Source organism: Parambassis ranga, chromosome 3, assembly GCF_900634625.1.
Source record: "Parambassis ranga chromosome 3, fParRan2.1, whole genome shotgun sequence".
Classification (NCBI taxonomy): domain Eukaryota; kingdom Metazoa; phylum Chordata; class Actinopteri; family Ambassidae; genus Parambassis; species Parambassis ranga.
This window is the reverse complement of record NC_041024.1, coordinates 13,715,958-13,950,606: the sequence shown is the minus strand read 5'-3', so window position 1 is coordinate 13,950,606 and position 234,649 is coordinate 13,715,958. Positions and strand designations below refer to the sequence as shown.

The 234,649-nt window shown below is 38.5% G+C and overlaps 1 protein-coding gene across 1 annotated transcript; it reads right to left on the bottom strand.

The window, feature by feature from the left end:
• Window positions 1–14,203: 14,203 nt before the first annotated feature.
• On the bottom strand, window positions 14,204–233,815 carry LOC114433624 (CUB and sushi domain-containing protein 1-like). Its single transcript, XM_028402269.1, has 74 exons — window positions 233,755–233,815; window positions 230,657–230,873; window positions 202,189–202,301; window positions 158,131–158,325; window positions 157,205–157,412; window positions 147,614–147,726; window positions 146,812–146,889; window positions 139,878–139,959; window positions 135,774–135,898; window positions 132,198–132,319; window positions 120,408–120,511; window positions 119,155–119,267; window positions 115,534–115,716; window positions 115,225–115,410; window positions 110,846–110,986; window positions 108,372–108,493; window positions 108,084–108,156; window positions 106,539–106,677; window positions 104,619–104,806; window positions 104,305–104,493; window positions 99,204–99,320; window positions 98,825–99,040; window positions 96,476–96,664; window positions 94,790–94,959; window positions 89,679–89,835; window positions 87,409–87,600; window positions 83,858–83,984; window positions 83,408–83,619; window positions 81,585–81,776; window positions 79,849–79,987; window positions 77,401–77,588; window positions 75,796–75,990; window positions 68,917–69,033; window positions 68,719–68,832; window positions 66,905–67,000; window positions 66,609–66,812; window positions 65,909–66,033; window positions 65,713–65,809; window positions 64,627–64,731; window positions 60,759–60,877; window positions 60,354–60,423; window positions 59,389–59,505; window positions 58,834–59,043; window positions 56,813–57,001; window positions 56,278–56,455; window positions 51,670–51,815; window positions 50,371–50,451; window positions 47,615–47,728; window positions 46,285–46,401; window positions 45,993–46,064; window positions 44,942–45,088; window positions 42,519–42,707; window positions 42,234–42,419; window positions 41,790–41,987; window positions 40,175–40,348; window positions 38,688–38,861; window positions 38,379–38,552; window positions 36,564–36,752; window positions 35,042–35,218; window positions 33,428–33,613; window positions 30,957–31,133; window positions 30,274–30,459; window positions 25,226–25,399; window positions 25,065–25,131; window positions 24,530–24,636; window positions 23,645–23,718; window positions 22,896–23,007; window positions 22,140–22,319; window positions 21,604–21,666; window positions 20,814–20,975; window positions 19,583–19,695; window positions 18,030–18,147; window positions 17,731–17,833; window positions 14,204–14,363 (listed from the first exon to the last, which is right to left on the bottom strand). Exons 1-74 carry the CDS (start codon window positions 233,813–233,815, stop codon window positions 14,204–14,206), a joined length of 10,707 nt encoding a protein of 3,568 aa, XP_028258070.1.
• Between the last annotated feature and the right edge of the window lie 834 nt (window positions 233,816–234,649).

Genomic DNA, 234,649 nt, shown 5'->3' with positions numbered 1-234,649 from the left:
GTCTGTGCTCATTATGTCCTAGTTCTCAGTCAAGGCTGCATGTTATGTAACGTTGTGGAGGTAGCTACAGTAAGTACAGAGATGATGTGTTTTCAATGTGTGTGTGTGTGTGTGAATGCCAGGTGATTATGACAGCTGCTCTAGTTACCAGGCCATCAAGAGCTAAACAGGCTTTATCCACTTCTTGGTCTTTTCATGCAGCCTCACACTATTCTTTTCTCACCTTTTAAATGTCTTGCTCCCGCTGTCTTCCTGCCTTCTTTCTTCCGACTGTCAGCATATTTTCCTTGCCATATTAATGTACTGAGTTGATAGCATTTGTTGAGCCTAATATGGGATATCGGTGCCTGCTAAAGCAACCTTGCAATCAGTCTCTGCTCAATTACACTGCCGTGTGATGGGGCATGTTATAGTGGTCATGGTTATAAACAGTTTTATACATTTGATTTAAAGTTTGTAAAACACCACTGGCAGACTGTCAGCTGCCTTTTTCCTTATTTTTCCATACTCCTCAGTGTGTTTTACTGTTTTTTTTTCTACTAAATGCTTTGTCTTTTTTTTTTCTTAATTTGCTTGTGTTTTCACTTATTTCCATATATTGCCTAAAGCTACAGTGCATTAAGCTATCAGGGTCATAACTGTTTAATGTGTCTTACTAAAGTGAATAAAGCCTTCACTATTATCAACCAGCATCATTTGTGCCAGATGCAGTTCTTGCAATCTTATAAATTTGAAGACGTAAATGTGAATTACAACAGAACTTTGCAGTCTTTGATTTACTCAGAGGTCAAATGGTCCTTTTTTGTTCCATAGTGCATTTGTGCCACTTTTATTTATATGATATGACTGTCATTTGATTGATACAGTGCATGTGGCAGCTTTGCCCCTTAGTCCTCTATTAAAATAAAAGCCCCAATCCTTAATAACTCCATATTTATTTCATACTGAGGATTAATGAAGAATTAATAAATAATTACATTCATTTGTCAATCTATGATTACATTTTTCTTATAAATTTAAATTTGTTTTTAGTCTATTACATTACATTAATAGTCTCCATGATTTTTTATTAATTGTAGCTTATCAGTTTTATTAAAATCACACCAACTGTGTGGACAGGTAGGCATGTTAGAACAGATGTAGTGTATGACTAGGAGCTTTTATTATGTGTAGTCCTGAGTGTGTGCACTCTCTGGGTCTGACAGCAGTATGTGCCTGAACACAGCAGATTTATATTCTGTTCAATGTCTTTCCCTACAAGCCATTGATTGGTCAGAGTATCTAACTGTACTCATACATGGGACACTAAATTTCCTCTGATCAGGAGTTTGCCCCCATCTACGCCAAGCTTAGAAAATCATTTTTACTGTCCACTATTTTCAGCTTGACTCCAGGACACCTCTTGCGAAGTTGAATTCAACTCAGTGAACTATATCAGATTATAATCCATCCCTCGGTGGCTACCCGCTGGTGTCAGGCTCAAGAGTCACAACCATAAGTGAGAAAAACTTATTGACTGCTGTCAAACGGTGCAGAAAGGAGTAAAATAAGAATCATTTGACAATATGCCCTAAATCTTGTCACCTGAAGACAGATACAAGGACAGATTAAAGTAGCTATGGTTTCAGTAAATCCATTTATTCATTCTCTACACCCAGCTGCATATCACCACCATGCAGGGCTTGTAGTTAATGACACAATGAACACAGATATAAATTTAAAGTTTAAATACATGTGTCTGTAAAAGAAAAGAGCAAAAGGTAGTGTAGATTGTGCTAGAGCAAAGTAAGGTTAGCGCAGCACCTAATTTGAAATAACTTTAGTTGCTTTGTTATGCAACTGCTAAAATACTGCTCTAGTATGCTCCAGACACAATCTACAAATCACAAAGTTTGCAATGAAAATCTGAACTAACACGTACCCACAGCATGCACTGCTGAGATTCGATCAAAACAAGGAAAGGTATTGTGCACATACTTAATTTTTTGAAAAAGATGAGTATTGTTTTTAATTACATATTCTAGAAATGTTCAGAATCAGAAATACTTTATTGATCCCAGGGGGAAATTGCTTGCATTCCAGGTGCTCCATGTATACTCAAAAAAACAGGTTAGAAAAATAAAATAAGGTAAATCCAGGCAAGTGAAAATTGATAGTCATATATAATACAACTTATACTGTGTGCAGTAAAATCTTACAGTGTCTACAATAAATGCCTCCAATATAGATATAATTAACAAGACAGTGTGTTAGATCAGATTGTCTGATCTCAGAGGGAGGAGTTGTACAGTTTGATGGCCAAAGGAAGGAATGACCTCTGAATGTTCTATTATCATAAAGATCAGGTAGCATTTGTATAGCAAATGATTCACTCAATGTTTAGCAGGGTTGACCAGTAAAATAGCTGAGGCTAGTCGAGGTGATTCTATGCAAACTGTGCCGAATCAATACACCAGACTGCATAATGATATGGCCATGTAATCTGAATATAATGCTGTGCATCAATCTGCTATTTACTTACCATGATCTCACTAAACAGTAAGTCAGACACTGACTTTAACTGACTGGATTCAATCTGGTCCGATCAGTATCACACTGATGGCTCATAGAATAGAATAGAATAGAATAGAATAGAATAGAATAGAATAGAAATACTTTATTCATCCCAAGCTAAGATGTAGACACCTGGCACCATGATCTCACTGATATTAGTAATAAGAGAAGCACAGTGCTAAAGGTTTCATGCTTCTGTTGTACTAATGGAGTCTGGTATTTGTTAAAAGAAGCCAAAATCAAAAATGGGACGAAGAGAGGAGGCAATAGATGAGATAATTCTTTTTGAAAGGCCAGCCTTTGGTCAAAATGTAATTCCATGGATAGATGCTGTTTGGTAGTGTAAAGCACCAGAGAACAAAGCTGCTCGGGCAACAACGGGGTAGGACATAAACTTATAAATCTGTTTGTCTCTGTCTCTTCAGATTCTATTATGGTGGACTTCCACACTATCACAGAATCCATAATCTGACACCTGTGTGTGTGTGTGTAGGTCATAATGACCTCTACAGATTCCTGAGTATAACACCTGACATCTTGTGTGCGAACACACACACACCTCTGAAAGGTGGTGAAATTGATTTTACACAGAACACAGAAAGCTCCAATCTAAAGTTACTTATTAGAGCTGCCAACTGCTAATGCTCTGCTCACCTGGCTGAGCCGTTTGTGCATGTATCTGTGTCCCAGGTAACCTGAATATCACCTTTCTTCCTTTGTCCTTGTCCTCTTTACTATTTCTCCTACTCTTTTACCTCTTTCTTTCTTTTTTAATTTTACACTGTGTGTAAATTATGCTGTTCCATATTGCTATATGGATTGCTTATGGTAATTGCTCTTACAATGGTAAATGGTAAAAAGTATGGCAGCATGCAGTGGACTATGAGAATTAGTGTAATTAACAAAATATCAAAAAAAAATAAATAAATAGAGAAGTAAGCATGCTGTAACAGGTTGAACAAAAAAAAGTTCATACCTGTTCACGTCAACATTATGTTTACATGTAGCTGAAAGTACTGCAGGACCTCAGATTTGCATGCATAGCTCTGCATTGTGTTTCACTTTGCCGTTGTATTGTTTTTCCATCTCTTTCACACTAAGAACATGCATATCTTCTGAACTATTGCTTGCATGGTATAACTGATATTTAGGTGTTTTTTCCCTTGGACAAAGCAGTGTGTGCTTCTCTTACTCACTGACGTGTGGAATATCCACTGCCTTCATTCAGGCAACCAGAGAGAGAAAACGAGACCAGGGAGAAGCAAAGACAGAGCAGCAATACAGAGGAGAGCAGGAGAGTGGAACATGAGAAGAGACTCAGGAAGCACTCACCCGACAGGAATTCTGAATTTCCATTTGCAGATACACTAACACACATATACAAAAAGAGAGAGTGAGAGCAAAGGAAGGAAAATGATTAACTCACACTGCCAACTGTGGATGATGCCAAAATGATAATCATGCCCGAATCCCTGCAATGATGCCAGAATCCATTGCCATTTCCCATTTTAGGCAATTGGCCAATACAATAAGTACATAATAGCATTTCGGTGTTTCCCCAAGATATTTTTTGGCAGTGTAGAGAGCCCCCTGAAACAGCATTTAGATGTGATACTAAAACTCTCTATTGAAACCTATAATAATGAAATTCTGTGACAGCAAATCACGTGGTGGTAAAGTTAAATCAACAACTGTCTGCCAAAGATTAAACCCAGAGCAGTGAGGACTCTAATCTGTGATGTTATCGAGGGACAGATGCTGGAGCTCCTACCCTGATAATGACTTGAAGGCTGGCTCACTCTTGTTTACAGTTTTTCACATCAAGCCTCCCAAGACTATACGATAGCCTGATAATAGTCTAAACTGATGAGTGGAAGACGCAAGAGCTTAATGGATGATGGTTTCTTAATTTAACCCCTTGTGAAGAGCAGGACATCCACCTTTTGGAGTGCTTTTGAGACATCTTTGGAGACACTTTAGTAATACTGATCACAATTTGTCTAAACTACTACTATTATTTTGTGCAGCCCTCAAAGTTTTGTGACTGTCATCTTTATTTAACTTATTTAACATTTTTCTACTACAGTCTAGACATATGTGTTGTGGAAGCAGTGATGATGGTCATTGTGCTAATTGCTAAAAATCTGGTTCTTCATTCATCTTATTTAAGATTCCTAAAAAAAATTGTTTTGCACTTGAGAGCCCTTAAAGGGTGGTTTAACCAAGTGGAGAAACAGTACATGCAAAATTGCAATCTTTAAAAACACCTTATGAACTAAGTTTAAGTTGTGGATGTATGTCTCTAATTGAAAACATACAGCCATATACAGAAAAAATTAGACAGAAGAGATAAAGCATCTTAAAGTTCCTGTGCACAGAAACTTTCAAATGCAACATTATATGCAATTAGAGTGAGAGAATTTTCTAATCATAAATCTAATTTCTGGCATTTCAAATCAATACCTTGGAATCCTAGAAGAAGCTTATCTATTATAGCTAATACTCTCCCTAGCCGTAAGAGAAACAGAAGCACGCTGACTGCTGTCAGCTTTCTTAAAGGATGCATTCCAAAAAACCTTTTTCCCGCTACAATGATGAAGAAATACAGTCATGCTAGTTTTGTAACACTGAGATGAAAAAATCATGTCAGCTAATGTGCCACATTTCAAACTGATAGAAGCATCTTGTTAATTAATCAGAAGATTTCTTCCTAATTAGTGGATGTTGCATCTCATATTTTCAATCTTGTATCTTGACAGCATTTCTTTTTAGCCTATAGCAGACTATCATCAGAGATGTCATTTGAATTCCCACATTATGTCTTAGCTTGAGGTGCTTGTATCAGAAAGTAATTGTCTCAGTGTCAATGATTTGTTTTTTGGCTGGCCCTGTTTCTTGGTAATAATTAGCTCCCCTGTGTTAGGTTGATTAAGTATGACCTCCTTGCAAGTAGCATTCTAAACAACAACTAACTGTAAAATAGCTGTAATCTCTGCATATTTTAGCTGAGACAATTCAAAGGGCCTTTCTGCTCATTGTGTCTAACAGTCCCTGACATGCTGCCAAATTATCCACATTAAGCTAACATCATGAGTTCAAGACCTATAATCTTAAAGATAAGATCATTACTGTTACTTGGTTAAGGTTAGATAACGTTTCTATTGGTTAAGGTTAGAATTAATCCACAGGGTTAGGTGTAGATTGTTAATACTGCGTTGGTTGCTATCACGATTGAGTATAAAACACCGCTGTTTAAAGTTTGATGTGAAAACTGTTATTTGACCCTAACCCTAGCTGTAACACTAACCCTAAGGCACAGCTAGGGTTAGCATCTCGGCCGTCGTGAGACATACAGCCTCAAGTGAGACATTTCCGTAATGGTCTCAGTGAGCCGAATGCATTCAACTTTGAACCACAACTCTGTGACCTTCCTAACTGTGAAACCCTAACCCTAAACCCTAGGTTTGACCCTAACCCTAGCTGTAACCCTAAACCTAACCCTAACCCTAATGCACAGCTAGGGAGCATCTCGGCCATCGTAAGACATAGAGCCTCAAGTGAGACATTTCCGTAATGGTCTCAGTGAGCCGAATGCATTAAACTTTGAACCACAACTCTGTGACCTTCCTAACTGTGAAACCCTAACCCTAAACCCTAGGTTTGACCCTAACCCTAACTGTAACCCTAAACCTAACCCTAACCCTAATGCACAGCTAGGGTTAGCATCTCGGCCATCGTAAGACATAGAGCCTCAAGTGAGACATTTCCGTAATGGTCTCAGTGAGCCGAATGCATTAAACTTTGAACCACAACTCTGTGACCTTCCTAACTGTGAAACTCTAACCCTAACCCTAATGGAAAGCTAGGGTTAGCATCTCGGCTGTTGTGAGACATACAGCCTCAAGTGAGACATTTCCGTAATGGCCTCAGTGAGCAGAATGCATTAAACTTTGAACCACAACTCTGTGACCTTCGTAACTGTGAAACCCTAACCCTAGGTTTGACCCCAACCCCTAGCTGTAACCCTAAACCTAACGCACAGCTAGGGTTAGCATTTCGGCCATCGTGAGACATGCAGCCTCAAGTGAGACATTTCCGTAATGGTCTCAGTGAGCCGAATGCATTAAACTTTGAACCACAACTCTGTGACCTTCCTAACTGTGAAACCCTAACCCTAACCATAGGTTTGACCCTAACCCTATTTTTTAACCTAATCCTAATCCTAAACTATGGTTAGTATCTTGGCCGTTGCTTCTTCTATTTATTTTGATATTTTTGTATTTTGATTTGGTTTGATTTAATATTTCTCATACTTTACACTCCATTATCAACATGAAATGACTTATTGTAACCATAAAACACAGGCTGAACGCTTAGTTAATACTCACCATAGTCACGGACAGATGCTTTTCAAAAGTCAATAATAATTTATTTCATCAAACATATCTATAACTATAATAATCAAATAATCTGTAATGAATCAGAGACAAGGTACTGGCTGGCTAAACGTTTTCCCAGAACGTGACTTTATCACTGCAGGAACAGTGGCAACTATATATATCCTACAAGCTTGCACTTAACAAGTCGTGCAGAGGCAATGACAACAACTGAGTTCTACCGATCTCTCACTCAACAGAACAACAACTCTCAATCTCCACCTGGAGCACAGAGGGGGAGGGGGGAGGGAGAGCAGGCCAAAAACACACACAGAAGGCCTGGCTCTGCTGGGCATTTAACACTAGTCTTCCTGAGAAGCACCTACACACCTGTTGTGCTACCACCATTTTTGCCCCACAGTCACTGTCACCTCTTTACATTAACACCTTTCCTGGTACCCCAGAAGTCCATCTGTTCATCCATCAGAATTGTAGACTCCAACATGCAGTACACAGTGTGGGCAGGTTAGCAGTGGTTTATGCAGATAAACCTGGAGAACCCCCCCCCCCCCACAAAAAAAGTAAGTAAGTAAACTCATCAAATCACCATTCTGAAACCCAGTTCACAAAAAACATTAGAGCACAGCAGGGATTATTGTATCAAAAACTTTATTCTCAAATAATGTCTTCAAAATATCTGATAGATAAACTGTGATTCTCTTTTACAGCAGGTTGTGAGTCTGCATTCACATACTGTTATTTAAAACCTTTATAACACTCCATAATGTTTCTCATTCATCATCTCAGCAGGATAGAAAATTGCCGTTTTCCATCCTTTAGTTCAAAGCTTCTGGTATCTGGTAAAGACATGAGTCTCCAAAACAGCTGTCGGTTTGCTTAATGCTGCTAAATTTACCATGTTTTCATTTCCAGGCTTAACCCATGATGAATAAACAAGGAGAAGCAATCTCCTTGTTTAGACAAACATGTGGTCAGAGTTTGGGTCATCCCTCTCCAAGATATAGACATTAGGATCAGCCACACCGGGCTGCTGTTACACAAGAACACAGTATTTTAAAGGAAGTGTCATTTTGAACCCATCATTGTTTACTAAACATCTGCATTTTTTTATTCAATATAAAAAATGTTTGTGTAACTACAATCAATTAAAATAGCGTGTTGCGACATTTTAATTTGAAATATGACTGACTCTAAAATAACTCTTCTGGCACAGCCACCTGTGTATCATTTTCATATGTTCACTCATGAATGCTTAAAAATGCTAATGTTCAAAAGAAACTTTTTTTTAATTGACCAAGAGGTAAGTAAGTATCTGAAAATTAACTCTGAGTCACACCAGGTTTATTTGTTCCTGTGTAAAAGCAGCCAAATGGACAAAAGAGATCATGTGACATTTTGATATTCAGTTTGTATTCAGTTATATTTTTACATGGTGTGTAACAGTAAAAACATTGAACTTCAATGAACAGGATTGTTTTTGTACCTACATCATTAATCATAAAAAGTACAGCATGTTTAATAATTTGTTTTGTTTTTTTACAAATTCTCCATAAAAAATAGATTTCTGTACAAAAATGTTTTTTTTTCTTTTGCACCTACTTCAAGTTCAGCAGCACACGACGATGGTGGAAGATGACAGTGATGAAAATCAAAGTATTATGACGCTCAAAACAATAACTTCAGTGGGGATGACAACTTCCTGGTGAAGATTTGCCATTTCACAACATATATGTATGCAATTTGGGATGACAGGAATGAAATTGTATACACATCCATAAACAATGGTCATTTACTGCATGTCAATATGTGTTGCTGAGAATGCAGAACATAACACTAATATGTGTCTTCCCAATCTACAAGCAGCCACGTGCTTGAATGAGATCCTTCATGTTCATTTTATTTTTAAAAGCTGTAACACTCAACATATGGCATGAGGAGATTGTCCTACCCAAACCTTTGAGGAGAAAGTCCTGTGAATGGAAACTGAACTGCAGGATTATATGTTGAATTTAAATATACATTTATGGCTGCCACCTCACCTGCGAACAGTGTGCAATGACACAGCTCAGGCCTGTCGTTGGATTCCTTTACTTCTCACTATCCATTGTGGGTATGCATGTGTTTAATGATTCAGGGTCTAATTTTGACACATCTTATAACTGCCCATGAGCTATTCTGCATTTAAGTATTAGTGTCTGAGCCAAGTGACAATGTGAAAAGGCAATGTGACAGTTCCAATTTTACCTGGTATTTTTTTAAGCTCACAGCAACCTGAGCCCCTTTGTTTCAGTCAGGACTGCTGACAATACCACTTCAGAGAAAGTTAAGGAGGGGTGGAAATGGTGGAAACTTCTTTCCAAACTGTAAAACATCTCATCAGAAGAAGCAGAAACAACCTTGGCATTTTAAAATTTAGTGTGTGGCCAGCTGTCACTCCTTCAAACAGTAAGGACTGCTGACAATGCCATATGAAGGACAAATTGGAAAAGTTGTAGAAAAGAACATCTGCAGTGAAGACACATTATCCAAATTTTCAGGGATTTGTCTCATTCAGCACACATCTCATTTTAAAAAGTTTGATTGAGAGTGTGCACCAGTACTGCTATAAATCCCTTCATAAAGCCAATGTAATCCACCGTAATGTACATGTATAGTCTTCCCAGTGCTTTTCCAGCTGAAAGTAGCCATTCTGAGTGAAATTTTGGTTCACAGGTTTCTTTGCCAAAGAATTTCATTCAGTCAATGTAAGATAGATGTCCTCACTCTACTGGTTTCTGTGTAAATGTTAGTCATAATGGATACATGTGTTTAGGACCAGGAACAGACCTGCTTCTTTTTTCCTTTTGTAACGATGAGTGAACATGGGCTTAACTAATGATCATTTACTTTCACTTAATGTTAACGGAAATGATCAAGAAAATGACAGCAAATTTTGACTGATTTATCAAGCTAATTGTGGCTGCCATAGTTTGTAGTAAATCATTGCAGAGTGCTAAAATAACCCCAAAACACCACGATGGCTTCTATCTGGCAGAAGTATTGGGTCCACTGGTAATAAATAAACTGTAAATGTATGTCTGTGAAGAGTCATGTCATGTCCAAAGTTTTTTTTCCACCAACATTTTTACCAGTTTGAATTTTGGTTTGCTGTACCTCCCTTTACACTACAGACACTCACAGCACTCCACATGCTGTAATAGACCTAAAATAGCAAGTGTATGTATGACCTGAGACAGGATGTGGATATCAAGGATGTAAAATGCACATTCTCACAAAGAGGACTACCTCATCTTCACTTGAATGTACATTTCACAGAAGTACACTGCCAGACTACAGCATGACTACAATGGAAACCATAATATAGAGAGGCAAATTTGGCTTTAGGCTCACACAATGGGGCTATGGGAACTATGTATGAAAATACAGGAGTCTGAAAATACAAGAAACTGCCGTCAAAAAGGCAGATGACATCTGTGACAACACAGCTGGTTACTGAGGGAAACACTAAAGACTTAGTTGGGGGGGATGTGTGCTGGCACTAAAATGGGGCTCATCCGGCATCCATGTGAGCTTTGTAGCACATGTAGAATTGTGCTGCAAGCTAAATATCTGCACTGCAAGTCAGACAGTGTTTCTATAGTTCTGCTCTGAATGTGACACACCAGAGTAAACAGAGACAACATGGAGCATGAATTTCCTCACTGGGAGATCAGATCTCTGCCATTAATTGTTCAAAACTAGACCTTTTATTATGCCTGTAGAAACCTTGAATGCTCTAATTTTCAGGCTCTATTATGCACTCTTGACTCCATAGGAAATATCAACTGAATTAATTAAATCAATTAAAATAGAGGCACAGGGTGCACTTCAGTAATACAAAGAGAGGAGGCTCATGATCCTGTGAGCAGATGCTCTGCTGTTTGCAGATGTCTTGTTTATTTTTGTGAAGAGATTTTGAATGTGTGTCTTCTGTCTTGTTGAGTGTTTTTACTACAACACACTCTGCATATCTTCATTTTCTGAGCATCACACGGTAGCTATTCTGGCAGTCTGACCATGACCCTGACACAGAGGCTCTAAATGACAATGGTTATCATAAAGCCAGCAATATCCTGCAGTCTGTACATAATTACCATTATTTCAGGATATTTCATTTGGAATACTCAGGTCTGGAGCAGAGTCATTTTCCATTTAATAAGCAGAAAAAGAAAATAGAAGCTACCATTTGCTCGTTAATTCACTCTCAAGTATCTAAAGACAGGTGAATGTGACAACCTCCTCATGCCAAAGGTCTTTTTTTCTGTATTTGACTTGAGTGCTACAAAAACGTATTCTTGTACTATAAAATCATTATTTTATCTGTTGTGAGTCTTGAGCATGTGTGGAACTATCGAATTGTGATTCATTGTTTGTAAATGTATGGTGGTGGTTTGTATTACTGGAAAAAAAGAAATGGAATTTTCTTGTGGAAAATAAAAAGCATGCATCAAAGTTAAAGCAAATGATGTAGGAAATGCAAGAATGTACTGTGAAACAGGAAACAGACACTGAAAGACACAAACTGAAAGCAGTTACATCTGTGATCTAAACCAAGTGCAGCATCTTTCAAAAAATAAAAATATTTTGAGAGGACACTGCAAGAAATAACAAGCTTGGCAAGTGATTGGAAAGTCCTACAGACTAATAATGGGTGTTGGGACGACACTCACTAAGCTTGTGTATTTGTAGCAGTGAGGTTCCAGCATTGATAAGCAGGATGTAACTTACTCTCTGCACACGAGGTATTTTTCAAACAATGGAGGGGCTCAGGGGGATGACAGCTGTCGACAACAATAATTGTGCATGTTGTCTTCACACTCTATCCTTCAGTCCACTTAAATGACCAAATTCTCAAACAGATCACACACAGGCTGTGTGCTCTTTAAAAAGGTGTGTTCAAATAAGACCGTGTGCATCAGATATGTAATGTGTTGAAGGGATGCACAGTAATGTGAAAAGAAAGGATCAATTACAACACATCTTTTTAAAGCCAGTCAGAGTCAAAGTCAGAGAAGCAGTCACATGCTGATTCTGAAAGCTCATATTTTTGAGACTGAGCCACTATTTAATTTGATTTAAGAGTAGAGAGCAATATAAATAAAACCATGTGCATCATACTGCATATTATGAGTAGAAGTTTTTTTTTCTAGATAGTAGTAACAGTTTTCAAAGTGAGCTTTCAGAAACAGCCCCATTTTTTTTTTAAAAAAAGGCATGAAATCAGGATTTGACACTATTTCCTTTCCTGCTCAGAGATCCACAGGTAAACTGTTCCCAACTTTCAGGGTTGGCTAGCATGTTGTCATGGCAACAAAAGAAACAACAGTATAGCATGTGGTCACACCTTCTGCTAACAGGGAGTGAGAAATATAAATGTGTATATACAAACACTCTGTAACCCTGTATTTAGTCATTTTTATCATCTTTTTAAAGATAGACGTTTTTGAATAAAATTTCTCTTTTTTGAATGACTCATTTTTCAAACCCATTTCAGACCCAAAAAGTATTATTTTTTTTCATAACCCAGTCAGAAAAACACACTAGTGCAAAATTTGTGCAGTTTATATAAAGTTTCTATTTTGGGGTCCCCAGCAGCAGTGGTTTGGGAAGTCCCATGGTGCCACTGGGTTTTTGAACATATGAGTCTGTTCATCAATATCTTCACTGAAGAAAAATGCCAGAAGAGACAACTAGAGACAGCTATTTGTCTCAGTTTCCACAGCAACATGTCCTTGTCTCTTTTTTCCAGCAAAACCGACAGAGGTGTCTATCTGTCCTTTTATGTGTATCCATGTGTCTTGTGTCTGTCAGCCAACCAGTCTTTTAATCATCTCTTTGTGAATTTGCGGTTCGAGATATACTGTAGAAAAAAAAAACAGTAATCATTTGACTGATAGTCCCGGCCAGAGTAAGAAGAAGACAAATCATTTCCTGGATTTGGCCACAGCTGATTGCAGCAGTCGTTGATCCTGACAGCTTATTGCCTCCAGGCCTTCACTTGTTCAGCCACCAACCACAGAATCCTGGCTAGTCCATGAAGAAGAATCAGTTGTCTGACTCTTTGATTGTGTTAGACAGGCCTCTGGAAACCAGTCCATTGTGTACACCAACCTGGCATCATGTCTGATTTTCTGGTTTAGCACAATCTACCCAGTGCTACTATGCAATACTGGACTGATTGACCTCTTTGATAACCTAATATTCAAAAGTTCACAGGTTGTTGTTTCAGTCTAATTAGTTGTGATGTACTGTGGGTAGATGTCATCATTAAAGACAATATAATGGCAGAAAGTAAGGACAAATACAGGAAGTCATTCAGAAATTAATTGCTGACAAATAAACGTAGCTAACTCTGTGATTGTCCTGCTAATAGACATAACTTATTCAGCTCAAGTACTGTGGGCTAAAGCATTTCTGTAGCTGTTCTTGGAACCTGCCTGTTTTGGCACTCCTCCACCTGCGTCTTTTGAAGTTTGGAGTAATTTTCTCTTAAAGGAATGGGTCTGGTTTTACTTGTCGCTGTATTTGTTAGTACAATCAGAGAGTCTAGTCTTGTCAAGTCCAGCGTGATGGAAGTATAGGGGGAGGTTTTTGGTCTAGCACCAATGACGGCCTTTGTTCACAAAATCACAACCATCCAGTGTCTGTAGCGGGCTGATGGGTGGAATAGTTTATGTGCTTCACCTGAGGGTACAACCTCACATCCATCAAACCCATGCCTTGCCTGCAGCCAAGTATGTCCACACCACTGTGCAAATATGGCATCAGGATATGGGGCTAGATCATGATAGGCCACTATTACACTGTAGCTCTCAAGGGCCGTGTTACATTGGCCATACTAAGCCCTTTTACATAAGGAGGGTTTCTTAATTTCTTTTCCTTCAATAACAGACAAGCATGCTCTTTTTTTCTTGATGTCTGAAGAGTTTTAGCCTATGAGCTAAAATCTCTAACTTAATGTTATTTAATAACATCCATGTCTGCTTCCTTCTTTCTCTTTCAGACTAGGTGTGGATGGTGCCATTATTCAAGTAGGAGATGGAGCAGAGCTTTACTGTGCAGATTATGCCGACAGAGGACCTGCATACTACACATCGACTGCTCATGGTGATGAGTCTGAATCCTAAGTTTGTTCTTTCCTAGTTGTTTGGTCAAACCGCACTGCACACACTGAGGTTGGACTGAACCACCGTGTTGCCTGCATTTTTGCTGGACTATACCACAGTGCAGACTGTATTAAGTGTGGTATCAAATCGAACTGCCTTTGCCTCAGTGGGCTTCATGTTAGTGTCATACATTGGATTTTCAAATGATGCCTGGCCATTAGAGCTCTCATGACCGACATAGCCGTTGTACTGGACTTTTGGACGTGTCCTGAAAAAGAGAAAGAGAAGAAGAAGAAATTGATGACAACTTTATTTCACAAAAGACCTTGTTCAAATTTATTTTTTAAAGTCTGGGAAGCAAAAAACACACAAATGGCTGTTAAAATCAGGTCCAAACTATGTATGACGTCACATCCAGAGTGCTGAGCAGTGCTGCTACTGAACAATCATCAGCATAGTTACATTGTTATTGTCAGCTGAAAATTTGCCTGCAGTCTGAACAAAATGACCTCACAAAATGGTAATAAATGTTCCAAAAAACGCAAGCACAGGTGCTAACCAAGGACACACAGTGCAAAAAAAATGACAAGATGTACTTTTATTACATCTATCTTAAAGCTGTGCCACAGTAAAATGTCCCTTGTCTGCAGCTCAGTACATAGTCTCACAGCTCTCACTTACTATCCAACATATAAGACAGCCACACATTCACACCAAAGAGCTCAAACCAGCAGGGCATATGGCTCAGTCACAGCCTTTGTGGAATCAAACCTTAAGGCCAAGAAATACAGAATAACATCTGTGAGGTGACTGCGTCTGCCGGATTTTGGCTGTATCTGTCAGTTTTATTGGATCCTTTGTGTTCCCAACTGTTTAAAAAAGTTTAAAGAAAAATATTTCAGTGTTGGGTAATGAGACAAGTCAAGGTAAAGATTTTGACCTTTTCAGTAGACTAAAAAATAAAAAAAAACTGCATTGTAATAATTTAAATTGCATAAAATGTCCTTTTCAAACTATCATGTTTTAAAAAGCAAAGGGAGGATGTTCAAGGATTACTCAGCCGGGAACTGTCATAGTATCACAAATGAACTGAATATTAACCAAATGTCTCTCCATTGTTCTATGACAAGATTTAAAATGAAAATGTATTGAAAAACTCAGACATGTTATCCGTGCATTCCTTGTTAAGGTAAGCTATGGGTAAAATTCTACAAACTGCAGTGCAAATTATAGCAAGAGAGAAGATGTAGCATAACTGCTTCAGTGGTTCAGCTTCAACATTAGTCTGCTGCATGTAACCTGCTGTCAGCCAGCTCAAAATATGTATATTTATTATTACTCTCTATGTCTGGATGAGGACTTTTAAAAAATTACTGCAGGGGTTCAAACTGATGTACAGTGAAATATGACTACCCCCTTCTAATTTGTTTGCTTGTCGCAGATTACATTTTTGGATAATCAGGTCCTATAATCCAGTTAGATGTAATCACTTACTCCCAAACCCTGTGGAACTATTAGCAGGGAGGAGTGCTGCAGCTGAAACGCTGTTTGACTCTGACCTCATTAAGAGTGTATGAACGTGTGTGTGTGTGTGTGTGTGTGTGTGTGTGTGTGTGTGTGTGTGTGTGTGTGTGCGTGCATGCGTGCGTGCATGCACTGGTAGAAATCCAACCCTGGGGAGCCACTAAGCCTACCCTACACGATCAACCCATTACTTTACAAAACTGCACACAGCAACACACACCGCAGACCTCCCTGCAATAGTAGTAGCTTACATCCTTGCGCTAGTCGTAGCTGTAGGTGCAATAGTTTAATTTTATTGGTAGAATGAAAAATGGCACACATAATTGCTTTGACAGTATTATAGATGCTACACAGACATATGGGCCAAAGCAGGAAGAGACTGCAGCGCTCACACTCACACCTTCCTTTTAGCCTCTCATTTAATCCACTACTATACATTAATATGTGGATAAATAACTTTTATTTCTGTTAGCTTGCCATTATGTTGAGGTTAATGTTATGCTGTGGTAACCATTTGCCGTTTATTGCTTAGGAGGACTGAAGTTAGAACTAATATAAGAGAGAAGCAAAAGCTTTTAAAAACATTACATACATCACAGCAGCCAGTTTATAGTAAGTTAAATATTGTTTTTTTTCTTGATGATATCATGCTGACAAAAGGATGACAATGAGCTCAAAGACAAAATAAAATGCCCTTTTATAACTTTGAATGGTTGCTGTTTTGACACAGTAGGGCTGCACTGCTTTTAAACAATTATTCCTTTTCCTGCGTGTAAATGTCACCCCAATTATTTTTAGTTGACACAAGGTCCCCTGTTCCATTTACATCTGCACTAATAATCATTCTATTTTTTTAAATTCACCAAAATAAAATGTTTAATTCAGTTTTGAAAATTAGAATGACATTTTTGGTTAATTGTGCAGCCTTACTAAACAGCAAGAAAAGTCTCAAAATTAAAAAAAAAACAAATGATGAGAAGTTTGACGGAGGATGTGGCGGCGGGCGGAGGTCTGGTTGCTGTTTGAACCAGATGGATGACGGGTGCCAGTCTTACCTGCCGCCAGGCCCCCAGGTGTCTTTTGGTCTCTCATTGTCATCTGTGTCAGCAGACAATGCCCTGCATACAACCATCAGCTTTAATATACATCAACTAGCATTGCATACTGCTAACTGGCAATCAGGCTGCGTAACACATCACTAAATAGTGTGCTGGTAGTACAGCATGCTAATTATACTGTTGATATCTCTGTATTTTGCACCACCCTGTACACAGCAGTTATAATCTTAGCTTTCTCAGGATTACCATGGTAACTGGTATGTCTAATAGAATCTGTATCCACAGTAACATCAACCACACCTTATAGTCCACTGAGTACAGTAGTAGTAGTCCACTGTAGCACTATGAATGGCAAGCCAACAGGTTATTATAATGACATATAATTTATCAATTATTTCCAAACTTTAAGTGAGTGAGTGAAGTTCAGTCTCACAATTTTTGAATAGACAAAAGTAATGACATTTAACACATGCTATAATCATGAATAATCTGGCATCTTAAGAAACTGCGTGAACTCTGTAGGAACAATAATTATCTAGGATCAATCAGATTCAGCCTAAATGAATTGTTCAGAGTTTTAAGGCTATAATACTGTTCTCTCTCCTCACCTAAGAATCAAGAACTAAACACTGATTATACAGTATTTTTAAGTAATGCATCCATGTAAAAAATGACAGAATAATTGGTTGCCAATTATTGGCTATATATAAAGATCAAAAACATCCACAACCCCTTCCAATACACTGAAGCTATCTGGACATACCTCAAGGCAAGTATTTTTAATTCATTGTACATCTAGAGGATCAAATGATCAAGATGCTGTTCATGTGTGAGTTTAATTACAAAGCTGGAACTTGGAAATTGGAACTTACATCTTGTCACTTGCTTCCCTGTAAGTAATTATTTGCTTTCATATTACTTTCAGCTCAGGCATCAACTTTGTTTTTGTTTTCTTTTTTTTAAATATCTTTCAACGATAGCAGGCAGAAGAAAAACGGCTGTTTTGTATTCTACTCTGCTAGCTGTCTGTTTGAGAATGAGGATATAGCTTACCTGTGCTTGTAGAGGTAGAAGGCAAATCCAGAGAGGATGAGAGCAAAGAAGGGAACTAAGATGGCTGCTGCCACAGAGCTGCTGTTTGTGTAAGGGTTTGATGGGTCCATTGCCATGGTTACAGGGCCTAGGGACACAGACAAATGCACACCCTTAAATTCATATGCTCCTTGTGCATGTCTAATAAAAGCTTGCTGCAGCATTATTCCTTCATTTTGCATGTCTGCTGAGACAGTTGTTACAGATGACCAGACCATTTCAATAAAAAGAGTTTTCCACAGTGTTGAGGTTTTGTAATAAGTTGGTGTGGGCTTTCTGAACAGACCTACCTTGTCTTGTCAGATGGAACTTGCCAAAATCTTTACTATGAATGTGCCCCTGGTACACAAATGTCTTCTGGTCTGATTCAGCAGTAACCTGAAATTAACAAAAGATTATATCTGTCACTGAAAATAGAGAAAGGGAATGTGTTCAGTTGTTGTTGAATTTAGAGGAGCCTCTTTACCGACTATAACACAAGCTTTTTCAGCTTTAAAGGGCTGTCTGATGAGAGTACTAGAAGATGTATGAGGCAGTTTAGGTTCTAATTTGAAAATATGTACAATGTAATGCAGACATTTAACATCAGGTTAATGTCATCCATCAAAGTAAGTCTTTTATACAATACTACACTTTTTATGCAGTAAATGTCCCTGGTGTGTCAATGATGTGATTGATCGATCACTAACTCCTCTCCTCTTCTCTACTCTCTCCAAAAAAAGTGTTTTACCCACAAATTGACAAACAACTTAATCTCCTTACTGTCAGATCATTCATTAGTAGGAGAAGATCTATAGCCCTAAGGACAACAAGATGCTATATTTTTATTTGTATTCTATTTTGTGAGGGCATTAACTTCCTGGAGTTGCAGCTGCATGCCTGGGCGAATCATGTCAACAGCAAAGCTGAGTTAAAGATTAGCTGTTCTGTGAAGCTTTCAGACACCATCCTTTTGTATCATCACTGATAAATGATCAGCGCAATGAGCAGCGCACAATGGTAGATTTTACATCTGGCATTATGTTCATGATTTGCCATGCGTACACTCACTCATTGATTTTTATATCTAAATCTCAGCAGGGAAGCAAAGGAGAGTAATTTACAAATTAAATAAATTAAGTTTAAGTTTTAATTAAGTTAGTAAATGTAAATGGGATATATGTTGCCAATTTGCTGTTGTTAGATATACTGTAAAATTACTTACACTTTGCACAGTGACATCAGGTCAGATAAGCCCTGTCACTATATAGCATGAAAACTGTGCCCTGATCTAAACATCACTGAATCTGGCAGGAATTATGTGAGGAGACGAAACTGTGAGGAGAAGAAACTGAACCAGCCTGAAACCACAGAAGACTTGTAAAAAAAAACAAGCTCAAAAATCCTTGGGACAATCTACCTGGCAGGCACCTTGAAAAACTGTGTACAGGTATACCTAGGAGAACTGATGCGATTTTTGAGGCAAAGGGTGCTCTCATCAAATATTGATATGATGATTGAAGTGGTGTCTGTGGAAGTATTCTTACTTTTAGTGACTAAAACTTTTCACAGAGTTGGAGTTTCTGGAGTATCTGCCCTATTGTGTCCACAGGACAGAAAAGATCACGCTTCCTTTATTATGACCAACATTGGTTTTTCATACTGTGAGTGAGAATTTCTTTCCCATAAAACCCAATTCAGATGTGTGGGTGTGAGGTGAGGTTATAACAATGTGAGGCCAGGCAATGAGTGAATATCACTTTCCATTCCTTTATATCCTGCTTGTAGGTTTAAAATGCTTGACACAACAAAATCAAGGGGATGTTTTTCTTACATATCCATCCATAGCCCAGTTGTCGTTTTTAAACTTGCTGTAGTAATGTTCTGTTGGCCCCTTCACCTGGTACACCTTCAACAGCAGCTGGTTTTCCTCGGACTTGTAGGTTCCTACATAGACAAAAACAAAGAACCGATGTTGAATATACAAATACTCAGAATATTGCCTGAACCTGATATGATACCAGTAACAGGAAATTAACTTCTAATTTGTGCTGGCATTTGTCATGGTGAAGAAAAAGACATTCATGCAGAGGTGCCATGGGAAGATGATGAATGGAAAGACAGACAAGCTGGCAGGCAAACAGACAGGCTGTGTGACAAACAGAGAGAAGGAGAAACCTTGACATTTTGAATTATCATTCCCTATTTCTTGTAGCAAGCATATGACACATTACTGGGGAAACAGTGACATTCACCCTTCAGCTACATGTCTTTACTTGGTTAACTGTAGTGCCAAGACAAAAACCGCTGACATTCAATATGACAATTCTTTAATGAGAGGAACATATCACACTTAATTTAATAAAATTATTTTATATGTTGCTAGTTGAAGTTGAATGTGCAGGTTTCACATGGAACTTTCTTCCAAAATATAAGCATACAATAATGGAACATAAAAAGTATATACTGTATACATCGCATTCTCTGAGACCCAACCAGGAAAGTTGTTAGGTGATCATTTGGGCCTTTTGCATTGGTGGCATGGCGTGCAGATATTCAACTTCTGGTACATAATCACCAGGTTCTCTCCTTAGTATTCTTTACAGCTCTATTTCTGCAGAATTTCAGTGTTCATGAAATGATGTGCAATATAGGGGAAAGACCCAGATTCAAAGAGTAATGCTAATAAGTGTGAATGAAAGCTGGATCTATATTAACAGGTTGTCTATTTACACCTCCAGCAGTGTGTGTTTTTTACACTGCATGTGAAGTTCTCCTTCTGGGTTGTGATCACTCATTCTACCTCAATGACAACAAAAGTGGTGCTTTACAGTAACACACAGGTACAGTTCTATATGAAACAGTGAAACAAACATACTTTCTCTGATTTTCCTGTCTGGGAACTCTTTAGCATTTGATGACTTTGATGAGTGTGTGGAGGCAATGGCTAATGTTTCAGGAATTCTCTGTAGCTAATGACATGAATTGTTGGCCTAATTTCTTTGCATCTCATTTTCTTAGTCAGAAAAGTTACTGTGGTAGATACTGAGTGTGTGTTTTTTTACCTGACAGTCTGATTGACACTCCACTGGGCTCCAATAATGTGACATTAACTCTGCTGCTGGTGACATTGAACCCAGTCACTGTAAATGTGGTGGCCTGTTTCTTTCCGAGATACTCATAGAAGCCGCTCCACTCAGAGTTGGGAGAGAAGACATCCACTGGAACTGAGGACACAGAAACAAAAAAGAGATTTAAACTATGTTCAGCTGCTGCGATTGGAGGGTTGATTTCAGTAAATGTTTGTAGCCTCTACTAGTTGTACATTATCATCATGAACAAGGTTGATGGCAGCAAAAAGCACAGGGTAAGGATTACCTTCATATGTTTACCAAGAAAAAGACCAAACGTGTCTGCCACTGGTTCTTTCATAATTGAGCAGGTCAGTCTCTGCCTGTCTGAATTACACACTTAGATATATGACTTATTTAAAGCTCAGCTGCTACTGTGTATTTGTCTTTTTCTCTGGTGCTTGTCTCCCTTTGCTGCCTCCATCTAACTGCATATATTGATTACAAAATCCTTTTACAAATTTACAAGGTATTACATGGAATTTCACCTGAGCGTCTGCACAGGATAGTTCACTGTCATGCTGTGAATGTGATACAAAGACTGGTCATCTGGACAATAATTGTAAATCAGTGATGTAATATCCATAACTAACCAAGAAACTGTGACAATCTTGTTTTTGAGGAAAGCAAAAAAAACAAGCTGTGAAGGAAGTGCTATAGCCATGTTTAATGTACATGTGTGGAGCATATATCCAGTGTATGAGTTGTTGTGTATAGAGCATACCACGTATCTTGTTCTTCTGAACATCTGACTCTCCTCTGCCTTTGGGATTGACTTTCACTCCAACTGAAACATAAGAGAATACCGTTTAGTTTGTCTGCTTCATATCAGACATTACCATGGATACTGGTTGACAGCCCATGTAAAAACAAGTAGTTATACACACTTTGCAGGGTAATTGACATTTACATTAAAACTTGCGGCTTCTTGGAATCCATAGACAAAAGGACAAAAATAAAACCAGGACAGCAGCTGGCAGCCTATTTCCTGTCTGTGTATAAGCCTGTATATTTGTTGTCATACATCACTGCATTCATAGCTATCAGATCGTCATCTTTAAGACTAGATAAGGCCATGAGTATGTGATAAAAAAAAAATCTCACCCAAGCATTCATATGCCTCAGGCTGATGTACAAGAGCACAGGAATAATATCAGGGTGATAATCTCTCTTTATCTGAAACCATACTGTCAAATTATGACATCCCTTTGGATTTTAGGGACAAGATTTTATACAAGCTGTGACTGGATCTCCGAATACCTTTGCAAAGTGGTGGTTTTCCTGACCATCTCCCATCACTTTTACATGTTCTATGCTCTGATCCTCCAGCCAGATAGAAACCGTCTTGACAGGTGTATATCAGTGTATATCCCAAGGTTGGCAGGTCCATGGATCGCACATCTACATTAGTGGGGGTCTCTGGCTGTCTGCATGAGTGGGCTGAGGGATGGAGAGGAGAAACGTGTGGTTAACACTGGTATTCATGCCTTAGAAAAAAACATTTCTCTTCATAAAAGCAAAGTCAAAATATATGCAACCACAAACTGCAAGGAGAAATGTCACAGGAGATTTTAGTTCGTGTGTCCAAATGTTTCCAGGTGGTCTCTTGCTTCATGGATGCACTTAGTATGATTTTGCAGTAAAAGGTCAAAAACTGAGGTCTTGATGGATTTCTTTATTCAGTTCACTTGGACTTAGAAATCAACTACTTGGTGGTCTAAGTCCACTATGACCACATCAAATGCCTTTTTGGTCATACGGATAAATGCATCAATGGGAAATAAAACTGCATTTAAATACCTATATAATATAATTAAAGGAAAAACTAATGACTTTTTTTAATCAAAAACTCTTCACTATTCCTTCATTTTCACTGCATCAAGTGTTCACTGCATATTCTATATGAGTCTGTGTGGATGTAAGCAGTAATTTGATAGTGGAGACACACAATAGTGCAGCATTAATTGCAGCTCATATATCATGACACATAAAATCTGCAGATAGAAATATTCTTACCAATGCACTCAGGTTGATTTCCACTCCACGTTAGGTTTTCCAGGCACGTTCTTGTTGTGGAACCAAGGATGTGGTAGTTTTTGCGGCACTTGAAGGAAATCTTACTGCCAACCTACACACAGCGTCAAAGTACAATACCAGATGAAAATAAAAATCAAAACAACTAACCTCCAATAGATATATATGTTTTAATATCATTTGTCTGTTTTCATGAACGTAATCATTTGCAATGGTCTTTGAATTATCTGAATTCCTATCTATGTGTTAAACATTTAAACTAACAATGTTACTCCTTTATCATGTGCGGAGCCTGTTTTTTTCTCTCCTGGTGGTAGTAATCCCTCCTCTCTTTGTAGATATGTCAGGGGAAATATGATATGTGGATGATATCCAATTATGTCTTCACAAATTGAAGGATTTGCATGTTTGCTCAAATTCCATTAAGGATTGGGCAGCCAGCAAGTTCTATCAACACATTTTTATCACTGCTCCAGACAGCCTGACACCACAGATGAAAGGAAATATTGTCAAAGTCAAACTTTATAAGTATGAGTCACCTTTTATCACATACTCTTTTCTCACTTGCAGGTCAAGTGTTTTGACTGATTTATGCATATAGGCATTCTTCTTCTTGGTATAGCACTGGATAACATCAAAAATGCTACTCAGTCTGATGCGGTTAGGAATTTAAAAAGTTTCCCAGAATATGAACACATAAGGTGGAACTGCTGAGATGATGCATTTCTTACCTGAAAGCCCTGGGCCATGATCGGGATACCATAGGCTGGAGTTCCTGGATCACGGCAGCTGTTGAAGGCTGGGTCTGCACACACACACACAGACATTTAGTGTTCATCAAGTATCCCAGTTTTCTGTGACAGATTGCTGTTTTTAATGACAAGTGCGTAAGAAAATTGAATAAATCTAGTAAAAAAATTAATTAATATAATAAGGGCAGATAATTGTTTTTTATATATGTGTAAAGATGTATTGAATTTTATAGGACTCAAGCTACTTATTACTTTGGTCTGTGGTACTTACAGTTCAGTATTGCAATATAAAAAACATCATAAAAGTTACATCAAATAGAGGTATACTGGTCATTCTGTGGTGTTGTGTGGTCTTTACCACAGGGCAGCTTTACACCTCGGCTATAACACTGTATTTCAGCATTTGACAAGTAATTCCAGAACAAGCTCGATGTTTTCAGAACAGCCACCACAAAAACCTCAATTTCACTTCAAAATATGGAAGGCTGCTTGACGAGATAAAATCTTCATAGAAACCCAAAAGCTGACATCAAAACCACACAACTACACACTCCATCCATAGATTAGATACTATCTTCAGCTCTAGCAGTGCAGGAATACTAATGGCAAAATGTGTATATGAGTACAGGCTCCACAATCTTGTTTACCAATAATCTGATTTCACACAATTTTATTCATGACTTGTTGATGAAATGTTTTCTTTTTCAGTAAACAAGATGTTCCTTCAAAACTTATTGGTGCAAACATTCTGCTCATGCTAAAATGTATTTAGATTTGTGTGTGAGGCAAAGTAATATTTGGAGGAGTGATGATAATGACATACCTGAATGTCCAACAAAAGTGAGCACAAAATAATCCTGTTACCTATACAAGCTGGTTGTTGCCCACTCCAAATCCCGTCAGCTTGACAGACTCTGGAGGCGGAGCCTACCAGCATGTAGGGGGCATGGCAGTAGAACCTGACCTCTGACCTGTGGGACAACAGATATTTAATTGCAAATATGCAAACACACTTTTGAGTAGTTTGTGAATACATGAAGATACACACATTTTTGATTATGAACACGTAGTGATTTTTAACCATGTTTTTATGCATTAGATTGAGTTTTTCACTGTAAAGGTAACACAATGCTCTTTGTAACACAATTAGTGAGAAGTGATCAATAAATCAGTGTTATGCACAGGGTTTGTGTAGTGCAAAAGTAAAATGTGGCAGGTTATCACATAGTCATGATACACAGCAAAGGAAACACTTAAAATGTTACATTAGCAGAAGCGCTAATAATGCAATTTAAAAAATAATTAACAAAAATAATACCACTTTAAGGTTGCACAGATTACTGTGACACGCTTTCCAAACTAAAATGCACGTAGACACAGAGCTTATCTAACCACTGACCGGTATGAAAACATATTGCCCTCTCTGAATCCTCCTCCAGGAGAACCAGGATCGCCACAGAGCACAGCTAAAAAGACACAACAATGACTGTTAGTTTCTGAAAGATAAATAGTGCATCAGTTGCGGTTTTCTGTACGGTATAAGCAGGTACTATGACTTACGCAGACACTGTGGTATGTCCCCTGTCCAAGTCCCATTCCCCTCACAGGCTAACACAGCAGGAGTGGACAACTGATAACCATGGAAGCAGCTGTAGCTAACACTCGAACCCCATGAATAGTCAGTCCCTTCCACTTTCCCATGATGTACTTGAGGGGGAGGTCTGCACTGGATCACTGAAACACACACAAACATAAAAGATCATCAGTTCAAGGAACATGTTACACTGCTACCTCTAAACCTGTGAGCTGTGTGATGAGTGTACATGTCTACAACTGAATGAAGGTGCTCTGTAACAACCAAAAGTAGTCATACAAATAACACACACACCATTCACTTGCAGTATGCTGGTGATGGTTAAGGCTGGGCTTATGATCATTTGATCTTATGTAAATACAAGTAAATCAACTGAAAAACCTTGGGCTGCCTAAGGTCAATGATGGGCTACAGGTGGAGGTGTTATGTAAAAGTAAAAACAAAGAATAGCTGAAGCCGCAGGTGGCTGTGATCACCATCACCATATTATAGCAAAAGATGACGGAGGTCACCAAATTTAAGTCAAATAACCAAAAGACAAAATCATGGTCACCATATGAACTGAGAGATTCTGGGTGATCACCTGTCAGGGAGCCAACAGCTAAGTTAAATATGATCCATAACTTCTACATCAAAAATGTCCTTTTCAAAATGCCACAGCCCACTGGAGGTTTAGTTAAAAATACTTTGTGGAAAGAGTCACCTTTGAAGTGTGGCCTTTTCTGCATTAATAATGTGACACAAGTCTTTATAGAACTTGTCGATGAAAAATCCACAATGCTGATGGATCAAGAATTTGAACCCTTGTGTTTAATAACTGGTTGATGCTCAGGTAGCTGCTCATCATGTCTGGACAAGTTGTAGCTCTTAGTCAGACAATGTCTTTTAGGTTCAAGTTATTAAAATATATTAGGCCTGAGGTGTAACTCCTTCTCCTCCTCACTTAAAACTACTGACATGTCTGACAGTAGTTTTAAGCCACAACTCCTTGCCCCTTGCTAACTACTAAACACCATTAAACTTTTGATGGCAGCATCATGGTGCCATTATTTGTTTGGCCAAATGATAAACAGAATGCATAGATATTTGTTGTTAGCTAAACCAAAACAACGTTGTTTATATTACTTAAATATGTATGTGATGCCACTGATTCACACTAACCCACTTTTTTGATGTACATAAATACATTCCAATGGATGTGATAGATTAGCCTAGATTTAACTGTATCTGTGTGTATTTTATGCACATGGATGTCTGCACATATAACTTCATTACACCCTGATAAACATCTCTGTGTGTGCATGTGCGGAACTCCCTAAGATAATGATAACCATCTGCATAGTTTCAAACATCTAATAAAGTCAGTGTAATTTTCATCTAACCAGGAGACAGATGGTTTCATGCTCCATTCACTCTGCTATGATGATATACAGTGTACACATGCACAGACAGAGAGAGACAGAGAGAGAGAGTGCAGCAGACAGACACAGACACATGCACATACAGACAACAGATCTGTATACTGAAAACAGAGTATACCACTGTAACAAATCCTGCAGATAAAACACAAAAGGACATCTTCCTTCACTGTGCTTGACAATTACTTTTTTCTGTATTCTCTCTTTTGATTCGTGGTCACTCATTTGGATGCAGAATCAAAGTGCAATTAGCAAAAAAAATGTTTTTTAACAGCAGTAGAAAAATCTTTTGTTTGTTATATTGTGGTTTCTAGGCAACTGCAGCTGCTTGCAGCGACCTAATCAGTTGACTAATTCTGGCTTTGTATGTCAACGGTGTCCTGAAGAAGCCTTGCATCTCCCAGAAGTCATCCTTACAGACTTGAAAAATAGTGTTTCATCCTCCACAATGCACTCTGCTCATGTTAGTTCCATTAAGAAAATCCACACACCTGCACACGAGCCAGCGCCAGTTTCTTTAAGCCTCTACTTCATCATTTTATTGCTGTGTGACTCAAGGAACAATAGCTGGTGGCTAGCCAGCAGCTAATGGGGATTCAGATCCTCTTTCCTCTAAAACAACTTTGTTGTTAGGGAACAAACTCCGGCTGTCTAAAAGTAGAAGAACACCTCTCTTATTGACTCCAGCGGTTAATATTACAAAGCAATATTTCTTTTGGTCTCTAATGCCCAGAGAACACTTGTGTCTGTAATAGAAGGTTTCTGATCTCCTTTATTTCTTCTTTGTGTCTTCCCTTTGTTCTGAATGGACTGGGATGGCTTCTCAGCCCAGAGGAAGAGGAGCACCTCTCATCCATCCTTCCTTACACACCTCTGCCTTTCACTTACGCCTGTGCAATATCTCACTCTTCACTCTTTCTCCATTCTCCACTCTTTCTTCCTCCCTCTCACGTCTCCTATTCATTCTTACACTCTTGTCCCCTGCCTCCTTTCTGTCTGATTTTTCCCAGTATCTCCCTCTAGCCCTTCTTCGCTTTCTCCTTGCATCCCTCTTCCTCAGGCTTTCTGTCCCACCTTGAGTCTTCTTTTATCCTCTTCCCCTGCTCTCTTGGTCTCCCTCTCACACCATTACTGCCTCAGCCTACCTCCCTTTGTCTTTTAGGCATATCTCTCTTGGCGCAATTCAGCCAGCCAACACATTTTATGGGCTTAATCCCTTTTCTCACTGTGTGTTTACAGGTTTGGGGGCAGGTATTGATTTGCCTCTCTTTGTTTCTCCCATCACTCGCTTCCTCTCTCACTTGCCTCTCTTTTGCTTTTTCCTTGTAGCACCACTGATGGCTCATCACATTCTCCCCTTTTCCCCTTTTCATTAACTTGCTTTACTCTTTTCTTTTTCCACCTCACATTTAGTTTCTTAATCTCTGCATTAGTCATTGCCTCTCTCTTTGTTCTATTCAAAATAATGGTTTCCTCCACCTACACCTCTTCATCCCTTTGATTCTTCCTCCTCATCTCTCCTCCTTTGACATAAGTCCTTTCTTCTTTCCCTCCTCTATCATTCCTCATTATTACCTTGTTTACTTTCCTTTCTAAGTCCCACTTGATGCATTTGTCAAGCCTCAGCTGACAGACTACAGCTTCGTTAATCAACATTTTTCTGTGAGCATGTGTGTGAAAAAGCTCTTCACAACACAGGAACATATGAATAAAGGAAGACAAAACAGTGGCATTGGAAAAAAACTAAAAGAGGGAGAGTGAGGAGTAAATAAGGGCAGAGAGGAAAAGACACGATAAGCACAAAACAGAAGAGGAACTCTTTTCTCCACTCTTCCTTAACACCTGCAATTTCCACTTTTCCATTTCCTGGTCCTGTCTCATTCTCCATCACCTAAAGTATCTTTTGCTCCTCTGTTTTTCCTCTTTGTATCTCTCTTCAGTTCCTTTTCAGTAGCCTCTCTGCCTGCTTTCCCAGTTTTTTCATCTCAGTTCAAAGCCTCTGCAACTGCAGGAGCCAGCAGGAGATTTTCTGTTTGTGGGAAGAGACGGCAGGGAGGATCTCAGGAAGCATTCCCTTTTACTGTTGTTCAGTATCACAGTCTAAACTCTAAATATGGGCTGTTGTAAAAGTCAGACTCATTTTATTTTAATGCATTCTTTTTTATTTCCTGCTCTGTGTTGTGTGTACAAAAACAGAAAGGGTTTCAGAGAATAAATCCTGATTTAACACTGCTATTATAAGGAGCAATGCTAATCTTCCTGTGGCTAAATCTTCCCTTTCAAATGTACTGTTAAAACCACACTTTGTTATTTAAGCACGTCAGCTCACACTGAACCACTATTTTTCTTACTTAAAAGGTCACTTGTTTTTGGGGGCTTTTCTGATGCAATTTCACAACTCTGTACCAATTGCTTACCTCACCCTTCTTTATTGTAAACCAACTTTCTGTTACATTAATACTTCCTAAGTTTTCCTCTCCAAGGTGAAATGGTGTGTTAATACAGTGCAGAATATATCAAAACTCTTGTTTATATATTCTGATTCTTTCTTTTAAAAGCAAAAGTACCTCACTTAGTCTAAAATAATCTTACACGATGAATCTATACATAAAAGAGCAGTTTCCACTCCTCTTAATATCACCTCTCACAATTTTAATTAACAATCATAAAACAGGCTCACCCTTAAATACACTTTTAAAAAAGTGATTTGTATCTATTTTGTCTACATAATTTAATAATCATTTATTCATCATCATTTATTTATTCATTTATTCATTGTTCAATAAATGTTCAAATAGAGTATAGTTATTATCTTATGTTATGATTTGAATTCTTAAATCTTCCGTTAAAAAACACATGATTCTAGACTGCAAGACTGGGACATGACGAATGGGGGGGAGGTTGTAATTACTTCCAAAGCTCTCGTTTCTGCCAAGTTCTGTTTAGAAAAGCTTCAGTTTTACACTGTGACAAAATCATGAAAACACTTGCAAGAATTCTGATTTTTGAACAAAATATTGAACTGTCATACCAGTCTCATATAAGCTGCTATAACTTAAACTATTCCTGGACTGTTTACATTATGCCAACTGCACTGTCTTGCACCATTACATCTTTTGCACTCTCATACCAGTCTCAATAAGCTGTTATAAGTTAAACCATTCCTGTTTACATTATGCCAACTGCGCTGTCTTGCACTATACATCTTTTGCACTCTTACTGCATTGTGCCTTCATTTTGTGCCTTGTATTTTGTGTGTGCCTCATTGTAGGTACATTTTTTACACTTTATATTTATCTTTAGTTTTTAGTTATATGTTATATGTTGCGGAGTGAAGAGTAACGCAATTTCGATTCTCTGTATGTCCAGCACATATAGCAGATTTGACAATAAAGCTGACTGACTGACTTTGAAAATATACTAAGAGTATAATATTGTCTGATAATAGCTGAGTTCTGAAAACAATCCAATCTATTTACAGACACTTTATTTCTCACATACTGAGCTGTGCATTCATGTCTGCAGTCAGTTTTTAGCAAACTTTCTAAAAGATAACATGCAAAATGTCAAGAGGCATTTTTTTTAAAGTGTTGTACCTTTACAGCTGGGTTTGGTTTGGTTCCAAGTTCCATCTTTAGTGCAGCGTAGGAGGCTGCGTGCCAGTCCAGGGGGTTCCATCAAGTGTCCAGGGTTACAACGGTAGGTCACTGTGTGGTTGAAGTTGAACTCACTTCCCAGATAAATCCCATTAGCTATTGGCCCTGGGTCTCCACAACTGATCACTATAAGAGGTAATAGAAGATTTAAAGTCATAAATGCAGCTCCTCCAGCATGCTTGCTTTGTAAAGCAGGGTTGCTGTTAAATCTATTTTTTTACTCTAATTATGGTTTAACTATGGTTCTACTATACCATACAAGTATAACTGTGCTTTCTAATACAGTCTAAAAAGCAGTGTCTTTACTTTTCTCTGCCTCCTACTCAACTTTCTGAGACTGCCTTAAAGCACATCTTTGTTTCATATCTTCCTCCCACATTCGCCCCCCTACCCCCAAACATCTGTCAGCCTCTGTTAAACTATAGGATGAAGTCAGAGACACCAATTTAACCTTGTTCAGTCCTGAACCTGCACAGCTCTTCTGTTCTGTGTTCTGTGTATTTACAACCACTGATGATGTTTTTCACATCTGTAATGAAGCTTGCTCAATCTTTGCAAATTAACCATAACAATGGTGACGAAATGTGATGTTAGAACTACAATACAGTAATAAACCATCTTACCAGTACAGTCTGGGGGTTGTCCTGTCCATGTCCCATTTGTTGTGCAGTGTCTGGTGGTCAGGCCAGATGTTTTGAAGCCTTCCCAGCATGAATAAGCCACTGAACTGCCAAAGGTGATGCCATCACTGAAGACGATTCTGCCGTGTGCTGGGGTGCCAGGGTTACCACAGGATACAGCTGAGCAGTGAGGAAATACCAATCAATGTTGATTAACCATGACGATAATATCAGTGTGAGCAATCCTGTCTTCCCGTCACTAAGGGCTGATCAGCTGTGGGCTGCAATAATGAGATTATCACTGGAGTCAGCTGGAAATAACATAAAATATGTCCTTGAGGTAGCGAAGCTGATTAATGACTAAAGGTTGTTGGACCGACTCCCAGCACCGAGTGGCAGATGTACAGTACTCCCGTTGTACGATAGAGGCTGGAAAGACATCTGGCAACACGTACTATAACTGCCAAAGTGCCACTGAGCAAAGCACAGAGCCAGATACCGCCTGGTTCTTCCAATTCTGTAAGACAGGCTGTGTTTGGGAGGCAAAAAAAAACCAAATAAATAGATAAATACAAATAAGAGAAGCATTGGTGATGCAACAAGATTGTGAAGCTGATTATCAGTCAGGACTTGTGGACAATGTCCTTCCTGAGTTATCCTGGGGAGAGCAAAGTCTCAGCAATGAGAGCACAGAGAATACATATTTATAATGCCGGATTGGCTGCATGCTTGACATTGCAGCATCTATTAATACGGGTTGCTGTTTTTTTTAAAAGGCACTACTTGCCTGGCAGATTACGATACAGAACCATCAGAGGAATTCACATGACCCAAACAGGAAAGGACTGTGTTCTAAACTACTCATCCATTGATCTTCAGTTTGCTGGCACAGCACATTAACAAAACTGACAAGAACCACAGCACATTTCACTAATAAGATCACAGCGTCTGACAGTCTTTAACAGTCAAACACCTATTGACGGGTTTCATTAGCTGGAACCCTTAAAAGCTCTGTCCAAGTGTGTGTATGTGTGAGAGAGAAAGAGAGGGCAAGGGAGAGTGAGTGTGTGTGTGTATTCTGCATTTACTTGTTTCCTTTGTGAGTGTTAGTCTATGTGTTTAAAGCAACAGATTCTTTGTGTGTACATGTGTCTGGAAGTGCGTATGGATTTGTGCTTGTGTCTCAGTGATGGATGTCTCACCCTGTCTGAATCAGCTTTTAACCACTATTAGCTTAATGAAAAACAGCTGTAGACAGATATAAATAATTAGCATTACACAAACATAGACATTGACACACACACATTGAAGGTGTGTGTGTGTGTTGTTGATGTTTGTTTTTTTTCAGTAGGGACACAAACCAAGACTCAAAATAGAAGTCAGATTTAGAACTGGAATGTACCGCAGTATTGGCCAGCTGTGTTATAATATTCACACTCAAATCCCTTTTTTCATAGCATGGATGCACTATATTAGCTCAGTGCTGTAGGTGCTTATTTTTCTACAAACTGCTCACAAACATTTACATAACATAAAATATGTTGTTTTTAAATGTGCTGTTATTAATATGTACATTTTCTAATGTAAACACAATATCTTGAAAGATACCATAAGTTACAATTGTTATATTGCAATTGAATAAATGTTTGGCTGTCAATTTATCAAAAGGATTATCAGAAATAAAATAAAGCTTTATTTAATCTTATATAGTATAAATAATTAACTGTAATGTGGCACCCGTCTCAGTCTACACAGATAAAAGAGATGCTCAGTCTTCCCTTACTAAATATACATAATGTACAATGGACAGCAAACAATCTATATAATGTGCTTTAAACTGTGCTTGATAATGGATTAGATTGCTTACTACAAGCAGAGTGCCAAGTGGCCTGATGCTACTGTATTCTCTACAGAAGAGGCTAAGCTGTTCAACCTTGGGCTGAACAGATTTATTCTCACATAAAATGCTGAATAATTAAGTCCACATGCCACAAATGCACTGTGGCTTTATACAAAATTGGCATTGGCTCATTTTATAGCAATGTTTATTTTTTACTGCAGTGTTTTATAGAATCTAGGTTGGGACCCAAAGGTAAAACCTCAAATAAGACAGGGATGACTTGCCATCAAAATATATGATGTTTGAAAACAGATAGTTCAGCAGATGCTGTGTTGTCACATCCAGGTCCCTCGTACAAAGCAAGCATCAGTCTTTTATTATAAACAGGGTCGATAAAGGGTCCTTATAAATAGAATACAGTGCAGAACAGCCCATAAATATCTATTTTGACTTAAGGAGAAATCACTTCAGCTTTCAATACTAGACCAAAGGCGACAAAAAATAAACATGGTCCTGTCTATATGCTTTTTGAAGTGTAAGCTGCAGTCTAAGTTTCTTTCTGATAGTATTTTAGGAGTCATCTTTTCAGATAAAAGCCTGGGTCATTCAAATGGTCAGCCAGCTTGCTTCTCACCTTGACATACAGGCTGTGTGCCACTCCAAGTGCCATTGTGAAGGCAGGTCCTCTCAGCTGAGCCAATCAGATTATATCCTGGCTCACAGCTAAATCGTAGAAGGCTCTTGGTTTTAAATTCCTCTCCTCCAAGACGAGCACCATGAGGAGGGATCCCTGGGTCCCCACAGATTCCAGCACTTACACCTACAGAGGGGAAGCAGACATAAAGTTAATGTACCAAATGCAACAACAGCTGGCAGGTGCACAGCACTGAAACAATTGAGGACCCCCATGTAGTCCTAAATTGTTGAGACACATTTACACAGCAAATCCTGAAGTAAATGCAGCTACTCGTTTCTCATTGGTATCCAGGCTAAAGGTCAACAACATCATCTAAAAATAAGTATTTGCATTCCAGAAATTGCAAAGGCACAGTTTTCCAGTTCTCAATTGTACAGTCGCACACAGGCATACACACGCAAAGTTTGTAGAACTGTACTTTGCATTTAGGCTATACCAAATTGTTCTAGCACTAAAAGCAGTAAGCGTGTCACAATTTTAGCAGCTTAAATTCTATCGGTAGGGATTTGTGAGTTTAACTGGGTACAGCTCCAAATGTAACGTCTTGCATCTCAATGAGGTCTTCAGCTGCAGGATGGATTCTGCCCCTGCTGAGCGTTCTGTTTTGAGGCCAGCAGAGTAAGCTTATTGCATTTGAGCTGTTGAGACAGTTGATGCTGAGTTTGGAAATGATCAGTTGTAGTGTTGTGGGACCTGTGTAAGCCGACTGTAGAGCAGTACTTACAACCTGAGTAGTAAACCGGGTCTCCTCCACCCCCTTACTTCTCCTTATTTCTCACACACTGCCAGGTAACATAATACATGAATACTTATAGAATACAAGTAATAATAATATTATAGTAATAAGTAATAATACTAATATTATAGTATTACTCGCTTTTTTTAGAGAAATTGTAACTGTAATTGTTATTTAATGTAATGCTGGTGCTAAGCTAGAGGCAAGAAAACTACAGGAATATTCTACAGGAAAATCTTGAAAAATGTTAACATGTTTTCTTTCTCTTGATGCCGGCAGTATGCAGCAGAAACACTGCTGCATACATACGTACATAGTAGCAGAGTAGCCCAGTCTTCCACAGGTATTACCTCAACACAGTGTTTCACACCCACTGATCTCAAGTGAAAAGCAAATCCTGCTCTAAGCATTTCTAACACACACACACACACACACACACACACACCTTCCCTGTCAATCATATATACCTTTCTAGCCTTGCCTGTGTGGCATGTTCACACCTGTTATACTGGATACAATTCATGACATATGAACCATTTTTATGCTTAGCTAAAAAACATTATGTTGTAGATTTTATTTGCACTGTATCCAAACCTTTACAGGTAATCTGTACAATCTGCAGATATAGCTATAAAACTGAATTTTAAAAGAATGTATTGTAATTTACCTTGTACAGATTTCATTGTCATTGAGTTAATTTTCAATAGTATAATTGTATTTATGTATTAAACAGACCATCAATATGCATCTTGCACAGCTAGTGTATGACTGTATTTAGATATAACTATGTAAATTAATTATTGTCACTTCTTAACCTGTGCAGTAGGGTGGTGCTCCACTCCATGTGCCGTCCTCCTGACAGTTTCGACTGGCATTACCCACCAGCACCCCACCAGGCAGACACGAGTACTGCAGTACTGATCCATAGGTCCAGCTGTGGGTTCCAGATACTGCAGCATTAGGGGGAACTCCCGGGTCACCGCAGGAAATAGCTAATAAGAGATTGGAACAGAAAAAAAGGGTTTCAATGTGTGTGTATACAACAACCATGTATATGTGTGTATATGTGTGTATTTGGATCCAACTACAGGTGGCAGATGGTGTATACCATCTGGAATCTATAGATATCTATAGATAATGTCTTATAGATTCCAGATTGGTGCAGCCGGAGGGTCACAAGAGAAAAGGTGAGGATTAAGTTTTTGTTGTTTTTATTTGAGTAAGAAATAAACAGTTTGGCATCAGACAGGAAGAATGATGTGTGTGCTATACAACAAATAATTGCTAATATTGTTGTTATGAGGATTTACCAATTAGATGTGTGCCATATATAATTGTAGTCTAAGACTGTATGGCAGGAAACATAAATGTGGCTAAAGCTTACATTTGCTAAGTTTAATTGATCTGCCCAAACAACTGATTCAACTGAACTAGGAGAAAACTGGGGCTATGAAAAAATCCCCTACTCTTTTCTCGTCAGTGTCGGAGAAATCTATGTTTTACGGAGCACAGGTTTCTGGAGGACACAGATATATAACTGCTCTCGATTTTCTATTTCTGCCAAATGACTTGTCCTCCCATATCTCCCCTTACCCCCAAATTGCATTACTCCATCCTCTCCTTGCCCCTCAGTCATCACCCCTCTCCCCCCAATTTTCCGATAACACCTTGTTTCTTGAATATAATGTTCAATGCGCAGACGCAAGTGTCTCACCAGTGTCTGCCCCTTTCTTCCCCCATGTCTGATTCCTCATCTTCACCTCTCTGTTACTCTGCCTTCTTTCTGTGTTTCTGTTTGCCTCTTTGTGTTTTTCTCTTCATCTATGAATCAGCCTCCTTCTCTCTATCGCTCTATTGTTTAATCTCTATGTTTCTATCATCCATGGTAGCTCTCTAGCAAGAACACCTATTGCCTTAAGAGACACGTGCTCACTTTTTTTCTGCTGTACACCCACACACACACACACAAACATGCTCAAACCTTTAAGGTTTTTTCTTTCACACTCTTGTCCTTTTTATGATTAATTCCCTGCCAATTTATTTCTCTCGGACCCTCTTCCATTCTCAGTTTCTCATTCGCTCCTCATGTTCCTCTAGTGGCTCTTCCAGCCAATTTACTCCTCAAATGGTTTTTCCTGACAAATACAAAGAAAACGTAATAGAAATCCACCTACTGTCTTTTTTTTGTAGACACATTTTTTTTTCAGAAATCCAAGAAGGTACACGTTCACAACAGGATGAACATTTTCATCATAGGTCTATGAATGGTTTTCTTTCCATGCTGTCTTATGTGTCCTCTAAACCTGCATTGTCGCCGTCTCTTTGGTCCATCCATACCTAAGCAGCGAGGTGTTGGTCGGTCCCACAGTCCATCATGCTGGCATGTGAAGACTGCAGAGCCCAGAAGGTAGAAGCCACGTTTGCAGTGAATTGCCACAGTTACTCCATAGCTGAAGACTTCTGGGTAATGCAGGCCAGATTGGCGCACACCATTCTCCACATGGCCAGGGTCTGAACAGTTCACCACTGCACAGGAGAAGACAAGAACCCATTAGAACCCATTAAACACCAAACTCTTTTGGTCCTTTAGGACAGTAAGATCTAAACTAAAATTACATGTTGATACTTAACCATAGTTTGTTGTGTGTAGAGAGAGCTGCTGTTACTCTCAGTGAAAAATGGTCTATGTTATAAAAAGTCAACTGGAAGAAACATTCCAGTTATATTCAAAGAGGAAGTAAGACAATGGGAGAGCAATGCTGCATGAAGATAAGGAAACTGTGACAGCAGTATACATGGTAAGGTAATGCCATTAGGAGAAGCACTGCTGCTGGCAGTGATGCCATAATATTATTATTACAGAGGCAATGAAATTAATCTGTTCACTTTTTTTCTCTCTTTTCATTAAAACAGTAGGAGGAGGCTACACCAAACCTACAACTGCTCTACAAACACATCAGTGTCAAGTAGAGACAGATGCAGCCCATGTTTGTGATGAAAGCAGGACAAAATGTATTGTATACAATGCACCACACACATGTACCTTGACTGTGAGTGTGTAATCAAAACAACAGCTTTGAACATTATAGAGGTGAACCTTTTCCAGAACACCCAAGACAAAAGGAAGGGACTGTGGTTTCTACTAAACCCTGAATCAAAGTGTTGCAAATTCAGATTGTCCTTGTAGCTCTGTTCTGGTCTTTTCTAAGCTGCTTTTTTGTCACACCCTGCTCTATTTTCTGGAGTTCTCTTCTCTCTCCTCTGGTCCCCTCCACTTTATCTCTCTTGTCTCTGGGTGGATGCCAATCCAAAAGGAGAGGAGTTTGATTTTCCACATGTCACAGGGGAGACTGACATTCACTCAAATTCAGGTCCATGGGGGACATAGCCGTGTGTGTCTGTGTGTGTGTGTGAGAGTGATGACACCCTATGGGAACAAAGAAAGTTCCATAATTGACAGCTACTGCTGTGTGTGTGTGGGGTGGGAGAGGGGGAGAGAGAGAGACAGAGAGAAAGAAAGAGAGGGAAAATGATGGAATAGAGAAACCAAGCAGGCAACAAGCAAGCGAGGAAGGATGAGTCCCTTTAATGGGAAACCCATGTGAGTAACCATGTTGCATCGATCTGCTCTCATGACTGTGCAAAATGCCTGTGTGTATTTTTCAGTATATCATAACAATTACACTACCAGAGGTCTGGAAAGGTTTGTAGAGCAACGACTACACTTGGTTAGCAGAGGGTAAGAATGTGTCTCTGGACATGCACCCAGCTGTGTGTGTGCATGTATGACCGTGTTTTTTTTTTATTTGACACACACACACACACACACCATAGTGATGATGGCTGCATCCAGCTCACTGGTAAGGCTGTGTGTTTATGAGTATTATTCAGTACAATTGCTGGCAGCAAAAATTATTTAGTTCACATATAACGTCACTGGAAGCAAATACACCCTGAAATGACTGGTTAAAAGAAAAATCTATTTTTATACAACAATTTTCATCAGTGTGGCCTTGATTATAATTTGCCAACAGCGGTAATCTATGGAGATGGCAACATCAGTATGTTGTGTCAATCAAATTACTTGAAAGTGAAAGCAACTGTGAAGAAGCAGGAGAAAAAGGTATCTGTCTTAATAACAGTGGTTATGACCTTTGCAGGCAGGTAGGGGGCTGCTCCACTGTCCATTGAGTCGGCACTGAGCTCGTGCATTTCCGCTGAGGATGTAACCCCTGTTGCAGGTGAAGTTGACTACATCATTGAGGTTGAACTCGCTGCCATTAGTCCGCCCATTAGCTGGGTTACCTGGGTGACCACAAGTGATAGCTGAGGAAGCAGAAAGAATTTGGAGAAGTGTGATGAGAAGACTAGTTATTAGAAGGACAATTTAAAGAATAAATGTTTGTCAGTGTGTCCGTAATTTACTCGATGTAGGAATATCTTTAGTAATAAAGTACTTACGGACACAGACAGGAGGTGTTCCAGACCACCGATGGTCTTGCTGGCAGATTCTAACTGATGTGCCGATTAGACGATACCCTAACATGCACTGGTACACCACCGTGTCGCGGTAACTTGATCCATCTCCGCTTATGTGGCCATTGACGATGGGATCGGGAGAATCACAGTGGCCAGCTAGGAGAGGCGAAATGGCAGAAATGATGAAGATGAGAATGATTATTATTATTATTATTTTAACTGCTCCAGCAGTTACAGCTGCTTCAAAACACAAACTCTTCAATGTCTGGCAAAGTCATCAGTACATCTGCAAATCAATACTCAAATACTTCAGCCCTGACCATGCAGTAATTATCAAAGCACAAAGGGTCTTGCAAAGTACAATTTTGTGAAACTTCAGGGCATATATAGGAGGACACCTCCAGACTTGAGATATGGAGAATCACTGAATTGAATTCAATACTTTTGCAGCTGCTGCAGTCAATGCCTTCCTCCATCTGTGCCTCATTAAGTCAATGACTGAGGTACTGAGGGTTTTGATTTTGATGGCATTTCAATCTTTCTTAAAATGATTTTTATACACATTTTTGTATTTTCATTAATTCTGCAAAATCCATCATCTAGATTATTGCTTATTTTGCTTAACTTCTACTTAAAATCATTATTCCAGATCTCTTACTAAACCAGGTATAAATAAGGTTTTTTATCATGAATACTAAAAACTGTTTACAGCAGCAAATGTGTGTCAGATTTCGTCTAAGGCAAATTATGACTGATGACATCAATATCAACACCATGGTATGCTAAATGCTAGGTGGTTCTGTATGATACAAATATAACTTAACTACAATCACACTATTTTAAGGCTGGTCACTTTAGGTCAAGCTACTTTTAGATTATTTTTATCCCACCCTTGAAAACATTCCTATGTGCAAATTCCCAATCCTAATCCTAATCCTAATTTATTGCATACACAGTTTGTATTAACAAATGTAATATATATATCTGCCATTGCACCACATAAGAAACTACGTTTAATGTATTTTGCAATGAGGTTAATCTCTAAGGAATCATGATGAATGGTGATTTATACATATATACATTCACCTGAAATGTACCTCTTGCATGAGGCTTCCTAATCATACATGTAACACCAAGGCTATATTACTATTGCAGAAACCCACACTGGATTCCATTGAAAATGGAGTCCTTATAAGACAAGGCTTATGCACAGCTTAACCCTTTCTAGGTGTGCAGATTGATACCACTGCCTTATGGAAAACATTTTCACAGTGTCTGCCTTAGGAAATGATAAAATGCAGAAATGCAAAAAGAAGAAAATAATACAAATATAAAAGACAGTTAATACTTGACGCCTTTGATTTGACAGTTACTGCATTTCATTCCTAAAAAATGTGCCCGTCCTTCTTAATGTCAGCAGGTGCAGACCACAGCACAATGTATATGCTATCACATTTAATGGACCTTACCTAGACATCTGGTCTCTGCACCACTCCACAGCCCATTAGCACCACACTCCCTTACGTGTGACCCAACCAGCGTGTAACCATGGTTACACATAAAGATTGCAGTTGCTCCGAATGTGGCCAGTGTCCCCAGTTTGGTACCAAAGGGAGGAGAAGGAAGTTCCCCACAGGAGATGACTAAATAGAAACAAATTAAACCTGTTGTTAGTGTAAAGACACAACACTGAAAACTGAATATTTGAAGAGACCGCTACTTCTGTTTCTTATGTTTCAAAATCTGGATATTAAACTGAGTTAGGTCGCAATTTTTTCATATCAAAACACTACAAGAATGTGTTATTGAATTTCAACGTTTAAGATGTTGTTTTCAGAACAATTCATGTCTAATTTGTCTTTGGAAACACAGTTTTTTAAACAGACAGTTGTGTTACATTGCAAGTCTGTCCAAATACTGGATGATGGAACTTCTTTAAGTTTTTAAACACTGGCCTAGAGTAAAAATATTTAAATTTTTAATCATTTACAAGTCTCGAGTGTACACATTTCACTTGTTCATTGGCATGTCATATATTATGCAACACCAAGAAATTCTGTAGCCTATTGGAAAGTTTTCAAAGTCACAATGTTCTCTCTCAACATCTCTTTATGAAATAAGCAGCAAAGACACATTGCAGAGTAACACTATTTGAAATGACAGTCTTTCACCACTGTCGACATATACCCCACATTTAGGAAGTACAGACTGCATTCTGGTTAGACAGTTACCACAGTCCCAAGACAGCGTGCAGTGCAGCTAATATCCTAAGGCATTTGGAAACATACATAACCCTGCTAACTCATTACTAAAAAAAGTAGTAAAGGAAATGGGTAAACACTTGCACACACACTCACACACACAGAAAGCAGCACCCTCTCAGGCTGTCCCATTTTAAGTATCAGAAATGCTAGACCATGGCAGCCAGAATTATGCACAGCCATGCTTCCACAGAGTCCAAGTAAGAAGCACAGCCTTCTTTGGCACAAAAGGAGGCAGCTGTCATAGTGTAAGTTGCTCTAACTTTTACAGATGTATTACTTGTGCCAATGTGGGAATGCTGTTTTGATAACTAATTCATGACAGGTTGTGATGCAGTTTTATTCTTTTGATAGTCTCTTTTGCTGCTCATGTAGGTGTAAGTTTGTATATAAGGCTTACTTTTCATCCCTTGGTTTATAGCTTCTCTTCCCACCCATGAAATTGTTTGATTCTTAAGAAATAGAAAATGATTTGTGTGGTGTAAAGAAGCATACCATGTGAATCATGTGAATATACGCGGGCATGTATTGTACATATGTATCAACATGGTTTAAAAGAAATCTCTCAAAATAGAGTAAAATCCTAGATATAGGATTGTGTTCAGGTTCTGTGCGTGTTCAGACTCAAGAATAAGATTGAGTGTCATTCCTAATGCTGAGAGAGGTGAAGCGCACAAAACACACTGTTAGAGTGGAGTTTTATTATCTTGTTCAGAGGTTAAGAGGTCAGATGACATTGAGCAAAATAAATCTGACAGTAGCAGCTGTTATTTCTTTTACCCAAGACGCAATAATGGTGTCCCATGTGTGTATCAACACTTACTCTTGCAGGCAGCTGGGTCATCTGACCCCTCCCAGGTCCCATTGGCAAGGCATCGGAGAGTTCGATGACCCAAACCCAGGTAGTACCCTGTTGAGCATTCCAGCATCACCACAGAACCAAATTCTGCCAGCCTACCAGAGACTGGGCGGTAGGTCATGTGATCTGACAAGATACCCTCAATGCTGGGACAGTGGATCGCTGGAAAACACATTTTAATTATATTACAATCAAATAAAAAATAAGGTGAATAATGTTAGTTTTAATAACTAATCAAGTCTATCAGCATATGTGATTAGAATACAATTTGAAATTGCTTGTTTCTTCTGATATAAAACAAAGTAAACACATGGAAACTTTACTGTTTTTATGCTCTTTGTAATGCTTTCAATATCACAAAAAAAAACAATTTAAAAACAGAAGCATGTATTTAAATCAGAAACCTACGTAGACATCTGGGGACAGAGGCAGCATTACTCCAGCTGCCATCTTCCAAACACACCGCTGTCAACTGAGCACCAGGATCAAGGTGATAACCGTGATTACACTGGTAGGTGACCTGGCTTCCAACAGTATAGTGGTAAGCATGAAAACTGCCATTTCCTGGTATCAGAGGTATTCCACACGAGACAGCTGCAACATCACAATGAGAGAAGGAATCCTCTTTTACTTCTTTCAAACTTTTTTCATCACCATTCTCAGACATGATGAAAAATGTACTTTAAATTTTACCTTGGCAAAAAGGCGTAGGTGTATCCCACTGGAAAAGCCCGTTGGAGTCAAGCCTGCAGGTGGCATTGCTTAAACCTATTAGGCGGTAACCACGGTTACAATAGAACTGCAGTCTGCTGCCTGGACGGAGTTTGGTTCGGTTGACAACGCCCCCATTATTTGGAGGATCATTGACACTACAGTACGCAGCTGGAGACACAGAGAAAGAAAAATGAAATTAAAGGTGTTTCTCTGGTACAATAAACCAATGTACCACCCTGCTTTATTATTTGAATAACAAATTGACCATCTCTGTTCTTTCTGAAAATGACAATGTCAAACAAGGATTTACAAATATTGAAATTTCAATCACAAAAAGCCAGAATAATTTACAATGCACTACTCAGGTATTCTGTTTTATAACAAAAAAACTCAGGTCTTATTCTGAAAGCTTTCCAAGTAATGCATTTTTTTGTATTTGTTGGACAGATCATAAAACCATAATTGATAGAGCACAAAGAACAAACTAAACATCCATCCAGAACACACTACTACAGGCCACTTGGCTCTCCCCTCCTTGTTCAATGTGGTCATTGCTTCACCTAATCTTGGCTTCTCTCCCTTTTGGCATCACATTGGTGAAATGACATTCCTGCTCTGGGACAGGACAAAACAGTCACTCTGAAAAATCCATTTACATCTATACTGCTTTCCAAGAAGTATCTTGCATAGATTCCTTTTCATTTTAATGTTCTGAAAGCAATCTGTCATATCTGAACCACTATTTCATTTGTTATCATAGCACTTTATTCTATCATGATCATCCTTTATATACAGTAAAGGGTTAGGAAACCTGCCTTTCATTTCCTTACCATTGAATAGTATAAACTCCTTTAGGTTGACCTTTTAAATCAAGGCCTCCATATCAGAGCATCAGATGATGTTTATTACTGAATTGTGGTGTTAGGTTTATTGAGAACAGGGTTGAAACTACTTCCCTCCCTACTAGAAACATAAAGATTTCAACTTCTACAGGAATCACTAAAATACATTGGGCATATCGCTATGATGGAGAGACAGAGGCATGCAGTGATATAATACCGCCTCTAAAAGCACAGAAGGTAAGCACCGCTATGCTTTCTTTAAGGGATTAGTAACCATTTTCCTGGACATTTGTCACCCAATCGGTTGTCAGTAAAAACAGACATCTACAAAGAGCAGGGTAAGCATCCCGACACAAGTCCAGCACTCAGGCTGAATGGTAATTAGACCCTGTGGTGTGTAGGGACTGTGCCATCGTAAATCTAAAGAGCCCTCTGACAGGCGACGCAATTCTCTAGCCCTAAGCAAACATATTTTTTAAGCTGATTTTTTAAGCCTTGCTGAACCTGTATCTGTCTCTGTTTTCACAAGGCGAACCAATGCAGACCAAATTGCAATGATAAAGTCCAGCTATCATCTTTGCTTAACATTCCCAGCACAAGTATTGCGGCAGATTAACCCTGACTTTTATCTACAATGTATCTGCACGGATTGACTCTGCTGTCTCGATACACAGCTTTATCTGAAAACTATTGTCCACCCTGTTGTCCAACAACCATTGTCTACTTCCTGTAGTACTGTAGCACTTCACAGCTTCACAGTAATTTTATCTATTTATGTGAAAATGTGTGCAGTAAAGATATGCTCAGAAAATATTTTTATGCTGCTAGCACCTTTGTTTTTGCAGCTTACCCTTATTGAATCATATAATTATTTACAACATGGCTCTCCATTTGCATTCAAGCAACAAAAACAGTGACGACAAAAACAAAGAGAGAGACAGAAAGAGATCAATAGACTTTCAAAGTGAATAAATAAAGCCACATCAGAACAATGGTGCAAATGTTGTTTTAGAGTGAAAAAAACAACAGTAATATGAAAAATATGTAAGGAAATGCAGCCGTAATTATTATATTCCAAGTGGTAGGATTAACAAATTAACAAAGTGGAGTCTGTTTTGCTCTTAAGCAGCTGAAATTCTAAATTGTCTCTGCTCAACCACCTACACTCCAAATGCATTATTTTACAGGACAAAGGCATTATGCATGATTATTCATGTTAGTAGAAAAAAAACTGTTCAGCTAAAAGTAGTCAAAGATTTTTCAACAAAGCAAGACATAAATGTTCATGTATAGTGTGTAAAAGGCGCAATTGAGCGAATCAGAGAGTTGACAGCCCTCCTGACATGAAAACCTTTGCCTTGAGAACTCATAGTGTGGGCTTTTGACGTACAAGTAATGCACATCAAATCATGAGGAGTATTATCAAAACACACACAAAGAATGGAAGTGACAGCCAAACAAATACACAGATATGTGAAGTAGTGGATGTTTGATTCTACTGATACTGTCAGATGGCAAAAAAAGAAAACGGCAGACAAAAAAGACAGATATGGGATGTACCTGAGTATCGTATCTTGAATCCTCTCTTGTTGGTTGCGTGGTCAGTGGACCATCGTAGATAGAGCTGGTTTGTTTTAGAAGTGAAGTTCAGCTGAGATGAGTGGTTGCCACTTAGAGCAACAAGCAAAGGGCTTTGTCCCGAGGAACCTGATCAAACAAATCGGTAAACTTAATCAGAGCAGACAGAAACTGTCTGTTTTTTACGTGTGTGGATCTCCATGCAGCATCTTTATACATAAGGAAACTTTGTATTTTTGTGGCCGCAGCAAAGATTACTTGCAATCCGTGAGATGAAGATTGTTCTGCAGGAGATGGAGGTGAACAATATAATGCAGTCAGGATTTGCCTTATTGTTTCAGAGATATGAAGCACATGAGGGTGACAGTGTCATTAAGTTGCTAAGTAACCCTCAAATTACCTATTGCACATGTATTCAGACTGGTTCACGTGGTTAGAATGGAGCACCTGTGCTCAATGTACGTCTATACCATGCATTGCAAAGAAGCTATTATCTGTTCTTTCCTTGAAAAACAACCGACACGACAGTTTAAACATTACAGTTTATCACAGTCAACAGGAATATGAATATAATAATGAGAAGATAATTAGAAATAGCTGCTACTCCCGCTGTGTGTCTTTCAGCACCACACACACATTTATTTAATTCATTCAATTCATTTTATGTTTGTTTTTGTAGTGTGAAAGTATAGATACATTTATACTATATATATACTGATTAAATGGTCTATATAAAACATTTACAAATGACAGGTACATTTACCAATATGTTGTAGCTTTATCATAATGTATTATTATTATCCAATGTAAATAAAAAGAACTAAACTAATTAAAAACAGATCTCTGTAGTTTACTTATACATCCTGGGGGTGAATTCAAAACTCTATAAATAAGTGTTGGTGTATCTTATTAACTGTTTTCAAAAACAAACATGCCGCAAGTACATGTACATGTATATGTATGTGTGTGTGAGAAAGAGCTTGGTGATGCATATGTGATTAGGCTTGGATGTAACAAACAAAGAAAAGCATACCATCAAAGATCTCCAGTTCATCAAACTGCTTCTCACTGTGGAACATCTCTACATAGATGTTGATAGTGTAACCTGGGAAACAAGGCACAAGTATTTATAGCCACAAGAAAATATACTGTTACACAAAAATGCAAGGACATTATGCAAACATATTTTTGCAAGCATCACATTGACAATATATACAGTCTCTCAAATACTCCAGTATGCTAAAGCAAATACAAATCTGCATACAGATCATTGCTTCACTTTGTCATGTATAACCCCACATACGACCTTCAAACACTCCGCACACCTGGCAGCATACGTAGCAGCCATGAGCAGGTCTGGCTGTTTGGATAGTTGCTAGGAAACCCAGGGCTTAGTATCACTCCTGATGATGACAAGCGCTCCTCATTGGCAGGGCACTGAGCTGATGGGGTGAAAGGACAAAAAAAAGTCAGACTGGTAGACTGAACTGAAGTTGTAGCTTCAATATCAAATTCTTATTCACCTTCATTGCTTATCTGTCGGCCAGTTAGTTTTCTTTGTGGGAATACAACTGTTTTACAGTGGGAATGGTTTCAAACATGCTATAAAGGCGTCAGAATTATGCAACCTTAAGGCCACTTACCTTTTAGCTTGCCCCTAAAAATGGGAACATTTATTAACCAGCACAAACAAGACACCTCTCCCAGTCTTTCTGTCTAATAACTGTATATATATGTAACAAGATTTAACACAAAGGGAGCTAAACTCTTTAGTAGTCTGTGGAGCATTTTTGTTGCATTTCCTCTTACATAAGAGTACTGGCTTCTTTTTCGTCTGTTTTACAAAGGAAAGGGAACTGTGTTCTACATCATGGTTAAGGCTGAGCATCCCTCCAACACTCAGCTATAGAAAGGTAAAAAAGTAATTTTCTCAAAAGGGCAATTCCACTCAATATTCATTTGGCTAGTAGAAATACAAGGAACCACAACCAGGACAGAAAATGTTACATTCTTCTCTTGAAGTCTCATCAGTGTTTGCAACAACAAAACGCTGCAGTACAGAGCAAAAAGCAACAACTTTCTCACAGATGTGAAATTTATGGGTGTGTTTACTGTAGCATGGATTTTTTTAGTAGGATGGACATAAGCATTGAAGGCTTAGTGTTGCTTACTTTTATGTTTTAACTTAGAAACAGACACTACAGAACCACAACACATGCTTGGTATGGATTAAAGGGTACCCTGCCTAATTTTACACATGAATTCACCCCTCAGTCAGTGAGAGCAGCTGCATCACAGCTGTTTGCTGTGGTTGAGGAGAGAGATCTGTCAACATTTGGGGGCCTTGGAAAATGTGGGTGTTTACCAGACTTTATAAATCTAGCACAACTTGTAGCATTACATGTACTGCATTGGAATAAATTGAATTGAATTGTCTGGATATTTCAACCTCTCAGTCTCCAGACTTACACACAGTGAATGACTATGCATAACAAATAATTCAATAACAATAAATGCATAGAAAACACGGTGATTCTTCTACACTGCATGTACTTGTAGTAGTAGTCTAAATACTATCAATTTAAAAGTAAGGATAATGAAAAAACCACATGCATATTCTACACATTACATATATTCCTCAGGATTTGGCCTTACCTTGACATGCTGGTGGGGGGTCTTCAAAGAGTAAATGGGAGTTCAGTTTACACATAAGCTCTGCCTTTCCAACCAGTGTGTATCCAGGTAAACAGCGATACTTCACAATGTCACCTAAAACAGAAAGTCATGAAAGTTATTATCATACATTTATCAGGGAGTTCTGCAAAATCGTATCAAAGTAGAGGTTCTAACTTTCAATTGTCATACCTAGGCTATTTTTTTTATTCTTAAGTATTTTATTAGTAACCCCCCCCCAAGAAAAAAAATAGTGGATAGAATAACAATAACAAAAAATAAGTAATTCTTTCTAAACAAAGAGACAAATAGCAATGACAGTCAGGCTGTTCAAAAGCATTAAAAATCTACAAAATAAAAAAAATAAACTGTGTGCATTCAATCTTTTCAGCTTATTTTCTACAGAACAAATGATCATCAGGTGGCACTGAATCCCTTTGAAGATCCCTTCTTAGAATAACAGATGTCCATATTTAAAAGCCCATGTTGAAAGAACAGCCAAATGTTGTCCTTGCCTGAACTGAAAACATTTTTGTATCAAATAAAAACTGGATTTTATCCCCATCTGGTCGGTGGTAGTTTCTGCTTAGAAAGGATTTCTTTACAGAAAGCACAACGAGGTCAGAGCAGCAGCAAGAATAACTTTCTGAACACAGTGTATTTTATAGAGAGAAGACCAGTTGGTCCTTCTGAGAGGTTTACAGTATTTTGTTAGCTGAGTGTTCACAGTCTGTGTTGTTTGTCTTGCTCATTTGAGGGGTACAGTTTGACAGACTTGCCATCTTCTAAAGAGTGGAAACCTTCTAGCTGTCAGGCTGGGAATCGACAGAACCACCTGTCACTGAGAGGAAACGCATGCTTCAAACTTTGCCTAGGAGACATGCAGTGCCTCACAGCATGCTTCAATCAATATAAGGTGCTTAGATCAATTATTGAACAGAACAAAGAAACACATTCAGCCTTTCATTGAGCTCATTCAAACATATCAGATCAATAACAGCCAGTGCCATCTCTTAGGTACTGACAGAATTTAGAAATGTAAACTTTACCTGTATTCAAATGTTACAATGTTTCAAAGGTTTAAGATTTGCAGTTATTAAGTCAAACTTGGTTTGGGGCCATCATGTTTATTGTTTGTTGAACTAGGACTTACAGTTTCTTTCTGAGGTGTCCAGTCAGGGACACTGTGTCTTATCCTGGAAAGAAACTAATACTTTTTTTTTTTAAGAAAACTTCACAAATCATTCAAAAGTAAACTAACCTTACTGAATTCATAAAAACCTGACATTTCAAAATATAAGTTTTTCCTCAGAGAAATGACTATGTACTCCGCCGGAAGCAACTAGGCTCTGTACTGGAAAGGGTAAATTAGTCTTGCTAGGGTTTTTATGAAATGTCTGCTTTTTTCATCAAAATTATGGCTGTTGTTGATCTAAAAGGTCACCAAGGGTAAAAAGCTTTGCACAAATCAAGTAAAAAGGGGATAAGGGAAAATGGAGAAGCTGACAAGCAGCCATTACTACAAAAATAGATGTTTCTGAGAAACTAACCACAACAAAGTTCTAAAGGCCATGGCCACATTGAAAATCTGTCCTCTGTTCTGTATGTTAGCCTGGAAATAATTAGATTAGAACATATATCTATATAGAATGTATAAGCTAACGTAATGAAACAAAGACAATTCTACACTGTTTCTAAATCATTAAACACATTATAATAATAAAATTTATAAAAAAATTATAACTCTTTGTAAAATGAAAAATAAGTATAAGATTTCATTGACTTGCATCCCCAATAAGCCAAATATGTCCCCTGATCATTAAAATATTGATCACTGAGAGAGAGAGAGAGAGAGAGAGGTGAAACTTCACGATACAGAATCACAGATATGGAAAGCTTTATCCTGCCAAAAGAAGCTTGATATATTTTTTATGATAACAAAATTTTCTATTAAATTTATTAAATGAATGCAAAACAGTAGTATTTTCACGTGGTCTTAGACGTTTGGACTGCACAGTTACATTTGCAGCGGGATTCAAAAGCCTATACTGCTATACTGTAAACTGCTTTTCACAGATAACTTTACAATGCACTACAACAAAAAAATTGTACAAAAATAATAATTTTTAAAAAATGCATAAAATTAAGTTTATTATGAACTTTTGCATCTTTAAATAAACTGAATGCATTTGATAAGAGCCTCAGTGTCACAAAAAAGCATAAAACATAAAAAAGACAGACTATCGTTAGTCTGCTACATTTAGATAATGTGTTTGCAAAGTAATGTGACTCATTAATGAAGTAATCAATCAACTGAATAATGACCTGCCTTAAACTTGATCAGGTAGTTTGTCATTTTTTTGCGTAAAAGATGAGGTTGATGATTTTTCTTAGATTGTGAAGAATACACCAAGAAATATCATTCAAAAAATCTAATAAGCCAAAGTTTTCAAGCATGTATGAAGGTGCAGCAGAATCTATCAATAAAAACCTCCTGTACATTATTCTATTAAGATTATTATGTGTATATAATGTGTATCTATGACTCCATGTCTGTGTGCATATACGTTTTCTATTCATAACTTTCCTTGTTAGTCTTATCTTATATTTTCTTTCCTCTGCATTAAAAATAAAGATTGTCGAGTTTCTTCAAGATGGTTTCAGTGCTTTAGTTTTTCAATATACCACATCAACAAACAAGAAACACTTATTAAAAACTATAGATAACCTCCAATTACCTATCTGAAAATCTTCATCTTCACAGATGATCTCTGCATTCTCCACAACAGGGGGAGCAGGACACTTTTTCAGACGGTATGCTGGAGAGAGAAAAAATACACTATAAGGCACCGTTTAGATTTAAACACAGTGAAGAGTACAGCAACGATGTATCTGCATGTTTGTTATAATGAGTTTATTATTTAGCTACAAGTGTGATTGTTATACTGACTATACAACAAACGTATTCTGCCACCAAAGTTATTGTTGACATCATTAAAAATAAATATTGCATTAACTTCTTTTTTTAAGCATTTCAATGAGGCAGCAATTTTTCAAATATCCATGATATTTCATGAGTTTTTGTTCCATGCAATGTACTAAAGGCTGCCATTTTTACACTGAACAGGAAGCAATGCCTTTAAATACTGTGTGCAAGTCCATGAATTTTATGCAGTGATTGAAATGCATGAACTTTATAAATAATATAATATAAACAATAAGCCGTCAGGATGGACTTGTGTTTTCAGAGAAACATTGTATTTAATTAAAAAAATGATTTTTAAAAAATTCATGAATTCATAGAGACATGAACCAGCATTCATTGAAGCCTGAGGAAGGAATTGTAACCTTTCTTATGCTTCTACAGTCTCATAAGAAAAAAACAAGATGAAGAGAATAAAAACATAATAAGAAAACATAAACAGGTGGTTTCAAGTGTGGTGATCAGCCCTCATTGCAGATAATAATTTACAGTTTCCATACACAAAAACATATTTTACCTGAGTAGTCTAGCATCATTAACACAATATCTTAACCCTGTAATTAAACCCAAAGGTGGAGGTAGGTTTAAGTTCCCCTCCATTAGCAGTCAGCACACAGCCTGAATAACAAGCTGTAGACATGGAGCCTCGGTAACTAGTGCAGCATGATTTTAATAAAAAATAACTACAGCTACAAAAGCTACATCTTTGAGTGCACACACTAAGTGATACCTGGGAAAATATTTCCTGTTGACGCGAAAGCACTACATGAGATAGAGCTATTCAGAGATATGAACTAGTTTACTCTTAAAAATAGTGAATAGTAAGGCATAATGGAAGCTGTAATGGAAAAGTGAAAGAAAAGAAGAAAATCTAGACACTCTACAACCTCACGCTGTACTTTCTTGTTGCTAAAAAGGCCTCTGACCTCTGTTTTCTGGTTACGCTTAGAGACAGCATAGAAGTATATTTACAGATTGTGGAAATTTTTTATTTAAGAATGCAGAGGACATGCAGAGCTATTAAAACAATAAATGCTCTATTGTATTAAATTACCATGGAAGTTGAGTATGAAGAACCCTCCAGTTGAAAAGTCTGAATGAAAGTGAATCAGGACCTTGGGGCTGGTACTGTAGGCTGATTCCAGTGCTGTATTGCCACTGAAGACTCCCAGCTGAGGACTGGATGTATCTGGACCATCCCTATACACCAGAGAGAGACAGAGACAATAGTTCATGCTTAAACTAGAAATATGATAGATAGAAACTACTGAGCGAGGTGAAGAGTGGAACCATCAGAATCATCAATTCCTAAAATGCTCTGGCAAATCCAGCTGGCATGTTTTAAAAATGTATACAGACTAAACTAAAGGCTATGCAAATACAGATAATAGCAACAATAGTGGTACCCAGGTTAGGTTAGTATTAGGGCACCTATAGTCAACCCTTATATCACAAAACCTAAAGGAGTCACATAGGTCCAAATATATGAATACAAATCATCTGTGCTAGTAGGGGCTATTACATCGTACAGAGCAGCAACAACAGAATAAAAAAATGTCTCACAAAAGTAGCTTTTCTTATGGTTTGTGGTTTTTGGTAGAATTTCGTAAAAGTAATCAAATCTCATAAAAAGTAATAAAATTTTCATGAAAGGGTCATTTAAATAGCTAATCAGTGCTGTGTGAAAGAAACACTGGAACACCGGCCCCTGGATGCACAGTGGTCCCCATTTTGACAGTTATAATGATATCATCACTGCTTCTGCCCACTTTCTGGATGACCAAGAGTATTTAATTATAAATGCATACAAATTCACTGCTTTCTTTGTAGTGACAATCCAAACTGATTGATGAAATTCTTAAATGACCATGTGCACGTGTGAGTGGTGTCAAACTCCAACACTAATAAATGTGTGTCTCATCATTCCAAAGGGAGGCCAAGGTTGATGACTGAACTTCTCATGGCTTGCTTGATGCAGATTTACTTTTCTATTAGATTTAATCAAATGGAAAGAGGATAAACCAAAAGCAGCCATTGTAAATAATTAAAAAAAGCATGTACATCCACTTACTTTACGAATATTTTAGGGTTTTACTCGTCTTTGTTTTTAACCGCCCACTTTCAACAAGTTCATCAAACAAAGCCTGAAGATTAAAGGCTTAACTTCACTCATTAAATAGTGAATGTTGTTGAAAGGTTACATTTTCTAACGGTCCTAAATGCTCAGTTTTAGGTTTTTAATGAACATGCCATTGGATTAAACAAGGGTTTTAAAATTTTAATTCATAAAGAGTGCCTGGGATCTCTTGGCTCCTCAATAATTCAAGGTCTTCTGAAGGTGTTGGAGCTCATTTGGAGGATCAAAATGTGCTATTTCGGTCATTTAAATCAAAACCAAGTAAGACTAAAGTCTTACTAAAAAAATATTAACATTAACAATATTTTTTCAGCCCCAAGAAACCACATATATGCAGCTCAGTTTATTTAACATGTATTAAGGTTCAAGTATTTATAGTTCAAATATATTTCTAAAAATATGAAAATATCAACTATACAACTGAGAAGCAGAGCTGAGGCATCAGTAAGGCAAGAATGTGCCGATGTTCAGCATTTAAAAAATTAGTATCGTCAAACCATACTGTGAGAACAAAAAAAGGAGCAGTGAATGAGATGCTTCCCCACACATTCTATAGTAGGTATGCACACATATGCCTGGATGCTGCATAGAAATGAAGATCAGAAACATGTTTAATTTATTGAGATTTAGCAGCTTTCTATCTACTGTGTAGAACAGGTGACTGACACAAGCACAATGCAGCTGAGAATAGGGTGGGATTGGGAGGAATACATTAACTGAGTGAGAGGACCTGACATGATTCACCACCCCCAACAAATCACTTTTTTTCTCATCCCCTTACAGTGAAAACAGTCTTTGCCACAGGGTGGTGGAGACACAAAAGAGAGCTGAGGATTGTTGCCACATGAAATGAGTTAAAAATTACATCAATGATCAAATCACATCTCAAGCATTGTCTCTTCCTCTTCTGAATTGCTCATTATGAAGTTTAAAATATTATATTTATATCATGTCATATGTAATTATATCATGTTAAACATACACATATAGTTTTAATGTAAATAATCCAGTGCTTAATTATTGTTTTCCTCCCTCATGCTCTCAACATACTGATTTTATCATCATATTGTACCGTGTTACTCTGATGTTAGCTCCACTGCCTGGTTAGTATGGTTCAGTGGTATTAGGCAAAAAGCCAAACATAACTGGTGGACGACCACAGAGACAGTCTGGCTTCGGTCCCTGACATCTGGATGCAGCTGCTGTGACATAAGCCCCAGTAGTGTACAAGGCAGAAAATAGTGCATACAGGAGGACATAATAAAACACATTCAGAGGTCACCTGTAAAGTGTTATATGGAGCCAGAGCTAATAAATGATCAAAAAACATGAAAATATAGGCTTTAAAGTGTAAACCGTGACTTAAAGGAATGTGTTACTGATGGTATTTGCAGAAATGCATTGCTCAGCCTAACTAAAGCAACATTCTGAGATGCATTACTTTGTATGTCATGTCATGTCATGGTATATTCCCTAGGACTGATGATAAACAGCTTTTACACATACTGCAAACACAGTAAATGTAAAAAAATAAAATCTTTGCCTACAGCTTGCTTTTGTATTTAATGTTATTATTGATAACAGTCCTCCTAAGACTCATTTTGAGATTGAACCTTTAAAGATAACCACTAAAATTTTCATATTAAATTAAAATTGTGCTCCCAATCAATTTCTTATTAACCCAGCAGCTCAGGGCATACTGTGCCTCGTGCTACTTTCTTTCTGACTGAACCTGAAAACCCAAACAGTCAGGGCCTTATGCTCTTATGAGTTCCATTAGATAATGTCAGTCCTGTCATTGTTTTATTAGCAGTTCACCACTAGTGCATGTGAGTATATCAAATACAAAACCGTCTCTCCAGGAACCAGGACATTCATTCATGCATTCATTACATCCCATCTAGGCTACTATAACTCATGCTCACTCACTATTCATGTTTAGGCAACTACTGCCTCTTAAGACTTCAGTAAATTCAGAATGCCACTGCCAGACTCATTTATTCTAATGAAAGAGTACATATAACTCCAATTTTAGTCCCTTTTAAGGACTGGATGACACTGGACTCAAAGTGTACATTAGCTTAAGTAAAGCATGAGGTCCTCTGATAAGTCCTTCTTAGAGATTTGGATAAACCAGGAGCAGCTCAGCTTTGCTTCATTGTACAATGAAATGTAGCAAGCCACATTTTAGTCTTTCAATGTGTTTTATTATTATTATTATTATTATTATTATTATTATTATTATTGTTAGGGTAAGTGAGAAATATTTTGTAGAAGTGTTTCAACTGTATGTATTTACATGGATGTGATACTGTTGTGGACTCTTGGACCAGCTACTCTAAGCTGTTTGAGACCTGGGCAGGTAGATGATATCCCACTGCATCTTTAGTGTCAGCCCCAGTTGCTTTCAAATATATTCATGGTGTTTGATCTAGACTGAACCAGTGTACTAATCTCATATTACAGAGTTCTTTTGTGGTCAATCTGTGAGTGTGATTTTATAATTTTTATCCCCATGAAATAAGCCAAAGACACATGAATCACCAAAATCTATTTGTAGCTGCAAAATAACTCAATACTGCCCCCCTCCATGGCTGAATCCATGGTTCTGCTGGCTGGTGAGATTGAAAGCGAGTAGTCACCAAGTGTGAATGTATTACTTTCCCTCTGGTCACTCCCTAAAACTTGACTGTTGAGCCTGAGAATTAAAAGCCTGACCTCACCCAAACACCAGCTATGTCCATCTTAAACCAAACCTACACCAAATGACAACACAGCTTAAATCTGACTTTTCCTTTCTTCCCAATCAATCCACCATTCAGCATGAGTCTTGACAGGAAACATAATACACAGTAAAACTATTAAGTGAGAAATTTCTCTTGGACTGACCCAAACTTGCCAGGTCCAGGCAAGTCCAGTTGGATTTGTGAACCCAGCTCTGCCGCTCCTTTCATTACATTTCCCTCTCCCCACTGAATCTCATCATTACTTCCAGAGTTCCTGAGCCCTCTCTGGGTCTGTGCACGGCCATGGTACTGAGTTAGATTGAATTGGTCAGTGGTCCCATTGTAAATGCATTACTCTCACACTCCCTGTATTACACTTTTACCTCCACACTGAATTCCATTATTACTGCTGGGGAGTCTATGTATGCATGGCATAGAGTATATACTGTATGTATTATTTGTCTGTGGAGCTGTGGTCTGTCTGTATTATCCATGCCATATAGATCTGTATGACTGGTCTGCCTGTACACAAAAGTCATAAACAATTTACCCATACACCTTTGGTGCTGGCAAGATTGTGTTTATGTAAAGTAAAAAAAGTTTTCCGTTTTTTTTTTGAATATACTACATGTGAGTACAAGAACAAGCTGACACAGCTTCAACATCTTCTTATTAATGTGCACAGAGAAAAAGACTTGCCTGTCAGTGATGCAATTACTGTGTACATTGAAGAGGCACACAAGGAGGTTTTTTTGTGTGTGTGTCATGAATGTTCAAGCGAGGATGTACTCAGACTTACCAGACAGCGATGTAATCAGTGACAGGCTCTGTCTGCAGTAAAGTAAAGTTGATATAAACTCCATGTCCATGTGGAACACTGATGAGCCAGATACAGTCCTGGGAGTTTGGGTATTCATTGGGGTACTGAGGTGAATAGATGGTTCCATTTTCAGCTGTGACATTGTAGCCACAAGGAGCTGTAGGACAGAGTTTTAACAGTAGCAGTTCCCAAATGGCTCAGACATTCTGAATCTAGGAAAACAACATTTTATAAGTGTCTATACATCGTTGGCCAAAGCACAAAACCACCTATCTGCAAGGAACCAATTCCTTTTTTGGTATGTGTTAATACCTATTAGTGATATAGTCCAAAAAGTTTTTTATTTTTTGTTTTGTTTTTTCTAAAGAAAGTTTTTACATAGGAGGTTTTGTTCTTTGGCCATCAATACGGAATAACATAAAACACGTAGGCCCACATATAATATGCTTTTATTATTTATATTTATATTCTACATTTTTCCACATACCATTATATATAAAGAAGTATTTCTTACCCTCACAGCGTGGAAATGGATGGTTCCACTTGCGGTTGGTCCCATGCAGGCATGTTAGTACTGTGTGTCCAATCAAAACATAACCAGGGTAGCACTGAAAGGTGATTGATTGGCCAGCACTATAGTCAGTGTTAATGATGTCCCCGTTGGGGAAAGGAAAGGGATCCTGGCAGTTTTGTAGTTGATAGGCTAAAATTAAAGACATGTGAAAGCAGAGTAAATTTAAGTTTTTATAATGATCAGGACATATTACATCTGGGTAGCTGTACATTTGTGTTATAGCATGAATGATTGTCTTATTTTATGCCTGCTTCTTGACTTGCCACTTTTTTTTCTGTACACAGCTATAAGACTTGTAGGAGTTTTGGAAAAATCTATGACCACCTGAGGCTAACAGTAGTAAATGCAGCAACATCACCAGATCTATCCTCCTCCTACACAGTTATCTTACACATGTTTGTATAGATGACATGCCAGCACTTGCTTGAGGAAATGTCACTATCAAAGGTCTATTGCAGGTCACATAGCACTCTGCATGGGTTTTATGGCACATCAAACCCTGACATATAATGTGCCATTGACCGGGAGCAGAGGTGGCAAATAAAAGGCAAATGTGAAAAGCAGCAACTAACAACAGTTATAAGCACAAGGTCAATGCAAACAGGGCCTGCAGCACTAAACTATGTTCATAGTGCAACAAAGTGTCAGAGAAAGTCAATGGAGGCAAATGAGGGATTAAAAGGCAGGGAGAGACAGCAGATAAAAGGAATTGGATGTGTACAGAACCACCATTAACCCAGGTATGAGATGCCACCAAGGAAGGTAAGATCCCAGTGAAAAGTTGAAAGCCTGAGAGCTGAACAAATATTTTAGCAAATTGGACACTGAGAAAAGTAGGCAGTGACATGTGTAAAAGTCTCATGTCAAAGATACATCAAGAAGAGGAAGCTTAATAGGATTTAAGATAATACAGAAATGCATAGGAAGTCTGGAGAGTTTAGGGAATGTAGGTCACAAATTGTGCTTGTGGTAGCAAAAGTGCTGGTAGTTCTTAAACTAGCGCCAAGAATGTGGCTCACACAGATTCCAGGGCCAACACTCTGTGTCAGTGCAAAGTCTACTGTACAACAGGAATCTGATCTCTATCAGGTTTTATAAATGATATTTTGTTTGAAATATTCATTCTGCATTCATATAACACTTCCACACGCTTCTTTCCCCTTTTGAACTGTAAACCTTTGATTATTTGATTATTGGACCTTCGTCTGCAGAAGATACAGTGTCATAAAGGTCAAAACATGCACCCAGGTTGGAGGTAGCATCAGCAACCTCTCTATATACACACCTTCTGTATATACAAAAAAAGCATGTCCACATCTTCCCCAAGCAAACAGTGGAAGGATAGTGACAATGTCAGTGCCAAACTGGCAGAGAAAGGGGGACATATTACATGTGAATGTGCGTTGCTGATGTTTAAATGAGTAAGCCTTATTCCAGTTATGCTGGCGTACAGGCCCACAGTGGATCGGTTGTGTCTTTGAAGTGAAGCACTTAGGGCAACAAGTAAAGCCTGCCGGACAAGATGCCAGTCTCTCACAGGGGCTTACTAACAATCCACTTCTTTTAATGATGAGAGAAAAGCCATAAGGTTTTTAAAAGTCTTTAGCATGACTCATCCATGGATCAAAGCTCAGAACCTCATAGCAATACTGTGTTTTTCCTTCTGAGTCCTATTTTCTTTGAGTTGGAATGCATTTGTAATTTGGCCACTGGGTTAGGGATGTTAATTTATTCCAAGCCTCTGAGGAGACCATTTTCTTTTTTCTAAATCATTTAAGCTACTATTGTGTTCCCTACACTAAATAGGGAAAAACTAAAGAGTAGACTTAATTTGAATCCAGGTCTGTTCTCTGAATCTCCTGACAGTCCACTTTTAACTGGAAGTGCCTGCAGTAATACCAGTGCATTAATAGAAGAAAACCTCATTTTAATTAGACAAAAAAACACACACGTGAACTTACCCTGATAGGTCAGTTTAAACCCCGGCCTGTTTTCTGAGTGGTCACTATAGAAATGGATGATCGTTAGGTGGGTAGTACTCAGCAGAGGGGGTGGAATCTGTGAGCCAGTAAACTGTCCAATAAGAGCAGAGCTGTGCTGAGGCCCAGCCCTGACCTCTAGGAAATCATGGTTGTCTTCTGAAGAGAAGTTTTGAAATTGAATATGGGCTCCTGCAATAGAAATGTGAAGACACATGACAAAAATGACCTAATACAACACATAATATATCCATAAAGTACTACTACAGTATGTTCACATTCTTGTAACAGTAATGGTACAACAGGAACGTTTATTGTAAACCATTATTTCATTTAATATCATACAGACAAAATGATACAAAACTGTCCTTTTCAAACCATCAGTTTCTATAGTTATTCAAGTTCACACATGTCAGGCCCACATTAAACATGCGGTGAGTCTGCTGCAGGCTCATATTTTTTTCCCAGCTTTGCCAACAGATGTACTGAAAGTGACACCTTCTTTTTAGGAATGCTCTTCCATCCCATAATACTTACCATATCCAGTTGGCAGGGTGATTTGCCAGGTGCAGTCCAGGTTGCCGGGGTAGTTGCCAGGGAAACCTGGACTGAGGATGACACCACTCATCTCAGACAGCACCCCGCCACAACGAGCTGACAACACAGGCACGGCAAACGCATTGTTAGCACAGCAGAGAGCATCACTTTAACCAGCTTTTGCTTCAGCAGGAGGAAGGTTGTGCCACAGCAACTACAAAGGTTGAATATCGTTTAATCGTTTAAACCACCAAGAGCAAAGTATAAAGATATAAACAGAATGTTTATTGTTACAATGGCCTCTTATGGCCTTGCTCATCTATTGACAGATTTCTGACATAATAAATTGAGGCAAATGTCTTTAAATACAAATCAGATCTGGCAGCACTGAGTTTGGTTAGTCCTGAAATGTCAAGGTTGATTGTAACTGGAACTAGCTTCTAGGAAATATTACCATTGACTGAATTAGGCAAATCTAAAGACAAACATCAATGATATCAAAGTCCCTTATAACACTTTGGCAGACGTTAGGAGTCATTGGCTTTCAGCACAAACATGGCACAAAGTTCTGTGTGCAACATGCAGACATATTGATGTTGTATAGATCACTGAACTCACATCAGTTAAATAGGTTTCTGGCTTTGACAAAACTAATATCAAGCTCATAGCATTAAACACTGTGTATCAATTCAGTCATAGATAAGAATTACACTAAATTGCATATTAAGCTGCCATTTCTGTCACTTGGAGTGAAGGTAGAGTCAACCACATTTAACGTCTAGATACATCATTGCAGAAAACGCTAAAAAAAACCTAATAAAAAAATGCACACGTGCTAATATCTCCGCTTGAACATGTCTGTCACTTGCCTGTAACATCTCAGCCACTGCACTGATAATTCATCACACAATTTTGCCATTGTGTGTTTGTGCTTTTGTGTGTGTGTATGTGTGAGAGAGAGATACCTATGCAAAGAGGTGGTGGATAGTTCCATCGTCGCACAGTCCCAGGCATGCAGGAAATGTGAGAGTGGCCCTGAAAGTGATAATATAGTGGGACTTCAATCCAACAAAAATACAATGAGAAATCTTGGTATACTTTAATCAATAAAATGTATTACTTTTCCTTTTTTAATAAAAAAAAATGAAAGGCTGGATAAAAAAAACTCCTCAAGAAGGCTGATCTTCTTACATGTGGTGTGCATTTAAATCAGGTAAAATGCATTCTTACAGACACAGACAGCAGTCAACGCATGTCTGTGTCAAAACAAACTGTTAAAGTCACAGTAGTTTTTTTATGTGAGCCACATATGTAAAGTATGTATGTGTATATGTATACATTTTAAGGGTGAGGCTGTGTGTGCTGATTACCTGTAATGTGTATCCAGGCTCACATGTGAATGCCACCACCTCATTGACCATATATCTGTCTCCTGTTTTAATGCCATTGGCTGGGATCATTGGCTCTGGACATGTGGTGAGACCTACAGCTACGACAACAGAAAAAAGGAAGACTGTTTAAAGTGTGGCTTCAACCTTGAGCAAATGTTCAGAATATGTAAATCAGTTAAACACAACTTGACTGTAAGAAGGAACACTAGTTCATGATCTCAGTCACTGGTTTGTATTCCTTTTCATGATCATTGAAAAATTGTAGTGTAAAACTCAAAGGAAAGTGCTTTAGGTTAGCAGATGGTTTTTAGTCAAGTGGCTCTAACACAGAGATGCACAGAGATTACAGTCTGCACTAATTGTGCTAATTGATATTTTCTGTAGGAGGGTTGGAAAATGTTTGTATGGATCACATTAATATAATGTGAATGAAGGGTAAGCGGTCTGATGTAAATATGTTTCTGGGTTACATTTTAATAATGTATGTAACATTAGACATATAAATGACTAGCTAGCATTAAAACAGATTCACAAGGCATTCATACAAATGTAATAACATATGTAGAGTGAGCTGCTGAGACAGCCTGTCTGTAACAACACTAGTTTTCTTCTGATTTGTCTGTAGTAGTTTGAGCAAAAGAATCTGTCAACAGGAACCTGGTGATGTGATACACATGCAGAAAGTGATTTTTATTCTGACCTGTCTCTCAATCAACCCCTATCCAACCCTTCTGGATATGGTCACATCAGGCTCCAAAGGATTTCAAACTCAGGACTTCAAAACAGCAACTCCATGCAACTGGTGTTATTTAGTTTTATACCTTCTATAATGACAGGAAAAACCTTCCAACTTCATTTCACTGCATTGCCTCAGGCTATGGTACTACAGTATTTGTCCAGAGAGAGGTTTACAACTGCCTTTCCTGTCTCCCCCACTCACCTGTATGTGACCTTTTTCTTCTTGACTTGAACAAAATATCCTACCCAACTAACTACCTAATTCCTATACTTGACAATTATTTGTTAGTATGCCACAGGACAATAAAAAATTATGGTTTAAACATTAGAGGAAATTACAATATTTCGATTAACATGACGGAAAAATTGTTCACAAGATTCATGCACAGGCTCTCTAATGTATTTTTTTTAATCCACTGCAGCTCAATTTAATACTGACAGCTAGTATAATGAAAAAGCCTGTACGTCATCAGCGGTGACAGCACTTCTATTTTTTAAGTGTGCTTAAAAAATATGTGAAGGTAACACAAATGACTTTGTTTATGAATTCCCAACACAACAAAGGTTAAACACATCCTTAATAAGTTTGACAGCAGCAGGCCCTGTATCAAATAGCATCAGTAGGGGTGTATCTGTGTGCTCATTGGTGTGTGTGTGTGTGTATGTGTGTGTGGAAACTTCCGCAGGAGACTGCCCCAGAGCAGTTACCATGGCAACACATGGGTGGAAGAGGGATAGAGAGTGAAGGAAGGGGAGACAGAGGAGTGAATGTTTGTGTATATGTTTCCTTGTGTGTTGGGTCTTGTCGGATTATTATCTACCATCCTACCAGCAAAACATTGTGATCCCGCCGAGGACAAACACACAAGCATATCCAGGTGGCCACTGAATGACATTTGTGAGTGTGTGCGAATGAGTGACATGAGTCACAAGAGGGATGAGGAGGACTTTTTTCCTATTAGATGGAGTGTAAGTGAAAAAGCGTGAGCGACAGTACAAACGCATGCACACACATCAGCAGGCTGTCATGACAACTGATCAATGAAACTATTCCATTTGGCTGGCCATGCATCTCTTTTCTCTCTCTCTCTCTTAGCTTGCACACAGTTCCTTCCCTGGCTATGAGAGAGCAGTGATGCTCTGTAAAATGCTGACAGTACCACAAACCACCCCACTAGGGCCACTAGACTTCAGCTAGACAGTGTCAGCATTTAAGTCTAAGTGACTGAATTTACTATGTTTCTGTTTCAGTTTATGTGAGAACAGACTAGGGAGAGAGATGTCTCACTCCACCCTTTTAGAAAGGAGGCTCTTTAGTCAGCTTAAAATGTTGAGGACATCATCATCACAATCATTTACATGTCCTTTGCAGATGATTTTGTAATTGCCACATTAGTTTGAAAACTTGCAATGATGACACACTATTTGTAGATATGAGGTTTTCTCTGGTCCCACAATGGGCAATAGATGTGCCGTGAAAGATCATTTAACCACGCTTGTATCAAAATTATTTCTAAAAATACGTCTTCTATGGTGGTTTTGGGGTGTGGGAAGACAGACTCTATTCACATGCCTCACAGATTTACCAACTGCAACACAGTAATGCTTTGGATGTTAAACTGGAAACTTTTAATAATAATTCTGATGTGAAGGGAGGATTTTGCAGCTGACTACAGTCTGCATTCACCAAGTTGAGAGCCACACATTGATGACTCAATCGGCATTCTGTGAACTCAAAAGTGCATCACATTCACCCACAGCAACAATAATATTGGATGATTGAAAACATTTTTCATAAGGAGGATAACAATAGTAATTTTGGTTCGTCTCTTCCCCTCACTTTTTGAAAAGGAATACAACAGGTAAGTAAACCATCTCTGCAGAACTTTGAGTTTAATGAAAAAAGTTAAAAGTCTACATTGTACTTTGTGAAGGGACCTCCTGTACAGAACCTCTCAGCAAATCCTGGAACAAATTCTGCTACAGATTAAAGTGCGGGTACTCATTCTGAGATAAGCAGAACTATCATCTGAGACCTGCAAGGTTCTCCTTCACTGTAGTATGTTATATTTTTGAAGGTGATCTTGGGGGAAAAAACAAAACAAAACAAAAAGTGAGTTGTACTTGAGCATGGTTACTGTATTAACAGACATTTTTAGCAATATGAAACAGCATGTACTCTGTTGACTCTGTCATATGATAGAGCACAAAAGAAAAATACTACAAAGTTATATTATTATTATATTATAATAGCATAAACTATATAGAATACGTGATTTTCTTTGGCCTGAGTTTTATTTACTTTATTTTACCTATCTCTCCTATATCTCCTTTCCCTGTACTGCCTTACCACTTGCTCTCTCTCTCTCTCTCTCTGTGCATCCTATAATAAAAGCCACTTTAAAAACTCGAAGGGACAACATTCAAAGCAAAAATATAGACCTTGACGCAATATACTGTCCTTAAAAGAGGCCAGTCTTTCTGGTTTTCATTCACAGTGATGGCACGTTGACAGACACAAACTGAGCTAACAAAAATACAGACCACCGAACCACAAATGCGTGCACCCACCTACACACACACAGACATACAAAACTCTCACATATACTCACAAAAGGGGACATGTTCATTGATCTAGAAGTGATTCTAAGCTAAAACAACTACAAAGGGCTGAAAAGCACAGCCATGCCCTGACAGGTGTGTAAATGCATGATGCTAATATCTGTGTCTATACCTTTGTCTGTCTACATATTTGTGTGTGTATGTGCTTTTCATTTGAACTCATGTGCATGTACATTGTGTGTCTGTGTGTATAAATCTATGTGATTCTGTTTACGTCCCTCTAGGTGTGTGTCCTGTGTGTGTGCTCCCATGTGGATCTCAGTGTGTGTGTATGCTCTCAGGCAGTACCAGTTCAGGTCACTGATTCTTGTTATTTGATGTTAAAGTTTTGGCTGCAATAGTGTGTGTGTGTGGTTGTGTGGTTGTGTGCATTTGGTGTCTCTACAAACTCCTTGGTTGTTTTCTCCCAAGTCTTTTTTTTCAACAAATCAATCTAACATCCTTCATTCTGTCTATTTATCTGCTAATGTTAAAAGTGTGAACATACTCTTGTATTCTAGGTGAAAGCCGGCTGCCACCACACTGATGTCGCTCTGAAAGTGCAGCAGTAGCTGGTTGGATGTTGAGTTGAGAAGGGCAGGGGCTGTTGTTCCTGGAAAATAAGCAGTATATGAGTTTTTCTCTGCAAACGGATAATGATGAAACTCATTATATAAATGGCATTTTGCAGGTACACTTTCAGTAGATGGTAAAAAGGCACAAGTTATTACAAAAGCATTAATATTATGTAACACAACACTGTACATACAGGAAGAAAAGATAAGGAGGTGCTCCATTTTTCAGAAAGAAAGCTTGACTATAAGTCTTGTTTAAATCTCAACACCAGCTGGGAAATTATGTGTAGTAAAGGTGAACAACCCCTCACCCTCTGCGGACAGCTAGCATTTTGGTGTCCTTATGTGAAGCAGCCCTTATCTGCCCCACGGAAGCTGCTCAGTGGTCAACACCAGATCACTGTGGTTAGAGTGGGCAGCTCCCTGGTGTGTCTTCTTTAGAAGGGCACAGTCATGTGTGTGAGTTTATGCGTGTGTGTGTGGGTAGGTGTGTGTGTTGCCCTATGGGCGGCATGTTTTATGTGTGATAGCTGTGTGACAGGTATGTGCTTGGGGCAGGTCACAGGGGAAACTCCGCAGGGAAATTGTAAAAGGTTAGATCATTCTTTATCCCTGCCTGTCTTCCTTCTCTCTCTCCTTTTTTTTCTTTTCCTCCATTCTCACTCTCATGGTGACACTCTTCACTGAGTACTTGAAATTGGAAGAATTCTGTCCTAAAACATTTATCCTTTATTTAGGATATACATCATATTTTTTTGGTATTGCAACACATCCATCATAGCTCTGCAGTGTGTGTGTATCTATAGTTTAAGACCTGTCATATCTAATTCATCATAGACGTTGTGCATGTTTGTGTTTTTGTGTGTGCCTGGGTCTGCCAATCTACACTGTGTGTGTGTATCTATAGTTTAGGTTAGCTGTCATATCTCATCCATCATAGAACTTCAAATGGGTGCAGTGCGCATGGGTGTGAGCACCAGTTTATGTATTTATGTGCATGTGTAAACATACTGTCATACCAGAAAATGACCCTAATTTAGGAGCTGTCATGTCTCCTCCATCGTAGATCTCCAGAGAGTCCCAGTTGTGCTCAGTAGCAAACGTCATTACTTGGATCTAAATACCAAACAATGGTAACAATAAACACAAGAACCTATGAGTTAATGCACTTACAGCACATTATATATTGATATGTAAGTATGCACATATATGTACCTGTATCCCAGCCCCTTCACTGACATGAATCCTCCACAGACAGTTGAGACTGTTTGGGTAGGGCTCTGGATAGCCAGGAGACAGTATTGTGCCCCGGCGCTCAGTCAAATTGCCACTGCAGGGAACTAGAATGAAGTCATAAAATATAGATTTGTTGGCAAAATTTATTAACTAAATAGCTAACAGACAGGACAAGATGCTGGAATATGGCTGTGGATACACAGAGGCAGACAATATGACATTCACATTACCACTACAAGGAGCTGGAGAGAATAAATATGATTACCAACATTACTTATGGTATAAACTAAGGTGACAGTTGATGCTGTTTTCAAAATGCCAAGTCTCAGCAGAGAGGGACTTCACACAGGCATACATTTAGTTTGTTAGAATCAATGACATATTCACAACTTTTATTTGCTCTCATTAACTATTTAAAGGATGATTCACAGAAATGATGAACTATTATAACTTAGGATCTTTTTCCGTATGCATTTTAATATGTACTTGTGTTCACGAGACAAATAAAACAATAAAACACAAATAAATACATACATTATGAAAATGAAATAAGGCAGTGCAGAATGGACTGAAATATGCAGTAACTCTGCTGCGCTGTGATCACCACAGCAGAGTTACTGCAACCAGGAGTTGCTTAGATTTGATTTGCACACCTACATGTCAGGGTCATTAGCTTTACCTATGCAGGTTGGTGTTGTCGCATTCCACTGTGCAAGGGCACCTGGCACAGCCTGGCACCGAATCGCACTTGAACCTTTCAGCAGATACCCTGGACTGCATTCGAACCTAACAACAGAGCCAGCTGAGAACTCCGAACCGATCCGCCTGCCGTACCGAGGCTCTGGCACTGAACTGCACTGACTGTCACTGGTCCGAGGCACAGCTGAAAAATGCGAGAAGGAGAGGACAAAACAGAAACATTATATATACATATACATATATTTGGGATAGAAAAAGAAACACATTAAAAGTTACCTTGGTAGACAAAATGAAAGCCTCTGGCTGACTGGCCACTCCTAGCATTGAACCGGAGCATGATCTGATTGGAAGTTGCCAATGGCAAAGTCTCTCCTGGGACAAACAAACACACAAACATACAATAAAATTAATACTAATGCTAAATACAATTTTTTTTCTTAAATCCCAAAACCACATATCACTTGTTTCTGTCAGTCACAGCAGATAACAGCACTAAAACAGCATACATGTGAATAACTGAAAACACACACAGGCTGTTTTTTAACAAGCAGCCAAGACACAGTAAACTGTGCAGTAAGTTTCCATACATTTAACTCACCATGTGGTGCAATGTAATGCTCACAAGAACTCAAAGGCACACACACAACCTGAGATGCATATTAACTCACTCACACATATACACGGACATACACACACACACGCACACACTCTCACACACTTACACAGGCAAATGAAGTAACAGTGATAAATGAGAAAAACATGGCCTGGTGTGGCTGACATTTAGAACCATCATTAGCTGTGTCGAGCTGTGTGTGTGTGTGTGTGTGTGTGTACACCTTTAATATGTGTGCTAATATGTTTGTGTGCCAGGATAATCAGTCCGTTAGCCGGAACAATATGCTACAAAGCTTTTTGCTGGAGTGTGTGTGTGTGTGTGTGGATGAGCTAATGATCCAATAACATTTTGTAAAGCCTAGTGTGTTCTCTCAAATTTCTTTAAGGAATAATCCACCAATTCTACATTATACAGCATAAACAGGATGCTTCCCTATAAACTTAGATTTATAGCAGTTTGAGAGAAAAAAAAATGTTTAACACGCAGTTTACAGTAGTCAACAAAAATTGTCGCTCCATGTGTTAAAATAAGCTCACTCATCCACTCAGGGATAAAATTAGCACAGAAAAGCAAAACTCTAAGCTGCTGTGTAAAAATAAATATACACTCTCTGGGGGAATCATATCTCTCTACATGTTTTTTTTCTTTGTTTTTATCATCAAACTCAAATCCACCCCAGTATTGTAAAGACAATTTTACTGGAAGTTGCAGCCTTAATTTTAATCTAAAAGCCCCTTTTTCCTCCCTAATAGTCTACAAACACAACACAGAATAAACCTAACAGAGAAAATATTTAAAATGCCCTGATTTCTACAGAAAGAAACTAAATGTCAATTCCAGGGGCATTTCCCTGCAGCATGCCCCCTGGCCATGACACATGAAACTCACACAAAAGAAAAAAAACTTCAAGGCAATGGCATCACATTATACTGCTTCGTATTTCATTCTTCATACTGTGTCTACATCGATTTTTGCCACATCTTCCAATCTCTATCCATGCTGAATGTATTACTGTGTAGTGACTTAACCTGTTGCCAAGCTGAGATGACTCAAAGTTGGAGGATAAAGAAACCCATGGAGGATAGTGTTAAGGAGTATCAGCACTACTGTATATTGTATGGCCCCAGTGAGATGCTTTCCACTGCCGATTTCTTCTTGTAAGAAAGATAACCCATAACGGATTCTCACCAAATACATCACTGTCAAATAAATTGTGATAACGACCACTGGTGCTGTGTTCTACAGCCCCCCAGAGCTGCTTTCTTACCGACAATTTCATTATTTTTCTCTTTCAAACATGAGCTCCGAAGCACACACAAAAAGGAGGGAGGACAACTTTAAAACATTAGAACAAAACTGAACCTTTAAAAAAAAAATTATGTCATGTTAAGAGAGGTCAAAAGTCAAAGACGTGTTGCAACTTTGATGGCAGCATAACTGAACAGATAACATGAGAATTAGTCAAAAGACTCACCAGAGTGTGACCCAGCCAGGGAGCTGAGCAGTCGAGAGTTGTCATTAGCTCCATCAAACAACTCAACAGAGTCATTCATGGCTGTCTGGAAAACGGCAAACTGACCAAACACCACTAAAAAATATGAAAAAAAATAAACATGTAATTTAGACTTTAGGTTTTACTTACATTGTTAACTATAATTGTTTCCATACTTACCAAACTGCGGTGACACAGTGATGTAATAGGAGCAAGTTTGTCTTGTGGTATAGTTTAGAGGATAGTTAGGAGACAAAACAACACCTTCAGATCCACCATACTGCCCTCCACATGGAGCTGTAGACAGAAACAAATGAACTTTTTATTCACTGTTTTGATCCAGCATGTGAAACCTGCAGTAACATATAGGGGATTTTTTTCACCTTTTGAACCTTCTTATTTTATGTCCGGACTAGCAGAATAAATCTGAGTGGGTGAAGTGAATGAGAAACACTTGGCCCTCAATCATTGCTGTCACTAGGCAAAGCGCCTAACAGCTGCTCCATGGGAACAACTCTGTGACTAGCAGATCAAACTGGTATTGTTCAAGGCAGCGCCCAGATGTGAGCAGCTGCAACAGTGCATGTGTGTAGCATCACAGAAAAAAATTGCTTGTCTTGAATAAATAAATCAAGTGATTTATGACTAAAGCTCACAAATATGAGCATACCCTCGTCTCTAAAGCAGCAAGCAGTTTGGCTGTAATATACATGTTAATTATTATTAATTATTACATATACATTATCATTGTGTTTACCGCTGTATGCCAGAATTGTATTTTTTTTATTGCACAAAAAAATATTTTTATTTTTAGTTACTATAAAACTACATTTACATTAGCATATGATAAATCAAATATTTGGCATTGGTTCTTTAGCTCCTTCAGTTATTTCAGAGATGTTGCATTGAAAAATATAATTTTTAATAATTTTTTCTTGCTGCTGGGAGTTGTTGTTGTTGTTGTTGTTGCCCAATGCATTTGTAACTGGCAAGCATATCACCACTCTAAGTTATTCTTAAAATAAAAGAATAAACAAAAACTGACTCCTTTGGTTCAAACGTTGTCTAGCTTAAGAGGAAACATGTCTCATCTCCAAATAGAACACATATAATTATATATTGTTATAGTGCAGTGCTCTTAAACTTTATGATTGCATATATTTTTGCATTTGCGTGTGCAAATAATCAGCAACTGCTGGGTTTATGAAAAGCTCACAAGCTTAAGTAAAAAAAAAACCCTTTCACATTGGCAACATGTCAAAAACTTCTCTTAGCTGCAAAACGCTTCTCCTTAATTTTCTCTGTTTCCACATAAAACATGATCCATTGCCCAGAAGGGAGCAACAGTGCACACTTTAGCGACACTGTGTATTGATAATTTTCTTTTTTTTGGTCTGTTCTGTTACACCCTCTCAGCAGTTAACAACACAGTAAGATTTAGACTTAAGTGACTGAATTTATCTGATCTGAGCAAGAGCACAGTGTGCGATCTCTTGTATCACACTTTTAAAAAGCCTATTAATTCACGCTACCAATGCACAACCCCAGCAGCCCCAAGAGAGTTACAAACCTTGTGAACAGTCTGAGGCTGTGTGTATACTGCAGGTTAGGCCAGCAGAGGTCAATGACATTTGTGTAAATGTCTTTGAATGTGTATGTGTGAAAATCGGCAGCAACAAACACATCTGTCAATGTCATCTTCTCCAGCGCACACTGTGTCCTTATCCGTTCTCTTCTCACCTATCTGGCCTTTCCTCATCTTGTTGTACCTCTGTAACCCAGTCCCAGTGTCCGCCCCCGGTATCAGATGTGATCTATGACAGACTTTAATTATCATCACCTCTGTGCTTGCTGAAAATGTGACAGCATAAAGGTGCAAAGGTGGCAAGTCCTGTATGTGAAGAGAAAGCACTTTGTGAATTAATATTCTGCCTGGGTCAGAGGCCTTTCTGTGGCACAATGCACACAGATAGGATTTTATATGCAGTGTCATTAGTGGACTGTCTTTACAACATTGCTCCTGTGTTTTTTCTTTGGAATGATGTTGGACATCCCCTTGAGGGTAATTCCCTCAAGCAAAGATTTCAGCATTTCAGCCTTGTGGAAATCTGTGCAAAAGGGGCTCAAAACATCAACCAGAGAGCCCTAAAGCGCCTTCCAATTTCACAGTGGGACAGCCCATAGCTTAGAGGACTTATCTGTAACATATGTCAAAGTCTATGAGACCATGAGTGTGGACATTAAGACTGGCCCATATTCACAGCTAAGGCTTGCTCACTAAAACGGATTTACATGCCAACAAAAAAAAAACAGCAGAAAAACTTGGTTTCTACTTCTTTGCTAGACAGTTGTAATACTCCCACCCACTCCTCCTTCCCCCCACGCGTATTCCCCACTACTTCCGTCTTGTTTCCTAAAGCATCATAGTAATCATCCTCTGACTTGTCTCACCTCCTGATCTGATGCATTGATATTGATTGATATTTTTGGATTGATTTTTGTTGTTCTGTTGCATTCAAACCCTCAGGTCTACAGGTCTTGTCTTGATCTACCCACAATCCCCCAGTGGTGCTGCTCTAGGCTCAGGTGTCAGCCTTATCAAAAGCCTTCACACACACGTGCTTTGATCACTCACACCCTCTCACTTGCTTTCTCTCTCTCTCTCTCACACACACACACAGCGAGACATACGAATAATGCAAAAAAAATGCTACACGTTATTCTCTTTTTCTCACATATTCATGCGCTTTGATCATCCCCACACATACACAACACTTTTGTAGTCCTACCTCTCACTGTCTGTGTCTTGTTTTTCTTTTCTTCTCACTCAAATACACACACATGGCAAGGCTTAAGGTGGCAGTAAGTGTACAGGAAAAGATTTCTGAAAAATCCCAAAGTTATGGCGCAGTTCTTTCAAGAGTTTTGACACAGAGCTGTTAGTGTCATCAATTTTTCCAGGGATGAGATTCATATCTCAGCAATGTAAACAACCACAAACACATACAGCATCACATATAGAATCCAGTTTTCTATCATTACACAAAGGCTGAGCAAAACGGCAAAATAACCTACTGCAATATGTTTGTACGCAGGCATTTATCATGAAAAAAGAAAAAAGAAAATTTAGAACAACTAAATTATGGTGTCTGAATCTTTATAGCTCAGTATAAAGGAAGTAAAACATGGAGAAATAAAAGAAACAGTCGCCTGTTGGCAGAGCCATTTTTTTTCTATTGTATTCAAATTTCAACACAGTGTTTCCCACTGGTTACAGCTTACCTAAAGCAGTGGGTGGTGTGTGGTGTGTGATCAATGCATACAGAGACACGTGTAGTTTTAAGGGGCGGGAGATGTAACCTGGGTTATTCCCTGTGGATTTAATTATGCCGAATCCCAAAATACCTCACAAGAAGACTATCATACCTAGATGGCTAGATAGAGACTGTAGATGGCCATAATAGAACAGAGTGTAATATTTACAATTTTAAAATATAATTTGAAAACAGGGCCAACAAACAAATCTTCACATGAAAAAGAAAAAAACAGAACAATAAAAGGGAGGGAACAAAGGCAAGCCATAATTAACATCAAAACGTTCACCTTGAAGCTTTAGACAGACAAAAATCCAAACCACAGGTGTATCCCAGACAGTGAGCACAAACAAATACAACAAAGAATTACCAGTTCTCCTAATATTTCACAGGCCACTGTCTGTATAATGTACCTTTCCACTCCAAGTTCCTACTGTATGATACACCAAAAAGTTTGTGTGTATATCCCTGATGACTACCATGCATGTTGCATTTCATTCCAGTTGTACATCTACAAAGCAGATTTTTAAATCCAACATGGTTTGTATCCATGTTTATTAGCTTGAAGTCTTTTTCTTCCCTGCCACTGCGCATTGCATCACCTCAGACCCACTCATGTCAAAACAGCAACTCAATGGGACTTAACCTAAGAGGGCTCAATTTTATGGTGGAAATGTTCTGACCTAATGTTAAACTAATATGATATATATATGCATGATACAAATCCTCAAATTATGGACAAGCAAATTATTTCACTATCAATAGAGACACAAACAGAACATGTGCAGCTGTCAACTTCTACACTTCAAGACAACAGTGTAGTGCTTTTAAAGACTGAACTTCAGTGTGTTTGCCTGATCAGTAAGAAGGCAAACATTGCAAACCATTTCAAACGAACTGGCTTTTTGCAATAACTGATTGTAAAAATTTGATTGGACCTTCATCAACTTCACAGCAACAGGCATACAACCTTCCTCACTTCACGGTGAAAAAAGTATTTGAGCACATGGTTGAATCTCCTTGAATCTCCACTAATTACCTCGAAGCTTTCTAGCCATAGATTTTTTTAAAGTCATTCTGTACTTTTATTTGCTGTTTGCTGTCGTGTGTGGTCTATGCCTCAGTGTAACGGTTTCTGCTAGTGGATGATCAAGCTGACATGTACTTCCACTGTGGGATGTTGATGTGCAGTGTCCTTTTCATCTTCACTAGTACTGCATTTGCATTCCCTTTTACAAGCCACACTGTTAATGGCTGAATTTACTTAAACAGATTGTGTTTGTCTGACCATATTTTATTCCAAACTTTTACAGAACTAGCAATTCCCAAGGGTTCACCTACTTTTTCTTGCAAAAATAAACACATACATGAGTGACGTACAATATTTGGTGTATGTGTGTGCATGAATACCGCCTCTAGACGGCACTCTATAATAGTGCTCTCTCTCTCTCTCTCTCTCTCTCTCTCTCTTTCATTTTACCTCTCTGTCCCTCTTCCTCTCTTGCAAATACACACATACACAACCCTATCAACAGTCACGGAGAATTCCTTCTTTCTCGCACCAGCTCTTAGTTACCATGGAAACCAATAAAAGAGCGGTTTCAGATGGGAGGTGTTTGTGTATGTGTGTCTGAGTGCGTCTGTGTGCACAGAAAGAGAGAGAGAAGGGAGGGAGAGAGAGAGAGAGAGAGAGAGAGTGAGAAAGAAAGCCAAGGAAGAAAGCGTGAGGAGAAATGTAGAGTAAATCAGACATAGAGGAGGTGGGAGGAAAGAGAGAAAGAGGCAGGAGATGAAAAAAAGAGAGAAAGGGGAGAGTAAGAAGTAGTTACAGAGAAAAAAAGAAAGGGAAGGAGGAGAACATGTGAGAGGGGATGAAACAGAAGAAGAGAGGAGACAGAGGGAGTGTAAGTGGAGATGTATTATTTAAAGAGGTCTCACCCTGTCTAATGAGTTTGGTCTAAAAGCCCCAGGAGCTGCCCCAAGATAGAGAGACAGACAGAGAGACAGAGAAACTTGCCTAACTATATAGTAAGAAAAATCGAGGGAGTAAAAGAGCAAGACCACTGGGTAGGACTAGACTAAGTCAAACTGTTCTGCTATGAGTATGTGAATTGTCTTACAGTGTAGTGGTTGGACATCACAGCGGGTCCATGTATTAACCTCAAAGAAACGTCCATTATTGAAAAACCACATCAAACTCGTTTTACAGTTACAGACATGAATCAATAGCCTGATGAAGATCGAGGCCTCCAGAGTTTCAGATAATTTTTTTCATGGAACATTATGAGGTTATCTGTCAAATAGCCTTCAAATGTGACTAAAATATCAATACTTGGCTTCTAATCATACATTTTGTAAAGACAGGCATCTAAATATTACACTCAGTGCATGTGTCAGCTTTATTAAGAGTACAAAGTGTGAAGTTATTAAACCCAGAGAAGCTTCATCATACCCATCCAATAAATATACAGATGTTGTCAAACATGCATAACATCACAGGACTTACTTGGAAGTTAGTGAGAATGCACTGAGCAGATGTGCTACATGTATGTTACATGTGTGAAAGGGGAAACTATGTCTGCAAAAAAACAAAACATCCTCACGTAACATGGTTAAGTTGATGCTAATGGAAAACATGGATGTATATCCTGACATTTGACCTCATGTTATTTCTGATCATGGGACGTATACGGCGGTAAAAGTATGAATAAGGAGCCAGGATGGGAATAATAGGGGTTCATGTAATATGGCAGACTTGGCATATGCGGTTGGATATGGCATAAATAACTTGCTAAGTAGCTGGAAACATGCTTTCACCCCACAGAATGTCAGTAATAACATTATCCTTTCCTGCTCTGTGCTCCTGAACAACCTCCTCTTTCGATCAGCCAAATGGTCAAAGACTGCAGCTTAAAACATCAGAGATTTGAGATTGGTTGAGTAACTGTTACATATCTAAACGTGATAAGTGGCAGCATTATCTTGAAATAAACTGGATGAATAAGAACATGAGATAAAATGACTTGATGAGCTTTTTTTTCCTGCTGTCTGTAATTCGTTGATGTTCTAAAATAGCTGCTCTGCGTGCAATTATCCCATCTTTATTCTCTCACACCCTCCAACCTCCCTTACTCCTCCACCCCTTCTTGATACTGTCTCTCAGGCATTATTAAACAAACCGTTCATAGAGACTGTTTGGAGGTATAAGTAAGTGTGCATTGTCCATGTGTGTGTGCCCGGTGGCTATTTTTTATCCACATGATATTAGGTCAGGTCTATGCTACTTTTGAGATCACACAGACTCACACACACACACACAGTCCGTATACAGTGCACTATGAATGGCACTTTGGCAGGTGTCACTTCCTTGCCTCTCTGAGCTGTCAATCAAGCAGACAGCTCACTTTCCAATCCCTGACCGACTCTGAAAACGCACACACTCACTTGTCAGTCTTAAACCAGTAAGTCCCTCTTACTTGAAGCAGGGTTTCAGCAAATCAGTCCTCCTAAATTTGCTAGGCAATGAAACCTAAATGGAATTCTATGGCAACCCCACAACTAGAGAGACAACGAGATTATTCAGGCTGAAGGGAAATAAGGTAAATAGAGAGTATCACTGATTTGTAGTTGTTTTGACAGAACAGCGATATTGATATTTAGATTATATGTAGATATCGATTTATGACAGGATATATTTCTTAAGTATTTCTTAAGAAATATATCTTCTTATAAGTGTCTCTCATACCTTTACAGGATGGCAAGGATCTATCCCACACTGGTTTCCCATCATGCCCTATGATGCAGGTGATGGTATCTCCTCCCACTATAGTGTAGCCATGGTGACAGCTGTAGGAGACCTGAGATCCCAGTTTATAGTCATAACCTGTCCGACTGCCGTTCATAATGTTACCAGGATCAAAGCAGGCCTCTCTTGGTTTTTCTGTAGAGAAAGAAAAGACTTTGTGTCAATAGGAAACAAACTTTGTCGTTAAGAAGAGCAGATACAGAGAGTGCAGATGCCATAATAGTTCCAACAGCTGGACAGACCACCAGCAGTCAACAGGCTCCGAATTGTTGACCCCAACACTCTGATTTCAGTCTACTAGCATGCCCCCACAGGGAAGAGGAAGAAAGTGATGAGGTGGAATAAAAGTTAAGAGAAAGAATAAGAAGAGAAAACAGCAGTAGGTATAAGAAGTCAACCATGGTCTAAAATAGTCTTGGATTTTATGACTTGGTGTTGAGCCAGCTTGTTTGCTTTTCAGTGATTAGCCAATAAGAATGAGATATCATGGTGACAGAGGGGAAACAGAGAGAGTGAGAGAGAGAAAGAAAGGTGGAGGGCAAGATAGACCCGAAACAGGGAGATAATTAAGGCTGTATTTTAATTAGAGAGATGGCAGATGAAAGGTAGTGAATAATGACAAAAGTAAAGAGGTGTGAGGTAGTATGAGGAGACAGACAACAGAAAAGGAGATAATCTTTTTTAATTAGGGATAAATGGGGTGAGAGAAACAAGACAAAAAAAGAGTTTAGAAAATTTGATAGAGCAGATCTGGTCTCTAGTGAGTTGAACAACTGAGCTCCATACAGACTACAGTGACTGTTGAAACAACCCCAGTCGTCTGCAAAACCAGGATGAGTCACAATCTATGAAAGTTTAAAAAAAAAAAGAAAAAAAAAACTCAAGGTCTCATATGGAACAGCATGCCCTTCCAGCTGAAAAAAAAGATTTCAGATGTGAGGAGGAAATTAATAAGAACAGTCAGATTAAAATATTATCCAGTCTGCACACCATACAGTCCCGTATTGACTTTTAATCATTACACTGTTTTTTTTTAATTATTATTATTTAAAGGTACAAAAACTGCAAATACTGCTGAAGTATTTTGTTTGCTGGAAACATAACACAGCAGTGATCTGCCCTGACAAACAATCCCAATTAATAAAATTGATCACTGTGTAAAGATGATTTGAATTAATAACTTAATCAGGCCAATAGTGCAGAGCCTAAAATATTGACAACTCCTGTTGCTACTGTGTTACTGCCAGTAGTGTCCTAGTCTATTACTGCTATTAATGCTTTTACTTATTGGTGTAATGCTATCCTGCAGCTAACGCTCCAGCTACTGTACTAGTATTGCTTTGAAACCCTCTTTTGCTGTGCTTTTATTCATACTTCCACTTCTTTCTACCACTGCTACAACCAATACCACTACTTATATAAGAGCGTGCATTTTTAAAACATACTAGTCATTATCTATGAGGAACATCAATCGCTGAAATGTGACCTTGTTGTAAAATACTGTATACAAGGACAAGCTAAGTCAAAGTTTTCAGGTTTAATTACCTCTATACTCAATAGCGAAGCCAGACATGCCCAGTGAGGCGTCGGATCTGAATGCCAAGAAGAGAGTGTTACCACTGCTCTCTATCCGCTCTGGGGCCTGGTTGCCTTGGAGACTTGATAGTAGAGGCCCATTAGAGTCTTCACCTTCATAGATGTGCAGGAAGTCGTAACTTGGCTCCATGTTGAAACTTAGAGGAAAAAAAACAAAACAAAATAAAGAAACTTGATTAAACAATCTGGTAAGATCTGACTGTGTTGTGTGCAGTTTTATGTGTAAGTATTCTAAATCTCAAAACAATAAATCCAGCGGTGAGTGTGAGAATATACCTGAAAATACCTGCTTCATTTAATAGTTGTAAATTAGTTTGTGCTTTCTTTGTTTTCATCGTCTGCTGATCTTCATACTTCTTGAAATAAATAAATACCAATAATAAAAATGCTTTATTAAACCAGGGAGTCATCTAGTGCACTCTTAATATTATGATTGATTGTGATCCTTTATGGATCTTTTTTTTTTCTTTTAACTTTACATCTTTAGAATGCAACTGTTTTTGTGACTTGCTGCCTAAATGTAGCAGTTTCTCTGCATGTATCTTTTTAGCTGGTTAATGTTGACAGCTCTCTGTCAGCTCTGTACCGCAAGTATGTCAAGACGTCTGCTGCCTGTCAGAGTCAAACACACACACACACCTACAATAATTTTAGCTATTTTTTTTTGGTTTACTTACTTCTTAATTGTATGTAATAATTACCAAAGTTAGAATTACTGCAAAGAATACCTGGGTTTAAGCTCTGTGTTTATATCTGCTGCAAAGTGGGCTTAACTGTACCTAAGCTCCCTTTGCCCTGACAAAGCATTAAATGATCCCTGCTAATTCCTTTTGCATTAGTGATACATTCAGACCATGAGTGCTAACGCTTCTAAATGTCATAAAAAAGAACAGAAAGATCTTGCTGTGAACAAATCTGGCACCACAACCTTTCATGCCAAGGGTGAAACAAAGAGCATACACTATTAAGACCAGGAAATGGAATGTAACCCACCTAAGAGCATATTTGTTGGTTTTTGTGTTGGACTAGCTACAAAATTAGCAACTGTGCATGCACTGTAAAATAACAAAAACAATTAAACGGGTTGTGTGAGGAGTTTACAAAATAACCAATATCAATAATCCTAATTAAATGTATTAGTAACCCATCTCACTGTTACAACAGAAGGGAATTATCTCTCTAAAAAACATCAAGCAAAAATTGGGTCATTTTTTCTCCTTTGGCAATCTGGAGAAAGGCCGCTTTGCTTTCATCTCCTTTGCTACATTTGAAGCTCCAGTCTTCACTTTTGCTTCAGTCATAAGCCCCTAACCACTGTGACTTGTATAATATTCACAACGGAGGCACTAGCAGAACTTGAAATGTAAATAAACATCGTCCTACTGCCATAAAACAAAACATGTAAATGTTTCCAAAGCAAGACGACAACAGTGGATGTGCAACCACTGAATGGAGTTTCATATACACTGTGAAAGAGAACACAGTTTCTTTTACAAGCAGAAACTGGCTAGGTGATTGACTATTTTAATGTAAAAATGGCTTTTAGAAGCTTTCCTTACACAGTAGGGATTGCTTAATAAGAATTAATGGCAAGTCATTTAACACAAACTGTGTCCAGTCTCTGACTGTACAAATTATGCTCTGACTCTGTACTGATCCACAAAGTCGATGCTGAAAACTAAACATGGAAAATAATGTTTTTGAATCTATGGATAAACATACTTTAGAAAATGTCCAACCATCCTCTTAATGTTAGAATTTTAATTTTAAATGTTTTCCCAGGTATTGAGGACAAAATGAGTAATGGGTTAATATCACCATTAAAATCATCATTGAAATCACTGATTCACCCTGATGTATCTCTTGCAACCACACTGCATAAAAATCAAGGATCTAATGCCATGTTGCACTAAACGTGTTACAGCACAGTGTTATGATGTGGTAATCTTAATTCTACTGACAATAAAATGGAAAAAAATCTGCCAGACTATACTATTAACTGATACAAGGCGAGCACCAATAACAGTGTTTTCTCTGAGCTATATTACATATTCAGTGAGCATAATAGGAGAATTGACATGCTAGCTTTTGTTTCATACAGCACACAGGGCTTTGATACAATGTTTTATAGCCTGAGTGTGAAATTTTTAATTAACACTGAATTATCATTAATCTAACAGCTTGATTTCTGTGCACAGACCTCTGAAGTATTCTACCCAAATAAATATGCCAGCCACCTTTTATACAGAAAGCCCCATGCACAACAGGCGAGGATTAAACTTGAAATCTGTCATCCATTAAATCAAAGCTCTGCTCGTATTTTAAAGCTTATAAACAGATGTGTGTTAAGTCCTGGTAGGAAACACAGAAGTTATGTTTCTGATCTACATAGCCTACCTTTTGAAGATAAGGGCAATGACAAAGTCAGGGTTGACTCTGATTCTCCAGTCACACTCTTTCCCAGGGGGGTAAGGCTGAGGGTAGTTAGGAGACAGAATCACTCCAGAGGGGCCGCTGACATTACCCCCACAGGTTGCTAGAGACAGACAAACAGTGAGAGGAGGAGAGACAGCAAGAGAAAGATGATTACACAGCATTGGGTTAGGTGCTATTTGGACAGAGAATCACTCCTGACTGACCACTCATATATCCCCCACAGGTAGGCAGAGCATAAGTGAGTTAGTTGGAAATAGTGAAGTACGCCAGAGGTTGGTTAGGAAAGAGAGAATTACCCCTAGTGGAGCACTGATTACCTCCACAGGTGACTGTAGGGGGTGAAAGAGCAAAAGAGAGACAGAGAGACTGTGAGATTTAGTTACAAAGTGTAAGGCTGGGGGATAGTTAGCAGAGAGAATCACCCCTAGTGGTCCTGTTAGCCCAAAACAAGCCATAAAGCTATAGAGAGATATTGGCAAGAAGAACAGAAATGTGATGTGAAGGAGGAGTTTGAAACATGGAGAGCTGTCTCGGGGGAGGCAGGTGGGTGTGAACGGATTATCAACAGTGAAATAGAGGTAAACAAAGGCATTAACAGTTGCAAATCACTCACAGACAAGACACACACATTCCAGTATTGTGAACCACGTTGTGCAGTGTATAATCCTGGGGGATTTTGAACACAAGGGAAACACATGCTAAGCTAAGCAAAAATGGAGGTAGATTTAAGCCCAGTATATTATCTACATTTGTGTACAATGTGAGGTTTTTGGTAAAGAGCCAAAGGCAGACTGTGTATGTTGTACTGTAGTTGACCAGTTGTTAATGGAGGTCAAGATGTCAGTTATGATTAGGGTGGAGCTTTAGCAGCTTAACATCAGCCATTTAGCTGCTCAGTCTAACATTAGTCTAGATAAATGTGTGCCATAGGCCTAACAAAGTGTTCAGTGGGGAGCTAAAGTACCGGTTTGCATGTTAAACATCATGCCAGGACTAGTACACGAACTGAATGACTCAGAACAGACCAGTCCTACAATGATGCCAATCGTTCTGGTGCTCAAATGAAGTATGGCAGCCCGGGACCTTTGGAGTAATTTCTCTTGATTGTAATGATTTCTTGTGCATTTCGTGTGTTTCAAATACAAAAAGCACATCACTTCCTTCCTTTTGTAAGGAAGTCAGGATGTCGAAGGGAACTGTGGTGGAATATAAAGGACAGAAAACACCCCTGAAAGCAGTGGAGTGAAAAACAATCAGCAGCAGGATTGTGTGAATGAGGTGTGGAGAGGGATGCAGAAGCTCACTGGGCTATAATCAGCAGGTGGGCCAGATGTGTAATAATTGAGATAGAAAACAAGCAAACTCTTTTCTGTTCATCTGATGTTGTTATTCTGTGATGACACAGATCAAACACCATTCTGTCTACTCAACTATTTGTCAATTACAGCAGTGCAGGAGAGAACTTTTTGCTTTGCTACTTTAATTTTCCTCTATGCCAACAAAGCTGAAAGTTTTATCTGAACCACAATTTATTTATCACTAAGTTTAAATTCTCTTAAGCACCACAAGGATAAAAAAATGGAATCATTACAAATCCAGAGGTAGTCAACCATTTGGGAACATGTACAAATAATATATAGTAAATAGCGGTATCTAAACCTTCATCACACTATTACTACTACTGTTGCTGCACATACCTATACATGTTGGAGGGTCAGGCTGCCAGTAGAATCTGTTATCCATGCGTACACATGTGATGGTGTCTTGCCCTTGCAGCTGGTACCCTGGGTCACACTGGAACATCATACTGTCACCCGGCTCTTTACTGTCGCCATATCGAGAACCATTTACAGGGATGCCTGGGTCATTGCAGGTTGTTGCTGTTGTGGCTGGAATAAAAGGGGACTGTTATACATACATGTCTAATATAGACAGACACATTTGTCCATCACAAAATAAGTCCTATTGAGGATTGAGAAGTAAGGGTAACTGGGGAAAGATATTAAATAAAAACTCACGCTGCCACCAGTTAGGACTACGGTAGTTGTTTCCTCTAGGCAAATTTGAGCTTGCTGGGAATAACTAGATTTATTTGACTTACATTGCTTGTCTTACAACAATCTGATTCAAGGTGAAGGGGTTTCAGCAACAGAATGAGGTTTACATTTGTCTGTCAAATATTCTAAAATCCCTCACTAATGTGCCTGATTTAAGGGTCATTTGAATACTATGATAGAATGTACAGGATGTACACATTCCAGCGCCGTCTGTGATGTTACTACCATGCGATATATAGGGCATTTCTAACTGTAATCTATTTTCCCTGGGAGGTGAGATCCCTCCAGTGATGGAAAAAACATATAGCTAAGAAGTTAAGATGAGAAAAAGTTTGTTAGAGCAAAAGAAAGTTGAAGGTTGTATACAACTGAGCACGAATGGACACAGAAACATTGCCACTGCTTGTATCTTAATTATCTGTGAGGCTTTGGATTCAGTGAAAATTATAGATTTGACCAAAATAATATTAGATCATGTTTGCACAGAAGCTGGGCCTAGCAATCACATCCACACTAAGCATACAAATTATTTCCAGCAGACATGATCTAACTACTGGTGTACGGCCAAACGTGCAAAACAGTACTTATTGCAGCTGGTCAGTGTATAGAGTGGAGTCAAAATGACAGAGTAGCGCAATAATGTTACCCTTTGCTCAGTAAATCCACAAATCAAGCTTCAAATGTTGTGGTAAATACCCTCACCTTTGCTTTAGTAATTCAGCATGAAAGTAAATATAAGGAGTCATTACCATACTAATAGAAAGCAGTGCTTTGATTAGCATGTTAGTGAGAGCAAATATTTATTGTTCTAAATATGAAGTCAATTAAAACAACAGAGACAGAGTGAAGATGCAGTGAGAGTGTAACAAATGGCTCAAACAGGCAGTGTGAGCCTGCAGTAGAGATTTATATGAGATTTCTATGACGCAACCATAGAAATGAATGAATATATTTTACTGTACTAAAAGCATTAATAGCGAACACAATGTTTGCTCAAATATTTTCATTTGATGGCTAAAGCAGCACTCCTTTTATTCTCTCCTTTGCAATACAAAACACAATGGAGCCACGGGCCTTTTGGTGGGTTCCTTCAGTACTTACAAAGAGCCTGAGTCCCAAGGTGAGTTATTAACCATGTCTTTTTTTTAACAGAAATCCTGTTAAATGCAGAATTAATGGCAGATTAATTATGTTTTAGCCAATATAAATGAGGTTTATTTAATAACTAGGAAAGTCTACATGTGATGAGTGCTGTAATGTCACTAATCTAATTGCTAATTCAGCAATTGGATTTTCTTAAAAAAAGGGATCTAGTGGATAATGTAGAGCAGACCACCCATCAGTGATTTAGGGGAATCATGGGAGATGTTTTGTTCTTTCTTTCTTGTAAGAGTTTCTTCAACCATTTGCACTCACGCTGAATGATTTTACTCTAAATATATGGTGCAGATAAAGCCACTTACTGGAGAACTGAATAGAAAACCCTTGCTTGCTGATGAAGTAATCAGAGTCAAACTGCAGTGTGAGTATGTTGAAAGTTGAATGGATATCTTCTGGTAAGGCTGGGCCGGACCATTCTTTTAACAGGATCCCACCATCTGACGGGCCAGATGGACCATCCCAAACTCTCAGAATATCATGGCCAATCTCAGTGTCAAAGACGATGAAGTGGAGGCTAGGAAAACACGAACATAGAGCAGTTTTACCATTTTTACAAAGTCATGTCTCCTTAAAAAACATTGTTTGTCTTGTTGATACAACCAGTGAGGAAACTTTACCAGGCGCACACACAGTATGTGTTTGCATACCTGCAATCATTCAGTTGTCACCTATTACAACATTTTCTTCAAAAAAAACTGACAGCTGCTGCTCATCATAACATTAAAGTGTGTTTCTGGTTGCTTTATAGTTACCTGATAGTTTTGCCTGTATCAGCCTCTATAGTCCAGGTACAGTGAAGGTTGTTATCATAGGGAGCAGGATATCCTGGAGATAGAATCCGTCCAGACACTGCTCCAGTTATGTGACCTCCACACTCCGCTACAAGGACAAGAGGAGGATTAGATGCCCATTTCCCCCTCTTTTTTTTTTTATTTTTCAGAAAACATCCACAGTAGGCGTGACTACAAACACATTTAACAGAGTGGATAAAACATCAACACTTTGAACAAAGGTATGGTGATTATATCAGGTGGATGAATAAAAAAAAGAAATCCACCAATCCATCTATATTGTTCTGGTGAATCAAAACCTTTACAACCCTGTGTCAATATGTTTATTTGTAAATCATGGTCATTTCAGTTCCTTAAAAACCCAAACCTAACCCTGAGTCGGGGACTTCCATCTACATTTGGTCAACTTGCGTGTTGTTTTACAGCTGTGGCTCATTAACATGTGTATCAGAAATCTAACATCTGAGTGGGTCTGAATGGATCCAGTGGTATTTAGTCCATCAATCTGCAGCCAGTTTATCAATTTCCTTTGGGAAAATGTATGCCATTAAATAAATTACTTTTTGTAATTGGTTCCACAGGTATATTTTTTTTCTACAGCACAATTACTGCTTCGGTTCTCTCTCTATAAAAGATGGCTTCTGTACTTCACTGAAAATTACACTGAGGTGTGAAGGTTGAGTTAAATGAGAATCAGTTAAGAAAGGCTTGAATCACTAAATCAACCTTGAATTATCCAAGCTCTTAGTATACAGTTTCAAGGTTGCTGAATAACTTTGATGGCTTTTTTCCCCAAAGGATCCCCCTATAGTGTTAAAAGTTCAGAAAAAAATGCTGTTTAATACACAGGAGAGAAGTGAGTTTTTGTGTTATTTTTACATTGTTTTCAGGAGAGGGGATCAGGGGAGATAACAAGAAGCCAGGGAAAAGGCTGGGAGCAGATTTAAAGTCATCATGGTAGCAGACAGAACACATAGAAGCACAAAGATCACTGCTGATTAGAAAACAGTTTGGTTTAACTGTAGAACTGTGAGTGCATTGTGTATTTGTGTGAGTTAAGCAGGCACCGCTAACAAGCTAGTGATGTGCAATTACCCCAGCCAAAATGCAAACAAATACACATTCACAGGTGACCACAGGCAGCAGCAGATAGTATACAATCATCTACACTCATGCCAGTACTTAGGTGAAGACACACACTCTTATATATGATTTGAAAAGTGGTCCCTGGTGATGGAGTACAGAAAAGTAAAGGAAACTACCATTCAATGTTTAATCAAATAATGCAAGGAGAGACACAGGAAAGGAGAAAAGGGGGTATTTAGTAAGAAAAGCCAGCTGAAATTTCCAGAGATAGAAAACCCGATCATAGAGAACCACACATATAGAGAAGAAGCCAGAAGACAGGTTTATTGTATGAATAGTGGAAGAGAAAGAATGGCAAGCTGAGCCCCACAGAGGTAGAACACCACTCTGTTTGACTCAACGTGGGAGAGTCAAAGAGACAGTATAGAAACAGCCTGAGGCAAAGCTATCTCCTGATCTCAATGCTAATACACATAGATATGGGAGTGAGCCAGACACATGGAAAAGGAGAGGCAGAAAGACAAACACCCCAACAATTAGATACAAAGGTAGATGTGGAGGTAGTTAGCCAAGGGCTCTGCCAGCAAGTATTCTCCTGGTTGCTAAAATAAGGCAGTGACAGAGCAGCTCCAAATTATGACGGGCTGCAGAGGTACCCAGGACACACAAACAATACCCACAGCCAGCCAAAAAAAACTGCACACCCATTCTAATTCACACAATACCTATACCAGAGCATTATTTTTGTTGCCATTAGCAACATTGGGTTAGGTCCCACCTCACAGAGCTCAGGTAGGTTTGGCTCTGCAATAGGGAATTTCAAATTAACATGTGCCATGCGTGCCCACATCCACCGAGCAAGGTAGGAATACTGACAAGAATGTTTTAATTTGTAGAATATGCAAAGCCACAGAATATCTATGGACAAGCAAGAATCATGGACTTTAACAAATGTGAAATTGCTTTTGGGACTTTAAAGCTAGCTCAGAACAATACATATAAACAAATGTTGAGTTCATGCTTCACTGATGGATGCTGAATGAAAATAAAGAATCAGAGTGGCCAGCTGCACATGGTGCAGCATAACACAAAACAACTTTCACAGGTCTATGAGCAAGACAAAATAAATCGCCATGTTAAAACACCTGAACCATTTGGCATATTTCTCTGGAACCCAATTAGGAGCTGCCAAGTGCCAACAAAGGTTAAATCTACCCTGTAGCACTTTATCTACATCAAAACCTGGAAAAACCTTTGACTATATTTTTGTCATTTCACTGTCTAAAAAAATAAAATAAAACAAACTTGATAGAGAGCACAGCGGCAGTCACATGGTGGCTCATTATGAAATTATGCTCTCAGGCAGTTCTCATAGATTATTACTTATTTTCTCAAGACTGTGTGTATTATAACAAAAAATATGACTTTATTACAATTTTTGTGTATTTTGTGTCTATTAATGATCTTAATTCTGATTAAAATTCCCAGAACAGGTTTTATCAAAATACTCTTCACTGATGCGGGTGTCGGGTAAACACGTTTAATAAAGACAGAGTAATTTCTTAGTGTGAAAATATTACCACAACTTTGACATAAAACATATGAGCAACATAAATCTATTCTAACAGTGTTGGAATATAAGACAGGAGCCAGTGCTTTGGCTTGTATTGTGCATAAAGTCACACGTTTTTGTTCAGTATCTGAAAAAGCACACTGGTCATGCAGCTCTTGAATTACGTGATACCCGTGTTTGGTTCCTTTTCATCTTAAATTTATTCAAGAAGCAGCAATTTTAGATGAATCAATATTGTTTTTACATCACATCACCTTCAGTCTCCCCTTGATAGAATATTCTATTTATTGTGCATGCTGAGAATAGAACAGAAAGCTGAGGCATCTGTCAAAGTCCTTGGTGTAAAATACTGCACGCACCTTCAGGGTACAAGAAAGTTGTCTGGCTTACATTATAAATTTATCAAAGTTCAATTCAGACAGCCATCCCCTATTTTTGCACCTTAACCATGCAATCTTCAAAATATGTAGAAGCCTAGTGCAGTAAAATATCATGCCTGGTGACAACCCGCTGTCCAAGTGCAGATAATCTTGTGTGCACAGGCTGATGGATCTGCAAGGCCTGTTCTTGTGCACAGAGGTGTACTAGCAGCACTACGTATAGTTCCCACAGAGTGTTGAATCAGTCCCAGTGCACTCTTTTCAAACTATTCACCTGTGTTGACTCAATCACTTGTTCACTCACTCTCTCTTTTGAATCATCACGCTGCCGCTGAGAGACAGCTTCTCCTGCTGCTTCTCCCTGCTATTCCTCTCAGTGTATAGGAAAAATTGCCCACAGGTTAATAATTCAGATCATGTAGGTCTGAATTATTGATGCACAGGAGACACTACACATGTGTTGGCATACTAACCAATACAGGAAGGAAGTGGCTTGTCCCAGACACGTCTGTCCCCACTTAGACAGGTCAGTGTGCTGCTGCCATGGAGACTGTATCCAGGGTTGCAGGAGTACAGGACAAACGTGTTGGCATAATGACCATCGTCCTGGATCTTATAGCCATAACTAGGGACACCTGGTTCCTCGCAGCGTACGAGGTCAAAACCTAAAAAGAGACACACAGACACACACAGTTAGGAACACACACTCATATGCACACAGATGAGGTGTTTGCAGTCCAAGCAGCAGGACAAGATTGCATAAATGAACAGGGTGATTCAGTTCTGGACAAAAGGACAAAAGGTCATTCTATTCTTCTCTTGAATCCCCTTCCTCATGCAGAAGTTTCAAGTCTGAATGTACTGTGTGGTGAAAACAAATGTGACATTTGCACTGACAGCAACAGGACAGTATGGATGCACAATACTGAATTTGTGCCAATATCCAATAACTCCTTCTAGGCCACATGCAAGTACAGATATCAATATTTCTGCATAAATATGAACCAAATCATCAGCCATGTTTTTTTAAACAAAAACCTGACAGTAGACAAACAGATATCGATCAAACAAATGAACGGAAAATATATCAGTGAGTTATTCAGGAAAATTATTCGATATTATATATATGTGGCAAAACTAGTCACTGGAAACATTTGGTTGCTATTATTGCTGCACAAGGGGTGTCAGCAGATACTGCCACCACTATATTATATTGATTCATATTACTTTTTTTTGACTAGTTTCTACTTCCAGGAAAGTCAGCTGACATTTTTGGTCATATTTATGCACAAATATAAAACATTCTGCAGAGTTTACCTAACTAAACATCAAGCCTTTTCGAAATGTGTAATTGACTTTAAATTTAATTTAAGTGAACATGTAGTGTTAAAGGAGTGCCAATGCATAGCCATCACAAGAAGACAGCTATGAGCAATCGTGGTTTTCTTAAAATGAAGATCTGTTACTCACTGCCTGGATCAACTCATCTACCAAAACATGTTGGTTAGGTTTGAACTGAAACAGACTTTAACTCAGAACACTGACACATATTACTATCTTCATAAACACCAGTTTTTTCACCACCTTAATAATTCCAAGGCTCAAGTGATAATTTAATATGGCATATGTTATCGTCACATCATTTATTATGTGATATTATTAAAACAAACTGGTATCTCTAACAGTCTACTGTGAGCTGTGATTATAAATGTCAGTCCCTCCCTGCATCCATTTGGTTTTAAAAGACAAATCTCACTTTCCTGTTAATGTCCTAAACAGATGCTTTATGAATTCTTATTACTCGATTAAAATAGCCTTTAACACTGTGAAATATTAATGCCATTTTCTTCAGTGTTTGACCCTACTTAAGACACCATTGTTGCTGCTCTTGATCAGATGCTTCTCTCTCCTTTCTCTTCTTCAAACCTTCCATCAATCTCCCTTATCTATCCATCAGCTCATCTATTGTAGCAGAACTTTTGAAGAAGGTGTCACCTTCTCCAGCTTAACGACTTGCAGATTGACAGCTGTTTAATGGTTTAACTGACGCAGAGCATCCATCCAGTATCCATATACCATCCACCGTCATTCCTTCACCCCTTCGTCCAGCCGTTCTCCCACTCCACGTGCCACTTTCTCACCTTCTTTTAATGACTTGCAGATAAATGCTCCTTTAATGGCCTCTTTGACTTACACAGCAGCTGGTCTTGCCTTCTTAACACACTCCCTCTAAAGCTATTTAGAGGGAGTGTGTGTGTGTGTGTGTGTGTGTGTGTGTGTGTGTGCGCGCGCACGCGTGTGCATGTGTGCGAGCGTGCACGCTTGTAAGACAGTAAGGGACCTTATTTCAATCATTCCTGTGCTCATTTAATTTTTTGCAGGCTTGTTGGTCTGGACCAAAGAAGACTACGGTTTTGTAACACATGACATCTGTTTTGTTCAACTGTGTACTGCAGCCCTTGAGAATCACTTGACTGAGAGGCACAGGGTGGATCCAGGAGACATTGAAGAGGGTGATCTAACACAATTATTACCACTCCAGCTTTCAATTAAAAACATATCTTTACAAGGACTGTCTTGATGAGCTATTCAAAATTAAGAAAATTACTCTGTGTGCACATTACTAACAGTGTGTGTGTGTGTATTTGTAACCATACTTTAACAAAAACCAGGGTTGTAAAAATGAATATAAAACATTGTCTTTATTGCTGCTCAGCTTTAAATAATTTCTTAGATAGTTTACTTGTGTATGTCAGGCGGAAGCCCTGATTGGTTCCAGAGGCGTTGCTGTTGAATTCCAGCCACAGATGATTGGATGTACTGTTGATGATATGACCCAACATGCCATCACGTGTAAAGTTGCCAAGGAGACGGGAAGAAGTGTTCTCTCCGTCGTACACCTGTCAGTCATAACATAGGATTATGGTCACATACCATGAATTAAAACGTGAAAACATACACCTGAAAGAGGTTACAAGTGTGGTTAAAGCAATAATTCCAGAGCAGAGCAAAACAATGACACGGGGCTTCATGGGGAGTAAATAAACTGGTTACCATATTTGAAATCTTGTTTGCAATGATTAAAAGAGTGGAGTGAGGATGCTGTACTCCAGCTCCTGTGGAAAACAGTGCAACTGAGTACCACATTAATTAGTATATTTTGCAGAGGGGATATTGTCGTTAGTTTGATAAATGTTCCAAACATTGGCTCATAGAGTATGTTGCAACATGGGTTTATGTAACAAAGAAAAATACAGTGTTTCCCATAAATCATCCAAAAAAGCTACAGAATCTCAGTACGCATGTTAAATGACACAAAGCTGATGTCTATAGTTGTTTTCACACCTGAGACTGAAAGCAGGATACTGTACATTAGATTAACACAACTGGACTTTATGTTTATTTGCAGGACTTGTGACAAGCTTGTTTATTCTTTATTAGTCAGCTTTTTCTCTGTTTACATTGTAAAAGCACTAAAGAAAAGCTTGCCTGTGAAATCTAATAGGTAATCTAAATTCATACAGATAGCATTAAAAGGAGATAAACAGCTGGAATCTATCTGCTACAATGAGGTGCAGAGAGCAGAGAAACAAAACCTTCTGAATTGGCAAAACTGCAAATGACAAATCAATTTTAGTAAAAATATAGCATACAGCATACTGAGCACACAGAGTAGACAATTAGATTGCAGATTAATTTATATTGATTATTTGAAAAATGCTGGCAAGATTCAGAATGTGCTGCTGAAACACTTTGCATTACAGTCTCTCACAGGTAGGACATAAATCTGAATGGGTCATGCTTCAGCAGTTGATGCTTATATTTGGCACACTTTGATGCTTACACTGATCGGTGGTGACAGGTCTGCAGGTGGCGAGAACGCCAAAGAAAATGAGCTGAGGAAATCTACTGTTCTACATGTACGGCCAGTCATCCACCTCTACTGGTTCCAGCAGGAAGACATAGCTACTCGAAAGGGCCGTGTGATTTGGTATCATACTGTCATTTCTCCACTAAACTTATTGTTTCTTTCCTGTTCCCTCCTCATTTTCTCTCAGTGTCCCACCAGTTTTGCATTTTGCTGTCTGTCCATCACTCTTGCTTTCTGGTTCTGTCTTGCTTCCTATTCTCCTCTGTGTGTTTCAGTAAAATTCAGTATGGTTAATGAAAAGCCCTGCGGCTCATAAATCAACATGTCACCATCTGCCACCCCTCCTCTCTCTATCTGTCTGACTCTCTCTTTCTCGCAGGCTCTCCTACCATCTCTATTTTATAACAATTCCCACACACTCCCACGTTGTCTTCCTCACTCTCTCGTTTTTCCTTCAGGGAAATGGGGTAAATCAGAGCAAATACGGTCAAGCACTGCATTAGGTGACATTTTTAGGCAAATTGAGCTTGGTAAGCCTTTTCTTTGACAATGCCAGGCAGGAACACAGCCAATAGCAAGAATAATTGTAATGAGCTGCTTCATATGTTACAGGAGATTTTAACCTCAAGCTTGCTGGAACCGTCAACCAAATGGTTAGTGTTCAGAGTGTTCAGCTGCTAGGAATTTGCTCAATTACTGTTAGCCTGGGGAGACGGATGCTAATTGCTAGCCTAAGTGGCACTTTGGGGCTTTCGTTACAGTTCATTCTAAGCTTTCGGCTTAATTCTTTGGAAAAGTTAATTAACATACATGTTGTACATTTTCAGAAATCACCCTTGAAATGAATTAATGCCCACATCTATGCCATCACACAAGATAAGATGCACACTGAAGGTAATCTAATCATACCTTTCTACCTTTTCTTGTAACCAATTTTCTTGCCTGTAAGTACCAAAATGCCTGCATGTATTCTTTTTTAGTGTTTATTTCCAACCCAGTGGCCAGAAAAACACCTTTCCATTTACCGTTTCTGCGAACTTAAAATATGTACACTCTCAATGTTTCTGAGCCAAAAATATGTTTAATACCAATGTTCCCCCCGACAGCAAACTAACGTGTTATGTCACCGTTTCACTATATGTGTATATCAACTTACAGATCGATGTGCTTTAGGCGTTTTGGGGAAACACAATGGAGGTGACTAGATAACCATTTACAAAGATGAATATTTATCATCAGTACTTTGTCACGATTGCTTATATTGTTTGGCTAGCACGGAAAAGCTCACAAACCCATTGCCATGACAGCAAAAAAAACTCCTGCACCTGCTTACAACCAAAGCAATGTTTATGAGGCAGGTTTAATGTGCTCACTTTTGATAAAAAGTTGCACTTTAAAGATGATAAATATTAATCTTTGTAAATGGTTATCTAACCTACCTTCATTGTGTTTCCCCAAAACGCCTAAAGCACATCGATCTGTACGCTGATATACACGTATAGTGAAAAGTGTACATATTTTTGGTTTGCATAAATGTTAAATGGAAACATTTTGTTTCTGGCGACTGGGTTGTTCTTTCTCTCTATATAATGTAAGAATACCTCATAAGAGGAATATAACTTGACCTGTGTACAGCACTGACAAATCACAAATGTCAAAAAACATTTTTGTTTCAGTGTCATTCCTGTAACTTGTCTTGGGGACTAGTTATCTAAAACCTTAAACAAACATCCAGGAATCAGTTTGCTCTTGTGCATCATTAACATTTGTGCCCTTAAGGTATTATTATAATTATCTCTTTCATTTGTTAGAGTTAGATAAGACAAAACTACAACTACTTTATGTCTGCTGTCTTGGTGTCACTTTAAGTTAAAGGATTTTTTTTCTTTTTTTTTTAAATACCTATCCCAGTGGGAACATTTCCAGCTTTTTTACAATGACGTTAATCCTCTCTGAAAGTCAGGGAGAACCCTGCTAATACAATCTAACCACAGACAGGCTCAGCCAATGCTCTAGGCCTAAGACTGATAATACACTCTAACCACATACTGGCTTAACCATGCCCTCAGGCCTAATGCCGCTAAGAGACATTGTGAATAGAAACAGTTTTAGACGATGTCTGTAGGACAGCGTCAAGACTGTAAAACAGCTCATACATCTGCTCCTAACTGACATTTAAATTGGTGCCACCAGCATGTTTGTATTTCAGAAGTACACAAGTTTACACAAGATTATAATATGTTAACATGTCAGCAGATTCCTCTTATATAGTACATTGTGACATCTCAAATTGCGTAAAATTTTTGAAGACACTGGCAAAGTGCGAAACCCCACAATAACATACGACAGATGAAGCTAGTAACCCTTTCCAGTGTCTTTAAGTGTAACACAACACAACGCTGTATGATCAATTGTTTTAGTTTGAGTAACCAAAGGCATTTTCTTTATACAAATATTTAAATAACCACATTATAGTGAATTTGCTAACAATGCATGTCTGTTTTATTCCATAGTATTTTGTAATATCATGGTTATTTGTTTAGCTTAATGTACCACATAGTGCAACCAATAAAAATGAAAAGAAGATAAGATTCAAGTAATATAATATTAAGGTGTGGTGGGTTCAATAGAGGGCTAATAGAGGCAAAATTGATCCTTTTGTGCCTCCTCCTTCTGTGAATTCATTCACGCTGAATGGCTGCAGCAGGAGCACCATCAGCTCTAATAGAGAACATGGTTAATAACCCCCTGCAGGGATGTTATTGCTCCTTACAATAATGTTTAACACATCTAGCGGAGAGTGCAAACTTTGATAATACAATTTTACTACATACTGGGGGAGCCAGGAATTCAGGGCACCGTCTGTTGTTCCTGTTTCTCTTTCTGCTTTGTTCTTACACACCTCATATACTTAAGGGAGACGCATTCCCTGTCACTTAATTAGACCAGGTGTGCATAGCTGGAACAAAACCTTGCACATCATGTGGGTTTTGTGGAACTTTAGGCTCTGTAACACAGAACATGAAAAAGTACTACTTGATAAAATGTGTAGAGGAATACGTTTTTGTGTCATGAGAACCACTACATAAAATAGTCCCTAAAATGAACAGAGGGCAGTACCACCAAGGGAGTTGGGTTGTTAGCCCTACACATTAAATCCATGTTGTATTGGTAACACTGTGTTATCGTGGCATTAGAATTGGCATGAAATAATTGCAATAATTTTCTATCTATCATTTTCATAATTGTATTACTATTTGATAAGCAGAAAGTTAATGATGAATTTATCTGATAGTATGTTTTATTTTTTTTGAAAAAAATATATTATTATGATCTTGCAACAATTATGATTTTAATTCTTTTGACCATGGTTATTGTGTGATGAAAATCTGATATCATAACAACAGCCCCTCTATCCATACTCTCTGATATCTATGAACAAACAAATCCTGCATACATATTTCAACATTTTAAATATTTTACATATTTTGTGTATAATTTGCATTGGAGTTGCATTAGAGAAATGGAATTTATATTTATATCTTACTTTTAATCTGCATACTTTATTTTGAACTTTTTGTAGGATTCTTATCTGAAAGTTTTTGTTTACAAAATATATGACTGTTACTGATAAAACAATAATAATATTAAAACATGTTAAGAGCAGATTTGTGTTTATTTGCATCTATGGTCACTGCTCCTACACTTTATATTATGTTCACATGTCATCAGGTGTATCATAATAACACTAGCATCTATAGCCAATTTATTGGGTGAATAACCCGGACATGTATTTATGAGTTCAAGCATATATGTGGTATACAGCTTTGCATATAGATAGTATAATCCTACATGTATGTATGTGGGTGTTTGAATTTTGAAATAAATTATGCATTTATGGATTCTCTGTCTGATTGGGGTAAGCATGCCGTAGTCTGTGTGTGTGTGCGTGTGTGTCTGTGTGTTCATGCACATGCACAAACCTTGAGGTAGTCTCCATCTTGTAATAGGAAGCTCTCTGCTTTCAGCGTGATTCCTTTGCCCTTTTCAGTTGTGATGCGGTAGATGCACTCATGGTTGTTATCGTAGTTGGAAGGAAAGTTGGGCGAAAGAAGAATGCCTTCTGGTCCTAGAGAGGAAGCTCCACACTCAGCTAGAGCAAAGGAGTAAAGAGGAGAGGGAAAGTGCTGTTCAGAATCACAGCAATTCCACCTAATTATCACTGTGCAGTCTGAATATCTAGGTTATCGTGTTTAAACAAAATTTAAAAAAAAGCAGCACGCTCAAAATTCCACATGAAAGACACAGATTATGGTAAAGCATATGTCCAGTATAGCCACACACTTATTATTATTATTATTATTATTGCAGCAGACATGATAACAAAGCAAACACAGTATATTAATATTATATTACTAATAGTAATATAACATAAAAGCACTTGTCCTCAATGTGCTTGTCCTCAAGTAACAGCACACATATTTAAAATCTTTATAATTAAACACAAACGACAAGAGATTAAAAAGAGTGCAAAATGAAAAACGCTGCAGAAGAGCAGGCCTGGATTAGTTAGAAAGTGTTTTCTAGAAATGACTTAGAATTATCTAGCAGGTGCCGTGCTTATCAAAGTTTAGGAATTCAAATGAGTGGTACTTTGTGCAAACAGTTCTGTCATTTGTAAATGAAGAGAAAAGAAAAGAGGAGCGCTGAGCAGGCTTTTAACTCCCACTGAGGAGGACCACTGCAATACTTGGAAGGGAGAAAAAGGAAATGGAAGTAATGAGACAGATGAGAGGGAAGGTGGAGTGGAACAATGTGAAATGCACTGGAAAAGATGCAATGTTTATCAAATGGGAGCAAATTTAAAATTCAAAGCAACATTTTTTTAAATGTGCCGTAGTTCCTAAAACCAGATTAGGGCTGGTGATATGAAGCATAATTTCAAGCATACTACCAGCAATTCTTCAGAAATTCTTTTTAAAGTAAAAACAGTGCCATAGAGTGGGAGTGAGAAAATATGGGAGGGTGGAGAGGAAGGAAGAAAAAGGGGGGATGAAGCTGGAAGAGGAAGAAAAAATAGAAGATGAAGACAGACAAGAGCCTTTTGAAAATGTGCAGAAAGAAATTAGAAAAGGGAAAATGGGAGTAAAGAAAGACACGGTATTAACACTTTAATACAGCAGTTAATGTCCTAATTACAGGACACAGAAAGTTCGACAGAGATGGAGAGCTAAAGAGAGGGACATGTAGAATGAAGATGAGGGAGAGGGATGAAGCCGCTGCACATTGCCAGCTGCTGCTGCGCTCAGTCAGGCCTGATCTCTTGACAGATAATGCTATTAGAGCATTTTAAATCTGTTCTTTTTTCAGGCTTGAAAATTACCAGCACCCTCTAGTCAGACTCTCATAAATTACCAGCAGCATCAGGAAATTATGCTAGTTTACTGACTGATTAATCAATTGAATTGCCCTTTCAAAAGTGTTGGTAATACATTATAGGCAAAGGTCAATCAGGAAAATGGTGATACCTTGTCTGTAGTCTCAATCATACAGTCAAGAAGTTTTGACACTGTCACACAATACATAACTACTACAGGATACCTTGTGTAAACACTTTCACTGATTTCTGTTGCACATGCCACAGCTATGATTTTACTTTTAGATCTTACCTATGCACCGTGGTAAGGTATTGCTCCAGACTCGCCTGCCTCCTCCCAAACAAGTAATCTTGCTGTCTCCTTCCAGTCGGTAGCCATGAAAACAAGAGAATGCCAGCGAGTCACCAACTTGAAATCTGAATCCCATCCTTCTGCTGTAGGCCGGAACGCCAGGATCCTCACATGGCTCTAAGTCGTACTCTATACACCCAGGAGAGAAAAATAACATTACTAACAAGTGAATATTTGGTGACTGTTTATTCCACGGAAAGACATAAAATAATGCTACAACTATTACATAAATATACAAAATAAACATAATTTGATGCACTGTTGCACACATTGCACTGCAATGTTGATGCTAGCTTTCCGTGGAATAATGTAATCAATTATAGGTTTATTACTTGAAAACTGAAAGAAAAATTGTACAAATGTAGCAAAATAAGAAGAGGACATTATATCCAGGCAGAAGGCAGGCTGCTATTATAGCTTTAATTCAGAAACTGTGGTGCATTATGGGAAACTGGTCATAATTAGTTGTATCACTTTTTGTGGCTCCAATATTTTTGCAAATCATCTTTAATTCTACAGATACCATAAATTTTAAATCACCTACAGCAAACACTAATGCTCAATTTACTTCAAGAAAAAAGTGACTCAGTTTAAGCTTCCTCAAGGAAGGTTTGGATTTAAGCTGGTAAAATTGCTAAACACTGTAGTTAAGTTCTTTCTTCCTTATTGAGATTTTTCTCCTCCTTTTTAACCCTTATGCACTGTTCGGGACATTTTTGTCCTCTGAGAGTAATTTTTCTGTTTATTTTGGCCATAACTTTGTCAATATGTGAGCAAATCAAATCATTTTTGCTCAACAAGTTTAATTTTACATAAATTTTGTTAATATGATTTTAAAATTTTTCATAGGCCAATAATACACTGTGGGCAAACTTAAAGGTAGGGTAGGAGATTTTGAAAACTCAGTGAGTCAGCCACATTTTGAAAGTAAACACACGCCCCTTTCTCTCGGAGCTCACCCCGAAGCCACGCCTCCCAACCAGTCTGTGACTTCGGCCATCATGCACGTACCTCTCTGGTGCGCGCAGAGCAGGAAAAGAGTGACAACCAGCCAATACTCCGCGCAGGGGAGCTTCGTAGGATTGGCTGATGTTTTTAGGGTTTTATAGCTTCCACAGATGATTAATATTCTTCGTTTTAATGCGAAACTGCCAAACTAATTGGTTGCTATCAGATTGTAAAGAGAAGTTACACTAATTTAACAAAAAGTGCATCAGAATGAAATCTCCTACCCTACCTTTAATTAATAGGGTCATTAAGTTGTTAACTGTAAACTGTTAACTGTAAAATCACAAATCTTACCTCCTACCAACAGGGTAAACCACCAACAATCAAGAATACATGATTATGTAGTGTAGGGCTGTGCAGTCAAAAAATTTGGTTATAATGGAAGTCTATGGGACAAAAATGGCCACGAACAAGTAAGGGAGAAAAAATGAAAATCCAGTGCTGTGCAAAAACTAATAATGCAATAAAGTCAATGTTTTTACTGATGTTTGACATGACCAAGACTGTAATAAAGGTTAAAAAAATCCAGTCCACATTTACCTTTTCTATTAAAAATGAGCCATTTTGTGTGTGTTTTTTTCCAATTTTCAGCACCACCCCTTATGAAATTGGTGATTAAAGGGTTAAAATCCTGGGGGAAATTTTTTCACTACTTTTGATTAGAACTGAAGTTAATTAAAAGGTCTATGCAAAAACATATGAAAAAAATATTTATTTGATATATTTTGAAAACTGTTAAAGTTAGAGGACGTTTTTGTCCCGAACAACACGAAAGGGTAGTGTTTGCGAACGTTGCACAAGGGTTAACAACAAAATTGTGAATGGTGTGTGTGGAGGCTTGGAGTTAGTCCCCTGTAGCTTTTTCAAACTACCCTTCTCTTCAGCTTTTTGTGACATCACTGCATTAATATTAATGCAGAAAATCCAAATAAAAAGAGTATTTTACAGTTTTTACAAATGACAACACAAGCTGGTTGGTTTTAAAAATGCACATCTGGGTACCCTAACTGTGCAGTCATGCAATGAATGTGCCAAAATCCGAGTGCAGTACCTTAATGCCTTTTTAGCTTTTATGTTTGGTCTATATGACAATGGTCATAACATTAATTTGCTTAAAAAAGCATATAATTGGGCTTTAAAACTTTACAAACGATTTTTATGAGCTTCACTATTAGGTCACTTCTCTCCACAAAGGGCAGAAATTGCACCATGTAGCACACAGAACACAAGTATGCACCAAAGTAAGACAGACAACATAAACACTTGTTCTTGTTATCTTACCTGAGAAAGTAATATTAAATCCTTCGTAACTCATGGAAAAATCTGATATGAATCGTAGCTGAGCACTGAAGTTCCCGTAGAGGCCAGCTTTAACACTCGGGGGAAGCACTGAGCCAGTGAGTCGAGCTACTGGAACCTGAAAGTTCCCGTCCTCAGTGATGGAAAGATAGTCGTGGTTCTCTTCCAAATGGAAAGTGTGGAAAACCAGATGGACTCCTGTAAAAATGGGTGGAAGGAACAATAAAGGTGATGTAAGTAAGATAATCACAGACAATCATACTGTATGATATGAGGCACTGTACAGCACAGCACCGTGCAAAAACACAGTTAACTTCAGATATGAAACAGAAAGAATTGGTCTGTGTGCAATTCTTCTTACCTTTCCCATGAGACACCTCTATAGTCCAGGTGCAGTTTAGAGAATTGGGGTAGAAATCGGGAAAACCAGGAGACAGAATGGTCCCAGTCTTACCATAAACATAGCCTCCACAAAGAGCTGCAGGAAATAAGTGACAGACAGAGAAGATTGGAACAGAGCAGGAGAAAAAAACATGCCTATTTTACCATTGTGCAAAGTAGACATAAAAGACACAGAACACTGAACTTTTATTTTTTTTAAACTGAAACTTCTTACATCAATATGTAATATAATTATGTCTTTTTAGCACAGAAAAGGTGAATATTTAATGACAGATTTTCTTGGATTAGGGTTGGATTAAAAACACATTTTTCTTTTAGTTATTTTTTTAAATTGGCAGAAAGGTAATTTTGCTGAACTTTCTTAGCTGGGCTGGTATTGACTTGTCCTCTATGTAAAAAAAAAAACATGTCTGCCAATATTAAAGGATTATAGAAAGATTGCATAGGAAAATAGACAGCTATAAGACAATGTGATGAGATCAAGCAGAAACCTCCAGGGCTGAGAAATGAAGCCAATGTGGAAGTGCTTGGTGTGCCTCTGGGGGTTGGCGCTAAAACTGAGTCAGTCCCCATAGATCCCAATGATAAAAAATCAAAATCCAACTACCGTACACTAAATTCCCAGTCTGTGTGTGTGTGTGTGTGTATGCTGATTACAGGGCTCTGCTGCTGCTCAATGTGTGTTAAATCAAGATGATGGACGCTGTAAAGTACCTCATAGTGCACGACATCACTAATAGTTTCAGAAACATATTCTAGGCCACAGCTAGGATTCCATTCATTATGGGCTATATCAAGAGACCAGAGAGAAAAGACAACGGGACTTCACCAGTGAAATAGACCCTTTCACTGGTGACAGCTTCTCTACCATTTTCTTTGTCAACACGGTGACATGACTTGTCACACAGGCCAGGACTACATGACCAGTTCTGGTTGTGTCCAGTTCACATAGTTAATAGATAAAAAATGTTGTTAAATTAATATAATACTAGCAATATTTTTTTTATTAGTGAACAGTTTAATGAACAATAATGCTGTTTGTGTAAAAGAACAATGCAAAAGTAGAAAAGGCATTTTTTACATAGAAATAATGGACAACGTGAGAGTGGTTTGTTGAAAAAGCGAGATGTTGGTGTTTGTTAATAGACACCTACCCTTCACACAAATGCAAACCACTGTTCAGAACAGGACCATTTCATTTAAGGTAGAGCAGAATGGAAGAAGTATAGTAATGTAATAGAGAGTAAAGGAGCTTGCAATCCATTAGAGACTACTGAACTATGATAATATATTGACTCTTTGTTTCTCTTCGACTGTGTCTCCATCCCTTTAAATTCTATTCAGCACAGTTCAGTTCAACTTAATTCAATTTAAGTGTGTCAAGGTGTTTGACTGGTATGGAAATTTCTCATAAAATGAGTCTTTTTCTTTGCCATGAAACAAACAAATCCCAGACTATAAACTAAATCACAGCCAATAACATTCCTCTTCACTATTAATATCCCTTCTGTCCAATAGTTAAAGATGAATATATATTATACACCAAAGTTTCTTTTGTCTCCTAAAATAAACACTGTAGTGATTCTTCTAGTAAAATGTTTATTACATTTCTATTTATTATTTGCCTTTATAAAGACGGATGTTACAGCTTCTCTCATTTCTTCATACGGCACATATTCCAATGTGCAGACGGAGACTTTACCTCTCTCTTCATATCTCTGTCTGTCAGTGTCTTTCCTCCATCTCATCCCATATCATTTTCCACAGAGCATGAGTTGAGTAGCTGTAATGAGAGCCTCTCTGTCTCTCCTTCGCTCTGACTAGCTGTCTTGTGTGTGTTGTGGTAACCAGTGCCAGATTTTTTTTTCTTTTTAGGATTCAGCAAAAACTAGGGCACTGTCTAACTAAATGACCCCTGTTGAGTGAGGCACAAAATGTATCAGTGTAACAGTGCATACATCAGTGAACAATTTTGTTTGAAAAGAGTGTTAATAATTGTGTGTTAAAATGTATGAGCTGATCAATAATACAAGGAGAGGAAACTGGCATAAAAACACCACGCTTGACTCAACATAAATATAGACTGAACTTTAAGCTAGTAAATGAGGATACACTGCTGTTTAAGGTAGAGAGTAAATGTATAGAAGGTAAAGCAAACATGAACTACATTCTTTATGTTGCACTCAACATTTTCTCAAGCTTTAATTATCTCTCTCTTAGAGGAGGCTGTGGCATTCTTTCAGTGGAAGAGAACCTACTTTGGTCCCAAGTTGTTGTCTTGGCACCAACTGTAAGCTTTAAAATGTCACAGTGCCCCTTCAATATTCTCCCTGACATATAAAAGAGCAGCCAGTGTTCTGTATTATCTGTTTGGTGATTTAGCTGACCTACAGGAATGAAACGAGTGGCTTGGGTCTAACAGACAGCGTAGCATCACTGACAAGGAACAGTGCACACCCACAGGAGACCACATGTCATTTTGTTTTTTCTTTAAGACACAATATTATCCAGATAATGAATTTTGGTGGGTGCATAATGCAGTGTGCATAAAATGTTAACTGTGCCAGTGAGACTATAGTGTAAAGAAAGATTATTGCCAATAACACATTCATTTCTTTGAATCTTCTCACCCTGCAAATCACCTGTGTAGCTGGTGTCCTTACGGAGGCCCTGCTTGCCTCTTTATTGCCCATTTTCTTCCAACTTTCTCCATATAATCAAAGGAGATTAACTGCATGTGCATGTACATTTACTCTTGGTCACAAATGTATCATAAAGACACTCCCTAAGGCAATGTAATATTCAAGCCTTTTGGATGTTTCAAGTTTACTGAGTGTCTGTGAATTGTTTTTTTATTCAGTTTCAAAAACAGCAATTCAGAAAGAGATGTGAGTAGGTAACAAAAGAGTAATGACATACCAAGAGAGGTGACAATTAACTGATGAAACTGAATGACTGTCATCTTATAAAATATACTTGACACATCATTCTACTTCAGTGATCTTTCTCAAAAGCAAACTATGACATATTATGTTTTAGTGAAAGCTAACACACCGTTCCAGAAAAGTGCCATTTTGAAGTAATGTGTCTTGTAATGTGACAGGTTTCTAGTGAGATGGCACGCTTGGCTGAAAATTGAAAATGTCACAGTGGTCATTTAAAACTGCTTATGCTATATGGCTGATAGTGTCAGATAGATTGCCTCGGTATGAACTCAGTCCCAAGTTAAGATATCCTGACTTTGGTTTTCAAATTGGATTCTTTTCAATCGGTAGATCAAATCAGGTGCTATGCATCCATCTCCCATGATAGCATGAGCTGTGGGCAAATGCAGAGAGAAGGTCTACGAGTGGCCGGTAGTGTCCTTTGACGAGCATCATTTCACTGCAGCTGGATATCTGACTTGAGTCATTGTTTTATGCAGGGTCTGGGAAAGGAAACCATATAATTAACACCGCAGCTGGTGTTACAAATAGAGGAATGACACAGAAAAAAACATAAACAAACAGGAATACACCAAAAGAGAGAAGTTACTGACACAATTGCATCACTTCCACTCAGCCTTTTTCCTACTGTTTTGCTCAACAAATTCCACTTAGCATTCAAAAAGATGTGGTTTCTGGCCATTCCTAACCAGTCAATGTGGAAAGAAAAGAAAACTTCCAAGTAGCAAAGGAACGGTGATGAGGATGTAGATATAGTGTTTGTAATTGACAATGTTATTTAATATGTGATACCTCACTCCCTATAACTTCTGGTGGACTAAACAAACAGAACTGGCAGCTTCACAATGTATTGTGCTTTGAAAAATAAAAAACACCTCTAGGGAACAAAGAGACGGTGAAGCTGAGGCAGAGCTGTGTCTAGTCTGTGTGGATGCTGCACTAATCACCAAGTTTTGCCAGATTATGTCCACTAAATATGTTTATAAGAAACTGACTGACAAGTTACCAGTTGTTATTGTAATTATGTAATATCTTTTGTAGTTTCAAAAAGACGGAATGGGTCAATGATGCACAAAAAGTGCTAATAGACTCTGTCTGGCCCATTTAGACCGGAGGAGAACAGGCCTTTGAGAGCTCCAAAGACATGTAAACCACTGACCTTCACTTCTGTGGGTAATTTAAATTACCCACAGAAGTGGTCAGTGGTCATCGGTCAGCTGTATATGGTGCCCTTCTGACACACTAGAGATCTGTCCAGAGTGCAGTGACCTAATATCAGCTGGCACAAACTCTTCTGTGTCATTGCAAGCAGTGTCCTTTCCCACTGATATTTGCACATACATCTGATGGTAGCAGGCATGTTAACTGTCATCAAAGGAGAAGATTTAGATTGGAAAGGTTCTTCATTTCTGTATGTAGGTAGTCTGAGTTTTTCTGACCACTTCAATTTGAGGCAGCTTTGGTTCATGGTGAATGTACACAGTCCATGTGGAGACTTAATAATGGTTGGTAAACATAACCAAATAAATAAAGTGGTTGTAGTGCAGTAGGTCTCAGGTAGTGGAACACAGGCAGTATTGGTTCAGATATGTGGTTGTTAGATATCCACTAGCTACACTGGAGGTCATAATATATTGGCCATTGCCCCAAAAGCCATCAGATGATAGCTCATGGGTTAGTAGATTGCTGTACAGTTAATTAAAGGAGGGATGGATGATCTTAAGAGAGAAGCTAAATGACTACAACTTTGGGATAACTAACTGAAAGTTTATATAATCAATCAAACTAGAATCTTTCAGGAATGTTTGTTTGTGCAAATTGTGACCTTGCTATTCTTAGTTTTTCTGGAGGAAAAGGCTGGAGAGGAAGCTGAACTTGTTGACCTTCTATGCTACTAACAATGTAGAGGGACTTTAGATCATACTGTTTCAGCATGTTGTGCTGTTTCTGCCTTCCCAACAGAGGTGTTAGAGTATTTTTGGCTGCAATGATTTCTTTTCAGCCCTGTTGAAACACATTCTCTTGCCACATGTTTAGACACATATTCTGGAAAGTGAATACTGTATCACTTATTTTTAAAGCTGAAAAAAAGCAAAACGAAAGGAAGATTCTAACCATCACAGCTGGGAAGAGCATGACTCCACTGATGATTCTGCTCGCAGACAATCGGCTCCTGATCACTAAGTGTATAACCTGGGTCACATGTAAATGAGACGCGAGATCCAATGGAGAAGCTGCTGCCATGCCGACGCCCATTTACTGGGATACCCGGATCAAGACACGAGTCTGACTCCATCCTCACACCTGGAAATCACATCACACAAGCACAAATGGGACAGAGTCAAGAGGCTGAGAGCCACATGTGTCTGTAAGCAATTCAGCATGTGTACCAAACATCACAGTCTATCAATCAAGCCAATCAGCCTTACTTTCATATCTGATGCTAAAGCCTGCTGCAGAGCGGCTGTTGTCTGTAGTGAACAACAGGAACAGGAAGTTGGAAGTGGAAATCAGGAAATGAGGTGCTTGGGTGCCGTGGTATTCGCCGATCAGGGGAGAGGAGGCAGAGGGACCATCTCTGATCTCCAGTGTGTCATAGTTCACCTCTGTCTGGAATCTAGAAAATGACACAGAAACATGCATAACATGCTGACAAACCCACAGAGAGTCTAACCATAATCTGTGCATGCCACTGTAAATATGTGTGTACCACTACATGCAAAGGACAGTATTTTAAAATAACAATAACAAACAGAGTTTATTCTCTAAGGGATTTAACAACAATGTTCATTTTGTTTAGAGATACAGTTGAGAGCCTCTCTCTCTTCAGGCAGTAACAAACTACACAAACATGGTCACATACAGACTTTTCCTGTCTTATGTCACAGAACACTGGATGGCTCAGGCTGTGTGATAAGAGCAGTCTGGGCTGCAGAGAGCGACCTAAAAGAAATGCATCATCGGTCCACTTTGATTGTAAACCAGCCCATATAGCAAGGATGGCAATGGGGTTTTTGAGAACAAGCAGGCTAACCAACAGCTAACAGTGCTGGCCATTTTGCAATATCCCCATTGGTTTGAAGCAAAGATGAAGATGCTTCGATTAGCGACAAAACATCTTTAGGAAACTCTAACAGGTCTAGTTTCCTAAAGATGTTTTGTCGCTAATCGAAGCATCTTCATCTTTTCTACCAAGTCCAGGTACCTTTCAAATTTTGAATAAGAATTACTTGGATGGATGACTAAGAAACTTCATCAACTTGTTGGACTTTTCCAACAAGTTCCAATTCACCAAAAAGATCCACTGAAAGTTACTGAGGATAAGACAAGCTGATGTAACTTGGTCTGTCTTGGTCAGGTCACTAGTTCATGTAAAATGCATTGCTAACAGTAATCCAGTACAGAAATGTCCAATCCAATAGATACCAGATTAATGGTGCTAGCATTATGCAGAATGCAGACAGTGTTACCTGGTGCTGCTAGGCTTCAAGTCACATTATGTCAACTTCTTTGGCAAAGGCTTGTGATTTACAATGTCTGCATTATATCTTTATGTGATCCATACTGCTGTCAATGCACCAAACTGAAGACATCAAACCAGAATATACAAATGTCTGACTTCCCCTTTACCTGTACATCTAAATAACAGTGACAAACCTCTAACCAACAGAACAAATGACTTACTCGCACTTATCTTAGTAATTGACTTGCTGAGTGACTGACCAATTACCTACAGATGTGACTGCAGGGCACACATGAGATTTAAGTTGGTTTCTGAGACACTGATTATCAATCTGACCATCAAATAGCAACTGATGGAAAAGGGACATCACATAATTGCAATTACTTACATGGATATAATAGAAAAGCTGAAAACCATTTACACAATGTACAGCGACATATTATCTGGATAATAATAATAGACCAGCTAAATGAAAAATAACTAACTTCTGCACCAGACGTGAGCAAGCTGCGCTAATGCTGAATCACGCTCAAATGAAATCCCTCATAGGCGATAAAGATAACTTGGCTTTTACATCACTTCCCAGAAAGACAAATTTCAGCTAAAGCTGTTTCAGGCTACACTGCATCTGTCTGTGGCTTGTTTCCAGAAAAAATAGTGCAAAAAGCCAACATTAATCATTTAGTGCAGCAGTACCTCAACAACTTCATTTATATCTGACCAACTTATATTGCTTTGAAAGACCGCCCAACTAAAATATTAACCAGCTAAATGATGCACAACCTAACCACACCTAATAACTACAGTATATTATCCAGCTCATAACAATCAGACTTATGAGCACACTAAAAGAAATCTGACAAATCATCTTCCTGTAAGTACATACTTGTCAAAGTGTATCTTTACAGCGTGGTCTGTTAGTGCTTCAATCACCCACTGGCAGCTCAGAGAATCTTTATAAAAGGAGGGCCAACCAGGAGACAGCAGAACACCAGTAGGAGCTGTGAGATGGCCTCCGCAGGGAGCTGCAAGGAAGACACACACACACAGAGACACACACAAGCACAGACAATGACATTAATCTTGATTTGTTTTTTTCCTGTAACTGTGTTATGGCATGAGCACAGTGCTCATACCTCATTATGTTGAGCAGATTCGTCATCTGCTTAATTTATTTTAGCACACTAATCCTTTCTGAATTTCTAGATTTCATTCATAAACATTTACCTTCAGAAATTATGTCGTGGCAATCTTGTGCTAGGGTAAACACATTTTGAGCTACTCATGTTTGAACAAGGCTAAAATCATTGTGGTGCAATAATTTATAGGGGAAATCAAGTATATCAAGTATATATGTCAGAAGGTGGCTAAACTATCTCAATTGCCTGCAAGTTATAAGGCTGCAATCAACAAAACTGACATTATACATACTGATAATACTTTGACATAAAATGTGGCACATTACAATGCAAAAAATGGCTCTAGAAGAAAAAGAAATCTTAGATCGTGGTGTTAGCTTCGGTTTCCATTCTTTACTTTTCTGAGTGTCTAGCACCTGCATTAGACTAACATACAGAGTAAAGACCTTGACAAAACTTTGAACCTGGAGTTCATGATCTGTATATCATACATTGCCTTTCCTGCAATATATAATTTGCAGTGACTTATGGTTCACACTCATACCACTACTTCTGTTTTCAAGTACCTGATACCTTCATCTTTTGATTGCTCTGATAACTCTAGACTTTCAGCAAGCTAAAAGAAAATCACTTTTCTTCCCTTCACTTTCTTTTCCCACTCTCTGCATACTGAAGCAGCAGCAGCAGCACACATGAACAGGATCCACAAAAAAGTCACTCATAATTATATTTTTCCCGTCCAACGGGAGGGATAATATTTTCCCTAGTACTACATACTTAATAAGGTGAATAAACTATTTAATTTGATTGTCCCCTCCATCCCCTCCATCAAGAGGCAACATTAAATAATGTCATTTAGACAATACAATCAAGATGCGGGATGGGAAAGATGTAAAAAAAGCTCACAGGCCAGTGGTTGCCATTCGCCATCAAAAGGTGTTGAAATAACAGCACATTCACCGCCCTTCCTTATATCTGCACACACTGGAAACATCTCTGTATTTTGGAGTCTGAATATAATGAATGTCTCCCTGAATGAGCACAATTTGTGCCAATCTCATTTAAGATTATTGTTGAGAGAGAGAATGATGCGTGCAAACAGGCTGAATAAGTGTGGGAAGGCTTCAGGCTAAAAGCAATTAGAAGAGGAATTTATACAATTGCTAAGGTGCATAAACACACTTCAGCTGCACTGTAAGAGCCAAATAGTTGCATGCTCTGTCATCCTACACTCTGGCCTCTCATCTCATTGCTCATACAAACAGTAGTAAATAGTTTGTATGTGTGTTTACCTTCACAGCGAGGCACTGCTGCCGACCAAACAACATTTCCATCCTGAATGATGCAAGTGACCTGATCTGACCCCTGGAAACACAACAATAATATTGTATTATAATTGTTACTCATGTGTCTAGTTGGTATTTAATATATTTTTCAAAACATTAATTAAAAACAGCCATGATAATGAGCCTTTTGTTCCCTAAAACAAAGGGAGAGAGGATCAGCTACATGAAGACATTTTTTTTACCACATTAAAATGTGGCCTGTTATTGTCATTATAGAGACATTATTATTATTACCTGTGTCCTAATGAATCCTTGATCACAGCGAAAGGCCACAGAGCTGCCAAGCTGAAACTGGTCACCATACCTTTGTCCATTGACAGGAACTCCTGGGTCATGACATTCATTCTGACCAAAAGCTATAAAAACAACCACAAAAAGTTCAATACACAAATAAACATAAATAAATAGTATCAAACAAAAGCCAATTATTATTAATAAAGGGAGTGACACATTGTACCTGTAGTCAATACAAAGTGGTTCAGAATACATTAAGTTACTAATATGAACAATGTTCCCTGGTTTTTCAATTTATTTCAATATCTGAATATGGTTCCACCAGAGTGAGATCATTGCTGTATCACTGTCAGTAAATGGGACATCTCCACTGATTTGGAAATATGGGAATGGAATTATCTTTTTTTGTGGATTCAACCCTGTCATGTTTAGCTTATATTATCCCCATTCCAGAGATTAACCTGTTCCCACCTAGAGCACACACCCAGTGATTGGACATGTCTCAGGTTGATTAGCTACTGATGGAGAGTAAAAGAGAGGCGAGAGAAAGACAGTGAAAATGAAGAAATGAGAGCAAGAGAGGTAACAGCAGCTCAAATGTAAAGAACTTACATATATCACATATACATAACATAATGGCCTCCATAAAGGTGTTCACATACACATGCAGAGGAAACAGTCCAAAGGCCACAGGTTTATATAGAAATGACTCATGCACACATGTATGATAAGGTGTGATAGAAAAGAGGTATAAGAAAACACATATTTGAATTATAACATTCAACCCAAGCTGAAGAGAGATAAAAGCCAAGGTGATGGTAACAGTGAAAAGGAAAAGACCTGAGTTCATCTCATGAACCTGGAAATGAGTGTTTCAGATCAAGACTGTGTGAGCAAAGATTGTGAATGAATGAAAAAGTGACACAACAAAGAGAAAGCCTGCCTCAGAGTCAGATACGGAGATCAACATGATGGATTGGTGAGAAAATGAGCAAAAACAAAATCACTGCATAACACGATTGAGACAGAAAGTAAGAAAAAATAAAGAGATGACTTCGAGCTCAGAAGCCAAAGTGTTGAACACTTCAATGAAATCTTTTTAAAAGCAAGTTCATTCTCTTGTTTTTTACTGCCTATGTGTGATTTTTTTAAAGGGAATGCAGAGACACTATTTCCCTCAGGTACAAATTGCTTTTGTATTTCAGCCTATTAGGTATATGTGGTCAGGATGCCCACATACTGTATCAGTTTTCCTTGACCTCACAGTCAAAAAATTAATAACATTTATCACTGTGACCAGTCTTTTGCTTTATGGCACTGCTTTTAGCATATAACTGCAAAGCCTTGTGTGTCAACATTCATAATATGAGTTTCTAATGCCATTCATATAAATAGAAAGAAGTATACCCACTGCAACACACATTGATATTCATATATGCATTAAAATGTTAATAGACCAAATTACTGAAACAGCACAAAGATGCCTGATCATTCTTAAGTCCCGGAGTAGAATTTATGTGATCAGACATTCAAATTACATTCTCAAAAAGTTTCACTATCAAAAACTTCAGCGCAGCTCAAATATGAGTATTTATGGGTGTTGACCACTGACAATAAAACATTGCCTAATATTACTAGGAAAAAGCTAATAGGATTTCTCTATTTGCTTTATTTCTTTTAGAAAAGCTGGACTCCGGTCGGCATATTTTTCCTTTTGAATGGTGCGTCAAAACTCTCATTTGTCTCAGGATTAGGGTGGAAAACTGTTTGTGTTTAAGATTAGGGATAGGATCTTTTTCATTATAATTATCATTATTATTAAATATGTGTGGTGCTGAAGGAGCAAAATAACATTTAGTACTTTCATTTGTAAAATGTCACCCCTAAAGGAAGAGCTACACACAAGGTCATTTGGGAGGCAGTGTGTGAAATGGTGCAAAACCGTATGGTAATCACAGACAATAAATCAGAATCAGTCATGCTGAACTAGTTCGGCTTAGAGGAGATAAATATACAGGCTGCAGTAGTCAGGTTCAAAGCCTGACAATGGGACACGCTTAACTATAAAGCTTGAGCAGGACAGCTAATCAGTCGAGCAGAACTAATCAAACTCAGGACAGGTTAAGGTAATGTTAGCTGTTGGCATGTGTGCTGCATTAGCATTATTCTGCTTCGGTTAGCATATGACTATATGACAATTACTCTGTATCTGTATTAAATATATGAGTAAGAATATAGAGGTAGTAGTTACATATAGTGTAAGTGCCTGAAACACCATGTAAGAACTGAAAAAACCTAGTAAGGTCAAAGTATCTAGACAGTATGGTGGAGCTCTTGGTGGTGATGATATGACTAAATAAATATATACATGAATCAAAATTAAATAATATGAAATAATATAAATGTATTTTTTTTACACATTGGTAAGTGTAATTAACACACTGCTGAATAAACAGAGATAAGGTAGTACATACTGGTATAGCTGATGTTGAAGCCCTTTCCTGTATTGGAATGGTCAGACTGAAATTCCAGTCTCATAATGTGTCCATTTGAGGCAATCTGTGATGGAACATCTTTTCCTGAGAATGTCCCAAATGTTGTTGGCTCAGACAAACCTAGGACAAAACACATTTTTTAACAAACTTTGAGACACTTTTTAATGGTGGTTATCACAATCATTTCATACTGTATAACATAAAAAAAACGCCACAACATGACCAAAGAAATGTTTAAGATGTGATCCTTAAGCAATATGCTAAACAAATATTTGCTTGGACCTTCTGATGGCTGCCGTATTTCCTATAATAATAGACCACCACTTTCCCTGGTAGCAGCTTCTACGTGTCTTGGCAGTCAGGGAAAAACTGGCACTGAAGTAAACCAGATATACTGTCTCACTGCCAAAGGTTGAAGCACACAAGAAATGCAGATGCCACATTTGGCTAGGTCATTATGATGTTATTCCTCCTGTATGTGTCTTGAACTATACATTCTTGGACATTTCTGTCACCTTGGGAAGGAACATTATCTTGTCGCAAGTACCCATCATCCCCTGGGGGTACGTGATTGCAATGAATAGCTGATCCGAGCCACTATGTTAAGGTATGCTCCGGCATTAAGGCATCACTATATAGCCATTAGAGGACTCACTGGATACCAGCTGAAAGGCTGTGAAACTCTCCCACTGGTCTGTGCAGCTGAAACTATGTATCACCTCAGTTATGTCTGAGACATTAGTGTCAAAGTATAGGACCATTTATTGCACTGAATGGTTTTACACTTTTGTTTGACAGGACATGGTTTGCGCTCAGGGTTGCTCCCAAACAATAGGGAGCACAATAAAGCCACGAAGGACTACAAAGAACAAAACCCAGCAGGGACATATCAATGAAATATGGAGTATCTATAATGAGCTAAAAAAAATAATGCTTTCCCCAAATATGGTAATATGACACAAGAACAGAAGGGAGCTACGATAGTTGATGGGGAAATCAATTTGCACAGCCAGTAACAGCAGTTCATGGTAGGTAGAAATAAACAGCAGCAGTAGCACCTTAATCATCAGGAGTAAGTGACAGACATTGTGATGGATTACGAAGACCAACTTATTGCCTTGATAAAATGTGATTGGAAATAGGTTTGAGTGTGAATATGAATGTCAGCTGATGCTCATAGGCCAGTAGCATGCAACCGCAATTCAAAACTAACACATTGCTTGTAAGTGTTGATGTCGTCACAGCAGAAACACCTGCAGTACTGCATAGTTAGTATAAGCAGGTAATTCGTATTCCCTGAGCAATCCACTTTATATTAATGGATATTCATAGATCTATACATTCAGGTCAGCAGTGTTACATTGTGTTTCATATTCAATTGACAAGGTATGATTTAATTAATAGGAACCAATCTTACCCCTTTACAACTAACATCTGTGTTGGCTCAATTACTACAAACCCTCAGAACTCAGAGGAGACCTGCCCTGTGTATGATGCCAACATCTGGTGGCACACTATAATAAATCATAAAGTAATCCTGGAAGTGTCTGCTTTCTACAATGGTAGATTGTGAATGGTGAATTTCCCCACAACTATTATATAATTAGTTGTCAGATGGGATTTGTAGAAAATTGCTTCAGTGAAGACATGACCCTGCTGCCAGGGGCACTGTGCTCAAAGAGCATACTGGAGATACTGCTGGCAGCACCTGGCTGCCACACTGTCTCTGCTTTCACAAAGTCCCCTATATTATCATCATCAGTTTAAAAAATGAGAGAAACACCTAGAGATACATCTAGTGTATATTATTTTACATATATACATACACATTTACATCATTCACATACATAACTAATACACTGTATGTATGCATGCAGCCAGTGTCTTTTTCTGCAGAGGTATATTGTATATATTTCTATAAAAGTACCTTCCAAACTGTTACCTGCATCTGCAAAGTTTCTGCTAAGGCCAATGTACTGTTTATTTTATCATCAGAAGGTGTATGTGGGGTTCTGCATGGTCAACTGCATACTGTCACGGTCAGTCTCAGTTTACTGTCTGTGCCATTTTCAAGATGAATATTTTTAACATGCTGGACTTTATACTGAAGGGGTAAAGCTGAAGAGAGCCAGAAAATGCAAAGCTCTCTGACAGGAAGGTGAATTTTTTTTTTGTTTTTTTGTTTTGTTTTGTTTTTTTCTAATAACTCTCTTAACCGTATGTGAAAACACAACATCCACAGAAAACAGCAAAAAGTGTGCTTTGATGCATAATAGATTATGATCTGCTGTTCATATTGACTAGATTGTTTTTTTAAGCTCTTTAATGTTCATTTGCAATATCAGATCAGGTACATGAAATCATTTACACAGTATGAAATAGCTGCAGATGGAGGTATTCTTTTTTTTCTTCCTTGTTGCCTTTTGTACAGGGAATTTTGGCTCCCATGCTGTTAAACATGTGGGAGGAGGGACGTCAGGCTGAGTGGCTGAGCATTGGTCAGGTGCGCACAAAATGGTCGCCGCAGCTGCTGTCTCAGTCTTTTGTCTGTTGCCTGATGGAGCTCTGACCAGGTGCTTAAAAAACCTTACCCGATGTGAGTGACTGTGAACAACTGAGTGGATCCACTGTCCCAAAACACTACGCACATTCTGGATATTAGGTAGCCATATGCTTATGTTTATGTGTGGTGTTGTTTTGGTTGTTCATAATGGTTATTTTGGCTACATTTAATTGTTTAATTAATACAGAGTGATTTAATACTATATGTATAGAACAAACAGCTTATCCAAGTTTGCAGACTGGGGTAACAAATTATTTATTCTTTTTGTGATTTGTATTGTATAAGTGTTGCAGCACATTGGTATTCCTTCCCATTTAATGACCATAGCCTTACCAGCGAGTGTCTCCTTTTTACCACCCATCTAACTGTGGCTCCCTGTTCACCAACTACTCTCTACCTGAATCAGTGCCAAGTGTGGCCAGAATAGAGGGGTTTTTTTCACATGCACTTAGATACAATTAAGCCAGAGTGACTGAGTCATAAAGTGCCAGTTTTTTGTTCTCCAGCAACCCAAAAGCCCTTTCACAGTTTATTCATTATTGCATTGATGGGCACGAAAGCAGAAGTGGAAGGAGAAAGTGACAATAGCTGAAAGACTGACAAGATCCTACGTAGTCTTATCTAATAGAAGAGATTTTAGAGAAAAGCTTTTTGTAATAGTCTGTCACTATGCTCTCTTACATTAGATGACAACAATAGATTTCTGATTAGGTTAACCATTTATATATTGTTTTAAAAAAGCATACTTTGGAGCTTATTACATTTTTCAGGCTGGATTTCATCCTAGTTCAGCTCTGGAGATTTATTGGTTATTACTCGGGTCACTTGCCATTTGTATTTCTGTGTTCGATTATTTAGAAATACAAAAAGGAGACAAAGTCAGTTGTAAAGGTCATGTGAAACCCTTGATGAATGGAGATTTTTATAAGGGAATAAGTGCAGAAACTACACTAGCACTACACATTTGAATAAGTGACATATACACGTACAAGTACAGAAATATGTTTTTTTTATTAATACTATGATGCAGACTTTAGAAACCATTTTCTCATCTATCAGTCTTTGAAAAACTGTGCTGCTGAATTTAATTGAGATTAATTCATAAATATTTCTGTGTCATTCCGAAAAAGCAAAAAAAGTAATTTTGGCCCTAATACAGTGATTAACCTTCTAAAGACCGTTGATTGAACATTTACGGGTGCCATATTAATAATGAGTGATCCCTCACGTGCTTGAACTGGTGGGTAGACAAATGTCTTTGTGGTTGATATGGCTTAGGTTTGACTTTAAGACTTTAGTTTTTGTTACAACACTGAGCAGTACTTTTTCAATATCTGACATTTATATACAGAGGTAAACTGGTGACCAAACTGGTTGGCTTACTGCAGTGATTTACCAGAACAAACTGGTAGACTTCTAAGTAATAACTAATTTCACTTTTACCCACTGCCAACAACAGTAATTGCTCTGCAATTTTCAAAACACTTCTACTAAGAGAGACTGGCAAAGAGACATAGACACAGACAGACAGACAGCAGAGGGACTGCTTTACAGTCAGTCAGTTAAACACTTCAAACCTTCATTCAGTTTAAATCAATAAAATCTATTACAATAGTAAATATGTATTTCTCTTTACCTAAATAAGACAAGTTGAAGTGGCTCCAGATTTTACCATTTCAGTACACATGCCTGTTCATGTTTTCTTATGAAGCATTTTAGTATCTTAAGGTGGGATTAGCTTTTAAAAACAGGATGTGGTGAAACACTGATGTAAAGATTCACGTGAGATAATTACCTTCATCTTTGACCACCAACCAGTCGAACTGTGGTTCCAGGTCAAAGTCAGAGAAGAGGAGATGAATCCGGCTTCCTGGTTCAGAGATGATCAACCACACACAGTTTAGGTTGTTGCCGTATTCCTCTGGGTAGTTAGGGGACAATACAGTCCCTGACGGAGCCGTGAAGTTGAAGAAACACGAGACTAGAAAAAAAAAGTAGAGGAAAAAAGGCAGGAAGGAAGGTTTTTAACTTTAGAGCCAGCAGAACACAAAAAGAGGATATAAAAATTAGCACCGACAGGAGAACCACAAAGTAAAGGACTTACAGACACAACTGGGTTTATTGCCAGACCACTGGTTATTGTGCTGGCAAGTGATGGATCTTTCTCCTACAAGTTCAAAGGCCGACTGGCAAAAGAAGGTTAAAACATCTCCATGCTGGAAACGGTCTCCACTACGACGACCAAAAGCCGGGACCCCAGGATCACCACAGCTTCCTCTTTCGATCTCTGTTACACACAAACAGAGGCGTCATGGTTTTTTATACTGATAATTAATGTCATGGTATGTAACACAGTGACATTCAGATAAGAGGGTGTCTGCCTTTGTTTGAGAGGGGCGGGGGTTAAATGGCAATAACATGCATACACTGATTTTTAGATATCCAGTTATCATCATCAATGGAAATGAATAATGGATGTCAAGATCACACATCAACGCTTAATTCATTGTGACTATATTAGTATGATTATGCATTTATGTCTTTTCTCAACATGTAAGGGTTATAACTTCCTGTTATCTCCCTGTGCACATGAATGACATGAAATTAAATAATCATTTATCTCTTCTAGATGTTTTAATTTCGACTGAATGGATAGTAAAAATAGTCATTTTGTTAGTTTTATAAGGTAAGAAAAATTAATTCCCCATTTTACAGCTGCTTCTTTCCCAGTGGCAAAACACACTTCTGTAATGAAAAACCTAGAAAAGCACTCAGCAATTGAGGTTGCTCATCACAAGTTCCCCATGCAAAGGGCCTGGTAAGGCCAAACTGTAACTCTCCCATCTGAAGCTGTCTATATGCACAGCCTTTAGCTGGGGGGGTTAATATTTGATATGGAACATATAATAAATGTATCATGCAGCACCTCTTGTATTACTCTGCTGTGTTAAGGAGTGATATACAACCTGTGAGATTTTTTTCTCTTTCGCACAGCTAATTGCCATTAACTTAATTGTAGTGCAATTCAGATTATAATTGTGAAAGACAAAACACAAGTGGTGGCGCACAGGTAGATGCAAACACACACACTGATCTATGCATACTCTTGTTAAGGAACCAGCAGGAGGTGGAACTCGAAGCGAGTGATGCTGATGTTTGCATAAAATATGACTTCCTATGCATCTACCGTACACATTTTCAGTCACCTAGAGCATCTGTCCTTTGATTCCTTGTTTATCTTTCAGGCAGCTTTGTCTCTGTCAACCCTCCTTTCAAATTGCCCCCCATCCTTTTTTTTCCTATGTGTTCCTTCTTAGTGTTCCTTCTTATCGCTCCCACTCTCCAAGTCTGATTCAATATACTGTTCTTTATTGGAATGAGTGTCACATTAGCAGTGCGGCCTGCCTTGCCTGCAGTTCTGTTCTGTTCGATTGTGACTCCATTTTAATCCCTCTCCATATGGGAGTGAGTTTTTATCCACTGAATTTCCCTCGCTCCCCTATTTTAAAATTTGACATTCTACCAGACGTCTGTCATCTTGTAACACATGCTCCACCATGCCCCTGGTTGCGCTGTGGGCAAACACATCTCAAGGTGAGCTATGAGTATGCTTGTGTGAATGCATGTATGTGTGTGTGTGTGTGTGGGGATGTGTTCTACACTTTTACTATCATTTGGGATGTAAGTACACCCACAAGAATAGAATGCTCAAAGAAGCAGCGGGCGTGTGTGTGGCCCATAGCAAGCTGTCACACAGTTGACGAGTGTCAGGATGGATATCAGCGATCTTGAGCCCCTGGTATGCGTGTCATTATAGTGGAAACTGCCTCTCTCACTCTTTTTGTCTTTTTTTAGTTCCTTCCCTTTTTTGAGCCATTTTTTCTTTCCAAGTTTGAAGAATTTGACTAAAGTGTGGAACACAGATAACTAGCTCTATATGATGTTTTGTGCTTCTTGTTTTTTCCTCTGAAAGTAATTTACATAAGCAAAAACAGAAATAAAAACAAAATATGGTATACAGATGTATTCAAATTAAATAAAGTATAGGCAAGAAGGATTTAGAAATGTTTCACTCCAGCCACTTTTGGTTTCAGGGTGACGGCTGTTATAGAAATAAATTTGAAAGAAAACATGCTGATAGTCTGTCACAATAAAATATGTACATTCTTTAGGGTTTTTTTTAGTTTCATTTGATCACAGGATAAACTGTTAATAAAACTGATTAGGTTTGTTTGGTTGTTAACCCTGTGATGGGCAGGTGACCTTTTCAGGGATGTGACAGGCTACAGTTTATAAGCAGAATAATCCCACTGGAGTGGAGCACATGTGACATTTTAAGAAAAAATAGCATATGTATGGTGGTGAATGGTGATAAATACTTTTGACTTGTGCCATTTCACTGTGTTTTTCTTGACTTACAAATTTGACTGGTTTACATTTTTTTTAAAGAAAGAGTGGCTAGGAGCCACTGGAATGGGTGTCTCTTAGCCTTTCTCTAGCAAATAAATGAATGAGAGGATAGTTTTGCTCATGCAAAACTCATGTACTATTATATCCTTTTTGTTATTGAGTTAAGCTTTTGCACCAAAGGGCTAATTTAATTTTTACTGAAAAATAACAAGAAAAGAATGTGGATGCACATTTTCTAATGAAGGAACATTTTACATACATACTGCTGATTCTACAAAATAATCCTTAATATATTTGATGCAAATGTTCAATTCTTTATTCAGTTAAAAACAATTTATTTACATTGTTTCCATTCTTTTGACATCAAATTGCCATCAGCCTGAAAAAAAAGCTGGCAGCAGCCTCTGTCAGCTTTCAGTCAGTGAAAGCCTCAATTATCATAATTCTCTGTGTTCATAATATCAACTCTTTCTGTCTTTGTCTGTCATGCACACACAAGGAGGTGCAGCAATTAACCAGTGCAACATAATGCCATTCAAGAAGAACACAGACACACACTTATGCATGCGCTCTGGGCTTTCCTGCAGGGCTCTCAAACACTGATCAAAGTGCATATAACACTGTGACATTTACCATTTGACAATCAAATGTATTCATGCAAGGAAATACACCAATTGTTTTGTTTCCCTGGGAGAAAACCTACATTCTCTTATGGCGTTTGTTAAGCAATGTTTGTTTGTTTGTCACTTATTTTGTTTAAAAGTCTCTGTAGTAGTGTGTTATTGTCCCTTTGGAGTTTTGACCACCTGAGCCAAGCTGTAAAGAGGAATACAGGCCCAGCTGTTGTTAAAAATACAAAGTCAAGGTTAGCCATTAAATCAAGATCAGTCCTACCTTCGCTGAAAAACCCTGTATCATAATGTTAAATGTTAAATTCTATAGCGACTTAGTTCTTATTCCCTTGAACAGTGACTGACCCTGGAAAAACACTAACATCACTGAATCAAACATAGCTAAGAAGAACTAAGAGCATAACCTTCACTCTCCCACACTCCCTCAATCTCTCTAGACGGTTTATTTTTCCTCACTCTATTTGTCATTTTGTTCTTCTCTCTCCCACCCTGTTAATGTTTTGGTCTCTCTCTTAGCTTTTTATTGTAATCACCAAAATATCTTTCAACCGGTCTGTCTATTTAAACTTAATTGAGTTCAGTTCATTATCGTCTTGCAAGGATCTGTTAGACGAGCATACATTGGAAAGAGAGAGAGAGAGAGAGTGAGAGAGAGAGAGAGAGCGTGTGTGGAAATGTCATACCTTCATATACTGCCTTGAACCCTGCTGAGCCAATTGTATCGTCTGATTGCAGGTGTAGCCACATCTGATTGGATAAGCTAACGATGAGGTCAGGAACACTGGAGCCAGTGAGTCTGTACACAAACACACATGAAGAGCTTAACATTAACACAGTGATAATAAACATTACTTTTGTCACTGTATAATTATTGAAGTGTTTATAGCCAATATAGGAGAAAATTATACAGTACCTAATGCAAACAATGCAAATCAATGTAAAGAGTGATTATGCAAAACACAAAAAAGTGTTTGTTTTTTTTATTCCTGTTGAGTCTTATTCTTTTTCTAATATTATTTTTGCTACAGGTAACTGAAAACTGCAAGTCACCACTGTCGAAAACACCAGCCTTTATGCTGTAATCCGTTACCTAAGTCTCAAATGTTTACTACCCGGGAGGCAACGGAGGCAATACTAGAGGATGCTTCTTCCTACAGCATTGTAGAAAAAGGGGGCTGCTGAAATGGAATGTGGCAGAAAACGCCTGGAACATCACCCCTGTCCTGGATGGCTGGTCATCATCAACACACGGGAGGCCGCTGACATGATCTTGACAGATCGAGGATACACAGAGCTGGCTATCTCCCAGGACCATGTCAATTCACAACAAAGTCCAATGACCAAGATGTCAAGATGATGTCAAGGCACAATCTGGCCATGTTTGAGGCAAAACCTGACAGATTTCTCCAGAAATTCAAACAGGGTATGAGACTTGGATCTACTACTTTAAATCAGGAATGAATGACCAATTGAAACTGTAAAAAAAAAATATATATATATTAATATATCTACAGGCACAGACGTCTATGCTAATTTCTTGGTGCAATAATATAACAAGCAGAGCACTCTTAAATGACACAATCAGCGATGAATTTTAATTCATCCTATACGCACACTGTTTTGGGATTTGGCACTTACCTACATCTTCTCCACAGGAAGATGAGGTTCTGCCTTTGGCCATGAACTTTTGCAATTTGAACATCATATTTATATGTCATTAGCATTGTCTTTACAATTTATACCCATGCCATTTTATAATTTTCCCAATGTGTAATTAGATACACCCAGTTTTGACCATAATAAGACAGTATATAATAACTATCTTCATGATAGCGCACATGCATTTTCTACTGTCCCTGTGATTGCCACCAGCTTGTTTTATACAATAGCATGTCAATACCACTATATAGGCCAGAATATATTAAGTGGTGCTTACACATAGAGGACTCTCCGAGTGTCTCCTATCTTCCCTCCATCCCCAACGGTTAGTGTGTCATATCCTCTTTCCAGGTCAAACTCTTCAAATGAAAGCTTTATCACCTAGAAAGCAAAGGAAAATACAATCAGAAATAGAAACTGTTATGAACATTCACATATGGAAAGGTAAGAATCCAGACAAAAGAAAAAGCCACTGGAAGATTTATTATTATTTCCTGCAGGAATGATCTAATACTTTTACCCTCTTACAATTTCAAGCAATAGAAACTAATGGTTATATCACGGGGGAAATCTAAAAGCCCAGTATTGAAATGGGAATTTCACACACAACTACCCCTGAACTGTTAGATGATATGAGGGATTGCATGTTAATAACAATAAATTAATAGCATCCATTATTAAGCAGCATTTTGTAAACAAAATAGGATCCTTTTTTAAAAGACTAGCAGCCTCTGTCAGCCCCCTGACCTCATAACTTCAAGAATCATGAGTCAGAGGAAAATCCTTTTAGAGCAGAAAATAGGAAGAAGACTTCTATTATTCGAATATAAAACCAGCCTAAAGTCCTAAAGTTTTATGTTTTCTCACAAAGTAGGATTTACCTTTAGGAATGGAACTGTGCTTGCACTGGAACTACAACCATTGCTGTGCTACTAAAAATGTGTTCTCATTTCAATGACAGAGTACAGTTGGAAACAGATTAAATGGATCACATAATCAAACCTGGGGATTCTGGGGGAGATCCAGGACATGACAGATGTATGAATCATACATCAACTAGGAAATCATGCAAGGTAAAACTAGCTAATATACCACTCACTCCTTTTATTAGTGACCAAATACTCTCTTTTAGAAAGTGAGACTACTAATATCTCTACTATGAGACAAAGACGACTGGTGTTCTTAGCTGTGACCATCATCTGTCTTTTAATTAAAGCTGCTATGACAAAGGTCTGACTATTAATTTAACGGTGATATATTGGTATTACAAAATAATCCATCTTTAATGAATGAGAAAGAAAAGAAAAGAACAAAACTTCAAAACTCAAGCACCCTTGCTTTAATTCTGCACTTGCAATGCAAACACATCCTTCTGATGGATTTTGTGTGAAATGTCTTACTTGCCAGCCCTATGGCAGCTGTAGTTGTATACATACAGCCCTCTTCTTTGTAAAATAAAATGTTGTAATTTTGGTATTTATTATTTGCTGCTTGTCCAATATTTAGTTATTGTAGATCTGTAGATCAGATCCCTGACAGCATCCATGATTGCATATTTGTGCTCTGTTCGAGAATCCTCCATAAAGAAAGAATGAGCTGGTCTCAATCAGTGAGCCTCTGGCGTATTAGGAGACTCAGATGAACCATGAGCATGTGATGTGAGAATCCATCACATTGCAGATCACACTGCAGTGAAGAAAAACCTCACGGCAGGTGAGTATAAAAAAAAAGATATTTCTACACGCCAGAATCAACCATGCACTGCTAAGCTTTTTGGCTGCACTTTGTCAGCACCAATGTTTAAGGATAGGAAAAAAATCCAAGGTATTCACTGTCATCATGACAGGAATGACAATGAACCAATGCAAAACTTTTTGTATCTGTAGTCATGTATGTTTGGATGGAAAATATTTCAAACACTGTACACTGTTAAAGCAAACAGGACCTTATTTAAATGGGAGAAAAAAACATTTTTGACAATAGCAACTTAAGATGCAGACCAATAAATATGAGACTTGAAAAGCATTGGTTTGCTATACATTATTGTTGCAGCCTCTGGCAATGCTTAGTTTTCCCAAAATGGATACAAATAATGTGAAAATAATGCAAAACAACATTGTGAGGTATTAACTCCTGGCTAACAACAAATGACACGGAGCATTAATAAACCATTATGCTTCAGTTGTTGATGTCCTGGTTTTTTTTTTTTTTTTTTTTTGTTTTTTGCTCAGTCTGAAGCACACAGGCTGTAAATATAACATCAGCATCATCCTCACTGTTAGTGAAGTAACATTTACTTTTTAAGACACAACATATCATCAGGTATATGTAAGAATTGTTAACACATTCACCCTTAAATTGTCTTTGCTTCAGCTGCTTTCTTTCTATACAATAGCTTCAGGAATCATTTTGAAAAACAAATTTACATGATATGTTTTGCAGATGAAGAGAAATACCAGTGATGTTAGCTGTGCTTTAAAAATGAACCTGAAACCATAAGTAAGGCATTACAGGCTGCAGGTGTGTTTGTGTCTATAAAGTTAAGGTTGCTGTTAGAACTGTACAGCAGCTGGAGGTCATAAAGAAAGAGAATGAAGCAGAACAGAATCAGATGACGGTTTTCTGCTCATCCAAGTGTGTTTATGTGTGTGTGCGTGTATAGGAGGTTCTTTTCTCAGGTATATCTGTCTCAACAACTGAAGCAGAATAATGTTCAGGCACGGCTGTTTGACTAAATGTGTGATTTTGTTTGTGCTTCTGTGCCTGCTTGTTTCTGCCTTTACTTTTGTGTATATGTGTGTGTGTAGAGTCTAGACAGTCAAGCCAAACTCCACAGAGACTTAAAGGAAAGAACTGAAGCGTTATCACACTAAGGTCATTAGCAAGAAGCTCAGTGCTATTCAATAGATCCAAATGGCCCCATTTAGAGAGACATTAACAGCAGCCTGCAACCCTAAACTACATTAGATTAGCTTCTTTATTTTCTAAAGTAAAGACAGAAACAAAGAAAGAAAAGAAAGAAAGGAACACCGGAAACAATTAAGGACAGGAAATTATCCAATCTTCAGCCAAAACAAACACTGTAATAGTACACATGAATTAAAGGTATTCTTAATTCTTAATATAATTATCCATTTTGATGACTTTTTGTGGCTCCTCGTGTGATTTCCATACATCACTGACTGCTAGTTTCCACAGTGCTCTCCAATTAGGCAGCAAAGAGGTGCTTGTGTTGAAATTTCTGGGTTCAAGATCAGAAAAAGAATGAAACAGGGTGGATGCTCTTCAAAGGGATAAGTGAAGCGTTTTCACTTTGAGGTCATTAGCAAGCAGCAGAGCAGCTACAAGCAGCTCAATAGGCTATTTAAACATTGTTAAGAGCACTGAGGAATCCAAACCTACAGTGAAACACCTTTCAGTCAATCAGCCAGTAAAGCTGTAAGTTTAAAGGTCTCTTGAGGGCACAGACACAGTCAGAGAGAAACTCTTAACAATCTTTCTCTTACTCTGATCCTAAATTCACTGTGGATTTGTGTTTGGCACCCAAGTCAGGCAAATTAAGACAGACCTAAAACATGTTTTCTGGTCTTTCAGCACAGTCCCATGAACATTTCCAAAGTTCTGTATCATGATAGACTGAATTCTCAGATGTTCCTCACAGTTTTTAGTGCACCATTGCCAGGGAAACATAAGGTGAGTCCTTGAAAACAACCACTGTGCATGGTACCATGTCTTGATAGCAATGATGATAGTCTAAATAGTGGCGGCTGATAAGAAAGTTTATCCTCATAAATGTTATTAAAAATTAAAATGTGTCTGTTTTGAGCTAAATAACGATCTTTGCAGAAACCTTGCAGGGTTATAGCCATCACCACCAATCCCCACAGACTTTCATAGACATTTCAATACCATGATGAGGGGCCATACAGCATAACCATCCAGTGTAAATGTAATCATGTATTGTTTCTATCATGTCAATGTGGAGTTTATTTGTAAGGATGTGTCTTCTTACCTTTACTGTTGTGACCTCACATCTGAGTATTGCACAGCTTTAGTAAGTATAACAGCACAACATAATGCCCCTATGTGTATGTCTGTTAAGAAGAAATTTTGTTATTTTATTTTTTTATTATTTTACAGCAGCCTTAGATACAGACAAGCTTCATCATCCCACTTAAGATGGAGGTCAGATGTTTCTCAGTATTCCTCTTTAGGTCTTTTAGTTAGAGGGCAGCCTCCTCGCCATACTTACTATGCTGTTGTGCAGCTCTGTTGGTTCACTATAAGGTTTGATTTGGTTCCTGTTAAAATGTCAACACTGCACACGTCTAATGAATTACATTCAGTCAGCCATTTCAACTACCAAATAAGGCGAGGTGACCCCTCCAAGGGGTAGCACACACAGGTACAGGTTTAATTTCAATCTATGAATTGCAGCACCAACTTAATTATTGCTATCAAAGCCAACAGCCACAGCACAGCTGTTTGTAAGCATCGCTGTGGCTTTTAAGAGGATAGGATTGGTCAAAATTTTAACTCAGAACTGAATAACAATTAACAGATGCACTCTAAATAATGCTGAGGCATTTATCTATAGTTTGAAATATATAACAGAAAGCCTTTATTTCTCTGGTGATTAACTTGAATCAGTTGGCAGCAATGGATGCTAAGCAAGTGACAGCTATTGTACTTCAGGCATTTAAGATATAGTTTGGCGTCTTTGAAGTGGAATAATGTACTTATGTATGATCAGTGGTTAATATGAACCCAGTTTGACAAAGCAAGCCAAAAAAAAAAAATAAAAAAAAAACAACAGCGAAGCATATTTTAGGCACCAAAAACCAAGTCCCACCTGTTTAAATATGCTTTATTACTATTTTAGCATTCTTTATTCCAAAGGGCTGTGATACACTGTATAAAGGTACCATATACATGATACAAACTATTACTTAAAGGTAGGGTAGGAGATTTCATTCTGATGCACTTTTTGTTAAATTAGTGTAACTTCTCTTTACAATCCGATAGCAACCGATTAGTTCGGCAGTTTCATTTAAAACAAAGAATATTAATCATCTGTGGAAGCTATAAAACGCTAGAAACATCAGCCAATCCTGCGAGGCGCCCCTGTGCAGAGTATTGGCTGGTTGTCACTCTCTTCCTGCTCTACGCCCACCAGAGAGGTACGTGCATGATGGCCGAAGTCACAGACTGGTTGGGAGGCATGGCTTTGGGGTAAACTCCGAGAGAAAGGGGCGTGTGTTTACTTTTAAAATCTGGCTGACTCTCACTGAGTTTTCGAAATCTCCTACCTTACCTTTAAAATGCCCCCAAATAATACAACAATGTGTAAACTGATGACTACAAACAAGTATTGAATTACTATAGACTCGCAAGAGATGCATGATAATGTTGTCTGACTTGATGGAATAGTTGTTTATTTTGATTTTGTCACGTCGATGCCATGTCATGCAAATGTCCAAGGCTGATAATAAGTTCAGCAATGTGTGATATACAAGGTCGTAAAAAGGGTAAGTTTTAGATTGAGGTGGACAAACTATTCTGCTGATGTCCCATGAGACCTAAGCTTCACCGAGGTGCATTTTTACATATTTTATAATATTGTGCCCACTGGAGCTTTAATGCATTTCTACTACCCTGAGTCAAAAATAAACCATCAAGAAAAAGTTTAAACCATGTACTGAGGTGACCCCATGTCAGAAGTAGTGCAGAAAGGGAACAGCTGTCCTGAAAGCCAAGTGCACAAGAATTCCCTTGCTGAGATTGTGCAGCTATGTTGAGTCATTGGTGAACTGCCACGGTGGCAGTTTGGGACCTTTTTTCCAAAAGATTACATTTAGCCTTTCAGCCAAATAAACAAGTATAGAATAACCTGAACCCTGTTTGAGGACAAAACCCTTAGGGCATTCTTTATTCCTCAGGAAGCTATTTTGTAAAACAGTAAACAGTTACAGAAAACAAAACACCTGTAATTAATAACTTATCACATTATTCTTATTAACATATTTCTTTTTTATTCTAGCCTTAATCTTTTAGAAACAATTTATCGACAATCTAATAAGAATTTTAGAAGCGCTTGCTGCTCATGGCAGCTCAAGGGAGCCTTATAAATCATCTTTACAGAGCAATGAATCTTGCAGCCACAGTGAATTTACCTACACGTACACACTGTGCAGTTGGGCGATGAGGGACCAACACAGCAGCAGGATGCGTACCAAGCCACTGCTTGCAGATTTTACATTTTCAAACTCTTTGGCATCCCTGAATGTGTAAAGTTACAGCCCCATGCAACCCAAAAGGCAACAGTAGCTTGTAGTTTAGCTATATGGTCAGCTCATTAGTTGATATAATGCTATTACTTGAACAGGATATAGGGTTACATCAGTATTAGTAATTGTTATGTGGGTGGTTCCAATGGCTAGGCCCTCACTGAATTAAAATAAGGTGGATTTGCTGCAATATTTGAGTAATGACCTTATTACTTTTATTATTTTTCACTTTTGCAAGACCCAGAGTCTCAGTATGCACTAACAAAAGGGCAGCAGAAGGCCAGACAATTACATAATCACCCAGTGTGTTTGACCTGTGTGTCTTTGAACTATGTGATGAAACAGAATCACTATGCAGAAATAAATCTAAAAAACAGGGACACAACTAAGTAGAAGGCTGAGGCTCCTAAATGTACCCAGAATGACCATCAGCACTGAGAAAGAACTCAGTGAACATTTTCTGCTTCACAACACTGTTTGTGCATCATTATGAGTGCTGTGATAGCCTTCTCCCCTCTTCCCACTTCTAGCAAACTCAATGTCGACTCAGAGTTTTATCATATTCTAATGTAGTCTTCCCTGTGCCTAGATTCCTTCTTAACTCACCATCAGATCAACTGCTTGTCACCTTACTTTCCACCACTGAATCCACAAAGAATTCTGCCTTAGGACAGTTTTGGAGCCATGTTTAGCACAGCAATGGTGACTGACAGGATGAGGATTATCTTTTTAAGTTTATTTGCAGAGCATGTCTTGTTGAGTTAAGCTGAGTTTTTTTCTCAATTTGCTAGTGTTTTCTAAACTTGGAGTGTGGCAATCTATCACTCTCTCTCTCTGCCACCATAACAAATGGTTACAATTATAAATGTAATGATAAAACTGTGGAGATTACTGGATCATAGTTTATTGTAAAACAATCTATTCTAATTGGTTGTTTATGCTCCTGACAAGTGGTTTTCTGTGTGGGACAAACACAGTACTAGTCACTTTAAAAATAGAGATGATGGGATGATGCTACCCTGTTGGCTGTACCCTGAACAAGCCCAGATGTGGCACATGTTTATGTGTTGCAGTCCTGCCCTGAGGTGACCTTTGCTTTAAGTGCTAAGAAAACAAACAGCTGCTGTCTGATAAAATAACTCCCTCTACGAGGTGTTACAGCACCTTTGAGTGTTGTTGACCTGTTGGCTGGACAGTTTAAGAAAATAAACTGCATACTGTGTTTGAGCAACAGCTGCTGGGGCAGCTCTCTGTAAAATGCATTATTAAGTGTTCAGCATACTTTAGGTGAAGAATTTCCTTTTTACTGCTTTTTAGTCATTTCTTTCAGAATAGTTAATGCCATAGCTCAAAAAAATCACACACTGTTATTTAAAAAAAAAAAAAGCTCAGTAAAAAAAGTTAAAAAGTGTGACCTTGAGACATCAATGCATCATCTTAGGCAGGCTGCTTTAGTAGAGTGGTATTAGGCTATGGATTAAGATCCAAAGACAGAGCTAATACAGTGAGTTAAGGACAACGAGGCTGCTAAATTACAGTCAAAAACCAGAAAAGCAAAAGAGCCTTGATTTAAGATAATGTGCTAATAAGACTGCTTTTGGTGAACATCTTCAATAACTTGGACACTGGTGGTTATTTACTCTGCATTTCACAGATGCACTGTTTTCAGTCACTGAGTTGTATATTGTATTGTAGTGAGAGGGAATTTATAACTGCATCTCACTGTAGCAAAACAACACACTGTACAAAGCAAATCAAGAAACACTGTGATGATTTGACCTTTTGTATATAATATTGACACTGGAACAAGCTGATGCCATGGTCAGAAATGCATCCAGCAAACAGAGCAAGAGGTCAAATCTCTGTGCTTTGTGAATGATGCTGTTCTTTTGACATTAAAGAGGAGGGGCTTTGAGTATGCCATGTGGAAGTAGAGGCTAAATGTATATCAAGTGGAGGAGTTTGAGTGTCTCAGGGTGTTATTTACAAGTGATGGCAAAGTATAAGTTAAGCTATAGGAGAAAGTTCTTTATTTATGTCTAAGCCTCTACTCGCACTAATCATTTTGTCATAAACTTTGACCAAAATACCTAGATCATTAAAACCTATATCTGGGATCACTCTCTAAGAAGAGTTGAGAAACTCAGTTATCCAGAACCCAGTGGACGCCTGTTTGGATGTCTGGGTATCCACTGGGAAGGTCTACCAGACAGGGCCAGCTAGTAAGAGACCCTGAGGCCAGGCCACAAATTACTGGAGGGATTATGTCACCCTGCTGGCCTGAGAACAGCTGGAAATTCTTAAGATGGAGCTGGAGACAGGGTGGTGCTACTATTGCCGTTGCTACCTCACCACTGATACACTGATCAGCTTGAAGAACGGAAACTAATGAACAAATAAATGATTCAACACACAAGTCATTTATGATCACTCCATAATCTTATTCGACAAACTCTGTCATATCTTGCATATGAGTTATTGTCTTATAACCAAAACAGTTTGTTTGTTTGTTCATATGGCACCTAATCAAGTCATTCCCCATTGTATTGTCTTTTATCATTTTTTATCATTATATATCTTTTAGCATACAAATTCTAAAGGCACATGTTAGTCACATACAATTATGATGCCCTACTGAATTTTGTCCATTATGTAATCATCATGTAACAGCTTGAACAGTAATGTAGTTCAGCTGGAGAAATAGACAGGAATTTAACATATTCACTCCAAGGCCTTTATTGGTCTTCATTGGCCTCAATTTCACTGTCAAGTAAAATTTAACAGAAACTGATAGAATGTCACAGAATGTGTCCTGCCAACGCTAAAGTGATGATGATGATTCTTGCATGAGAATGACCCAACATCCAATCCAACACACACACACACACACACACACACACAGGCTAATATGTATTCATCAGGAAAAAGACAGCAATGATTAGAGGCTTAATGGGCATGTGTGATGATGCGTTTCAGGGTGTGTGTGTGTGTGTGTGTGTGAGTAGTCAGGCATGGTTCAGATTTGAACAAAATAATTATCTGCTTGATACTGATGAATCAAACAACTGACACAAACAGTAACACACACACACACACACACACTTATAATTCCATTTTTTCTGCTACCAACCCAAGTCTTCCCTCGCCACAACCTGAAGGTTGACAGTTTAGCCCAAAACATATTTTTCACAATCTCTGGCAGTTAGCAATTAAGTTGGCAGACAGAAAACACACAGTCAACATTCATAAAATCACACACAAGCATGTGTGTGCGTGTGTGTGTAAATAATAGCACAGGCAGGCACAGAATAGAGACATGCTCACAGTATACTGCTAACAGGCTGTCAGACCATAACAAACTGTATTGATTGTGCTGCTCTTATTCAAAACTTAAAAGAAAGACATACAGCAGCCGGCATTACTTATTGGCTATTTAGACTGGTGCACGTAAACTTACACAAAGGAGAAACAAAAGCCATGCACACTTCAATAAAAAACATTTGTCTCTGTTATAACATGTTATTGATGAAAGAAGTAATCTGGAATAATACACAGTCAAACGTGGAGCAAAGCAAAGAGTAAAGAAAAGAGCTGAGGAGACAAACATGCCAACAGAAAAAGAAAGATTTGTACAAAGGCTCTTCTTAATTATTTCTCTTTTAATGTCTTCCTCTCTTCCTAAATCTCTCCATCTCTTCTCTCTGAGTAGCCACAACAAGCACATAAACATTGTGTTTCTTTTCTGGGCAACTCACACACATACGGTTCTAAGTGACATGTTCGATCATCTGCCTCATTCCCTGTATGTATGTATGCAAATTACATCATGATTCAAGATCAATGACTAAATGGGTATGTATATGTAGGAAGACGTACAAAAACAACACACACAACAAGCTATAAGCCTAAAAGAAATGTGTTGCAGGTATTCCTAATAATATTTGAAATTTGGTAAGGGAATAGTGAATAGGGCCATATTGTTTCACAACTGCTTTGTATAAAAAGAACTGCTCATTTTGAGAAGTTTAGACTGTAATCCAACTTCTTCAATGCCAACAAGAATACTAATCAAAATATTCTATTCCATTCTACTCTATTTTATTATTACTATACTATTCTTCTTTAGTAGTGTGGTGCATCTATAACTGCCTTTATGTGCACTTCCTCTCTGGCCTTGTCTCTCCCTTTGCGTATGTAGTGACATTCTGCAAATGCCAGCAGCTGTAGTAGCTGATAATCTGTCACTATAGCACACTTTTGAGCAGCTCTCAAAGTGTGAGGAATTAAAACATACTCACGACCATGAACATGAATGACCACAGGCATTATGAAAGAAAATGATAATATGGCATCCCATCTGTCATAAGGTAATCCTATGTGAACTATTATAAAACACTGTATTCACTATTAAACCACATGTAAGGCACATTCTCAGCCTGTTATCTGACATCATAATATTTGTCATGATACCTGTATGCAGCCATATCAGTTTATTGCAATGTATAGTGGGTTTTTATAAGAAACTGGCAATGGCTGCAGACACATTCAATACAGCACTGTATTCTATTAAAGACTCATCCCTACATGAATAGTGTGGATGTAAACTAACAAACACTGGCCTAGCTGACACAAGCTACCATCTTTCTCTCAAGGTCAAAGAGGCACAGAGAGGAGTAGAAAGTCATTTCCTGTCTGGTTTTCTTTTTCTACTTTTTATATTTTTGTTCTGTCTGCACAATTATATCTCACTACTTCTCCAACCCTCTGTGGCTCAGAGGTGAGTAGACTATTTCCATCAATCTTTTGAGAAAACTTTAATGTCACATGTCAAGTATCTGCTCAGACATTCAAAGCTTTACCTTTTCCTTTTCTCTCTTCCTTATTTCTCCCTTTTTGGTGTGAAGAAGCTAGCTGAATATGCATTCCTATATTTCTTCTTCTCTATTTTTTCTTGATAGTTTTAGTGAGCTCATTGCTATCTTACTTTCTTTTTGCTCTCCCTTTTTCCACTCCCACCATCTTTAAACTTAACATTTTAGACAAATCAAAGTGAAAGCAGGGAAGCAGATGACAGAAAAAGAAAGTGGATGGGAAGAGAGCAGAGTAGAGCAGGCTAGATGAGGGAGAGAGGCGAGAAGATAGCAGAGAAAAAAGAACTCTCAAGTGTTGGGACAAAATGAGAGGAAAGCAGAGGGTAAGGGGGAGAGGAAAGGGGAAGAGCTGAGAGCGGAGAGTACAGATGCAAGGACAGGGGAAAAGAAGTAAAGACATGATGCACGAAGAGACATGAAGAGAAGAGAATTGCACAAAATAAACTGTACATAGAGGGGCTTGAGATGTGTTACAGCAGGTACATGAATAATTCATGTCTACACAACAATGAATCGACAACAAAAGCTGTCTTCTCAAAACTGCAGAGATGTGGTGACCATGAGCTCCACAACAGAAACAGAATTCCGTCAGCAAACACGGAAAACAAGAGGGAAGCCAAAAACAACAGACAGTCTGCACACTGTGTCATGGTTTCTTGCTTACAGCTTTTTACGACAATTCAGACCCTCTTTTTTGCCTTTCCTGCCTCTCATTGCTGCATTTTTGAATCCATATTTACCACAGGAAGGCTCTGGGCATTCATACATCCAGTAATGTTGTGCCCAAAGCCACACACACACACACCAGAAAAAAATCTCAAGTTTCAACGTGAATCATGTTATTTAATTTGTTGATATAGGGTAAAGAAGAATTACTGTGTTTGATTTAAACAATGAAAATGAACTCACCTTCCCAGAGTCCATTGCAGTGATGACCCACACACAGTGAGCATTGTTCTCATATTGAACTGGATAGTTAGGAGAAGTTATGACCCCTCTAGGCCCCCTTAGGTTACTGCCACAGGTACGAGCTGTAGAAAAAGACAGACAAGAGATTAAAAAAAGATTCACAGGGCAGTCAAAACTTTTGCCTACAAAAATAGAAAAGATAGAAACATGGTATGATTCAGAACTTCACATGAAACCAACCAAACCAACCCACTAAACCACCTCTGACTGCCAGCATGTCATTGTGCATTGAGGCTGCATTACTGCTTTAAGTTTAGTAAATGTGCAAAGGTGAGCATAGTCAGAGGAAAGAGGGGGTATTCAGTGCAGCTTTTTATTGCACTGACTGCATGACATGCCTAATGATCCAAAATCAAACGTTGTCTTTTTAAGCCTAGTATGCATAAAGAAAACATTTAACAGGAAAAAAGACTATAAGAGTGAACATAACATACACACAAACATGTTGACAGAAAAGGACAGGGGTAAAAAAGTGATTAAAAGAGAGTTTAAAGAGCGAGAGAAAATAAAGTGAAAAGAGACAGGAAGAAGAAGTAAAGTAGAAGGGCAAGAGGCAAGAAAAAAGACAAAAAATACCCGAAGAGAAAGGAAGAGAGAGGAGGACCTTAGATGACTGATCTGCCTGTTAATTAGAAAAGAGAGCTGAAACACACTGTGATACACACAGCTACACGGACACACAGGAACACATTCGTGGCGATTCATCTCAGAGACCAGCTTCTAATTAACAGTAAAGCCTCAGTAGAGAATGAGAGAGGCTCGTGGGTTTGAATCCCAGGAGAGTGATCACACCAGATAATACAATACACCAGAGTTACAGTGTAGACATTTTTAACCTCTGCCTGCCTGCCTGCCTGCTTATTCGCAGCAGTCTACTTTCTTTCTTCGTTGCTATTATTTCTTTTTTAAATTTATATTTCCCTCTACATGAAACAGCAAACTATATAAATCACTGTCCCACACATATTTCTCTCAATGCCCAGTTTTCAGCCATTGTTAGGTTGTGCAAGGTCATCAAGCTGAAAATTTGGATTCATATTTTTCTTTAAAATATACTCTTCTGGCTTTAAAGATTAAGGAATGCAAACCATCTCAGTATTTTCTGAAACAGCTCATTTGACTGCTTCATTAAAGAAATTAATAAAATTAAATGCATATTGGAGGAACTTTTCACCCAATGTTTTAATTTGTGCACAGTCCAACTGGTATTGCCTGAGAGAGGCATTTTATTCTCTTGCAAAAGGCTACTTTGATTCCAAACAGACTGGTTGGAAAAAACTTTAATAAAGCTAACCAAACATCAGACTAAACAATTATACAAATTGTTACTTGAAAATATAAGTAGTAAAAGGAATATTCAAATCTTTCCATCACTTTTAGTGTCTTACTCTCTAACTGACATGGCAGGCCAGTATCATGGATTCAGGCAGGTTCCTGTATATAGGCACGACACAGAGAGACACACGCCGGTTATAACACGATGTGACAGGGACCCTACAGTATGTGCCTGAGCACAGGGACTGCCTGTCCATCACACACACAGGGCTCAAGGCAAACACTGCTGCAGACATGTGGTGTGTGACATTGTCCTTTGGATGCTGTCAATACATATGTGTTTGTCAGTTTATGCGCATATGCACTTTGTATGCTAGCTGCCTGCCTTTTCATTGTCAGTAAATATGTGGACAGTGAGAGCATTACTGCCCTGCCACTTATCCAGCTATTAATTTAGTTACTCAGCCAGAAGACACTCATTCTGTTTTAACATCAACAACCATTAAAATAAAAATCCCATGTATGATGTCTTCTCTGTAGATTACAATGCATTGTAAATGTGGATCTGTATTGTATTATATTATCCAGGTGCTGCTGGTTGCTGTGGGAGGGGGTAATGAATGTTTTTTCCACACTGATCAAAGAAATAAGCTGATTAAACATTTGCTATTTCTTACAACTCTTGAGACCATTTTGTCTGGCTCTGGCACAAAAGATGATGCTCTACTCCCTAATCCCACCTGCGACATTCATATTGGCTTAACTTTTTTTTTCTTTTTAATAAGGGAAACAGTCATTAGTGATTTGAGCAGAAATTTCAGCAGAGATTTAGAGGTCTGTAACCAGGCTTTGGGCAACAGCCTGGGAATCTTAGTCAGAGTATTATAAAGGATAAGGCTGGCATTACTGTATCTGTTTATTATCATCGACAAAACATCTTCTGAAGAAACAAAATCAATACTTTTATCTTAATTGTATTGTCTTCATGGCAACAAAGCATGTACACATCATTCATATATACAACTTCATGTTGATCCAAAAACTGTTTAAAAAAACACTGAAGATTCATAATGTTACACTTAGATTTTTTTGTATTATGATAAACAGTTATCAATACTTTTCCGTTTAGGAAGCCAGATTAAAGATTTTTTTTCTTTTATTTTCTTAACATTCGGCTGACTAAGGCTATAATAGGATGGTAAAGGGTACTTGGGTTTAACACCTTGCTCCTCCTAAAGGCATTGAACAGTGTCCTTGAACATTACACAGTATCCTACATAAGCAGGTCAGCACCTCACCAGGAAGCATCTTTATAATCACTGTATGTGAATGTGACACGTATAACTCTTCCCAGGATAAATGAAATATATGGCCATGGAAGGATTAAAAAATCAATCATTTTATATAGAATGAAATTCAAAACCCTGCTTTTTTTCAGTACTTTGTATATTTAAACTTTAAAAATCCCCCTGATCAATTAAATCTTTTAAGTTAAAATCTATTTAGTGATGTCTCTAATCACATATGTGCTGTTGAAATGTGTGAATATCTGTTTCTTTCTGTTCTCTTGAAAAAATGATCACGGTCTTAAAGAGATGACCTGATTATACAGCATGTGTCATGACATAAGAATTTTAAAAGAATGGTGTGATCATATCAGGGACAGCAAGTCCCCACAGAACAGAAACCCCATTAGCCAATTTTAATAGAGAGGTTGTGTTACAATGCTGCAATGAAGATCCCTTCTTTATGCTGCCTTTGCTCTTTTTTAGGCTTTCACCAACAACAGATTTATCCAGTCTTATGCACACTTCATGCTTTCAAAGGACATTGCACAAGCAGCGTTGTGTCTTGAATCAATTGCCCTGTGTGATGTGTTTTTGCAATTTCAGAGGGACAACAAAATAGCCCCCACTTTCTTGTTTTTTCACCTATCACACCCAATGGGCTGAAAACAATTACAGTCAAATGTTTGTGTCATAAAAATTATATTTAATTTCTGTGTATATTCATGTAATATTTCACTGCATTTAAAAGGACAGAAAAACAAGGGCTGGGAGAAGAGACGATAACATCCCCATATGTTTCCAAAGGATATACATATCCACATACCACATACAACAGTGGTGGCAAAGATTTTAAATTTGCAATAAACCACATTGTGGTTTTAGTGAAAACGATTAAAAAAACAGATGCATCTATGACACCTATGACTACTTGAACCTGCAAGTTCCAACTTACTTCTGCAGATGGGTCTGTGGTCACTCCAGGCAGCCAGTGTATCAGTGACTCTCTGACACGTGATGCTCTTAGATCCTTGTAGCACATAGCTGTCATCACAGCTGAACTGGACGCTGGAGCCGACTCTAGTTAGGGAGAAACAACAGTAACAACACTTGTCAGAGACAGTAATAACAGTAACTTTGATAATTGCTTCAAAAAGTCACAGTCAGTTGATAACATGAGACTTGTGAGAAGCTCTTACATAATTGAGAAACTGCTCCCTTTTTGGACGATAATGGCTGAGATAATGTCTGAATGACAGCCATGGTATTTATGATGGAGTGCTTTTTAGGCAATCCTCATGCTTAGCTTTAAAACACATTTCAGTGAGCTAAACACTAGAGGACGGAGTAATAGCTGCTCACACCTGTGTCTGTCATGTATTTCAGGGGTCACTTTCACTGCTGCTCACTTGTGGTCAGTGTCTCTAGCTAAGTCACCTCTGTTAGATTGTGGAATTAAATCGTTTGTATGGCCTGTGCTGACCTTATATATAAGGAAAATGATGCTCATCAAGCCCATACCTGCTTGTGTGGATCAAAAGATGTCTGCCATGGGTGGGTTTCAATCCACACCTCCAGGCAGGCTGTGACCTGAACGCAACACCTTATGCGGTTCAGCCATCCTGACTGATCTGTTTCCAAAGGATCTGCAGGCATTTATTAATACTACAAACATATTCTGATAGGCACCAAATATTATTACCTCTACAACAGCATTTGCACTACAAAAAATACCTAGACAAATGCTCCAAGACCACCTCAGCAAATGACTTGAATGACTGGGTCACACTCCATTTACTATGTAGGGTCAGATAGGATCTACGATTGATCCACTTCTTTAAGACTCTTTCATATTTCATACCTTCCTTTGTTGTTGCCTTTTCTCCTATTGTCTGCGTCCTTCCTATTCTGCTCTATTTTCTATTGTCCATTTGTCATTCCTTCTCTCACATCTCTTATAATTTGTTCTGATCATTCTTATTTTCCCCATTCTCTCTGACTCCCTACTGTCAAACACATGAGAGGGACATTCCACCATCTAAGTGGAAGCCTGCATGGTGTCTTGTCTGTGAAGCTTAATGTCTCCTCCCTGCTGACACACACCACAGTCTACCACCTGGCCAAACATTTGCAACACACAATTCTGGTTGTTTCATCGACTCCACCCTGTTGTTTAACACTGTGCAGTTGTGCAGCTTGGCCAGATCTCCCTGTCAGTGCCTTTGTCACCGAGTGTTTGGTCATTCGGTTCTGTCACAGCTTCTGCCGCTTTCATGACACTGATGACACTGGAAATACCTTTTCATTCTGCCACTCACTGTGAAATTTACAATTACAGGAAAGAAAATATTTTTTCGCCTCACAAAGGGCCGTGACCTTTCCATCAATCTGTGTGTGTGGTTGTCTATGAATCAAAACAGCCATGACACAGCAAGTTACAGTCATCTTGCACATGGTCCGTAAGACAAAACTTCTGTTTCCTATCTTTTGATTTCTCCTTGCATTTTTTTTTAAATTCACTGACCACAATACAACCTGTGAAGCACCATGGCATGAAGCTGTGACATGAAAAAAAGCTTTAGAGTTTGACCTTTGAGGGCAGTTTCAATGATATAGTGTAGAAATATCATAAATATCAGTGTATTTTTGGAAATGTAAGATCACCGATCATAGTTGTTAGATGATGTACCTCCTGCAGGGGAAATATTCTAATCTTCTAGGTGAAAAATACCACTCAGAGACTTGGCTTGATTCAGAAAATTCTAGATTTCCCCATGATAGACCGTGTCAAAGGTGTTAATGGGGGTTCAGCCATAAACTAAAAAAACAACCACTATTTGCCCACTGCCTCTGAGTCTATATCTATCAGCTCTTCAACTGTTAGGGTCTTTGTGGTTTCAAACTATTTTAGTTTTAATATTAGTGAGGAGAAATATTTTTATTTAAGAGAACTACAGAGAATTCCTTAGTCACATCCATGTGACGGGTCAGAGTGATTTTGTAAACATCTGGGTCTGATTTGCACAAAAAAGTGATGACCCTTGTTAAGGGTTTTTGGGTGTAATTCAATAGAAGAAGATGCCAGAAATTTGGCACAGCAGTGATTATTAAAGGTCTATTTTCTATTTGGACCCATTTTTCTTGATAGCCATGTACCAGAACCTGATCTTCCTTTCAATGCAATTCAACATCCCTTACTTCAAAGCAAAGCCAAATGTGCCTGTTTGGTTGTATGATGCTTTTTGTCCCATATCCCTTCCATAGCACCGGCTCTCAACTAGACTGAAGAATATCTTTAGAGTTCGGCTGCTCTAATACAGCCCGACTCAACACCACAGCATTTTCTGCATTCAGAGATATGAATCTCCATTGCTCCTAAGTTTTCTTTAAAACCACTATTTTCTTCTTTTCTTTATGAAAGAAATTATTTTCTCATACTGCAAAATTTCTCTAAATCTTTCTCTCATATTTATAAAGATAAAATGTCCGAGTGTATAACAATGCTAGTAGAGTAGTTAGGGTAATCTCCAAATAATAGAATCTGCATCAGATAAGAATCAGATAAAAAGAAATATTAAAAAAGAAGAAAGAAAGGACAGTTGAACTAGCTAGCAGGGGTAATATTGTTACACTTCTTAATCAAATAAGATAAAAATAATGTCAAACAAAAAATTAAATGACCAGAAACTGATTTTCATTACTTATGAGATAATCAGACAGTCATGTTAGTGATATTAACCTCTACAGTTCTTCAGCGCTATCTTGGGAGACAGTAGTAGTGGTCTCCCAAGATACAGTGGTATCAACATTAAATAAACATCTGTCAACATGAATGATGACTAGTTACATACAAATATTAGCCTAGACACACACTATTATTTCCATAAATCAGGAGTCTGCAGTCAGCCAGTCTGGCTGACTGCAGACCAGTGTTTACTCATTCTGCTGTTGTTCTCTGCACTGTCTATATTAGCTGCTGGCATCAGTTGAAAACTTTGACAGTGGAAAATAAAACAGTAGTCTATCACCTACACAAGTGCACACTGCAAATCATTTTGGAATATGGAAAATGCTCCTTAAGACTTGTGACAAACCACCAAAAAAGTAGATGCTACAGCAACACTTGCATTTATAAAATCTATTTAAAGACTATGAAACTGATAATGCCAAGTATTTTTTTCATATATGAAACAAATATTAATTAGAAGGTAAAAGAAAAATACAGAAAATAATCCATCCAAAGACTGTAGGTGATTCCCTCTGTGGAGGTGTGGGCTGCAGTTCTCTATTTAAAAGATGTAAAATGCTGCAAATGGAAATTTTTTGAGTTCTTCAAGTTTGTTTCAATCCAGTTACATAAGGTGCTTCATATCTAAAAAGCCAGTCCTGTAACAACGGGTCCTCAACAGACATACATTATTTATGATGATACATAAACCCGAAAACACTTCAGTCTCCTCAGAAATGTTGCAGAACTTTGAGTCCTGACTCATTGGACAAATTCTGGGGGAAAAACTGGGGCAGACTGGAATTCGTTCTTAATTTGGAAGTTAAAAGGATTTCCTTGAGCAAAGAAGAGAGAAGGACAACTCAACACTAATGTGGGCTCTGATGTCACAATATCTGTAAAACGTCTTTACCCATCCAGTACAAACAGAAAAAGTCAAGCTCATCAGGTTTTACTCCCTCCTGTCTGTTGTCTATTGTCAATCTCACATGTAGCTCAAAACAGTGAAACAGAGGAGAAGGGAACTACCCAAGGGGACTTGGGTGTACTGTGCAAAATAAGCAACACTAAGTAATCAACACCTCCACTGAGGCCTTTCCTGATCCTTCTGTTTACCACTTGTACTGTGCTGAAAACAGCCAATCTGCTCTGACATATAAGTTAATGCAGCTCAACATAATCCAACCACAAAATAACCATACACTGAGCTCACTTCCTTCTTATCAAGAGCCATCAAAATGATAGGATACGTTGTGGGAGGTCAGCAACTATAATCAGAGCATTACACATGGAATCACAGTGGTTGTGATTTCCAAATGGGAGTTAACTTACTGGAAGTTGGAGCCCATCCTCTTGCCATTTTCAGGAACTCCTGGATCTGGACACACATCACCAGCAAGACCACTCTGACTCACTGAAAATCAGGGAAAAAACGCATTAGTGTTTAGCTTTCAAAGACATTTCAGACGCATTTAGGAGGAATGCGTGGATCATATCTTGCTGACAAATTTATCATTAAACTTCATATGTGTTTTTAGAGAAGAGATGACAGTGACTGAAAATATAGATTGTTCTTATCCTGACAATATCATCATTAAATCAGATTTAATTTAATGATAAATATAATACCTTAAACTGCGGCAAATATCCTTATCTCTTTAAACATAATACAAAAAACTAAATATGAAAACAAGGTGTTTTTCTTTTCTTTATTTTCATTCCTGACAGGTAGAAGATAAAGCTTTTTTTGTCAAAAATCAAAACCAGAAACCCTCATTATTGTTCACATTTTTATGATGAGCTTTTTGTTAATCCATAGCCTGTGAAGTCTATCCAACACAAAGTAAACAAGTGACAACTGTTCCTAGCATTCTACAAAAGAAGGACAAAATATGCTAACAAGTGTTGTATTACATTCACTGAAGAGGAAAATTGGAGTATCTGTGATTTGATTTGACAGCACAGACAACATTCTGAAAACCAACACATCTTTATCACAGCAGTTAGCAAGCATGAACAATGAAAAACATGAAATAATTAGTATGTAGTACTCTACCCTTCCAATGGTAAATTATTATAGTGGTTGCTTGAAAAAAAAGTTATTATTATTGTTATTATTATTATTATTGCATTACGTAGGGCAAGGTATCCTGCATTTACAATTATTTTATACAAATTTAATGTTTTGAACATTTCTTCATGTTCAAACTTGTAGAATAATTTGAAATCGGTTGCTCTATTATGTTTTGTTCTAAGAAACGTGTCACTTCTGGTTTGCCGGGCCTCATAGTCTTATTTGTTTAGTACTTTCGGATAAACATGCACCATGTCCGACCACAAATTTTGTCATTTACATACAGGAAGAGAAACTAAATTTAAAACAGGTTTTCATAACATTCAAATGGTGAAAGAACTGCTTCAGCCAACACATACAGAGATTTAATGACAAGATATTGGTATTACTGACATTCAGCATCTCTTTCCCCCATGTTTATCTCATCTATCATCATAATAAATAAAGAAAAAAAAAAGCACAAAAGCCATACACATAACATTTTTTTCTATCTTATATTTGGGAATATTGCATTGGTTTTAGACTTTTTTTTAGACTGGCTGGGAACATCTGTGGCATGTCTAGATTGTAATGTAAATGTAAATGAGACCAGACTACATGACAGAAACCAGTTTAGACCAGCTCTGTCTTAATGGAACTCTGTGGATGAATAATGATGGTTAGCAAGACACAAAAAGGAAGAAAATAAAGGGGAGGATAAATAAAATGCAGAGAAATGAGACCACAGTGGAACAAAGATAAGACAGAGAGAAAGAGAATGTCCTGCAGGGTTTAGATATATGAACTGGAGAAGGAGCAATATCTGACCTTTTAACACTTCTTTTTCTTTCTACCCATGTTTTCCTGTGTCCTTCTCCCTTGCCTCTCTCTCTTCCTGTTTCCCTGATCTGAATGTGCTCCCACTCAACTCCTTTCTACTTTTGTATTCTCCGTGTGTGCAGCCTGCTGTTTTTTTCCACCTCTCACACACATTAGCTGCAATTTACAGAGGGATGCCAAAGTTTTGTGCATCTTAGCATGAAAGATGGATGAATGATTTGCTGCGTTTGTGTGATTGTGTTTAGTGTGTGCTGAGTGGTTGTGGGTTATTGACACTACGTATGCATGTTTGTGTGAGATATGATGCAAACAGAACAAGCTGTCTTTCTGCTGCGCTGTGTTTTTGATGTTCTGTCCAAAAAAATAACCACACAAACACACTCTAAAACACACCCTCTCTCTTTAGTGATCTCTCATCACTTTCACTCATGGTCAAATGGCTTTTTGTTGGCATCAAATACAAAGGATCAAATTGCAAAAACAAACCCAACCCATGCAAACAACATGAGATTGTTACAGAAAAAAAAAGCTGACAAATATTACTGCTGGGTTCATGTCAAAAATCCTCAAGCGGACTTAATCCCATATTTGCACTTAAAAGACCATTCAACATTTAAACACAAGCTTATGATGCATAACGTCATTTCCATATCATCAAAGTGTCTCCAGAAAACCTTTCATCTCTAAAACTTTTTAGGGATTTCTAAAAAGTGATTACATTTCTTGTTGGTGCCCACATATGCAGGAAGTGTGTAGGAACCCTTATGTTTCATGCCAGTAATATGACTACAGTCAATGGCCAAACCTCCTATCTCCTGCCATTAATGACATCATAGAATTTCTGATTGGCGGATGAGGCGAAACACCCCCTATCTGTTCAGGAGGTTTTGCTCTTTGGCCATCGATATGACGTCTTAGTGCCATTTGCGCGCGTGAGTAGGAGTTCCGTGCGCGGCCTTCCGGAGACAGTAACTTCTCTGCCATCAATGACGTCATAGCCAAAATATACCACAGCCTCAAAGAATGTAGCGGACCTTTGGCTACATTCTGTACATTTACAGGTGTCGGAACCCACCACACCTGTAAACGCTGATTTATGGCTCCCTATCCTCACAGTGCTCAGCGTAAAACTTCAATATATAACCAATTTAGTATTCAGGGCCTTGAAAGACTTACAGTTTCTTCCAGGAAGTTATGTCATAGTCCTTCTCTCCCTTCTGAAAGTTAGCTAACACTGTTAACATCTTCTTGAGTCTGCCAGTAGAATAGCTGATTGACACAAGGGGCGGTGACAACAACAACAACACTGTGCTGTCCGCAGATGCTCCTGTCTATTAATTAGCCAAATTATATTATGTATTTTTGGTAATGTGTGTGTGTGTCATATACACATGTATATATTAGTCTATGATTAGAGTAGAGTCAAAACACATCCAGTAGTGTACTGAAAAAAAATAAAGAAAGAAAGAATTGTAGGACTTCTAAGTTTGGAAACTTAGAACCGCTGCAGTCATCCCACATGTAACAAGCATTAAAAAAAATTATTCAGCTGCTGCCATCACCACTCAACACACAACGCAGCCAGATTAGAGGTGACACCTGTTTTCTTTTTAAGACAAGAGTGTATCATGGACTATTAGTTCTGCCCATCCTAAATACTCAAGAGTATGTAAAACAAATGTAACTTACAACCATAAAGCTATCCCTGAAATGTATATTGACTTATGTTTGTGAAATATATTTATGCAAATAATTTACATTCTGTACAAAACACATATATAACAGATGCTTGTGGCACATTTAAGTGATCCTCTACAACTTCTGTTGCAGTTGTAGAGGTGCAGGGTTTGGTGTTAATAATTAGCAGCTTAGATGGTACACGTTTTTTATTTAATTCAGTACTGGAATTATAAATCTCCACAACACTGAATATGTACTGTGAGGCTGTCAATAAAGCCTTGTTCCTACTCTGATGTTGTCTATATTATAAGAAGCTGTTGGTAAATTACAAAGTGAGTTGGAGAGAAAAAAAAACTACTAGATAGGAAGCTGAGAGACAGCGAGCAGATGCAAGGAGAAGGAGGGAGATTGAAGGACTGCATGTTTGTTTGTGCGTGTGATCACCTGATGTGTGTTTCAGGTAAAAGCTTTTGAGGTGCTCTTCAGATGTGTGGAGTACAATTTGTTGATATGCTCTCCTCCACTGCCCTCTTCTTGTTGCCTCTTATCCACTCTGCCCTCTCCTTCTCCTCCATCTTCTCATGCTCACAGGTCAATCAGCCCAAGAGCGGGAGTCTGCAGCCATTTATCACAGCATCACAGGATTTTGCGCAGAAAAACTAATGATATGATGCCGAGTGTGATCAAACCCATTATAATATTCTGAAACCAACAGACTGAATGTCAGGTTTTAGGCTTCAATTGGTCGCCTGCACTTTCATCTCAGCAGACAGTGGCCTAGCACCACCTTGCCTGACAATCCAGAAGAAAACACTGATTATAAATCCCACTTTCAAAATGATGATTCATAGCAGGTTCTAGGTCATTGTCTGGGGAGTAAAACTCCTTAATCAGAATCTTTCAGCCTCTCTATAATTATGACACATTCACAGCAGTGAGCTAATGTTACTGCTGAGATGAGGTTTAATGACTTCAAGATAGGACGCTTTTATTTGAACCGTTTTATATGTTCTAGTTACCACTCTTACTTTGAAGCATTACTTTTAACAATCTTGTCTTATCTTAAGAGTGTGAGTATAATGCAGGATTCCGATCAACAGATGACTGTGAGAATAAACACATACAAAAGTATTTAAACTTATTCTCATAGGTTATGTCTACCAGACTGTGCTTTAATAAAGGCTAGAGGCTGTTACAGATAGTCTGTTAGATTATGATTCATTAGCCCTCCATTCTCTAGACAGGTAAAACTCATTACAACCAGCCTCTGGTTCTTTCTAATGATTATTTATTGCATATGAACTGCACATAAAGTCATAATATTGCCACTGGGAGTCATACAACGCTGTTCAAAGACTGGTTCAGGACCAAAAGTGGACATTTTTTATTGTTTTAATGAACCTGGTTGCCCAGTTAATGGCCTCCGTTTTGGTAACCAGGCTGAGCCAATGTAAAAACCCACATTTTCATCCAAATGACATCATTGTAAGCATGTTTTCAATGAGCATGGGTCCCTTGGTAAGCAAGTAAATTTCTCATTAATGTACAGAGCTGCACCAGCTTAGGGGATCCCTGGACTGCAGACAGTAGTTCACAGTCATTACCATCAGTCTTTGGCTCCACATAATGATTATAAATAACACTTCTTTTAAGAGCCTTAATAATTTTACAAGTAGGGTAGATACTTTTGAGAGTATTTAATCCTACGTGCAAGTAATACTGGTGATTACTCTGAAATGTGACCTAGTGCAGCATCGAATACATAACAAATCATACAGTTAACCTGTGCAGCTTTTAGAGCCAGTAAATATTCAATATAATGTCAGAAAACAAAGAAACAATCACATTTCTAAGGCTGTAAAATGTTTACATTGCAGGTGGAGAGAAACCTTCACAGACCACCATGGAAACTATGGCGTTAACTTCACAACAAGATGTTTCTGTTAGCTGCCCCTCCCTGAAACAAGCACTTCCAATATCTTTGGACTCTGAAGTCTATCTTCAGGCAATTCTTTTACATGGAAAACAACTTTGTATACAACTCTGTGTATAAGTGTGTGACACAATGTGTAAACAAGAGTACAAGAGAAAGAGTGTATGTGTGTGCAGATATGATATGAGAGATTTGAACTGTTCACGAGGCACTGATAAATATAATAAACAGATTGAACCAGGACCTCCTCACACACACACACTGCATACTAGTTGAAATTTTAATTTCAGGACCACGTGAACAGACACACAAACCCACCAGGATTCTTGCACCCAAACACACACACACACACACACAATAGACACCATACTAATGTTAATTGCAGCAGCGCATGCTTGGCTGAGCGTGTAAATCAGCAGAATTATTGATGAGGATTTTATTATGAAGTTAAATGCTAAGGAATGGATGAGGTATGAGACTGTGCCTCAGTGATAATTAAAAGCCTGCATCACGTGATCTAAATACAGTTTGAGAGGCTTTTCCAAGCTGCCAAAAACATGTCTGCTTTCACAGACTGATAGGATATTTACTATATTTATAATATATAAACTCATTTTTTTACTGTCTCATGCTCGATATAATGTTTAGATTTATATTTCCATTAGCTTTCACTGGTGAAAACTGAAAAAATCTCTACCTTCCATGTCTTCTTAAAAAATAGAAGATAATAACAGATTAGTCCTAATCCCACAAACAATTGCTAAGATGGTACTTCAATTCTGAAGATATCAAAAAGCTTAAATATTCAAATGCTTCATTATGGCTATTTTCTTTAACATTTCAAAATAAATCATAATAATGTCAAATACCATGCACATTAGTGGCCAGCGCTCAAACAAAAAGCATGTTAGTTACAAAGCGCATTAACTAGCAGACCTTCATTTTTTTCATGGTTAATGTTTCAGGAATGTTGTTTCCATTAGTGAATAATCCCTCGTAAATTATTGTTTTTACCTCAGCACATTCTGGTTTGGGCTACGATTACAATTCTGTAAAGATTAGTAGACTCTGTGCTCATGTTTACAATAATAATTGTAAGCTTATGGTTGAGAAAGGATTGACTTCATGGTTAAATAGAAAAACAAACAAACAAAAAAAAACAAAAAAAAAAACAAGAACCAAACACTTGACAAAGTAAAACAGGCCCCACTCTCTACACTGCCATCATCCCTCTGCAGACTTTGTGACTCTATAATAACATCACATTATTTTGTCCTTCGCCCGAAATGGGCTGTACACTCTAATAACTACAGTCAAACAAAGACTTTATCATTTGAAAGTAAACGTGTCATTTTGCCTGTGATGTTATTGATGCTGTTGTTGTTGCTCGCCTGGTGTCATTATTAGCTTTGAAAGCATGAGACTGAGTATGGTAGGTTTTCTGCAAATAAGTAAACTATTTTCATCGGTTTTTCAACAGATTAAAAATAAGATTTCTCAGTGCCAAATGGTGGGAAAGAAGAAAGAAAAAAGAAAAGAAAAAAGGTACTAATTCATGTTCCCTAGAAGGTCAACCACCCTGAAAAGTAGATGAAATCGCTGCTGCTGCCACATCAAAGATGGATGCATCCTGTATGTCCTTGTGTACATGCAGTCTTTGTCTGTGTGAGTGTAGGTGTGTTTCAGAAGCGGGGTAAAAAAGCCTGTCTACATGACATATGGTCACACTCCCTACAAACATCACATTGTAGTGTACTTACAGACAGCATTTTTGTGACTGGAGTCTTTACTGGGCATCATCTTCACCCCCCTGGACTTCAGCTCTATTGCTTTCTTCACTGTAGTAAAGACAAGAAATTACAAACATGAATATAAATAGATTTATAAAATAAAATACTAATTGTTTTTAAAATTGCATCATCTCAGTGCATTACAATCCTCCTCTTACAACAAATTGACCCAAAATGCAAAATGGCATTAATTAAAAATTAGAACAGGATAAAAGCAGAAGAGATTAAGAGACACAGAGAAGTGAGGACAAGAAGACGGCTGAGAAAGGAGGAGAAAAGGGGAAAAGAGAGGAGCATTAAAATTTATTCCATCTATTTTATCCTAAGTGGCAGCGCAGCAGAGGATAACAGAAAAATCTGTGCTACAACCAAACTACATTCCACTGAGAAACAGGGCTGCCATGAAAAGCACTGCCTGTCTCTCTCTCTTTTTCTCTCTCATAGCCGCACACATTTTGGGTATATAATAGAGACACAGTGGCAAGAATGAGTCTCCAATAACTGAGGAAGAGAGAGAGAAGAGACAGGAAGACAGACCGGTCTTGGATCACCGTGTTTTGTGTTAGGAGAAGCCAATTAAATGTGAGCCATCACGTGGAAACTAACCTTAATATACTAATTAAGCCATACAACCAGTCGATTAGATGACAGTAAAGGTCTAGCAAGTACAGTCAGGTGATTTCAAACAACTTTCTCTGTAAAGTTACAGTATAAGCCGGAAAATAACAATGACCATGCAGATAAGCTGTCAGTCTGAAAGAGTGTAACATACCTTGATACTGTGCACTGAATCCTTTTCTTCTGTGGTTGCTATCTGAGGTGAAATGTATCCGAAGCCAGTTCTTATTTGAAATTACCGGTGAGGGCAGAGTTGTGCCTGTCAGCCTGGGAAAATGCAAATTAAAAAAATATATATAAACATATGTATTAAGAGCACAAATCAAGCAGAAAATATTTTGGGCACAGCACGTACAGCAGGGTATATTAATATTTACATTTTCAATCATCTGGAACAGAACAGCCTTCCTGAAACAGACCTAGCAACAACTTTTACCTCCTTACCTTATTTATATAGTACCACACTGAGAATACAGCACAAGACAAGACAGATGGAAAAGACAAGGTATGATGTAAGTGTTGCAAACACACACAGAATCCACCTTTGTAAACTAAACCACAGAGCTCTTCTATAGTGAATAGTGTATGTTCCCTTGTGGTACTCTTGTGCAATGCATTTCTATATCCTAGTGAGAATCACCCTGAAAAATAGACAGATGTTTACACCCCTCACCCATTACGGTGAGAGCACTCAGGACATAGAGACGGAAGAAGAGCTTTACATATTTCAGTCAGAGGTAGAACAATACCCTGAACAAATTGCAGTTGTTGGGGGAAAAAAAGAGCTGCCATGTAATTACAGAGTGCACCATTAAAAGTGACAGCATGAGCGGCTGAAAAAAAGGTTGTCAAATTACTCTTCACAAACAATTCTAAGAACAGAGTGTCCCACAGTGCTGGAGTGTTAATAACTGCTGGATATGAATGACTTCACAAAATGCTCTATGCATTCTATAAAAAATACCCCTCTGATTTGTCCTATGAGGTGCACTGCCCAGCTGTAATTGAAGTTGAGTTGTTTACTCTTAAAAAAAAAGCTTTAGGAAACAGATGTTGGAATTAAATGAGTGATATAATCTATTATAATTACTGGTGTTATAATCATCCTGGATGACAGACAGGGTGTATGTAGTTTAAAAGAGAATATTCAGCATGTAAAAAAAATATACATTTACTGTAATATGATGCTTTTTATTCAACAATAGAAATGCTTTGATCAATTGTAAAGAAAGAGAAAAACATGTTGCAAATTTATATTTTAAATATTTAAAAATGTACTCACTCAGGTAACAATGAATATAATATATATATAATAAATAAAATATATTAAAACCTGGCGTGCATTTAAAAAAATTACAAGAACAGAGAGAAAAAGGGAAGCGGTGCATGGATGTATAGTAAAGTTTGCATGTTAAAAGCAGTTCACCCCATGTTAAAAGCAGTTCACCGCTAAGATGAAGCGTTGGTTGCCTATGGTAAGTCTTACATCAGCTTTAGCTTCCCTCATATTTCGTTACCAACGGCAACCAAAGCAGTATTAAAAAAATTAAAATGGTGCATCGAGACAAAAAAAGGAAATGATGTAAGAAACTGCCTGGAAGCCAATGTTCTTCCAACCTCCCCAGAGCCAAGAGAGCCACTGTAACTGCCCTTTAATAATGCTGCAGGTATACTGAGCAGATAGAGAGACATTGAGGGCGGGAGAAACACAGATAAGGAAGGGCAGAAACAAAATATGAAAGGAATAATTCAAAAAAATAAAATAATAAGTGAGCTTGTTAAAGGATTGAGTGCTTATTACAGGAAATAGTAAGTCCTGCTTCTCTGAATACAGCAGGGTTATCAAATAAAAAAAAATCTGAGAAAACGAACATGAAAGAGCAGACAAAGACACTGCAGATGCGTCAGCCTGAAGGCAGTATAGCACTGTGGTATACACAGTGAATACCAACAGCATTGTACAGCAATGTGTTATCTGTCAATGAGTCAACTATTGGTTATCTGTGAGGCTGAATGTGATGTATTGTGGTATAAAAACATGGCCTATGAAAGTTGGAGCAATACAGTCCACACTTTTCTCTACTATTATAACATGGTAAGGTATGTAGTGAATTAAATAATGCAGCCTGTATGTAGTGTTTTGCACCTTGCCCTAACCTATGACCTGACAGGTGTGTGAAGGTGTGTGTGTGTGAACTTCTTTACAGACACCAACAAAGAACTGTATACTAACTGTATATGTGTTTTCTATTTCTATCTCAGTTTTACTGAAATCATCACCAACATCCTGATGCTATGAAAGTTTAATAAAGTGAATGAAAACGTTTTTATAATGCAACAAATGACTGTATTACAGGACCTAAAATTTGTAATTACGACGTCACAAATATATGTTGCAAGCCACATAATAATAATAATAATGATGATGATGATGATGATATGGCATGCTTATACCTGCAAATGAAAGTCCCCTAACGTGTGCTGAGAAGATGGAGGTACACAGTGACGCATCCTCAGCCATCATGCAGACCTTTGCACTGCCTACCTTCGGCCTTGCATGACCGGAGCTGTAGTAGTCTTTAGTGGCTCTGTTTAGAATTCTCAGTGCCTGTAATATTAGTTGATTGTGTGGTGTATTAGGCAGTTCACACACATGAACTGAACAGGCAGTGAAAGGGAAAGCTACAATTGTTACGGAGACCCCTCTTTGTAACCTTGTTGCCCCTGTGAGCTTGACAGATTGTAAATGTGCAAAAACACACTGCCAGGGAAAGTTAGAGAGGCCATGTACAAACATACTCACAGTGAAGGCAACAGCTAGAGACAACCAAACAGAAAAAGAACTGTTTTATTTTTAAATCAACCAATAAAAAAACTGTGATGGATAAACAGCAACATAAACAACTCACACTGATTCTACAAAATGTCTAAATATGTCTGATTGGTGCAAATAATGTACATTATGCACACAACATAGCATACTACCACAACTGAAGATTAACAAGAGGCCAGAGCTAGTGAGAGTGACAAATCATCTGCTGAGTAAGAGGGCATGGCAGAACGCGCCATGGGTAACAACTGACATGAGGCACACCTCTGCCTGTGCAAAGCCAGTATGTTCTTTGAAAGCATGCACTGAAGGCAGCTTCATTTTATGTTTGGAAATGAGTGGGGCTGACCAAAGGTGACCAAAGACATGGTACTACTGAACTAAATTGCTTCTTTTTTTTCCAACAAACCATTCCAGAAATGTTACATTAAAGTTTTCTGGCCAGAGTCACTCAGTCCTGTTTTATATTTGCTTAAATTTATTTGGAAACTCCCATTCTTCTCTCTCTTCTTATCTTTCTCATATATAATCACAGCATGTACAGCCTATGGCAGGGATTTAAATGAAATCATTAAAAATGATATTTGAAGGAGATATGATGCAAGTACAAGAATGCATGTTGGAAATGTGTCATTTTGCATAAATTAAATCAATGTGTGTTTGAAAGAAAAAGGTGGGGCGTTGAGAAAGAAATAGATAAAAAGAGCAAGATATGGTGCATCTTTTCCATTATTCATGGGGACTGGGTAGCTGCCTGACACTGGAGTGAGGGAGAGACAAGAGGTCAGCTAAGAGAAAGAACAAGTGATGAGACTGAACTGAGTAGATGGCTACAAAAGAAGACGAAGAAGCAAATGAGGGGACCGACTGACGAATGTGGTGCAGAATCTGTTGCTTTGTCATCAAGTGTGCCTGTCTATAGACAGAGATGGAGAGAGATCAGCAAAGCAAGTTTTCATATGACAAGAAGAAATGCAGGAGAACGATAAGTAAGAAAAAGGACAAAGCCTGACAAGAAAAGACCTGGAAAAAGAAAATCAACTGCCTGCTGAGAAAAATGGGCTGATGGATGAAGAACACAGTGGAGGAGGTGCAACGGGAAATTCACTTAGATGGAAAGGAGGAGGTTAGACTAGCTGTGAGGAGAGGTCAAAAGTGATAAAAGGATAGACAGAGGGGCAAACCTAAATGAGACTGGGCATAACAACTACCAGATTACAAAAAATAGAGACAAATGAGAGGGAAAGTGAAGGTAGAGGGAGAGGAGTGATGATGAAAAGGGAGAGATGAAAAGGGAAGGACAAAGGAGTGAAATACAAAAACACAGGAATTAAAAACAAAGACCAAAATCTTCAAGATAATAAAGAGGAGGTTGCAGAAGTAAAGAGAGAGAAAGAAAGAAAGGAGATGACAGCACAGGAGAGGGAAAGTCTGACAGACCTGTGAACAGACTGCAGAAGAAGAGAGGCCAATTCACAAAACAGAGAGATGAGGACAAAGAGAAGTGTTTGTGTGCTGTATCACTTCTCTATTATTAGACCACCAGCTTCTCTGTGATACATGAACATAAGACACAGACAGCTTTCTTCTGCTCGAGCAGTATAGATTTGGCCCTTACCCTCATTTTTAGCCTGCTTGTACTGCTAGCAACATACGTTTTGATTATATTGCACCTGCTAGTCCCCTGCAACATGACAAAAGACACAAGAAATGATTAATGTTGATGAAGATTCTCAGTCATCCAGGTCATATTCGTTGAGATGATTGAAGCAAGGTGTCTGGACTTGTAGAGTCCAGACACAGATATATGTTTATTCAGAGTGTGTACTGATAAACCTTAAATAGTTTTAATCTTATAACACACCCACGCATTCACACAGAAACAAACACACAGACAATAACACCACCCAGTAAACATAATTTAAAATGTAAATGTAATAACAAGACAAGAGAGGTGCTCCAAAGTGGAGAAAAAAAAAGAGCGGAATGGCAGCAAAACTAGAAGCAGATGGAGAAGCAAAAGATGAAGAGGGTCAACACAAGGTGGAAAAAGATGCAGAGGTACATGAGGGGAGCACAAACAAATAAATACAAGATTCAGGTTAGAAATGGAGCAAAAACTCTGGGCCTAATTCACCAAATTTATCATGGATAGACTTTCAGCTGGACAAAGTTTGCCTCTTGTGGTGCCACTTGTATTTCCAGATAGGTAGGTTGGGTGGTGGTCAAAGGTCACTGTGTTTGAAAAGATATTATGTCTGTTGAATGTAACATTTATCAGGTAGAATGTGGCCTCTGTTTTGTAAGACACATATACCTGCATTCTCCCATGTTATCTTTCAGAGCTGCTGCAAGAATGAAGGCTACCACAGCCATTTTGTTTGTGCAAGAGATCCAGGGCACCTATCTCCTGTTTGTATTAAACATGGAGAGGACGCTGTCAATGACATTAGCATGGCATTTCTTTTGTTTGCAGACACTGATGTCTCTCTGGGTCCCTCAGACCATAATCTCAGCTTTGCCTAAAGAAGTATGATTGGCCTTGGATGCAAACTGTCATGATGGAGACCATAGTTGACAGATTGAAGACAAGCAAAGGACTCCGAGAGAAAAGCTGAAGAATCTTGGGTGTTTTGAAAGCATGTCCAGTGGACAGAAGAGACTGTAATCACTGCCTGATGAAATAAGGTTGGCTGCTTGATGAAACAGTGCGAGAACAGCAGGAACATGATACTGAGTTAAAGGAAGTAAGCTCCCTCTTTGGGGAGTATGTATAAACTTCAATCTTGCACAGGGTTTGGAATCACATCACATCATCATGTGCAGAGCCATAAAACAGCACAGGATCCATTGCAGGTGTTCTTGTATTATCTGGCACCTGATTTGTGGGTAATGGTTTCATCACATTATGTCTAGTGACCCTTTAACCCATTGAATGGAATAATTGCCAATTATGGCATTTCATTGAGTCAAATGGAAGGCTGAAAAAATGTAAGAGGGAGGATTTGATTAATGTGAACATTTCACTAGTCTCTTTAAATCAACACAGCATACCACTGCTTATTAAAAAATCCTTGAGTATCCTGGTGATGATAAATTATAGCAAGCTCTTGATGTTTCAGCACTAACAACTGGGGTGAATCAATATAGATAATGACATGACCGATAAGGAGCAAAATATGTGTTTGTAAAGGTTTTGGCTATGCTATGGAGATACAGTACGGACAGAAATGATGGATTCAGCTCAAGAAAAGAGTGAGAAAGAGTAACAGGGGCAGAGAAAAAGAGAGAGAGAAGGGATGGCCACAGGAAGGGCAGAAAATATACAAAAAGTGAGAGAGATCATGTAATGAGAGGCAGAAGTTAATGTGTAGGCAAGAGTAGAGAAAACAATGCTCCACCATTCAACATGTCTATTGAGTGGCATGTCATGGGCCACGAGCAACAAGCAGCATGTGTCACATGAACATTAGCTAGAGCATTAGCTAGAGTGAATTAAATGTGACTGAGTAATGCGAATGTCTCGAGGCGTGGCTTGCAAAGGTGAAAACTTTAACACCTCAACTAAAGACTCGCAGAAGTATTATGGAGAGTGATGCCTCTATACAGACTTGCATCTGCACTGGCAGATACTCAAGGCTGGAGTGTCACAGACATGAAAAAGTGGTGTTGAGCTTTTCCTGCTTTTACAAAGCAGTATTAAGAAGAAGTCTTTTACACACCTGACAAATACTGCTGCTTAGAAAACCAGGCAGCTTTACCTAGAATATTCTAAAAATGTCTTCATCCAAATATATTTGCCTGCCCAGATCACTATTTTTCCCATATGGATCACCATATTGATTCTTGAAAAACATGACCAAATGCATGCACTGAGAGAGACTGATGGCATTTTCAACTGCATACATAACTAGCTGTGTGACCTGTTGACATTTCACTTGCTAAATAGAGAAATATAAAGGAGGATATACTAAAAGCCGTATGGGCTGATAAAGTCATTGTGCTGCAGTAGGCAGCAGCAACTCAAATACCTGGAAATCTAATGAAATCTCTGTGTTTCTGACTGTCATTCACTTTTCAGCCACAAAGTCAACAAGTAGCTACTGCAGCCAAACCTTTGTGCCTAGTTCAAGCATATAAATGTTGCCAGTGTTAGATAATCCAGGATAAAAATCTTTCAAATTAGACCAAAGGCAGCATATGCTATGATTGCTTAGTGGTTTAAAAGCAGTAAATGCATACACACAGAGACACACAACACACACGTCTGCAGACATTTCTCTCAGGAAAAACATATAAGAAATGACATGACATGAGATGGCCATAATCCACTTGCATAAAGAAGTAAAGTAGACATGGCAATATCATATGGGTGCATGCATGCGTGCATGTGTGTGTGTGTGTGTGTGTGTGTGGCATGCATGCGTGCGTGTGTGTGTGTGTGTGTGAGAGTGTAGGGCATAGCAGTGTTTGTGTGTATATGTGACAGCTAGTCAAGCTGACATTCAACCTGCCAGCTAGCAGACAGGAACATGAAACAGGAAATTGCTTTTGGGACAGCCAATCAGAAAAAGCTCTCCGTAAACAGGAAGAACCCGTCACAGTGGTCCTGTCAGATGTCAGTCATTTTCACAATGACCTGCCCAGATGCCTCACTGAAAATGTCAATCATCACTTAATCCCACCTCTAGAGAAAAGTACTTAGGGATGCATGAGAGTTTCCATAGCAGAAACCCATTCAATCTTACTGTAAGGCAAAGTCGTCTCCAGCCATTGTGGTCGCCTAGACAAGACTATGGTACATCACTGGTTACAGTAGTGTTTGCTGTGCTGTTTGTTAATTATCAGATAGATAGATAGATAGATAGATAGATAGATAGATAGCTAGATAGATAGATAGATAGATAGATAGATAGATAGATAGATAGATAGATAGATAGATAGATAGATAGATAGATAGATAGATAGATAGATATTCAAAAGACTTCAGGTGTTGGGTGTGCACTCCAGTCTACTCCCTATGTTCCCCTGCATTGCAGAGGGTGGGATGACAGTGGTCCTTGAATGTTATACTGTCAGAGTTAAGCTGTGTGTATATGTGTGCACATACTTGAGTGTGTGTAATCTGTCAGAGCCTAGAGACGATCAACAGCTCACCCTGTCAGAGGGCCACTTAAGACCTGACACACAGACACACACAGCAAGACACACACACAAAATGGTATCATGAGAATGCCATGGTTGATGTGTACGGCTCGGCTGGTGACAGCTCCAAACGTGCAATTATTCTCCTTTCCTTTTGTCTTGTGCTATTCTTCACCCCACTTATTTATTTCTCTACCTATTCATTCATTCTATTTCTTTGCAGGTTGTAGTGCACCACAATCATAAACACTTTTCTACACATGGGAGACAACAAGTCACAAGAACATGAAGAAAGATCTCTAAATGCCTTTTTTTAGGATTCACCCCAGAGAATATCAATAATAGCCTATTACACCAAATTTGGGCCATTTAAATAAACAAATCTCTGTCTACACATTACTTCTATCAGACACAAAAATTTCTGCATCTATTAAATTGAGGTTGCTAAAATTTTGTCTCCCATTTCTGTCAGTGCAAATAATCTGTAAACTCAGCAGGGAGTCACAGGATAGACTATGACATCCAGTTCGTCAAAGAACTCTGAAACCAAGAGGTGTCAGCTCTCTGCCCTTGTGTAGGTTGATTTTTGTAAAGGTATCTTGAGTAGGCTATGTAGATTTTATGCGTGCATACCTTGCATAATTTAAAATGAGATTATTGTTCCTGTGTTGGGATTTGTCGTACTTTTAGAACTTTCCAGACACTTCCTAGGTTTTCCCCCCTCTGCAGACTTTTAGAATTGCATTGAGTTAAATAAATATGCTTCCTTAAGAAGCTACACAGAGATATCTATCGAATGGTTATAAAATGCATTCTAACATTTCTAAATTTCCCAGATGTTGTTATTTATCAGGTGAATGTTTTAAAATGTGTTTTCTGTTTCAGCCATGTCCTGCTTCATAAATATATGACACGCAATGAAACCCTGAAGCCATCCAAACACTCACCATCCAGTCCTGTTGATTTCTGAGCAGACATGGCTCACAGGCACCTCTGTTGTTATTACTGAGGAAGGGCACATGTTTTTTTTTTTGCTATTCTCCCCCTCCAGATTTTTTTCCTGCAACTACGGGATAGTGACAACCCTGCATGCTTAGCCATTATGGTTTTTCAACTCCTACAAAAATGCATGTAAGCCGTCTGTGATATTCTAAACAAACCAAGGTGAATTCCAACCGCGTTCTAATTTTAAAAAGCAGAGTGTGTTCTGGCACAACAGAGTGCCAATTTTTGAACACAACCGCAGAAAATGAGGGTGAAAACACAACAATTCACCTTTCCTATGGGATTTGAATAAATCAGGAAAATCAACAGGTCTCCGGTGCAGCTAATCAATCAGCAGTTGTATGTGTCCTCTCTAACAACATCTTTAGTTCTCCTTTAATGTTAACTGACCCTATTGAAAGTATACATGTAGCAGAAAATTGCAGTACAAACAACCACTGTTCTCTTTATTCTGAACAGCTCAGTTAGAATAGAACATTACACCTCTAGGCTACGAATTCTTGAAAAGTGCCATGTTCTCACAGAATGATGCTGATGTCCACTCTGTTTTCATTCTCTTTCTTTAAAACACAAAGAATTTGTCTACACGATTGACCCTTAAAATGTCAGTGGTGATTTTGCATGTAACTGTGCTTTTATTATGTATTTATATGCCACTCAACACATGGTCATTTACCCCTGCTGATTTTCACACAGACTCCTGTGGTCCCAACAAGACAATTTTTCTTACTCAATATTACAATCTGTGTATGAGATGTGCCTCACCATATGCTTGGTGCTTCTGTCCCGCTGATTTCCAGGAAGTCGTATTTGTCCTCTAATAAGAAGTCATTAAAGACGAGAGCTATCGTGTCCCCAGGTTCAGCGAGGATTGACCATGTACAGTCCAGGTTATTGTCATACTCTGCAGGGTATCCAGGGCTGGTGATTGAGCCTGCAGTGCCTCTTAACGTACCACCACATGCTCCCTCCGCTGGTCAGAAATAGAGACACAGAAAGAGACAAACAATAAGGTAAGGAAAAACCCCAACAACACATGACTATCTATACTAATCCAAATTTGGTGCTTGCTGGGTTTCTATTTCTAATTTTAAATGTTATTTCTGTGCATCAATCTTAAATTGTTTGTCTATTTATATTTGTTCTGTTTTATTTTATGTAGTGATTTGTGGTGAAAAAAATACTTTTTGACTACAAATATTCCATCATTCTCTATGAAAGGTGCAGTTCTAACAACCAAACTTTAAGCATTTTTTTTTTTTTCTTTTCCAATAAAGAATTAACCACAGACTGCAAATAAACCATCATACTCTTTTTAAATTCGGCGTGGGAGGCTGTAGCTTGCATACAGTTGCTTGTTACATAATTTGAGTCAGACCTTTCTGTGCCTTAAAAGTAATCAATACACCAGGGCGTCTCATCTTACCACTCATGACCTCATGGTAAGGTCCTTCAATTCTCATGACCTTTGCAATATTTTTTTTATTATTTCTTTCTTGATGTCTTATTTTACCTTTAGATCAGTTCGAGCCAACTTAAAAATACATCTTATCTATTCCCAATTGTGTACTTTCATTTTTAAAGAAGCACTCGTGTTTAAGACAGGTGTCTGTGTAAGTGTAGCTCAACATAAGCAAGGAAGGAAAGATGGAAGAAAAGACTAGAACACAAGAAAGAAAAAAACATCATACCTCTACAAAATGGTGATGGGAAGTCCCACTGTGCTCCACTGCCAGGTGATACAATGCATGTGAGGATACTGTGGCCTTCCAGCACAAAACCTGACTCACAGCTGTATCGGATCTTATCCCCCATGTTGTACCGTGAGCCATGAATGACTCCGTTTGGAATGAGACCGGGGGTGCCACATGTATGGCTGGGTAGGACTGAAAAGCAAAGAAGACAGATATGATTGTTTTTAAAACAATTAGAAATGCAGTCATTGTAGTCCTATTTAAGAAAAATAAATAAAAGTTAATCATTGTTCCAACCTGAACAACAGCCCATACGACACTATATGAGAATGATGTAACCATTGTGCTTTTATTCAGCGGGCAATCATGTTGTGATCCCTCATATTTATAATTAATATCAATCAGACACTGTCCCTACTTCAAAGAAAGAAAAGACCAAAGACCGAATACCACATTCAATCTCAGCAACACAAAATGCCAAAAAGTGTGTATGATCGGTTTTCAAGAAACCTAAAAATATGCTACAGTGTATCGCATTTAGATGTCTGGCAAGCATTTCGCCTCTAATGTGCATCTGTTGTTGTCCGTTCTTAGATGACACAGCTCTGCAGCGGGAGCAGCTATGGGCAGCTCATGCTATAACTAGGCCAAAATCAGCTATGACTGTGGCCAACACGCCTTAGCTCCACAGAAGGGGCAGCAACACTGTGGCTGTAGTACAACCTGGACAAACTCCACAGTATCTAACCCTGGTGTACGCTGTGTGCTTGTATGTGTATTTGTATAACTGGAGCATGTTAACTTGCTGGGTGTGTAATGTGTGTATGAAAAGCATGTCTAAATGGTTTTTGAGTGTGTCTGTGTCTGTCTATGGGCATGCACCGCACAGTGTGAGTACATGGAAGGGGTATTCACTAAGTCAGTCTGTGTGTTTGTGTACGCTGTTCCAATTAAACGCTAGCATGGTAATTAGACAAAGCTTCAACATGAGACCCTGAGAACTAGGGCAGAGCGAAAGGGGGGATGGGGGAGGGTGAGGGGAAGACAAAAAAGAGAGGAAGAGGAGAAAAAAGAAAGGAAGGTGAAAGACAGAGAGAAAGCAGAGGTAGATGAAGTGATAAAGGCAGGAGGGGAGGAGGAGACAGGAAGGAGGAGAGACAGATACTCTACTCAGACAGAAAAACAGAGAGGTGAACTAATTGCAGTGGGCCCTAAACATGTATAATTTACTCTAATTGACTCATTATTTGGACTGTATGAAGTCATGCATTAGAGGCAAGTTACTCACACTCAGCTGACCATGCTGTCCTCTGTGCAAACATGCTGCCTGCTTTGTTTTAATAAGGTGAGGCACACAACTAAATCCAAAGCCTAAACTAAAGAGCATGGGCAGAAGAAGGGAAACGAAGCCACCAAAAGGCGAGACTGAAAGGAATCATGTGTCCAAGCCAAGTCATTAGTCACACTTATGTGACCGTACAGTTTTATGCCAGCCAAGCTGTCGGGAAAAAATAAATAAATACCTGCCTGGTGCACACAGTGTTTCCCTCATTTAGACTGATGTCTGAGGAAGACATCTGAAAGAATCAGGGGGTATTTCAGGAGGATTAGTGTTCACAAGTATTGTTATTATCCTGCTAATCTTGTACTTAACTACAAGAACAGTTTTGCTACAGTTCTACTGTAAGACAAACCATTTGGTGGAGAGCTGTTGAGAGACGATTTTACAGGACTGTATGTTATATGATGCGGTGCCCAGTGTGTGTTTATTTGTATACTGAAGGTGATTCAAACTATCTTAATACTGTACATTTCTTGAGATAAGATCCCCCACAGCTGTTACAGCAGCTGGAAATGATAGGAGCATGCATTGTACAATACAGTAAAACAAAAATAGATATCCAAGAATACAGAAGAAGAATGCTTGTAATAATAAAAGAGTAAAGTGCCTTCATATTGTATCCTATAATGAAAAGCACACTTTCTGAAATGCTAATATATCTTCTTTTTTAAAACACTATTGATCTTCACATAAATGTATTTCCCCAAATGTCAATTTCTTCATAAGTGTCCAGTGCACATACACTCTACAGCAGGGTCACCAAAACTGCCACCAAACTTCTCTTTTGAGCGACACAAACTTTAAGGGAATTCTTCAGTGCTCTAAAAAAAACAGTCCACAAACATGTCTGCATTTAGACCATTTTATGATCATGGTGCCATTTAAACTACACATCTAAAATCCTAAAAAGTGGTTTACATGGTCTAAGTTATGTGCCACTATTTCTGTCAACGTAACATTCATTAGATTTCTGGAAGCCGTGGTGTCCTGCAGAACATTGTGTATAACATCATACTGCCTCTGGCAGTTTGCCTTCTTCCCACTCTGCATCCAGCTGCAATCTCTTACCCAGGGGAACAACTCACACATCCCCCCAGCTGTCTACATGATGTAATAGAAAGGGTGAATCATCATCATCATCCTTCATTGTTCCATGGTCCAGTTCTGACACTTATGTGTCCTCTATGTAAGTTTAAGACCTGTCTGTAGCTATGTACAGCAGGCGCCTATGCACTGCAAGCGGCTCTATTCTATCAGTCAGCATTCACCACATAGCTTTCACCACTTGTGTATCAATAACCAATATGTGCCTATGACACTGTCACTAGCTCAGGAGGTGTTCCTCTATAGATGACCTTGGTGTATAAGAACAATGCAAACCAGGAAATCCCCAGGACTTGTGCATTTGTCAGTCACAGTCTGGCCCTTCTTAGAGTTACACTCACCACGTTCAGAAGCTGACTACCTACCTTTTTGCCTAATTTATTCCACCTCTTGACAGGCCATTTCAAACAAGACAATCAATGTTATTCATATTACCAGTCGCTGATTTTTATGTTGTGGCTCATTGTGTATCCACATAAATTTAATTCCTCTTTATTTAATCCCAAACATAGGGACTGCAGCCGTAAAGCCTGCTGAATTACACAAAGAAAAGTTAAGGTATCATAACAATTGTGTAGCCACTCTGGAGTTTGTTTTAATCTTACTTTTGTCTGGAGAAGAAATAAATCTCTCTACAGTGTGCAGAGTGATATTCATTATACAATGAGTTATTCTCACTGCAAATTTAGATTGAATAACTTAATAAATAAATCATAACAACAACGACTGTGTGTACTATGCTTTTTTAATCTGCAATGTACAACATTGTTTGGCTTTAAACTTGCATCTGGTAAAGTTCAAATGAGCCATCTGTTGTATTCAGTGGAATAATGACATTGATTACTTAATATTGTATGACTCCATTGTTTTAAATGTTGATTATTTAAGGCATTTGCAGCTTCAGGTCATTTAAGGTTATTTTATAATAACAATTCTGAAGAAAAAAAAAGTTAGATGAGTTCAAGTAACTGCCATGTCTGCAGAGGACATTATCTCAGTAAAGCCTATTTGGTGGAAACTTGTTTTTAAATAAAAAAAGATTTTTATTTTTTTTATTTAAACACTAAATATTGAGAAAATATTTCCCTTTGCTTTTGCAATGAAGTTTATGGGACTGTATGCTATATTATACCTGCTTGTCTTCCAAATGTATTTGGCAAATGGCATCCAAGTAGCTGAGCCCTGCGATGATTATTCCCACACATTGCAGCAGCAGCAAGTGTTGTCAGGCATGTGCCTCCTTTGATACACATACTAGCGAGGAAAGCTCAACTGTGCACAGTGCTGGGGCAGCAACCAGAACATGACCCCTCACTGACTTCCCAGCCATAAACTTGATTGGGGAATTGAAGCTCCATCTGTGCAGGCTGTGTAGTCATGGAGAAGAATTTTAACCATTTGAAACAGCCACCCTCAAAGGAGACACGTTCAACCTGTGTGTATGCGTGTGTCTGTCTTAAAACCTGTTTTTATGTTGCTATTCTTGGGTAAATTAGTATTTGTATAACTTATACTGCAGGGACATTGATGTGTTTTCACTCACATACTGAGGCAGCAAATTCACCCACTCATTTTACTTAAAGAAAAGGGTTAGGGTGAAGTACGCCATCGCTTTCATTACTTGAATTGAGCAGGAGATGAAGGTAAGTCATTGTACTATGCTACAAAGTGATGCATGCAGACTCTTTGAGTCCGTGTGTGTATGTCCATGTGTGTGTGTGTGTGTGTGTTTGTATTTGACTGATGGTGCTGCTCTGTTGTGTTTGTCCCTTCCGGCCCTTAACAGCCTTAGGGTAGGTCAGTGTGTTGCTATAGCAACTATAGGCCAGGGCATCATTTTAGTGGGGATTCAGAGGCGATGAGAGTTAGGGTGTGTGAAATGACAGAAAGAGAAGGGGTTGGGGGGGAGCAGAGAGTTAATGAAGGAAGAACAAGTTGTGTTAAAAAGGAAGGAACAACTAACGGAAGAAAACAATAAGACCCAGAAGGAATGAGGAAGTACAGGCAACAGAAAGGGATGGATGGTAGAATTGTTTTGTTAAATTAATAATACATTATTATAATACTAATAATGTTTTGCAGCATCCTTTCATAAAGGCAAATATATTCTATTTTTTGTTTGGTCGTTCCAAATCTCTTCTTTCCCCTCTTAAGTAAATTAATACCCTCACAGAGTTCTCTTCTCCTGCTACACAACCATAACAAGCTCATTCTACAGCAGGACACTAGTTAAGTCAATCCACAGATGTCAGGCTGTAAAAAAAAATATTTTTTCATTTTCTTTTCTTCCGTCCTTATCTGTGTTCAAAATACATAAACAGTAATAGACTTAAGTTCAAGCCTAAAGGGGCTGCCGCTGACAAGTTTATCATCTACAGCAAGCGCCTCTGTGCAACCATTTACACATTACACCAGACACATAGCAACTAACCATCCGTATTGTTGTGATTGATGGATAAAATAGATGCTTCTGGATAAAAGCCAACTGCCATAACCTCTTGATGTGTTGATGTGCAAAAAATGCAGTCCATATGGGACACATCATTACTCAAACCCACATAAACAAATCAACAAAATAATAAAAAAAAGTGGTATGTACCAAGCTAACGGTAACAGCAATAATAACAAAAAACAAAATAAAATGTATAAATGAACTCAGTGTCTTGTGTTCCAGGCTGCTTGTGTGCCACCACCCCCTTCAAACACAAGGCATAAGAGTGGAAAATGACCTCTACTTCCCTAACAGTAACAAAACAACTGGAGTGCAATATATCTGTATCCACAGCATGTAACTTGCCACAAGCCAAAGTTGGAACAGATGTTTTGTCAAATCTAGTTCTTCATACCTGGCAAAAATCGCTAATTTCTTGTTTGGTTTCCAGGGGGCTGTGAAGTTAAAACCAAGCGGAACCAGAACAAATGTCAGACCGTGTGCACATATTGCCAAACAGGGATTTGGACAGATGTTAACATTTGAAATCTGTCAGGGAAGATTCAACTTCCAGAGAGATTAAAACTTTGGCAGTCTTGTTAACTTTTTTTTTTCATATTTTTTTCTCTCACATCCACGTCAGGTTTACTTAAAATTCACTTCAGAAGAGTTCTGAATACAAAGTACAGAAAAAGTTACTGAGTCTCAAAGTCATATTGTACATCTGTCATATGGAGAAGGTGCGTATGACATTATTTACCTGCCCACCATCCAATATTATGAGGAAATAAGCTCATATCTGCATCTCCTGGGACCCTGAGTTCACACTAAAAGCACTTAATTCACCATATAGCGTATTGGTGTATAGGAAACAAACCAGAAAAACCCCCACAAGACTTGCTCAGATGCCCGGACATTTATCAGTCACAGTCCGGCCCTTCTTAGAGTTACAATCACCATGTTCAGAGGCTGACTACCTACCTTTTTGCCTAATGTATTCCACCTCTTGACAGGCCATTTAAAACAAGACAATCAATGTTATTCATATTACCAGTTGCTGATTTTTATGTTGTGGCTCATTGTGTATTCACATAAATTTAATTCCTCTTTATTTAATCCCAAACATAGGGACTGCAGCCGTTCAGTTGTAAAGAAAATTTAAGGTATCATAACAATTGTGTAGCCACTCTGCAGTTTGTTTAAATCTTAGATTTGTCTGGAGAGGAAATAAATCTCCAAAATTCACTTTAGAGGAGATCTGAATACAAAGTACAGAAAAAGTTACTGAGTCAAAGTCATATTGTACATCTGTCATATGGATAAGGTGCGTATGACATCATTTACCTGCCCTCCATCCAATATTTTGAGTTAGAGGAAATAAGCTCATATCTGCATATCTCCTGGGACCCTGAGTTCACACTAAAAGCACTTCTCAATGGGTGCAATCCATAATCCATTAACACCTCTACTCAGTCCCTGTGGTGTATATGTATTAACAAACAGCAATCGCCATACTCCTTTAATCTGTGATTCTTGATGTAGAGTTGTTTCTGTTGGAAGGATGCCAAAACCCCTGAGCTAAATGGACTCCCTAGCACTGCTAGTGCTCCCATGGTGTAAATGTATTAACAGCTTCACTGACACATAGTACATAATAACTCTGACCAAACAAACTGTAATGGGGCTCCTGGCCAACTATGGCCAAGGGCCATAGCTGTTTGGAGGCCCCTCACCACATGCTGAGCTCTCCTAGTTTTAATATGTCAACAGTTAATGTGACATTTCAGACAGCACTAACTCATTAATCAAAGACATTAAAGGGCTGTTTCACCTTCTGAGCACACCTTTGCTCCGACCAATTGAGCCCTCAAAATTGATTTTCATCATTTTGCTTTGGGATGTATGTGGGTGAAGCAATGATAGTTATGGTACTGCTCTGAAGAATAGAGTTGCAAGGGATGTGTAACAGGATTATAAAGTGGCTGCAAACTATTCATAGAATCAACTTTCCTGTACCATTTTATGGTATAAAGTCTCACAGGCTAACACACTGCAACACAACTGCACTCTAACAAAGTCACAAAGTATAATTAGTCAATTTATCGAGTCGAGTATCCAGCAGAAATTTTAAGTTTACCCCACTTCACAATGTCCTGAGAATCTGCTGCTTTTTGTTGTTGTATGTACATTTATTTTGACCTTAAGCCATAGGTTTGTATATGGTCATGAGATATAAAGACCTTAGATTGTCTTCCTCTTCTTTCTAAAATGTTTGGGGCACTGGATCGCTGCTACAAAACCTTTCTCTGTGTGACTGAGATGTAAAGTATCAACCCTGCTGTTGGATTGGAGACATTGAACCTCTTTGGCTGTATCATTAACCTGTTTAGCAAACACAACAGCACTTAAAACCAAAGGATGATGTGATGCTATAAGGAAATCAAATAAAGCCAGCATGGATTGCTTCTTTTGGCTCTTATTCAAATCAACATCCACCACCGTACATCCAATGATATTACAGATCAGAGCTTTCATTCCTGCATTTATTGCTTTGGGACATGGTGCTGTTTATTATCTCGAATAGTGACTGCACTGTCCAAGATAATGAGAACAACATTTGTGAATTCTGCTTAACAATTCTGGATGCTGGATTTTCCTTTTATGTGTGCCAACCAGTGATGTTTCCAGCTTAATTCCCAACGATCAGCACTGAAGGAGGGCAATCAGAGTACAGACTTCACTTTGTTCAACAACACAAAAAATATAGTAGAATAAACCACAGCCTAATAAATCAGGGCTGCACAACACCCACAGAACAGAACTTAATACCAAGATAATACCAAACACTGCAACAGCAAAACATGCTATACAGCTTTGCTGTCTGCCGTCCTGAGCTGAGACATAAACCACATTTAGCTGGAGAAAATCACCCCTTAAAATGTACATTTCTGTTCTGCTCCCTTGGAGTAAACGTATTAAAATGTATTAACACCGCCGTTCCTATGTTCCCTTGGTGAAAATATATTAGCAGGGCAAGTGACATTTCCAGCAGTGCCTCTCATCAATCACCTGCTAAACAGAGTAATCACTGTAGCAGCTACACTCTGTTAAACACCAGTTCTCCTCAGCTTGACTATGGAACCACGAAATATTGGATGGTAATATACAATATCCCCATGCTGTGAAGACCAGCAGCCCCACAATCACCAGGTATTTAACATCAGACACGGAGCAGAAATGTGGGCACACAAGCCACATGGAAAAACAGCACATACTGCACAAGCTCCTGTGTTCTGCCTCTAACATAAAAAACATGTTTAGAAGCTTTTATCAATTACAAATTACACTTTCAACATTAAAAAGCTTTCTCCCCCTGTAGACAAATTTGTTTGCTGATTCGGTTCATCTTTGGATGTTTGGTATCACTTTAGCATAGGCGCTGATGAAATTGTTTTAAAAAAGTTACAGCAGTGAGAAGTAGGCTGACATTATTTTACCACAGCACAGCCTCACACCTGTAGTGTCTGTGTGTCATTGTTTTGGGATAGTAACTGCAGTTAGTTATCAAATAATGATTCCCAACCTTTTCAGACCTGAAGCAGGGAGGTTTATCTGCAGGCAATAACAATATGTGGCAAAGAGAAACATTACTTCCAAGACAGAACTTGTTAAATTGAACCTTAAGGGATTCATGCTTTAGGCATTTTTGCTTTCACCCTTCAGTCCTCCTTAGCTCTGTTGAGAAGGATCTGGCTGCCTCGGTCTTGTCGTCTCTGGCTCTTGGCTTGTTCTCTAGTGGTAAGGTGGGATGCATGCCCCTTTAGTAACAAAGGGACTTTTTACTGACACTCAGATATTTACTGACACTCTAAAATGAATGACTGTGAAAATAATTCCTATAAGCCCACTGTTTTCTTGACAATATTTGAAACAAAGGAGAAAAACATTGCCATATACTATGCCATTAGTTATTTTTTACTTTACTAATATACTTTAATAATACAGGAATTTAGAGCAACAATAGTTCTCTGCACTAAGTAGTAGCTTAAGCATGTACTGAACCTATAATTACCTCTTTAGTGTGACAACTAGACTATATTGAATAGCGTTCAAATTTTAACAGCTGCCACACAACTGTACAAACAGGAAAGCTTACTTAAGTTAATATTATATTATATCAATTGTGTTTACATTGATTTACCTACATTTTATTTGCTATACAATTTAATGGCTTTTGTGAATGGTCTTTGACAAATCAATAAATAATATAAAACAATAATAAACGAATCACTAAATGTAGGCCTATGCCCAGTATAGTGTCAATGTTTTCACCCCATAAGTTTTATTAGTGACATAATCAATATGCCAAACTCTTAATTGGATATGCCATGAATCAATACATCTTCTCTCTAACTTCAGGATGTACATCTTAAAAGTTTTCAGAAACACCATTACAAGTCATTCTTCTGACTTTCATTCTGACTCCATGCACAACAATCGAAATAACACTGTGACACTTTTGGAACTCGCTCCTGGCCAGTGGTTGCTATGGAAACAGTGACCGAGCCTGAGGCTACAGAGTGCTGCAGGGGACAAACAGAAGAAACATCAGTCAACCTCTGTGTAACAACATAGAACACATCCACAATTATATTACTCTGAAAAGGAACATCTGCAACCATGTACTATTTTTTTTTTGCGACTATCAAAATGATAATCTGGAGCAACTTGTTTTCAACAGCAACAAGCAGGTGTGACATCCCAGAGCTTGAGTGCTAATTTGAAGCTACTGCTGAGTAACAGTTTAAATTAGATTTTTATTATTATAATAAAGCTCATGCAGTCACAAAACCTTGCTTGAACTCCTGGGTAATTTTTCTTGATACATGAACAATGTAGTTAATGGGAAAGCAAGTTGTGCTACTTTCTGATAGATGCATTACTTAAATGCAATAACACTGAGTGCATCAAAGAAATGAGTAGGATTAAAAGAAGTCAGCAAACAGTATGTCTGTCTGTCTTTCTACTTGTTTGTCTATTGTTCTGCGTAACAAAATTTGCTTAGGACTCCATGTACCCTTCACAATAGCTCCTGAAAACCCCCACACATCACTCTGACAGGCAGTCCTAAAGAAAACAGGAGCACACATAAAACAACATCTCATTCAGCCAGAAAACCTCAACATCTCTAAAAGACACATCCCTTCCCCTCTCTCATCACTTCATGGCCAAAAAGTACTGCTAACACTGCTGTTGGTGCAACAATGCAGTTGTTGTAATAGATGAATCAAGCATTAATGGGAAACATTTTGAAGCTGCTTTGTACCATTATAATGTGGTGATATGGCTAAATAAACAATGTAAAAGCTTCCCGTTCACTTAGCAACACTTTGCCACAGGATGTCAAACCTTTCATTTGGCAGGTTCCGACTGTCCCTGCCAAACAAACTATAAATTGAACTGCATACTTTTTGGAGGCTTCACAGCCTAATGCAGAACAAACGCTTTCTGAGCTACTTATATATGAGCGGAAGACTTTGCAGAGGAATTAGGAGGGAGAGGTCACCAGGGCTGACAAGCTTACATGGCCACATCAAAGAGGCAGGGCAGACCTGTTGTACACACAGCTAGTTGCACAGCACTGAACCAAAGCCAGTGAGGTAACACAGACCTCACAAAGTAAGAGTGAAAGCAACAGTGTATTCACACCAACAATACTGTGTAAAACATATAATACACATTTTATATTATGCTACTTAGCAGCTTCCTATGCCCCAGTTTGTTATCCACGTTATTGCCTTTGTAACCTGGGCCACAAGCCCAGTGAATTCTGGTGTTGAAATTTTACTACCCTTTTATTATATGTAAAAACCAAACCATTCTTTCCCTTGGTCCTGTTAAACCATGTTTTAAAGTGATTTTTTCTTACCTACTTCAAATATGGGCTCTTGAAGTTGCCAGTTAAATAATCACTTTGAGCGCTGGCACAGCACTGAGACTGAGTTTGGTTTGTTTACCAGTGGTGGTGATGATGCACCCATCCAGTAGGTCACATATTTGTGTTTTACACTGAAGAACAGTCAGACAATAAGAACTCTTGAGCTCTATTGTCAGGTTTAATTCACTTTAAATATTTTCAGGGTTTTTTTTTTTACTTTGCTGGCCATTTCAAAACATAGGACCTTTGCTATAGTTTGTTAACATTTGTTATTGTCTTTAATTATGCTTATTAAGTCATTTAAATATGTACATTACTTATTTTAAAGGGTAACTAACTAAGGATCTGCAATACAAACACTAGTAATTTGTGCAAAATAGATAAACTCACAATCCTATTGTGTTCAACAGTGCAGCAACAACTTAGTCAAATTATAATAGGCCTAGATTTGAATTGGACATGGCATAAATGTCTAACAAACTTTAAGAGAATTAAACAGAGTAGAAAATAAAAACAAATGTTCAAGGCTGCAGACATCAAACATTATTGAATGCATGAAGAAAATGGAACAATACGAGACAGTGTTGATTTCTTAAATGTTTAAATGGACATTAATCATTGCTGTCCCTGTTGCTGATTGTATCTCTTACACACACACACAGCAAGACACCCACAGGTCTAATGCATCTTCATTTAGTCTTGCTGTCCTCTGGGCACATTTACATCTGTCAACTCACTGTACAAAATGGATGGGCTTGTGGGTTGTGTGTCTTTCTTCGTGCTGCATGTCCGCATGGCACAAATCCATCTGTCTTTATGGGTTGTGTATTTATCTCTATCACTAAAAAAATTTGTTGCTATGTTTAACTTCATGTACTTGTAAGAAGATACATGTTTGCCTCTGTCTTTGCACACACACACAAACACAGAGTGTGTACATGTGTGTATGTGTGTGCCTGCATGTGTGCAAAAGAATCAATTTCCTTGGTAGGTGACAGTTCATGGTCTCCTGGGCACCAGAAAATCGTGGGTAAACTCGATGTCAAAACTATTCCCATATATCATCAGAGTGACAAACACACACACACACACAAAAATGCAGTATGTGTATTTATTTAATTCTGAGATATACAAGTAGAAATTATACTGCAGATATATGTCATTTTGCTGAATTGTCATTATATTCTCAGTTATTGTTCTGTTGTGCTATTATTTGTTATTTGAAAGGCATAAAAAAGGTGATTTGTCTGTTTAAAGACTGAAAATAGTGACATTAGGAAAAAGAATAGCTGGAACTCAGACTGCAGACTGTAAAAACTGTATTTTACACCAAGAGAAATTCAAGCCAAAGAAAACAGAAACTGTTGTTTCTATTGTCTGCCAGATGATGGGCAGGGACATTGTTTGGCACATACAAACGAGTTGTAATGGTTTAACAGCTAAAATGAAATAATGATTAAAATTGCCCGGCAATTATTCCTTGTACTTTACTTGCTTTATTACTAATATCACTTCTCTGGTTAAAAAGTCAAGAAAAAGCTGAGGCTGAGGCCACATTATCTAGATTTTGTGAGGGTGCACAATCTGCACTGATTCTTCCTAAATTGTGGTTTATCATTATCTTCTCTTTGTATACAAGATAATTATAAACCTATTATTATGTGAAACCGCCAACTGAGAAACGTGTGACATACCTAATCCTACTTCTCCTTGCTCATTTGGAAGTGAGCATTGTAGAATTAAATGACCCTTGTACACAGTGGAAGGAGTAAAGTGACCAGTCACTGACAACTAAGACTGTTCATCACTGTGATCACCACAGGTAAATCTACAAATAAGTTTCCTTAATTCAAATACAAATCTCCAGAAGGAATCTATCAGTTCATAATCATGTCAATAATGCATCATGCCAACTTTAAAACATTTCAGAGATCATGTATCTTTAAAAAAGAATACACATATAACATACACATAAGTGTAAATAATCTGTACTAAATAAACTGTATAGAAGGGCCTATTGCATTTTGTACACTGCACTGGTGTTGGTAGGTTTTGTTTCCCCACACACACTTGGAAAGAGCAGAGCATGGAGTTGGTTGGAGTCTGTCTCCTCACCTCCACTTTGGCTGTTTAACTACAAATGATGCACATCACAGACTTTTTTTGTCTGTCAGCTGTAAATATGCTTACAAGTCAGTAAAGGATGAATTGAGGGACATAACTGAGACAGCATGGTAGCCGATAAATCACTGATGTCCATACCTCCAAAAACTCCTATTACAGCCTGACATCAATCAAACCAACAATGGATGCGGACAGCTAGATTTTGCTGACTCAACCTCACCACTCTAAATGCTGCTTGTTGGCTTATGTGCAGCCGGGAAAATTCTACACTAAAGAACTTCTTTAGAAGACAACCTAATGTTCCTGCCTTTTTTTGTCCACACGTTCTCCCTGGATTTTCAGACTCCCTGTGTATAACAATGCTTCTTTTTCACTATTTCCCAACAGTTATTCTGTCACTCGTTCAACGCTTTCACCACAGGAGCCTCACTGTTTTCAGAAAGCCTGCTGATACTAACTCATCACTTGTGCATGTGCTCGACAGTAAACTCAGTAGGCCTTATAACAAAATGTGTCACACAGCTGAAGGGTACAGGACGGTTATTACAGCTGGGACATTCCACCACTGTAAACCTACTGCAATAATGACCAGGACAGCAGTTGTGAATAGGTATCAAACATGCTACTATTAGCAGAGCGGTGATTAGCCTGAATCTGTAAACCTACAGGACCAGATAATGTTGACTGATGACAGAGCCACTGATTAAAATTTCTGCTTAGATGAGAATATATGATGGTGTAAAGCCCAATAATCATGTTAAGGGGTGTCAGGCCTTCTTGTCAAGGGCAGATGTCCTGCAGGTTTTTGTTCCCTGAAAGTTAATGAGCCACACTTTGTAACTGAGACTAAATGTGGCTCATTAACTATCTAGGAGGAACATAGAGGACGCCAAGACTGCAGCTTGACTTTTTCAGCGGGTAAAATATGAAACAGCTATTACAAGAAAACAAACACATGTACAGTTAACACTGTTCTTTCTGTTCCATCTTATTACTTCCAATAGAATACAAATCCCTGCTTATTTTAACACAAGTCATTTAATCTTTGAAGCTGGGACACCCAGTTAAGGTAAGAGGATAAAGATGATATCAGGTTTACCTGAATTACAAAGTGATAAGAAGGAGGGTCAGTGGGAGCGACAGGAACAGTTTATCTGGCACATTATGAGCAAAATACGTGCTTATGCACAAATGACAGAATAGGTTGATTATTACTCACTTCCAAAATGGTGGAGGTAGATAAAGACTGACAATGTCCACTTACAGATGCAGAGTGGGTGCTGCTGTTAACCCAATGCCAAACTTTCACTGTGGAGACCGGGATTCATGTTGTATGTTTATTTTATATGCTTTGTGTTCTGTGACACATCATAACCCTTTTGCAGCATTGATTTAGTTTTATTTCAATACTTTTGGTTTCAGTCAGTATGTTTTTTGTGCAACAGACTTGGTCAGGCTTAGTGACCCTATCTCGATGAGAGTGGTGTTACAGTGTGAAATTCTGCAAATTTATTTACAACACAAGTGGGCACTTGGTAATGGAAACACGTTCTGGTTAGGATGGACAGTGGATTCTTTCCTATGGGTGTAATTTCCTCATTAGTGTGAGACAATGGAGACTGAGCTTCTGTGGGAGGTTGGAAAGTTGTATTTAGTTTTGCTGCTGAGTTCACACATTCTCTTTTTTTTCCAGAATCTCTGACTGAACCTTTAGAATCAAAGTGAAATTAAACTATTGCTGATGTTGCTAAGAGAACTCCAGAGTCCCATACACAGATCTCTGACTACTTTTGTAAATTAATCCAAAGCGAATCGTAATACTTCACTTTCAAACCAAATGACTTGGCAGGGACACAACCTGCAATGTTGCAGTTTTGCAGATTAACAAAAGAGACATTATCAGTGCTCCCTGCATTACTCTTTTAGCCATAATAACAGCACTTTACGTAATGATGGGGATGGCTCAAAAATCCTACTGTGTTGCTCAATGCAAAATAAAAGATACACGATGATCTTTGCATTTACTTCTGCTCCACAAATGCTGGGAAGTTACTTTGATGTCATTGTCAGGCCAGCTGCTTGACTGTTTCTGTTTCTGTGTGTGTGTGTGTGTGTGTGTGTGTGTGTGTGTGTGCGTGCATGCGTGTGTGCGTGCGTGCGTGATCTCGAGCCCCAGCCTTCCTGGTCTGTCTGCCCACCTGTGTGTGTGTGTGTGTGTGTGTGTGTGTGTTCCTCTGTGGGTGTTAACCATGAAAAGCCCTGTTAAGCCTCCCCATATTTCAACTTTAACACTCTCATCCTAAGCTCAGTTTGTGCGTTTTAATTGTTGTGTGTGGGAGAGAGATAAAATAAGATAAATTTCATGTAGACCTGTGTACACTGTTGTCTAAGTGTGAGTGACTGAGAAAGTGTATCTGTTAGTGTTTCCAGCATTTGAATCGGTGTGTGTTTGTGGGCGTTTCATGTATTGTGGATCAATACATTTTGTGTTTGGGGAAATAAACAACGCCTTCAGGGCTTTCTATGCCTTTACACTTGTGTGCTTTTAGGTGTTTAAACAGTGATGAGGCATGTCTACTTCAATAAATGCTTTAGCATGTGCATTCATGCACATATGTATGCACATGTACAGTATGTGTGTCTGTGATAAGCTCCCAGCCATTACGGTGTGTGTATTTTGATGCATATGACTACCTACAGTGTAACACAGATGTTCCACAGCCAATAAAGAACGCCCTGGTGCCCTAGATTTCACGTTGACTCAATGGTTGTATGTTTAGTCGAGCAACACAAATGCAGAAGAAACACCATTCTAAATCTTTAAGCATCTCTATGCATGAGAGGTCACAGGTCTTTCCACCCCTCTAAATCAGAGTTGTCTTGAAAGTTTTAATATGTTTAACTCGTAAATAAAAAACTTTCCAGAAGTGGAAAATAAGAAAGTCACCCTGAAACCAGACAAAAAGTAAAAAAATCAGCATGCAGGTATGGTTGCCGTGTTTGTCACAAAGAAACAGAGTTGTTTGTGCCACATTATTTACATCTGTGAAAATACTGGGTTCTGAGGAAATAGACAGAAATCCACGATCAGAGCTGCTGTGAATTGAATGTTTCAAAGGAATGCGGGTACCCTGATGTTTATTTAAGAGTGCATCAAATAAGAGACCAAAGCACTAAAGACTGCTGCAAAACATTCACATCACTATTCCTAGAAAGCCAATCACCAACAAATAATGAACTCATTTGTCTTGACTGTATGATCACATGATCTGTATTACAAAGATTAACACGTATGCTTGGAACAAGAGACTTGCTGTCATCATTGCATTGAATTACATTCAGTCGGCCCAAAAAACACTAATGGAATACACACACACACACACACACACACACAATGATATAAATCATAGTTACATGATGATATATATTATAGTTCATTATCCAGCAGGGCAGTGACTATTAATCATCACAGAGGCGTGGGTGTATGTGCACATTTCACATCATATAGCAAAAGCTGTGTGTAATAGTAAGCAAGAGTGTGTGTGCGTGTGTTCATGTGCACGTTTTTGAGTGCCTACCTTAACAATGTTAAATTAAAGGTCAATGTGTGTGCATGCGTTACTGCCTTAACCTGAGAAATCTGCATGTTAGTATATCTGTGCGGTTGTACATCCATAAAATACCTGTGTGTGTTCATAGATGTGTGTATACTGGAGCAGCTGACATCATCTCAGAAGATTGATGGTGTGAGCCTGAACCGTGCAACTATGCGACGCTGAATGCACCTTGGTTTTACAGTACTTTACGTCCTTTTATAACATTTTACAGTGTTTCCATTTAAATAGTGTTCAGTCCAGAGAAAACCATTTCTACGCTTGGAGAAGCTCATATCCTGTTTCGTACATGCATATCTATGTGCGCGTGCACACACACACACGCACACACACACACACACACACACACACACAGAGGTGTTGAATACAACAAGTTTGACAGTGTGACGAGCCATAGTGGGCTAAATGACAGACATTCACTACCATATAACTTGCTTCCATGACACTCTGACACACATGCAAAGAGGTAGACACACTTTTTTTCTATTGTAGTCTCGCTCACACACACACAAAGACAATCATTCATTGATTCATTAACCACTATGTCTCATCCATCCATCTTTCAGCAGAGAGTGAAGGACAGCTGCAGGAATTAAGGGAGGGAAGAAAGAGAAGAAAGAAATGGCAGAAAAGGACAAACGGAAACTACAGGAACATACGGCAGAAAATAACAGTTTAAGATTGATGCTGTTATGATACACACCAAGAAAACAGTGCATAAAAATATATTTTAAAAAATTGAAAGCAAGAAGCTGAGGGAGCGAATGAGAGGAGGAGAATGTAAAATAGAAAATGAAAGACAAGTGGGAGAAAGCTTTAAGTAAGGAAGAGAGGGAGCGCAGAGGGAAGGTACGTTGAGGGAATGTGAGAGGAGAGCGCAACTGAGAGAAACTTTTGATGTTCTCATGTGAAACATGTCACGTCAAAAAAAGGAGAGAAAAAAAAACAACAGGGGCAGAATAATTACAAGCATCTCAGAAAACCACCAGCTTTCACGCTCATCCAAACAATACACATGCACCCACGTGTGACTGAAAAACAACCAAACTGAATACATTAAACTGAACTGCGCCTGTAGCCCACACAAGAACAGCCTGTCCCTTATCTTCTGCTGCAGATTACATTTCTGACAAAATCATGACAGAGACGAAAAAGGAAAAGAGACTAATGAGAAAAGTACCACCCATACTAATTTAATACAAATAACAACAGTGGCAATATAAAAAACAATATAAAAACATGCTACTGTTTGCTAACAATGCCAGAATATAACCTCCACCATCTATAATAATCATCATCATCATCAATTAACAATTTGACCTTAGACACCCCATTTGTTCCTATTGATGCTGGTGTGAGGTAAACACTGGTTTTAGGTACTATTAACTGTTGAATAGAACAAATCACAGTTTACTGTCATTATTTGATGTTTGTTTCACAAGTAATTGTTGTTGAGTCATGGGTCAATCCGATGGGATTTTTTTATTGCAAATATTCTAATTGCTCAGAGGTCTATATCTCAGACTACCTGATTAAATAAAATGATCTTGATGCTGTTTGAGGACAACACATCTCCTTCTGTATGAAATGAATGATTACCCATTCCCATGCACTAATCCTTTCTAGTGATTCTCTTGTTTCACCGCTACATTTTTACTCCTTCTGTGATCCATAGCTGTTTTTGTGGCCTTTTTGAAGGTTACACCAATAAAACACAAACACAGCTCCTGAACCAGGGGTAGGGATTTTCATTTGATTTGTAGGTTTTTGTTCCACTGCTGGTTATATTTCAGCCAACTAACCAGCAGCCCAAGCACATGGCTCACTGGATTGCAAATCGTATGTAATTCACTGTGTACCTTTCTAATGTTGAGCAAAATCCAACGTCTGGTGGTTTTCAATCATTATCTGTCTGCTGCTGAGGCAGTTTGAGTGCAGCCAGAGCCTCCCCATGACACCGCCACCTAACACTGTGTACAGGTCGAAACATCCACATCTCATTTTTCTGTTGATGAAATTTCATAGCCAAGGGTAAGAGGTCCACTGGGTGATGTCAACAGTGACCAGAGCTTGTAGGAGTGACTGAAACATGTCTCATTTTGACCAAAGTAATGTAACTAATGCATTTGTCACCAGGTCACAGAAGATGGATGATTTCACCGGGCGGTGTAATTCAGAGCAGAGAAATCGCCACTTCAAAAAGACTCACAGATAATTAAAAAAACAGTTCACACTTATCAGCTCCACCCTTTGGCTGGCAGCTTTTAAATAGTCTAACCAGATTATGTAGCAGCAGCTCTGTGGAGAATTAAAAAAGGAAAGCCCTTAAGGAAACTGCAGGTGACTGGTGCACAATTACATTCACCATGGTTATCATTACCATCTAATCATGGGAGTAAAGGAGGACATGCACATGCATAGAACACTGAATGTAAAGACACAGACTGCATAATGTTTTCAGCACCAAACCAGAGTGGTCCAGTGAGAGATCTGAGGAAAGGTCTCACATTGTGTCCATCAACATAAATTCCTGCCAAAGCACTTGATAAATAAAATTAAATTAGTGGCAAAATCTTGTTAAAAATGCATCAGTTGCTGCTAAACTATTTTAGCCAGCTGAGTAACAGAAACAAAGGGTGAACCACAGCAAGAGGAAAATCCCACATAAAATACAGGACTGAAAGCATTAAAAAGCAGGCAATTGTTGGTTTAATTAATTAATGCACTCTGAGAGATGTGCATTTATGCTTTTTGTCTATTTTTGTGATTTTGATGTGATGAAAATTCACAGGTTTAGTTTTGAAGGTAAAAGCTGCTAACCAGTTATCTCAGCTCATGACTCTTCAGAGCTGCCATCCTCAGCTGCTTTCCAGGTGGAGTTGAGAAGCTGCTTAATGACACTGAGGACTGGCACAACAACTTTTCTTACCAGTTTACAGAAGCAAAAGATGGGATGGCCAGGCCCAGGTGATTAACAGGGATTTTCAAAATTAAAATTACCTTCATTAATTTTTAATTATGATGTATATAGCCTAAATATGTATGATGCCACTGGAATTGAACATGTTTATATTTAACAGGGTAGTAAAGGTATACCATCCCTTATCACTCCTTTACTTGTGTGTGGACTCAAAGTTTGTGCACAGAATTGACATTTTACAACAAAAAGTTAACACGAAATTCAGTTTCAGATTTTCTGTACTGGCTTTTAAAAATAATATACATTGCATGTGACAGGCAGTGTTAAGTCTGTGTGTTCTTTTCTAAGTGTTTTATAGATAGCCGATGGGTTTTGCTCGTCAGTGTCTCAGTGTTTGGCTGAGGTGTCACCTACACTGTACTTATAAGAAGTAGGATGAAGGATGTTTAAACTTTCTAGCCCCTTCTTCAGATGCAGTGTACGTGTGTGGTGTAAGTGTGAGTGCGTCAAAGTGAGCGCGAGTGTGTGTGTCAATGTGAAGTCTTTGATGTATGATCAAGGATTCTTATTGTTCACGGCATGACTCCGGCTAGCGTAAACACCACACAACACTTTCATCTAACATGCACACAGATAGCCACACACACCTAGAGATAAGATACACACACTCACACACCTATATACATGCACGCACCCTCATACATACACAAGCACGCATCTAAACTTATGCGAAGGAAAATGAACGTCTCTCACTGATTGCTGAAAAATGAAATGGAAGAAATGCAAAGCAAGTGTGTGGGGTGGGGGGAGGCAGCAATCACCCACTCTCTTTTCATTCTCTCCTTTGTCCCTTCCCTCCCTTCAACTTTCCTCTTTTCAATATATTTCCCCCTTACATTCCTTTTCTGGCCATCCCTCAGAACTCCATCTTCCTGTGTCATTGTCTCCTCTTCATTTTCTTTTTGAATCCACATTAACCTTTGAAAGCTTTATTTTATCTTCCCTTTCTTTGGTGTTCCCTATATTCCCTTTATAAACTGCCTCCATGTATTAGCCTGCATTTTTGCATTCACATCACTTCACCAGCCATCTTACCTTTAAAGCATTTCTAAATAACCTGACTCTGAGTGTCGTCTCAATGGACCCCCTCCATCCAGCTGCATTCTCTTATCTTCCATTTGATTTCTTCATTGTTTAGTATTTCCACATTTATCTGTTAGAATCATATCCCTCTGTAATTTCCATATTATCTCCACGGCTTCTGTACATCTCACTTTTTCCTTACAAGCCATGCTTTGTGGCTGTGTTTTCCCTCTCATTTTGTCCCCAACCCCCCACCCCCCCTTCTGCTCACCTTTCAAATAGACTCTGAATCTTTTCTGCTTTCAATTCCCATTTCAAAAGCTTGGCTTTTTAAATGGTCTCTTAATAACTCAAGTCCTGAGGTAATGTCACTGTGGCCCCCACACATGAATCTGACGTTTTTAAACACACTCCACTTTCCTGCACTTAATTATTTTGTAATCTGTGTCCTTAGAATAAAATCCAGAATTATGATACTCATTGTCATTGTGCACAGATGTGTGTGTGTGTGTGTGTGTGTGTGTGTGTGTGTGTGTGCTTTATTAAAAGGCTATTTTTTGCTAGAGGCGCTGGATGTAAATTGCAAGATGTAATTTGGAAGATTGTGTTTCTATGAAAATGATTGTTGCTGCTGACAATCTGCAAAGAATTTAACATGTAATTATCATTGGGGATGCAAAAATGAGTTTGAATCCATTAAATAAACCACTCTGAAAATGTGAGGTTGCAAATGAGCCAATTGAAAGATGGAGAGTGTGTGTGTGTGTGTGTGTGTGTGTGTGTGTGTGTGTGTTTTTAAGGTATATTAACCAAAGTTAGACATGTAGTATAACATCATTTGGTTTCTCTTGCTAATGGGCTGGACTAATGACTTAAGCAGCATTATAGATAAGCTTTAATAATTCAAACCACTGGTTGGTAATGTCAGGTTGTTATAAATATAAATAAATGACCATTCTCATTAACTTCTACCTAAATATATATTGTCTTTTTATTTGTTAGGCTATTTTTTGCACATTTGTTTCTCTAAATGCTGCACGATTTCAAATCAGCACAAGACTCTCGAATAATCTGTGCCAAACAGACCTCTGAGGTGAACCATATGAAACTCTGTCAGTGGATACACATCTAAGAAACATATTTTTATGACGTTTCCCGATGATGCGTGACTGAGCAAGAGTGTCCCATAGGGCATGTGTGTGATGTGTTTCGATGGTTACTATTAGTGCATCCTATCCCCAGTATTTCTCCCTTGGGTTTTTCAGTGGGAGGAGCTGAGGAGCAAGGAAGGGAAACACGTGAGAGAAGCAGAGGCATGAATAGGCAATTATATGTGTGAGTGTGTGTATGGTGAGAGAGAGAGGGGGGGGGGTTCTCATAACATAGACAAGTATTGCCTTGGATTACCAGGGACAAGAGCTGCAAGGCAAGTATCAGTGACGTTCTCTCTCATCTATCCTTAGAGACATCTTTGCTGCCAATAGCACACAACAAATTACAGTATGACAATGATTCAAATCTGAGCTCCATATTTTCCTGGGCAGTGGCCCTGCTATGTTTTCTTTTTTGGTCTCTAAACTGGGATTTGCCAAATGAAGCAGATCCTCATTACTTAAAGCCTTCATTTTAACAGGACAGAAAACTTTGCTCATGATGAATGTTCTCTAGTGGTCCTTTAAATGATGCTGAAACATTATTTGTCTTCCTATTTTAGCTGCTACATGTGCTCTTTCAATTTATTGTGTGAGTGTGTGTGTTTGTGTGTGTGTACTCATTTAGATGAAACTGTATAGCCATCTTGCAGCCTCTTGCTACTGTTCAGAAGCATGTTGTTGTATTGATTAATACACGTTATTTCCCTTGGGGGGAAAATGTTTATGTAGCAGTGAATGAGAGTGTTGTACACGGACAAACAGCCAGCAAAGACATGATTACACACAGGGACACATTCATTTAAAGGCAAATTTCAGTACACATTTTCAAAGTGGGGCCTATTTTGCATAACCTTGTTTAACATTTACTTTTAGTAAATGGAAGATAAATCCAGTCTAATGACATCCACTACTGAAGCAACAAGATTAATTATGCAGTGTGATGCAGATAAATATGTTGCTTAAAGCCCCAATGAAAGGTAAAGGACAAACCTCCAACAAACAGCAAAGAATCTAAACCCTGATTCTGAAGTTTATCTACAGATGTCGTACAAGTTAATCCACAGGACTGGACATAATACATGTCCTGTAGTTTGCATGTTTTGTCTGTGTGAACATCAGAGTCTATAACATGATTTACACCTCTGCAATTGGAGTTAGTATTTTCTGAAGATTTCTGAATGAATGCTAAACAGCAGCCATGATCTAGCAGTCGCTTCTCGCTGTTGTCATTATAGGCCGCTGCCAACATGCCCATGAATACTAGTACCTTCTCTCAGGACACTGGCTCTGTCCTGTTTTTCGTTCTCCTTTCCCCCCCAGATAGTTAGATGACTTGAGAACAGATTGAACAGAATATTAATTGGTTTCCTAATTTATGTTAATTTATGATAATCTACACGCTCATCGACTCTCAACGGGCTCGTTATCTAGATCGTTTAGAACGGCCAGGAAGAGATTCAGTCTGGGTGACCCTGAAGGTTGCCAGTTCAATTCCCAATGAGTTGAGCCTTAGGGCTTTAGCAAGTTGATTTAACCCTAAATTACCTATCATGAAGCTCTAATCTTAAACTGGTAGATCATAGACAAAACTGTCCAACCCTTTACAGCAAGCAGACACGTACACAGTGCTCACATGCAAGCATGACATGAAAATTCACAAAGAACAATATACTGTTGATAGTTTTCTTAATTTTGAAAGGCCATAGGTGACAGGAAGATGAGTAAGAGAAATACAAGCACAAACTAGGAAAAGGACCTAGAGGGTAATTGGTGCTCGTGGTATGCATTATTATTTACTTTGAGTCTGTTAGAAACTGCAGTCCAAAGGGTGGTACCTTCAGACATCAGGCAATCCTAATAGAAGCATGCAATTTAGATGCATTATGAGAAAATCCTAATATTGGGGAAATCTTAACTTATAAATAGATAGAATATCTGTGTTCTGAGGTGTTACATGTGGAAAGAGCACAAGCCACAGTATTGGTCTGGGTGCAGATGCTTTTTTAAAATTAAAATGGAATATGAGTTTTATCGACTGCATAACAGACTTAGTATTCTCCGTCAGTCCCAGCACAGTCTACCTAATATATTTCTGAACTAAAACTACTACACCTTTTTGTAACAGTTAATTTTGAACAGTTTATTGCCAGTGTGTAGGTGTCTCCTTACTTTTGCTGCTGTGGTGGCCTAATTTCTCCATACACTTTATTAAAGTTTCATCTTATCTTGTCCAGTCTGTCCCTCCCGTGAAAGTTACAACATAATAAAGATGTTTAATTTTAATTTTCCCAGCGACTGTGACTGGCAGACTCTGGTATGACACATGCACGCTACACTGAAGTCCACCAGCATAAATCAAAAACATGTCTAACTAATATAAATCCAAGTCCTACAGTGTAAGGAAACCTTTGTAAGGACGAAGGTGGAAACTTCTCCTTTGTCCCTAATTGTGACTTTGTAAACTGATTTAAGACACAACAACACAGGTAATATGTACTCTTCAGTCACAGCCACACATCCAGGAAAGTGGAGATAAAAAGCACCTCTATTCATGAAAAATGAATAAACGTCTCTGTGTATGTATGCTTGTGTGAGTGTGTGCACATGTGTGACATCCGTTGGGCTCAGATCAAGCCAAGTTAAAACAGAGGGAAGCACTGAAGCGTGACAGAGTTTGTGTAGGTTGTGCATGATAGAGGATTTGGGGAGACATTGTTGCTTTGTTCTTAATAGGAGCAACAGCATTCCTCTGTCTAAGAAAAGCAACCTCCAGAACCAAAAGTAATGGATTTCTAGATCCGTGATATTAAAGGTAATACTGATGGCTGACAGCAAGCAGAAAACACAATGCACGCGTGATTCTGATGCTGCCTTACCAGATGAGTTTGTACTATGTCCGTCTGTGTCTAGTTTGCTAAGTAATTGCTATCCTGATGCTGACAGGAGTGAACAGCTCTGCTCATTTGACCGCTCATACCATAAGACCAACAAAGAGTGTACTAAGCATGTTTGATCACAATTGGGATGTCCTGCTTGAGGTCAGGAGCATTGGAGGGCAATTAAATGGAGCCATGCTGACTCCGTCCCAGCAGGAGTGAGATGAGGCCCCATAATTACCCTGCCGATGTGCTGATCTCCAAAACTCAACACTCGTTACAGGCGTAGCGTCCAAGCCGCAAGCCCCACAGCTTCGATTCTCACCAGCTCCCAGCTGATTCATTTGGACTGATTTTTATCCCCTTCATGATGTTCCACTGGGGTTTTCAATTTTGAGGATAGTCAGTCTTTATGTGTGAAGCCCCATGTCACCTACTTTGCACATCATTTCAGCAGGAAAGCACGACTGATTTGATTGCGGGGGCCGTTTTTGTTCATGTTAAAATTCTTTTATAAAAACATAATTGGTGCACTAACATGCCAGCAACTTTATTTTTATGGTTAGGTCAAGTGAGGAGTTTTATTGTTTCCATTTTAAATGTTTATATTCTGTTTATATTTTATTGTTCTGAAGTTGGTAATATGATGGCGTCTGACATAAAGTGACCTAAAATATAAAAACCACTCCAGATAATTGTTAATAGTGTTAACAATAGTCTGCCACCGGTGTGTGGGTCAATAATGGATATTGACCCCACACACATCATTTATAATTCCGAATTTTAATATGTATTACATTCATTTTGAAATCACTCTGTTATGCACCTTTTTTGTCCCACCTCACATTTTTTTCTTTCTGACTAATCAGCAGGCCCCAAGCAGGAGCCTCCTAACAGAATCTGGATCTGCTCAGGGTTGCTTCCTCTTCAAAGATAATTTTTTTTCTTGACACTGCAATTTCTGGCAGGTCCATAATATCCTGGGACATTTTTGTTTTTTGGCACTGTATGAATACAACTTGATTGAAATTGATATTGAACATGGTACAATTGTGTTTATTGTTGTGATTATTTCAGCCAGTACTTTGAGCAAAATACTTATGTGACTCCTTAGTAAGTAGGAGTCCATAACCCATCAATGTATTCTAGACATTAAATCTACATTTCACTAAACAAAATCTAAATTAAAACTGTCGATGAAATCTACAAAATTTGTAAAAAAAAATAACAAAACACATTTTTGGACTTTAAATCCCCCCCTGTGAAAGGTCAGTTTAACATAAAGACATGGGCTTACTTGCCTCCCTCTCTCTCTTTCAAAGAACAGCACACCTGCAGTGGTGCAACACACACAGTCCCACACACAGATTTGATCCTACAGTGGCCTAGTTTAAACCCTCAAACACAAACCCCAATACAAATTCAAAGGCTTACTGTCTCTTTTCTTTTTCCTGAATGCATACTTAACATTCTTGTTGCCCTCTCACTTTCTTGACTTCTGCTTTTCACTCTCCCCATCTGTCTGTCTGTCTGTCTGTCTGTCTGTCTGTCTGTCTCTTGTTCACACACACACACATATCTCTCTCTCATATGCACACACACACACACACACACACACACACAGGCTTGTCCTGTCTTTCAGCTTAAGCAGAGATTGTCAAGGAGTCATGCAAAGTTTCAAGTAAAGAACGTCAACCAAGCACGTCAGATTAACACAAGGCTGGCTCCACTAGATAGAGCACACATACACACACACAAGGAAACACATGCACACATACACATCAAACACACATGCACACTTTCAAAGGCACACACACTTTGATTTGCTAAGACCCTGACTGACTGACACATCAGACACAAGTGGATGTCAGAGAGAGAGTTTTGTGTGTGTGTCTGAGAGAGGGAGAGAAATAGGAAATAGAGAAGTTTGAAGAGTTCAGAGTGTCAACATTCAGAAATAAAAAGTGGCAACTCATCAACTATTAGCTACTTTGCCAGAAATACATGATAGGGACCACATGCATGTAAACCAGTGAGTGCTGGGTTACATCAGTCTGCAGCTGATGTGGAAATACAACTTTGCAGGTCTGCACAGTATCAAGGGAAGAAGAAACCTCATCTTTCTTTCTAATGTTGTTAAATTATTGAAAACTTGTGAAAGCAAAAATCAATGTTTGGGAGTGAAGGTTTAGAACAGATACCGATTCATGTACATAGTAAATTTGGCTAAAGTCATCTATTAATTTAAGCAATGGTTGGTCAGAATACGCTGGAGTGAGGCAGTTAAATTTATAGCCCCGTTTAACCAGTAAATCAACAGCAGTATGTCTGTCTGAGTCCAGGCTCTTACAACAGTATATTAGCTTCTTCGGCCCCTATAGCAACAAACAAGGTCTATATGACAAAAGCGCAGATAAGGTAAAATGTCTACATTTATTACAGTTTCTGTGGGGGTAGGACCCTGTTACTCTCCAAAATGGAGCTTCTGCTGGTTAACTTTGAAAAAGACTGTGTTGCATGCCTAACAACAACAACAACAATTGGGAAAAAACATACATCTATTGCTTGTTAATCAATTTTGGTGAGTTCCAAATGATCAAACAAATAAAGACTTTAGGCTTTAGAATTAAGTTATGTACAACAATCAAATAACAAAAACAAGGATCAATCACATATTGTTTCATCTGCACTGACTCATTTACATGTGCAAACAACCAGCTGTCTAATTTGATGCTTTATCCATGCAGAAAGCATAAAATTGAGGGTACAATCCAGCAAATGGCTGAGTAACAAAGAAACATGTCCCAGAATTTGATGCTGTGACGATTAATTGATAATAAATACTGCACATTAAACATCTGGCAGGAAGTTCTATGATGAACACAGTTTCACTTCACACTGATCTCTGGTATACAGAGTACTTGACCTCTCTCGCCTGCACTCCCCATCTCTCTCTCTCTCTCTCTCTCTCTCTCTCTCTCTCTGACTATTAAAAAGCTGACAGGAATGTAGCCATTAATATTAACAGTCTCCCTGCATATGTAATAACATTCCATCATCATGGATTCAGCACTTCCTCTGAACGGATAGTGTGACTTGATGAACAGTAGAAATAGTGTTTATGCTTTAATTAGGTAGTTGCCATACTATGGATGTTTCTGATAGCATAATCAGTGTAATGATGGTCACTATTAATTGTACTTATTTTTTTTTCTAAAATTTATGCTTTTGGTCTTGCACTCCAACTGCCCTGTTTTTTCACAGAGTTGTGTAGTTAAATAATTGAAGCGGCAGGTGCGTGGTGTCTCAGTAAAAAATTGAGCCAGCATTTGCAGTGAGCTTCTGCCAACTTCTTCAACTTTCCAGTTTTTTGCATTGCTCTGCTATGCTGATGCTATCATATCTGTCTCACTACCATCCCATTCACTGTGTGTCACTGCCATGTACTCATCTGTGTGGGAGACAGTTCTAATTCCCTACTGGGCTTTGTCACATTGAATACCATGTTTCAGTATTTTCTGCAAGCTAATTTTTTCAAATTCATCCTTCCTCTCATACTTTTATGCATTTGCTCACTGACTCTGTCTACACCCCTGTCTCCTTTAGGAATCTCACAGTGAAGAGAAACACAGCTGAACAAGTATAGCACTGTTACAATCAAGTGAACAGACAAGTGCCAACAATGGCAGTGGAGTGGAAAGTGGCACAGAGCTCTACTCAACCTCTGCTGGCTGGTCTGTTTGGACATTTAAACACTCAATTTGCACACACACTGCATACATTAGACACATATTGTTTTAATGTCAGTATGGATGCCAGCAGATATTTCAGATGTGGTTGTTGATTAGCATTATCAACAAATCCCACAACATATAATACAAGAGAGATGCTACAATGAAAGATGATTTCTACACTTTTTCTGCCATACTTCTGGGATGCATCCTTTAGAGGGGTTTGGTTCCTAAACCTTCAGAAACCAATTCCTTCTCTGGCTCTGATTTCCCCTTTAGAGGCCGTTACACAGAGGGCTCTGGAGCACTGGAGCACTTTCCTTCATCTCTGTAGGTTTAAAGAAATAATAGCTAAAACTTTCCTTTCTGGCCAAAAAAAAAGTATTTTGGCCTCAGCGACTCTGGTGGCAGAACTCTTTTAGATAGACATCTCAGGTTTACTGACTGGCTGGAAATGGATTTGTTGCATGAGCAGGCAGAAAACAACCAAGTGACTGCTAGAAGTCTGTTGGTTTTGTTACCACATGCACAGATGCAAGCACACAAGCACTCATGTACACAAATATATGCACATACACACACACAGTTGAAGCAGAATAATCCTTGACTGATTTCAGTTCTCAAAGTGAAAGCTGTCAACACAGGCCACAACTCTACAACCCAACCAGCAGGACAGAGCAAGTAAATTGTGCATGTGTCTGAGTGTGTTCGTGAGCTTGTTGTGGTCAGTGATTTTGTTGCACTTCAGCTGCAGAGGGAATTTGACTGTTGATATGCTCATTGCATCCCAGGGCAAGTGTGTAAGTCTGTGTGTGTGGGTCTGTTTGTGTGTCTGAGTCATTGGTGGTGAGAGAAAGCGACATTTGGGTAGGTAGGAAGTGACCTGTATCCTGACCACACGAGCAGACAGTGTGCGGGTTCCTGTCTCACAACCTGTTTCATGGTGAGGACACGGTTGAATGAACCACAGCACAACACAAAAATCCAGGCAGGAATAGAGTAGTAGTGAATAGTATGGTCAATAATTTAACAACAGAATTGGTCAATTAATGATTCATGGAAAGGGTTCATGTTCTGTTTTGGACCGTATCTTTTACTTTTTTTACTTGCAGTAGCACTTGGCTACGTTTAGGAAAACATGGTTTAAGTAAAAAATAAAAATAGACCCTTCTCAATATCAGATAATGTTACAAGGAGGACTTGCATTTTCTTGGCTACTCGAGGAATACAGCATAGGAGATGTAAGCTGTCTGTGTAATCAAAAGCAGAGAAGTTTTAGGTGATATGAGGCATGCAGAGGCGCTTTAGAATGCATTAGACAACGTTATGCAGCCTGAGTATATGGCTGCGTTGCTTAAAGTGAAAGCCTTTTTGTTCTGTCAAAATCATGTGAGATGCACACCTCCTGTGTAGATTTGCTGTTAAAGCGAACAAGAACAAGTAGGTCAAAAGAAATCATCCACGTCCTCCTTGAGCCATCTGTCACCTTTAGGTGGTTTTGATGAATCCTCTATTGGTGCTGTCAGTGCTGTCTTCTGGACTGTCTGCTTAATGAAACAGCTTTGGATTGAAATGAAGGCGACAGAGTGAGAGAGATACCAGTCAAGAGAGTGAAGGATAAATATGCATGCCTTTGCCTAATGCTAGCTCGGGTCCGGATGTGTGCGAGTGTGTGTGTTTTGATCAATGAGCAAGGCATCCATGCAGTCAGTCTTGTTAATGTGTCTGACTAGGAATGACCCTTAAGGTAGGAGGAAGGGCAGATGCATTAGGGGGACAGGAAAGACGAAATGAGAAGGGAGGAAAAGCAAAGGATAGAGGAGAGAAAGAAATGCTTCTTTCTTCAGGCTGGCTATATCAGTCCAAAAGACGAAAGTCTGCTGTGCTGACCAGCCTGTGCTCAGCCATAAACAGCTACATTCATTAACACTAATTCACCAACAGTGTAGACAGTTCAAGATGCCGACTAAACCAACTCTTAGGCAATAACACATGATAACACTGTCAATCCATCAGTCACATTTAGCTTTCTATTAGACAAAAGGCTCACAGAGAGGTCTGGAAGTATTTTAGGGCTGCTGCATTCTGGCTGTAACTTGCAAAATGTGTTTTCAAACACTGAGTAAACTGTGACAGAGTGCTATCAGAGATCCTCTTCATTTATTCAGAGCGTCACACTCCTGGTGCCTTCTGAGTGCATCCTGGCCAAGACGAAGATGCAGCAAAGAGTTCAAACTTCACCATAGTGAATTCTATTAAGGTAATCAGATAAACTTGCCGGCAGAGGAGCTGCCAATTTACCACAGTGAAAATACTCCACCTTTCCACAGCATACACAGCACAGAAAAGAAAAGGAATGTCAACCCTAAACAGGTCCTTTACAGGAAGACATTCACAGAATATATTTAAATAATATCTACCTACAAACAGAGGCTGTTTACACTAAATAAAAGTATCTACTTTTTTCTAAAAAAAAAAAAAAAAAAAAAGTCAGCAGACTTTTCTGGAAGAGGTTAAATGATGATAATGCTTATGGATTTATAACTACATACACAAGAGATTTGGCAGTGTAGATGCTGATACTACTTACTGCATATAAGTTGCTGTGCCAAAAAAAAAAAAAAATGGCATCGCTGAATGTCTACCTCTGCCTGCCGCTGTCTGCTTTTGCCAAATCCATCTGTGTTATGGCTCCAGCTCTGATTGGTAAATGACAGTACACACAGGAGGCCTGGATGTGACTCCTGCCTGACGGGCTGGCTGGGTGTCCAAAGCTGCTCTAACTGGGATTGTTTAAATGTAACAAGGGGGTGATGGCTGATGAGACATTGTATTTGCTTTTAATTATTTATTTATTTAAATTATGAGAAGTCAAGCATTTTGTCTATATTATGTGTTGATATCATAATCCAGGATTCATTTGGTAATTCAGAGAAAAGCCTACATAAATATTCCATTTTTTTATCCAATCAAAAAAGCATCACTCACCCTGATTATTTTTCATAGTGGTTATAGTTGTTCTTGGGAATATGCTTTTAATAAGAAGCAACAGTGGCAGGTTGACCGAAAATACAGAAGGTGGGACAAGAGCATTCACTTTTCCATAAGCCACAAGAATATCTGTGATTGTGAAGTTTTTGTGGCAGAAGGTTATTTCAAAAATATGAAATGTCTCAAATCAAAGTAAATCATTTTTTTGACAGTCAGTTCCCTTTTAATCTCAAAAGTCACTTCATTTTCTTTGCATTTTTCAACCACACATGCTTGTGTGATGTCGTCGGACAAAAGAGTTTTAAACCACATATTAAAATGTTGCTACAGGCGCCCAGTCGATGATGTAAGTGTTCAGTGATTATAGGGTTAATCATTGTTTTGTCAGAAAGCTAGACAGTAACTGCACATGTAACATACTGTACAGAGATCATTCTGAACTGAGGTGATGCACACCCTCCACTCATGAAATGCCACCATATGAACCTGTCAGAATAACTTCAGATATCTCAATATGCCATATTAGGATATCTGGCATTGATCATATTCCACTGATGAGGTTAAGGTGACTTCTCAAAAATCATCTGTCCTTAATATGAACTGCAGCGCAGAAACCCATCCACTGTAGTGTAAAGTTTTCACAGCAAGTTAAAGAGGAGAAATCGCTGACACCGAACAATTCAAATACTCTTCAAAATGTGTACTGTGTAATGATGACAATGTTGACAGCATAGTTAGATGTTAAGGGTTTGACAGCAGAGTTTCTCTTATCTTCTACTTTGAGACCAACTGACAGGGTTAGGCCAACTTTCAGCATTACAAAAAAAATCTTCATGGTTTTTGGTGGTGCAGGACAGTAAAACCTGCATTATGCTGCTCACCATTCTTTCATTTTGTATTATATTGCAGGCTGTGCTCAGTTTTTTTACTTACATTTTGAAAAAGTTCTGATTTTAACGACTCTTGAAGTGCATGTTCAAGTGCTCTTTACTCATACATCTCACATGAATGTAAAGGTGATGTTGAATACAATAAATATTCCAGAAGTCATCTAACAGTAAGATGAGAGTAAAATGTGGAAACTGAGAATATTCAAAAACAAATCACACAGAGCTAACATATTTTATACGGTATGTACGTCCACTGTAGCCACACTCACAAACTCACTTTCTCTCCTACATTTGGACTGCACACGCAGTTCATGAGTCATGCTTTGTGCAAGTAAATAGCTCCTGGACTGACACACTGGTAATAAAGAAGGCCTATCTTTATCTCAAAAGCTCATTGTGAAAAAGAAGATGTAGGAGAGTAAAAAGAGTAAAATTGTAAAAAGAGAGAGTGGGATGAACAAAGACATGGAGCTAATGTAGGGAGAGAATACAGTAGAGGCTCCTGAAAGATATAAGAAAGGTGAAAGAGCCTAAAGAGACCTTAAAGGCTGCAGGAACACAGAAATGGACTCTTTGCTTTCTTTTCTGACTCACATTTTCACTCATAATGAATCAACAATCATGTGACAGCCACATGATGAGTGCGATATAGCCATTATCTTGGTTCTCTAAAGCTGCTCCAACAACAAAGACGATATAACATCTACTTTCATTCAGCTCATACACAGGTACAGTCACAAAAGCAATTTGAGGATGATTATCTCTTAGTCATCATTACAGAACCTAAATGTCCTGATCTGGCTACCATCAAATGAAACTTTGGTTTTGTTTTTAAATAGTCTTTGTAATCACTAGTTACAAACACTGCAGACGTGGCACGGTGGTGCCCTACAGGCGCAGTAGTACAGCTGAACAAACCTAAAGTTACAAACTGGACAGTGTTTTTACAAACTAGATGATATTCTCATACATGGTGATTTTTTTTCTAATGAATTAAAGACAGGTGCAATATAAATGTGTAAAAGTGTCAAACGTGACATAAATTGTTTGAAGGTGGGGCAGCTGCGACAAAACAAGAAGATGCTAAAAGATGTCAGTGACAGCCTTGATTAGAACCGTCCTTCCACAAACCACACTGATCACACTGTGATTACGACAAACATGGAAGTAAAGCAGGACCCATATAAATGCCAACCAGTAATTATGCGGCACGATTATGCTCTTCTTTGGAGTAAACACAATCAGGTTAAGATATCACAGCTGCCAAGTGAAACCTGTGTATCTTTAAATGTCAAATTTTGTACTTGAAGTCCTTCGATTCTTGTTCTAAAACTGGAGAAGTTTGTTTTAGAAGATGCTGAGAGGTATAAAGAGTCGTCTCTACTGATGCACAAGCATATGAGCTAATTTAAAAACATTAAAAAAATCACCACATGCATAGTTGTATACAAGAATGTGTGTAATGATAGTGCTGGTCTACATTTATGAGTGCTGCATTGTTGGTATCACAGGCATTATTAGATTCAAGGTTAAATTCAGTTATCATTACACAACACAACATTATTGCAACTTATGAAAAAGCAACATTTCTACATAAATAAATAATCTTCAAAATGTGTGGAGGATTAACTCAGTAATCTCACAGCTTGAGGAAGGAAGTAGCTCCTAAGGCTGGTAGTATGACAGCAGATACCTGTGTTTCACTTGGCAGTAGAATGAACATGCTGGGCATGAGGTGGGCTGTTTTAGCATCGTCCTGGCACTGGGCTGGCACCGCACCAATGTCACTGATCAGTAGGTTTTTTTATTGCTCCTCTGTGAAAGTTAACAAGAACATGGTACAGGAATGCAGCTTTCCTATGTTTCTTTTAAAAGTTACAGATGTTATTGATTCCCAGTGCCTGAAAGTGTTCACCTGCTCCTTCGATGATGTAGAGAGGGCTGCGTGTCTTTGCCTTCCTTTTTATAAACTCAATCACACCCACTGCTTGTCTCATAACTTTATGTCAGTATGAAAACACCTCAGCAGATCCCAGGTCTCTCTCTCCTCTGTTCCTCTTTCTATATACAGTGTCTGTCTTAGTCTTTGTCTCTCTATCCATAAAAACGTTAACAAGTTGTGGCGGTTAGTTAAGGTGAGACAACGTGATGTCTTGAGTCTGTATGTGTGTGTCTGCAGTGTATATGTCTCTCTGAGCATGACAGTGAGTCCACCCTAGGGAGCGGAATGTGTCTCTGAGTGTGTGTGTGTGTGTGTGTGTGTGTTCTATTTTTAGGCACATCTCAAACAGAAGCATCTTGGGAAAAGGTACGAGTTCAGCCAAGCGAGCATGATTCTTAGAGTCAGTTCTCTCTGTTTCCTCTTCCTCCCCTCTCATTCACTCTAACTTTCCTTTTCGTTACTCATTCCCCTTCTTCTTCAATCTTTTCATATTCTTCTTCCTCTTTTTCTTCAATCTGCCTTTTCTCTGTCTCTTTTTGTCTTTGGATGGTTTTCTAAACTACAAATTGTTTGCTTTTTATTTGCTTCAAAATGCACTTGAAACAAATTACTTTATCTTGAAAGCAATTACTTTATCATCTACATACGGAAAAAGTATGTATCCAGAGTTAGGTATCACTCACTAAATTCAGGTATACATGGCTATTTTTAACTACCAGTGAAGACTTTTTTTTAATGTGAAAATGATTCCGAGCAGTTATTCTCTCTTTGGTATTCTGTGGACGTTCTCCATCTCCAGCCCCCTCCTCTGCTGCCTGCCTTTTCTCTCTCAGCCAGAGAAACGCTTGGTATTCCAGGGATTGTCTGCTCTTCCTTCCTCTCCAGTCTACTCTCACACTCCTCCTCTCCTCTCATCTCTCTACACACTCTCAACTATCTCCTACTGCTTCTTGATGCACCTTCTTTGTTTGTCACCTCTGCCCCCCTCCTACCACGTATTTACAACCTCTACTCTCTGCTATCAAGTCCTGCTTTTTATGTTGTCACTTTATAATAGCTGCACTCCACAAAAGGCACAGGCCACACATGTCCAACAGATATACACCCATGCATCTACTGCAGAAAGTGTTCTGCCCCACCTGTTGTAAGTGCTATAAAACCAAACTACAGACCAACATACAATTTAGCATAGTCAGTGAGGCGACACAAAATACAGTATGAGCAAAGTGCAAACCCCCAGAGACTGATATGATCACAGAGGGAAGTGTTAACAGGAGGACACTGGGAGAGGAACTATCCTCTGAACAAGAGGTATATTGTAATAAGTGCTAAATGGAATTACATCATTAAAATATAAGCCTAAATGACCAATTTGTGCATGTGGATGTTTTATTGTTTGCATGCTGGGTTCAGTTTTGCATTGCCCTTCTTGCCATTAGGAAATGCCTAAAGTTGTAAACAGTGAATGCATGAGCTGTGTCTGTAGGAGGAACAGGATGTTCCAGACAATAAAACTAATAACATTATAATGCTCATGTGGTAGGGGGGCCCTTTTACTGCAGATATATGATAGAAATCCACAGCTACAAAATTCTAACATCAGATTCCAAAAAAAAGGCACAAAAAGTCGGGACAGATGTCCAGTTCGGCTTCAGGTGAAAGCAGCATTTAATTTTAATAAAATATGCAGACTTTGAAATGTGGGATTGAGAAAGCTCTCTGAACTCCACTCAGCATTTCATTCTGCATTCAGAGGAACATGATATTTGGAATTTCATTATATGTTCAGATGTTTCCAGCTTCCCATAAAGCTGGCACTTTTATCAGTACCATCAGTGTTCCTCTTTCAATACCATTTTTATACAACTTGGTACTGATTAAAAAGATTCTATTGAGGAGAACACAATTCTTTCTGTGAGGAACCTTCATCCCCAAACAGTGTAAGAAAGAATGGAACAATGGTGCAGTGCAATTATAGAAATAGGAGACTGTCCGCTCCATTTATATCAGTGAGTGGAACAGACACACCTCTGTGTATACTAAAATACAATTCAGCAGCCTTACAAACTGCATTATTCAAAGTATCCTTCATGAAGGGTTAGGGTGTATCTAATGAATTGACACCCGGCTGTATAGATGATTAATTTGAATATACATGCACAAAAAGGCTTTTAGGTAACAAAGAATAAAGTATTCACATGAACATTGATCTTCTCTAACTCTGTACTTTGTTACTGCGTCTGTATTTGGGTGTGTTTGAATTTGCAGCAAATGTGTAGTGAAAGTGATGATGATACCTTCTGTTAAAAATGACCATGACATTCTACTGGATTGAAAGAACATCTCCAACTCTAGAGCTTATCGCTCTTCTGGGACCCCCATTAGGTCTTGACATAAGATAAGAAAAGAGTCCATTCATGTAAGGGATGGATGCCTGAGTGATGAAAATTTCAGATAGATAGGCAGTGGAACAACTTTACAAACCACAATCACAGTTTGATAATACTAATCATCTGCCTCTTTCCCTTGAATGGCACTGATGTGTTAGAGATTTAAGGTGTGAGACAGACAGTTAAAAACTCAAGACAGTAAAAGCTAGAGAGAAACTGGAGACATGACTGAGAGTAAGGGGGAGCGAAGCTAAAGTGACAGTAAGCCAGCACTTTCTGTCTCGAAGATTTTCACACAGATTTCATAAGCTCTGCTTATCACCAGAGAGAGAAACACAGAGGATAAAAAGGGGCGCACAGATATGAAAATGCTAAAGAAACCTTTTATCTCTGGCCCCCAATTCACATTAGGCCATTACAGCGCATTTGAACTGCATTGAATTGTAACTGGTGGGGCAAAAGAGATAAGGGAGCTGCATAAGGAAATCTTAACTTGGGGGGTCCTGTGTCATATTATCAGTTGGATCCCACACTTTATAAATCTCTAAATGTTTAAAGTTCACTGAATGCAGTATTAAGTTGCGAGGTCAGCAGTAGGATAAGAAATGCGCAAACTGTGCTCTGATGGATTGTCTGTGATGGTCAGTGGGAAGGCTAAATGTTGATTTGTGAGTGACCATGCGTTTGTGTGTGTGTGTGTTTAACATACAGTATGGTACTATGTCTGGATGAAAACAAATTCCTGCTACAATAGCTAGCAGGAAAATCAATACTACTATTACATCTGCAGTCTCACATCATCTCCTCCATGCATCATCAATTAAATGTTGAATGGCAAGTCTGCCATCCCACCAGTCTAGGTGGAGCACCTCCTCCAAGGATTACGTCTCCATTTAAAGTGGCAAAACGGTAGCATAAAAGTAAGAGTTAGACAACACAAATTGTATCCTAAATTAAAACAAGATCTTCTGATAGATTTCAGCCAAAGGGGAATCCTAAAGGACCTTTATGAGACCTTTCCAAGAACCAAGCTAATGGTGACTGCAGTCTTTATTAAATTGTGAATGCAAATAACCTGCCCATCAATTTCCAATGTCTGGTGTAACATACAAATGCCACAGGATAATAATGAAAATGGCATGGTCCTGTAAAAGGACATTAAGGTATTCTAGTTCAATCTAGACAAATAATAGCAAGGAGAAACAAGAACAGTATGAAATAATGCAGACTGGATAGAACAAACAAAAACAAGACACAGGCTTGTAGGCTATGCATACTATAGCTTTTTTCACTTGCTTACTGAGATGCCCTGCTGTGAGACTGCTAATGTAACATGTCATTTTATTCTGCATCACAGATTAAGATGAGACACATAAGGGATGACAGACAGATACACACGAGGTTTACAGCCTGCTGAATATACGAAGAGAGCCCATTTTAAGGGAAGCTTTACTCTCAAGCAAGAACAGAAGCTGCACATGACAGACATTTCATTTCAGAGGCCAAAAAGTGGGGGCATTGACAGCACACATAGCCTTAAATTATGATTTTATGTGCAGAGGTAAATGTGGGTTCTAATATATAGTAATATATATATATATTTACCAGCTCACAAAGAAGAGCAGAACCATAGTCAAATGAAGTAACAAAGTACGGCTGATTGGGACAGCCAAAATATACCTAAAATAATATGTTTTCTAATACATACCATTTACCATTATTGATGTGTGCATGGATGTGGCAAAGTTTAAAGTTCAGGTAAGATGTCATATTTACTGAACTACATGGTTGGAAATATGTGTATTCCAATGGGAGTGTATGGTTCTCTTGGCTCCAACAACACAATTTGACGACGGTGGTATCACTATTGAACACTCTTCTGCTACCCCACCATGGGCACCCACACCACACACACTCTCACACACAGCAGGATAGTTGACATTGCTGCTTCGATCAATGTAGCTGACTACTGCTGGCGTCAGTACCCACAGCGTTATATGACACACTCCCACAGTGAAGAGCTTCCTATGGCGTTCCAGTCAATATGGGTTAATGGTGTAACGGACTGTTTCTCTCTTTCCTCCTCTCTCCCCGTCTCTCACCCCTTCTGCTCTCCTTAGCTCTGCTCTCCAGTACACACATGGCACAATGTAGCAGCACCTGACAATCCAAGTTGACAAATCCACCAGTAGTCCTTCCTTCCTTTAATGATTTGCTGTGCTTGCTCTAAGAAGCTTCCCTGCTGAATCCATCGGCTTTGACTACACTCGCCAACCTATTATTCTCAATGAAGGGCACACAGATACTGATAGGAGCAGGGGATAACAGGTCAATAGTGTGCAAAAATAGGCCATGCACTGTTAACAGAGAAATGCAGCAAATGTCAAGCGTAATCATAATCACTGAAATAAAACATGTTTTTTAATAATAAAAAGAAATGACATTTTATGTTATTAGCTTTTTTTAGTTGGTTCCTTCAGTCTCCTCTGAAGATATGAAGGGATTTAGTTATACTCATTTTATTCATACATACACTTGAAGTGTGTGCTCCACTTTTTTTCCTATTATATACATTAAAGCAAATTTCACATATATCATATTATGTTTATAGCAAGCCTATTAATTTTAGCCTTTTTCAATCATTTTAACTTCAAACAGCTATTATCAGTATACATTCAACCCATTTCTTCAACAAGCTAATCAAAAGGAAAAATCCAAAAGAATTCATTTTCACTGAGAATGATCGAGATGTGTTTACCTTCTAACTTTCATTCAGACAGATGGAGTCTGCCTTGCTGCTGCCAAATCTACAAGCTCAGTAGTTCACTGACCTCATGAAGGCAATTTTACTGTGTATCTATAAGTGTTGAATAGAAAACATGGCTGAACAGATTTGAGAGTCTAATGACGAGTGTGACACGTTTAGAAATGATTGAATGTGCAAGTCGGAACAGATGTTAACCAGAGGTGTTTGTAGGAGTGTTTGAAGATAACACTAGTTCGAAAACTCACAGGCTGGGTCAACTGTCAGGAAAAGCAAGAAAAAAAGATGAAAAATGAAAAGTCATCCATCTCATTGAACATTAAAATCAAAATACCGATACACACAGTCTCACAACCAGTGAGCAACAGGGGACCCCCTGTGTTGTTAATGTTCCATATCTATTATTTTTTTTCTGCTGGCATGCTCTGGTGGCATTTTCTCCACAGGAGGCCCTTTCAACAACACAAATGTATATTTTAGAATATATTAATGGCCTCGATATGGATGAAAGAAATACAGTGAAAATTACCACAAAGCCCCTTTTGAAGAGAATTTTTGTTCTGATGTTACTCAGCCTGGTGAAAGCAGTGTTGTCATTATATGTGAAAGGAAAGCATTAACCAGGAAACCCAACTAACTAATCAAAAATTCTGATCAATGATAAATTTAAATCAATCAATGAATCATTTACTAAGACTTTATGTCCAAGTATATAACACAGAATTTTTTTAGCATGTTAGTTTAACTAACATATCATTATTAGTATAGTAAACATGACTGCATGACTTTATTTCTAAACTGTATCCGTATGTTCAAATCAGCCCTCAACATATTTTGCATTCATGTCAACACGTATTTTACAGTGTAGTGCAATTTTCTGCAATGGCTATTTGCAGCCCTGTGAGATTTAGTAAGGCGAAACTCTGTGAAATAAAGACACCACTACGAAAACTATCTGGCTAGAGGCATTGAAAAAAACTCTAGATGAATAAATCTTTCTTATGTGTAACATCATGTGTGAGGACCCAAAATCCCCAAGCAGGAGGCTGCGATCTTTTTTTTTTTTTTATGCATCTTGTCCAATGGTTGGTGGCTACAGGGCTCTTGCCATAGTCTGTGCAAAGCCTTGCATCAAGTCAGCAAGATTTGGAAGCCCCTAGAAGTGTTCCTAATGGATTCTACACCAGTCTACACCACAGACAGGGAGAGAGAGCAAGCAAGAAAGAGAGAGAGAGAGAGAGAGAGAGAGAGGGGGGAGGTAGAAATGCCAACACCAAAGGGGATGAACTTCCAACAATTTTACAGATACAGACATATTCAGGCATGGGCATACACACATTACATGTTGTAATGCAGTGTAAAAGTAATACACATGGTGACATGGTGGGTATTGCCACAACAACAAGAAATGAAAAAAACAGCCAACAACACAACACAAAGGTGCCTAACACACAGGCTTCTGCATTTCCTCTCTTCTCCTTCACATATGTATGTGTCTATATCATATTGCTTTTTCAGAGTGATCCATATCTATATGGCCACCATCACAAACACACGTGACAGTACATGAGCCGGTGCATGTGCTTGTGCTCAATGTGCAGTTTCTTTTAAAGGGTTTCAAATGTAGGTTTTTATTCACAGAAGTCTCTCAACAGGAGAGGAAACTGCAGCTAGCCTAGGGACTGAAAAACGTACATTTGGCCTCTTTCTGTGCGTGTGCGCACGTATGCTGGGGAACAGTGGGTGTGTGTGTGTGGGTGGGTGGGTGGGGGGGGGGTAGACTTTGAAGATTATTTTTTTCTGGTTTGTCTTAAGTTAAAGGTGGTGGTGAGAGATTATCTGTCTCTTGCTCTCTCGCCCTCCGACACATATATAGCTTGCAGTGCATCCTGTACATAATTATTACCTATTTATAATTAATAGGGATACTTAATTAGAGCAGTTCTCTGTTATGCTTAGTCAAGATGTTAAATGAGATTTGGTAAAACATAAAGTATATGGTCATAATTACTCAATAGAAATACTAGTAATGATGTGCTTGTTTTCTATGCATCCAATATTTTTTTTTCTATTCTTTCTCTTAACCTGCGTTGTTCTATGAAAGGCTGCAAGAGCTGAAAGCCTGGACATGACCAGGAGACACACAAACATTTGCGTTCACACTGACCTGTGGCAAATTTAGAGTCACCAATTACCCAATGTAGACGGTCAGCAGGTTTGAACCTGGCAGTGCTAACTGCACATAAATACGATTCTGAACCAACAAATAGTTCTGTCAACTGTTTGTGAAAGGCATCTATAAGGTCTGGTATCCACTGAATTTTATTCTTTCAGGTAGTAGCACTTAACCATCGTTTAGGAGAAGTGATGGTAAGTGCTTCTTGTTACTAGGCAATAATTACTCTTAATAATTAACTCATTTGAGGGAAGGCAGACTTTTACTAAACTTTTGAATATTTTGAACTTTTTACCATTTACCATTAAAGGTGTAAAGCATGTCTTGGCTTTCAGCTCTAGCAGAAATGTGCACCAAGGCATGTTTCCCATTAAAAAATACATCAATGCTGTGGAGAGAGGGTTTTTCTCACAAACCAGGGCTAAATCCACATTATCAATCCAAAGCTAAGGCTGGAATTCGAACTGTAACAAAGTTTTTTTTATACTTTTATAAAAGTAATTTTGAGAGTTTATATTTACAGGGGATGCTGGATTCATGACTGATGGAACATTCAGGCCTCACAACATCACATTTAATAGATAGGTGAGTTTTCACACTTTTGCTACAATTTAGTTTCCATTAAATATAAGCTTAGAACAAAGAAATGATTTGTGGCTGAAATGACTGTGTTAACAGAGACAGGCACTCCTCTTGCCAGATCCAATGGATTCTTTGTTAATGTAATTCACTTCAAATAAACAAAAGTAAAAGAAAAAAGTGTGGGTAGAAGAGGACGACAGAGAGGAACAGAAAAAGGAAACTTATAATTTAGATAAGATATTGTCAAAAAAAAAGATATTTCGCTAATCAGCTTATGCAACAGTCAGGTTTTTCTCTTGTGTGTGTGTATTTATTCCACAGAGAAATTTGGTTTAAACCTGAAGCAGCAACAATACAAGGAGTGAATCATCAAAGATAATCACAGCACACAAAAGTGCCACTAAACAGCAAAAGTCCCTTTATACTCACAGAGTTCCTGTCTATTTATTTATTTGAATAAGCAAGTACCACTTTGAGTACCATTAGTAAATATATCCTTTGACTCTACATCAATGCAGTAAAGCCAATTGAAAGTCAATTTAGTACGATCTACAACATGTATAACACAACTATCCACTTCCTGAACTGGTGGACTGAACCTGAACCTAAACTGTTACAGTTCTATGTTGCTTTTTAGATCACAGTGAAATTGCCTATATAATATTATTATACCCATTAAATGTGATTATTATTATTATTATCAGTGTCCACTGTCTTACATTTGTAAGAGCATCAATAAACTTCAGTAATGCTCACTTGCATAAGAAGATGGCTAACCTGATAGCTGCAACTGTAAGAACTCAGGCCTGATCTCATATTTACAAACGACACAACACATGAATCCATTTTTGATGTCTGGGACATCAATACAAAAAAAAATACAAAAAACAAACACACACTTCCAATCACTCCTGAGGCAACAAACACACTTAAGGGTCCCCACAGATGTGAAACGGAACAAAGGCAGAAAAATAAGACAAAGAACTTCCTGGATAAAGCTTAATGGCTGTCAGGTTTGCTTTCAACATTAATACAAATACACATGACACATCCTGTACATGCACACACACTAATGTGAAGCAGACACACACACACACACACACTGGGGATTTAGTGTGTATATCTGGTCTCTTGAGTTTGTCTTTGATATTTAGAGTTCATGATTCATAGATGAACTGTTATACAAGCGTAATGGAACACTTTGTGTATGGGTTTGTCCGTGTGTGTGTCTGTGTGTGTGGGTGTGTGTATGCACATCTTCAAAAGGTCATGCTAAGCATTTGTCGCATCCCAACAGGCACTTAGACATGGAACGGTCTTGTACACCAAGTTCATAACACACATGTAAGACACACACACACAACAGAATGCAGCCATGAATGTTTACAGCAGGAACAGATATAAACACGCCCCTCACTGTAGAAATGACCATACAGGACATATGAATTCATGACTACTGTAGATACATATATAATGTATACATTACAGTCATCTCAATGACGAATAAACTCTGGGCTGCCAGCCAGGGTTCGCCTACACGGAACTATTAACATGAACAGTTATTCTCATCAATCAGAAGCAGCTCAGACTTTCACCTGAAGCCCAGAGAAATTTGTTATATTAGTGCTTGATCAAGAGGAGAGTTCATCAGCCTGATTCGTATCTAGGGCTTTCTAATTTGTAGTCCCAAACAACACAAAGTCACTGCTACTAAGGGATTTGATTAGGCATTGATAAAATACATAGATAAGCTAAAATCCTCCAATCAACACCACATGCAGTGGAATACTGACATTAGCTCCACTCTGATCCTCAAAGTCACTCCAAACAGCTGCAACCACTGCTGTCACTTAGATATTTGAATAAAAAAGAGTAACAATAACACCCAGTGATACATAGCATTGTGTATATGTCACATACTGTGGCATATAAATCTCACAGTTCAAGCCTAATAAATTGTTTGTACATCCTGACCAGCATTCACACATCTCACATTTGCTTACCTTCATATACGGCTTTGAAGCCCTGTGCACTCACAGCAAAGTCTGTGGTAAACCACAAGGCCAGTATGGATCCACTGCTGACTATAGGTGAGGGCAGCATGAATCCCGACAACCTGCAAACAGGAAGAAATGATCACAAATACATTTCTGCAAGACACAGCAAGACCACTGACTTCTGAAAGCAAACATCAAATCTGAGCACCTGACACATACAAATATAAGTACATGACACACATGATATATTTGTGTTCAGTGTTTTGATGCTGTGGGTAAGACTAAATCAATAAACATCCCTGCAGGTCTGAAATCAGATCCCTCCAAAGATCTGCTCTTTCTTGTTTTCCTGACTTCAGCACTGTTTAGGTTTCTCCTTCATTCTAAGCTGTCTGCCTGTCTGAAACATGACTGAGCTGCAGTGATCCGCTTTTAAAGATAACCAACCAAGCCCACACCAGTCTGAAAGTGGAACAACTGGACTTCTTTAAACTAAACGGTTCAGTTCTCATGTTCCTGATAGATCTGTAGAAAACACAGACACAGACCTGGAACCTGATCCATTGACCGTGTACTGACAAGAGTTATGGATGTGGTAAGAAGCTCAGAAGATGTTCCAAATAGACTAATCATTACCACACCACATAATGGAAAGTCTCTTCAACAGAAAATTAAGAAGTGCTCTAATAATTAAATGACCTTTTTAGCCACGCACTCTCCTCTGGTCATATGATTCAATACATCTGTCATTTAGGAGGCCTCATCAGCATGGTAAGTGGAAAATATCAGCGCACATTCTGTCTGTAATCACCTCTAACAGAAAAAACATTGCCACATTATTTGAATCCAGTGTTTGGATGATGTCATGCAGCCATGGCCTGACACGCCTGCAACATCTACTGTTGCCATTTGGCTGGCAAACCTGACCTCATATTTCATTTTCCTGGTTATGATGGTTTTAGATGTGATAGTATTTTCACATTTATATTTACATGCTATATATTCTCCATTCTTATTTTATTAATATTTTGATTTATGCTATGCAAAATGTGGAAGCCGACAGGGGTATGCAGCACCATTTTCCTTCTGAGTGTCTATGAAAATGTGAGAGCTGTAAAGCAAAGTTAAGTAGCTCTTGATATAGACTATCCAACTGAGGAGGACACTTTCAGACACAATTAGCATACCTTGTTCACAAAGTATGCAACAATGAACGAGGACGAAAAGAAATAACAGGAGAGAGAGTAATGAAGACAGAAACAGGATTCAAGAACTGATGTAATCAGAGCAGCAACAACAATGAGTCTGGGCTCTGTGTTCATTTTACACAGTTCATTTTCATCATTTAAAAGGTCAACTAGGTCCACGGAGAGGTGGGCTGGGAAGGCACACAAGAAAGGAAAAAATGAAAGTGAGAGGTTAAAACAAGGTTTGGAGAAGGAGGAAGACAGGTGGATGGACTAAACATGACAGCAATAAGAAGTAAGCCTTTTAAACAATTTAAACACTGAGCAACACAGAGGACAGTGAAACCAGAGCAGAGCAAAATGAATCATTTTAATTCTCTGGCCTTAGAGCAAGGACACAAAGGACAGACAAGAGCAGATGAAGGGAGCATACAAAAAGCAACAAACAGGAAGAGAAATGGTGGCAGGGAGGGTACAGAGGAAAGACAGGACCGAGAGGGTGACAGGGGCGTGGTAATGCAAGAGGAGGGGAGGAAGAGGGGGAGGAGGAGGAGGACCTGTTTTCACAGGTTAAAAATTACCATTAAATTCAAAGTTTGCTTAACCACAGCCATGATTTGTTATTTATGAGTGGCATTAAGGTCCTATAGTTAATTTAATGCTGTGTACTGTTTATACCAGTAGAGGGTAGGGTTTACAAAACTTATGAAACAGTGAAACCTTTGAAATAGTTGATAACAACTGATTGTATTGTAATTTCACACTTGTTTCATAAAGTCAAATATAATTCCACTTACATGTGACATAGGTCATTACAAACGAAGTAATTACCAATATGGCAATTAGCAATATGGAAGGACAATGTTATTTTTTTTCAGTCTGACACCTCCAGATAATGATGAATTTTACTATAGCTTTTATCTTCAAATGTCATGAGGAAGCCTTTATTACCACTGTTACCTGTTTGTATGACTCTCATCCTGCGGCTCAGATGCCGAGGAGCCAGAGAAGATATCACAGGAGGCTCAATAAAACGCCTCAAAAATCTGTATATCACCTCAATATCTCCGCCTGTGCTAATCAGAGCTGGAGAATACATGTGACTACAGTCCTGACCCACGTTCAGCTGCCATGAAGTGGTGGAGGGTTCTTCTGGTTTCTCTCTTGTTCCACATTTAAACTTATTAGCGAAACTAATTTAGTGTTTTTTAACTAATTTATCATTTTATGACTGTGAATTGACATTACTTTTGTTGTTTTTGTGTTTCTGTGTGCTACATGTTCTGGGAACTCACTATTTTTCTCTTCCGAAAGGGGAGAATTGCCTGGTCAGATGCTACAATAAATCACTGTGGTGACCCACAGGGAACATCACTTGCATCCACATGAATATTTCACGACTCAACAAATAAGATGTGAACAAAGAGAAAAGGGTATAACTAATTACCAGAAGCATGCTTTTGTCATGCATTTTTAATTTTATATATTGAAGTTTCAAAGCCGTTTTGCTGTGAGCCAAGGTTCAAAGATTTTAGAGAGAAGCTACGGCTTGAGGTACTGATAGCATCACAGCAGAAGTGATGAAAACAGAAGAGGTAAAAGTGGCTCTTCTGTTCTGGTGTTGACAATGATGACAATTTAAATCAAACTGGTTTATATATATGTTATGGATTGATTAGACAAATTGCATGTCACACTGCAGTATTACACGTAAGACAATGTACCGCCATAAGCAGTGTAAATATGTACCTATGGCAAAACACCGTATATAAATCCAAACACTATCTGTCAGTCTTCCCTCATGATTTGCATTTAAAATGAAGGATTGACCAGGAGCCGGATGAGAATCAATATTTGTTGTGTGTGCATACAAACGCCCAAGATTGTTAGTGAGTCAACCAGTCAGGTAATGAACAGTAATTGTCTAGCTGTCACTGCACTGATGGGCCAACATGGTTCCATATCCCTGTCTATGCCTTTGTGTGTGTCTGTCTCTCCCCCTGCTTTTCCTGCGCTCTGTCAGTCTATTTTCCTCCCAATCAGGCAAACAGACTGATCCTACGGCTGTTTGACATTTATATGAAAATAAGCGAGCCGGGTTTAGAATATTTGACTGTTTATCCAGTCGATCAACTGTCCACCCAGTCAACCAGCTTATGTAATCAGACAGCCACTCAGCGATTCCAGCCAGCCGGTCTTTACAGTCAACCAGCCAGCCAGCCAGCCAGTTTGCCTGTGTGCCTTTCTGCTGCTTCGTCCATCTGTCTGACTGCCCATCTGTATCTGCCTGCATCAGTCTATCCCTCCAACTGCCTGCCAGTCTTTCAGACAGCATGGCTCATGTTCACAGACTCTTCTAACTTCAAATAAAATCCAAATGTGCAGATTCTGTTTTGTTTGCATGATGCTGTATTGTAAATCAATGAGTCTACAGAAGAATTACAATTAACCAGTGATACAGGCTAAAGCTGGTGCATGTGAAAGAATAAACTCATGATGGCACAGAGGTGAAAAAGGAGGCACAAACAGATGGGAGCTTTTATTCAAATGAGTCAGCTCAAAGAGAGTTGTAGTATTTTGGTGAAAAATAGGTGGTTTTGCTATGAACAGATGTCTAAAAACCAGGTTAGTTTCTATCTTAACAGGGCTCTTCTATCACTGAACTGACAGGCTGAGACCATTGACTGTATTTATTATTGAAAATAGAAACTGTGCTCAGAAAAGTGCTTACTGCCCATGTGCACGCGATGTAACATTTTGCTGATTGATGCAAATCTAATTTTATAATCAAATGTGCAGTTGCAGTCATGTTACAGTGGTAGTCATTGAGGATTGTGTCGACACACACTAGACTAAAATTAGTAAAAGTAACACTTATTTAAAGTAATCCAATTTAATGTTGCCTTTCCTATCTGCATGTATACATCTAGATCAAAGCCTTATGACCTTTAGCATGTCCTTGCAGTCTTCTGGTAAATATGGCTTACAAGTGGTCCACCGAGCAGAAAATTTCAATAACTTTTAAGCTATTAGACTTGGTTCAAGCAGCTTTCCTAAGCTTTCTGCTTTTCATTCGGCCAACTCAAGAGGAATAGATTATATTCCAATGCAAAACATATACAGCATTGATGTTTGGTGTCTCGGCTCTGACCTCATCCCCACAAGGAATCAACAAGCTTTCAGTGGAGCTTTCAAATGCTATATGAGTCACATGAGTGAAGTGGCTGCAGGCATGCAGGACCAGAGTAAGCAGAGATGGCTTAAGTACATGTCATGATTGAAAGGGTGTGATTGGTATATGTTGCAGTGATAGCAGTGCACCATGTTAGTGTAGTGGCTGCCCTGTGAACTGCCTCACAGGCGTCAATTAATTCCAGGGGAATAAAGAGGAAGGAAATAACATGCTAACCTATTTCAAAACATATAACCTGTTGTTGATTGTAAATTAACCCTTATACCCTTAATCTAATTTCCCTGTGGGGATTAATACAGTTTATCTTAATCTTAATCTTAATACATACTTCCTAACTAACTAGTCCACATATGTAAACAACAGATTCAATTAATTATATATATATATATATATATATATATATATATATATATATATATATATAAAATATTCATCCTCATCATAAAGTCATCTGTATTACAGGGTGGTTCTTATGGAAATATACATATTTGCATAAGTAAGTGATCAGAGTCAAGGAACAAAGTAATTGTTTTCAGTTTACCTAATAAATAAAAATCAGAATTTGGCTATTATGGGGATGAATTCTGACTAAATGGAAAATTTAGATGCACCAATTAGCTTCAAATATTCTCATCCTCTATCAGGATTTGTGCCTCTATCTATTTATATATTATATATATTTGCTTTGCACCCAAATGTTCAGATATACAACAATAGAGAGCACGCATTTTTTTTTAGTATACATTGATTGAACAATTATTATTGAACAATAATTTACATCCTGACCTCTCCTCCCTTTATAAATGTAATAATGATAGTGATCAGTACTAACCATGCTGTTTTCAGGCAGTGACACCCTGTGGATTATATTATCACACAGGAGGCCACATTCAAAAAGAATGCACAAGGAAATATTGCTGTTGTTGAAACCTCAGCAAGTCCTGACATGTGAAGTGAAGAAGAGGCTTATGAATAACGATTATGATTGTTCTAACAGAGACACTTGACCCCTGAATGCTCTCGAGCTGGAACGATAGATGGCTGTGACAGAAAGAATGTCAGACCTAAATGAAGAGCGGACACACAGATAAGATCTCAACAGACTCTTGTACCAAAAACTTTTATCCTGTTACTACATTGTGTTAGTGTGTTTGCTGAAAGACCTTCAGAAAACTGTTCAACCACCAAACTTATGCATAATATGAGCACAGCATAAATCCAGAACCTTTAGAGCGATAGAACCCATAAAGAGTCTACTCTTCAAATGTAAAACAATACACTTGAAAAAATGAACAGCTCTCTTGCCAGACTTTTCTGAGAGATAGCAGCAATTTATGTGTTTGGTTCCTCATATATCTACTGACTCTGAAAACAATCTGTCACACACAAGACTAGAGACAAGACCAATGTAAACCCATAAAACAAATATTACTATTTTCTACCATAGTCTTACAAAAGATTTGGCTTCTACTTGCCAACAATAGATACGCCCCACACTTGTACAGTAGATGTATGTCCTTGGCTGAAACTATTTGTTTCAACCTGTCTTTCTAGGACAGAATCCATTTTTTCCACCATGTCTGGTGGAACACTAGTCTATCAGTGACAACAGCTCAGAGTAAATGGATAGGCTGGAAGCGCCTATTGTGGAAAAAGAGACTGAAGGAGAGAGAGAGAGAGAGAGAGAGAAAAGTAAGCAAATATTTGAAGAAACCTTGAAGAGAGATTTGAACACATTAAAACAATAAATACTTCAATATTTCAAAGTTGGAAGATTTGTGCTCACAAAGAAAAACAGCGAGACTTAAAAAGCGGAGAACAGAGTGAAGAGGAGAGGCTTTCTGGTACATGACAGCCTTGGTGGCGGTGACAGTGTGTTTAAAACTGTGTATAAATCTGGAAAGAGTAGTGGTTTAAATCTCTGGCAACAGCACAGTGAATTTTTGGAAAGTTGTAAAGCCAGATAGTGTTACACAAAACACCCAGGGCTTCCTTTCTCTCCTAGTGCTGCTGAAGATAAAAGTGGGAGGGGGGGTGATGGCCGTAGGCAAGATAGGCATTTTCCTTTTTCTAGTTTCTCTGTGTTAACACACATTACTCTCGTCAACTAAAATCCCTGTAACTCCAACTTTCAAACCCCACAGGATGACTTTTTAACAAAAGAACAAGCCCCAACCAGAAGAAGGAGGGGGAGAAAAAAAAAAGATTAGGTTAGAGATTTGAGATTTGAACCCCACAGTATCAACATGAAAACATGTTAATATGGTGAATGTCTTACTTTCTACTGTGTTGCTCTGATTGAAGACATTAAATTGCATTTATGGCTAATTAGTTCTCTGGATTACTGCAGACCTCTGGCTATGGATCATTTTGACAGTCTACCCAGGGCTAGCGACTGTAGCCTTAAGCAAACTCTTTTTAAAACTGTACTTTTAAAGACTGAGTTGTAAACATAAATTAAGAGAAGGGAAGCAGCCCATTCTCACCAGAGAACACAACAATAAGTGTTAACTTTCTCTGGCAATTAACTATGTGCCTTACTGTACATACTTCCTGCAAATGTCATACTCTGCTAGCCAAGACAAATAGAAGAAGTTTACCTTGTGACATGTGTGAGAGAAATAACCTTAAATAACCTTTTCCTGAACAATGCAGTCAGGCACGGCAAGTTTGGAGAAAGTTTGGAGGCTGCCTCATCTGATTTTGGCACAGCTAAACAACCATACTCGTTGCTTTGGGAATTATGTGTGAAGATGTGTTGAGAGAAGTTGGATTTGTTTTCACAGGTCTGAGCACATCTCATGCAGTCAAACAGAGACAAACAGATCTTATTCTGAAGAAGAATTACAGTTTTTTTGCCTCTGGGACTGCAGTTACCCACTGAGATACATACACTTATTCTCTCTCACACACACACACACAGGAAGAACGAGGTATACATCAGATCACTCAGAGTGATGTGAACAGCACTGCAGCAGTGTTGAGCAGTTCGGCACGCTGCTCAAGGGTACTTTGGCAGTGGGTGGCGCTTGATGTGAATGATAACAGAGTAAGAACCCCACTGGTTCTCTAGTGTCCTCAAGCAAAACCTTGCTGTGCAATTCCCTTATATTTAAACCCAACCCAACCTGAACCCCATATTTTCTGTCTGTCAGCCTGTCAAGAAGTACTGTCGATGGTGTCTGTGTGTGTCTGCGTGTGTGTGGGTGACAAAGGGAAACATTCGTCACTCATATTAAACATTAACAACACAGTGCTGCGCATAGTTCATTTAACCTGCATCAAAACTACATTTGACACCAAGGAGGGATCTTTAACATCAAACTCCACTTCAAAATAATCAACAAGTCTTCAACATTAGCATTTAATTACAGGTTTGCTGACACTGGACTGAAGTAGTGTTTATCAAGAGTGGAACCTAAAAGTCTGATATTTTCCTTTGCTTTGAACTTTCTTGTCAGACAATATTAAAGTTCCACACTTCCTGTGATTTACCATGTGCAGATTTTAAAAGATTAAAATTATGAAAAATAGAGTTTATGGTTTGAACAAATCACACCTTTCTTAAAAAAATAAATGCTTACAGAGTTTAATCTTTGCTTGACTTGTCACACAATGGGTTAAAACTATATTCTAAAAATGCAAATTGCTTTACATTTTTTTGGGCAAAAGTCACCATAATTTTAGGTCACAATAGATACAGAAATGCTCCATAAAAATCCCATAGGGACCAATTTGTCTGAGCTGTGGTAAGGAACAGCGGCGGTGAGTAGGCAGCTGGCACGCAGCCACATTTCACTAGATTGTAGACCTGTGTTTTTCTAACTGTGAATGTGGTCCTAACACGGGTCACTGTTTGCTTCAAGTGGAAGATGATTTTTATTGAATGTGAATAATAGGTAGAAACACTGAGGTTGTGTGTGATAAAAGCACAGATTTAATCCAAGATTCTAAGACATATAACATGTAGTCAATGAACCTTAAATGGAAAAACTCTCTTTCTACTAAAGAAATGTTTCAAACAAGGTCTTGTTGTTGAAAGGGGTGAGTAATAGCAACAGAAACACTGTAATTGAACTGAAAGCTGGTTTTGTCCAGTTTCTGCCAAGCAAACATTGGTCCAATGTGCCGTGGTCCAGTGCTCCAAAACCCACTGTGGCATTTCAAATCATTATGATTTGGAGGCCCAAATGTGGCAACAAAGGTTTAACTGCCCTTTATAAAGGCCCATTCTGCCTAGCAGCAGCAGCAGCAAAGGTTTGTGGGTATGCAGACTGCTGGCTGTGAGCCAAGTCTCTGGGTCCTTCACACTAAAGCACCTTCTCTTTCTGTCTCACACTTCACAGACAAAACTTTGTCTCTAGGTCTGTACAGGCATAGTGCCGATCACACTTTTTCTACCTGCTGAACCTCATATAGTACAGCAAAAACAACATAATATAACATCTGTAGGTCAGAACACCTGATATTTACAAAATAACACAAAACTCCATCTGTAAATACCGAACAAACTGTAAAACAAACAAACAAACTAAATTCATAACAGGAGATCACACTTGTCTCACCACACACTACATTAAATGATAAACAGAATTGTTTTAGGCAGGCATGCTGTTTGCCATGCAAGAGTCTCTCAGACAAAAAGTCCCATTGCATGTACATGAATCAGTCAGTGCTGCTCAGCAGTGGCAGATAACTAAAAAGAAAACTGGCCCAAAGCCTGACATTGGCTTATTTCCATTCGTAATGTGGGACACTTGGAACAAAAAAGCTAAAAGTGTTGAATGTGAGTTATGGATATGCGCCAAACATAGGGGCTCTTGGCAAACCTGCTTATCCATTTGAGAGTAAAAAAAAAATCTTGATTAAATAATCAAGATTATGGAGATGTATGTCCCATGGTGTTTAAGAGGAAAAACTGCCAAACAAAAGTGTGTTGTGTTGTTTATTGTGTTTATATTGTAGCAAATCTTAAAAAGGCTATATTGATCTGTTTATTCAGTGTCTGTTCTTGGTTCTTAATCTTCTGCACCTCCTTCCATGCAGTCACCTACGTGGCTGATTTGTGTGACTACACAACCAAAGTTTGTAATATCTTTACTTTTCAACTGAGTGCAGTAAAAGTTTAATAATAACGTCATGCACTGTGCTGACACATCAAACATTCGCTTACACACATTCTGCTGTTTACGATTTAGTTGTTGAGACCAATACCAAACGCCTCCATCATTAAACTCTCATTCAGATTGTGAAACATCTTTAATGATCAGACAACATTTGTATCTGTAAACACAGAACACATTTTGATATTTGGTCCACAGTAAAGACTAAAAAAAAAAAAACTTTATATGTTTACAGTGGCTGTACTTAAGATATATTTTTGTACCCTCACAAGCACGCACATACACTAACACTGACACAAACACAGCAAGACTCTTCAACATTGTCTCCACACACACACACTGCTGCATCAGTTTCACAATGTTAGTCTCCCACAGAGATTGGTCATAACTAGCTTTGGGAGCCAAATAGACAAAATACACACACACACACACACACACTGTACATGCACATACACAAAGGGGAATATAGACACACACACACCATCATACAAAACTAGTCAAGGCAAACAAAGGGACCTGCTGAGAACATGGCTCACTGAGAGTGTACACACGGGTACTCGACATATAACATGGTTAACCCAGACAAACTATGTCACACAGGCACACATGCACACAAACACAAACAATCTGTGAAGTTGATCAAATGAGTCAAGCAGCTGTGGTACATGGACACACATGTAACCTCACAAGACGTTTTCATAGGCAAGGATTCTACTGCTGCTAGTGAGAAACAATAAAATATGTATGGAAGATACACTCTGACTCACTGTCTGGACATATGTGTGTGTATGTGTGTGTGTGTGTGTGTGCTCGTGCATGCCCCATACTATGTATTGTCCTTTCATGTGCGCACATATTGGCCTTGTTTTTTATGAGTGTTTGTGTGTCGTGTATGTGTATTGTTTTGTGAGTGTGAATGTGTGAGTGTGAATGTGTGTGTTTGACCACATTGAAAAGCGTATAATCCGGCGCTATGGGCTATATCAACAGAGAAAACCACTGGGCTAAAGTAGGCCAAGCTTCCCTTTAAAACACATACACACACACACACATACAGATAGAAGCACGCACAGCTAACACAAACACCACATCACCAATCCACTGTGGGGGAGAAAAGCATTATTTGACAAACCATTAAAACTGATTCTCTATGCTTCTGAGAGACTGTGAGAGAGGGAAGGGGAGAAAAGGAGAAGGGGGGGGGATCAGAGAGAGGAAGAGAGAATTAGGAGACCCCTCCACCCACACAGCCTACTCCATTTCCTCTTCCGCACACTGTCTCTATCACCGTCACATGCCCCCACCATCTCTGTCAGGTTTGTTTAGAAGCACATGACATGTGTCCTCTGCGTGCCTGTGTGTGTGGGTGTCTGAGTGCGGTAAATGAAAGATTTCTGACAAGGTGTGAACATTAAAAGCTTCTACAGTCACATCCACCCACAGGCCTGAGGGAAGGACACCTTCACACACTTCTTGCTGCACATGTGCATATGAGCATAATTTTCCACAGACAAACACACAGATGGGCTGTCATGAGTCTTATACTTCCTGCAGATATTGAACTAATAATCCCACTGCCGACAACTGGAAAACTATCAATTGAATATTAAATCAATAAAAAAACACTAATGGTGCATTCTACTTACACCAAAGTGAGCACACACAATATGGTCTGATTACCTATTAGGTATGTGAGAAAACGTGTGAAAAACTACAAGACAGAAAGAATCTGTGGCTCAGGTTGCAAAAAGTAGCAGAAGTTTGTCAGAAAACATGTTCACCTGTGCAGAAAATGTCATACATGTGTTGCTACCGTTGATAAATACCAGATATTTGGCCTGTGAATTAAAGTTGATTTTACCCTTTCCTAATCATGACAGAAGCCAGATGTTAGTAAGCGTGTTTATCACCCAGACTTTAGTAGAGGACCTTTTTTCCCATTCCTCTGGTCTTTACAGGGAGGTGACAGTGACTTTTTCCCCCACTGTGTGACCACACTGTGTCTACACCTGCTACAGTGTCTCTGTCTCTGTCTGACCTTGTCTCAACATCTCTTCAACAGCTTCAGGAAATTAAAATGATTTAATTAGTATTGAGAAAAACTACTAATAAAAAAAAATAGGAATAAAATCACCACGCCTGGTAACAAAGAATTCTGAATTTTGGCTGCAATTATAACTCAGCATTCAGAGCGGAGCACTTAATCTGTAATTAGACCACTGTTGACACTGTTATGTGATTGTTGTATTTATACTTGTTGGGGTAAAGAAAATCTATGCCTCATTTATAGCAATTGCAGAACAAAGCGTACGTGTCTGCATGCAATCTTGCAATCTACCATTATTGTATCGACATATCCTCCCTGTGTGTGGCTCTCTTGGATTTAGCAATTTATTGTGTTGCCAATCAGAATTTGAGGGCTAAATGTAACTAAAGACAGTAGCAGTAAAACAAAAAGACGTAAAATTAACAGTGAAATAAAACATGCCGGTTCCTGCTGAACTCAGTCTCCGGGCTATAAAACATGAGTGACATGAGAGAGATTCTCCTCCTCCACACCCTTACTCATCCTCGTTTGATTGATTGCCACCCTTCGGTTGCAGCTGTAATCCGTCACTGTGCTTTCCAGTCCAAGAGCCGCTGGACAGGTGAGATTCCGGCATCTCGAGGGGCTTAAATTTCTCATATTTTAAGCACCAAGCATTTTTGCATTTTGTGCTTTTTCATTGCACTGTCAATTGATTGTCACTATTGACAGCAAGTAAATTACCAGTGACTTCCATCATGACACATTTCATTTGCATATTCATTTGGTAATCAGATAATCATCATATAACAGCTTCATCACTCATTGAATCCAGCCCTGATGGAGGGATTTTACACGCATCTATTCAACCATTGCTTTTGTTTTTGCCCTTCACTGTGTAAAAAGTCAAAATAACAGTCCAGTGTAAAAGCCTTACATAAGATATCTAAGACTTTTACTGTTAAAATCTTGAGGAAAAAAATTAAATAAAATTACATATTCATAGATTCAGAATTATTCAAGGTTTGACAAAAAAATGTTTTTGAGTGGTAACAATAAGGAGAAAAAATATCAGAATATTATACATGAAATTGATTATTCCAAGTGTATTTTATCTGCTATAAAAACGTCTGATGTGAGTGTATGTGGCTAGGGGCACAGATGGTGTATTAAAAGTTGGTATTTTTTGTGCTAAAACAAAGACTGTAAAAGAAGCAGTTTCAACACCTGCCAATGTAAACAATAAGTGCGTTTATGCTCAGGGAGGAAAAGACTTCCTTATTGCTGTTTTAAACTATTCAAAGTAACCCAGCGTCAAAACGACAAAAGGTTGAATGCACAAAAGACTTCGGTGAAATGACTGTTTCTCAAGCTGTGACAAAGGCTGCAATGAGAAATTAGCTCTGCTTGGAGCATAACAACGATTCAACATTAGTCAGTGTTGTTGTGATTCAGGCGTTCAGACCTTAAAAATGACTCAGTCAAATCCTACGCACAGAGTGTTTAGAATGTACCACTGATAGTTGGGACTAAAGAATCTATCTGTCTATCTATCTAGCAGCAGAAGTGATTAGATCATTTTCAGATTTGATCATATTTTGTAGGGATTTATTTGGATAAAAATGTCATTGCCAGTTTTCTCTGTTCTCTCCTCCACGTAAATCACCTTCACTTCTCCTTTTTTCATCTTCTCTCCCTTAACTTGGTCTTATAGCATCTCTGCTTCCTCTTCCTGTACACACATTTCTTGAGTTGAGTGAGAGCATGAGTACAATAAGTGTGTCCACACACACACACTTTTGCATTAATTTGGACTTTAACTCCTGCCACAAGCTTTTCCCCAAGCTTAAAACTGAATGCATGTGTTCTGTACTGTACCAATGCCAGGTGCATGCCAAGTACCAAACTCCAGGGCTTAAACATTTAGCCAATGTCCAAGTGCCAACAAACGCAGTTCCTCAATTGGCTACTTGAGGCTGGCTCAAAAAATGTTTCAACCCCCATGTTAAAATGTCCAACTCAGAAATAAACATGTTTAGAGCCTGGTGCCACTGTACAAGGGGCACATTTTTTATGTAACACTAGGAGTGGGCGATATGCCGCGAGAATAAAATCCACATGGTGAAAATGGACTAACTTGCACTAATGGCTTGGGGTTATGTGCAACACATTAGTGCATGTGTGAAGCTCACATCAATAACTGCAATGGTGGAGGGTGGTGAAACGGAGGAGCTCATCCCTAACCCTAACCAAGCGGCAACCTTCGGGGCTCAGACTTGAAGCCCATGCGGAAGTGTCAAAACTTCTCCTTCATGCTGCAACCGCTGGGGGCTGGCCCCAGAAGAGTCATTTCCCATAGATTCACAGGGCCTCCCACCGAGCCTCAAAATGGCTCTTCAGAACCAATCGGGTGATGTCACAGAAGCTCTGTCCATAGTTTTTACTGTCAATGACCCTAACCCAAAAAGTTTCTGGGTACTTATTCCGTGAGTGTTTTAAATAAATGCCGGATCTCCTTTCACATTTCAAACTTGGCTGATAGTGTCATATAGTTATCGGCTGTATTGCAGAAATTATCAGGATGAAAATTTTAGCCATCCATAACACATGCTTTAAAACATACAGTGGCATCAATCAGTTATCACTTGGATACTCGTAGTGGCTGCCTATGCACCACGTGCCTGACTGAGCTGCCTCTTTTTTTTTTTTTTAGACCACCACAGTGAGCTCCAGATCCATTCTTCAGGTAACATGTGGGTGACAGCTCTGAGGGTTTGTACAGATAATGTGTACCTTTTCTTAAATGCTGCTGATACAGACTGCTATGAGTGGAAAATAAAAGAGAGGAAATTATTATTATTATATTGTCAGCTGTCTTTTGCCCAAACCACAAATTAAGTGTAACATTATAAACACAAGTATGCGGGGAATATAATTAAAGCAGCCTGATCACGTATGATCCAGCTGTAGCAGTGATGTTATGGGATCTGCATATCTTAAAAAAAACAATCTATTTTGCTGATTGTGATGGTACAGCAGGCCAACACACAGATATGCACATATTTTTAATTGAACTTTACCTGTTATTATAAAGTCTCTTATAGCAAATCAATAAATGTGTTTTTGTGTTAGAAGTCAAAGGTTAGAGAGATAAACTTGTCATGTTAAATGTAATCTCTCATAGTTACATAACAGAATAACAGATTAGATTAACTAAAGTTATTATTTATTAAAGCCAGTTGTGTTTTTGCTTCATTACATTCATTGTGTCTACTACAAACTGTCACCATTGGCCATCTCTGTCCAGCACTCTGTACCCGTCAGTCCAGAACATCCAGAGACACAAAACATTCTTGGTGTTTATGCAGAACACTGTGACCACCATTTTTTTCATGCTACTCACTTGTGAATTATAAGCTAGTTGATCATAAATGAAAGACAAACCCTACGGATCCATATTGTCATACTTCATTTAGGAGGCCTTCCTGGAACATCACAGGTGGCTGATGACATACTGTATGCATGAGCTGCTTTCCTCAAGTTTTATTTTTACATTCACCATAATCTCTTAATCTTCATAATTAAACCAAAATCCCAAACAAACAAGTTTAAGACAGGTACTTCAAATACTCTCATGTTAGTCCTCATTTTCCCATTATTTGGCATGAAATCTCAGCACCTTCTTTTTCTTCGCTGCCTGTCCTAATTCCCTTCAGTTTACACTCAGTACCTGCAGTGCCTACTGTCATGAAAGGGTATACACAATATTACAAACAACTTTTAAATATTCATGGACTAGAAACAAGTATTCCCCTGAGACATTTTTATGAATCATTTTTCACTTTCACTCCTGTTCATTTATGACATCTTTACTTTCTTTTCAAACACACAATGTTACTGTGTTTGCACCTCTCCATCTCTTCTTTTTGCCATATATTCTGAATTACCCAGTTTTCTTATTTTTCATTCTACTGCTCTTTTCTCCATTTTCCAGCCTCCTCCTGAGTTTAGCCCAAATTTCTTTGAAATTTATATCCGATTGAAACATAAACATTCTTCTATAAACCACAAGTCAGTTCCCCGATAGAAACTGTGAGCTAACAGAAAGTAAAGGAGGAGAGGAGTGAGAAGGCAGAAAGAGAGGAAACCATTTCATTAAAAAAAAAGTGAAGGGAAGCTGCCATTCTAGGTGGGTCTTTGTGAGACAAATCATTCTGATGCTGATCTGTCAGCTGTCATTCACCCATTCCCACTTATCTTCAGTTGCTATAGAAACGTGCAGCCCTCTGTAGCAAAACATTATAAATTCAAAGTCAGTCCAGGTGGTATGCTGTGCTGCAATTGGCCACAGGGCTAAAAATATGCAAAGCGTGCTGACTCATTGGCTGATATGAGACTTAGTTCAGGTTTTTGGGAAATGTAGTATTTTTTTTTCTACTTACCCTGAGAGAGGCAGATCCCTTTTCATGTTTTATGAACAGTATGAAGGTCCATCTAGTGACACTAGTTAGCTCAGTCACAGAAGTCAAGATTAAGTCTGCTTAAAGGTAAATACAGTTTGTGTAGCACTGGGGTTTACCACAAGTGCAGGCAGGATTATGTACAGTTACACTGCTGTTTGGTTCTCTCAGTTTTCATGTACACAGTATTTGATACACAAGGATAGTTTTGTGCTATGGATGATGAGACTGTAATTAACTGTGTCTTCAATAAAATATCACATTTTGGCTGCGAGAAGTAAAAACAACTACGGCACCTTTTTACACATTCATGTGGACACAGTCAAACAATACTAAGGAACTGAATGTTCCAATTATCCACAAATGGCAGCCTAAAAAGGAACATTTGACATTTAAATACTGCTACTGTCTCCACAACCCACAAACATTTATAAACATGAATATCTAAACAACAAACCTTTGTTAACAACTAAACCTCTTAAATTTGTGCTATTATGGAGGGTTGTGGACCAAAAATCCACAGCCTTTCTCCTGCCAGATAGTTCGGAAAAAGATGAGCCCGCTTCTATTGAAGTGCTGGGGAGCTTCATAACACTAAATATATATGCAGACAACAGGAATTCTTTCAATGTATTTCAAGCCAGGTAGTCCGCTGTGCTGAATTTTGGAATCCAACTGAGAAGTTTTTTAGATGTATTTCATGATGAGAGAAGTTTGCAGTGTAAAAAAGATGATGAGTTCCATCATTCTCACCACATAATCACATAATCTGCAGTTTTTAAGTCATTACACAGAATTTTTCTGAATTCCTTAAAATTGATGAGAGAACATCGGGTGCAGTCACCTTGCTACCTTGGCCTCAAGGGTTTATCTCCCAAGAAGGTCCATGATATAGAAGGAACACAAGGCAATGAGGCTTCTTCAGAGAGTGCTAAAAAGGGGGGGGTAGCTTTAAAGGCAACACAATGACATGATCATGGCACAGTGCTTCATATTTTCCAGGAACATATTCAGCTATCCACAAACTCCAGAACGAGCAGTGTTAAGTGGCTGAGTACTATAACGTCTCGAGCCTGGTGAGGAGCACAGGATGTAATTTTCAAGGCAGAGCCTGAAAGATATCTTCTACCATTCATAACTCTGTATAAGACTTGGGTCCATCAATCTGTCAGCCTGCTGTCAAAAAAGACACTTTGCCACAGTAGTGAACATATTACTGAGGTAGCATACCCAGAGACTGGAAAGTATAACTCAGAATGTCTGCACAAAAACAATTCTCTGGCTTTTGTTTTGTCCTGCCTCCAAATGCAAAACATAAAAACTCCCAACTATTAACACAAGACAGTGTTTTTTAAAATAGCAGGGTAGCTAGCTAACTAACACAGCTGTATTCACATATTTGTACTGAACTTGTGTTTGACCCAGACTGCACTCTAAATAATTAACACATAAATCATCCGAGGAGCTGAAAACCTGAACTCTAAAAAGTTAAAAAGCTGGTACCTAGTTAAAGCCAGAGTATGGCTGTGTTTTGACACAAGTTTATGGTAGGAAAAGTTTTTATGTTTGAAAACATGGGTGTGATTTTAAAACATGATCAAAAAAATTGCAAAAAAATCCTTGTTTTCTTTTCCACTGATGGTCCAAGGGACTTTATAACCATTCATTATCTTCAGTTGCTGAATTTCCGCAGTTGTTTCTGTTATTTTCTAAGTTCTCACTCTCAGTATGAAGAACTCTTTCTTCCATCCCAATAGCCCTGTATTGCACTGTGTGTAAGCAGCTGCTTTTCTGCATGTTTTATGTGTGCATGCTCACACTACCGTATCAAATGAAACATGAGAAAGTTTCCAATCAGGGTGAAAGCTGGTAGTAAAGAATCACAGAGGGAGGCAGAAAGCGATGGAGTAAAAAAAAAACAAATGAAGGAAAAAAGAAGCAAAAGACTAAAATACAGATGAGGACCCATCTAGCAGTGATCATAATAATGCAAGAGGTTTTTAGGTAAACACACAGTGGAGAGCCAGAGCAATGGGAAGCCATAGGAGAGGTTAACTGGAGGGCCTTGGCAAGCAAGGAAATGGAGAGAAATCTGAGTGATGGTTAGAAAGAAATCTTATCTCCATCTCCATGGTCTTTGTCAGTAAGAAATGAATAATAGTAGCATTCCTTTCCCTATTCAAAATGAGATAGAGGAGGAAAACATCACACACACCCAGCCTCCAAAGTTTTTAATGAATAAAAGACCTAAGAAATAGAATCCAAAGAAAGTTTTAACATTGACTATGAGGAAAAGACATTTTAGACAGTTTCATATTTAAAGAGTACAAAAAAATATTATTTATTCTTGGATAATTTGGTACTTTTGGTCATCTGTTTAGTTAGAAGTTTACAAAAGGAATGTGTGAAAATCACAGTTATATGTTGGTATATGACTAAAATAGAAAAAAAAAAGAGGTAAAATAGAAAAGTAGAGAGCATCATTTGGTTTTTGCCTCTCATATCAAAGCACTTTCCTCTGTGTACTTTGATCTGTAGGGAAAAAAAGAGATTCTTTTGGAGGCATTTCAAACTGCGTGTGTGCGTGCGTGTGTGTGTGTGTGTGTTTTGTAACCAGCCAGCCTTTTCACCTTGATGTGTCTGAAACACATTTTTTTATCTGTATTTTCAGGAAGTGTATATTCGATATTACAGCTCTGCAAATACCCAATGGGGGTAAAAACAACAGGAGATTTTCTGGATAAATGCCAGCTCAGATGTTTTAAAAATGACAGGCAGCCATTCAGCCAGCCAGTTAGTCCGCCAGTCCACTAGTGTGGAAAAGAGTGCCAGGGGGGCCTCGTGTTTGAATGCCTGCACACATTACTTCTTATGATGTATGATGTTTTGAAATGTAAAATATAAATCAACTGCTATGCCTGAGGGATAGAGCTAAAACAGAGATAGTTAGAAATGGGTGTTAGTATAGATCTGACAGAAACTCTAAAGTATTAGAATTTACGTGGCTCAGAGGTGACATTTCAGAGCATCCTTCTATTCGAAACACTTATTTGTAAAGTGATCATTTATTTATCCCTGCAGGAAAGTCATTGTTTTGCTTTGGTTCAGTACCAGTAGCTCAGACAGTGGCCTGTTATGCAACAGCAGTCGGATGAATATTACAGTGTAATGAGCATGTTCATGATGACCTTGTTAGCAGCAGAAACAAATGTTTTGTTTTGGTTAACACACCTTTCTATTTTAAATTAGTATTAGTTTATTTTTCAGTAAGATATACATTTTAAATTCAATTTGTATTAGATAATTGGTTGGAGAGATGGATTTATTTAGACTCAAATGCATGGTCCATGTAAGCAGTAAAGGATTACTTACATCTTTTCAACATAACACCGAACAGATAACTGCTGCCTAAACCTCAAACTTCCTAGGCCTACCTATGTTTTTCATCTGTCTGTGAGATCAAATGCTGTAGCTTGAGGGGTCAACAAGTAGAACCTGTCTTTGCCGTGTTTTAGTGAAGATTTGCGAATTTAGAAAACATTAAAAAAACAGGAAATGAAAATCTTGACTAGCTGACTGTTCTGTTAAACCTTTCGTCATCAAGCCGGTGGGTTCCCAGACTGAGCTTTAACTGATCTGCACATGTGCGTATGTGCTTCTGTGGTAATCACACAAAAAACTATGAGTCTGCAGAAGCCTTTCGGACTTTTGCCAAACGTCCTGCAGACGTCACAATCATGATTAAAAGCTGTGCAGGTTTCCAGCTGTGAAGTCTAGTAAAGACAGATGTGGTTGTTTGTTGGAAGTGCTGGGATCAGCTTTTTGTTTTCCAATGATAACACTTTTTTTTGCGAACAAAGATGTTTTTTGATCACATTCATTAATTCACAGTAATAACAATGCTGCACTTCTACATCTGCATCAATACATTCTTTGTTGATTCTTTGTTGTTCTTGTTCAGTCTTGCTTGTCATTTGTCACCTCCTGTGGACACAGATAATTTCCTGCCAGTACTCATAAATAATAGCAGACTATCAATAGTTAGAAAAAAAAGTACATATGGATGGTTATGTTATAAGAAAGTCAATGATATCTCTATGGGTGGCCTTAGTGAACTACTCATGACTGCATATGTCAGAGTAGGTTTTCTAGTAGTGCTGTGGTTGTGAATGGTTGATTTTGTTGATGTTTTTGTTGTTGTGCTGTTTTTGTTTAGAGTAGAATCTGTTGAAGGTACAGTGTTTTTTTAGCTTCTTTTCTTGCAGCATTCTCTCTTTTCTGTACTTGTTTCTATGCTTTTTAAGTATGGTATTTTACTGAAGAGAAACTTCTGGGACAACACTCAAAGTGGTTTCACCTGTGGATATATCTGTGAACCTCTGTAAAAATGGGACTGGAATTCAAGTGAGCATTACAGTCATACACTGTGTATGTTTTTGTGTGGGGAGATGTATGTACCACACTGGGTTCTAGTGATAAAAATGCACAATTTGTAGAGACAACTGAAGGAACGCTCAGCTTGAAATCTGGCCAGTGGCATACAGGTTTCTGTGTTCTTTATGCTCTCTCGCTCTTACTCATGTGGCATCCCTCTGCTTCACTCTATCTCTGCTTTCTGTCTACCTGTAACTTTTTTTTCTTTTCATTGCTTCAGCGTTCCTTCTGTATCCCCTCACCCCTGCTGTGTCTCAGCAGTAACAGGTGTTTGGTGAGGCAGGAGGCCTGCGGATCTAAATGTTCTCATCAGTCCTACAGTCCAGCCCAACAGCTGAACCCAGCATCAGTCCACAGCCTGCTCGAACGACCACAGCTCCTCCCAGTCACTTTCATTCTTGACAATAACACTCTTTCATTTTTCTCTGGGCTCTCTAGAATGCCTGGAAACAACAATATCATACATTTCAGCTTGAAGATTTAACTGGAAATTTAACATGTGATTATGAAGACATCACACTGAACAATCAGGAACAATATTAAAGATAATCTAGATAATTTATTACTGACAATAAAAAATAACTATTTCCAAGAACCCTATAAAAATGAAATGAGCACTAGCACCCAAGTGAAAAAAGGAAGCTGTATCTAGCATATTTCCAGAAGAAGAAAAAAATCTGGATAATACCGAGCCGTGAACAGTTGAGAAGTGGATTATGCTACAAGAGTAAATGTATTACAATTTATTGTAACTGCTGTGGCTCCATGCTGCTTAAAGCTGACAGTCTCCAAAAAGTCATCTTTCAAACCTACAGGAGGGCAAGTGTTTGATAATCACCAGTCTTCAGTGTCCCCTTAAGCCTACATGGACAATACAAGTACTCCCTTATTAGCCACAAGGCAGCTTCAGTGTTTAGTTGGACACTGAGATGAACAAATGAATAAACAGCAGAATGAAAACAAAGATGCTTATATGTCCCCATAACCATTCATATCTTATCAGGATGGGGAAACTGTACTAAACTTTCTGATGGGCTGGTGACAAGTTGAAGCAGCTTAGAGAATTATCAAGAATACAATAAGACACAGACAGATGGACAAAACTACCAACCGCAGAGGGACTTAGTTCTACTAGCTTTAGCTTTCCATGTGTGTGTTGTGAGTGTGTTTGAGTCTGCTGTCTGGTCCTATGTCTTTTTCTGTATCTCTCTCTTTTTTTTCCCCGCCAGTCCTACCTTCATCCCTCCCCCACTCTCTTTCTCTCTTCACTTCCCTCCTTCCCTCCCTAGCGGTACTCCTGGATTAGTTCCATTGCCTGGTTATCTAGTGTTGGCCTATTTTTCTCAGAAAAGTGTGGTTTTTACTCTGCAGTTACTGGGGTAGTCTAAGTTTGTGTGTGCGTGTGTGCTCGCAGGATGATGCCTGTGAACGTGTTTTGTGAGGAGATGTAATCCATTAGATATTTCTCATTACTTTCAATTGAAGTCAGTCTCCAAACTCCACTGGTTTTTTTTTTGTTACTCAGAGGCATCTTTATTTTTTGGTTATGTTGTATCTGTGCTCCTGTAAAATTCATATTAACTAGCGGCTATATCTCTGACAGTAGAAGGGAACCTTTGTGTGTGCAATAAGCAGAATAAACAGTAAACATACAAGTGAAAAATGAATTATCTGCTATTATTGTAAAAGGAAAGAAATTAGTGGAAGTTTTGAAAAAAGGTATTGAACATAACCTTTGTTCTATACTCTTATTACATCCACAGCACTGAAGCAGAGATGAAGAGGTAGAAGAGACAAAGGAATAAGAAGAGAAAAACAATAAGAGATAGAATCAGCCAGAAACTCAACGTTTGAACCAGTGATGCAAAATTAATAAACGTGATGTTTTTATTGCATGTGTGTGTAAATGTGTAGTTGCACTGTGTGAGAACACAGCGGACACAGGTAGACCCCAACAGATACAGCACCATGAACCTTACCCTTTGCTTCTTCATTCTCTCTTTGTGTCTGTCTGTCTGTCTGAATTGCTCTCTTGATTTTGCTCAGTCTCCATCTCTCCAACAAAGACACAACACCCCACTGATAACCTTTCTCTGCATTCTTCTCTCCCCTCTGTCTTGTGCATGCCCAGCAGAGCACTGTCTTTTCCAGCACCACATTTCAGTCTCAATATACAAGCCAGCCACTTCAACTGCATCCAACATTTTATTTCTGCAACTTCAAATAATTTGGTGGATAATTGTCAGTTTGTTTGAGAGCTGCGTTTAGCCCACAACTGATGTTTACTAGACTTTTTTTGACTATATTAATTAAATGTTAAAATTATGTCATAGATACCAAGGCATTGGTTGTGCCCTGTAGCAACAACTCTCCAAAATATGTTAATAAACCATACTTTAAAATATAATCCCAATTTTAAGTAAAATATTACAAACTGACTGAAAGTGTGGGCCAAACGGCTAAAACCACTGTAAATCTGTCAGAGTTTGACAGAGAATACAATGTGATTCACACAACTAGACAAATGCAGTATGTCTAGGTAAGCAATCAGGCTTAATCAGATTAGTGGCACTGATCATTTTTACTCCTTTGTGCAAAAAACCGAAGCTGTTTTTTACCTTAGAACTCGAAATTCAGAAGTCCATTTTTTCTGTCATCATCATCAAGTCATCACTAGAATAAAATAGAATGTTTTGTGGAAATTGGATTAACTGCATCCAAAGCTGGACTAGAGTTGAAGATCAAGGCATCAAGCTTTTTTACGAAGAGACAGGAAAATCAACTTGAATCAAAGACACAGGACTTGCTTTAATTAATTAAGCAGTCTCCATGTTTAACTCTGATATGCACATTCCTGTTGGAAGGCAGCTGGCCAGTGTTTTTGGGTGCTGAAAACAGGGGCAGCTGAAATTTTATTTGAATATGTTTCATTTATTGTGCAAACTCCTCCATCTGACTGATGGAAAGTTCCAGGTTTTTATTTAAGACCATGGTGTGAGTGTCCCCACACAGAAAGACACATGATTGTAGGATCATTTGTGACCCTTGTGATGAGTTGTTAACCCAAAATCCTTAGCAATCCACAGTGAAACCTTCACCACTATTTAGACCTTGATTCTTGAGGTATGTGAAGACTGCAGTGTGACTGCCTGATAGCTGCCATCCTGAAACTCTCCACACATCAGAAGTGAAGTAGGATCTTAAATGAGAGATTAAGGATCTTCAAGAAACTCAACCAAGTTCAGTTACCTTTGTTGTAGCACTTGAATGTCCACTGAATGACTGAGAATCTTCATGGTCAAGACTGTCAAATGATGGTCTTACAGGATAAGGACTATCCCCACACCACTTTTTCAAAGCTCTTGACTAAGAACAAGCTGTAAGCATATAGTGGTAAAAGAATGACTTATGTAAAGATGGACAGGGGAGAACAATACCACAGTGTATCAAACCACAGTGAGACGAAAGCAGGAATATCTGCTACTCTGAACAGTCCAGTAGAAGCACTAAATTCTTCCCTTTACATCTTTGTGGAGAATGATTCATACAATTATAACCCCAAACACACCTCAAAGGTTTGCAAGGACTACTGGAAGACTAAAGACAACCAAGGAGTGCTGACTGTCATGGACTTTCATCCACAGCTAGTCACCTCAACATCATTGAATATTTATAGGGGGCAGCTGAATACTGTAAAAGCCATAAATCCATGACACCCAAAGCAGCGCTTTGGAAGATTATCATATCGGGCTGCCATTAAAGCAGTGGAGGGAAACAAGTGCAACAGTCTGTATTACTCAACTTGTTAATCTGATCTGATTATCAATTGTAATGAAATGCACTGCAGTTTAAAGTGAGTGATAAAACCAGGAAGGGATTCTAGATATGCTGCACAATCAATAACAAAAACAACACACAATATGAGACATCAGACTAATCTGGAGTTTTAATCTAGTGTGTTTAAATTAAAATTCAATTTTTTTCAGTTACAATATATATGGGCACCTGACTATGCTCAAATATTATGAACCATAAATTCTGATCAAACCACTGACCAACTGACCACATTTTTTTTTCAGTGAACACTGGATTGTCAGTGCTCTTAGTTAGTAAGATACAGTCTTTGAGGGTGTACTATCAGCACTGATAAAGGTCTGAGGAGGGAAGGAATAATGGCAAGAAGTCTGAGGAACTCATCAGGATATTCCCTCAAACATGGGAACCCTGACAAGAATCTTTGTCAACATTTGAAGTGGATCGAAACTTTTCACCAAAGTTGAATTTTGAATACCTTTAAAAATACCTTTAAAAAGGCAAATTTGTCCCCATTTAACACCAAAAAACTCCATCTGGCTCTTTTAGTGTCAGCAATCTGGTCATCTTTAACTACATAATTACATCCAGCCGTCACTTCCTGACACTGTTGCAGAGATCTCTCTTCCACACCTTTGCTACATCTTACCTGGGTTGCTGTAACAGAATCCTAATTGTAGTTTCCAATAACGTGCTGGAAAAGCTCCAATATGTCCATAACTCTGCTGGCAGGGTCCACACGTTCCAAATCCAGGAAGCACACTGCCAAGTGCCAGTTTTGGGGTGACATCTGAAATGACCCCTGTCACCTACAAATCTCTTGATCACTTTACTCCTAAATACTTCAGTGATCTCCTGGACATCTACAGTTTTTCACAATCTTTACTCACCACTCTTCAGATCAGACTACAGTTAGACAGAGAGTCTTTAGGGATGGTGTTCTTATCTCCTGTAACACTCTTCCTGCATTAATCTGAATGCAGATCTATTTAAGTTTTGAAACCACTGATCGCTTCAATCCTTTTATCAGTTGTTGTTTGATTAGTTCAAGACATTACATTAAAAACCCAAACACCAGTTTCTTGAAATTTGGAAATGCAGTGAGACTTGTATGTCATGACAGAGACAAACAGAAGAAGAAGTGACACTACACTTCAAGTGAGTCAAGCACCCGGCTGGTTTGAGTGATGGCTGTAAAAATCTAAATCTTATCTTCCTACTGTCTGACAGACGGCGTGGTCAGCCCAATAGGGACATGTTTCAATCAACTGCTGCATTTACTCTGCAGCACATCCTTCCATGGTGCCCAGCTATTGCTACAATAGGCTGTTAGCTTAAATTGTTTGCAAAAGTATGAATGAGGGCTTTGAAAATAAAACAGACTTAAAAGCCACCTATTGGCTTTTCATAATAAGGTGCAGAGAATGCGCAGGCAGTGTTGTCCTCGTTGGAAATCTATTCTGTTTGAGAATCAAATATTTTCACGCTGACATCAGTCATCAGAGCGAGTGGGATGCAGTACTTACTGCTGCTGACGCACAGCTGGGGCTGGTAAGAGGAGGCCCCAGATGCAGGGTCAGCCCTTCTTCTATATATAAGATTTCATCATTCTCCACATTCAAGGTCTGAGGGCAGTTAGAGGGTGGCTGCACGAGAAAGATATATCCTGTGTCCTCTGTGCTGCTCTTTGTGAACAAAGAGAGGGCAGTCAGCACCTCTTGGCTTCATCCCACCGTCCATGTGGGCAGCCTGATGGATTCATATCAGCAAGTCTTGCACCATTCAGCCAGAAGCTGAGAGGAGGAGAAGGTTTTAGGTCAACCAGCTGACGACTCCCCTCTTGGAGCTCAGGCAGTAGCAGGATAATTGAAATCAGCACTTATATGGACGGGGTGAAATGTTTTATGTAAAGACATAAGTTATATTCTTCTAAGCAAAAAAGGGGATGATGGGTGTGATTCAATAGCTACTAAGCAGAGCTGGAGAAAGCCTTACAAGCAAGGCCAAAGCTTTGCCTGCAGTGACACTCACCAGGGAGACCCCGAGGGCACAAAAGAAAGACGGCTAGTAGTCACAATTCAGCACTATACTATCTGTACACAGCTATGCCTGTGCCACTCACAGAAGTGCTAACATCGACAGAAGGGCTGAGTTGGGAAGACAGTGACCCAGCACCTCCCAGCCAAGTCACTTGATCTAAATGGCAGTGGGAATGGGTTCACTGCAATAGCTCACTGCACTTAAGGCCAAAAGCCCTAGAAAGAGCTAATACACCACTCTTCTATCGATCTTTTACAGTAAGAGCGTGCAAGGGATTGGGCAGTTGAAATACTCCTGGCATGTTTAGGTCTATGTCCGATAATGTGGGTGGCAAATAACTCCGGGACTAATTACCATCAATGACAGAGCCAACAGGCTGGCAGTGGGTTTCAGCTGCCACCTCTTGTCAGCTCACTTGCCAACACAGTTATTTTAATGTAGTTAATGTAACATAAGTAAAAAACTAGGGATACTTTTCTCTACAGATATTAAAAATTTCCCTTTACAGATGGAACTAACCTATACAAACATTAAACATTAAAGGCCAAAGAAAAAAGGTAGAATGACACACAATGTTAAACTGAGAGGGGAAGCAGAAGTTTAAAGTGGGCAACTAGAAAAGGTTAAAATAAAAAGGCAACTTAAAGGACTAGTGCATAAGTTTCACTGACATCTACAGGTGAGTCTGAGGACTGCGATCAGCTCTCCTTTTTTAATTTAAAGTGAAACTGTGAAAAGATGATGATGATTCTTATTATTATATAAACAGAGGATCCAGTTGATCTGCAGAAGCTGTAAGGGACACAAACCCATCTCTCTGTCTAATGAAAAATATTCATACACTGACACATAATACAGTCTTCAAGGAAAAACACAATATTATCTGCACACAATATTATCCACCAGCAGCAGCCTCACACTTACACACTTACTTGGTGCATTCCCAGCTCATTCCTCCTACACACAAGCAGAGCACTATGAATAAGCTTTACACAGTTTGCCAGCTCTAATGCTGTTCTCTCTGCCCTTTCTGCAACAATATTACAGTCCTACCACTCACCAAATAGAAATACTGCCAATTCATCAATGGCTGATATTTTCCAGCATATTTCTGTTGAGCAACATAAAAAAGTAATTCTCCACTAGATAGTTCTGCAGAACCTAGTGAGACCCCTTTATATGCACCCTGATGGTGTTGCTGTTTTCAATTTGCAAGAAAATAAAAAGAAATGTTACATATTTCAGTGTTAATTTCAAACCAATGTTTCATTTGTCTTTAAGTGTCTCTAAATTATAATCTAAGCTTTGGATATTTGGATATTCCCCTCACTTTATGAATCCTCCTCCATGGAATACTAATTAGTGACTACAACATTAGTAAGATTTTATATTTGGAAAGTATAAATAAACGCTTGTTTGGCTTATAAATAGGCTTGTGTTTATATTTTCTTTCCTTTTTTCCCTTCACTGATGTTATGTTATTTGTGCAATTCTTCCCCAACTCTCTTAATGAGAGCTCATTTTGAAGGCACAGCTTATATGTATATATAATACATTTATATCAAAAGTTTCTTTTCTCCTGTTGCTCCATCTGTGCCTTAATGTTTAATTCAGCAGTCAAATTTTCACCTTTTTCCCCACAAAGTGTTTTTCAATGTTTTTATCTCATTTGCTTGCTGCTGCGTAAAATGTATGCTGTTTGCTGATTCACAGGCCCACATGATTTATCATAATCCCCTGTAGTCTAAATTACAGTGTCGAACTTTTCTTGATAAGCTCAGGCATTGCAGCAAAGACATTTAACCTTTTTTGTTTGTTTTTTTTTGAAGATAGATAACATAAACACTTCCTGTAACATTAATCAGATTCCAGCAGTGGTCAGGCCATAGTTCTGATGTAAACAGGCTATTACGGACAGCCAGCAACTGCGGTGTCAAAGTCTGCTTGCTGAATAAAAGTCCTTTTATAAAGCATAAATAAAATACAAATTAATTCACACATTTCTGAATAAGACTGACTGTTGGCTGTGGATGTAAAAAAAATGATTAAAACCCAATAAAAGCAATATGCTACTGTCCCAGGGGGGGTGGGGGAGATGGGGGGGTATGAGGAGAGATGAGGCTGGAACAGACAAAGAGAAGAAGCAGCAGAGGAACAGGAAACAACATCAGATTGCAAATGAAAAAACAGATTCTAACCTCATTTTTAAGTTGCCAGGCGATGGCTGTCCGTCGTAAACTGATACAATATCAAAGTCTTCCTCCAGTGCCAGTGTGACGAAGGTTAGCTGGATTCGGTTCCTCTCCCCCGCTATTATCAGCCACGTACAGTTGGCATAGTTGGGATAGCCATGGGGGAAACCAGGCGACTCTATGGTGCCATTCAGGCCTTGAACTACCCCACCACACGACTCAGCTGGAAGAGAGAGAGAAAAAACACACTTTAGAATATGATAGAATACTGAGGATAGAATTTAAATATCTGATTTACACAGACAGGATCCAGTGTTTCATTCCTCTCTGGTGTACTTCAATCTATATGACTGTAATCTCTGTGAATTGCAGGCTACATTATAAAGAATAAGGAAAGAGTGTATTTATACAACCACCATAAAAGTCTGTCATTTTTTTGAATTATGAACTCCAAAACCTTCAGAAATAATGTAATATATTCTGCATTAGAAGGAAAACACAGAGCAGAGCTTGAGTATGTGCCGAGCCAAGTGTTACTAGAGTAAAAAGCCCCTTTTTCCTAATGCAGCTCCAGCATAATGCAACGCATGCCTCGCAGCATCCCTTGACACTATAGCATATGCCATATAAAGCTTTCCTGCAAAGTGCCTGAATGTGAGCATATATGGCATATATTTAGATTTCACGGCTCTTTTCCCCTCATTTCTGACAAAGTTAGTGCTGTGATATACTGATCTTGGACCAGAATTAAACTCCCATGACGCAAACACATTGAAGCATGAACAGAATGCTGCATGGCGTTGTTTTAACAGCGCGTACTGTGTGATCACTTACTCGCTCATTAAAATCCCAGGATGCATAACTGTGAAACATTAAAACACACAGACATAAGACCCTGAATAACCTTTGCCCTGCATTCCTATGGCATGCACACAAGTGCCAGGGCCCCAGAATAACTTTTGTTTTGTTGTGTTTTTACTAGAAGCACTGCAGCTCCAAACTGAAAAAAATGATAGTGTTTTTATAAAAGCAGATGGTCATGCACTCAGAACCTTCCTCTGTCTCTCTGTGTGTATGTGTTCATTTTAACCATGCCATAGAACAAGTCAATTCATGACTGATCTGAATGTTCCTGAAGAAAGACAAAACTGTTTGGAGAACATCTCTGAACATCAACGCTTCTTCTGACTCGTCATAGGAACTTTCCCGCAATTTCACACAAATTTTTAAATATAGCTTCACGTTTTTCTTTCTTTAATCATGCACCTTATTCTTAGTCTAAAATAAACTGGCCCCTGCTTGTTCTTGAGAAAGCTTAGGCTCATATCAGCTGACAAATGGTATTAAGTGGGATATGATTCAGTGTTGATGCTAGGTGCCAGTGTTTTCACCCACTCAAATGAAATGCAGTTTTACATTCTCACTAGGTATGGGTTCCTGCCTAATACTGGAATGTATGCATATTAAAATTACAGGCAGTATTTATATAGCTGGCTAAGTTTTGAAGTATTAATGAACAGCTTTTAACCGTGAAGTTCAGTCAGAGAAAAACAGCAGTAATTAATAATAAAGCAGCTCCTAAAGCTGCCAAAAGCCAAGCTAATGTGTAACAAACCTGGTGGAAGCTATACATGTAACTGAGACTTAAAAAACAAACTATAAATGATAAAGGCTGGGAATGCCAAGATAAAACAAAGCTAACAAAATGTTAAGGAAACTTGTAAAAGCTGCCCAAGGTAGCCTTTATTGGAGAAAAATAATATATGACACATTTTGCAAGTATTTTATGGAAATAACAAAACACAATTTTCCAGTTTATTTACAAAACATAGTAGCACAGCAACACTAAAAATACCAAGTGAAAAGTTTAAGCATATGCAGGGTTTAATCAAGGATCTTACAGTATGACACACTGTGTCGCCAGTCTTTGAGTCTTCACTGCTCTTCACTTTCCCCATTTACAACCTTGATCTCCACTTCCCTCTTCCATATTTTATATTCAGCTACTCAAGAACACTTTATATAGTTTACGCCAAAGAACAAACAGAGCACGTAGCATAGTGTGTGCATCTGTGCTATGTGGCCAACATGAAAGCCAGCAGTAATTGTTTCTCTGATAGTGATGGCTGTTGATTTATTAACCTTACATCACTAGAAACACACTCCTTCTCACACACAAAGACACACACACACAGATTTTTGTTGTACACTGCAGAGATACTATCCACTAGATGACAATCCAGTCAGAAAAATGTTAAGTAAATAATCTGTTTGGTCTTGTTCTGTGTCAGCACCAGAGGATTATTTCTAAATTAACACAAAACACAAAAACACATAAATACCCTAACACAATCCCAAATGGAGATGGAGAGCTGGCACTACAGAGAATATATATATATATATATATATATATATATATATATATATATATATATATATATATATATATATACTAACACACACAAACTTCAAACCATCTGGAGTGTCCAGATTAATTTCAGATTGTTCTCCACTGTCTTTCCAACCCAATTCACCTCTCCCCCTCAGCCCTATCTGTGGCTATCTCTCATTCTGTCCTCAGTTCTCTCTCTCTATTGTCTCTTCCGCTGCCAGATCCCCCTCTGCCCCCTCATGAGCAGATGGGTAGAATTCAGTGGATACTCACATTAAGCTGGATGCCATATTGTTGCACCATACTTAGGGAATTTCATTTGTTTAACCTCTTAGGTGATGTAGGATGTTTTTTTTGTTTTCCAAGGAAGAGACTGTGACTAACAGCATACAGTCAATTGGACCAACATCATTTGTTTTCACTTCTATTTTAGATTATTTGACAACCAATGCTGTTCACTGCACAGACCTGGGACTTCCTTTCTAGACTAGAACCTGTAAACCTTTTATATGCAATTTACCATGGAGCAAGTTGCAATTTGTTCATAACCGTAGTAGTTATGTGTGCAATATACAAAGTGCTACACTTTGTTCGGAACAGGCTACAGAAAGCTCTGATTTACATAGGACATCTGAATGGGTCACATCAAGGTCAGATCACAGTCCCACCACGAACCATGTAGTGTCTTTGGGATGCAAACAAAACCACCAACTCTCAAGGGCCTGCTGTTCTGATCCATGATTGTGTTCACACCTGTCCAAACAAGCCACCATGGTTCAATTCAACCAGACCAAATGCTGCATGTGTGAAAGCCTGCTTAGAAGCATGTTGATGTTATGGCTAAAATAATTGTAATAAATTTTGGTCCTAGAAACTGATTTGCAGGGGCAAACACCTGTTGATGGAGGCCACCAGGCAGCTTATGAGAGGTGACCTCCATCCTAACAAACACTGCAAGTACAAGTACAATTTTCACCTGCCTGGTTTAAAAAGGCACTTTGTGTTGTTTTGAAGACTTGACAACTGATTTGATGGGAAAAGATTATGCAAATACATCATAATCTGAGTAACTGTGGCCTGCTGGTCTGTTTTGTTGCCACAGTAACATGTTAATATATGTTAGAGGAAGGACACTTTGTATCCATCCTTCTCATCCACTTTGCCCCTCTTTAACTTCTTGTTAATTATTATACGAATAATTATATTTTATTAGCTGAGATTTTTATTTTTAGAAAATGTGCTATGTGACAGCCTCCAGCTGTACACAAGAATAAAAGAAAAAGAGGCTCAGTGAGTGTTTGTGACTGAAGTGTGTAATAGCCACTCCAGACAAACATGCTGTCATTTGCACATGTAAGCTTCATCTATTCAACTAACATAGGCTAAGCACACTCTTCATCAACGTACCTGACTGAATGTAATAAGTGCATTTTGTGTGTGAAATATATCCATATGTTTGAATGTTTTGCTGGTCAAAAACTACCTGAATGTCTGCGCTGCTGTGACACACTGCATAGGAATAATGGTGGACTCCTCAAAGAACTGTAACTCACATCTTAACAGCCTTTTTCAGTGGTTGAATAAGAAGACAATACTGTGCATATTTG

What these genes read in the sequence shown, in the direction of transcription:
- LOC114433624 (XM_028402269.1), bottom strand. Translation starts at nt 233,815, where the DNA reads ATGGTGGCTTGTTTGGACAGGTGTGAACACAATCATGGATCAGAACAG. An exon ending in CACTGTGTCACCGCAGTTTG is followed by an intron (nt 68,833 to 68,916) that starts GTAAGTATGGAA and finishes CATATTTTTTAG; the next exon opens with TGGTGTTTGGTCAGTTTGCC. An exon ending in CCCCCCACCAGCATGTCAAG is followed by an intron (nt 46,402 to 47,614) that starts GTAAGGCCAAAT and finishes TCACCCCATCAG; the next exon opens with CTCAGTGCCCTGCCAATGAG.